Below are 264,785 nucleotides of genomic sequence, written 5' to 3' on the forward strand. Positions count from 1 at the left end.
AAGTGCTTAGAAACATCCTAATGATAACACATTTGCAAGACCTGAATGCATGAGGCGGTTTGTGCGAACGGCTGACGCAGGAGTGGATGGGGGACACACAAAATTCGATATAGCATAGTAAAAGTGACTGAAAGAGAGGTAACAGCACACATTTTGAAAAATCCTCCAAAAAAATACAGGATACCAATACTGAATTGGTTGTAATAAACTGTACAAGTGTGAAGCTCGTTTGGAAAACCACTTGAGGTGAATTGGTATACAGACGAGACACAGTGGGACATGTGGGCGGCTTACAGGTGGCAGGATGTCCACTGTAAGCATCGTTCAGCATCATGAGCTCTGTGAGAACAGGCAGATTGGATTTTTAAAAGCTCATGTTTCGAGTGCATAATGAAAAAGTGTGAATGATCATAATCCAAAACTCAGGGTGGCTCATTAGATGCTGGGATCTGCTCCTAGTGACTTCAGGCAGCCCTTCCTGTCTGATCCTGAAGTTACATCCTTATTGCGTCTCCCACACACCACTGATGATGGTCGGGTGAACTGGGATTCCTCACTTGGTTCAGAGCAAACTCGCTTCTTAAATGACAGTAATTACAAGAACATTCTATCAGGAACAGCACGCTTGAGGCAAAAACGGCAATTTGAGCAGGATTGTAATCGCCAAAACTCCCATCAGGGGCTGAAAACACAATGTTTGTGTTTGAAACCCAGATTATTACCCGCATTACCATCCTCATCATCTCCCATAAGTCTTCATGTGCCCAGACACGCCAGCCCAGGATGGCCCTGTCCAATCCTGAATGAGGCTGATTACAGCCCTGGATCCCTCCCAAAAGACCCATTATATCCCAACATACACGACCCTGTGTAAGACATTCCTGCAATTACTGCACCTCCACCAAATCTATCGGTTTTTTTTTTTCATATGTACCCATTGAAGGATAGTTTGATACACCCGTGTCCACTGTTGTCTGTGGGCTTGAAGTCCACTGTCATCTTTTTTCTTGTGTGTTGTATATATATTTATATCTTTATACAAAGTATAAAACAGACCCATGGACGCCATGACTGTGTATTGGTTCTGAAACTTCCTTTGCTCTGGCAAATGGTGTCACATGTTCAGTTTCTAAGGGGCCTTTGGGGTGGCAGACCCTTGTGTCCCTCCGGCGACAGGAGGGCGTTATGTCATTATGTCATTTGGTGGGGTGCCTCTAACATCTCCATGAGGAAGGTATCGATGGGCGTGTCCCCTATGAGCTTGAAGAAGAACAGATGCTCCAAACACTTCAGTCCAATGGAACGCAGGGCAGGGAGCCGCAGCAACAGCTTAGCAAACCTGCACATAAAAACACACATAATCAAGCGCGGAAAAAACCCCAAAACAAGACGGATGTACAATTAAACTGATAGCTCTTTTATCTGTACTTGATACGACTCTGACAACCTGACAACCTTTGAAGTCAGAAAAGACCTGAGAAGTATGAAGCTTTTCTTCAAAAAATATATTTTTGATCATATCTCAATACATATCATCCAGGTCCTGCAGGTAAGTGGTTCTTGTACCTTCCAGGTTGTTCAGGGTACTTTTGTTTGCAGTAGGCTTCCAGAGAGGCATAGACCTTCTCTCTCAGCGCCTCCACCTCACCTGGGTTTGACAGGCCTTTGGAGTCTGAAATAGAAGATGCATAACAAAGTTAAGTTTTGGAGTAGGAACTGTACTATTGTGCTCCAGCACATCCTCCCAGAAGAACAATGCAGCCGCTAAAACACCACTAATGGAACAACCAATATCTTCAAAATACAGAATTGGTCTAAAAAAAAAAAAAAAAAAAAAAAAGTTTCTTGATTCTCAATCTGGTGCTCTGGAAGAGGCGGTTGGGAGCCACTAATTCCACAACTCTTTTTTCCCCCTCTATATAAAGTGAGGGGAACTTCCACATTAATGAATGGGAGACACTTTCGTGCTAGTTATAAGGGGGGGGGGTTTGATTTATCTTACAATGTTTCAAAGAAGGGGGGTATATGTTTACTCTGGGGTACAAAGTCCAGTGTTAAGGAAATCAAGAGAGACTGACAGGAAATTATTGGATATGGGATCAGGAAAATATCGCAGGCAATTTGATTTATCTTACAATGTTGTTTTCAAAGAAACACATTTAGAAACACATTTTTGACTGGTGGCATCACATATAGAGTAGTACCTGGATTGAAGAGGACAATGGCTCGAAGGCACCCTAGCTCTGTTTTATCCATCTGCATGTCTCTCATCTTTGACACCAACTCCGTCAGCACCCTGAATATAGGAGAAAACGCACATAAAAGACTGAAAACAGGTCAAATAATGCCAAGTATGAACCTGTTACAATTAGAGTTTCAGGACATCATGATCAGTATATGAGAACATGGGGTCCTTTTTCTCCCCCTAAATGAGAATGCATCATAAAACGAGATACTCTGTCAACTCTGTAAGTTCTATAAGGTCTAAAAAAAATGTTAAACCCAGAAAATTTCTTAAAAACAATTTAATATATGTCAATGTAAAAACCTTGATGGTGTTCATGTTTAAATAAAAGCAAAATAAAAAAGGCTACACTGCTTAAAAATGCCCCAATAGATTTTTATAAATGAAGGACACTGCAACACGTTCAGCTATCGGGAAATGAGACACGTGTGGGAAGATATTACTACGTTACTGCTTTGACGGGCAGTGACTGTCAATTACCAATACTGCCTCAATAAAATGTCTAGATTAGCATCACTTCCTCTGATCCAGAGGGTGACGTCTCCTCTGACAGTCTTGGCCTTTGTGTGACCGGGTGATGGCACACACTGGTGTGAGGCATCCTCGTTCCCACTCTTAACACACTCTAATTGAATTAGCCTCCTGGAACAATAAGTGGAGGGGTGGGGAACTTCAGCCCAGTGTTTAAGTCGACCATCCACTTCATTTGTTCCATGGCTGTCACTTGCAGGAGACCTGATAAAGAAACATTATCAGGGCTGCGCATCTTAATGCGAGGGGCATTAACACAGAGATCCACTCTTCCAGAGGAGTCGGGTGTATTCTAATCGTTAAAGCAGCCTCTGGGCGCTGAGAGCGGAGTCTTGAACCACGGCACTGAAGAGCTAACAGAGTCAGGTGACACGGCTGCAGGGGATGTTAATGTCCAATTACTGTTAATACAGCTTTTTTTGTTACAGTCATGACTTTCTTAAATCAACATTTCTGTCTTGTTTTTCAGTAAAAATATCCTCCAAAATAAAGTGTGTATAAGTTTTCAGTGAATACGTTGTGCATAACATAAATGATAGAAAAATACTCTAACAAATGGATTTAACTTTTACTAAATAGAATTTAGAAATTTAGAATAGAATTATTAAAAAAAAAACAATTGCACAAAATATAAACTTGCTAACTTATACACTAATACAGGGTTTATACAGAGATTCTTTAATTGAATTTACTACCTTTTTACTACCTATTTTACTACCATCAAAATATTTTTACTACCAGCACGGCTTCAAACTTCAACTGTAGCAGTGTAAAGTGTTAACTAAAGTGACAAGTAAAGACATGAAATATCTTTCCAAAATGAATTAATAACATATTTTATCACAATTTAATGAGGTAATTATAACTTAATTTCAACACTGGGAGGGAGAGAGATAGAGAACCAGGTGTATGTGAGTGTGCAGGTGTGTTAGGGCAAGTGAGTGAGCTACATTAAAGTAAGAGGGAACTCTACCATAGGACTGGGATTAATCAAGATGTCACAACAGGCCTTGGTCCATAGGTTTTACTCAATATGTCAAAGAGTAACAATTACATAAAAATTAGAAGACAGACTGGACCTTTAGAATGAACAGCTACACAATGTGTAATAATAAAGTGCAATTTTACACTATAATAACAGTATTTCATTAACAAACAAATAACTTCAACACTGGACACAAGCACTGTCCAACACAGAGAGAGAAAAAGAGAGATCGAGAGAGAGCATAAACAATTAATTGAATTAACAACAAACATAAAAGTTGCTAAGGCAGGATCACAAGTGCCTCAGCTGTGCGGCCTTTTCTTCGATCAATTTTTCCACTTGGAGAAGTTCTGCTTTTTTGTCCTTGTGCCTTCTTCGAAGAGAGTTGGATTTTGTGATGAGCTCAGCCATCTTTGTTCCTGCCTTTCCCTCAGCCATCTCTGCACACTTGTCGGCTTCATTCTCAAGTGAATGGCACACACTACCGAGTACCTGCCGCTGGTTCCGGAGGTCCTCCAGCTCTTTCTCTGCTGCTTTCCTCTTCAGCTCTTGTGTGGCACTCTCCTTTTTTTCCGCTCACTATCAAGGTACAGCCTGTATTGTGACCTTGCTGAAGCAGCAGATGCCAAGAGCTCCTTGGTCAGAGGAACTTTCAGAACGCCACCACAGACAAAAATTGAAAACAAAAAAGTAAGAAAGGTACTTTCTGCACCGAGTGCTGATGCAACATCCTCCCATGCTTTTTCCCTCGCCTGCAAGTCTTTATATAGTAAATTATGAGGATCATAAATAACTGTATGCTTCTCAACCTCCACGATTAGACGAGTGTCGTCCATGATTGTCTTCTTTGCATTAGCACTAGTACCGTCATCATGATGTCAACATGACACCTGTTCTTACGGCAACTTACTATATAGTTATAACACATATAGGCTAATATAATTAATACAATTAACCAGTGACTTAAGCTGAAATAACAGTATAAATTATTTAAACTAATTTTAGTGATTAGAGCAAAAACTTTATTTTATTTAGTTTTTTGTAATATATAGTATTTTTTTTTTTTTACTGAAGTTTATACTCTATTTACAACATAGTAGATGTCATTAATTTACATTCTGGGGAAAAATTTAACTTTTTCGTGTGTATTTTGTCCATAATCAATGCTTTGTCACTTTAATTGAGCGTAAGCAGCACAGCAAAAATAGACTCGGCGCCGAAACGATCGCTGCACTGCCGCTCCTGCTCTGCTCCTGCTACGCGCTGCCGCGCCGCCCCTGCGTGCTGTGTGAACGCTCTCATCCGTTAACATGGGCGCCGGAAAAAATACGCGCTGCTTACGCTTGCAGTGTGAAACCGGCGTCAGGTACCAGCTTGAACCGCTCTAGGCGCGCGGCGCCCAACGTACACGTCGCATGAAATTTACTACCTCGTCAGATGACGCTTACTACTTTTTACTGGCCTTAATTTGGCATAATTTAATTTACTACCTTTTACAACCCCGCGGCAACCCTGTAATAGGGATGCTGAACAATGCATTTCACTGTCAACAAGTGGTGCTGCTGCTGAGTTGGTGTAAATTTCACAACTAAACTTTGTACTCTATAAACACTACGGCCCTCTTCAAACCTTATTTAGGTTGAGATTTCGACAAAAAAAGATAGCTGGTAGCTTTATTGCACAGCATTGTTCACGTTTTTGTGGGCACAGATACAGAGCAAAGCCCTTCGTGACACGTGGTGTATGTAGCCCTCCATATTTTTTGATTTCATCTTAAATGACACACAAATGGATTTCCTTTAACATTTTCTGTCTGAGCACTCAACCATTTCTGCATGACCTCTGTTGCCAGCGTGGCTGCATATTTAATAAATATCGATGTAAATCGATAGAAAGCTTGCTCCTCCCTGCTCTTCTGTCTCAGAGTTCCACTGGCAGAAATGTCAAGGTTCCTCTTCTGCCCTTGTCATGAAAATTTTCTAGTGTGATCATCTCTTTGTCTCATCATGTCCGAATACGCTCCATATAGCCAAAGCCTCATATATTACCAAAAAAAAAAAATTCCTTCAATATGGTTTATACAGTTTTAAATAAAATATAAAAATATACATACATAAAATAGTGTATACTATTTTATAAACATTAAAAAAATATATATTTTTAAATTATTCTTAACCCTTTTTTTCAAAACTTTCAGTGGACCAATATTATAAGTATCATTCTAACCTGTCAAATATGGCTCCTACTCCGGCGCTGTGGGCGCTGTTCCGGTGCACGTGTAATCCTGTGGCCAACAGTATCCCATCTTTCACTGCTATTGAACGGTGCGAAAATGACGCAATGAGGAGCTCATTCCATCCTGAGAGAGACAGACGAAATCATGATAAAACATTCCACACTGTAAGAGGGAATTAAGCAAGCATCTGAGTGACGGGGCTCCTTTAACTAGTCTGCCTAGCAACTACCCCACTCCCCTCATTTCCCCAGAGTTGAGCTTGGGAAAAGCTGAGATGCTTTCATCTGTGAGACAGCAGAACTAAAGGGGTTATTTATAGAAAACCTGAGAACTCAGAGAGAGAACGAGAGAAGACCCTCTCAACATGCTCTTCAGCATGTTCTGGGAAGATAAGCATGACTCGCTAATACAATGGGCCATAAAGGATATTATAAGCCAAGCAGTTTTTTTGTAGAATGGTGGTCTACAGAGCATCTATTTGTCTTATTCATACTTTGTCAACTTCTTAGAAACTCACTCATAAATCTGATGCTGTACAAACAAACTGTTGCGACAGAACAACTGACTTCCCACACATCAATGCTGTCCTGTAACTCAATGAGGACACCTGCCCCTGTTAGTTACCACTATATTAGCCAGGGAGACTTCATTTCCCCCTTTTTAATATTTTACATTCATTTTTATATAAAAGCACTTTTCTTTTCCTTGTCGCGTTTCCAAACTTTTAAAAAAAATCATATTAACTTCCAACCCAGACAGCATTTTCTGGTATCAAAGGTATATTTAGTGCCTAGAGTCTGGCTTTACGATACAATAAAACAGTATTGACAAACAAACAGAACTTTCCTTGCAAAAATCATTTTGGATAAGTTGTTCAAAATTAAGACAAACAATTTTTTTGACTTTCTAACGGTCAAATATTTAAATAAAATAAAATGAAAAAGTTCTGAAAAAAATATATTTACAAAAATTACATTTGCATCACATGCCTCTTTATATTATGTGTGTATCTAATACAATAAAGCAATGATATTATCAAGAAATTTAAGCATTTTTGATAACAGACACATTTTGAACCCAGCATGTCATCTATGTAGGCAGAACACTAGAATGCTGTCTAAAAAGGCAGTTCATACGGTTTGAAACAGCCATATAAACAGCAAACAGTTAAAAAAGTGAATAAATAAATAGACAGACAGATAAAAGCCCTGATTCAGGGAGGTTTTAGCAATGTCAGGCATTTTTAGACTTTCTAGTTCACTTTTGAAACCTAACATGTTATCTAAGCAAGCAGAATGCTACAATGCAGTCTAGACAGGTTTTAAAACATAGCCGTACAGGCAGCTTAACTTCAACACACTTCTAGTTAAATGTTTGACTTTATAATGAACTCATCCTGTTTCTGTCTTTTAAGTGTGCATTTGTACTCTTAAACTCACCTGCTCGTAGAAGGATGACCTGGTCGTCCAGCGGGAGCTCGGAAAAATGCGGGATCCTCTTGGCCCATTCCACTAGAGTGAATAGCTGCTTGTCTGCGGCCTGACAGATGTTTGTGACTGGATCATTGGGCTGGTGGAAGAAACAAGAACACAGGTATCATACCCCGATCTGTCCAAACAAATTCAATGCAAATGCTTCAAGTTACATAAGTTTGATTTCACACACTGTCTTGTTTTGAAATATGTTAAAACACAAGTAAACACTGTTGACAAGGGGCGCTATAGCTATCATTAGCATAATTTGTTGTCGTCTTCAGTTAATTTTCTCTTTCAGGTCAACTACTTTCACAGTGAAGCAAAGTTAGTTAGTTACTCAAACTGTTGACATGTTTATAGCTAGCTATCTAAATAAACCCGTCCGTTTAATGGCACAAACATTTGAGGCTGACTATTACTGAAGATTGCTACCGCTCTCCTCGGCCCCACACATGAGAACTAATCCTCTCAGAGCAGAAGTGAACAGGAAGGCAAAACAAACAGTGATTTTGCCCCGGCCTGCACAGGAAATACCTGCCGAGAGCTGGTGCTAAAAAATGACTCCCTTTCTAAGCGGGCCTTTCCTGCAGGAAGCTCCCTGGAACTATATTCACTTTGACATATTTCATTCGTAAATGTTTGCTCATTCCCAAACATTTACGGAATGCTACTAAACATTTAAAGGACCCAGAGAAGGACATGCAATTAACTATCAAACAATGTGTGTGGTAAAATTCTTGCATTGTTCTTGAAAATGCCTTTGTGGGGGATGTCACATGAGGGAGTTTGCATACGGCAAGTTGCCTTTAATGCTTCCTGCAGATTTGAGTCTATTAGCACGTCTCGATGCGGAACGCTCTGGCTCCATCAAAGGGAGAGGACAAATGAGAGATATGAAAAATGGCCTAGATGATTCTAGCTTCACGTTGCGTGAAGTCAAGGGAGGGATAGATATGCTGCTTTGTTTTATAAGATGACAGTGTGAGTCAATGGAGTGCGGGAGAGAGCGAACGTGCGCAGGAGCGAGGAAAGCAGCAGGAGAGGGGTTTCTGAAAGGACGAGAACAAACAGACGTTGAGTGCTGTTTTTCAACTCGTGTCAAAAGGGAAGGCGTTAGAAAACATAAACAGGACATTGCAGTGGGCAAAAGGACAAATAGTTTAAAAAAAAAACAAACAAAGGGGGATAAAAATTATATTCATATTTATCAAAATTATTAGTGGGAGGGAGTGTGCATTCCTGGAAAATCCTGACCTCACTTTTGGCAGCCTGCTAGATTCACTCGGGTGCAGCGCAGGAAGTTTATTAATAGGTTCGACACAGTGACACCACAATTATGAGTCAAGAGCTTCTGAAAGGGTCAATATATCAGCCGCTGTCACTGAAACAGCCTCATCTAACAGTTTAAAAAAAATAAAAATAAAATAAACCGTTCAAAAAAGACACATGCATAGGGATAGATACAAATTTGTCCCTTTAAAGGGGTCATCGGATGCCTATTTTCCACAAGTTGATATGATTCTTTGGGGTCTTAATGAAAAGTCTATAACATACTTTGGTTAAAATTTCTCAATGGTAGTGTAAAACAACAACCTTTTTACCTTGCCAAAATCAGCTCTGTTTTCAGCAACCCGTTTTAGTGAATGTTCCTTTAAATGCTAATGAGCGCTGCTTCAATAAAACCCGTCCTTTACACGCCTCTCTGGAACAAAATCACAAAACCCCATTATTTCACCTACAAAGAGATGTTATCAGAAAACTAATAAAAAATAAGTTACTGGAAATAGCACGATCACAAAACGAACATGATAAGCACCGACGAGGCACGATCAAGTCCCGGAAGTGACAGTGGAGCACGGCCGCTTTTAGCTCGACAGTGGAAACGCAGCTACTGTTTACTTTAGCCGCGGTACTTGCTTACTAGCACATTATTGGGAAAGGCGATTTGCAAAGATTCATAAAAGAACCTTATACTCCTTCTGTAGGTGAGGCTGGATCACGAATAATTCGCATGAACAGACGCATTTAGGCAGATCAGGTGGCGCATTCCCTTCAAAAACAAAGGTAATCCACTGAGTCTTCAGCAGCTCAGATGTTGGGAGTAAATGATGACTGCTATGTTCATTATTACATTCAACATCAGAACACCTCAATTAGGAGCCACTCTCATCTACTCCTGCTCCGGCATCGAAATAATGGCGGACTGATGACAGATCACTCAGGGTGGGTCTAAGGTAAAACTCTAGTGTCAATCAACAATCATGGGAGGGGCCTGGGTCTGTGTGAGATACAATTTTGGAATAAAATAAATAAAATGAAATAAACTAACCTTGGACAGCAAATACAAAAATGCCTTTAGAAATGTGAATAATTTCTGAGAAAAGCTCTAAAATCATTAGATTTGCAGATGCCTCTTTTCATACTGTGTATGTGATGCAGTGTCATTCAAACATAAAGTTTAACTTAAATGTCTGAATACTTGGTGAGACCACTTTGCGACCATTATTAGAGGCAAGAAACATCTTCACAGTTGTACTTTGGGAAATGACTGACGACAGATAAACAGTGGGCTCCCAGGAGAATCCTGTGAAAGTGTTGAATGTTTCCCCTCTACAGTATTTAAGCGGCTGTTTAAAACTCACACTGACAACAGAAGCAGATCAAAGGCAGAAGTTGGAGATGGGAAACTGTTAGCCAGACGCAAAGCCATCTCTCAGAAGCAGCTTATGAATATTTCTGTGGCTGATCAGGGACATACAGACGATCCTCCTCGGTGCAACAGTTTCTGCCATGTTCTTTAACAAATACATAAACAAACAGATTATTAATTCACAAAGCAACAATATAAAGGAAAGCGAAGTGGTGGAGAGACTCTGATGCTCCTCAAAAGAATACAACTCCCAGAGTTCTCGTTAAACACGGTAATACTCATGAATGATGAATAGCTATCTTGGCTCGGTTTACACTGACCTCGTTTCTTCTACAAAACAACCAAAAATGACCCAAAAATTGAGGCCGCTAAATACCTGACTTGATTAAAAAACAAAAAGATCCACAAATCGAAATATAGCACAATAAACAAATTTAAACAGTTCTATAATTGAAGTCGTTAACAGGGGTCCGCCTATTATTGTTTGATCTTTAACAAATTTTTGTAAAAAAAAAAAAAAAAAAAAAAATTAGTTACAAAAATACAATATTAAATTAACTAAAGCTCAGCTAAATGTTTTATAAATGTACAAACACATAAATAGATCAATAATGATTATTTTAATGGATTTTTATGCTTTATTAATATGTAAATTAGGGTTATACAACCATCCTATCTATAGCCAAAGTTGAAGACCCTTGATCTAGATTAAAACGTATCCAAGTAGCAGAAAATAAGTGGTTGATAGAGGAGGTAAAAACTACCATGAATGATTTCTTTAGTGTGAATACAGCCAGCCATATGATTTGCTTGTGAGATTCGGCAGAGCGGGGCGAATGCTAGCCCCGGGGCACGAGTGATGACGACTTTTTCAGATTCGAGGAGACGCTTTGATAACATTCTCTTCATGACCATCACAAAACAACGGCTGTTTTTGTTCCCGCTGAATGGAAAGCATTCGGCCTGCATTATTCACGGCAGATCCTGGTCCCGGGTTCTTGCAGAAACGCCACGCTTGCATATCGTACTATTAAATTTTTATCACTTGAGGAGGAGAGATGAGAGACGTTTAAATTTTTCATTGTCTGCTTAATCTATATTATTGTTGCGTGACAACAGAGAGGGAAAAAGCAGTCTGGATTTACAGCTGCGCTGTCTGCAAGCTCATGTGACATATCCCTGTTGCAGAAACACTTCCTGTGTCTCAGAGGTATTGAATCAGTAAAACAAACACAAAACAGAGTTTCCAAGTACCTAAATGGCCACAATGGGTGGGTTTACATGTACAACAAAACTCTATTAGAAGTTTCAAAAATGCACGAAAAAAAGGCTAGAAATGTGAAATTCTTAGGAAATGATACTGGTTATTGGGCAATATTTCAGTTTTTATTTTTATTTATTAATATTAATAAATATTAAAGATTTATTATAAATATCAAATTAAATAAATATTTAATTTTATTTTATTCATAGTTTTTTTTAAAGCATTAAAGCATTGTTGTCAGGTTATTAAGCAGAATCTGTGCATGTAAACACTCAATATTATGTAAACTAAATGTGAAAATGGAAAAAATGAAGCAAAAAAGAGATGAAAAATGAGCAAACAGGACCATATTCTCCTCCTTTAAAGGCGGCCCTTCCCTGCCTAACTGGAGGCATGTTACTAACGCCTGTTTAACTCTTGTTCTAGGTCACCATGAGATAAACACACTTCATTCAGCTTGGCCAAACCCCAACCATTAAGCAGCAGTGGAGGCCCTTTCATGAGTTGCACTCCCGGGCCAAGGTCCTCTGATTAATTAGTACACGGGGCAGTGGCTTCCAAAAGAGCACAGACAGAAGGGGAGCTCCAGGGACAGCGGGAGGGAGCCGGGTGAGCGGGGGAGACGATACCTCTGACTGCCGGCCAAGAAAGCGCTACAGAGGGAACACATTCCAGTAAAGTGTCTCCCTGCTGTCCAACTCTAGACTGCATCATTATTTTCTTTAATATCCTGTATTAAACCATCATCTACAGCCAGCAGAATGAGTTAGACTGTAATGTTTAAACTATGAAAATAACTGTCAGTGCACAAGCTGGGAATTTTGGCATGTTTAAGACACATCACTGACTTTGCCTGGGAGCTATAGCGAATGACACTAATTTCACTTAATGTGGTGATATTCATGACATCTATTGACTGTAACATGAAAATAATTATTTGTTTATCAGTATCGGACACATTTTTTAAATACAAGTTGTGTTTAAGACACAACGTCACCATTTCTGCCTGGGAGCTACAGTGAAGGTTAAAACCAATGATACGTAAAGTGATATTTATGATATCTTTTGACAGGTTCAAATGTGTGCATTTTAAATTCAACAAGGAGGAAGTAGATTGGCTTAATCTAGTTCCTCCTTGTTGAATTTAAAATGCACAAATTTGTTGAATTTAAAATAATAATGGGGCAAACAATTCACCCCAGGGTTAAAATAAAATAAAAGTCAAATAAAAAGAAATAAAATAAATATTAATTTTAAAGTAAATTTAAAAGAGTTCATAACCGAAGCAAAATAACGAAAACAGAAAACTAAATAAAACGGAAATTAACTAAACTATTTCATATATAAAACATAAAAAATTCAACATTTTTGTATGTGAGCACCTGATATGAAGTAAGATGTCACGCAAGGTTATAGCTTAATAAATATATAACATTACACTGCCGTGCAAATGCAAAAGACCGTAACTTCGATTTTGGTCGAAAATTAGTTATTGATATTTTTGGGACATTCAAGACATCCTTTATCATGTGCATAAGTATCTTGAGTCAATTTTGCTGTTTTTCCAAGAAAATAATGGGTGGTCTCAACCGTAACTTCAAAAACCCCCAGAGAAACCAAGACAGAAGACCGTATAACATCAGTAACTGCTCTTTCACTTTGTTTGGAACGCTCAAATTGAGTTACGGCGTTCTGCCTTTGTTTAACTGCGCTTCAAAATGAAGTTACGGTTACGGCTTGGAGTTATACGGTGTTCAGACTTTTTTATTTTTTTACTGTATGCTGCATTTAAATTACGGTGTAGACAAATGAATTAGATAGATCACGATCTACCAAACAGCTCCAAATAACAAAGCACTGTAAAGACTAGATACCTTGGCAGCAATATGTAATCGTGAATATTTTGAATTTTTTTTTTCCTTTTTATAATGCAAATTATTCACCAGGCTATCACTTCTAGTTGGACGTGTGTGGACTCGAATACCACATGTAGCATGATCAATTATAAAATCAGTAGCCTACTAACATTTCGTAATTAAATCCATATCCTACCTTTTATTGTAACCCGATAAAATCAATCCATGGAGATAAACGTTGTCGTCGATGTTTAATCCACAAGAATTTTGAGCATTATTCCTGCTTTCTGGTGTTTACATCAATCCACAATTCATTCTTTTAGGTTAGGCTATTTCATCCAAGTCAATATAAAAGCAATTATGTTATGTCTAGCATTCTTTTACATTACTGAGCATAGCAAATAAATTGGTTGCAAAACGGTTACGTTTTACTTTTATTCTGCTTGTTAGTCAAAAAAAACAAAAAACAAAACACCTTAATACAGTCACATTACTTTATGCAATAGCCAATATGAGATAGCCCATGATCAGTAGATTTTATACAGGTGTTACTGTAACGATTTTGTAAATGGCAATCAGCAACCAAATATTGATAATGTGGAAGTTACTGCCTTTTGCCTTGGTGTGACTTCTCACTTTTTGCAGACAATGCAAAGGAAGAGTACAGTAACTTCAAAATAGGGGTAAAAATCTAGTTTGAGCTCACAATTTTTTAATGTAGATAATTTTCATTACTAAAACATCTAATTGCCAAATTTCCAATGTCCTACCTATAATTAATTCGGCTGGACAAATAAAAAAAATTTAAAGGCATTTTTCTCCGTTTCACACTCTAGCGAGTTAAGGTCTTTTGCCTTTGTAGGGCAGTATATATATATATATATATATATATATATATATATATATATATATATATATATATATATATATATATATATATATATATATATATATATATATTCTGTTAAACATCATAACTAGCTAAGCTGAACATAATAATGAACAATATAAATAATAACGCAAAACAATAATAACCTTGGTTTGCCCCTACTCTCACAAAAAACAAGCCCCCTACTGGAGATACAGAGAGACAAACCCAACCAAGACAGCGAATCAATGACTGAGTGCTTTCTAATGTAAAGCCTGGCAGTTTCTCCCTCAAGACAAGCCTTATGTTCTCCCTCGACTCGCTACCTTTCCCCAAATGTCGGTCCTCTGTTCCCACACATCTTCATCTTCCCGAAATAACCCCCATTTACTCACATAACAGCTTCCAGAACATTTTCGCTTCGGTACAGAGCAGTCCCAAAAGACGTGCTCAACCGCCCAAACTCTCTCTTTCTCTCCTTCTCTATCCTCCTCCTGTTCTACCACTCTTCCTGTACGAGAAAACTCTCCTCAGAGGCTGACGGCAGGCTGAAAGCTCCCAGGGACTGTCAGAGTATTTCATTATTCAAACAATGCAGGAAAGTGGAGCCAATGATCACTTTAGTGGTGCTGATTTGTCATGGTGACTAGACGAGGGAGGGAGACTTCACAGCGCACAGGTAAATTCAACAACTTTATATCGCTCTGCTTCTCTCAGGGAATAACCAATCAAAACTCCATTAAAACAGATTAAGAATTTGGATGCGTAGCCTAGTGGTTAACATACGTGCTCTGACACACTGAGCCTTAAAGTTGGAATCATAGCCTAGCGGTTAGCACACATTTCAACAGTTTGTGCTGCATAAAGTTTGAATGATAAACAAACACACATGCACCAACATACTGAGCCGTAAGAAGGTGTACTCAGTGATAGGCCTGTCACAACATCAGATTTTCACTACACATTATTGTGGTCAAAAGAATTATTAACAACAACACATTATTTTCCAGCGCAGAATGAGAAAGTGTGAGACTTCTGATTCATTAGTCACTATAGATAAATAACTAGAAGAATAACTGTGCAGTAAACTGCGCTACACCATAGTGCTTACATTTATGGTAATACAAAATATGATAAGAAATACCATTTTGCAGTATCAAGCAGCTTAAAAAAAATCAGTCAAATTCATCTTTCTGAATCTCAAAATATGAGTGTAGGGAGAAGTAGTTATTAATCATAACTCCACAAAAGTGTACAAAAAAAGAACATACTGATTATCAGGTACTTCCTGCAGGCTGGGGCGTCTAATATATAACCTTTTTATTGGAATAGATAAAAACTCCCAAGTGGTGAGCTAAGTTTATTCGAGTTGTGGGTGGAGCATCTTACTCTTGTCTGTCATCCCTCTGACATATGACGGAAATAGCCAAACAGTTAGCTTTGTCCCAATTCAAAGGTTGTTGCTGACAAGTAATGTTTGTCCTAAAAATGTTTGTCCTGTTAAAATTACATTTAACAGTCTGAAAAGTTCTCCTTGGTCTATTTTTGTGCATAATAAAATTACAAACTATCTATACAATCAACATTTAAACCACTTTAAAGTTTTTTGTTTTTTTTGTAACAATAGATATTTGAAGTTGAAAACCAATACTTCCATTTAAAAGTGTTACAGCATTCTCGCTCTCGCTCTCAAAAAAAGACCCTATAGTTACTGGCATGCTAAGAATCTTGGGATAGGTATAAGGATCCATCTACAGTATCCTTCATGGCCTGGGAAATGAAGGACACATTTCAAGGCTGCATTTGAAGGAGCCTTGGAACTTGGACAGCCTTTGTCATGCTGCTATGATGCATTCAGTCTTCAAATGCAGCCTTTGAATTGGGACACAGGCACGGTCTTCAAAACTGCAGAAAATGCTAATTCAATTCCACTCTATCCAATCCTTTCCAGACCTAACTATACCTTGCAATATAGTGGCCAGTGAGGGAATATGAGAATTCATCAGTCTTAATAGAAGTCAAACAGAAACAAAGCTAATAAGCAAAATGCCTTGCTCTGCAATTCAAAAGGGGGCCGACAGATAAAGAACAGCCTCAGAACAAAGAGAATAAGCAGAACTGATAGATGAATGAGTCGTTTTCAAACAATGCAATAATCTGAGAAAACAGAGTCTTTCCCGGGAGACGTGTACTATGACATCACGTACGTCCAAACACGGCCATCAACAAGCTAAATCACTTACATTACACCAAAACAAGTAGAGACAGAGAAGTGCCGCCGAGCAGGGCATCACAACATATGGCTGAAGACATCTTCGCTCTGGGGATTCTTAAATGTCCTAAATTGTTTTTGTAACTCGGCCCACACTAAATCTGACCCAGCAGATTTACATAGAACTGCAGCAGTTTTATGTATCCCTCAGTTCTTGATTGTTTGATTATTAAATGTTTTGTTACTCTTTATTGACAGAACAAAAGAGAAAAGACAACTATTTGGGGACAGAGTTTCTTGCATGAGCACCACGAGGCAACCACTACTTCAAACCTCCAACACAAAGGGTCTGTTTAAGTATACAGGGGGGTTTTGGCTTGTGCAGTAAACTTGAGGTTTTCCAGGCTTTTCAGAGCACAAAGAGGAAGCGATGTCACTTACTGAATTCGAGGGCATTGGTACATTGGTTTCAATGTAAGTCTCCGTCTTGGGCTCCACAGCAAGCTCCGCCTCCAGGATCTTCTCCACAGGCATGTCTTCGTTCGCACTGCTGGTCGACTCCACCTCATTCTCGTTGCGTTCCTTGGCTCGCTGGCGCTCCTCCTGGACGGCTGTATGTAATAATACTAGTCACGGTCACTACAGTTGGTCAATCAAAAAGTCAACACATAAACACTGATATAAAGCTGATGCCAACAAATGAAACACTCATTGACCCCCCAAAGTACTGGACTCTCAAATATGATTATCCTCTTGCAAATATAATTTATTTTCAAGTATAAAAATCTATTTATAACTACATGAGAGAATGCAGGACATTATGGAAAAATAATCAATTGGCTTATATATTATTACTTCACTGAAGTATTGTATTAATAATATTATCGGGACAATACTGACTTGTATTAAAGGGACAGTTCACCCAAAAATGAAAATTGTTTCATTAATTACTCACCCCCGTGTCGTTCCAAACCTGTAAGACCTTCATTCATCTTCGGAACACAAATTAAGATATTTCTGATGCATTCGAGAGCTCTCTGACCCTCCCATAGACAGCAAGGATCCTTACACAATCAAGGCTCAGAAACGTAATCAATAAAATAAACCATGTGACATCAGTGGTTCAATCGTAATTTTACGAAGCTATGAGAATACTTTTTGTGTGCAAAGAAAACAAAAATAATGACTTAATGCAAAAATTAATCTCCTCTGCATCACCCTAGAGCACCAATTTGGAGAGCATCACATCTGTAAACAATGTATGCTGTTCTGTGTCAGCAGCACCATACGCAGATACACTGTTTATGTTGTTTATGCTTTGATTTGAATGTAAACAACGTATCTGCATACATATGTTGTTTACATATGTGAAACTCTCCAAAATGGCACTACAGGGTGAAACGGAGGAGATGAGAACTGTTGAATAATGTCATTTTTTTTGTCTTCTTTGTGCACAAAACGTACTCGTAGCTTCGGAAAATTACGACTGAACCACTGATGTCACATTGATTATTTTAATGATTTCCTTGATACGTTTCAGAGCCTTGATCGTGTATGGATCCTTGATGTTTATGGGAAGGACAGAGAGCTCTCGGAATGCATAAAAAATACCTTCATTTGTGTTCTGAAGATGAATGAAGGTCTTACAGGTTTGGAACGACATGAGGGTAAGTAATTAATGACAGAATTTTCATTTTTGGCCACCAATTACTGCTAATGATTTTATTTACAACTTGGGTGCAAGACAGAATGAGATGTTTTGTAACATGTTTCGTGTCTCTGTGGCTTCCTCCAACAGGCTTTAACAGATCGGACATTTGATCAGCTCAGAGAAACAGGAAGTGGTTAGTGTTGAACAGTCACTCAGTCTGACTGTGGCCAGAGCTGTATTAACCACAATCCAAGCCCCTGTGGTTAGAGTGCGTATGTGCTGAGCACAGTTCATCCAAAAGACTCCAAACCCAGTCCCTATTCACAGCACATTCAAACACACAAACACTAAACCTTCTCTTTTCCCTAACCCTTCAACTATTTTCCTCAACCGCGAATCACAGAGGCATCGCGGTGGTGGAGGGGTTCCGAAACAGGGGGGATTCTGCTTTACGGAAAGTGCTGTCTGGAGGTCAGCCCAAGGGTAAAATACTTCTCCAGGAGTCAGAGAGAGGTGAGAGGGGCTGAAATCACGTTAGCTTTATTTCCCCTGGAGAGAAGGAGAGCATAAATTCATTTAATCCTGTTTTTCTGCAGATTCGCTCAGCTCTTTTTGGGAAGAGCGTGGCCCAGCTCTCCTGTGCCTCGGGGTACAGCGCAAGCACATGGGATACAGAAACAGGCGAACGCAAGCAAATGATCATATCCTTGAAAGAAGTCGCGATGATATAAATAAGGGAGACGAAAGGTTGCTCTAAGGTCATAGACAGTGGGTGTGAGAGTGAGACGTCATGTATGGATGATCGCAGTGCTCTCTCTTCGTCTACAGGGAAAGGATTTACTCTCGCACATAAAACAAGAGCAAGAGATCTGGGAAAGTGACTGGATGTTGGCTCCACAATCTATAGCCATAATAAATAAATTTATGAGGCCACACTTGTCTGACTGCTTGCAACGACACTGACCTGTCGTTGCAAGCTTAGTGTTGTTTTAAACCTTGTCTAAATGTTTAAGCTTGGGGACGTATCATGAATGAACTGTATTATATAGGAAAAGAATGTGTATGTACATATACATATACAGGTCCTTTTAAAAAAATTAGCATATTGTGATAAAGTTCATTATTTTCTGTAATGTACTGATAAACATTAGACTTTCATATATTTTAGATTCATTACAACACAACTGAAGTAGTTCAAGCCTTTTATTGTTTTAATATTGATGATTTTGGCATACAGCTCATGAAAACCCAAAATTCCTATCTCAAAAAATTAGCATATTTCATCCGACCAATAAAAGAATGGCCATTATGTTCATTTATGCACTCAATACTTGGTCGGGAATCCTTTTGCAGAAATGACTGCTTCAATGCGGCGTGGCATGGAGGCAATCAGCCTGTGGCACCGCTGAGGTGTTATGGAGGCCCAGGATGCTTCGATAGCGGCCTTAAGCTCATCCAGAGCGTTGGGTCTTGCGTCTCTCAACTTTCTCTTCACAATATCCCACAGATTCTCTATGGGGTTCAGGTCAGGAGAGTTGGCAGGCCAATTGAGCACAGTAATACCATGGTCAGTAAACCATTTACCAGTGGTTTTGGCACTGTGAGCAGGTGCCAGGTCGTGCTGAAAAATGAAATCTTCATCTCCATAAAGCTTTTCAGCAGATGGAAGCATGAAGTGCTCCAAAATCTCCTGATAGCTAGCTGCATTGACCCTGCCCTTGATAAAACACAGTGGACCAACACCAGCATCACTGACTGTGGGTACTTGACACTGGACTTCAGGCATTTTGGCATTTCCCTCTCCCCAGTCTTCCTCCAGACTCTGGCACCTTGATTTCCGAATGACATGCAAAATTTGCTTTCATCCGAAAAAAGTACTTTGGACCACTGAGCAACAGTCCAGTGCTGCTTCTCTGTAGCCCAGGTCAGGCGCTTCTGCCGCTGTTTCTGGTTCAAAAGTGGCTTGACCTGGGGAATGCGGCACCTGTAGCCCATTTCCTGCACACGCCTGTACACGGTGGCTCTGGGTGTTTCTACTCCAGACTCAGTCCACTGTTTCCGCAGGTCCCCCAAGGTCTGGAATCGGTCCTTCGCCACAATCGATTTCCGAATGACATGCAAAATTTGCTTTCATCCGAAAAAAGTACTTTGGACCACTGAGCAACAGTCCAGTGCTGCTTCTCTGTAGCCCAGGTCAGGCGCTTCTGCCGCTGTTTCTGGTTCAAAAGTGGCTTGACCTGGGGAATGCGGCACCTGTAGCCCATTTCCTGCACACGCCTGTACACGGTGGCTCTGGATGTTTCTACTCCAGACTCAGTCCACTGCTTCCGCAGGTCCCCCAAGGTCTGGAATCGGTCCTTCGCCACAATCTTCCTCAGGGTCCGGTCACCTCTTCTCATTGTGCTGCGTTTTCTGCCACACTTTTTCCTTTCCTTCCTTCCTTGATACAGCACTCTGGGAACAGCCTATTCGTTCAGAAATTTATTTCTGTGTCTTACCCTCTTGCTTGAGGGTGTCAATGATGGCCTTCTGGACAGCAGTCAGGTCGGCAGTCTTACCCATGATTGCGGTTTTGAGTAATGAACCAGGCTGGGAGTTTTTAAAAGCCTCAGGAATCTTTTGCAGGTGTTTAGAGTTAATTAGTTGATTCAGATGATTAGGTTAATAGCTCGTTTAGAGAACCTTTTCATGATATGCTAATTTTTTGAGATAGGAATTTTGGGTTTTCATGAGCTGTATGCCAAAATCATCAATATTAAAACAATAAAAGGCTTGAACTACTTCAGTTGTGTTGTAATGAATCTAAAATATATGAAAGTCTAATGTTTATCAGTACATTACAGAAAATAATGAACTTTATCACAATATGCTAATTTTTTGAAAAGGACCTGTATATGTGTATATATGTATATGTGTAAAGAAAACACATAAATACACATAAATATATAAATATATAAATATATAAATATATATATATATATATATATATATATATATATATATATATATATATATATATATATATATATATATATATATATATATATGAAAACGGATGGAAAATAAATTAAAGCTATAAACAGACAGAGAGACAATTTGAAACATTCTTATAATTATTATTATGTATATAATTATTGTACTTAATTGTACATTTTTTTGCCCTTGTCATTTATGGCATATCTGGGAACAACTAATTATTAGATCATTTTTTATTAAACAAATACTAAAATAATAGTTATTAGTCGATGTTTATATTTGTCTGAATGTGGAATTGTACATAGCAGAGGGTTTAGTGTTTTAGAGACACTACGCTAAGAACCCCCCCACCCCCAAAAGCACACATTAGCAACAATAATGCTACAAAAGGAGTTCCTTTGGTTCAATCTTAAAAACAGAAAACAAGTCTCTGCATACAAAATGATTCTAAAAACAACACTGAAAAATTCTGATATCTCATAAATCCAAAATTATTCTCTCTGACTGAGGGGCAAAATATAGTCTCTCAGATCAATATTCCACCAGCTGTGTGCTAAAATCTTTTATTAGCATGCTTAAGCACTTTCACGTCTCCTTTTCTTGGGGACAAGTGTGCAAAAAGTGCTAATGCCCAATTTTCTTCAGTGTGACAACCCACCCCTCACCTCTTCCTCTCTTTCATCTCTCTCTGGTGATGATTTGGGGAAAAATATGGTCTTCTATATTTAGCATCAAAAAGTCTATCTGAGGAAAAAAACACCACCTTGCATCAATGAGCCATTTCCTGTTTTCTCTTAGTAGCTTGCGAGTACATTACCTGGAATCTTGGGTACAGTCGTTACTCATCATGTGCAGAATAAACTCTTTGACCATTGTCTCACCGTGAGCTGATCTTCAGACTGAACGTCTAGCGAGCGCTAATTATGCGCTGACCTGCACTCTGACTATTTAATGGCTGATAGAAGTAATATGAATGTTTCTTCTAGAGTCACACAGAGATGAGATTGTGTCTAATAGCAAGTACAAAAAACATCTCGCCTCACGATGGAAAGCTCAGGTCAGTCAGTGCAAAGAACGATGGACTCCTTCAACCAAGTCCTTAAGTACTTCGGCTAACACAAATGGATGCTAAAGGGGTGTTTACATACATGCATTGGAAGTCATTTATTTTAATGAGAGCTGGTGGAGTGAACAGTGCTATAAAATTTCAGAGGGAAAAAGCTAAATCTTTTATCCTCAACTTCATGTGCTGTACCTTCTCTCTTCATGCCCATGGCCAAACACTTCTGATAGCGGCAGTACTGGCAGCGGTTGCGCTGGCGTTTGTCGATAATACAGTCCTTGCTGTCTCGACAAGTGTAGGTCAGGTCCTTACGCACAGTCCTCTTGAAGAAACCCTTGCACCCCTCGCAGCTGTACACACCGTAGTGTTTGCCTGTTGATAAAAAAAATTCAAACATAGAAGCCTAAGGAGTAATGTTCAGGTCTACAATGGAAATAATTCATGGATCAGGGATTGTGGGATTTGAACCTACAACCTTTCAGCTGAAGTGCATTAAAATACCGTCTTCTATCCTATCTTAATATTCCAAGACAACTATAAGTATCTTTAGTGTAAACAGTGTAAAAACGGTCTCTGTGCTGCTTTTAAAATAATGCATTATTTCCCTGCTGAAATAAAATCTTTAAACCGGCCTAAGCTGGTCTTAGCTAATTTCCCAGTTTGATTGAGCTCGTTTAGCTAGTCAACCAGTTAAAAAGTTCCCAAAATCCCTCTACCACCACCTAAAAGAGGATCTTAACAGAAAACCATCTTCCAAACTGTTTTTAAGCTCTTATTTCCATCCCAACCAACCCTGCATTGCAACATTAGAACAACAGTTTGCCTTTGGGGCTGGATTCTTTGTTTGCACGTATACACTAGCCTAAGCGGGACTTAGCTGGTTTAAGATGGTTTCCCGGCCTCATTTAGCTTGTTTAGCTGACCAACCAGTTGAAAAGTGCCCAAAACCCTTCTAAAACAACCCAAAAGATGACCTTGACCAGGCTAAAAGATCATCTAAGACCAGAAAACCAGCATAGACTGGTATTTAAGCTGCTTTTCCATTCCAGCCAGCCCTTCACATCAACACTGGCCTAACAGTGTCCGTTGGACCTGAAATGTGTTTGCACGTATAAACCAGCCTAAGCTGGTCTTAGCCAGTTTAAGCTGGTCTCCCAGCCTGATTAGGCTTGTTTATCTGGGTGATCATCTTGATTAGGCTAGAAGACAGTCCAAGACCAGAAACCCAGCTTAAACTGTTTTTTTAAGCAGTTTTTTCCCCACCCCAACCAGCCTTGAGCAATAAATAGTTGCAAAATGTTGTACGTTTGGGGCTGGACTACTGGTTTACATGTCTAGTGTTTTGGTACCTGAGGAGCGGTCGCCGCAGATGGCACAGATGTGTTTGGTAAGGGAAAGGGGGGTGCCCGAGGGCTGGGCTGGCACCTTCATCACACCGTTGATGCCCAGCGGCGGCTTGATATCTTCTGAGCTGCTGACAGAGTTCATGGGCGAATTCAGCTGCAAAACATAAGCAAACAAACAACACATAATTTAGACACGTCAACATGTCAGCTCTAAGGACCTGGGTGAAAGAAAGCCTGAGTTCCAGAAGGCCCTGACTTTTCTGTCAATTTCTTCAGTACGGGGCCGGCGTTGAGATTTCAGATTGATTTTGTGCCGCAAGACCGAGGTTTCTCTCATCTGATTACGCTCTCTATCCTACTTCCTCTGAATGTAAGTACAAGAAATGGATGCTGAGTGTGTCCCTAGCCTCAATTTTTCATATCCAGCACCAGCAGTGCACATGTTCTTTGATAGAATGGCGGCAATAAAATATTTAGTGGGACAGTGGAATAAAGACGTGGTTCTGTTTCTCTCTCTCTTTCTCTCCAAGCTAAAATGTGTCTGGCTGCCCTAGTCCAGACAATCTTTCGCTCTCACATGTGTATTTTGAATGAGAAGCACATCAAAAGTTAAACGTCTGTGGAAATGACAGCTAAAAAAAAAATCTAAATTCATCACAAATGTTTATTAATCAATGTGAGCCAATGTTTCTGCACATTTTATGCAGTTTGTGCATCTACCATTCAAAGGTGATGCAACAATTTTGCAAGAAGCAATCATAATAACAGGCACATTCTGTTAATTTCACTCAACACGTGTTCATATTCAATTACACACTTTAATTTTATCAGCGACACAAGGGTTTTGAGTTAATGAAAGTTGCCAAAGTGTAGACACTGTGCCTAAGGGTCCAACAGGGTCTTCTTAATAAAAAACCTGACATCTTGCTTTTAGGGAGTGAAAAAGTCAGTAAAAAGTATTGTGATAAGAAGCATGGTCACTCTGCATTGGTAACAGTGATGTTTGCATGCATTTGACATTTCTTATTTTTTATTTATATTATAGTAGATGTTTTTCCAACAGGTTTGTTGGAAGGCTCTTAAAAGCGTGACAGAGGCTTGGTAAAGGCCTTGGGACTGTTCGCGTTCTTGGCCACGAGACAGAAACACTCATGTGAGAACCTCCGAAGTATTGTTCTCATGCTTTAGCCAGAACACAGTTAGTAGTCAAACTAGAGAGTGGCCTGATAAAGACCCCATTTAGACCAAAAGGAGCATCGTCACTTCCCACTTCACACCACGGCTATGTGTTGACGTGAGCGCAAGAGACATGCAGACTTGCTAGACTACAGTGGAGTGCCATGTAGCCAGAGGACACTGGACACAGGCAGATCACTGTAGCCCCACCACAATGTACAAAATGTATTGTGTTTAAGAGCATTCTGGAATGGAAATTACATTAAATAGCATGGAACACTCCTTTGTTTTGCTAAAGCTAATTTCTCAGCTAGCATTTTGCATAACTTAAATACACACAATTAAAACTTTTCCACAATTATTTTATACAAATGACAACACAAAATACTGTCCAAATGATATTTACCTTGATTTTTTTTTTCAATCACATGAAGTTTCAGATTTAATCTTAAGCTTTCTCCTAGGTAAAAGTATGATAATCTTTACAGTAAGCTTTATTCATTTTATTAGTTTAATTGTAAAGTTCTAATTTAGTTTATTACTGCCCAACTGAGAGGTAGTCATAGTTTGCTTAAAAAAAAAAAAAATCTATTTTTTTACACACAAAAAATACAGAAATACACTGACCAAACTTATAAATGCAACACTTTTGTTTTTGCCCCCATTTTTCATGGGCTGAACTCAAAGGTCTAAGACTTTTTCTATGTACACAAAAGGCCCATTTCGCTCAAATATTGTTCACAAATCTGTCTAAATCTGTGTTAGTGAGCACTACTTTGCCGAGATAATCCATCCACCCCACAGGTGTGGCATATCAAGATGCTGATTAGACAGCATGATTATTGCACAGGTGTAGGGCTGTCGCGATTCGTCGATTTTAGTCGACTAGTCGATTTTTAAAAATCGACATTTTGCTCGCGTCGACTAACCGGCAAAATAACGGAAGTGGCGCATTTCACGGACGAAAATCCATAAAACACATTATTAGACTATTTTTCCAAGGCTGCATGATATATTAAACACATTTAAAACTCATAATTAAGCAGAATTGTGAATTCACAAACGCTATGATTTAATTAAATAATTATGCATTATTATATTACAGTTCTAACATAGTATATGCCCTTTAATTATTTACATGCGTGTATGTTAAGTACGTGCGTCTCACAGCGGCTCCGTTCACAGTAGTTCCACAGAAACTTATTTACATGTGAACTCATCTCTGCATGTTGTTGTGAGTTTGGGTTTATTATATAACGTTCATCTGGGAACGCAACGCAACATTCGCCATTTCATCAGATTTGTGAGGTAAATTATTTATAAATCTACACAAACACAGGAGAATACATAGCGGTTCCAAAATAAAAGCTCAGACCCTCACTCCGAGTTACACGTTTTGATGTCCACATATTCATTTAATTACAGTGGCTATAGCATTTCTGTCCTAAAGAAATGGCCAAACATTAAAGATTAAGTGCACATTTGAATTAAATAGTGCTTGGTCAATATTAAACAAGGATTAGATCGCGCAGTAATGTGTAAAAATAATCATCAGGCCGTCGGTGCCCCCTGCAGACCTTTGTTGTTATGTATAATGTACATTAGCTCTATTGTTTTTAATACATTTATGTATTTTAACAGTTTTGTTCAATAAAGCCATATGATTTTTTGCTTTTGATACTTTATTTGAACTAATTATTATTGCATCATTGCTATTATATATGTATTTTAAGTCATTTTAAAAGCTATTGTTCACTTACATCTATGTTTATTACCACAAAATGATTTATTATAATTATAGGGCCCTATGAAATCAGTTTTATTTTCAAATTCAGTTTTTTCCATTTACATTTTTCTATACTTTGTTTTAATGGTTAGATAAAATTTTATTAATCAAAAAGCCTGAGTTTTGAAAGCCTGAGTTGAAATTGAGTTTTACAGTTTTATCCGAAAACCAGTCAGTATCTGGTGTGACCGCCATTTGCCTCACGCAGTGCAACACATCTCCTTCGCATAGAGTTGATCAGGTTGATTGTGGCCTGTGGAATGTTGGTCCACTCCTCTTCAGTGGCTGTGTGAAGTTGCTGGATATTGATAGTTTTCAGTCACGTGACCGGCTCGAAGACTTGGAGGGCAAAACATCCATAGAACTGCTGCACAAGCGTGTCAATTTTTCATCTGTTTCCCAGCCGCAAATATTTAGATCACCTCTCAAAAGAATAAAACATTATTTCTGAACAAAATGCAAGTTTTGGCCATTTGCCATTCATATTAAGCACCCGCGGCAATATTTCAATCATAAACAGTGCGACAAAATGTTGTAAAAACACTTAAAGTGCCTTAATATATTTAAAACAGTAATATTAAAAGATCAAATTCAGTAATCACCACATTAATGATGCATAGTTTACACAGGCAAGCAGATGAGGCTGGGAACATGAACGCAGTCCGCTTAACAGTTCAGTGTTTTCCTTCTAATGGTTTTCTATGGGAAGCCATTTAATGTGAAACTTTGCACATTGCGTTTATATTCTGGCTTCATCCTCTTGCCTGTACAAAATATACATCATCAATAAGGTGTCCACTGAATCTCGCCTTTTAATATCTGAGTTTTACTACATTATTACTTCATGCAATCAGCGTAAAAACAGCTGGTGGTCAGTAGAGCAGAGCTTCGTTTTGCCCGCCAGGTGGGCGTTCCTATAAGGGTGTGACGTCATGTGAAAACTATCAATTGGCAGGAACTGGAACACGCTGTCATATACGCCGATCCAGAGCATCCCAAACATGCTCAATGGGTGACACGTCCGGTGAGTATGTTGGCCATGCAAGAATTGGGATGTTTTCAGCTTCGAGGAATTGTGTACAGATCCTTGCAACATGGGGCCGTGCATTATCATGCTGCAACATGAGGTGATGGTCGTGGATGAATGGCATAACAATGGGCCTCAGAATCTCGTCACGGTATCTCTGTGCATTCAAAATGCCATCAATAATATGGCCAAGCAAGCAAGGGGTGGTGATGGCGCAGTGGATATGAGCTTCCCTGAGACGGTGAAGATGCTGGATGTGGAGGTCCTGGTCTGGTTCTGCAGTTGTGAGGCCGGTTGGATGTACTGGCAAATTCTCTGAAACGCCTTTGGAGACGGCTTATGGTAGAGAAATGTTTTTTTTTTTTTTTTTTTTTTGACAAGGCGCATGTCATTACACTCATTACCAAAACATGCCCTGAATTCAGAGACTGAATGCTGAAACAAACAGATCAACTGCTCGGAAATGACAATCTAAACAAACAAAATCACTCACAGCTTATGAATCTGTGTCAAGAACATGATTAACACTTTTGAAAACTGCTCCTCTTTCATTCAGTATGATGATTAATTCCATCCGTCAAAAAACTAACAAGCAAAACGCTGCGGACAAAAGCCCCAGCACTTCGACTCTGCTTGACTTATGATGTCAGAAATGGTCATTGTCCTTGAAAAACGCTGAAGGCAGTCAAGGCTGCAGGGGCCGTAACAGTGCGGCCCATTCTGATGGAGAGAGAGGTGTTAATGATGAGTGAGCAAAGAGAAAGGATGGGCGGCAGTAAATTACACATACCATACTTTATTCTGAGGCTGTCAGTTTACGAGAAATAAAATGCCTTTTGTTATGAATTTCTGCCTGCGTGTCTCCGATGAGAACCTTAAACATGCTCATGTTACGCACACACAAATACTCATGGGGAGAATTCACTAAGAATGAATTGAGCCCGTTGATAGAGCCATTTATTTGCACACGCTGTCTGCATTAAGAGCCCAATTCACTAAAGGAATTATGCAAATCAAGTAACGGTGCAAATGTGGCGGCAAAATGTCTGCAAAACTAAATCTGCATGGCATGATTCTTTTCATTTATTTTTTGGTTTAGGTTGTGAAATAAGCAGCAGACTATTGCAATCTAGTGTAATTTACTTGGATTATACAGTATCACTTTATCTTTCAAGAACAAATAACACAAATGTCTCTTAAAATTATCTAAATGATAAAACATAACATTAAATAATCCAATAAAACAGAAAAATTAAAAATAGAGCGTGTCATTAGCTACGTCAAAGTCATGGGTTCGATTCTCAGGGTGTGCATGAACTGATAAAATGCACACCCTGAATGCAATGCTAGTCGCTTTATATAAAAGTGTATGCCAAATGCATAAATGTTAATGGGAGTGTATAAATATAGTGTAGCATTTAGAGTTTTGCATAGAAACCAAGAACGTGTGCGAGAAGTGCTGAATATAATGACCATGACAATGAACTGCAGGCTGTCAGTTAGATGCAGGTTTAAGTTGAAATACTGCATGCAAAAGTGGTGCAACTGTATGAATTCATCTGTCATTTTTCTCACACTCGACTCATGCACACATATGCACACGTTGTGTTAGATCACATGCAAAAGCAGTTGTTAAAATAAGCACGTCTCTTCACTTCATACCGTTGTTTGTCTATTTTGCTGGACCTCTGTAGCTTGTCTCTATGAGATGCAGAGCTGCACTGTCAGAGGACTCTATCAGAGTATGGCTATTTTCAACATGAAACTCAATCTGCCCAAACTCCCTCTCAATGCTGTATTTGTGTGTGTGTGTTACAGAAGAATTAAAGGGTCTCAGTTCTGTGACTGTAAATAGAATAATCCTCTCTCCCATACATGATCACACACTCTTCTTTGAGGGATAGGGTGTCAGACAAGTGCCCTGAGTAAGAACAGTATGATCAGCCAGCCGTGCTGTGACACTTAACCTGTACAGAGAGGAGGGGGCATCCCAAAAGTTAAGAGACAACATGCACAAAGACACACACACACACGACTTTACCCCAACCAACAAAGATTGTTCTACAGGCCTGCTTTAGAATTGGAAGTTGAGTTTAATTTAATATTTAAAAAGACAGTTCAAAAATGAGAACTATGTAATTATTTACTCTCATGTCATTCCAAACCTGTTGTTTTAACCTAGGGGACATGTTCAGATGACTTCTATTCTATATTATAAATCTTAGAAGTCCAAATCACTTATAATCGCCTTCTCTAATTTGCTGTTAACCAAAGTTAAGTTGAAGTAAATAAATAAAAAACAGATCATTTGGGAAAAATTAAGTGAAAAAAGGAATAAAATAATTCTGATTTGTGAACTGAATCAAACGGTTCTTATAAAACTATTAACCACTGTAAATGGATCAATAAGTCAGTAAGTTCAACTAAATTGACAAACAAACAAATAAAACAAACCTAAATTAATAAATTGGGGAAAATATTAATTAAATGACAAGAAAGAAAAAAAAAATACAATAAAAATAAAATAAATTAAGAAAAAATTGAATAAGTCTGATTTAAGAATTAGATCAAATAGTTCTAAAAAAAAGCTATTAACCACTGTGAATCGAGTCAGTAAGTTTAACTAAATAATAATAATAATAATAATAATAAATTAATAATAAGTTGGTAAAAAAAATAAAAATTATAGAATACAATACAAATAAAATGTAATGGAATGAGTCTGATTTTTGAATTGCACAAATTTAAATTTTTCATCAATAAACTAAGAACGTCGTATAGGTTTGGAGTAGTGCTGTCAAACAATTAATCACGATTAATTGCATCCAAAATAAAAGTTTTTCTTGCATAATGTGTGTGTTCTGTGTATATTTATTATGTATATATAAATACACACACACACAGTATGAAAATATTTACATGTACTTAGATGTCTATATTTATATTCATATAATTTATATTATAAAATATATTTAATATAAAAATAAAAATTTTCTGAAATACTATATATACATACATGTGTGTGTATTTATACAGTATGCACATAATAAATATACACAGTACACATACATACATTATGTAAACATATTTTATTTTGGATGTGATTAATCGTTTGACAGCACTAGTTTGGAGTAACAAGCATTCGTAAATATTTCTTCCAGAGAATTTTAAGTGAACTATGCTTTTAACTTCTCACAGGTTTGTCAAAGTTAAGTTTATTTTATCATATGTGCCAAAGCTGCTGAGCAGAAGAGAGAGAGACAAATTGTCAGCACCTCTAGATCTGTATATCTGTGGAGAAACACATGACCGGGTCAGAGAGTGTTGACTCAGGAGAAAGAACAGTAGCCTTGACCTTCAAAACTCACTAACAAAGGGAAGTCGTAGCAGATCTAAGCGTCAGATACGCTATAGATGTTGACACTTGAATGAATGAATGAATGATGCATTTATATAGCGCTTTGTGTATTGCTGTACACCCTCGCTCACCACACACCAGCTACAGGTGGAGAAGAGAGAGAGAGTCATAGAGCCAATCAAGTGGATGGGGATTATTAGGAGGCCATGATAGACAAGGGCCAGTAGAGGGAATTCGGCCAGGACACCGGGGTTACACCCCTACTCTTTACGAGAAGTGCCATGGGATTTTTAATGACTACAGAGAGTCAGGACCTCGGTTTAACGTCTCATCCGAAAGACGACACTTGGTTGTCAAGCAGAAGCTAGAGACAGAAAGGAGCTGTGCTGTCATGGATTTTGTCTCTATTTTAACAGTCAAGTAATCTGTCACTCACAATGAAGCTCAGGTGCGTTCATGCAGGATGTTCTTACATTTAAGTAACAAAATGGAATGCAGGTATTTAAAGTGTATAAGTGTTTTTAGCTTGACACTGCATTTCAAAAACACAACACTTACTGTGCAATACAGCCAGCTGCATCAAAACAATGAAAACCAGTCAAAAACATCTGCCTAGTGCATTTTTATGAAGAAAAACAGCACAAAAGTTCGCAAGAATGACATGTGAATGTCTTTTATTTTTCATACATTTCCATTCAACAATGTTATAATCTAGCATGGTTTAGTAGAATGTTTTGTCCATTTCTTTCTTCGTAGAAAGCTCAAGTTTCGGACACCAAGTTTAGTCTGCAACTTTAGACTTGGTTCAAACCTCTCTTCACATCAATATGCTTTTGTTTCAAGATTCAGACTTGAACAGTTCTTAAGGAGTCATATATCCTCCCACGAACGGATACATTTTATGTGATGCGAAACAATTAAATAAAGGTTTTCAATACAAATTAGCACAAGTTAAGCTGCAATACCAAACAGGACCACAGGGAGACGCCAAAGACCACTAAATCGCCTGCCTTTAATATACGGATCCATTCAGAATAGTTAAATCTGACCACCGCATAATCAGCTTTCATTATAAAACACTCTTGCTTTTAAGCCAAATACACGCTGAAAAGAATAATTTTACTGACATCTGGTCGTAAGTCACTATCCTCTCCGTAATCGCTGATGAAATCGGCCGGGTTTTCTCTGCATTAGCGCTGTTTTGAGCTTACTGTTTGAATTAGTTCACTGGATCCTTGGACTTTCCGGTTTAAAATGATGTGATTGCAAAAGCCTGCTTCTTTTCATGTTAAGATATGATTTTCGTTATAAAGTACTGATTCAAATTAGTAATCGATAATTAATTATTATTCTACTACTACGCGCACCTCCCCTGACATGCTCTCGCGCACCACACCATGAAGTAGACCAACTCAACATGTGTTCATTCACGTGATTGGTCGAGATGAGAGGTGATCCTGCCTGGGTAGTGTGACTTACAGTTTCTATATAATTTCTAATCATATATGGGATTATATAGCCTAATCACCCAGACCCTGATGATTTTACTCTGAGTACCGGCAACATGTCAGGAGTGCTGGTACGCACAAAAAAGTGCAGGTACTCTAAAGGCTAAAATATAGAAGTGCCAGGACTGCATCTGCACTGCTCCTACTAAATTTATTCATTCTTGCATGCAAAAAGACCTGTATGGTGACTATGGGGTCATGTAATTTATTTAATTTTTTTGCAATTTACTAGGTTTATCATTTGTCTTTTTTTTCCTCGATAAAATTGATAATAGTCTTTTACCTGACTGTTGACATCGACATCGCGATACTTACAAGACATCATCGATATACGATAATATCGTCATATCGTCCAGCCCTAGATCTGGCAAGGCAAAGTCAATGCACATCACACAAAAAGAATAAGAGCATAAATCTGGAACCTTAGAGGAGCTTAGCTGATCTTACCAACTGAAAAACAGACTTCCCTCCAAAGGACACTTCAAAGGGTAAACCAAATCCTGCAGCAGCAACCTTTAACACATGCTCACCTCTCAAAACCAGAAAGCATCTTCACACTGAGGCAAACCGAGGTGCATTCGAGTGGAGTGAACTTCAAATGAAAGTAATATTGTACATCTGATTAACTGTGTTAAGTATATTTGCCTTGTATGTATAAATCAAGGTTTCAAAGCTATACAAAGCAGTGACTATACCACAGTAAAATGGAGTAAAAGTAATAATAAGCATAAAATTAAGCATAACAAACAAATCACTATACTTGACGCATACAGTGGTGGCCAAAATTATTAGAACACTAGTATTTTCACCAGCTAAAAAATGGTTTTAAGTCAGTTATTTCTATATTTTGCTGCAGTGTGTGAGTAGGGAATATCAGTTTATATTTCCAAACATTCATTTTGCCATTAATTGTGATAGTCCAGTGAGATTTTTGTTTGCGCACGGAGTATACAACTTGTGGCCATTAAAGCAGCATGGCTGTCATTAATATAAACATATGTAATATGAATAATTGTGATACATTTTTTTTTTTTTTTGTTCAAGTCACAAAATTTAAGCATCAATTTAATTATTCCTCATAGTAATCTGATTTCCTTTAGGATTTTTAAAACTTTCACTTATAATAATAATAATAATAATAATAATAAGCTCATATTTTAAATATTCTCTTTTTGGGGGAAGCAAGCAAACAAACAAACAAACAAGCACAAAAATTAAACCAAACCAAACCACAAAAACAAAACAGAAAACGAATCAACCAAATCAATTATGTATGTTTATCCGTCTCTTAGATGTTTAATGATGCCTGTTTTAAGCTGATTTCACAAATGACACATTCGGCTACGTCATCCTGTCGTCACAACAAACTCCAACTCCAATCCACGCTTGACTGGGATGTGTACATCAGCACATGGAAAAGCTCTGCTAACGGCGACCTCATCCTTATCTCTAAGCACTGCAGGGCACCGGGCCGATCCCCTCTGCCTGATAACCCACTCAACATCTGACCTCCGATCTTTCACACCCATTACTCACTCTGAGTGTGACCTCACAGACGCTGCTGTCAGTAGCAGTGTGGGAGACACATTTGGAGCCGTCCCTGTGGATACAGCTGTCAGCGGCAGTAAGTTAGCCCTGTTTTGTATCAGCCTTAAAGGCGAGTGTCGGTGTCATTTGGGTTCTTGCAGTGAAACGCTTCTCGACAGGGTGTTCAACTCTCAAACATACATTATTTAGGCAGATCTTAAGGCGGTTTTGGAAACCTGACAGCCATTAGAGCCGTATCAAAGCAAACACTACAGAAATGATTGATGCAAAAAAAAGCAAAGCCCATTTTCTCAATTAACCCCTTACAGGCTGTGAGTCAGAAGCACCAGACTGTCCTTGCAAAGTTGGAATTGCCCCACTTTATAGAAACAGCCTTTGTGCAAGCCAGCATTGTAGGCTACTCTTCCAGGTTAAGGAAATAGTCCTCTGTAAAATGTGCAGCACACACTCTAATATTTGGGTTGAACTGTTCTGGAACAGTGTTGTAAATACAACTTAACCACTGATTTCTAGTTGTGTCCTCTTTTGGAAAGCCAGACAAAGTACTTTCGCTTTCACAACGAAACACAGCGTCTCCAGGACATGGCACCAGCGGCAGCCACAATACTACAGCGAGAATAAAAATCACTGCCTCTTTCTGTGCGTATACATTTGGGCGGTGTTTTGCAAATCTTCCCACACCGTGACGTAGGGACTTTAGTCTTTGCAACTTTAGGGATCTTATCTTTGTACGAACAACTTGTAACACTCCAAAGACAAAGGAAAACTTGAAATCGCATCATATGACCCCTTTAAAAAAAAAATCCCAAACATTTTTAATACAAGTAAATATATATCACATATATCATACATAATTAATATACATTATATTATATTTTATTGAAAATGCATTAAATACAGAATATTATTGAAATACTGTTGTTTTGCATTGCAGATAAATACAAACAAAAAAATATATTCTGTGAGTTAATAAACCGTTTCCAATTGTTTGTGAGATGATTATCAAATTGTAGGTTTACTATTATTAATCCAAAAATAAGTGAAAGTTATATTATATTTCTTCTTACCCCTATGCATTAATCCCATTCAGCCAGGTTGTGATGCCTTTGCTGACAGCTAAGTGTTTTATGTTCACACAGGCAGACATGCATCTACACACATGAACACTCCAGAAACCTTTCCATATGTATGGAAAAAACTGAGTTCAGAGTTTGTTCCTTCCTGTCAAAGCCAAGCAAGCTGCATCATCCTCTCCAAGGTCAAATGTAAATGATCTCCACAGCAATCGAGACAACACTAGTGGCCAACCACTATCCTGCAGCCTCATGCAACTCCAGCACCGGGTTAAGTCAGAGAAAGAGAGACAGATCTGATATCCACCGTTCTGTTCTGTCTGGCTCCTACTGTGCATGATATCTGTGCTTTGGTAGACTGTTCAGGACCAAGACAGATTATAAACGTAGAGCCGTTTCCTCTGAAGAAATGTTGTATGGTGGAATAATTGCCTAGAGCTTAAACAGCTGTCAGCATCCAGAGCTAATCTCTGAGTATGGATAATCATCACTGGAGCACAGTGTTTGCAACAATTGCCATGTGCCTGCATTGTTAAACCCATAACGAAACATGGAGATTTGTAAATGCTGATTATTAAAAAATAAGTGAATACTCTGACACTTTAAACAGAGGTTAATAAAATTAAATAAAAAAATAGAGAAAATGCATTCAAAATAATCTAAAGTTTCAGTCTGGACCTTGGGATAAGTGCAAGTGCAAAACACAAGCACTCGGAGCAAACAAAACGCAAAGCAAAGAAGCTGTCCTTAAGCTCACCAGATAATGCCTCCACTAATTTCAAGGTTTTACTTGAGAAATAAACCATGAAAGCTGAAAAATATCATCAGCTTTGTGTTCGAGGGCAAATGTGTACAAGTATCAAGGTTGCAAGGAAGCAATTAACAGGCAAAATCTGCAGCTTCTACCGCATGGACTCTGCACATCGTCTGAGGGCACAGATAGAGCTACTGTAGAAAGAGAGAAGAGAGTTTTTTTGGTGAAGTAAAAGTAAATGTGCATTGTCTCTCTCTCTCTCAACACTCAGCAAACAATTCTTTTGTGCACAACATCAAAATCCCCTTTTCTGCCTCTTTAGAAAATCCCCTGCAAGCTGAGCCCCTTTGAGAAGATTTGAAACAACTGTTATTAAAAGTGCTCTCTCCTCCAATCACACACTCTCAGTGTGTTTTACCCTTAAGAACAGTTCGCTTGTGCTTTTCTCAATAGAAGTCTAAAGGTTAGAAAGGACGAGTCACTGTGCACCCAAGTCTGGGTTTAAGTTTCAAAGGAGCTCTGTCTTTTTTAGTGAGCATACACTTTGGCGCACAAAGCCTATTAACGACAGTTACCAAGATAAGAGTTTCTTTTTCTAATGTGATGTTTGTGCTTCATCTTTCATAAATATATCAGTTTGAACCTAAACTTTGCTTGGACTTTCTTTAATAGGGGCTAATTGTTTTAGAGACTGAGCTGTACTGTAAACGCACTTCAGTGCCAAACCAACCATTTGGTCAGACCAGAGTCGGCATGAAGCACAATGCTTAATACGCTGTCTGTTGGAATGGAAGTCCCACATTCAGTTAAAAAAAGTCCATGTTTGTTTACTAATTTAAAACATAAATAAATTAAATATAATAATAAAATAAAACAAGAGATCAGATAAAAAAAAATAAATAAAAAAAAAAAACTTACAAACTAACAAAAAATAACAACAAAAGAGATCAGAAAATCACAGAGACCATATTTATAAAATAAAATAAAACAAAACAAAACAAAACATGGTAATGTCTAGAGATCAGAATTGAAAAAAACCCCCCGCAAAATCAAACAAATCAAAAGCAAAATTAACATACTGGTAGTATGTATGTTTAAAATGTCAGAGACCTTACTCTCTTCGCAAATAAAATTAAATGAAATAAAATAAAATAAAGGCATAGGTAATAGGTAAGACTATCATAGAGACTTGACTCTTTTGAAAAAATATATAAAAATAAAATAATACTTAAGACAAGATAGTAGTAATATCTAGAGAAGAGAATATCAGAGACTCTTGACTTTGGCTTAAAACATGCTAGCAACCAATTAGACCACCTACAACCACAAAATTCTAATGCTAATGCATCCGAGCATCAAAGCAGTGATTTTTGGCTTAGACTTCCACACTGGCACTGAAAGAGTTAACAGACAAAGTCTGAAAGTGAATAAAGCTGAAACTTGAAACGTGATCAGTCGCTTTTATATTTTTGTTCTCTCTTTACTCTCTTCCCACAAACCTTAGGATCACATCTGAATGCGAAATAACAAAAGAGACATATTTTCCTCAGAGGCCCTGTGAAAGCATCTCAGTCAAGGCCAGAGTTTGTATTCAACCCCCCCCCCCCCCCATATGGTCTCAAAGTTAACTATTGGCTGCATATGTAATGTAGCAAATTCACATCATCACACCTTAAAGGAATATTCCAGTTTAAATAATAGTTAAGCTATACTTATCAGACTAATACTTCATTAGAAATGTTGTGAAAAATTATATAAACCAAATAATGTAAACAAAAAGATTTTAAAAAAAGTGTAGGTGCACCATTCTCAATACACCTTTTTTACTCACTGCAGTCCAAACTGTACAATAAACCGGTAGATGTCTGTCCACGGGGTCATAGGGTCACGACCTCCGGCATAGATTGACGGGTGACACCACAGGGGTCATGGGATCAAGTACTTGCTGCTATTTAATGGATCACAGGACGATCACAGGATGACAGCTCTTCCTTACTAGACGATCCACATACTTGCATCCAGGACCACAACGGCTGCATGCCCAAACCAAAAATATGTGCACCTAACACAGAATGGAACTGCAGGAGCCTTAAAAAGGGATAGTTCACCCAAAAATGAAAATTCTGTCATTAATTACTTACCCTCATGTTGTTCCAAAACCATAAGACCTTTGTTCATCTTCAGAGCACAAATTAAAGGGGTCATATGATGCGATTTCAAGTTTTCCTTTCTCTTTGGAGTGTTACAAGTTGTTCGTACAAAGATAAGATCCCTAAAGTTGCAAAGACTAAAGTCTCAAACCCAAAGAGATATTCTTTATAAAAGTTAAGACTCGTCCACGCCCCCCTGAAACGGCTCATTCAAACATGCCCCCACATGTCTACGTCACTGTGTAGGAAGATCTATATAACACCTCCCAAATGTATATGCAAAGAAAGAGGCAGTGATTTTTATTCTCGCTGTAGTATTGTTGCTGCCGCCGGTGCCATGTCCTGGAGACGCTGTGTTTCGTTGTGAAAGTGAAAGTACTTTGTTTGGGCTTCCAAAAGAGAACGCAACTAGAAATCAGTAGTTAAGTTGTATTTACAACACTGTTCCAGAACGGTTCAAACCAAATATTAGAGTGTGTGCAGCGCATTTTAAGAAGAACTATATCCTGAACCTGGGAGAGTAGCCTACAATGCCAGTGGTACACAAAGGCTGTTTCTATAAAGTGGGGCAATTCTAACTTTGCAAGGACAGTCTGGCGCTTCTGACTCACAGCCTGTAACATTACATTTTCACTGACTGATTGAAAATATGTCTTATTAAATCATATGTATAAATATACATACAAAAATATTGCCCACTTAAAGTAGCTTACTGTAGTTATCGCATGTTATTATCGTAGTATAGCTAACTACTTTTCCAAAAGTATAATCTGACTATACTTTTAATTCTTAGTAAAATAATAGTAGATTAAAGTTTGAAAGTCGTTTCCTCAACATGGATATTGACTTTCCAGTAAAAACTTCCAGTACAGTACAGACTGAACCAATAGAAGCTTGGATTGAGAGCTAGCAAATGTTCGGGGATTCTTCTGTGCAGACAGAGTGGTGTGTCTGCTGTGACTGTCACTGGAAGTGTAAACTGAACCACGTTCTATCTAATGTGTGCCAGCTGCTGGGAGACGGCAGAGTCTGTGCTGTGCCAAGGCTGGTGGGATTGAGGTCTACAGGCGGCTGACAGCATTTGTGATTGTGTGTGCAAGACTGAGTCACTGCAGCTATCGCTGTGGGTCGTCTCTGTCAAATCCAACTGCCCCAAGTGTGGCCAATCCGAACATTTCAAAAGAAAAGAGAGATATCCAAGAAAGCCACAATCCAACTCAAACAAATGTGCACTGTAAATGTGTTCCAGCTGAATGCTGTTTTAGAGAGGTGCATACTGTTATGATGTAAATCTGTACAAAGACTAAACACAGACACGCTAAACCAGACAAAACAAAAACCTATTGTTTTACACTCAGTAGGTGCCATGACACTGTCAGTACAACACTTGAAATCTGAGACAAAACCCTGAGGTGCTGGCATATTACAAAATATATATGTATAAATAAAGATAAATAAGATTAGAGAGAGCATTTAAGCATTTATATGCCACAGGAAAGAAAGTATAAGAATAATACAGTAATGGATAACTACAGAAATGAATATATAAAAGAGTGATTTAATATACAAATTAGGTGAATTAAACTTTCTTGCCCTTTGCTGCCAAACTTTAAGGACTCCGATGTAAAAATGACACTCAAAAAGTGCAAGTGGTTAAATTTGCTGGTGTTAAAACTGAAACGAACATTTAGGGAACAAAACGATGATTGATCTCGACTCTTGCCATGTGTATGTTGAATGTTGTGGAACAGCGTAGCGTGTTGCTTGGCGGTTGGTGCCAGTGGGGTGCCTGTTCCAGATCCTCAGAGGTTAAATACAGAGGGAACGAGTCGCAACCCCGTTCCACCCGGCTGGGCCTGAAAACAGCCAGTCAGCCGAGCGCTAAACATAAGTGACAAATGCCGTCTGACTCAAATCACCTTCCATCAGACCCCATGACCACCTCCCACCCAGAGAGAGAGAGAGATGAACACTGCTGTGTAAAGATGTAACTGGTTTCTATAGGCACCTCTCATTACTGTAAGTCAATGCAATAACCAAACCTGCACTCAAAATTTCAGCATTTGTACAGTACAGACAATTAAAGCTTCAGATACAGATGTGATTGATCATGAACGGCTCATTGAAAACTGTCTAAGATGGAAACTAATGTATTCAACCAATATATTAATTTGGTGTTTGGATTGCTGGCTAGACGCTGACAACTGTTGCTACCAAATAAAAACAAGTTTAACGACACAATGAAATCGTTTAACAATGTTTTCTGTCCTGTATTGATGGATTTTCTATTGAACTAAAACATTTTGGTGTGAAATATTTGGTATATATATAAAATATATATACCAAATATTTTCTTTTATCTATAACTATACTATAGTTCATTGTTAATTCATAATAGTTTAATTTTAATTTATATTTAACCCCACCCACCACACAAATACATAACATGTATTTAAGTAGAAATTAACTAACTAGATTAATGAATGCTGTAAATGTATCTTTCATTGCTATTTTAACCTTAACTTACCTCATTAGAGAATAGAACCTTTGAAGGATTTTTACAGTATTTTATAGAAATACACTATACTTCCAAGCTATCAAACATGGACTAAAAGGGTCTTTCAAGGGTCTTAAACTATAGTGTGTGATGTATGAACCTGATACATAGCTCAGAAAGTTTTTTTTTTTTTAGTTTGTATTCACTTCAAAATCCATTTCAACTTCCTAGAAATTAACAAAGCTATAATTTAAAATGAGTGAAAAGCCTGGCAAAAAACCTCAACACTCTACTTTTTCCGCCACATACACGTGAATTTAAAAACCATTTCACTTTTGTGGATCAGGCTTTCAAAGAAAACTAGGACACTGCCAGCTTTGATGTCTTAATTGTGAGCCTTTTTTAAATGACAAAGAGATGTGCAGGCCTATTTATGGAACAAAAGACAGATTGAGCAAGAGTACTGGAAAGAGAGCGAGCGAGACAGAATGGGTATTTATAAATACGTATGGTATATAAATAAATACGATTTGTAACAATGTTTAATTATGAAGCACAAATACGATTTCTGGGTGCGAGCGCTTCTTTAAATACAGCTCTAATTGAGGGTCTCAGAGTGTGGCCTTACCTGTGGGCTGATGCTGGGGCCGTAGCCCATCCCGGGTGACGCCATGGAATGTGGCCCCATGGGTGAGCTGATGACAGAGAAGGGAGAACCCAGGCCGTTCATGGGTGAGCTCAGAGTGCTGATGGGGGAGTGCAGAGACCCCGAGGGGCCTAATGAAGTCGGGCTCAGCAGTGACGGATGCATCCCCCGGTGGGACGTGGGTGAGCTAAGAGGAGAGGACATCACGTGTCCCGAGGAGTCTGTGGGAGGAAAGTGGAAGGAAGTGATTAGAACATTTACCAAAGCTTTAGTCTGCAGCTATTTGCTAAAAAAATGTCAGAGACGACACGCTTTCCTCTTTCCAAGTATTAAGACGTGAGACAGGCAGCTACAAGCCTATATGCCAGAGAGGCAGAGAGAGAGAAAAGGCCCTGTTGGGACCTTTTCACCCGCTTGCTGAACCTTATATTGCATGATTATTCTGAGAAGGTAACAAAAGACAGAGTCACATGGGTGCACTGAACTTCTTTATCATCTAGCGCAGAGGTCACCAATTAGCGGATTGTGAATCATTTACCATAAATGAATGTAATTAGAAGCATTTTTTCCTCCACATGGCAAAACTGAGCTTCTGAAGAGAGCATATCAGGCGGGTTTCAAGTAGAAGGTGATGCTATTTATTATCTAATGCATTTTCCTCAAAAAGAAAAAAAAAGAAAGCTTTTCCTTGCTACAGACTAGCTGTTTTTGGTTGCTCACTGACAGTTTGTAAAGCACTGAATTCACTGCAAAGCTGTTTTAGAGCAGTGTATAGAAGGGGAAAAAAAAAAAAACAAAAAAAAAAATTCACAGTTTAAAGTGGCTAAAAAAATAAATTCAAACACATTTTTACACATTTACACAATTTTTTTTTAGCAATTTTATACCATTTACACAATTTTTTAAATACTTTAAAAACAATATTTCACTAGTTTTCAGTTGCTCACACAGTTTGCAAAATACCATTATATTTATTACAAAGCTGATTTAAAGCCATCTATACTGTGAAATCACAGCAATTTTATACTTTATTTTTTACAATCTTACACAAATTGTTTTTATATTTGCCCATTTGTGGTTTGTAAAACATTATGGCTAATATTCCTTTTTTATATATGGCATTTTGGCTGCCATGTTACACTGATTTTTCCTGAAGCTCATATTAATCATTTAATTTTAGGGCTATACAAAATATGTTCAAAAACCTAGTGAGCTGCCTCTTCATATACTGCCTAAATAGACAACTACCTATTGTGTACCTATTGAACCTTGTAAGGCAGCATAATAACAATCATAGAAATCTATTAGTAACCAAATCGTAAGTAGCGAAATGGAGACTAACAGAAAACAAACAACAATAATTAAGCGTTAGTGTAGTTCTGGCACGTCACATGAGTCAAGCTTGCATCAGCTGATTCTCATGTGGGGAAGTCGTGGCCTAATGGTTAGAGAGTCGGACTCGTAATCCAAAGGTTGCGGGTTCGAGTCTATGGCCGGCAGGGATTGTAGGTGGGGGGAGTGAATGTCCAGCGCTCTCTCCACCCTCAATACCACGACTGAGGTGCCATTGAGCAAGGCACCGAACCCTCAACTGCTCCCAGGGCGCCGCAGCATAAATGGCTGCCGGGTGTGTGTTCACGGTGTTTGTGTGTTCACTGCTGTGTGTGTGTGCACGTTGGATGGGTTAAATGCAGAGCACGAATTCCGAGTATGGGTCACCATACTTGGCAGTATGTGACTTCACTTCACATCTACCTAGAGGAATATGACACCTATCACAGCATTCCTATATAACCTCTATTCAGTATTCAGCTTTTTCCGCTTGCTCAGGAGCAAATTACCCTGACCTGCTCCATCCCCAACTCCTCCTTTCGCACAGTCAGAACTTGGCTTTCTGTTATTCCTTGCTGTATGAGACTCCTTTATCTTGAATAATGTTACACTTAAATATCATTAAGTACATTAATGATATCTGCTTTGTTCTGTTCTGTTTGTCCTATAGGGGGTTATTATTTCTGCTCTCCCTGCTCATTCATAAACAGGCTGCATTGAATGGGCAGGGAGTTTTTGCACAGAACAGAACCATACCGCCAAACTAAACTTTATGCTAAGTATCTATCATTTTGACGACAGTGGTCCTGACAGAACTCTAATAATGCTAAAAAGGCCTATACACAAAGAAACTGCATTTTAATTAACTAGTGAATTAAAATTTTGGTGGGAGGAAAGTGGAAGGAAGTGAGCACAAAATCAATGCCTTAAAATAATACCTTCGTAGAAATTTCAAACATTTCTGGAACAGATTATTTTGGCACCTTTGATTGTTCAGAACATTGCTGGGAAGGAAATGCAGAGACTGGATTTCTAGGAAGTTTAACCAAACACACCTACTCTAGTACGTGTTTATGGGCTTTGGGAATGCTTCAGAAAACAGAGAGCGACAAAGATTGCGAGCGAGATACAAGGTCAAGGCCCTAAGGATGCCATCTGATTATTAGGCGCAGACTCATTTTCTGCTTCCCTTCTCGCCCCATTTTCCACTCCTCCGATCTCCTTGAACCTGTCTGTCATGCTGTCAGCGGTCATCAAGAGATGAGGGAGGTACATCTGTCAGTCTTGCCTGGGTGACAAGGCCATATTTCCTGTGCCCATGACTGCTAAATTTCCCTCTCTCTAACCTTGTCTTGTTCTTGGCTCACTTTCATTTAGCTCACACTTACTTTACACACCTCCTTTCTTCCTCCCCTTATCTCTCTCAGTCATTTCAAACCTGCAGGCTTCCATGAATCTTCTACATTTCATTACAGTAGATCTTGGATGGTTGAAGCAGTACCAAATATTTTTTTTAATTAAATTGCTTAATTAAAACTAAGCACAGAACAAAGAAACCCCAAAATGCATGCAAATGTTTCATGCGTTTCCTGACTTAATTCCGTTACGCAAGCGCCGAGACTCACAACAGGCTAGTTTCATAAGGCATGCACAAAATACGAATTAGGTATTACTCAATTAGGGTGACAGTTGAGAAAAACAGCATGTCCAGTCTGTGTTTTCCAGGAGCTCTCTGTCTCCACTTGCCTGATGTCCAGCTATAGACAGGCTTTAAAAGCTGCCAGGGCAGAGCATATCCGCAAACTCATAGATAATAACCAAAACAATCCAAGGTTTTTATTTAGCACATTGGCTAGATTAACAAATAAACAGACGCCACCCGATCTAAATATTCCCTCACAGTTTAATAATAATGACTTTATGAATTTCTTTACTGATAAAATAGATAACATCAGAAATACAATAACAAATGTATATTCTACTGCGTCTAGTATTTTAGCTTCCTTCATCGCACCCAAAGAAAAACTGCAGTGCTTTACAACTATAGGACAGGAAAAACTAAAACTTATCAGTGCATCTAAACCAACAACATGGTTATTAGATCCTGTACCCACTAAACTACTGAAAGAGTTGTTACCTGTAGCAGAAGAACTCATCGTTATCTTTAGGTCACGTCCCAAAACCATTCAAGCTGGCGGTTATTAAGCCTCTTAAGAAACCACAACTAGATTCTAATGAACTGGCAAATTACAGACCCATTTCAAATCTTCCGTTTATGTCTAAAATTTTAGAAAAAGTTTTGTCTGCTCAATTGTGTTCCTTGCAAAAAAATGATCTCTATGAAGAATTTCAGTCAGGTTTCAGGCCTCACCATAGTACAGATACTGCACTTGTTAAAATTGAATGAATGAATGAATGAATGAATGATGCATTTATATAGCGCTTTATTGTGTATTGCTGTACACCCAAAGCGCTTTACAATCATGTGGGGGGGGGTCTCTCCTCAACCACCACCAGTGTGCAGCATCCACTTGGAAAATTACAAATGACTTGCTTCTTGCTTCAGACCAAGGCTGCATCTCATTGCTAGTATTACTTGATCTTAGTGCTGCGTTCGACACTATAGACCATGACATACTCATAGATCGATTACAAAACTATACTGGTATTCAAGGGCAGGCTTTAAGATGGTTTAGATCCTGCCTGTCCGATCGCTACCACTTTGTTCATTTAAATGGGGATTCATCTCAATTATCACCAGTAAAGTATGGAGTACCACAAGGATCTGTCCTAGGTCCTCTGCTATTTTCAATATACATGTTGCCCCTTGGTAATATTATTAGAAAATACGGGATTAGTTATGCTGATGATACTCAACTATATATTTCAAGACCAGATGAAACTTCTAAACTGTCTAAGCTAATAGATTGTGTAAAAAATGTAAAGGATTGGATGACCAAACATTTCCTCCTATTAAATTCAGATAAAGACAGAGATATTACTTATTGGACCAAAAAAACAGTACACAAAATCTCTTGGATTACAATTTGCAACTAGACGGATGCACTGTCACGTCCTCTAAAGTAAAAAATCTGGGTGTTATATTAGACAGCAACTTGTCCTTTGAAAATCATATTTCCCATGTTACAAAAACAGCATTCTTCCATCTTAGAAACATTGCCAAGCTTCGAAACATGCTACCCGTTTCTGATGCAGAAAAGCTAGTTCATGCATTCATGACCTCTAGACTGGACTATTGTAATGTACTGCTAGGTGGTTGTCCTGAATCTTCAATAAACAAGCTACAGATAGTCCAAAATGCAGCGGCTAGAGTTCTTACCAGGTCAAGAAAATATGATAATATTACCCCAATTTTACAGTCTCTGCACTGGCTACCTATTAAGTTCCGTATCATTCACAAAATATTATTACTTGCCTATAAGGCCCTAAATGGTTTAGCTCCTGCGTACCTAACTTGTCTTCTACGACGCTACAATCCAACCTGCTCCCTTAGGTCACAAAACTCTGGACTTTTGGTAGTACCTAGGATGGCAAAGTCCACTAAAGGAGGTAGAGCTTTTTCACATTTGGCTCCCAAACTCTGGAATAGCCTTCCTGATAACGTTCGGTGTTCTGATACACTTTCTCTGTTTAAATCTAGATTAAAGACACATCTCTTTAGCCAAGCATTCACATAATGCATCTTATAATCTTGTACTGCAGTTATATCTGATCAAATGTACATTATTATTATTCTTTAGCTTGGGTTGAACAAATAATTTTTGCTTAGATGGAACAGCAGCTACGCTAATTATGTCTCTATTTGTTTCTCCGTTTCTGCCACGGGATTAACATCCCACGGTAACTAGGAATTACATAAACTTCCGTCTGGATCCAACCCTTAAATGATCTGAGATGACCGAACACATGAGAAAAGATGATGCCAACCCCTCAGAGGATGCCAAAGCTCAGACAACATACAGAATTACCAAATTTTGCCATAAATGAAATATATTAAAGTTCTGCAATATATAAATATATTGTGGAAACGTAATATCCCGTAGAGCTGCTTTGCAACGATTGTATCGTAAAAAGCGCTATACAAATAAACGTGAACTTGATGTCACTTCACAGTGTCTTGTGATGGATTCAAGGCCAAAAGGCACTCGAGAGGGCGGATGGAGTATATAAGAGAGAGAGCTTGTCAGAGGGCATGCTAGCGGCTGCCTGTCTGCCAGATCCGCCACGCCAAACACTTCCCCTACATCCTGGCCTCCTCCGGAGAACTTCCTGCAAACACCCCGAAATCAGCTGCAGCGAAGAGAGACGCTTCTGTCAGTGCATTCATATACACATTCACACCCGCTGATTGCCAAAAAAACTGTGATTAATTCCTTCTCTAATGTCACGGTGTCACATAAACAGGAAAACATGGTTTCCTGGCACATGGAAGTGTAACGTAATCATTATTCAGTCTAATGAGGGTTTTATCATGTGATAAGATCTCCCGAGATGGCGGTCCGTTTCAGAAACACTTTGATGCCAATCTGTCAGTGGACAGCTGCAACACACTGGGGACACAGCTGATCCAGGGTCAGTTCGGAAGTGTGATGCCATATTCTAACCAGGTGTGATGCATCAAACATCAAGCTGTTTTAAAAAAAATTGAAATGACCAAATTAAAAAATTTTTTTTTTAAAATTTTAAATATATTAAAAATGTTAATTTTAGAATATTTTGGATCAATGAAATTAAATTTCAATATTTTAAATAAATAAAAACAAACTAAAATCAATAAAGCATTATGTATGTGCGCCTATCCTATGTTTTATAATATACAGCATACTATTCATGTGTGTGTGAATATTATACAAATACTATGCTGCCAGTTGGTGTGTTCCTCACTGTGAAGGCTAGGATTGCCAGATCAGGATTACAGACGGATAAAAGGGGCTCTTATTTAATCAGCCCCAGAGAGGGGAACAGCTGGTGGAAAACAGGATAGAGAGAGAAAGAAAGAAAAAAAGGACAGAAAAAAAGAGAAGAAAAGACTTTCACGTTGTCGTTGCTGTGAGATTTGTTCCCTTCAAAAAGTTTAGTTCAAAAGAAGACTTGTTGATTTAGACTAGGGATGTGAAAACATCAGTCAGGTTTGCCTGAATGACTAGTTGACTAACTGGAAGCACTGTATTATTAGGCTGGTTTCAGGTTCGCCTGACTCAACTATATACGATTCTTTGACAAAGCTTATAAAAGACTTCAAAAACAGTAGTAGGCATGTTAATTAAAGCAAAAACAACACAAACTGAAAATAATGTAGCTAACAATGAGTGTCATGACTCATCCAAAATTTAAGCTTTCTGATTTCTAAACCTGTATCTACATTTCTGTATCCCATTACAGGAGACTATGTTATAAAATAGTACACAGATTTCTTTTTTTCCCCGTCTCTCGCACATCTTTTATTTTCCCATTGTCATTTTTTGTCTCAACCCGTTTGGTTTGGAAGAGAAACATGTTTTACAAGGAATCTGAGAAAGCGCCTGTAAAACCATCAGGGTGCCGTGCTACCTGAAGCTCACCGGATAAATATGCTAGCTAGATTAGATAAGAGCAGGAAAGACAGAAACACAGCCCTGGCAACGTCTAAAGAAGAGTGGCAGCCCTCCAAGCTTCACCCTATGCCAAAACACAGCTGTCATCTGCTGCTGATCACCTCAAAGGCATCTGACAGGTACAAGCCAACAAATAAATCAGCAGGAATCAGGATCATTATCTCAGTACATCAGCTCCAGGACATATTGAAGAAAGATGCCCTGCGTAACGCACAACAGGTTGTCCAGCCTTTTAGAGGAGGTTGGGAAGGTCAGACAAGGGTTTGTCATTTATTCACTTCCATTCAAACGCATAAAAAGGTGGGTATGCAAGCATATGCATCTTTTACTGCATATTAAGCTTGTTGAATATTCACACCACAATATTCAATATACCACCACAATATACCACCGCTTGTTAATATTCACACCACATTCTACAGAGGCACCATTGAGAGTGTGCTGACCAGCTGCATCACTGTCTGGTACGGGAACTGCAGTGCTGCTGCCCGCAAGACCCTCCAGCGGACAGTGAACACAGCTGCAAAGATCATCGGTGCCCCTCTCCCCTCCATCCTGGACATCTTCCTTACACGATGCTCCAGCAAAACCAACAGCATCGTGAAGGACTCCACCCATCCCTCCCACAGTCTCTTCCAGCTCCTATCATCAGGAAGACGGTACCGGAGCATCAGAGCCCGCTCCGCCAGACTGCTCAACAGCTTTTTCCCCCAGGCTGTGAGAGCCCTGAACTCAAACCACCCCGCCCCCCTCTGAAACCCCATGCAAACCCCTACCTCCTGAACATGGACCACCCCCACACCAAAGAAAAACTGTATGGAACTTAAAGTATTTTTTTATTTATTTTATTCTTATTTTTCTTTACACTATGGACACTCTCCTCTATGTGCACTATGGACACTTTACACTATGGACACTTACACTTTACACTATGTGCACTATGGACACTTACACACACTGCTGCGTGTGCACAATCTCACAAAAGACTCAGCAATATATGTATGTTTACATGCTCATGCACTACAAATCATCCTGCACTGTTCCCCAACCAGCTGCTGACTCAAATGTCTCTTTGCACATGTACAGTATTTGTGAAGCATTCGTATAGTTTGTATTTTTTATCTTCTATTTTTTAGTTTGTATAGGGTAATATTTATGTGAAGCATTCGTATAGTTGTATTTTTATCCTTTATTCTTTTAGTTTGTATAGGGTAAATACCTATATATAGTATACTTATAGTTAAATCTGTTAGTAGTGTATAGGTTTATAGTGTTTTTTTACTTCATTGTTGTATGACTGTATTTATGTAGCACCGTGGTCCTGCGAGACACGACATTTCGTTCCACTGTATGTCCCCACATGTAGAGGATCTAAATGTTACAGATTTACCTGGCTGAGAGTTCAAAAGGTAGGAAATTCATTTAGGTGGTTTTAAAAAAATTAAAAAAAAAAAAATAAAAAAAAAATAATAAATTAAAGGGGTCATCGGATGCTAAATTCACTTTACAAGTTGTTTGAACATAAATGTGTGTTGGAAGTGTGTGTACACATCCATCCTGTAATAAAAATCCACCCAGTGTTTTTTTTTTTTTTTTTAAATCCCTGTCTCAAATCAGGCTGTTCTGAGATTCCTGTCAGAATGACGTACAGGCCGCTCCCGCGATAGTTGATTGACACGGCCAGAGTGAAATGAGAGCTGTCTGCCATTGTGTCGACTCCGGTGCAGGGGAAGACAAGAATGTCTCCAATTAAGTGATTGAGGTGTTTTTGTTGTTGGATGTAATAATGAATATAGCAGTCATCATTTACTTCCGACATCTGAACCGCTGAAGACGTAGAGGATTAACGTTACTTTCATTTTGAAGTGAATGCGCCATTCCCCGAAATGCGCCTATGTTCACGCGAATCATTCGTGATCCAGCTTCATCTACACAAGGAGTATAAGGGTTTTTATGAATCTCTGCAAATCGTCTTTCCTAATTATGTGCTAGTTAGCCAGTTTCGCGGCTAAAGTTTAAAGTCTGTTCGTCACTTCACGGAAGAGAGGGGCAGGGTCAGCAGAGCTAATTAGCATTTAAAGCAACATGGTTTTTTAATTGAGCAACATTTTTTTTAATTGAGCCAAGTGGTCAATCTGTCATGTGTGCCGTTTAGATTCACTATTCACTATATCCACTATGTTATGTGAATTTATAGGTTTATAGGAATTTATTTGCCTATTTATGGACAAGTAAATGAAATGTGAATTCTTGAGACCTCACATTAAAAAACCCAATAATTAGCATCCTATAGATCAGTGGTTCTCAAAGTGTGGGGGCGCACGAGTATTGCAAGGGGGGTGCAGGCCATCACCAGAAAAAGAATAGAAATAAAACTGTTACAGCCAAAGGACGTAACTTAATGGGAGATGGATCGGTTTGGGAAGAGAAAAGCTATTGACAAAGTCGCACAGACACAGGCAGGTGCTGTTCATTCAAAAGATAAATGCAGAAAATATGACAGGACATACGCTTTCTTGTTCTCGGCTTCACTCACGGTGCGGCTCGCACCACAACAGCTCTTCCCTGGACGCGACAAAGCGACCGTTGCAAATCATCTTAACTTTGTGTCAGCACGTCATAAATAGAACAAGGCATCAGTTTAATGTCGGGGATTTGTCGTGTCGTGCCGTATCCAGTGTGTAGCCAGCATCACTTATTATAATGGGTTCTACTGTAAGTTATTTTGCCGATCGCGTCCGGTGTAGACATGGTGTTTAGATTTTTTTTATAGGTTTTAAGGGGGGAGCGACCAAAAAAGTCGGTGAACCACTGCTATAGCTCCATGGTGGCTATCTACACACCCTTTGATGGAAACAAAGGGACAGAGTAAAGGTGAAAGGAAAGAAAGCAATCCCCTGTTCTCGGTCACATGATACCCAAAGACCACACACAAACGCGCACACACAAACACACGCCTGCTCACTATCATGTTGGGCCTGCTGGTGTGATGACTGCATGACTAATGCTTGCACTTGAAAGGAGCTGAATGGGTGAGATTGGTTGGGAGAGCCTCACTTGTATTCTTCTGATCTCCGCTTCACAGGTTTGCTGTGACAGGCGCTTTAACCACAGTTTCATATTCATTCCACTTATTGCTCTGGGCTGGTTACATCACTGCAGAAGAACAAAGTGAGCATGCATTCCTGTAGCAAGATAAACGGAGTCCATAAATAACTGCCACGGCTAGCTGTAATTTGTCTGGAAAACATACGGGTGGGAAAAGACCCTTACAGGTGGATGCCTCAGGAGATAGACATGTAAAAATGTGTTTTGACGAAGAAAATAATATATTTTGAAAAACACTTCCATCTCGCTTTCATTAAATGGACAAAAAATAAAAATCTTCAAAATGTGGTCTTTTACATTCCACAGAAGAAAGTCAATCATGAGGGTGAGTAAATGATGACAATTTTCATTTTGGGGTGAACTATGGACAAAACAATCCTCTTCTTTCCTCACTGTCTGAATCCAACCGGTCCTGGCATGTCCTGTTGGTGCTAAAAGCTAGCAGGCATCTGCAACAGCAGCATCTGCATTATGAATGGAAAACAGGAGCAGAGCTGCACAGGGCTGAGAGTCTGCAACAGCGGTTCATCTCTATAATTCATCTTCTAACAGCAGAGAGGAGGATGGAGATCAGTCTGATCATTCTCCACAGGTGGCTATCAGCTAATAAAGGGGTCTAACACACAAAAAAAAGAGGTAAAAAACTATGTATTATTCTATGTAACTATGTATTATATGTACTAATGTTCGACTGAATATTTGACTCAAAAACAGCTACATGTAGAGCATTGGATTGGATTGAGAACGGGTTTTATGTTAATTAATTAAATTGATTATTTTTGATTTGAACATCTTAAAAACTCAATGTTCATTGGGATTCTCTAAAAAATTATTTGAGAAAACATCCTGGCCCTGTTCACATCAGAATGAATATATGGTGCAAGCATTTGGTGCAAAAAACACAATTTGAATTAATAACAATTTAGATTAGATTGGTGACACTCATGAGCAAACAATTTTTTTTAAGCGATAGTGAACTGAAGAGAGAGAACCCAAAACTTGTCTTTTGCACACTTGTTATTGTGTTGTTTGATAAACACTATAGCAAAAAAAAAAAAAAAAAGCTGATTGAAAGCATACTATTCGGCTTTTTGTGCTCCTACAAAAGGGTCAAAACTAGAAAAAAACAAGTAAAATCTACATCACCAATAAACTAGTCAACAAAGTTGTTGGTGAGCAGTAATCTTCATGATGTTCCAAATCTGTATGACTTTCTTTCTTCTGAGTAACACGAACGATGATATTTTGTACACCAATGGGGTCCAAACAACACTAGATCTCACTGACTTTCATTCTATGGATGGAAAAACAAATTTTATTTTTTAAATCATTCATGGGGCTCAAACCTCCAACTTTGCTCAATCCCCCCCCCCCCCCCCCCCAACGTTTTAATATCCACAAATTTATTATCTAAGCATAGGGTCCTTCAATCCTTGCCTGACGTTAAAACAATGCCCAATAGAATTTATAAACCCAACAGGCGCAGCCCTGATCCCGTCCTAGCTTTTCCATATAATACTTCAGGGAGCTCTCCGCAGCCAATCTCCAGCACTTTTCCAGGAAAATTACGGTCATTGCATGTCTCCCTTGACAACAACTACAAAAGGCACAAATAAGCCCCTCGCAAGACGTCCGCCGAATAGACACTTTCAACTAATGCACTGAAATATGTTGAAGTTTTAGTGCCTTTGAGAAAAGAAAAAAAAACTGAAGCGACACACAATCTATTATTCATAAAGATGTTTGGCACTGGCTGTCGTGCTTTTTTGAAGCCCACAGATTGTGGGCGCTCTGACGGCAGGATGAAACATATCATTTGCATCTCTCTGAAAATGCTAAGGTCTATTCGTATAGGTAAGAACGAGGGGGGGTGTAATACAGCAACTTCCTGAGGAACTTTCAAGCCGGTGCTTGAATTAATGCAGGGACTAAAAATAAGAACTGGCAACCGGAGAAAATGGAGATTCTATTCTGGATAGTTTGACTTTTGCTAGTGAAAAACAGCAGAGGAGTGATGAGCAAACAGCCGTCCTTGCCCCTGCCGCTGTGTGGAGAGATGGGACTCGCCGACTAACAAGCAACATACAATATTTACTGTATATCGCGCCTCTTTGACAGTCATCATTAGTGTTATTCTTATCATTACCGCTTAAACTGCAGCTGTTGTTTATTGTTGTGGATGCAAAATAGACCACATTTGGCATGTGGAAATTTTCAGTGTGTGAACATAAAGACACAAGGCCTGGCACGGGCATTAATCAGCCATTTTTTCTGTACATGTTTGTATAAACAGGTTAATCTGCTGCACGCTGTGTAAGCAATGGAAGTAAATAGAGCCGGCTGATGTGTTTACTCTGATTCTGGGAGTGCTGGCGGTCTGGATGCGGACCGCAGCCAAGAAGAACACAAAGCGACCCTGGTGAAGGAGACCCCTGTTCCTGCACGGGGGGGCCTGGGGCTCCTTCACACCCCACCCTGGAGATACGCTCACCTGTCAGCATACTGTGACGAAGGACAGTGTGAAGCCACCGCAAGACTGCCTCTACAAAAAGGCATGCTGGGTAGGACACGGTGGGGCAGTCGCTTTTAGACCTTTTAAACTTTTTCCACCCAGGAGGAGACGCTCTCAAACAGGACATCTAAAATGGGGCACAAAGTAATGATTCTGCAGGACATAATGAAAAGAATATTGTGTAGAGGGGGTGTTTTTCTTGGGTACAACTCTGGGTACATTTTTATACCTTGTTCCAGACATATATTTCATCTTTAAATCTTAAACTATAAAATTTCATCATAAAAATTATGCACATACATATATATACATACATATATATATATATATATATATATATATATATATATATATATATATATATATATATATATATATATACATATATACATATACACATATATATATATATATATATATATATATATATATACATATACACATATATATACATATATATATATATATATATATATATATATATATACACATACATACATATATATATATATATATATATATATATATATATATGCGCATGTATGTATATATACACACACATACATGCATACATACACACACAGTAAGTTACAGAGAGGTGATTACTAAAAGGTGTGACTCTTCACAGAGTGCTGTATCAAAGCATATTAAATGCAAAGTTGACTGGAAGGAAGAAATTGGATAGAAAAAGATGCACAAGCAACAGGGATGACCGCAAGCTTGAGAATACTGTCAAGCAAAGCTGATTCAAACACTTGGGAGAGCTTCACAAGGAGTGGACTGAAGCTGGAGTGAGTGCATCAAGAGTCACCAGCTCAGACATCTTCAGGAAAAGGGCTACCAAGCCACTTCGGAACCAGAGACAACGTCAGAAGCATCTTACCTGGGCTAAAGAGAAAAAGAACTGGACTGTTGCTCAGTGGTCCAAAGTCCTCTTTTCAGATGAAAGTACATTTTTCATTTAATTTGGAAATCAAGGCCCCAGAGTCTGGAGGAAGAGTGGAGAGGCACAGAATCCATGTTGCTTGAAGTCCAGTGTGAAGTTTCCACAGTCAGTGATGATTTGGGCTGCCATGTCATCTGCTGGTGTTGGTCCACTGTGTTTTCTGAAGTCCACAGTCAATGCAGCCATCTACCAGGAAATTTTAGAGCACTTCATGCCTTCTGCTGACAAGCTTTATGGAGATGCTGATTTCATTTTCCAGCAGGACTTGGCACATGCCCACACTGCCAAAAGGTACCAAAAGCTGGTTCAATGACCATGGTGTTACTGTGCTTGTAGGGATGTAACGGTATGAAAATTTCTTATCACAATTATAGTGACCAAAGTTATCACGGTTATCAGTATTATCACGGTATTGTTAAAATGTGCTGGAGATATTCAAAAAGTACCGACACATAAATCACTTCAAGTTTTATATTCAAAAATCAACAAACAACAAATAAAATGACTTTGTTTGCATAATCACTAAAACAACATGACCAATGATGTTCTGATTTTAAATGACAACTTGACTGAACACAGTTTAATAGCATGTTCAAATATCTAATGTAAATGTCTAAATAAAGCTTTGAAAAAGTTTCATAAAAATGTAAACCTCACAATTCAGCCTTTAAATAAAGAAAAGGATTATGTCAAAATGATAATTGATTAATAAAATGATTATATGTATTTTATCTGCTCCAAAAATAATTCTAGATAACTTATCTGAATTGTTTAAATGTGTAGAATCCACATAAGCTTGTTTTTCATCAACCGGTCAAAATTTACAGCAGGGCATGCAAATTCGGTTCGTTTTTGGTCAGACAGAAACTGCACACAGGCTGAATGTAAATATAAGTCTCTGTAAATCCACTCTCTGACAGCAGGTGACGCTTATGAAAAAACTGAATACAGCTGTTTCCAGTAACCTCCGTGAACAAAGCAGTATTGCGATTATGAACACTTCCTTTAGGCATTACATGGAGCGAAGATGAAAACAAAATGCCATCGAATCGTTTCTGAAGACAGTCAGATCCTTCAGAGGTACATTCATATACTTAACTCATTCATAAATTCATTTGTATAATTCCCTCAGCACTCTTTTAAAACCTCCCAGCTTTTCCGCCCTGTTTTCACTCAGAACGTAACTACTCTGCGCGCTGTGCGTACATGAGACTGTTAAACTTAAAACTGTGCTTTATGCTGGACAGTATTTATTTATCGAGAGTTGTTCAAATTGTGGTAATTGAATACGTTTTTAATGATAATTAAAATATGAAACTGTAATACAAACCGTGGGGAATTTTATCATGATTTATCGCCAAACCGGTAAACATTACATCCCTATGTGCTTGATTGGCCAGCAAACTCGCCTGACCTAAACCCCACAGAGAATCTATGGGGTTTTGTCAAGAGAAAGATGAGAGACACCAGACCCAACAATGCAGATGACCTGAAGGCCGCTATCAAAGCAACCTGGGCTTCCATTACACCTGAGCAGTGCCACAGGCTGATTGCCTCCATGCCACGCTGCATTGATGCAGGAATTCATGCAAAAGGAGGCCCAACCAAGTATTGAGTGCATAGAAATGAACATACTTTCAGAAGCCTGACATTTCTGTGTAAAATATCCTTTTTTTTATTGATCTTATGTAATATTCTAATTTTCTGAGACACTGAATTTTGGTCATTGATCATTATCTGTAAGCCATAATCATCAAAATTTCAAGAAAGAAAGGCTTTAAATATTTCACTCTGTGTGTAATGAACCTATATAATATATGGGTTTCACTTTCTGAAATGAGTGACAAAAAAAAATATTGACCTTTTTCATGATATTCAAATTTTTTGAGATGTACCTGTGTGTGTGTGTGTGTGTGTGTGTGTGTGTGTGTGTGTGTGTGTGTGTGTGTGTGTGTGTGTGTGTGTGTGTATGTATGTATGTATGTATGTATGTATGTATGTGTGTATATATATATATATATATAATACTTATAGTCTAATATAATAATATAATATAACTTTCTATACAAACACACACACATATACATATATACATACATACATTTTCTATATACACACACACACACACACACACACACACAGTGTTTCCCCTGCCATTATCTTAGGAGGGGGCCCGCACTCCCGCCCCCCTGGAAGGTCAAGTTCATTTTACTTCATTTTATTTTCTCTATAGCGCCAGATCACAACAGAAGTAATTTAAAGTTACCTTTCCAATAGAACAGGTCTATACCTTGTTCTTTTATTAAACAAACTAAATAGCCTTACTTATTTGCCTTATTTACACGACGGCATGTTATTTCTTTATTTCTATTTCAGTAGAATGTATGTAATAGCCTACTAAAATGATTAAAACCTTATTTGTAAGGAATAATCATAAAATATGTCTTCAGTGTTTTAATTGTAATTAAATCCCCTTTATTTTCCCCCAAAAAAGGATTTGTTTAACCAAAGCCATAAACCTAGGGGAAACACAGATATATATGTATTTCATTCTATTTCTTTTCTTGTAATATATATGCATATTTCTATAATTAAACTGTAATAAGCTATAATTTTGGCAAATTATGCAGATAAGTGTGAAATATTATTTTAAAAATATTTAAATGTGTGTTGAGGATATATAAATGAAATATAATGTGTAATAACTAATATATAATGCTAGATATAAAGACAGAGTCCGCCATTTTATTCCTTGTTAAAAAAATTACAGTTGCCATTTCCACAACAGAAATGATGTATTATTAGGCAATATATCACGGTATACCTTCTTAAAAAACAAACTAAAAAAAAAAAAATGGTAAAAAAATACTTTCCCTTTTACCGTCATATCTGTTGGACATTGCTATTGGATAAATTAAACAAGTGATAGTGTAAAAAGTGTGTTTTAAAAGTTTATTTTTCAAAAAAGTCAACAGAACTAAAAGTGTCCATAGTTGAAGAAACACCCACAGACAGAGAGCCTTTAAGTTTCGTCGTGAGCATCGTTACCGGACGAGATGCAAGTTGACAGCGGAACCGCAAGCATACTGGGACCCAAGAGCAGTTTAAACAGCGATTCCTCTGTTTCTACTCCAAATGATGAATTTGCCAGGGCCTCTAAATCAACAAACATTAAGACACACAAAACAACAGCACATAAAGTGAAAAGAAAAACAAAATAATGAATGTTGGATGAGTATTCACGGGAAATAATCCCTGGACTGCCCACAGAGGATATCGCGAGTGTGGTAAATTGCCACCCACGGTTTGATGGATCGAACGTCTTATTTTCACAGATCTGCTTCTAGAACTGTCATCATTAAGAGCTCAACTCGACTGTCAGGCTCTCGGTTTTTTTGTGGTGTACTGTACAAGCGAGAGATGTTTACCTAGAGGAGAGAAAGTGGAGGAGACACACTTGGCTGAGTATGAGGGCAGATAAGAGATATTACAGTTGCTATCGCTCCTCTTGCCCCGCTGCAAACATCACGCCGCTCTGATACGGCCTAATTGTTCTCTTTATCTCAGAGGTGATATGAGTCTCGCCCTGAGCCAACCCACACTCCAGAACATGCAACCCTGTGCGCACACACTTTGTCTAAACAACTAAACATGCCTCTTACGGCCTCGCCTTTATGAACACAAAGCTAACTCTCATAGAATGTTATTTTTACTTTTCACTAAAGCTGCTTTGATTTAATGGTCCACTGTGGAAGGAAGCCAACTGTGCAGTGGGGAGTTCAAACAAACTAAAAAAACATGAGAAACTTTGATGTAGCTCTGTCCCTGCATCCTTTAGAAGTAATCATTTTGGGAGGGTGGGGAATGAGACAATAATTAATTTGCAAAACAATGCATATACAATGTTTCAAAAAATGCACCTCAAGACACAGTGTAGCTCTGGGTGACTAGTTACAGTTTATGTTATTTTGATTTCACCTGACCACATCATAAAAACACATTTCTAATATGCTATCCATACAGCGTGATTTATATAGTCTGATTCACAAGCAAATGTCTCCGAGTTGGTTCTTCTAATGAATCATTCATTGCACTGTCTCTGTCAAATACAAAGATTTGGCTTTTTTATTGTTAACAAAGCATGATGAATGTTTTCCTTGGTTTGTTTTAGTACTTGCACACAAAAAAATTATAAAAATACTTTGCAACACACCTAAAAAAAATAATAATAATAATAACATAACACTTAAATTTAAAAAGGTCTACTATTTAATCGCAATATAACAAATATTAAAAACAAATAAATACATTTTAAAAAATTATAAAATGAAAAATAAAATTAAAAGGTCAATTATTTTATTAAATAAGGATAACTTATTTATTTTCCATATATTATATTCCATAAAAACATGATTATAGTAAAATGATGCATAAAAATACACTTTTTATTAATTACAGAATCCAGAAAAAATATTAAGCAGCACAACTGTTTTCAGCATAATAAAAAATGTTTATCGTTTTTGTGTTCTTCTATTTGTCAAAACAATAAAAAGTTATTGTACAAAAAAAACTCTTAAGCACCACATCAGCATAATGAAATGATTTGATGTGACACTGACGATTGGAGAAATTTTATAAATATTAAATATATTTAGAAATCAACTGTAATAATTTGTCATAATATTATTTTTTCCTGTGCTTTTTCTGTGCTTAAATCTCTGTTCCAAACTTTTGAATAGTAGCGCATATAAAAATGTATCAAATTTCTGCTCAACTAAAAAAAATACGTCAAATCACTAATCACTTATAATAGACCTTCTCAACAAGCTGTACGATTAGATTCCATCACTCATGTGTGTAACACATGCACGGGACAATTATACCAAAGTTTAATACTTAGCACTGGGGTTGCAAGCACCACTAATAACTGCATTCACACACACAGGACCTTGATCAAACTGTCTAAGACCTCCTCAGAAAAGCTCCATTCGTCCCCCAGAGATCTGCTTCCCTTTGTACCTTTGTGCCACAGCTATGACACATTTCAAGTCCTTGCATAATGCTGAAAGTAATCAGATGAGTTTAGCAGGAGGGTGCGGGCTTATTTAAGACCCAGCGAAGTGGTGCCGGTGGTGGCTGGCGCAGCAAGAGCGGAATCTTCTCAGGAGAGTGCTCTGACAGTCGAGGACATGATTAGAGCGGGAGCGGGACATGACAGGGAGGGTAATTACGTGCTGCCGCCCGTGGCATCCCTCCCCGGAGAGCCAGAGCGAGACTCCCATCACTCCTCAGAGGAGCTCTGCGATCCCTCTACTCTCTGACAGCAGCAGAAGCAAAATCTACACAAAACACTCATGTCACACAAAAAAAGACTGGCAGCCGGGGTCCCAGCGTGAGACGCTAACAAAAAGCATTCATTTGAAATCCACAAATGAATTAGCGATAATGCGCGAATGAGAACGGGTCCCGTGGCGCTGGCTTTAATGCTAACAGAATGGCCCGCTGAGGTAAAGGCAGGGTTTTATTAAAATGGAGGGCATTAGAGATCTGCGCTGCTTTGGCTTTGCTGGTCAGATCTGACTCCTCATCACCACAGACAAACAGGAAGTGTAGGTTTAACTCAGTTCTTCCACCTGCTCATGAGATTGCGTAAATTAAGGAAACTGAATCAAAGCAGGCGTGCGCTCGGACGATATTATCTGGCAAAACCACACACAGAGAGGAACTATACATATGATTACAAACTTCACACTTGGGGTTACACCGAAAAGTTAAGCAGTTTTCAGACTTTGATATCAAGGACAACCGAATACAATGATTAGCTTCCCCTTTCCTAATATATAAAGGCAGCTGTAAATTTAACGACTTATTTTTTACTTTGAGAAAATACTATCATGATATTATAAAGACAACATACTGTTTACTAAATTATATAAATTGCTTTACATTTTCATTATGTCCTAAAGTAAATTATTAAGAAGATACATATACGCATCTGGAAAATATTTACTTTGTATTCATGTCAGTGTTACTACTATACTATTATATTTTTACTAGATACTTAGTCTATTTTAATTTTAACATTTACATTTTTTTCATTAGTTCTCTCTCTCTCTCTCTATATATATATCTCTGATCTCTCTATATATAAATCTCTGATTTAGGTTTAGTTATTTTAGTCCTTCAATTTAAACTAAATGAAAATGAGAAATGTTAACTAGCTGAAACAAGTTAATTTTTGTATTTTTTTTTTTTTTTCAGGTAATGTTTTTTATTAAGTATATTTATTTAAAAAAAATATATCATTTAAATGTCAAACTTTTCAGACTGTAAAAACTTAATTCATTATATATTTTGTTAAATATTTTACACTGACATGTTAAACAAGTGTAAAATATTACAAATTACAAAAACTTAATGTAAAAAAGTAAAAAAGATCATCATTTACTGTGAAAGGTGCAACAAATAAATTAATGAATAATTTTAATAATAATAAAATTTGCAGATAAAATCTTATTTTGGTTTTTGTACATTGACAATATAAACGACAGTAAATACATTTTTAAACAAAATGATGCCTTTTATATATAAAAAAACAAAAAACACTTACTATTTACATTTTATACTTACCTTTATATGTTAGGAAGGGGGTCCGTCTAAAGGGATCATCACATTTGGGGGTCCTTGGTATTAACAAGTCTGAAAAGTTGAGTAAAAGTTGAGCAAAAATGAGTAATCGTGGATGCCCTACTTCATACACAACACCCATCATGCACTTCTCTGGTTTCTGTGAACATAATGAATGACATCAAATGTCTCCTAAAGTATGACATTACCATACTAAAGGTACAAGAACTCCATAACAACTAACTGAGATGGCCTGTGGCCAGGGCTGGGCGGCTTGGTTTTCCAGCGTTTCCTAAGCTGGGTGCAGTGGGTTGTCTTTATGAGGCTTGAGGGGAGTTTGGCGGTCTGGCGCTTGAATTTTACACATCCCAGAAGCCCTCGCTGCAACAACACCAGCTCTTTTCAGCGCACGTGTGGATACACAAGCTCGCGGCAATTAAAAAAAAAGGGAAACAAAACCAGACGACGGCGGAAGGAACAATAAAGCGTAATATGCAACTTACTGCTTCTTAAGTCTGGATTTGAGGGGGGTGTCGACCAATCAGATGGCTGTGATTCAATTTGACGGTTATTACATGAAGTGAGGCTGCTGAGCTGATGGCAGTACGCTGTGGAATTTGTCACTTCCTCCCTCTCTGTATGTGTGTGGACGGTTGTGGGCGAGCTGCTATTTCAAGATAGAAACCGTATTCACTTTCTGTTCTGCAGTGTATCGAGAGAACAGGTCTCGCTAATTCATGTAAATATTTCTGAGTGCCGCCACCACGGGAGTTACGTGCAAGAGTGTTACAGTTGGCACCGAGGCCCATTTCAGAGACATGAATGTGCAAGTAAAAACATTTGCAGTGGTTGTTTGTACGCATGTCCTTGACAAAGTCCCAAAGCAGACGTTTCTCTGTCCATCCACATATAAGGCTGCTTTGGGAAGATAATATCACGCTCTATATAAAAGTGCAATTTCTTTCTATCACACAGTATACACATGATTCTGTTTTGGTTTTCGCTTCGGAGAAACACAAAGGGATCAGTTCCCATTTCAGACGCAGTTTCTGGAAAGGCCGGAATTTATTGACCACATAAGCCTTTGAAATCTTTTTCTCTTTCCATTTTATGATTATTTTTTCTTTTGTCCTCTGTTCTGCTCGGGTCCCGTTAATGAAACCCAAATGGGGAGTGATTGGGTTTTGGCGAGCTGCTAAAAGAACTGTGGAGAACTGTGGAGGCTGCAGACTCCAATCGTCCACCACCTCCCCCGGAAAAGTTGAGAACAGTTGTGTGGACCCCTGGGGTAAGAGCAGGGAGGGTGGTCTGCTCTGAGAAACTATGCGTCTACGTGAGGCAGGAAGAGGCTTTGCAGGCCGAGGGGAATGCGTGTGCCACACCGGAGGAGCTGAGTGTGTGTGCGCGTGAGTGTGTTTGTGTGCGTATATGGAAGTGCGCTATATGTCTCATGGGGAAAGTGCGGTTGCGATCCTCTCCCACAATCCTCCCGTCTGCCTGCAACAAACAAACAACAACATGGAACCCAGCGGGCTGCACTTCCAAGACAAACGACCGACATTAGCGAGGAAAGTATGTTCTTTATGAATAATGAGATTCTCATCCAAAAACACATCTACTCCCAAACAAACAAACAAACAAACACGTACACATGCTGTACACCTCATAAAAAACTGATGAAATTTCAGCGATGTGTTGCTGATATCATTTCTTTCTTTGTCTTATTTTATACATATATTTCTTATATTTATTTTACACTATATTGCATATTTCTCTATAGCTCCAATTACACATATTTTGGGAATAACATTTGTAATTAAAAATATGGCTGCTATAATTTCTTATATATAGAAATACAGTTGTGTGTGTGTATATCCATCTAATTATATAATAAATAAAACATGATAAATAAAACTATAATAAATATAATTAAATACATTTATATAATTAAATAAATTTCTGATAATGGAATAAAAAAAAAACTAATAAATAAACAAATGACTGCTATAAATGGCAAATATACCAAAATATAGTGTTGTGTGTTATATATTTATGACCTAGTGACTAGCTTATTTCTTTTATTTCAGAAAAGGTTGTCGATAACCTCAAAACAGCTGATACATCACTACCATCAAGCATAAAAAATTTAGAAAAACATCCACTGTGGAAAAATGTTTCTAAAATTAACCGATCACAAAAATTAGCACCATCATTGCAATTTTTGTGAGTCCCTTTCTTCTCAAAATAAATGAGAAAAAAAAAAAAGCAGAAATCAGTGAGAGTTTTGACTTCGCTATCAGGGATTTGCTCACTGTCTCTCTCTAGTTCTCATCAGAGGGAGTCCCCTGGGGCCCGGGATAAACTGGGTTCAGAAACGGTCTTTTATTCCGAGTGATGTGAGGTGAATACTGACTCTGGTTCCTATGCGTTTTTAATTGTAAAACACTTCATGTCCAATTAGCTTTGTCTCTTGACACCCATCACAGCCGTGCCATGGACGCAAACAAACCGCTGTTATTGTAACTCCAGGCGGACTGCCCCGAAAAAGCACCACTTCAAACGATTCGCCTCTCTTATGGCTAATCAACCTCAGGGCGACTTTAAAGAGGGCTCTGTTGATTCAACCGGCCCTTCTGTAAAAAGTCGGAAAGGCCTTTGAGTGCATAGACTGAGAGCAATAAACGGCAGCTTTTGTCACACAGAGACGTATGAAACCAAATGCACTTTTGATCAAGTGGAGGCAGGAAAACGGATAGCCCGCCCGGTCCGCACCATGTCAAAAGAAGTGCATGTGCCTAAAATCTCAACCTGTCCAAGTGAATTACACTCGTCATCTGCCCGAGAGGGACGTCAGATGTCCTCTTTATTCCTAAAGGACAGGAGATACGAGAGACAAAGAGTCAGCTGCATATATAAGCACATTTTGGTTACTGTTGGCACGTTTGTTGGCCCACGGCAGGGCTAAAACAACTTTTTATTTCAACTAGAAGATTGTCACTTTTTCTCTCAGGCATACACTTTAAAACCAGCCGTCCTTCATTTTTATTTTATTTTTTTACACTGTAAATGCTTTTGAATTCCATGAGTCACATTTTCATTTCTCTCTACAGAACAATGACTTCTCAGTGTTATTGATGGCTGTTTTTCCAAACAGGAACATTAGCGTTTCATGATGTAATGTGGTGCTGTTCGCTTTTCTGAACCGTTTTTATGATTGAATTCATATTTCATGCTTCCTCAGGGCCCACCATGCCCAATTTATAACTGGCTAACTCATGTAAACCCTCAGTACGAGGTATTGTGATTGGCACCTGGGGAAATGCTTGAGCGGGCAGGTGTTTTTCATTGGCTTGCTGGAATATGCCCATAAATTCTGAGTCTTGATTGGCTACAGTTGGGCTGCGGGACGAGAGACGTTCATGCCAGGTATGGAGTGGCCTGAAAACACACACCTTCACAAATTCTCAGCATCGGACCACCTGAAACTTCTCAAACACCTCGACCTCAGCAAAACCGAGGGGCCGTCGAACGGCACTCGGCAAACATGGGCTTTGCTGACTTCGTTCCTCCCTTCTCCCTCCATTTTTTCTGGACAGAGGCCAAAAAACACAAAAAGAAGCTGAAAAGGACATTAAAGTGAAGCTTTCGCCTGGGTTTTTCCACAAGTTGTGAGAGCTTTTACTGCTCTGGCTTACAGTAAGAAGGCAGATTAAAAGAACGATTCCGACATATGACTCAGAAGAAAAGGATGAACTTCACATTACATGCCTTCTCTTGTAGCTGAAATGAGCGACTTGACATTGTAATATAGAAAATTACACGCTTCTGTGATGTGAAAGGCAGAACATCGACTCCCATATTCAAGAGCCAAAAATACCATTAAAAGAAAAGATAAATCTTTCATTTGAAGCACTCGCTTGGTTACAGATAAACACTTGACTAAAAACATATTTAAAAAATGCAAATTATTGTAATATAAATATAAAAGAGAGCATCCCTGTAGTCACTCATGACTATTTGTCCGAGTCAATAAATATCTTAAAAAAATTAAATAAATCTAAAATCAAATTTGACTTTTTTTTTTTTTTTTTAATGGCATGGTTTCTTCAGCTTGTATGATTTAATCCATGATATCTTTACAAATAAAATACATAATAAATAGTTATATTCATAAAAATGTATACACACATTTGTTTTTACCTTATATTACATTTAAAAACTCTTACTACTAAAACTTATAATTAATACTAATAACATTTTTAATATAACACACCTTAACCCAACCATCCAGGCCGCCTAGTATTAGCATCCACACACACACAATAAGATTATATATGATATATATAGCACACTATAAGATTACATAGCATAGCTGACCTGACGTGACTGTGTTGCCAGACTCAATCAACTCACCCCTCTTCCTCACACAAGGTTAATGAGGACAGCTACACTCCAACCGACACATCATGAACAAACTCTTATCGAAGCACAGAGAGCCCCTTCCGCCCCTACACAAACAGGCATGTATGCGCAGACATGTGTGTGTAAAAATCCCAGGCCTTGCAGACGCAGCTGAGGTTCTGGAGCCGAGGAGGACAGGTCTCACCCCGCGGTCACTCACCGCCTGTCCTGATAAGACACATTAGCTTCCAGCATATCCCTTCCCACCCACAGCGTCTGCATTAACATGCCAATTAGGCCAGCAAACATCATCATGCCTCTGGCAATGGCAATACCAAAAATACCATGTGCATGCACATGCAAAAACACAAACAAAACGCTAGAAAAGTTGCACAAGACAAAACCAATTTCATGCACACTATATATACAGTATATGCACCCTTATTATATATGTATGCTTATACAAGCACACTTCAGAGTTTAAATACTCAAATATATATGCAGAATAATAAATCTCTGACTTAGTCCAGAAACACTATGTCTGAATACAAAGTGTAAGAAATTTCTAAGATCATTATTATCTACTCTTCATTAATGGACGTATACATGTAAATGTAAAAATAAATAAATATATGTGTGTGTGTGTGTAGTATAACTGTTTTGAGTCTTCATTTGAATTCAAGTGCTACATAATTGATTTTAAGTACTTAAAATAAGATTATCAAAAAATGTTATGATTTTTTTATATATATTATTATATACACATAATATTTTAAATATATACATACATGCAACTCATATGCATACTAATGTGCACTGTTTAAATGCCTAATATTTTTTTACTTTTAACCCTCTGGAATAATACATGAAAATGCAAAAGGAAGGCAAACACCACAAACCGTCTCTATATACACACACAAAAGGTTACACTAAACTGTTTAGATTTCAAGCCAATCTGACTCTACAAAGCATCCAATGTAGAAGGGGGGCCACGGGTGAGTCAGTCAGTCCCAGGCTGAGCGCAGAGCACGGCGGGTGACACTGACTGATGGCTGGTTAGACGTTTGTGTGGGGCATGGAGAGTTTAATCACCCATAACCTCAATTACAGACATCCACTCAGACTCATAAAGCAGCAAAACAAGATCAGCTCCTGCTCCAAATTCCAGTAAAGGCTTGGCACAAAAAAAAAAAAAATGCTTACACACATACACAAACAGATGCAGGCCTTCATTGGGAGTGTTTAGTGACAACAACTCTCAGAATATCTCAGACCACACACGGTTCAAAAGCAAATGAATGTTAAAGATGACTAAATAACTACGATTTAGAAATGTAAAAAAACAACAATCAAACTATTTAGAAATAACCTGTAAGGAAACAAACTCAGGCACGCAATCATTCCTAACGATCACAAAAAGTTTGTGTGAGTACTGCAGTCTCACACACACCAGCTTAATGCAGGATTAAGCTTCAGCCTTTATCGCAGAGTTCCCACAATCCTCGGTAGACTATCGGAGTCTCCTCCCAAGCCCCCCTCACCTCTCTTCTACCTTCTTTTCCTGCTCTTTCCACTTTAGAAAGGAAAATGAGACAGCCAAGGCGTTAAGTTGAGAGACCCAGGTCATAGCTTTTCCAAACAGCGAGTAGTGTATGACATCACGCTGACAGAGGCTAACAGAGCGACTGAGGTTTAAGGGTTATGGCCCCTCAGCGACCCTCATCTGATGTCTCAGGGCTAAACGTTGAGTCACTCAGTCAGGCATGCAGCAGGAGACCTCCGTGTTGACGGGGCCAAGCAGTGAGACCTCAAAGTGGGAAATGTCATCATTAGCGACAAAGTAATTTCCCTGTGTATGCAGCTCCTGAAATAGGGTTAAATCTAGATTATATTAATGATACATACTATTAAAATATTTCAATTTATGAAGTAACAAAATATTATACACACACACACTTAGTCATTTAGCAGACGCTTTTATCCAAAGCGACTTACAAATGAGGATATTAGAAGCAATCAAAACCAACAAAAGAGCAACAACATGCAAGTGCTATTACAAGTCTTGGTTAGTCTAATGCAGTACACATAGAAAGTGTTTTTTTTTTAAAGAAAACGAGTAGATAGAATATAGAAAAAAGAAACCTAGTGTTTTACACTTACACACACACACACACACACACACGTATGTAACCTTGCCCAGGCCTTACAAGTAATGGGGAAGATATAAAAGAAGGCCAACAACCACAGTGTGTTTCCTTGCAACTACAACTAAATTTATTGTACATAAAAAGGTAATTATTAGTGGCAAAGAAACAGAAGGAACAAAATTAAAGGTTAAACCCACTACAGACCATAGGGTTCCACAATCATATAGAATGGCAATTCCTCTGTGAAAAAGAACATGCACTCAATCACAGCACAACACCAAATATCACAAAGTGTCAAAACCCAACACTCACTTAACTCAAACCACTACAAATTACTCCTCACATTAACGTAGTTAACCATGTATAAGAAAATGGGAACCCCAATGTTGTTTGTTGGTTTAAACAAAACAAATAAACAAAACAAAACATAAAAACACAATCTCACAAAAATTCAAGCTACTTCATCACAATGTAACATTAAAGTCATATCTTGAGACCCAATATAAAGCCACCAATATTTTCAATAAAAAAAAAATTCACGTATCATCTGTGTTACTGAATAACTCTACTCAATTCTCTGAGGCATCCATCAGTATATCTCCAGTAAGCACACTCCACAATTTACTTCCATACTGCTCACAAGGCAGCTAGTCGTTTCAGCTATATCACAGCCTTGAAACATGCCACACAGCTTCTCCTACTTAGCACATGGTACCACAAAGAGGAAGGCCACAAAGTTTGATTTCCTCTTTATTGTACCTAGTCTCATGGAGTTTGTAGTCCAACTCATTTGTAGTCCTTAACAAGCCTTATAGAGCCACTACCAATACTACCTCCACCCCATAACATACATGCATACATACAATTATAAATATGTATATATGTATGCATGCAATTATATATATAAAATATATATAATTTGTTACATTAGAATTAAAAAGCGATAGAAAATATAAATGTATATAAATAAATTACTAAATAGACACTGTAATAGACATTAATACATAAATTCATATATATTATATACTTTTTGGAAAATAAATAGTAGATTTATATAGTATTTGGTAAAATACATGTTTATTATGATATATTATATTTTTAGATTATTTTAATATCAGTTTTTATAAATATTACACACATAAATGAGTAAATAGACATTAATACATGAATGTATTATTTTATTATACATTTTGGATAATAATATATTAGATTCTTCTACACTTCAAAAGTTGAGAAAGTTAAGAAAACTAAAAAAAAAAAAATGTCCTGAAGCTGGTTGCCTTCAACTTTTAACTTTTACATTATATTTAACACAGGCGATTCCTTTTCTCAGTTTATTTAACGCAATTAACGCAGGGGTGGGGCCTAGGGTTGGCCACCCCACTCATAACTGCTGCTTCTGTCACGTTTTGTGACTGAAGCAGACAAGAAGTGCATTTATTCAGTCGCAGAACATCTTTACAAACACATCAAACCGGAGGCGTTTCAGACGCGCGATCTAGCTTCACTTCAGTGGCAGGCACGAGTCAAACAAGCACAGAAACTACTGTGCTCGTAGCGCGTGATCTTCGCACAAAGGCGCCAGTGTGCGCTGTAGCCTGTATCCTTTCATATAAAAGCGCGAAATAAACTACGTGCATGCAATGTCGTGGTCAGTTAAGTAATGAAGTTACCAAAAAGGCGATTAAAGCTGCATGTAATATATTTTATATGAGTCACATTTAAGAACATGTCTATGAAATGGTTTTCAAAACTGTCCTGGAGCAGCCCAGTGCTGTCTCACTCATATAAACACACCCAATTCAACTCGTCAGGTCATAAACAGACACTTTAAGAAAAGGTAAAAAGAGTTGAGTTGAGAAAATATGATGCATCTGCGTCCTGTTCAGCAGCGACAGCTCTTAAAGAAATAACAGCCAAAATAACCTAATAACCAGCTGCTGGGATGTCTATTAATCAAAGGACAAAGAAAAAAAAAAAAAAAAGGGGAAAAAATTACTTTTATAGCTTTAAGGATTCATTTAGAATTTAGTGTTTGATAACTTAAAATTCAATTTCTGTATATTTCTGCTGAAGGGCACAGGTAAATATGATATTTATTATAATGGGTTTATGTGAAGATTGTTTTAAGTTCACTTAAATTAGAAGTTATTTTTTAAAAGTCTAATAAATTTTAAAATTGATAGTTCTCAATTATACTGTAATGTTGAATGGCTATAGTCAATTGTTAAATATTGTGGGGGGGGGGGGGGGGGGGGGGTATAGAGAAATCAGTATTGGTATCAGAGATACTGGCCTTCAGTCATAAAAAAAAAAAGATGCCATTAAACAAATGCAAAAATATATATGTCGTTTGTACATTAACTTGAAGAGTGAATGTGAAATTATTGCAATATAAAAGTATATTTAAAAACTTTAATGTTAGGTGGGATTAATCGCGATTAATTTCAGAAAAATGTGCGATTATTAGTTAATTTTTTTAATCGATTGACAGCACTAATTATATTATACTATATTTTTGGATAATATATATTAGATTTTTCTAGTATTAGGCAGAAGACATGCATGTGCATTTAAAATATTTAGCCCTGGCACCCTGAATTCAATTGACAGCTCTGACAAACGAGCTCAAGTACATGTGAACAAATACACGGATATGTGCACTGACAGTGGAATCTTAAATCGGTAATGTGTCCTATTTAACTAGATGGATTACTTGTCTAAGTGAAAATAATTTGTTGATCCAGAGCGCTGTCATGGCGACTTGAGTCTCACAAATCATTTTTAATTGACAGTATTAAAAGCAGGTGAAGGGAAAAAGTGCCTCGCAGAACACAAAACAAACATCTCTCAGTGTTGCGAGGGAACTAAACCACCTGTCACTAAAAAAAGCCTTTAAAGAATGATCGAAAAACCTGCCTTTAAAGATGAAGCGTCATATTTTAATGCTAAAACACTTTCTCTCAGTTTAATATGCAGTGAAAACTGTACGCAAGCCATTCGTAGGCTGAAATATGAAGACCGTCAACTACAAGCAATCAGACAAACAATTTTCACTTAATGGACGATAAAACAATCTCATAGAATTACACTGAAAGAAGAATCAAAGTGATTTCTAAGGACCAGAATATAATAGATTTGGGCCAGTAACCAAACCACCTAGAAGTGTGCTTAAAACAATTTGGGACTCACAACTGCACCCTTTAAATAGAAACATATCAGCCAAGAGCAATGAAACGATGAAGGCTTGACAACAGAAGGAATCAGCCGGTGTTTGGCTGCTTGCTTGGAGACCGTGAGTTAGTGTCTCCTCTCCTGTGTGTTCAGCCAATCAACTGCACAATGAAGCAAAATAAATGGGAATTACCCACAAGGCAAAGGTTAATGTCTTTCGAACCGATCTGCACTCATTCAACAAAAGGAGGAGATCAAAAAGCCCGGAAGCATCTATATTGACTCAGTGGTCCAGAGCGACTCCGTGTCTGCGATGAAGTGCGTTATCTGAAGCTTGCGAAAGCCTCTGTTGCTGTATGCCTGAGATTGGAAATGTACGAAGGGATAGGCTTTAAACCACTTTTGCTTTTTCCGCCATCTCTCCCTTCAAGCAATGAGCTCAAGCAATGAGCAACGGCACCAACAATTGTGACATCTGTTCTGCAGAAAAGGCCCGACGGATTACATGTCAATTACAACAAAGAACCCAGAGTCCTGATAAATGACAGCCTGCAGAGCTCCTTTGTGGTACAGAAGAAAAGTGAACGTTTAATGGCTTGCTGTATTCACATGTATTTGTAGATGTGAAAATGGCTAAGAACGAATATTAGTTTGACTGTAAACAAGCCCAATGACTGAAGCGATTATCTGGGGAAATGAAAGAATTTTTATGCATTTGTTGGCAAAATACAGGTTTGTTCATGTTTGAAGCACGAGTGTGTATAAGTAGAGGACTAATTATCAGTGTTAATCTCATCAATAACATCACTGATGAAAATGTTTGTTTAAATTAAGGACAAAAACATTTAATTATCATCATGCCGCTTACATTATTGTTGAAAACATAAACAACCTTAGAGGATGAAAAGACATCACAAAGATGCATGTATTTTACTAAAATAACTATGAGATGTTTAAATTATTCACAGACAACACAATCTTATTATTCTCATTTTTGTTATTGATGACAAAATTAAAAAAAAAAAAACTTTGAAAAAGAAAAAGATGCATCACAAAGACAACTACACTTTACTTAAAATAAATGGTGTGTTTGTGTTTAGGACATATGATACACACCAACAATGTGTTTGTTTAAATTACAGGCAAAAACTAACCATCAAAATTATTTTTTTTAGCTATTTTTATTATTGTTAAAAAAAGAATCTCTGTAGAAGAAAATATGAATACATTTTTATTTCGAATAAACTATTTGAGGTCTGTTTGTTTTTGGGGAATATTAGTGTTTACACAAACACACAAAATTACAGATAAAAACTGTTATGTTTAAATTACTCACAAAAACACAATCCTTTCATCTCATTTCCATAATTGTTGATGAAATGAAAACCCTTTGAACATTTCTAAAAAAAGGACAGTCAAAACAACAGTAAAACAATTTTATGTAAAATATACTTCAAAAATATGATGAGAAAAAAAGAACTCTGCATGCTGCATTTTAAGAAATAAATCATATTCAAAAAATATAATAAAAGTATGTAGATTGTCTTGCTTAAGCTGAACACCAGTAAACAGAATCTCTTTGTGTGTTAATATTGCACATACTGTAATGAAGTTGTATATGCATGTGGGTGTGTTTTTAATCACATTTGTGTCTGCTTTAACTTCTCAGGCTCTTCCTTTCGTTCTTAGCACAAACAGGAAGTCTCTAGGCTCTCTTCCTGGATAGAAGTGCAGTGGGATATGCACACACACACACACTCATAGATGCAGGTTTTATGAGAACACTCGTTCATACACAGATCTTGACAGCAGTCTCGTTCCTTCAATCTTTAACACATGCACGCACACCCACACACTGCATATAAACTCTTGCTGAAAAGCCTTGTTAAGTTTAATAGAGAGACTGGATGTCCACAGCGAGAAAATGAAAAAAGACCACTGCGCTCAAAAAGGCAACAGAGCTAATGAAAACGTTCAGGTGTATTCCTGCACAGAGACAAAACACATGCTCAAAACTTCATTTTTACAAATACCGTTACACTTCTGTCTGAAGGAAGTTGTAAAGCACATTTGTGACCACTTTTAATTCTCTGCACATAAAACAGATTTCAGATTGCATTAAAATTTCAAATTGCAGCTGCCGTTGTGGTTGTTGTTTAACGAGATTTAATACAAAACAGAACACTGAGGAGAGAAGTGAAAAGTTCAAAATCCTCTTTTGCTCTGAGGTCTTTGTCACTATGTACTAAAACTGGCTATGTTCACATGCCAACTTTACCTAACACCCCTAAAACAGCACCTTTAGTCACCACCCTGCTAGAAAATCCAGTTTAACATGGTGGCTGGTTTCTAGCTAGTCCAAGCAGGACATTTGTTCTTTTACTCTAGTTATCAGATGGTCCAAGCTGGTCAACCATCATGTTGCAAAAACCAGCTTGCACTAGCTAATAACCATCTTAGACCAGCTTACACCACTAAATGACTATCTTGAACCAGATAAAAACCATTCTGAATCAATTAATGACCATCTTGAAACATCTTAAAAAAAACAGTCTGAACCAGCTAAAAAACCATTAGGACCAATCTAATATCAATCATCCAGCCACCACAGTCCAAAAACCAACTTTTGTGGTGCTGGTAGCTTGTTTGTTTCTAGTTTACAATTGTCTACCATCTTGCATCAACTAATGAACATCTTAAATCACAGACCAGATAATAACCAGCTTGAACCAGCCAATGACCAGTTTGAACCACCTAATAACCATCCTAGACCAGCTAATAACCATCCTGCTAGTTTAAAATGATCAACCATTTGGCACCAGCTAATGACTATCTTATAACAATCTCGAACCAGTTTATAGCCAGCTAGAATCCGCTAAGGATCAGCTAGAAACCAGCATAACTGTTCCAAAACACAGTCACCGGTTTATAATGGATGTTCCACCAGGACACAATTCTGTAACTGGGGAAAAAAAAAAAAAAAAAAAAAAAGTGTAATCTATACAAGCCATAATCTATGTAATTCCGTAATCTATAATTTACAAATTCAGTCAATTAAATCAGGAGACGACACGTTGTTTGCAACTCTGACTCACAATTAGCTGAAAGCATGTAATCTGGTTACTTGCGTGTTAGGTGATAAATCACAGATTACACTGGGTTTATTTCGCTCTGATGCACCACTTGCAGGTGACATTTTAAACAAGCTTTTAATTCAAGCTGAAAGACAAACAAGATCTGACTAGAAATGAGACAACATGAAAAAAGGTTTTTAATTTTAGAGTTGTAATCTTAATTTGAATCAGTGCAAAGAGGAACTAAGGAGGACTATGACAAATTACAAGCAGAAGAAAAAAAAAGGACACCGGCTGCATGTCCTCAATCACAGCAACCTTGAGGACGCCATCATTCTTTTGTGTATTCTGCCTCATTTTATCACCTGTTAAAGATAGAAAATTTTTCCACGTGACGTTTGAAAGCTGTCCGCCACAGATAAGCAACACTGACAGGAACGAAAGAGAAATTGACTCTCACAAACACAAAAAAAGTCCCATAACTCAGTTATTCCTCTCGGCATAAACACACCGAGAGTACTTGCAACCTGACAGACCTTCAACCACCGCAGATGGATGGGCAAAGCTGGCTCTGCTGCTGCTGGGCAAAGATTTACCTGTGATTGTGTAGAGCGTGAACCTAGTGTGCATTTTACGTTTTATAGCAGTTGATGACTAGCCAGGCGTCCAATCCAGATGTGAGCCTGTTATCGATCTGCTCTGAATTGGAAAGTGCTTAAAACTGGACGGTTGGCATCCCTTACCAGATCATATGAGCGCCAGGGTTTTGAATAATTGAGCTGCTAGTGAGCGAGAGTGTCGGGGGAATCAGTGCTATATAAAGCCAGCCGCATGGCTTTTTGCTATTGTGTAATCATGCTGATCTTCCACACACACACACACACACACACACACGTGTCCGCTGCATATCGCAATATAATAGGCCAGATGGCGAGAGACGTGTTAATAAACAGTGGTGTGCGCACATTAGCAGCTTGGGTTACAAACAGCTGCCTTATTTGCCATTTCTGATCGGGTATTATTGGAAGAGCAGGAGCTGTGTGAATGCTGATAATCTGTGTTGGCGAAGAGATTGACTACCCATGATGGGAGTGAGCCACACGGCTCCCTGTTGAGGCCACAATGGCCCAGAGGGCTGTACTGTAATCAGATGTGGGACGACGCTCCGTAAAAACTGCAGAAACATTGTCGGCACAGCTGGAGTAACAGTTGTCCACTCTCGGATGGAGATTAAAGACACAATCAAGGCTGAGTGTACACACAAATATACATGAAGGAGTGTAATCCAGAAAAGGGGAAAGCATTGCAGAGGTGTCTCTTTACACTAAACTCTGCTTTAAATCCTGATTGTTTCCTCTGCATTCGGACATCTTCGCTTGAAGAGCATTAGCAGATAGGAACGCTGTGTTCTGAGACGGTCAGGCAGCTTTCATAAGCATTAAAACAGCCCTCGCTACAGTCACGTACACATGGTTAACCCTTTCCTGGGATCGCCCTCTTCTCTTGAAGAATAGTAGGAGAACAAACGACGAGGAGTAAATGAGAGAAAGATGACTAGCTCAGCTGGACATGAAATGCGAACCATCCACCCAGACGAGACAATAGGAAAGCACCTTTCTTAGAATGAGTTATGCACAGCAGTTACCCACATTTCCTCCCTGTAGGCCATTAAAAAGAAGGAAAAGCCATTCTTCAAGAGTAAGCAGGATTTCAGTAGCCTAAACAGGTGCACCATGTTAAGAATCAGCATCCAGAAAGAGCGTCCTTTAAATATTTTTGGTGACTCTTTTCCTAAGATCAACAGGAAAAAAAACTATATAAATATTACATTGCTTTTCTTTTTTTCTTTTGACTTTAGGAAAAGTCACAATGCAAAAATATCTTAAAGGATTTAAAAACTAAAAATATTATTTATTTTAATTTGGAAGTGAATTTTGGCACTCAACACTTAACTAGAAACCTACCATAAACCATTTCTTTGTAATGAATCAGTTGAAATGTTCACAAAATTCGATTCACCCATTTTTCAGCCTATCAATGTAAATGAAAATCAATGTACATAAATTTTAGTATCATTTAAAATGTAAATGTGAATTATATTTAGGTTCCAAATGACTTTGTTGTTCCGAGCTTAATCATGACTTCAGCTATTTAGAAATGCAAGAAATTCTTGGAATTCTTTTGAAATAGTTCTGTGAAACTAACTGCTCAAAACGAAAACGATTCATCAGACTTCCCATCACTAACTTGCATCAGTTTTAAAGATGAAAGTGTGATTAATTCAAATTGAACTACATTTAATAAACCAGTCAACCACAACAATAGCATCAAAATGTGTAAAAGTCTAGAGTGCTTTCCCCCTTCCCCTCACAACAGCTGTAAAATGCTTCTGTCATTCCTGATGGCATCTCGTCTGATTTTTAGTTTCATATATTCGTTATTACATGGCCACATCAGTCAATTAGCTCAAAGTCACAGGCTATAATGGACTTGTGGACATGATGCCCCTGTGGCGTTTGTTTTGCTCGGTCACACATGCTCTGATCTCTCCCTCCCATACGCACAGCAGCCTCGACTAAACCGGGAGAGTGTGTGTGTGTGTGTGTGTGTGTGTGTGTGTGTGTGTATGCGTGTATGCGTGTATGTATGTATGTATGTATGTATGTATATATATATATGTGTTTGTGCGCGGTAAAAGGTCAACTTTCTGCAAGAATTCCTCCAGAACAGCCCCATTTGTAGCCAAATCCACAGAACGAATGGATGATGTGAAATAAAATCAGTACAATTTAACAACAAAAAAAAGAGAGTACATTTTCAAATCTCTAGGAAAAATCTATCAGTGCGGCCAAAAACTGAAAATCTTATTCATAAAGAAAATAGTCTTTTTTTTTTAAGTCACAGATGTGTGTCCTTGAACAGCAGCGCACCAAAACAAGACATTTCCATTAGCTGTAGAAGTACCAAACATTCACTTTCAACACCTTCATCCCATTCAGACTGTATCCCAGCATGCTTTGCTGCAAATTAGCACTCTCACATGGTCCTGCTGCTAATTGTACAGTATGACATTGTAAGGTCGCAATCTGTCTTTCAGTGACCTCTTGCCCGCTTTGACCTCAAAAGTTGGAGAGGATTGACCTTGCCCTTCAAGCGATCAGCTTCCATGCCATTCGGATCAAGCAATCTCTCCAGTTGCCTATGGTCCCCTCTGCCGTAGCACCGTGTATAATGCCAAGTGTGTCTAATCGTTTTAGCATCAAAATACCGACAGAACCCCATCCACGACCTCCCCTACGAGCCCCCCTGCCCTCTCAAGCTCTTAGCGGCCACCCTAAGGGAAATCGGCTTCCTTGTGCCCTTGTGGATGGAGCTAACTGACCATGCCCTTTCCAAAGGACACCTGAGCTTTCCGACAACTGCTAAGCCTACAGCACGGTCCAGTTAACAAACAGACGATCCGCAGACATATGGCGAAACCTGATACGTGCACTGTCGTAAGCAAAAGGATTTAGTTGTTTAAACGTGTTACTTTATATCGTTGAGATACTATAATATTTTTAACATTATTTTGAATGTTTTAAATTTTCCAGTAGTTTTAGTAATTGTGTTTGTCATTTATTAATGTATTTATTTTTTGTCAATGTCTATATAGTTTTTATTATAATTATTTCAGATTTAGTTTTAGTTATTTTAGTACATCAAGGTACACTAAATGTATGGGGAAAAGTAATTAAGAGTAACAATTTTTTTGATTTTAGTTTTAGTTCATATAATGAATTATCTTTAATTAAATTAAACATTTAAAAGTTTGGGGTCACTGCCTATTTATCAAAGAATCCATAAAAACTATATTTTTAATCTTCAAATTCAGACTCAAAATGTGCTTCTGGGTCACAATTACTCAAAATAATGACGTACATAATTTGCCCAAGCCAAAAATTTTTTGCATACGATTCCCAAAGGCCTTTGAATTCACCCAGATTAGCCTGTTCCTTTGGAATGGCCTCAATGAATATCTTACTGTTGTAAGACTCCAAATATGCAGCAATATCTCGTTGCGCAAGCTGAAAAAAAAAAAAAGGTTCTGACGCCGCAATATCAAATTTTCAATTGTTTTTATAAGTGTGATCCTAAAACAATGCTTGTTGCAAACAAATAATAAAATATTTTACTGCGGTTGGAAAGAGACCATGTAATCTTGCTCCATTTCCAGCGGTCAACTGCACTATAAACTAGTGTTGTCACGATACTGGAATTTCTAACTTCGATACGATACCTTGAAAAATATCGATACTCGATACCATTTTCGATACCACGGAGAAAAAAACTGCCACAATATTAAGGGGGTAATTTTTTTAATTTAAAGATAAATGTAACAAGTCGAGAACATGCGGTATATTTTACATGAACAAAAAATGGCTTGAGGTACTGCATTTGTTGATTTATTTATTAATCTTAATTAAATGTTAATTGAAACGTTTACTAATACATGTACTAATTAAAATCCAAAGTTCTATTTGTTGATATTCTCATTTGCTTCATAACCAAAATATTTCCAGACATAGGGCCCTATGAAATACGTTTTATTTTTCCCCAAATTATGTTTTATTTTTTTCTACATTCAATTCTTTCCATTTTAATTTTTCTGGATTCCGTTTTTTTCCGTTTGAATTTTTCTGGACTCTTTTTTTTTTTTTAATGGTCAAATTAAATGCTATTAATCTAAAAGCATGTCTAATTCATTAAAATCATGAAAATTATACAATTTAACATTTAATTTATTAAAAGTGTAACAAAAATGACACGTTTAGGGCCGTATGAAATGTATTATTTTTTTCTCACCTTATGTTTTATGGTTACCAAATTCTGTGTTTTAGCATGTCTATTATTTGAATGCATACAAACAATGTTTATTTATTCTTACAGTAGCCTTATGAAATGTGTTTTCCCCCTCAGAAATTCTGTGTTGTGTATTTAAATTTGACTGGATATCAGATGAAGGCATAAAACTATTTTAATTCATTTATATTTGAATTAATGAAAATTAAACATTTACATTTTTGTCAAATGAAGGGGATTTACTGTTAAAATTAAAATATTTTGTGATTATTTCTTTAAAAAAAATTAACAGTAGTAGTAAGTAGTAGTATTATGTACATTCTACTAAATAATAGTAATATAGTTAAACCAAACTTTTATTTTGACGGGTTGCCGTGAATACTTTTAAAGTTCTGTGTGTGTATGATATGACGCTAGTTTTACTCAAATTAAATGGTAAAATGCTGGTAAAGTGCCTTTCTGATCAGTTCTGGAGATATTGTTGATGTATTTATGTCCTCATTGAGACGGCAGACGCTGAAATCACCGCGAGCGCCACATTAGTAAACACAACCGCACGTGCAGCACATTCACACAGAGACGCGCAGAATAGCGGAGATCATAGATCCCTACAGATAGCGCTCCTGCTGTGTTCTTTAACAACCAGAGCAGTCATCTTTCTATTCACTTCACTTTTGCTATTTAACCAGAGCAAAGGAGACGAGTGCGGTCACGTGTGGTGCTTGTCCACGCGCCTTTGGAGAGAAGTGAAAGTGACAGCTCGGCTAGTATCGATACTTCGGGAAATTAATATTGGTACCGTTCAGATATTTCAGTATCGATATTTATCGAAATATCAATATTTTTGACAACACTACTATAAACACATCTTAACTTGGAGAGAGAGAGAGAGAAAGTCAATAAGGCTTGCAATAGTGTTTTTCAAGAACTTTTTCCTTTTGTTTTCATTTAACTCACTGAAGTTCAAATTCTGGAGTCTAGTTGTAAAACACAACAAAAGAGATGGAAGTTAGAAAAACTACCTTGAAATTTCTGTCGATTAAAAGGAGAGTTCACCCAAAAATTGTGTCAAATTACTCACGTCGTTCCAAACCCATAAGACCTTTGTTCATCTTCGGAACACAAATTAAGATATTTTTGATGAAATCCGAGAGCTTTCTGACCCTCCATAAACAGCAACGCAACTGACACGTTCAAGGCCCAGAAAGGTAGTAAGGACATTGTTAAAATAGTCCATTTGACATCAGTTGTTCTGTAATTTTATGAAGCTATACGAGAATACTTTGTGCGCAAAGAAAACAAAAATAACGACGTATTGAATGAAGTCGTTCTTTCTGTTTTCTTTGTCATTATTTTTGTTTTCTTTGCTGTTACTTTTGTTATTTTAAAAAATAATATTAATAAACAAACCATTTTACCTTCATCATCTGAACAGTTTCAGAGAGAAACAGGATATTCCTTGAAAAACAACATTGTAGTTTAGAACGAGGTTTGTCTATCAGACTGGCTTTTGAAGTTTTCTGTATTAAAGCTGGTTAAAAGAGAGGAATAAAATATTAAAAGAAAAACTAAAAGAAAAAATAAAATAGAATAGAATTTCAGAAACTTTCTTTGAAATGGCATGCCCCTTTTAATCTTTCACAATAAGAGCAGTAAAATGCATTTAAAAAAATAAGTCCAATAAGTAAGCAGGGTTAATTATGATTTCATGTTGACTTCAAAAGTGACCTCAAGCTGTGATCAGCATAAATTAACAGTTAATGACGAAACAGATTGAGAGAGCCAGGGAAATGCTGCACATCCCAGAGGGCAGTGAGATGCAGGGCGAAACACGGCGTTGCCACCCGCCCACCCACCCCCCTCGGTCAGCTGTGACAATGAGATAGGATTTCATTGTGATAGTGGCACAGAGAGATTAAGAGCTCAAAGATTTATCAAAAGCTTAGTCACTCTGATTTTTTTCCTGACCCAGACGCAATGAGCGGCTGCTGTCACACTGTGCCAATGTGAGCGCTATTTCCTCCATTTCTAACTCTTTCCCTTTTTTTGGTTTCTTTTGCTTCCTCCTTCAGTTTTGGCTCACGAAAACCTCTGTCACTCATGCTTTTGTTTCACACTATTCACACTCTTACTGTCTATCTGGCTCTGATCAGCACAAACGTCATCAAATGTCAGCTAGGCTCACCTTCAGATGATGATGGTGAATCAACTAGTTGATAATGCGCTCACACACCACAGATCCCTGTAGAAATCGAATTACCTAAATAAATGAGTTTTAAGGCAAGATTTAAAAATATTAAGAGATATTGCTTGCCTTATTTCAATAGGTTCAAATAGTCTAAGCTCTAAGCTTTTTAGGCCACGTTGTGTGTTGACCTGCAGTCATCGGAGGTAAAAGTGTGGTTGTGTGTTTGTATTGATGGTCTAAGCCAGTCTATAATAGTATTTGCTCTTCATTTAGCCACAGAAAATAAATAAATAAATAAATATATATATAAATAGAAAAAAAATTAAAAAGAGACATGCACCATGGTATCAAATCTTACACAAGGGGTCATCTATGACAATGCAGTACTAAAAATAAAGCATATGCTAAAATAAATAAATAGATTTAAATTAAAAGTAATATTAAATAATAAATTATATTTATTATAGAATATCTATCTATCTATCCATCTATCTATGGTAATAATAATGATGCTACTGTTAGATCAATGATTACTATAGTATTATTAATACTACTAATAAATTATTACACATCCAACGGCATATTATTAATAAACTACTACTACTACTACTACTAATAATAATAATAATAATAATAATAATAAATAAAGCAACAATAAAAATTCATTATCATCATAAAAAAAACAACCACAGAAATATTGCATGCATACACACATTATATATAGACATACACACACACACACACACACACACATAGGTCAAACTGAGCTCTACTGAATTAGAATTTTTCTATCCTAAACAACTAAAAATCTGTCTTAAATATTGAAGTGTGAAGTAGTGTTCTTCTCTCATCTAGAGATTATTTCCAGATACTTCATCACATCAATGATAACAGTTCCAGAAATGCATTTACATTGTCTTCTGACAGACACACTACACTCTATCTGTGCTAATAGATCACAGCGCCTGACGTCTCTCATCCAAAAAAGAATCTATTTAAAGCCGATATCACAGATGCATTCTCCATCATTTTCATTTCAAGAGGCATGGGCATTGTAACACTGGACATGAAAGCAAGCTGCTTTCAATTAGCTGGCAGATTAGCACAAAATATCCTTGACGGTGTCACGGGGAAAAATCCATCACAGCGAGCCGCACGACTCCCACTTTGCTTCCATTGTTTACACGGGACTGATGAGGGAATAAAGTACAACGTCTCTCCCAGATGAGATCACTCTGATCAAACTTTTTTTCACTTCTCATTACAGTCCCGATGTATGGAATTGTGCTCATTGGTGCGGATACCGAGGGTGGCTGGAGTTTTTAGGACCGTTGCCAGGTCTTTATCAAATAGCTGATGAAAATGAACTTCGAAATCCAATTAGCCCAAACCCTTTTGGCAGCCACGACCCAAATAATGACAGACTGCAGGCCCGCTGTGAGAATATAAACCAACATGAGTACACATGACAAAGACATGTAAAAAAATAGCCGCCAAATTGTTATTTCTCCACCGGGTTACCTTTGAAGCACAGTTTAAATAAATGAAACCATTAAAATAGCCAAGTAGTGATGAATTTGAGAGCGAATAAACGGCCCAACTCTATAATCAACAAGCTGGAGTTTCCAGGCCCCTCTGTGGTGGCCCCAGGCCAACAGGAAGTGGCGAGGACGTGCGTGGACGGCAACCAGAGCCAATTAAAAAACAGGGAGTGCTGAGCATGTTGTAGCTAACGAGCTCCTTTCCTTGAGCTCGCTCACCTTTTGACCCCACCGTGCCCCCTTCTCCTTCCCGTGCGACCACAAGGTCTACAAACACATGCTGTGGTTTCGGAAATCTTACCACATTCCCTTTTTGTCTCTCTGTAGGCCGATGGCGACGTTCCACTGAGCTAAAACACACCCACCACAAGTAAAATGAGTCCGTAATTTATGGGGTTAATTCTACCGCCACTTGCTGTAATGGGGCCGCAAAAGTTGTTTCCAAGAACTCGGGACAATAAATAGCCTCCAAATTAATTGGGTGAATTTATGAAGCCATGGGATGCACCGCGACCTAACCAATATAATTAAGTGTGGCCAGAAGTAATAAGGCTCTGCTTTAGGGCGTAATTGGAGCTTACGTTAAGTGATGTCAATGAAAAGTGAATAATTAAAGAAAAAAAAAAAAATACACACCTGAAATGAGCCTGACTAAACCCTCAACCCTAATGAAACAACAAAAGCCAGAGCCAGCGATCGTCTCCCTCTGCCCGCTACAGAAGTGGTCCTGTCATTGGGGCTCTCCAAACATGGACCATATGCGAGTTCAGTGCTGGCAATCAGACTCCATTATGAAGCAGGCGGCTGAGTTCATCAGGAAAAAATTAGCCCGCCACTCGGTCGAGCTCTCCCATTGGCCAGTCACGAGGAGCACTGCGTTTGAGGGCACCCCAGACATTCCTGTGGATAATCTTTTCCATTCCTCTGCTCGCTGCAGCAAGAAGAGCCCAGATCGCAGCACAAGGACGGCATTGTGAGGCTCCTCCGCAGCAGTTTTTTTAAGCGCTCCCTCTTGCGCACTTCATACGAGCGCTTTTCTTTAAAAAATAATATTAATAAAAAACTGAGCGCCTTTGAAACAAAGTTGGAACTGAAAGAAGACGCCGAGTTTCTCACAGTCCCTCTCCAGTAAGACTATGTTTTGTAAAAAAACACTAAAACAAATGTAAAACCACTGGAAGCTAAAGTGCTGCCACATCAGGGATTCAAATCTCCCTGGGTGACGTTCGTTCTCCTGCTTCGTTCGCCAACGAACCCATGTCATCCTCCTCGCTCTAATGTGTGATTTTGGTCACCACGGTACAAGCAACAAGCGAAGACTGTAACACATCCTCGCGCTCTGAAGAGATTTACGGAAACACGTTCCCTAATTAGCAACACGGCTATTACTACTTCTATAAACAAAGCGACTCCAGTTAGGCTAACCACCACACCAGACCGCAGGGTTTCCACAGTAACCACGAACAGACTGCTGAGCACCACGCAGGGCTAGACTAGTTCTCCGCAAGCTCTATTATGGGCTTTGGAAAAGACAATATGTAGACAGAAATCATTTTTATAGGCAAACCCATTTGTGTTGCCAAAGCTCTCTGGAGCGTCTTAAGACCACCACGCCAGCTTGCAGAAATATTTAACATTTTTTTACAAACAGAATGACTTCTGAGCGAATAGCTCCAAGTAAAGCAACTACGCCAAAGAATCCTCTCTGTATACGATCTATAAAAGTAGCTCTTTGTTGTGAGTGATGTGGGCGGACTGTCTATAGTAGCTTTTGAAAGATGCTTGCCATGCCTTTCAGGGTTGAGAGAGTATAAAACATGCATTCAATCACAAGGGTATGTGAGTGATAAAAGAGCCTTAAACTTGTGCTTCTGAGCAAACATTTAACCCTATGGGACTTTTGTAAAAATGGATTTAATAAAATACGCCAAGATGTGTCTGTCAAAACCAATCCTTCTTAAAAAACAAAATCAAAGAGATGAATCGAAATGGTATTTAATTTTATTGGCATATGGATGAGGTCTCACAATGCACTTCACACATTTGTGGGGCCACTTTTATAAACATACAGCAGTGGTTCTCATCTGGTGTTGGAAATAGGTTGCATATATGTTCTAATGGGGGAAAATGCTAAATGCAACTAATTAAATGCAAGCAGCCAGCCATATAATTGTGCATATGTAGAATAGCAAAGATGTGAAAAACAAATTGGCTTATCAAATTTTAAAAGTAAACATTTTACGTATTGATGATGTTAAAGGTCGCCTGTCCAATCAAACTAAAATATTTAGCTGCAAACTGATTTGTCAGTTAGCTGAACTCAGTTGCATCATGCACAGGTTGCTTGTCATGTCCTCATCCAAAACTGTAAAATTAATTTATTTCAGTGTTTTAATGGGAGGACATTTGCATTTGTACAATGAACAATTTTTGGTCATTACTTGATCAAATCTAGACAAGAACAAGATGAGAACCGCTGTCCTACATGATTCTGCACTGAATTGATTTATGAGCGTCTTGGATTGATTCTTTAAAAAAGTTCATAAGAATCATTTGATCACAAACTAAACATGCTGTGCTATGTTTGCAAAGACATGTAACAAAACATGTTTACACACAAGCCAACACTAGGCGCGTTTCCATTACCCTTCAAATTGCGCAAATTGAAATTGTGTATTGAAAATACGCCTAATGGAAACGCGTCAATTTCCGAAAATGCCCATATATCGCAAAAAAGTTTTTACGCTCGCATGAGGTGGTTTTTCAGGCAATGTGAAAAAGGAATAATTCGCAAAAGTGCAATGGAGACTTTTTTTTCGCATTTACAGGTCACATGGTGTATGTAAATTGTCATATGATCATTCATCAATGTACTATAACCTCCAAGAAACACTTAATACGTGGCTGCTCTCAAGCATAAGGGGCTTTGCCTGCCATTCATGCTTAGACAATTTACACTGCACACATCTGCGGCGCAGTGTGGCTCGGATACGGCCACCAGAGTTGATCTCAGCCACTCTAGTCTATGCTTGTGTTCATATGAGCCGCGCCACGCACGTTTCTGAAGCAGCTCTCCATGCTGCTTTTGTAAAGATACATGCACGCGCCTCCTTCGATTAAATGTAGCCAAAATCCCATCAAATTCCGTTGCCATGACTTATCGCAAGAGGAAAAAAAATTATGTTTGTGTCGCATAACATTTGTTAATGGAAACGCAGTCATTTCGCAATACTTTTTTATTGATATTTATAAAATATCGCCAAAGTTTTGTGCAAATCTGTTATGGAAACGCGCCTACTGATCCATTCCCCACATACCACAGGGTCACAGCTGGAATGTGCCGTAACGCTGCCCCATAAGGATCCCTCAAAGGAGGCCGGTTGCTAACATGTCCATCGGCCCTTTAAACTAGCATAACAAATTGTAAATCACATACTGTAAGTCCAAAACATATGAAGGGGACCAGACACTAATTAAGATTAGAGGGTGTGTTTATATGTGCACGCAAGATGTGTTTCTTGCAAAAGAAGACATATTACAAGACCAGACATATTTGGCATGAGTTATAGCCGAGCACAGTGGAAATCCATTTAGGGCTCTAAATATGACTTCAATGCATTGATTTATGCATGTATCTTTACCGTTCTTCAAAGTAAGGACCATGAGGTTTCATGGGAACAGATGACGCACACAAAAAGGCAGGATTATTTTATGGTGGAGACACACAGTTGCCAAAAGACAAGTTATTGCTGAAAGTTTATGCGCTGTGGAGAGCATAAACGATTGTGCAGTTTTCAATATGCATAGGTTACCTGTAGAAAACCTGCGTTGATGAAGAGCACACATTCCGCTGAAACACGTGCATGCTTCTGCTCGTCCTCTCTGAGGTGGCGGTGGTATCGAGCACTGGGGTTTCAGGAACCCTACGGGAAAAACACATGCAAATGAATTTTTACTACATGCATCATAATGATTCATAATGACAGTCAATTCATCAATATAATTGTAATGTAATTAATGTAATATTATTCATATATAACTTTAATCTGCACAAAACAAATGAAACATGAAATAACTACAGCGTAACGAATTCATTATATTATGTTAAAAAATTGTGTGTGTGTGTTTTTGTTTTTATATACCGATGTGGACTTAAACCTGAATACACATTAGAGGTGTGCGATATGACGATTTTTAATCGTGGATGATAAAAATGTCTCCTCGATCTGCTTTTGAAGAAATATCGTAGTATCGTGCTGCAGCACACATTCTGTCAGTTACAGTTCTGGCGCCTCCGTCTCTATATACTGTACAACACGACATACAGCAGTAGAGTTACTCTGACAGGACACTGCACTTATTCACAATCCCAAAAGTACTTTATTTGCACACAAGCCTTGCTGGTTAAATGTTTTAATTCGCATGCTGGTCTGACGTGCGCTTTTTCTGAGCGCATACACCTGAAGCACGCGCACTTATAAGCCTGTCTAACAGCGCCTGATTACTCAACTAAGTTATCTTTTGCGCTAATACGGTCAAAACACACAAGGTTTACATACAGACTCAGTTGGTTATGTCTAAAATGAAAGTAAATAGTTTAGAGAGAAACAGATGCCTTCTGTATATTAGATGCGTGCCGGTCTTAAAGGGACAGGACACTAAACATGCTGTCGACTGTCGTTAAAGGGATAGTTCACCCTAAAATGTCATTTCTGTCATTATTTACTCACTCACACGTTGTCCCAAACCACTATTAATTTCTTGTGCTGAACCCAAAATAAGATATTTTGAAGAATGAGGGTAACCAAACAGTTGCTGGTCCACATTGACTTTGATGGTAGGAAAGTCAAATCCTATGGAAGTCACTGAGGACCAGCAACTGTTTGGTTTTCCACCTTCTTCAAAATAGCATTTATGTTCAGCAGAAGAAAGAAACTCACTCAGGTTTAAAACAACTTTTGATTAAATGATGGTATAAAAACAAAACATTATGACATAATTGACAGACAGATGACAGAATATTTATTTTTGGGGGGAACTATTCCTTTAACATTAACAAAACAACAGAAACGCAAAGAGAAAAATCACTCACTATTCTTGACTGAAAACTTTAATACAGTTGCTTTAGGAATCAGTCTATGTAGTGTTTTATTTTTATATTTGTTCATTCAATTTCATTGAATGCTCTGCTAAATACACCTATTGTACCTGAAAATAAAGCACTGTTTGTTTTATTTGTATATTATGTGTATTTGTAATGTGTATCTTTGTTCTTATTTTTTAATAAGAAAGATAAAATGACAAAGATTTTTATCTTCACTCCACTTTGTCCTAAATATCTGCCATGTCTTTTTTTTTTTTTTTTTTTATCTTGAAAGGCTTTGTCTTTCTAGTTTGGCTGTAATGCTCAGACAACTTGTAAAACCAAAATGACAAAGAATCGTGATAAAATCGTGAAATTTCAAAAAAAAAAAAAACCGTGATATGACATTTTTTCCATATCGCCCACCCCTAACTCATGGGGACTTGTGTCACGGTGGGGACGTAAACTGAGTTCCCCACGGGTAAACAAGCTTATAAAATCACACAGAATCACACAAGTTTTTTGAAAATCTAAAAATGCAAAAAGTCTCCTGTGAGGGCTAAGTTTAGGTGTAGGGTTGGTGTAGGGCAATAGAATATACGGTCTGTACAGTAGAAAACCATTACGCCTATGGAAGTCCCCACAAGGATAGCGAAACGTGTGTGTGTGTGTGTATGTACGTACAGTGCCCCCCAAAAGTATTGGAACAGTAAAGTCAAAATTGCTCTGTTGGCTGTGGAGTCAAGACATTTACAAATATGATTAAAAGATGAATATGAGACAAAACTACAGAATGTCACATTTTATTATCGGGTGATTCAACACATAGATCTTTTACCAGCTAAGAAGTTCAGCACTTTAGAGTGTCATCCCTCTATCTGATGTGAGCATATATGCATATATGCATATATGCATATATATATATATATATATATATATATATATATATATATATACACACACACACACACACATATATACACATGTGTGATCACAAAAGGAAGTTATTACAAACACTCGATGGTGGTTTAAAGTGAGTTCTGAGTAAAAGTGTACTAATAATCTCATAAATTGTCTTATGTAGCATGATGCTAATGTTAGCTCTAATGCACCTGCAGAACAGGTCCAATTCTTCTTCATAATGCATTTTGTCATAATACTTCATGGAAGGTCGCAAGAAAATGTTTTGTTGTATTTATTTAGAAATACTTTTGATAATAGTTGGGTAAATGTGTACTGGGATTGAAGCGATGTGGCTTGGTAAACGTTTTATTGTCAGTTTAAAGGCTGATAATGGCTGAATTAGAACAAAAGAATAATAAGGATTATCTCTAATACCTGGGGAAGGTGTGAAAGGTTCTGTTTCCTTAAACTAGTTTGTCATGCATTCCTTTATTTCAACACATTTACAGGTAAATCCTAGTATTTTAAATTTGCGATTAATCGTGATTAATCACAGTCCAGGACTGTGATTAACACGATTAAATTTTTGAATCGATTGACAGCACTAACATACATACATAGACAGACAGACATATACATACATAACACACATACATATACAAACGTACACGTAAATATTTCTTAAATAAATATATATATATATATATATATATATATATATATATATATATATATATATATATATATATATATATATATATATATATATATATATACACACACACACACACACACACACACACACACACACACACACACACACACACACATACATACATACATATATATATATATATATATATATATACACACACACAAATATACACAGTACATAGACATTACATAAACTTTTACTTTGGATGTGATTAATCGTGATTAATCAATTTGACAGCACTAAAAATTATTATTTATATAATTTATACATTATAAATTACATTTTAGATATAATTATTTAAAATAAATCAAATCAATATTTAAATTTTTTGCAAATAAAGAATTGACATTTTAGGGTAAAACTCTGGTCGTGCTGTGCCTCTTTAATGTAAAAGATGCACTTCTGATTGCCCACTTCAATACCAGACTGGCAGACCTGTCAGAGCAGATGCTTATTTGCCCTTTATATTTGAAATGGATCTTTTAAAGAAGCAACATCTTTTGACTCGTCCTGCCTCGCGTATTGCCCCTTTATCTGCCACAGCTAGCCCTGGCAGACCCCTCACATTTTGCCCTATTCTCTGACCCACAACCCCAGTGGCTGGCGGACATGCGAGCCGGGGCTACAAAAAAGGCTGGGGGGAGTTAAGAAAGGAGCAGGGGTGAGATCAGAGGCGGATGACTCAGTATGGACAAAAGGCCAGATGATACAGGCAATGCCTGCAGGGTTCGGGGTAAGAAGCCATGCTGTGCATCCCAGGAGTTTTAGGCCATTCCTCACACTAGGACCTTTTCTCTGGTACAATGGGTTAACTGATATCATCACCCATGTGGCGAGAGATCACAGCATGGTCCCCGCAAGGGCTTTGCTGTCAATCAATATTGAAGACAATTGTAAAGGGACAGGTTCACCCAAAACTAAACGGTACTCTCTTTCATTTTGTTTAAAATCTTTATATGACTTTCTTTGTTCTGTGGAACACAAAAGTTACATTTGAGAAATATCCTATATTTATATCTATAATTTATTTACTAGACTGATCTGGTTCTCGAGTCAACTCACTGACTCAATTGTCCAGTTTCAGAAATGGTTTGGAGATATAAAAAAAGAAGAAGCAGCGAACAAACCATAAAAATGTCAAAATAATATTTGAAATAATGTTTAAACCAATCATAAAACCGGGAGAGCAAAATAAAACCACTCTATGCTAGCAGATAGACTGACATTTGAAGATCTAACTTTTGCCATAGTCTACTTTCACAAGTCAGCTGAGGATGCGTGATGACTCACAGAGCCAATGAGAAACAGGATGAGCGAGCTTGCGCTGAATGTACACCGAATGATCTTAAAAAGCTTGTAGACCTTTCGGATCGGAGCGAACGTGAAGAGCGAAGGGCAGCCGCATCGCCCCACTCTGGTCCCTGCTCAATAAAGTGCCTTTACTTCCACCATGAAAAACATGTCATTCCAGATGAGCTCAGCCAATGACATTTAAAACAGGCACAGGGATATTGAATTAGTTCCCCATGATAAGCTGGCTGGGATGCTGATGCTCTGGTTAAAGAGGGGGGGATGGGACAGGAAACGGACGGACTGACTGCCTGTTAGGCGCCTGCTGCAGCTGTTTGATTAAAACGACAAAAACATGGAAATGTCAGAGAGAGACGAGGAACCTTAAAAATGATACCAAGGCAAGGTATTACAGACAATATGAGAGAAAAGAATTGTGAAAACAGCTGGAGAAAGTCATGAGCAGCAACAAGCAAACTTGTGTTTGGAAGGATTACTTTGCCCAAAAAACCCCAAAGAACTACAATTCACAATTAAATAAATAGTAGACTTGTGTTCCATATTCCTAAGTCTTCTGAAGTCATATGACAGATAACTTGCCCCTTCAGTGAGCTGTTAACCTAAGAGTCGTTGCAACCGGTTCATCGAGTCAGTGAGCTGAACTTGACATTTGAACAGATTCAGATCTCATGAATGGATTATTATATTAAGATAGTTATTTTCACTGAACAGATTGATCTGATTCACAATCAGAACTAAAACAGGTTGTTCATGAATAAGACTAATCTGGTTGTATGGAATAAATCACAAGAACACCATACTGTAAGGGACTTAATACCATAGAACTGTTCTTTCTTAGTGAACTCTCTCTTTAAGAAGGTGCTGAATATTAGTGCTCTTCATGGTATAGCATGCATCAATGATCAAAACCACAAGAGATTATAGGAAACTGTTAAACGTATGAGCATAAGTCTGATTATAAATCAGGTGATTAGTCATTGCTTATTGGGGAATTTGCACAGATTAAAGTGCAAGCCTATTTGTAAATGCAGCAGGAGTCTGGTAGATGCAGTAAAAAGAACAGCACATAAAAGAAATTAAGTTTTCACACTTCTATTTTCTAGGACTCACTTCAACTATCGTGTAAAATCCAGCAAGCGTAAACCAAATTAAGCATGTAATACAAGGCTTGAACATGGCTGAAATAAATAGGCTGTAATCAGCGATGGTCATCAAAATGAATTTAGGCCATTGGGGACACGTTTCCCTGTGGCGTATCCCTCGTTCCCTGGCTCGACTGGTCAGCGGGGCCCATTAGCTCTTGCCTAAAACCCAGACGGAGTGAATCACCTTCATTTCAGCACAACAGATTCCGTATTGTGTAACCAGTGAAGGGCGGACAATGACACATCCCCGCTTGCTCCGAGCGATGTCACTGAAAATTACCGCTTTAACACATGAGCTAAGGCTCCCAGTCAACCTCGGCTTTTCCAAAAACACGGGTAATGCGGAAGGACAGGAAACGCCACAAAAAAGGAAAAGAAGAGGGGGGAAAAGGAAGCTATCAATCCCAATCCCAAAGAAAAAGGATATAATGAAAACAAATGCTTTTTGAAATGCTCCAAATATGCTCGACCATTTATAGCTTCATAATGGATTCAATTAAAATCATATTTCCCATAATATTACAGCACTCACAGTTTCATTTCTGAATTAGAAGCCACCGACAGACAAGCTATTCTACCTTTTATTTATGGGTTTTAATCAGAGATGTGTGTAAACAACCCACTGAGTGAACGTGTGATGGGATCTTAAACAGTCTTGATGAATATTAAGATCAAGTAATCTGTCTTTTAACAGCTCCTCTGGACTCAAGCTTTATGTCTTGGTGCAAAAAAACCCGGATTAGTCAAGTTTAATGTCTCTCTCTTGATTCAGCATCATGAATCAGTAGCACTGAGTAAATATACTGGCTCATTAAGACAATGCCCCCATGAATATTGTGCTTATAAAGATAGACCCTATAATTTTTTCACATTATGAAATATAATCCTGGAGACACGCTGTTATTTAAGTACATAATGATGTACATTCAGGCTGAACATTATCACAAAATAAATGCCGGCATGCGATACGGACTCCAGCACAAAGAGGAGGAGCTGAAGTTGTTTTATTGTGTGAGAAGAAAGAGAGAGGAGTGATACAAGAGTCTAGCACAGCTATCAGCAGCCTGGGATGGATACAAATACATCTGGTCGATTAAAATCAAGTATTGACAAATGTAAAAGACATAAAAGTCATCTAAACCAGGGCCTAATGGTGAATGCACATACTCCCAGGTGTTGAGCCACGGTGCTCATGAAGGACACACAAGTTTGAATCTCCCTTCTCGACTGTCTAAAAAAAGCACTGCTTATGAAAATTTAGATTTTGTTAGACCACAGGGACACAAAGGTCACAAGGCCACAGTGTGGGATGGGAACTGCTTGAATTCTAGTTGTAGTTTCAAAAGTTATTATATATTGTAGAAATGGCTCTGCCTGCAATCGCTCCAATCTTGTTACTGTGGAAACACTTTTCAATGTCAAAGTATAATACAGATTCAAAACTGAAGTTTGACATTTAAAAAAAATAAAAATAATATATATATATATATATATATATATATATATATATATATATATATATATATATATATATATATATATATATATATATATATATATATATATATATATATATATATATATATGTGTGTGTGAAAAAGTGTTGGCCCCCTCCCTGATTATTTTTTATTTTTTTTGCATGTTTGTCACACTTTAATGTTTCAGATCAAACAAATTTAAATAGTAATCAAAGATAACACAAGTAAAAACAACATGCAGTTTTTAAATGTAGTTTTTTATTATGAAGGGAGAACAAAATCCAAACCCACATGGCCCTGTGTGAAAAAGTGCTTGCCCCCTAAACCTAATAACTGGTTGGGCCACCCTTAGCAGCAACAACTGCAATGAAGCGTTTGCGATAACTTGCAATGAGTCTGTTGCAGCGCTGTGGATGAGTTTTGGCCTACTTATCTTGGCAGAATTGTTGTAATTCAGCCACATTGGAGGGTTTTTGAAAATGAACCGCCTTTTTAAGGTCATGCCACAGCATCTCAATAGGATTCAGGTCAGGACTTTGACTAGGCCACTCCAAAGTCTTCATTTTGTTTTTCTTCAGCCATTCAGATGTGGATTTGCTGGTGTGTTTTGGATCATTGTCCTGCTGCAGAACCCAAGTTTGCTTCAGCTTGAGGTCACGAACAGATGGCCGGACATTGTCCTTCAGGATTTTTTTGGTAGACAGCTGAATTCATGGTTCCATTTATCACAGCAAGTCTTCCAGGTCCTGAAGCAGCAAAACAGCCCCAGACCATCACACTACCACCACCATATTTTACTGTTGGTATGACGTTCTTTTTCTGAAATGCTGTGTTATTTTACGCCAGATGTAATGGGACACACACCTTCCAAAAAGTTCAACTTTTGTCTCGTCAGTCCACAGAGTATATTCCCAAGTCTTGGGGAATCATCAAGATGTTTTCTGGCAAAACTGAGACAAGCCTTTATGTTCTTTTTGCTCAGCAGCAGTTTTCGTCTTGGAACTCTGCCATGCAGGCCATTTTTGCCCAGTCTCTTTCTTATGGTGGAGTCATGAACACTGACCTTAACTAAGGCAAGTGAGGCTTGCAGTTCTTTAGTTGTTGTTGTGGGGTCTTTTGTGACCTCTTGGATGAGTTGTGTTTACTCGTGTTATCTTTGATTAATATTGAAATTTGTTTGATGATCTGAAACATTAAAAGTGTGACAAACATGCAATAAAAAAAAAATATTATATATGTGTGTGTGTATATATAATATATATATATATATATACACACAACTTCTGTATACTTATCTAAACGGTTTCTATTTATAACCATATTATTATAAACCACCACTTAAGAATTTTTCATTTATATTTTAAAATGTATTTTATATTTAGAAAACTTTTTTTTAATATATCAAATAAATAACAGTGCTAAAAGAAAACATTCCACATTCCAAAAATAATGACAGTATTAAACAAATTTGCATGTGTCATGGCACTGGGTAACTTTATTTTAAGGTGTCCTCGTTATATGCGTTACATGTACTTACTATTATAATAACAATAAATTATGCCTAATTACATGCAAGTAACCCTAAACCAAACCCTAATCCTTACCATATAGTAAGGACATGTCGTTCATTTATATTACTCAGTATTTGAATGTATAATTACACTGTAACAAGTACACCTTAAAATAAAGTGTAACTTGGTAATGTCATTATTTTAGTTTTCTTGTGTTCTCGTAGCTTCACTGATATCACATGGACTATTTTAATGATTTACCTTTCTGGGCCGTGAACGTATCAGTTGCATTGCTGTCTATGCAGGGTCAGAAAGCTCTCGGATTTCATCAACAATGTCTTAATTTGTGTTCCGAAGATGAATAAAGGTCTTACAGGTTTGGAACAACATGAGGAGAGTAATTTATGACAGAATTTTCCTTTTTGGGTGAACTACCCCTTTAATATTATTCAAGGCAGCACTATATTTTTCCTCAACCAATGGCAGATGTGTTTGAAAACAGTCATTATTTCAGCTAATGCAAAAATGACATGCTTCACCTTTTATTTCAGTGGTTCAGGGCTTCTTTGTTCAGAGGATTGAGTCGGAAAAAAGGTTTAGATCATGCCGATTCATTTAGATTCATTATCTGCAATACTACATCTGTGCCCATCTGATTACTGACTCAATTTTGTAAACGCACTTTGCAGGGTCCTTTTTCCTGGGCCCAATAAACAGCCTTGAGAGCTCAGAGAAGTATGGGCGTAGAGCATTCCTCATGTCATTGAAAAGCCTATGGTGTCGTCTTCTCTGTATTAGCGGCTAGTGACGTTAAGCAGATTGCCTCATCCTTGAATGTGGAAACATTTAGAGGAGCACATTTTCAATCTAATGCGAAGGACGGGGAGAATTTTTAAACAACTCTTAAACTGATGAACTAACAACCCTTTTAAAACACTCTCGCTGTGGACATACGTGCCAAATGCGGTTGTTTTAACCATGTTTCCTTGTTCTCTCATGGCCTATGAGTCTATTCCACTGTGGTGTCCAAAAATGAACTTCAGATGTTTGCTTTCCACTTACAGAAATAATCAGGCAGAGAAGCCTCTTATTAGATTCAATTACTGCACTGACAGTTACGCTACATCTGACGGACGCAACCTCCACGGCGCTTTAATCAAAGCTCATGAAGGATGACAGCCTGACTTTGTTGGGTCTCCCGGTTAAACCCCAAAAGCTACTAACTCTGATGTATCTGGGAATCAATGACCCATGGACATATTCACTCTTTCATTGGAGAACGCACGCCTTGGAAGCTGATCAGCATGAAGGAAATGTCAAATCTTTGCTCAGCAAACTGTCCGTTTCGACTGGAAACCTTCTCCTTACACCTTTCCGCCAAGCTTTTGTTCTCTCCTCGGAAATAACCCATGTAACGCATTTTGACTTCACGTTTATTCAGCGAAACCAGGTTTCCAAGGGGATTGAAAAGGAGGACAGTGTCCAGAGGTCAAGATAAAAGTGAAAGGCATAAAACACAAGGTGGACTTGAAAAGCTTTACATTTTACATGAAGTTTTAACACATTCAGCCTTTTTCTCACAGTGAAGGTCCTCACAGGGGGCGCAACCCTACCTCGCTCTGAAATTCCAGCCTTAACAAGGTCACTGCTGAGACCACAGGTGTTCCGGCTTGAACAATCAAAGAATAAAAAAAATAATAATAATAAAAAAAAAAAAGACGGTACAGGTCATACGGCCTGACACCAGGGTCTGCCTGCAGGCCACACACTGAGCGCAGCGGTTTTAGGTGTCAAGTCAAAGGCCATTCTCAGACCCCACTAAGCTGATATCATCAGGTGCTTGCTGTTTTAAACTAAATACCACATTCACCCCCTGCCACACTAACTGCCTATGAACCCATAGCCACCGACCTTCCTGTGCCAGTCTTTTTTAGACTGCTTACTAAGTCACATCCCTCTACAGAGTTATCACAATAAAATATATTGAGCAGAAAAGACATTTGACACAGGACTGAGTAAACTAGCTATTAGAATTAGTCTAATTAATCAAAACGCATTTCATATTATGGCCAACAGCTCATAAATGGCTAATATTAAAATGCTATAACATTGTCTACACAAGTTATATAAGGTTTATATTATATACAATATAATAATAATAAATAATAATTATTATTATTTTGTATATAATAATGATTGTTATTATTATGATATTGTAAATAAGAATTATTATTATTATTTAACAATACAAGTAAATGGCACTGGTAATCAAAAATCGATCACAATGTCCAATATATACAAGAAAAAAAAAACTTAATAAAAAATAAAATGATAAAACATTCAGATAAACAATATTGTACTGCTGTATTCTTTAACTCTTTAAAGTATTACCACTACAGCGATACACAATACAGAAATTATTGACCACCGAGTCACATCCTGCACATGAAATAATGGAGGCATGTGATAAAAAAATTAAAAAAAGGTGTTAAGTTGAAAACGGTCTAACTTTTAGTAAACATGTACTTTGATCTGTGCCATTCTGTATTCGAAGACATCTCTCACCTAAACACTCAACACCTGCCTAATTATTCAGTCCTTCCTTAACATTTCCTTACACAACTAGTTATTCAGGAAACCCACCAGCTAGGTGATTTTAAAAATTCCTAGTTTTGCATCTCTATTTTAACCCTCTCCAGCTTTGTGTCCACAACCTATCAACACAGGTCTTCAAAAAAAAAGAAAAGGGCTTAACACTAGTGGAAGTCATCTGTTGGCTGAAATTATGTATTTTCTCTAGATGACAAAGTGTGTGTTTGAGTGTGGTTCTGTGTAGGTGTGAAAGGGTTGCGCCACTAACAGTTTTGACCACAGACATTACTTTCTGTCTCACATTGAATGTTCATTCTGAACATGGCATGGACTCAGCAGACACCTCAAGACCACAGTCACACATGCTGCGTCTGACTGCCGTTTGTGTCATGGTGTGGTCTCGCTGTATATTTAGTTTTTGCATTGTTATACATTTTGCAGTGATACGTTAATTAGCGAGATGATCAATGTATTATTAAAGTGATCATGATATGGCTAATAATAATAATAATAATATTTTAAATATAAGCCGAATTATGTCATTATAGTGGGGTGGAGGGACAGCATTTGAGAAAAAGAAAAAAAAAAAGAGAGACCGAAAGAGAGAGGAGGGGCCAGGAAGGAAGGAGGCGGCAGTGGTAACGAGGTTAAGGGGGAGATGTTAAAGATGTCTTCTGTACGTCAGGGCCAAGCCTGCTGCGGGGCACATGCTGGAAACAAGGGCTTTACTTTCTGCCCAATGTTTCGAAAAGTTCCTTGGGCAAACAGCATAATCAAATTTGTGTGATTGGACTCAGTGAAGAGAGAGCTTTCTTTGATGAGAGCTGAGACAAGGAAGCGTTTAAAATCCTGCCGCATGCCTCACATCTGTACCGTTACTGAACACATGACAGGAGTCTGATTTGGAGAAAAGAGAGACATGCTCATAAACACAATTTATTTTGATATTGACCAAGTCGAAAGTGACCCTAATTTGATTCCAAATGAACGACGATGAAAAACAGCTAGTATTTAGAGGAGTGGGCTGAGGTTACAGAAGATGACCTGTGCTCCAAAAGTACATCCTGTTATACGTCTAAATGGGCTAAGCTTTGCTGCAAGTTGCATAATAAGACATTAACCCCATCACTATCCATCCGGTATTTTGCATGGTTAAACAAATAACCTAGAAAATATATACTTTGACTGGAAACATGCAACTTATAAAACTACTGTTCAAAAGTTTGGGGTCAGTAAGATTTTTTAATTTTTAATTGAGCAAGGAAGCATTAAATTGATCCACAATGACCGTAAAGACATTTATATTGTTACAAAAGATTGCGGTTTTGAATAAATGCTGTTTTTTTGTATCTCCGTTTTCACAAAAAAGTCTGTTAATTGTTTTCAAAATTGATGAGAAGAAATGATTTCTGAAGGATCATGTGACACTGAGTAATGGACGCTGAAAATTCAGCTTTTTGCCAACAGAGAAATAAATAGCATTTTCCTATTTGAAATTATTAAACAATTATTTTAAACTGTAATAATATTTCACTATTGTTGTTTTACTTTTGATCAAATAAATGCAGCCTTGGTGAGCATAAGAGACCTATCAAAAACATTAAAATTGACCAACCCAAACTTTTGAAGAGTAGTGTGCTAGTCAAAATTGAGTGATACTCTGCTGTTATTACAATGAGTCTTTAAATATCTCTCAAACTGTGTGTGCTATCAAACAGGAAATGTCAGTAGGTTCTCTACAGGGTCATCCAAAAACACTAAACTTGGGCTTGTTAGCTTAAGTCTGCAACATTTAAATCTAACAACAAATCGTTCTGATTTCCTACTAAGAACATAGCATATAATTAACACTTAGCTAGCTGTGAGGGGTTGTCGGTTTATTTCTAACTCACAATCAAAGTTTCACCATAAAGTTGCATACTGAAAAAAACAACAAAAAAACATCTGAATTCATAATCAGTAGAGGGCTGCATGCATAAACAGAGTGCCACCAGTGTAGTCTGACTCACAAACAAATGACTCTTAAGAGTGGGTTCTTTTAATGAATTAAAGTTACAAACTTAAATTATCAGTACTTTTGCATGCCTTTATGCACTTTTTAGAACTTCAACATTTTGGTGCCTGTTCCCTTGCTTTATATGGACTGATAGAGGTGTGGTATTTTTTCAAAAAAATTTAAAGTCTGATAAGTGGGCCTATACTTTGGTGCACCAACTAATCTCAAAAACATCTCAGTATATCAACAGGGCACCTGTGTCCACATCTCTCATATGACGGCAAACACACAACTATGCAAAGATAAAGAAATCTGAGCGTTTGCACTGCATGTGTGTTGAATGCATTGAGTCGCTGCGCTCACAATGACAGCAAAACTAACCAGACAGGTCAAGTGGGACGGCACGAGGCAAGATTACAATCCAGACGAGGATTGCAAACAGTTTGTTGAGCAAACACTCCAGCCTACAAGCATGTGCTTTGAAATGACAGATGACGAGAGGACCTCATGTGGATCTCATAAGTGATGATATTCATGTGAATCACTTCCTGCAGTGGCTAATCAGAGAGTGGACTTGAATGTGTATATTTCATACCATCTTAACTGTAAAATGGAATAAAATGTGCTTTGGAATCAATGAGGGCTTTCAAGGACTATTAGCGTTTTGTTAAAATAGTATGTTTTTTAGTTTAGAGACCAACCAGATGTGCAAGTCTGTGTGAAAAAGCTGACACAAGTCTGCAGTCTTCATTGGTTTTTCTCCATCTGCATCTGAAAACAGGAACATTAGCTGGCAATGACAATAGAGTTGTGATTGCAAAACCACGCAGGTTGCCACCACTATAGCGGCTGCCTGTTATTGAATTGAATGCATATTGATGATAAATGAAGCGCATGCTATTTTAATGTATGTGGTAATGACAGCAAATCCATTTTCTTGTAAAATAAAGTGATTATAGCTCCTTGTAACCTGAAGCACAACAAAACAATGACTCAATGGACACACAGTAAAAACTGGAGACAAAAAACATGCAGATGCTATGGCTGGGTCAAGATGTAAATAAAGGGGTTTTCAAAAATTAGAATTATCAGAATTTCGTTCTGTTCGTTCTGTTCTGTTCAGAATTATCCACATTTTCACAGATTCTGCAAGGGGTTCCCAAACTTTCGCATGCCACTGTAACTTAACACCTAAAAGGGAATCTCCTTTTTTTTTTTTTTATAATAATAATAATAATAATAATAATAATAGTTTTCCATTCATTTCTTTACACCAAAGCTTAATCCACAATGAAAACAACAGGTGATGTATATTTGGAAAAGTTTAAAGCAGAATTGTGCTGTTCATTTTTGACAGCATCTTCCTGTCCACTCAGACAATGATCTCTCCCTTCTGTCTGAGAGAATGCTACCATTTCTGGCCCGGTTTGTTTAACTCACAGTACACCCAGCACACACGTCTCTTGCACCTTGCTGATCTGGAGCCACCCCCTTCCCCTCTTTACCGGGCTCAGCTCTTCACAAAACGCAGATAAAGCTGCAGTCAACATTTGTTTTGTAAATGGGCACATGCTGTAGAAATGTAATCCTGCCTACAGTTGATCGCTCAGTCATGTGACTTGACCTAGTTTTCCTTCTGTCCCTCTCTCAGAATTCCATCCTCCTTCAATTCCCCCTTCACTCCGGTCCTTCCTTTGCTTTTCATTCAGCCTCCATGAAAAGGAAAAAAAAAATTATATTCTATGTATGTGCTAGGGAAGTGCAAAATTACATAATAATTTGGTGGTCTGAACGACTAGCTTGTCTGTGACCAGTACTGTATAATTAGACTGGCTCAGGGTCATGTCCACCCACACTGATCAGGAGGGCTTTTATGGTTCATTCAGTGTTTTAAATCAATGCATTTACAGGAACAATTTGTTTTAGAGAGTTTACTGTGATGACAGTGTAACGGCTAAATTATCTATTGGAAGTTGTATTTGAATCCCCTCAATTTATTGCATATATAAAATATATTAGGGGTGGGAATCGCAGGGTAGCTCAAGATACGATATGATCACGATACATGGCTCTCGATAACGATAATATCATGATACTGCGGTTCTGCAATCAATATATTTCTAGAAAATCCTATAATGATACATCACGATAGCTCTAAACAAAATGCCTGTGAAAAGGTTAAGTGCAAGTTTTCTCTCTTTATTCAAGTCCAAACTGTTAGAAAACAGCAAAAAAAAAAAAGTTCTGTGAATCAATTTTAACATACTAAGCTAAATTAATTATTTTATTCTTGGACTTATTAAAAGCGTACACTTTTCTTTTTCTCTGTGTGTAAACAAACACATTTAACTGCTTATCAAACAGAAGAAAATTTTTTTTATATAAACCTGGTACATTTCAAAATTTACCTGGAGTGCTTTCTCAACCTTTCTACTCCTCTCATCATAAAAACGGAGCCCCACAGGAAGAAATAGCCGTTCACATCGCGTCTTTTGTGGCTCAGGTTTGTCATTTCAAATGTAGACACACGGTAAGCATACACACTGCACACTTCTATGCCGCATTACGTCTCTGACAAGGTTTTGTTTCGTCCTCCATGTCATAGGTGCAGATTTATGTTTCTGCCAGCCGGTGCCCAATGTTCACACTGCATAAAGCGCACTTGTAATATCTGAGCGAGAGGGAGAGCATCCAGTGTTGTTCACATAAAACTGGACGCACCGGCGGCGCTCTCTCTCACACCTGCGATGCGAGCGGAGAGGCTGCTCACGGACTGAATATGCACTCTGCAGTAATAACGTGATCGGTGCCTATGGTCCACCCTGATAGGTGTTCTGGGGCAGTTTTCATCTCCGTATATATATATATATATATATATATCTCAGTAAAGCTAATACAGTGGCTGGAAATCAGTTTATCCTTCGGTTCCTCATGCTTCCCCATCTTCATAGAGAACGCGGATCATGGTTGCTCAGAGCGTGCTTAGAAGCTGGAAATGGCACGGCCGTGATTTCCACGCATTTTTAGATGCTGTGAACAGGGCAATCTATTTAGAGCACCATATTATATTAATTAAAATATCGATATTTGGCGCCAGATATCGATTGTCGTATCGCACTGAGGAGAATCGCGATATATCGCCATATCGATTTATTGCCCCACCCCTAATATATATATATATATATATATATATATATATATATATATATATATATATATATATATATATATATATATATATAAAAATTAATATAAAGATATAATAATATTTTTTTTTTAATAATTGTAATATTTTGTTTTAGTTTTATAGTGTATACTGTAGTTATTCGATAGGAAAAAAATATGAACTTGTGAATTTTTTTTTTTTTTTTACATTTTGATGGTAATTAAATTATAAACAACCTGTTGTTTTCAGAGTTATGTAATTGACTTTTATCTTTATTTTTATTTATTTAGTTTTTACGCAGTTTCTCTATGAAAATTACCACTGCTTCCCAGACTCAACAATTAAAAAAGGTTCAAACATTCACTGAAGTTCCTGAAGGAGAAACAATGCATTAAGAGCCGGGGGGTGAAAACTTTTGAACAGGATGATGTCCAAATTTTTCTTATTTTGTTGAAATATCATATTTTTCCATTTAGTACTGCCCTTCTGACGCGACATAAGATACTTGCATGTTTCCTGGAAGACAAATGAAGTACAATTTACCTTGATCTTCAAATTCAAAAAGTTTTCACCCCCGGCTCTTAATGCATCGTGTTTCCTTCTGGAGCATCAGTGAATGTTTGAACCTTTTTTAATTGTTGTGTTTGAGTCCCTCAATCATCCGCAGCGTGAAAAGGTGGATCTCAAAATCATACAGTCACTGCTGGAAAGGGTTAAAATATGCAAAAGATGCTGGAAAACTGAAGATTCTGCAGGACCTGGAGGATTTTTCTGAAGAACAGTGCTCAGTTTAACTGTTCAGAACAAACAAGGGACTCATGAACAACCATCACAAAACAAAAAAACAGTCGTAGGTCATCCAGGTAACCACACATAGTATTAAGAACCAAGGGTTCCAAAACTTTTGAATGTGGTTATTTTAATAATTTCAGCTATTTTTTTTGTCTTGTGGACTATATGTAAACATCTTTTATGGAAAATATCTTACTCAGGACAGTACTAAATAAAAAATAACATGCATTTTGTATGATCTCTCTTATTTTGGTAAAATTATCCACATTTTCACAGATTCTGCAAGGGGTTCCCAAACTTTCGATCCCCACTGTAGGTAGATATGTCTGCGTGCAAGGATTGAATTGTGGTTGCTGCTGTAACAATATAATTTCCTGTGAAGGATTAATAAAGTATCTAATAATAATAATAATAATAAAAAAAAAAGATAATCTAAAAAATGAACATATTCAGACACTACATTAACGAAGTAGTTTAAAAACACTTTTAAATGCATACTAATTTTTTACAAATTAATAGAAAATTTATAGAATTTCTGACCTAAGATAATCCACAAAATAAATGTTTATTACATGTTGAACATGCTTTAGTCATAAATCGAGACGAGGTGACAGAATGTGTTGCAAAAAACCTGAAAAAACTGTAGCTGTGTCTAGGGAAGTGTAGTTAATGCAGGGTGACATCTTACGAGAAGCAAATGTCATGGGTCTAAGCTGACAACACGCAGAAAAAAATGTGCGAGACTGTCAATCAAACACACATTGCAGATTCATCCAATCATACGTTTGGTTACACCCTAGAAACTCCGCCTACAGGGCACCAATCACCCAATCAGAGTCACAAATGTGACTGGTGATTTCTACTAAAACCTCAATGTACTTAAATTCCAATGTAAGAACGAAGTTAAACAAAGTCAGGGTCAGTGTTCACTGTCAGACGTGTCCACCACGTGATAAGCTCTTAAATATTGGTCTTCAGTGTTTTTTTGTTTGTTTTGTTTATTTCAAGATTGGTAAAGCCAAGTCAGGATTCAAGCATTAATGAAGAGCCCAAATAAACATATACACATAGCCTTGAAGACCACAAAAACAAGAGACCCCAAAATCAGATACTAAACAAGAGTGACAATGTCATTTAGGTTTAGGAACGAAAGGGTGTCCTAAAATCTGAATGAATGTAGCAGAAGCGATTGGTGTAACTGAAAAACCTGCTTCAAAGAAACCTACAAGAACACAAATGTGAATAAAACACATTTGGCCCCTTCTTTATCCATTGATAATGTATGAAAACACAGTTTGAGAACAATCCACATCACCCAGAAGCGTTCCGGTGGCGGGTGGGGAAGCGTGTGTTTGGTTCAGTTCAGGGAAGCGATTGTTGATACACACCGTGCCCATCGTGTTCTAGGAACGCTGATAGAAAAATCCTGATTTGTGCTGCGTTGGAGGACGTGGTGGGGTGTGTGCAGCAAGGACTGGGAATTAAATAATGTAGCGAGGCAACACACACACACATTTGTGCACACTCGATGATGATGTGCATCAGCCTCTCCCTGCTGTTCCCGATGCAGTCAGGCAGAAAGATCTAGGCCATCTGCACAGCAACACACAGAAAATAGCTCTGCACGCAGACAGAGGGGGACACGATTAACCAACTGGCTGCATTTTTCCTATCTCTGAGTGAGAGACAGACAGAGAGCGCTAAAATTGAAATGGGCTTTTAGAAATAAAAACACACCTCTTAAGACTTCCGTCATAAGGAGGTACTGGAGAGAGTGACAGTGCAAGAAATCGGAATGGCAGAGAAAACGTTTCCACCTAATGAGGTATGACAGTCCCGAGTCGGAAAGGTAAAGGAAAATATCTCACTTATGAAAGCCCCTTATGTGCGATAGTATTCATAACTAGACCTGCAGAACTGGTTCTCAACCTTTTGACCACTATAATTCATTTTGATTATTTTTGTCCCCTATCAATATGTGAAGGCCCCACAAGTTCTTTCTAATTTATCGAATAAGGATTTAAAAATATATATTTTTACTCACAATTTCCCTGATAAAATAAAATCACAAAATATATATTTTTTTAATAATCATTAAAATAGGACTTTATTCATTTAATTACTTTTCTAAGTCTAGATATCAAATTAGCCGTTGACGTATATCCAGATATTCATTGCAATGGGAATCTTGGTTCTTCAAATTAAAAAAAAAAAAAAAAAAAAAGTAAATAAAAAACATTTGCGGAGGGGCAAATTAAAGAACTATTATGGTATTAAATAAAATAAATAAATAAATAATAATAATAATAATAAATGACTGCAATGTTTACAAATTTAAAAAAAAAATATCATTAATAATGCTAAAAAAAAAAAAACATTTGCGAAGGTTTATAATGTTTAACATCAGCGCAGAAATTAAAAAGGAACATCAACAGCACTATAATCAATTTAATAAACCTTATTTATTTACCAGCAGCGTTTACCAGGCTATCTGGAATACTTTATTCTGAATGTTGTGATTTACTATTCATAATAATGACCTATAATCTGGCCGATCATTGTCCCAGGACACTGGTTTACTTCATGCCGTAGTTATGCTTGTCTATCAATTCACTCTGCTGCATTTCTTCCCCTCATTTAATAAAATAACTTGCCTCAAATCAATAATTGATGTTTGTTCATTATAAAAAGTTGTTTACCAGGCAGAATAATCTCAAAATAAACCTTGATCACCTTATGTTGATCTATTTATGTTGTAATAAAGACCATCTGACTGTGTTAATCCCTTTATTACCCATTCAAGACGGTGATCAAATACAGCAATTCATAATACTCTTTCTTAAAGACTCTTATAAATCCTCAGCGATAACGTACAATACAAGGGACTATAATACCACGCACTGTCGTTCTACGTCTAGAAAGATGAAGTAATCTGATGTCTGTCAGTCTGGGATGGAAGTCTCTGACGAGATGTCAATACTAAAGTGAAACCCGCTGCCTCGTGTGGATCTGAGCGCATACTCAATCCACTGAAGTCTTTTAAAACAGAATTTTAATTCCCTGACCCAAGAGAGGTTCAGCTCAGGCAAGGTTACCATCACACATCAAAGCTGCTTTCAACATAAAAAGCTGACAATTAAGGCTTGGGTTTATGTTCGGGATTTGATTTACACTCAGGTTTACATTCATCTTTCAAAAGAAACCCTGCTAATTGTGGGAGTTAAACGCAATACCACATGGTTCTGCGAGACAGAGATTATGTCATGTCGCAAAGTACCTCATGTAGGACAGACTTCTATTGTTCCAAGAAGTTTAAGACAAATTTTACATCTTGCAACACAGGGGGAAAACAGTGTTATTTTATAGAATCATGGCCTTGTGGTTTGTGCATATGCTCTGCACATTGAGTTATGGTGCTCATGTGTTTGAATCCAACCTGCAGGATTTCCCAATAGTGCTTTTTGTTTTACATTTCTCTTGCTACTGCTTTTAATTTTGGTGATATTTTGTGATGTATACATGTATAGATAGATGGATAACATGAAGTGCATTGTGCATTAAATATTATGTCAAGGTTTCCCAAACTGTGATCATTAAAAAAAATACAAATTATGGTGTTCATCAGAAGTTGATGCAATGTTGAAACACTCCTTAAACCTGAATTTGGCAAATCCAGTGGTCAAATGCTGTGTAGCCATCTGACTAATGAGTGATCTCTGTGTGAATGTCTACAAAACTGAAGACATTGAGTGTGTATATAAGCGATAGGCTATTTTAGGAAGGAAAATGTAATGTATTCCATAAAAAAGTAACTGTAGGCAAGCATCTTAAAATGTAATTTAATCTAATTACAAGTACGTAATTTTTGGAATCTGATAACATAATCCAGATATTATCCAGTTATATTTATATTTTTATATTAATTAATTAAAAAAATTTTTTTTTGAAAAGTGAATACGTTCTAGACAGTTTTGTGAGATTCACCCCAAAACATTAAAAAGCCCAACGAGGTTTTGCTTGATACTGTTACGGATGGCCGTCTCGCTGGAGGTTTATGTGGAGTTGAGTTTCACTGGTGCTCCCTCTCCGTCTCTCACCTCAGTGTCACTTAATTAGCCCGCCTGCACAAAGGGAAACCAGGCACAGGAGCCCAATTTAGACCACAATAAAGTCTGGAATGACTCGACCCGCACTGTAATAGAAGTCCTACCCCCCTTCATTTACGTGCCAGAGATGTTTCTAGGACTTTGAAGATTCTGAAAACTGAGCAAAGGAGGGGGAAAAGCTAAAATCAAAGGAGGGACCCTTAAATTCCATGAGATTCCTCCAGATGTTTCGAAAAATATTTGCTGAAACATTCCAGATGTGCCACCTATCACTTCCCCTTAGCTAACCACTTTTTTTGCTTTCTTTCATTCTTTCAAGTTTTGGCTTATTAAAACTGCATAAAAAAGCTCACAGCAAGCTCTCAACAACACCACTGCATAATAGATGAGAAAAAAGGACTAGAACCAAAAAATATGTGGTGTTGTTTTGAGTCTCAAAACTGTCTGAGGTGAATTTTTCTGATACTGTAATGTTCGATACTGCTGCAGTTCCCTGACATGCTCCTGTGTGCCAGCGCTCCGTACTTCCCACAGGAAGGACCTGGCCGTGACCCATGACCCTGTGTCTTTGACTCACATAAATGCTCTGTGCTTAGTTGTTCTGCTTTAATCGCAGCTTTTAAAATTAGCCACGTCACACGCTCACACACCTGCGTAAAACTAACCAACCCTCCAGCGGGTGCTCAGGCTCTGATCTGGTTTTTTTTAATGTGAAGCGGTCTCATGTTACTTGTTCTAGTCTGAAACAGAAGAAACCATCCTAAATTTGACACTTGAACTTGCCGGATGCTGTTTCTGCAGGCGCTGGAATGTAAGCCTTCTGGTATGCAACAATTTGCAGTGAAAGAAACTGCCAGCGCCTGCCCGTCTGTCCGGTTGTCTTCCTGTCTGTATTGCCTAACTCCTCGCAGAAGATTTTGCCACAGGCGTTCTCAAACTCCACCGTAAACACGTTTCTCAGCCTAGACCGCTGCCTTACAAACGCTGAGTGGAAGTTGAACTTGCATTTCCAATGCAAACAACTAAACAGGGATGACTGCCAAACCGCAATTACCTCCCACAATGCAGCGAGCGCTAAAATACTCCAGTATTAAACCGAACGTCACACACACTGAAGATTTTTGAGAGGATTCTTTTGAATTCTATCTGCCATCGGTTTCAAAAATAGCAACAATTTCACTTTGATAGTAATTATGGAGGATCGCTTAACACAATCGCACCATTTAATTTGATTTTCACCTTGAAAAAAAATGGTGTAGAAGTAATTTTCACTCAGAATTTGCCAGTAAAAAACAAGTACAAACAAACGTACCAAGTAACCCACTGAATTAAACATGAAAATTTGAAGAAAAACAGAAGTAATTTTTTCTTGTAGACATACTCCGATAATCTTTGTTTTTTGTTTTTTTTGCAGTGAATTTTCACTATATTTGTCTAAGATCATAACTCAATACTTCATGTTAACATTTTGTAAATGTTTTTTTACTACATTACAAAATGAAAATACATTACAAAACAAAATAACAACATAAACCTTTTGTAATATTTATAATAATAAAATAATATAATTTTTATTTATATATATATATATATATATATATATATATATATATATATAAAAAAATATTTTACATTAATTTTAAAATACTAGACTAAATATACATAAAAAATAATAATGTTGTCAGAACACAATATTTTTAAAATAAAATATTCATAATAAAACTTAAACGCCAAAATATGCATATATACACATACTGTGTATGTATACTGTACATATATATATATATATATATATATATATATATATATATATATGGAAGGAAGAGGTTAATTAAGTTCACCTCTTTTTAACAAGCTGTCACAGCAGTGACGCAGTCAGATATTCTCATATAACATCAGGAAAAATCAAAGTCATTCTTCATCCTGAAAAGGAGTTCAACAAGTCCACACAATTGCCAAAAATAGATGAAACCTTCTAACCATGTTGAACAGAACGAACCAAAATAATTCCTCAGTTTTATAGCTCAGCTTGCCCCAGTACTAGAATCACTTACACACACTCCCTGAAGTGATAGGAAGTAACTGGCTCACACACCTCCAAGATTAAAAGGCCTCTCAGCTGGAGTGAGCAGCAGCTCAACAGCCACTTGACAAATAGCAGTGGCGCTTGCAGCAAATGGGTAATAAGAGGCACGCTCCTCCGCCCTTCGAGCGAGAGGAAGGCAGCGAGGTCAGAAGGCACCAGAACACCTTTCTTACAGAAACAGACGGATCTGTAAAAGAGATAACATCTCAGACACGTCCCATGACTTATGTAAACAGTTAGAAATGCACCCACACTCTCCGCCATCATCTTATACCTCATGGAGACGTACTCAGCCATAACAGGGAGGGAAGCGAGATCTCTGACGTGCCTCCAAATATATTTGAAGCCCAGGTGAGAGTCTGAAGTTGACGTGAATGAACTGTAAATCACTCTGCAGACCCGCCGGTAAAAAAACAAAACAGAGGCCTCGTTTGGGCAAAACGTGGATTGTGAGGGTAAAAGCACACCTGGCTTAACCAACAACAAAAAAAACTGATGTGAAAAAAAAAAAAAAAAAAAAAGTGTTCATGGTACAACAGAGTTGCCATTTACTTGCAAACAAACTTCATCTTATCGTTGTTATCATATTTTGGTTGGTGTAACAGATATGGATTATCATAATTGCAATCGGTTCTTAATCTGCTGGGTTGATTTAAGATCTCCAGTGTATGCTGAGGCATTAGTGGACAGAGCCCCTCACACACGCAGTCCAGAACACAAAAGCCCAGTGATTTTTTTTGCCTGTTACGATTGATACTTGTCACAAAGCATATGAACCCAGGAATCTCGAGTAAGCTAAAGCAGACTGTATGATATTCAACTTAGGACTTTGGAAACAATTTACTGCATTTAACTGGGCGATCACTCACGCTCATTAACATGCATCAAACTCATCTAAGCAATCCAATGGGATAATTTTGACAATGTTTTTCATGGAAAATTAAAGAAAAAGAGTATTATTATTATTAGTATATTATTATTATTATTATTATTATTATTATGTATGATAATGGCAAAACTGAGGTTATTCAATTGTGAAAGAAATAAACAAAAAACTATCAACATTTATTAGCCATCACAACTGTAGGACCAACCACCCTATTTTTAGACACTGTGGTTACATCCAAAAACTGAAAAATGCTGCCTTTGGAGAATGCATTTCAAGGTAGGAAGAAATCGCGGTCCGAATCCAATGTTAGCTTCACCTTCTCTCTCATGAGATGCCTTCATCTGAACGATTTTTGAAGGTAGCATAGATGTAACCTTCGCTACCCTTGATATGCCACAAATCTGTGCGTTCAATTTCATGAAGTTAAAAAATAAAAATGGTGTCTTAAATTTGCAGTTGGTGGTCAATTTGTGTATGCAATGTAGGTTTCAGACCAGCTTTGTCCATATTTGATGTAATATCTAGTGAAAAATCTGTATTGTAGTAATCAAATATTCACTTAGTTATCACCAAAGCTCTCTTTGTTTGGCTGAAGAGCATAAATCCATTATGCTGCCTCAGAAGTCTGTCCAAAATCAGTTTTGTGAGGTGCCCTCATGCACAAATGCTGTCTGCAAAGTCACTGCCTGATAAGACAACAAGCCTGAAGTCAGCTGTCTAAGTTTTCAGACGCAGCCTGTCAGAAAGTAAAATCTGCTGCAAAGAAATAATCTGCTGTCTGCAAGCATATCACATTAAAGTCACAATGAAAAGTAGCAGCAGATCTTTTCTTCATATTGTGTTGAAAATCGAAGTGTAACAAATAATTGAAAAAGAAAAAAAAGTTTTTTTTTAACACTTGCACACTGTAGGCCTATATATTATAATCACTTAATAATAACAACTGGACATACATATATATATATATATATATATATCCCACTGCTACTATTTTGATTAAAAATTACAAGGTCAGAAAAAATGCATGGAAAATCATTAACAATAACATGCATTTAGAAAAGAGAGAGGGTGAATTTGGATTTTAAACAATGAAAAACTGATCATTCTTCCCTTATGATAAAAACAAAACTATATAGTGCTCAGAATGCTTCATGCCACATCCCGAGAACAGTCACAGACGCCTCAGTTCACACAAGGAAACCTATAAAGTCATTACTGTGATTTAAAGCGATTTAAACCATGTGTCGCTCCGCCTTCAGAAAGAGATAGAAGACTACTTCACATTTCTATCAGTGCGTTTTAATTAACGCCTGTATGATAAAGGCTAATGTTACTGTGCTGGAATATGAATTCTACACTGTAGAGTTCGTCACATAGCATTTACACTTTCAGTGTGCACAGAGATTTACTTGTCGCTTGAAACTTATAAAGTTGGGTCTGTTTTGGATTAAAAAGCATCTGGTAAATAGCAAGAAACTGAATAAGGGAACAGAGGGGTGCCAGATGCAAAATTGATTCATTCGCTGAAACCTTGCCTAAAGTGTGTGCATGGAAAACCTCACACAAATTTGCAGTGAATAACTATATAAAAAAAGACTCCCTGTGTACCCCCAGCACGTATTTGGCACTGCCCGTTAATGGCTAGCACCTAGTATCTACCTTAAGGCTGATGCCTGATAGCATCTATCATACCGCACATCAAAAAGCACTGGATTTGACTCTATGCAAACATTTGCATGCTAATTTTCAGGTATTTGACAGGTAAATGCTGATTTTTTTTCCGAAATATCAGCAAGCCTGTTTTTCTGTTACATGCACTACTGTTCAAATCATGAGTCTAGAAGATTTTTTGCTCATTTATTTGATTAAATACAGTAAAATGTTATTACAATTTAAAATAACTAGATTTTAATTTTAACATGCAATTTATTCCTGTGATGGAAATTTTCAGCGGCAATTACTCCAGTCTTTAGTCACATGATTCTTCAGAAATTATTGAGCATATTATTCTTCTTTTATTGAGGATTCTTGCACAATAAAAGAAGGATGCAAGTTTGAATCTGGCTCACAACACTTCTCCATCAGATTTCTCTCTCATTACACATATTAGTAAGCAGCAAAAGTAACATTTAAAAAGCTTTAAAAAATAAGCTTCAGTCAAATGGAGCTTCTTAGAGAAATCTGAATGAACTTCCCTTACCCAGAGCTGATTAGCCAAAACTAAAAAACACTTATCTCTCTCATCAGTTACTTTTATATAATCACTGAAGCGCACAATATCAGTTCTATCAGACCGTGATAAACATAAGCAAGGTTCACATTATAATGCCTGTTGTAGTTTATCATCTGTCGTAATGTGAAAACTCAATTCTAGAAGTCCAAAGCAAATCCTCCAGCTGATAAAACATATGGGGAGCGAAGGTCAAGGTTTGAGGTTCATAGTCCACCGCTCCCCTTAAAGATAAAGCACTCGCCACTGTCGGGGACTGAAAACTCACAAATTATTAACAAGGGTTTGACACATGGCTATCATAAACAACCATTTTAAAGCTCCATTTCTGCACACAGCAGTAACCCGATTGTGAAACTCTGTATTATGGTTGAATTAAATCTCATCCCTGGACTGATCGGCGTGATATAGAGCTGTAACATTACCCAAGCGCTCCAACGGCTCATTGACATGTGTTTCTGAATCATGTACTTCTAGGATAATAATTAGAAATGACTGTGGATTTCCACTTCTCTGTGAAGTTGGTGGACATCAACAAAAGATCTGCTGGTAAATGGCCTTGGGAGAGCACTATCCCTTTAAGCCATTAACATTCTCTATAAACTTCTCTAGTAAAAATGACAGCTGCGGCCCGCTCACAAAAGGGGGCAAAAAGCATCCGGTGAGAAACCTAAAACTGCCCTGCAATAAAAAAAAAAAAACTTGTATGGGTTTAAGAGGTAAACAGCCCACCCAGCCCCCCAATCAAAGCTCTCTAAACGTCCCAGAACCACCTTTGTTCTTGAATTACGGCTGACAGAGGAATGCACCCCCCTCAACTATGAATGTCACATTCTCATCAAGACCATGAACTTCACTGAAATGGGTGGAGAAAAAAAAACACACCCCCTGTCACTCAAAAGCACCTCCTCCTGACCCTTATAAAAAAAAAAATAAAAAAAAAAGACATTTAGGCCAAACTAAATGTGGTTTACTTTTATAGAACAAACAGTCCTTAAAAACCAAGGACAAAGCCATCTACACCCCGTGGATCCGCTCACTTGATCTACAGATAAACAGAGAGTGGTTTCAGAATACTTCCATAACTTATGTTTTTATGATACACAAGCTTTTAGTCCCAAGTATGTTCTTCTATGATTTCCATAAAAGGATTCATTAAATCTTTGTGGGCAAAAACAGACAAATATGAGGTATTTAGCACCTGTGCCTAGGGCTGGAAAAAAGTTAAAAAACCCAACCTGTTCTGCATGCTGCGCAAAGAACAAAAACATCACGAGTGTATCTAGCGCTGTAATTTGAAACTCTGCTCAATTACCTCCACAAAAGCCTTTGTAAATGTAAGTAATCATTCATGTTTGATTATCTGTCTGAATTTAGCAGGCCAGAGCGGTGCGTCTGCTCCATGACACAACACAAAGCAGACAGCAGGAAATAGCACTCCGCTTGCAAGCAGATTTTTTTTTAACGTCTTCTATGATACACTTTGGCTAAGTATAGAATATAAATTATATACAAAATAAATACATTTAAAAAAAATATTTATACATTTTTATAATTATTCAGGGTTAAATGTTATTTTAAAAATGTTTCATTAATCATTTTAAATATTTTTAAATATGATTTAAAACACGTGATTTAAAAAAAAAATACTCCGGTTTAAATGCTATTTAAAAAATTATTAAAAATGGCTAAATGCTTGTTTTAGTAGTTATATAAAAATATATATATTTAAAAAACATTTAAATGTTTTTATTATTTTAATAATTATTCAGGGTTTAACTGTCTTTATTATTAAAAAGGTTCATACATTTTATTATTTTATGAGTTTTATTATGGTTAATAAAATTGAAATATTTTCTTTTTAAAGTCAAGTACTTACAGCAATAACCAAATTATCCTAAAATGCAGATTATATTAAGGATAAAGCACACAGCGCCAATAAGAACTATATACTCTCAAATCTTCGTCTGTTACTAAATACATGCCTATAAAAAATATAATAATTACAAATCCACATATTAATTCTGCCTTGGATTTCCCAGCATAAAAAGCCACATGCAAAGCCCAAACACACCTTCATAAATAGTCTATTATGTTGCTTAGCTCTGTGGATTTTCTAGTACTGTTCTGGGAATATTGGGGGGTTTCGGGAAACCCGGCATTCCTGCTGTCTCTCATCTCAGTGAACCGGTGGGGTGATGATTCATGTCAAGGTGTAACACGACTCCCGCATGAAAGAGCTACAGACACAATAACAGTCCTGCCTATATTCCTGAGTGAAAGCGCAGAGCATGCTGGTTATTCTTACAGTATGCAGTATGTGTGTTTACTAAATCATGTGTGACTGCTCAACTTATCTCCATGCATGGCAAGTAAGCTCATATGCATAAGAGAATAATGTGCATCATTTATTGAAGAACATGTTCATTTACCAAACCACATTCTTGCATGAGTAATAGCCATGTTTGAGATGTAGAAGACAAATTTATAAAGTTTTTACAAGTTATATATCACGTTATCTAAAACTCCTGTCTGTTAGTCTAGTTTTGGCATCGCTCAGATATCACATTATCTCTACAGCCACAAATTGCACAATGATTTCATAATCACACACTGACCGCTGGAATTTAAATGGCTCTAATCTTTTCCAAAAATCATTAAAATCACATAAATACTGCCTTAAATATGTTTTACCACCATAATAAAAGTACATTATAATTTATTCATCTTCATGTGATTCTAAACAAGTGTGTGACTTTATTTCTTCCATAAAACACAAATTATTTTTGGTACAATAACCGGACACTTGTTTCAATAAAGTGAATGATGAAGACTGTGGCTATCAAGCCCAAAAGTGATAAAAAAAAAAAACCCACCACAAAGTATCATAAAAGTGGACACTGTTTTGGGTTTTCTCCGCTTCTATTCAGACCGTATTTATATTGTTACTGAATGAAAAGTTTGACATCTGTCCCAGATCTCTTTGCAGTTTTCATGAGAGTTTGTGAGAAAAGCAGCAATGTCTGATTAATGAATGAATTGTTGTTTTGAGTTTGGTCTTTTCAATGAATCAGCTGCTCTAAGGTTAGTTCACAAAACCAATGATTCAATGACCATCTTGATAAACGGAAAGATTATCAGTGATCAATAACAACTAATCATTTTGGTATGCTCAGCTAAGTTTAGAAGACTTGGAAAACAGCATATGATTCATTTAAATTTAGTTTTTTTTTTCCCTTAATTAATCCTGTCATTCTCAGATGCTATTCACGAAAAGAACAGAATATTCTTCACAATTGTAGCTTTCGTGTTACACAGACAGAAAGTCACAGGTTTGAACAGGATGAATAAATTAAAACTAGTTTAATTTTTGTTGAACTATTCCTTTAATATGATGGAAACACACCTACATTTCGCCTCGGCCGTCGATTAAAAAAGGACATTTTTGAAACACCCGCAACGTTTGTTCCTCGGATACAGTCACTTTATTATTAAATCTAGTCACTAGGTATAAATAGATTTCAAATTGAATCTTATTGCAAAGGTTTGTCACTTTCCTCAGTGAACTCGCCTAAGTTACTCCACTCAAAGTTTGACCAAGTTCACTTATCATCTCAAACACAAACGGTGCTCGCGGCATTATTTGAGACCAAAGTGCAAAGAAAATTAATAAAATTTGTAATTTTTGCATGTAAAGATTCAATTACAGATGAGAAACAAAAATATTCGCTGTAGTTAATAACGTTTTTTTTTCTTTTCTTACAATGACACGATTAAGCGGTTTACGATTTTATGAAGTCTTACATACATCCGACGCATTTCATTTTTCGCTCAATTTTAGGCTGTTTGGAGATGTTGCGTTTACAAACACGAAAAGTCTGCATTTCTCTGTATTCCAGCCAGGAAAGTGAAAGAAATGATGCGCCTGGCTCCATTACCTGCACGAGCTTCAACTCTGCAACACAGCAGTCAAAGCGCTATCAATATGTCAAATAATCCCGCATATCAAGAATAAAACATTTTATTAGTAAGCGTGGCACTGAATGAGGTGTCACTATCACAGCGCGTGCCGCCGCTTTTGCACGCCCAACTTTTGTGTTTACCTTTAGTTTGATTTTATAACAAATGTCCAAATCCACACCGTGCTGTACATTATTGATTATGACTGCATTAGTTTCCATTCGCCACGAACGAGATCCTCCAATACAGCCAGAGTATCTAAAGCAGTTTTCTTTTTTAGCGTTCATGTTGTTTTTTCCCCTCATGCTGGACTAAAAAGTGAATCATAAAACTCTCGCTTGGGTACCAAAGAAGCTCGAGTGGAAAAATAAACATATTTCAGTAGTCTGAGGGCAAACTTACCCAATGACAAGAAAGGTTTGGTTTCCATGTCTGGTGGGTTAGCTCATGCCAGCTGACGCTCGCGCGATGTAAGCTGTCGGCGTCCCTCTCTGATGACAGTGCAAGACGGATCCACGCGGTAAAAGTAAAAAGCTTAGTGATAGTGTCAAATGTTCACTTTATGGCACTACTTCTGTTTGTTCGCGCTTCTGCTCGGCTCTGTCTACAACTCTCCGGTCCACACTACTGCAAAGGGACCCAGTGAAGGGGACTCCCACTGACGCTCACGCGGGCACATTTAGCAGCGACGCGTGAGGGGAACGTTAACCCCTCCTGCGCTGCTCTGCCCTGCCCACGGACATAGAGAGAGAGCTCGGAAGAAAAAGAAAGCGTTTCCTTGAATAAAGACCATTGCCTGCACATGTGGTAAAACAAAGAGCTTCTAAAGTGAGCACGTTACCATTAATTAATTACCAACCTGTCATTAAAAGTGACTAACACTAAGAAATTAAAGAAATAAGAATAGATAGATAGATATTTTTAGGTGATTTTATTTCACATTTATGACTTAATGTAGGCTATGTTGATAATTTATGACAATAAATGTTTTCTACCAGTGATAATCCTTCAGCTGCATTATTTACATTTATCCCATGGCTATTTTGTCCTAGTCTTTGTCCACACTAGGGAGATATATTAGAAGCTCTTTGATAATATCTAAATAGGTTATGGATATCATACAATTTTTTTATTTTTTTTACCTGATCAAAGCATGTTGCGCTGCCCTTGTTTTCTTGAGGATGAAGGAATTGATAAAACAATGCTGTACAAATACTGTTCTGTTTGCATGCATTTCAGGTACACTTTGTGCACAACCTCGCCATGCCGTTCAAATCCATGCAATATCTAATACCAGTAACTAAAAAACCAAATCAATGTGTCTGTTCCAGACTAATCAGACTTTGCTGCTGGGGAACAGGCCTTGCAGCCAGTTTTCTACAACAGCATGCGGCACAACAGGATCCATATTAGCCCAGAGAGAACTAGGTCAATTGGATACCATCGCGCAGGTTTATCGTTACTTCACACGGCTATCTTAGCTTGCCAGGGATGTGTCCACCGAGTTGTGAATAGCGCGTACATGGAAGAGGCTTTTGGTGATGTACATGAGAATTTCTAGCAGTGCGAGTAACCGTGGGCCAAGAAGAGATGTTTGAGGCCGTCCAGAAGCAGAATACTTCGGAGGCACGGCAGAAGTTTTTTTGCAAAGCTCTCTTATTTTGTTCATGCAGATAAATGTATATATACATGCAGTCCCGGAGCCATCCTGGGGGCCTACGAAAACACTGCATCGTTCACTGAGCGTTTGAAGGTGTTCGCCGCAGTTCAGCTGGGGGAATGATTCATAATTAATGTAGCACACTGCGCATTAGAGATCAAAGCCGTTTGTCTATGCTGTGCAATAAACCTAAAGCAGCCATGACTGGGCTCAGATCAGTGTGCGTGGATGTGAGGGACACTGGTGTGTGTTTTTTCCCTTCACACCTTCCGGGTGTCACACAGACTAACAGTCTCACCACTGGGTAGTCGATCAGTAATGGCAAGATTAGTCATTTTTGTTTAGAGCAGACTTTCTCATTCACCATGGACTTCAAGATGAAACAATCGAGATTCTCAGATTGTGACAAGTGTTTACGATCTGCACAGCATGGGAAGATCTATAATAGGAAAGCGCAATGTGGTTGTAGTTATGGCCACTCTGTGTACTGTATAAATGAGACATGTTAGTGTCTATGTTGATGTATGTTATGGCATGAGGGCCATGGACGCTTCTGGACACCAGCTGAACCAATAAATCAATGACGGTGGTGATGACACACGCCACGAGCTGTGGCACACACATATACAGATGCGTATGTGAATTCATATGTGGTCTACATGCAATTGTTTAAATTAATCTGAAGCAGAACAACAGCATAAATTATGTTATCTGAAGCACAGCTCACTTTTAACATTTCCTATATGGAGGCACAGCAGGAGGATGATCTTTGCGTAATACCACTTCAGAAACAGCACAAGGAATCTCAAGCTTGACCAGTGAAAGTAATTATTATTTCACTCTTATTTTATATAGATGTAAGAATGATAATAAACAATGCCCTGGAAATATCAGCAAGAACATAGTAAGTGAATGTGAAATTGGCCCATTGTGTGTGCAGTCATGTCTCTGAACAAGACCAAATTGAAAGCACCTCCTGTGCATCACAGAGCTCTGGTGAGGACACACACTAACAAATAACCAACCTGTCATTAAAAGTGAGTAAGACTGTAATTCCACATTTCTGAATACATATTAAATAAAGAGAAAAATTTGTGTTTGTGTGTATGTATATATGTACATACATGTATATACAGTATATATGCATGTATATACATATACAGACCAGATAAGAAAAGGTCCTTTGTCTGCAGATGCCACTTTCAAACATTTTAAAGTATGGATTAATTGTCCAAAAATGTTTTGTTAGGCCGCTGTAGTTTAATATAGCCAAGTACAGTAAGAGGATTTTGTTAAAGTACCAAAATGCACAAAAATAATAATAATAATCCAGTATTAAAGAGATTTCCTAAACTGCAGTACCACCGACTTTCCCTGTGCGCTCCATGAGGGCTTTTGTGATGTATGACTGACCATTGTAGAGGTCCTCTGGCCTGCTGATTATAGAGTTTAAGCACTCTGCCGTGGTTCAGATGGATGTTTAGCCTACGGCTCGCACTCTGTAATCTAAGACAGACACAACACACTCTTTTAAACGCCTCAATCAGCCGCTCTCTCATATGCACGCGAGACCTGGCTATTTAATCCTTTTCTTTGGCCTTGATTAATGGCTGCTTGACCCCTGACCTTCCCGCATATAAATCTCCGAAGGGTGTTTTGGGTCTCTCAGGGTTTCTCACTTCAAGACTGATTCTCTCTCACCATCTTCACGTGCAAGTGTTTATAGTGGGGAATCTCTATTGGATTCTTCATGTTTGAATAATGCGTCCAGGCCTTGGGGGCACATCGGCGTGACGACCTCCGCCGAGGTAACAGTGACAGTTTCTCTTTCAGGTCTCAAACGTGGTGATAAATGGAACACGGTCCTTTCGGTCGCCATTGTGCTCCAGCGTTTACAACACGCTCATCCATAATGGCTGTTTGCACTGATGCCATTCTGCCGTTACTATGGGGACCTGGTTCTTCACAGCAGGAGATTCATAAGGAAATATAAATCTTTTTCCAACCTACGTAAAAGGGACGAGATGAAGCCTGGAGATGTTGGATTATAACTGTGAATCTTTTTTCTATCTGGAACAAAACTGATTTGCACGGATTCCAGATATCGAGAAATTCAATCCAAGGTTGATCACACACACATACCAGCGAGGCTAACTGATGTGAGCAGACATACACAAAACCTCAGAAAAGAATGGGTCGAGGAAGAGCCTAGAGGCCTTTATAAGAAAAGAAGGGTGAAAAACTGGACTTCTCCCCTTTTTCAGCCCAAGGGATGCTCTGTGGTCAGCAGCGAAGCAGAATGGGTCAAATTCCTCACATACAGGGGTCAGAGTGCTTTCTGAAGACACTGCAAATGCAAGAAGCTGACTTCCCCTTCACATTGGCTTATGCCAAGGAACAGGGAACTAGACATGTACATCTGAAACAAGCATCTGGACAATAAAAAAAAAATCATGTATGAATGCTATTGCATTAGAAATCATATATATACAGTATGTTCAAAGCTTTGGGGTCAATAAGAATTTTTTTATATTTTTGAAAGATATATGCTCAGCTAGGTTCCATTGATTTGATCAATAAAACAGTTAAAACAGTAATATTGTGAAATGTTACTGCAATTTAAAGTAACTGGATTCTAATGTAATACATTTTAAAATATAATTTATTTCTGTGATGGCAAAGCTGAATTTTCAGCATCATTACACCAGTCTTCAGTGTCACATAATTTCTCAGAAATCATTCTAATATGCTGATTTGCTGCTAGAAAGGTGATGCATTTAGCATTTTTAGATTCTTTGGTGAATAGAAAGCGCAAAAGATATATTTTTTTGTAACATTATAAGCATCTTTATTGTCACTTTTTTTTTATTAAAAGTATAAAATATAAAAAAGTGGGATTTATTCTTAAGATATATATTTTTCAAGTTTTAAATTCTAAAATATACTGTTTAATATTTAGCCCTAGCATGATCATATATATGTATGTATGTATGTATGTATATATATATACAATTAGCCCTAGCATGATTTGTTTGCAGATGGCAAATTTTTGATCTGATACAATGAAATTCATACATTAAGTATGAAATATATAAATCTTGTTGTGGCCAGTGTACACATGTACAGCGCATAGATTTATTTCTATACAGAGTTACTGATAAAGTAAACAAAAATGCGCAACAGAAGTCTGACATAAACTGATTTAAAACTGGAGCGTAATCTAACATTTCAAATGCAGAGGCTTTTCATATTAAATCACACAGTAAAGTGCATCAGAATGACTGACAGCCACATGCAGCTTCCAATGTGTGGTCAGAGAATCAATAAGCAGATGAGAAGATTTGCATTGCGGAAAAATACCCAGATTGCTCTAATACCACTGAATGTGAAGAGACCGTTTAGACTGCTTCACCATGATGGGGGCTTTCATTCAAACTGGAATCCGTTTGAAACGGTGGATTTATCTCGTGATCGTGCAGCGGAGATGACAAGACGATGGAGAGCAGCTGAATTGAGAGGAGAAGAGATGAAATGACGGCCCTACAGCTCAATATTTTCATAGGCAATTAGAGTCCACTGCTCTGAGGGCAGTTATCAATATTGAGGCATTACATCACAATCACTCTGCTGGAGCAAGTGAGGACTCCACTGCAGGGATCCACCACAATGCTGGCATACATCAAGCTTTAAATCCCATTACACAGATATTGGCTACATTCAAATTGGCAACGTGATAAATATCTGACATCTCGGTTTATTGCCAAGGCAAAGAAATGGGAATCATTTTCTCCTCAGAATCTGATACTCTCCAACCTGAATAGATGCTGTTTTCACCCAGAAAGAAGGAAACTCTCACTGGAAGGCAAGAAACGAGAATAGGCGCCTGAAATGTATGCCATGATAAAGAACAAATAATAAAATTAATCCACTGCATTTTGTGTATCATAGAACTGTGCATAAATATACTTTGGGGCTCTATAAGAACCTTTAGAGGGGATGCAGCCAGCACACACGTTTTCCCTGAATGATTTATTTTCATCTCTGCTGGGGGAGAGCTGAGCTCTGCTGGACTTCAGCTGGAAAAACACAAACCACAGAGAGAGGCGCTCTTGAGTACACAACGGTCACATCATTGAATCACTATGGGGCTCGCTGCTAATGGGCTTCCCTGGGCGACAGATCCGGAGAGTGATGATGTAATTAAAGGATTCTGAACAAACCCTCTGAATTCTCAAGAAGTGCTTCATTACAAATAATCTTGGCCCTTGATTTGTTTACCCCAGATGCTTATTTGACTGACCGAACGTTAATAAAAAATTGTCATTGTCATTACAATGCTAAAAAGTCCAAGTTTGAGATACTTTGCACTCTAAAAGCTATTTAAAAAAATAACCATTTGATGTACATAAAAATACACTCATGCAGAGTTAAGCAGACATAATTATTCTCTTGTGTAAGACTATCACAGTCCACTTGCGGTATTAAGCAACTCTTGCCAAAGGACTTATTATTACCTCATAATAATTAAAACAAATCTGTTCATCTAAGCACACGCCAATGCCCAATTCCAGATTAATACTAACATCATGAACTAATAGTGGGCATATGTCTACTTCAACCAGTCTGTGTTCTAAAACATTTGTCATTTGTGTGTGTATATGTCTGTACGTCTCAAGCCACTTTCCTATTGTGATTTATAACTCTTTGCAGTCTGAGTCTCTCGCTCTCTTTATCTACTTCTGGTCAACCGCCACGGTGAAAGCAGCTGCCATGGCCAAATCTTACAACCATAAATCTGGACACTTCCTTCCACTGTCTCCCACTTCAAGGGGAAGCCTGAACTGTTGCAAACATCATTAACCCTTTTCCTCTCCATACGCAAGCCAATGCCCTATCCGCCACTTGAAAAACACCCTGCAGAAGAACTCAAATGAAGGGGAGGGCTGGAAAGACAGTACAAGAGTGAGGAAAAGAGAACAGAAGTTTTCTCGAACCCCTCCCATCAGTTCTTTCCATAGCAAAACACCAGATCCAAGAGCAGCAGGCCTCCTGATAATTTCCCATATTCTGTTTCCTAAATACCACAAATGACATAATTCTTTAAGAATGTGAACTTACACACCCCTTCATCACCTACATGGACACGAAAAGAATTCATTTCAAAATCTGTTTATTTTCTAAAAAACCTGTGAATGTTATTCTTTAAAGCCAATTGCTTTTGTAACATTTTATCTATAATATGACATATTGCTAGTGAAAAAAGATCATTTGTAGGGTGAACCTTGATTAAAGAGCAAAGAGTAGCTATTCATAGTTTGATTTTCCTATAAAGTGTAACGACTGTGGTGTTTCATTCACGAATGAACGAATCAGTTTTGGAATAAAATAGTTGAATAAATTATTCATTCAATGACCAAAATGACACTCACGGTTGCCACCAACTGGTGTAATGATGTAGGGAAAGAGAAAAAGAATGAAAAAAAAATCAAAACAAATCTTTTTCATGAACAGAATCAAAAGAGTCATTGGAATGAATCAATAAGTGTTGTAAGTTTTGGGTGGAACTACCTGTTTGTTCAACTAATGGTAGATGGAGGTGTTCACGATACCTTTTTGGAAAATGATATATTGATTTATATTTATACTATGATTACACAAAATTTCAAAACAAATGTAAGTAGTGACTGAATCATAATTTCAGTTAACAATGCCACAAAACCTCCTTTGCAATATTATCAAAAGAACATCTCTAAAGACTTCTGTTGGCCATATCAAAATGGGTGACATTACACAGCAACTCCATAAGGCATTGGCCCGAAAGCATGCGTTTCTTCTGAAACGAACGTGTCTTTCTTTACAATGAGGGAAAACTTTTCAAAGTCTTTCCATGCACAGACGACTCCTGGCTGAGTGAAATAACTGTCCCAGAATGCCAATTTGCAGCTTGAGGAGCATATTTAGATGGGGAGGCGGTGGGTGCCTGAGAGGCTCGGAATAAAGATGTGTTGTCATTGAAACGCCCAAATGCATCTGTGAAATCTGAGATGAAAGAAAAGAGGGGCTGTCAATCACTCCCCAGTCCTGCCATGAACTTGAGCACAGCTCCTCAGAAAACCCAGCGTTCAACCTCTTGGTTTAAGAGCATATGCGTTTTTTTTCCCAGATATTCTTGATCTCATTTGGGCCATTTAAGAATTCATGCAGCCGGAAAGGGTTTTCTGAGGTAATTTTAACATCTCGGTGGAGAATAAAGCCAAGGGATAGCAAATAGTAAATCGCCAAAAGGAATAAATAGTTATTGCATAAATCTGTGATGCTTTATGATACTGAAATGATGATAGAAGCTGAATATAATGAGAGAAGCATATCACCTAAAATATGCCCATCTGAGCTCATATACTATGCCATACTATGGCATATCATATGCCAGTTTAAACATATGATAAATTGTACTACATAAATATTCTCCCTCAAGACATGCTCTGACAGATGCTTCTTAGCTTCTACTCAGTGGTTTTGGATCCTGAAGCAAATAAAGCCAACCAAATAGCTGAAAATCAGCAGTTTCACTGTCATCCCGTCTGAGAATTCAATCAGGTGACATTCAGCATTGCCTGTGAAGTTGTCTCTGTCACCTTGCATTTGCTCAAACTAAAACAGTGATGTCATGTTTTTCCCACTGTTTGGGATAAACTCGCCTGACTTCATCCTTTCCCTCTCGGCACCCAGCGTTTCTCTCACCTAAAACTGCGTTCGGAGGTGCCTGCGGTCATTACGTCACACTAACAGACTTTAAATCAAAACATAACTGGTGGTGGAACCTGAAAATAGGGTTTCAAAGCGCAGCCCGTGCCCGATGGGACCACGACCCAGAAAAAGAGTAAAATAAACAAGCCCACAGAAAAATAAATGACAAGCAGGGAAAAAAGACAAAATAAAGCTCCTCATTCAAATCATATTTAACATGGATCTTATGTCTCGACACGCTTGCTTAGCAGAGAGGAGCTTCTAACGCAAGTGACAGCGAGATGGCTTAATATGACTGATTCCCTCTGTTGTGTTAATGTGATTCGGCTCTGGCTTGCCAGCAAACACAAAAGGAAGAGTGAAAACTCTAAGGCAATGTAGAGTTCCCCTCGCGCCGATCACAAGCCAGTTTCGCTGTTCATCGAGCTGCCAAAAAGACAACCACAGTTGAGCAATGAGAAGCCGTGGCAAAGAATAGTTTTTTTGTAAAACGTTTTTTTTGTCTACACAATGAAAGTCAATGGGGTCCAAACAAAACAATAGCAAAAAAAAAACAATGAGACATTCTTCAAAATATCTTCTTGTATGGTGTTCCACAGAAGGAAAAGTCATACGGGTTTTGGATGAGCTATCCCTTTAACATTGTGTGTTTACTTGACTTCCCATGTGTGTGTAATTTGTTTGCCGACAGGGGTATTGTCTAAATGAGCAGTGCCAATCTGTGGACCCCATGTCAACAGATGCCGCTGACTGTGTGCATTTTAAAGCAGGTGTATTACGAGAGTGTATCTCAATAAGAGTGATGAGTGGGATGGATAAGAGTGACACAGCAACTCCACCTGCCACTGCTCAACATTAGCATCTCCCTGAGCTCCAACCACCTTCACAAGATTTGAGGATGCTGAAATGCATGAATAAAAATACAAACACATTCCACCAGGAAATCTACTCTATATTGCTACCTTCTTTGGATTAGAACAAAAAACAATGTTAAATGAAATGTTTAATACATGGCAAAACAAAATGCTAAGAAAAAAAGCAAAACATAAGAAAAAAACTTGCAGAAACACAAACCTGCCAGGAAAAACAAAACGTTATCAAACTAGATGCAAAACATGAAATGTTTTACAAATGGCAAACATAAAATGTGCCAACACAAAATGTTTAACAGATGGTGAAATGAAAATCGCTGACCTAAACACTAAATATTTAACAAACAGAAAACTGCAAAAACATAAATATATTTTAAAAATAGAAAAACACAAACTGCCTGCAAAAAAGAAAAAGATTTTAGATCAGAAGATGACAAAAACAACAGTTTGGTAGATGCATAATAAAATGAAAACCGCTGCTAAAACCACAAAATATTTAACAGACAGCAGATGTCTAAATCACAAAATGTTTTAAAAACTGCAAAAAGAAACCCCCTGCAAAAACACTAATTGTTTTGAAAACATTAAAACACAAACTGCTTACAAAAACGTTACATTTTTGAAAGATAAGAAAACAAATTGCAGACAAAACAAACAGCCAGCAAAAACACAAACCGTTTAGTAGTTGAATTTTTTTTTTATGGCATCATGAAAACTGATGCCAAAAAGAAATTGTTTTAAAACACAAAATGTCTTCGAAATGGCAAAACACAAACCACCTGCAAAAACATGAAATGTTTTACAGACTGCAAACAACAATATGCACCAAAAAACAAAAAGGCAAAGCTTGACTGACCCGAAAAAACAAATACCAGACAAAACACAAATCGCAAGCAAAAACAACCCGCTTGGTAGACATAAAACACAAAATGTTTGAAAAATGGCAAAACACAAACTGCCTGCAAAAACATTAAATGTTTGACAGACAGGAAAATGTGAATCGTCATCAAAAACATAAACCATTTGGTAGATGGCAAAACAAATCATTAAAAACACAAAATGTATAGACTACAAAATAAAAAAGATAGCAAAAATGTTTAACAGACCTCAAAACACTAATAGCGATCAAATTAAGTGCAGCCAATCTCATGTGATGAGTTAACATTGTCTTTGCACTCATAACACATAAGATTTATTATTATTTATTTATCATTTTTAAAAGAAGCCTGGTATAGTATGACTCTCTTTAAGAGAGGAAGAGCCACGACTTCAAAGAGAGCTCATCCGTCAGCCTTCCTGGTGTCGACACATACCTGCACTTATGGACAGTGGATGTCTTTTACATAACAGCACACAGCTGAAACTGCCAATGATTCTTTTCATCCTTGTCTGTCTCTCTGTCCCCTCAAACCCCTGCCTACTTAACAGATTTTGAATTGATGGTATCGTTGGCTATCTGATTTTCCTTTGGAGGGGCCCCTGTGCTTTTTTCCTCTCTCGCTCACTCTCTCCTTCTCTTTTTCTGGGATCCTGCCATTTTGTCAGCCTTGTAGAGGGAGTCATTGGCGGGCTTACTTCTTAACGCAGCGGGTCAGGGGCAGGTCAGCCTGTAGAAACCCCCACGATGATCTTCTAGGGGCAGGAGAACCCCTTCAGTCCACCCCCTACACCCAAAGCCACTTCTGCGCTGCCATCCCTCCACAAAACGCTGGCCTTTCTGCCCTCTTGGTGCTGGGGGTCATGCCTCGATTGGGGGAGGCACTTGGCCCACTGCAGGGGGTCAGCTATCCTTTACAAGGAGTCTTGTCATGGGCCTGGTGACTAATAGGCCAACCTTACTGACAAGAACTGATGGGCGCCCCTGAGGCTGGACTCCACAGCCGATCTAATAAGACCTCTGACTCGCTCTCCGGCTCTGTAATGTCATTTCAGGAGAGCGGGCTGCCTCCATCGAGGCCTCAGGTGAAACAATTCTGACTCAAGATGTAAGAAAAATCACTAGGGCATTAGCATAAACACTCGCTGATAAAAATGGGCAGGTCGTTTTAGTGAAGCGCTCGCTCGTCTTTTGAAAAACCACCATGCCCAGCGCAGATTCCCATTACTCACCATGGCTGGATGTATGAACAAAAAGACACATGGTGAATGGACAAAACTACCCCTGATAAAACATTAACAAGACTAACGGTCCTGCTGAGGGGGAATTTTGTTCTCTCAAAGACACAGTGATCAGGATTGATCCAGCCATCAATTAATCTTTAAGACAAGCCTACAGGGATTTCAATAACTACTGAGCTCTGACACCAAAGACATTCCCACACTACGCGACTAAAAGAGGCAGCAGGGCCACTCGCTGTTCATACAATGAATCTGTATATAGTAAGCAGGCAACAGATGACCTGCGGATGTAGGCATCTATTTACAGGAAAAGTCAGGGGCGAAATAAGGGGAAAAATGTTACATGTCTAACTGAAGAAGAAATGTAAAAAGGCTGAAATATATGGAATTGAGAATCAAATACACTGAAACTCATTAAAAGGAAGCTAAGCTTCCATCTAAACTTGTTAAAACTTGTGCACAGAGACCTAAATTTAAGATATTACAGGTGAGAAATGGGTATAATTTATCCTGAATAACTATGTTCTACCACTCATGAGAAAAAATTGGACCCCAGTCATCAAACAAATAGGATTTACCCTGCAGCAATGGAAATCAAAGCAGCAGAACCAGGCTAATAGATACATAATGATCAAACGCAGAAAGTAGGAGTATTATTTTCAGGAACAATTTAGGTGAACACTGAAGGTGTTTTGAAACCAGTGGAGTTTACGATTAATGTTCAAATTGGCCAGTATACCAGTCTAAGGGGCTTCAAAATATAATCTTTTATACCATTTTTTACAGACACAAACATTTACTTGTTCTATTGTTTTGTATAAAGCTAAGTATAATTATTAAAATTACAGACTAATAACTCAAATCATAAAACTCTCTGAAATAATACTACTAATAATAATAGGTAGATAATAGTCATCCGGACTGTTTTTTATACAATAAGTAATGCACAGCAATAATGCAAAATAGAAGTTTTGGTATTTCACAATTTCTCCATTTTTATGGGTTGAAATGCTGATTAGGCTCCAAAAGTATTGAGAAACCATAAATACACAAATCTGTGCATTCCCCTCAGACTTTAGTTTAAAAAATACACAAAATTCCACTTTATGTAAAAATGATTTTCCTCTCGGTTTCTCTTGATCATTAACACAGTTTCAAACTATGGCCTTCTTAACTGTTGTCATTCCGAGAACAAAGAATGCAGCTCTACCACTTCTTTGTTTAATATATAATATTGTAAAGAATCTTTGTAACATGATTCTTTGTTCATTCGCCCTCAAAGCAAATAAATAAATAGGACAAAATGGAAACGTGATACATGCAGATGCTTAGCCATTATACAAACGGACGATAATGTATGCTGTGGGATTTCAAGACAAAAGTAATCACATTTACCACAGTTGGGCAGAACAGCAGACCAGAGGAATTTCTATCCAGTGTCCCTCTCGCTTTGTTCAGGACTCAATTGAATGTGGGGCTGTTTGAAGGGCAAACCATATAGAGCCGGTCCATTTACATTCACTCTCACTGTCACTTGGGTTTTTTGTTTTCAATCGGTCAATTGTTTCTGGCCGAGTTGCGCGCAGCACAAATTATCAAGCATGGAGGATAAATAATTCCATGTGATTTTTGGAGTAGAGGAGATGTTTTTTTCTGTTTAAGTTATACGGTATATCCTCAGGGATCAGTTGCCACAGTGCAAAATCACACGCACACACAGAATATTCCATCCTGGTGTTACAAAGTCCACAAAAATTCTGGATCATATGAATGAGTTCTGCATGTACAGTGGGTTCATCACAGTGGGAGAAACAGATCAGCCAGACCCACATCACTTAAGTGTGAGAACATTTACACAAAAAAAACAAGACACACATAGGTGTGGCAAAGCAAATCTAAGACATACTACTGGGCATTCACACTGGCATATGAGTAATTTATGAAACACATATTTTAAAATCAGTTAAAGGCATAGCCAAAACTGAAAAATCTGTCACCACTTACTCAATATTTCAGTTATTACAACCACTATATGTATGGGTTTAAGGGGTGGGATTATTCCATGGGGGACTTTTTTGGCTGTTGAGCTCCTAAACTGACAATAATAATCAACAAAAAAGTACCATGAATGAAGTCTATACAACTCATATGCTCTATGCAAAGTCTTCTGAAGCAGAAAAGGGTGAAATTTTAATAGTTACTTGCTGAATCGTCCCATACTGTCACTCTCAAATCTGTCAATGGCATCAAAACTTGTGTAACATATTAAAACACCATATTATAATATATAAATAAATAAATTCTGTTCTTTTGAACTTTCCATTTATCAAAGAATCCTGAAAAAAGAAGAACAACTGTTTTCAACATTTCTCAGAAAATTAGAATGATTTCTGAAGGTTCATGTGACACTGAAGACTGGAGACCTCAACGTTTTGAATGCTATTGTAATAATTGTATTATTTTTGGTATAGAAGGTGTAGAATGTCCTATTTCTGTCTATTTCTGAATACATAAAACTCACCCAACAGCCACTGACAGGAAAATGCTGGGAAAAACATTTTGTGGAGCTATAACCGGTTAAGTGCTGCTCGGTTGATTTTCTAAGTCTGCATTTACTGAATTACATCACATCAGTTGGTTTTCAGACCTGGTAATATCAGAAGCAATAGATCATTCATAGTTTCCTTCCATCCATGTCGCAGCCTGAAAAAGAGTCAATGTCGTCAGTTTTAGTACTGCAGAGTGTTCCTTAATGACCATGTCCATTTACCATCCTCCACTGTGAATTACACAAGCACAACTTGTTGTGGAAGATGAGGTGTTGGGCGGCCATAATTCACCAGACTCTGGCCCCTCCAACCTTGCTCAGCAGGAAGAATGACAGCAACTTGGTTTGTCAGTGGTTCTGTGCATAATTACCGCCAAGATTAATGGTTTACTCACGTCTACGCCGTAATGCCCAGATCAATTTTTCTCGGTGATGAACGACGGTTGCGATGGCACCCTGTCATCACCAGTATGCCTAGAGGACAGGGGCTGTAAATCTCTCGCTCAAAGTCACCCTCCGATTTCACAAAGCGTGAGACCGATGCTAGATACAGGCTAGTCCTGGCACTCCCAGAAAGCCCCAGGGCACGTCTACCGGTCCTGCAATTAGGTAGAACCTATTTCCTTTATCACTAAGGGATTAGAGACATCTGCAAATTGCAGAGCTTGTCAAATACTATTAAAAGCACAACACAAGAGACAGCTGTCCGAATGGCTCTCCTCTTCCTTTAATGTTTTCACTTTTCAGTAGAAACTGAGTTAAGAGCTTCACACTAACTATTCCCAATGCTCCTTTCCTATTACTGTGTTAGTTTTTTTTTTTTTAAATATCATTCCTAACCACTAAGCTCTGCCTCAACTGTGTCATTCCAAACCCATATGATTTTCATCTTCTGTGGAACACAAAAGGAAAAGTTTTGAATAATGTACTGGTCACTATTTTCGATGTAATTACATTGGATGAAATGCCTTCAAACTTCAAAAAAGAACACAAAAGCGTGGTCTATACAACTTGAACTATATACCAAGTTATTTGAAGTCATAAAATAGATTTGTTTGACTAAAACACCACAATTTATGGTCATCAATTGTTAACCATATAGCGACCCGATCACTGAGAAAGAACCAAAAACTGTAAATACCGAGATGGTTCACTTGTATTATTATGAATGGGAGAAACCGCACTGCACAATATGACGGAATATGCCCTGCCTTCTAAATATCGCCAATTTGCAAAGTCATCACAAATAGAGGGTTTGCTAAAACACTTAAAGTACTTGGGAGTGCACATGCACATTGGCTGCACCAACTTGAAATACATGCTTTTCTAAAGCTATTTAAGCATAAGAAACCACATTCGGTAAGTTTGGCCTCTTTGTCGCCATCTCTGTTTGAAACCTGCAATTGCATTTATTTGCTGAATTTACACGGGTTGTATACAATGTGCATGTTGAGTGTTATTAGTCACATCCGGGACTTTTGCTCGTGTGCACGCCTGACCCATCTGGAAAATTTTTCACAGACGCCATTTTCTCAGACTCGCGATGTGGAGCATATGAGGACGGAAAAACAGTGAAATTAAGTGTTTAATCTTACTCACAATGTGTGTTTTGTAATGTCATATAATTTTATAGCGATATAGCCAACGTTTTTTAAAGACATTTCTTCCACTCGCGAGGCGGACCAGACGAAGACGTTTCTTTTTAAAAGGGAAACGCTGAAAGTTAAGTGTTTTATCTCTTTTATCATATGTATTTCACAACATCATATTGATTTAAAGCGATATTTGTGTGATGTGCACTCCTAAACTTTTTCTCAGATCGATATTTTCCTTCACTCATGATATGGAGAAGACGGGGAAATTGGTTTTATCAAGGAAAACACCAAAAGTAAGTGTTTAACCTCATTTACATTTTGTATTTTATAAAATAATATTACTTTTTGATGATATTTATATGCTGTGCGTGCCCAAAAGAGCCTAAACGTTTCTCACAGATGCATTTGAATGGCTATGCATTGACGCGGAAGTCACTTTTAACAGGGGAAACATAAGAAGTAAGTGTTTTATCTCATTTAAAATGAGTATTTTATAACATCACATATTGATTAATAGCGTTTATGTGTTGTGTACTTTCTCAGAGAGACATTTTCTTTCACTCGCGATGCGGAGCAGACGGGGAAGTTGGTCTTCTCAAGGAAAACACTGAGTGAGTTAAATTGTTCGTCATTCAAAGTGATTTTGTGCCCTCACAAGTCTTGGAATATGGCACATGAGTTGCATAAACTACTTTAGACATTTTATTATCTTTTTTTAAAGCATGAACATGTGTTTTGTGTTCAGCAAATGTGAATTCTATGGGTTTGGAATTACAATTTTAAGTTAACTGTTCCTTTAAAATTGTTACAGATGGTTCATGCTGGCTTGACAGAAAAATCAAAAGGAGATGATGTGCTTGAAGAGTATGAAGCCACCAATACATTAAGTGGGATGAGAAGAGCTTTGTTAGGACACATACCAGAGACATGGGTAAGCCACAATTGCATATTTTAAGATTATTGATTGTCATGCTTAATTTTTTTGATGATTAAACAATAATAATAAAGAGTCTGATCTCCTTCTAAAAATGTTTCTTAAAAAAAAAATGCATCAAATGTAAGTTTTTGGTATGCTTGCATTGTCATTTATTTTATGTGCTGTCCCATTTATGTGCATTCATTTTGATAGGAGGAGGCCAACCATAAGTGAACAGTAAATGTTTACTTATACTCATGCCTTTCCACCGATGCCATGTATGTCAGTTTCTTCTGTAGATTATTCAAAATATATATGTTTTGTGTTCCTAAGAAGACAGAAGGTCCTACAGGTGTGGAACCACATGAGTATAAATAAATGATGACAATTTTCAGTTTTGGGTTAACTATTGTTATATTGTAATTGATACTTGTCCCTGACATTTCACCTGATAAATGGATGTGAAATAATCCTTTTTGTTTTATTTTTCTCCTATTTTACAGGAGCACTTTTGTGATGCTGCAAGTGGGAGTTGGGTATTTAGCTTGGCTGAAAACTGCAGAGAAACACATCTCATCTTGCTGAAAACTACTCTTTACAAGGAGGTCCAAACACCATTAGTAGAGACTTTGTTCAGTGAGCATTAACATGCATTCTGCCTGGATGATAATTAATGGGATGCTGTTGTTTAAGATGATAAATGTAAGCATTGTAAACTTTATGACATTAAGTGTACATATGGACTAAATAAGAATATGTATTTTGTGCCATTGCACTGATTTGCTTTGACATTATGATGTTTTAATTGTTGTAAGATACAATGAAATGACTTTACATACAATGAAAACACTGAATGTGAAAACATTTCCGTGCAGGGAAAATGATTTACAATGTTTCAATTAAAAATGAAGAATTGTAAACGTGTATTGTTTTGTGGGTTTATTTTTTTATATTTTTACCTGAATATTGGTGCAGTGTTCACCAGTTGAGGGAGTTAAATTCACTCTTTGAAAGTGTAGGTTTATGTTTTAATCTGCATTACAATTTTGAAATAAGTATTTACAACATTTACATTAAATAAATACACTGGGTGTGTAGGATTAATCACCATAAAGTGTTAAATGTGTATACTTGCGAGTAATAATTTCTTAACACCCTGAGTGATTAAACACTAACACAGTGTTTGTATAATAAACACTTTCATCAGTGTTGTTTTAACACTAGCAAAGATGGACCTGTATGTTCACCAGGAAAGTGATCATTTTAACACCCATGGTGACAAATCTCCCAACATACTTTTTCTGTGTAAATTCCCACTACTCCTCAGTGTGGATGAGTCTAATGTTTTGAGGAGTACGTGTGAGCTGTCAGTCAATGCACCAGTGTGGATATTCACTGTACAGTGTAAATACAGACACTACGTATTGCAATTGTGTCCAAAATAAGAAGTTTCACTGTAACATGCCTGCCAGTTTTGTTCTGACCAACTAAAAAAAAAGTTTCACTATAAATTGCGCTATTAATGGTAATTAAATCTAACGATCGTTAGTTCAAATCACGTCAAACTGTGCAAATTATAATTGTTATACTTTTTCAAATTGTTCGTTAATAACATCAACATGTATAAAAATTTAAATTTCCTTGAAAGAGACTTTGCCTGAACTCAAGTACCAAATCAGCTTTATTCATGAAAGAATCATTCAGGGCTGTATTTTCCAAAGAATGCATGCCAGACCAGTTTTATGAACCTGATCAAATGATTCTTAGAAAATAACAATTCCTTCATGAATCAGTCAATCTACTTTTTCTATGAAAAACCTGCCTCTTATTTTTATTTTGCTAGTGTCCTGAGATGATGACTGGAGATCACGTTTGGAGGGCGTAGACATGGGAAGGGGATGTGCTGTTGTTATTATGTTGTCGGTACAATGCTCTTTCCTGTGGATGTTCTGTAGATCCAAAGGTACAGAAAACCAGACTCCCTTCCCTAATGCCCTATTCCTTCTTCCCTCCCATCTCATCTCCTCCAATCTCACTCCGCTTCACTTCTTAAGAAATCACCCTTGCGCAGTCCCACAGGACTGAGATAAAACCCTCGCTGGGCCCACGGCAATGAAAGCAAGCGTAACGCTTCTCTTTTTCTCAGCTTCAGGCTCCGGGAGGAAACCTCGCTCGCCCACCACCCCCCAATTCCTGCCTGACAAGAGATACACAACGTGTGAAGAGCTGGCAACCGCATTTGTGTGTGTGCTTCTATACATTACCGCTCATGGCCTTTAAATTCTCTGAAATGGAGGGAAAAAAAGCTGTGCTGGCATATTGGAATGGGGTTGGGCTATTAACTGCATGCCAGATCACTATTTGTTTATTCACACGTATGCAAATGTTTGAAAAATGCTGTAAAAATGATTAAATGAGGGGCTGGGTTGGGTTACCCAGAGAGGTAGGCATGGCAGCACATGTCTGGATGAAAACCGTAGCCGGGTCGATCCGCGGCCCTGCGGCTGCTGCAGGGCGGATGGGAGCTGTTTGTTTAACCTTATCTGTGGTTGTAATTTTAGCCGTCTGCTGTAAGGATTTCCAGGCGGAAACCACTTTTATTGGCTTCTTGTGGGGAGCTACCTTAATAAAATAACATCTAATTATATCTACCAGAGCTGATCCCCAAACATGAAACACAAAGCGGCCATTGTTCAAGGGTTCGAGCCAAGACGGAGACCCTGAAACAGTAGCTTATGGTGTCGAAGTTTTTGTTTTGGATTAAACATTATATCTGCTTTGAAGAGCAGGAGATCCTGAAGTCATTATCCAGGCTGATCTACAGGCCTACACACAGAAATGAATGTAGACACATTACATAAAAATCACTTCCAAGATGATAAAGAGGATTTTTTCAAAATCACCTTTTCTATGCATTTTTTATTAATTAATGAGACATAATGATTCGTATACAGAGCTAGTAATTGATTACATGTAATCTGGATTATGTAATAAGATTCCGAAAATTAAGTACTTGTATTATTATTATATTAAATTACATTTCAAAATACACATAATCAGACTACAGTTACTTTTTTGATGATTACATGACTACATATTGTGACATGATTACAGATTTTGTCTTTCAAACACATTAAAATGCACAAATTCACATTATTTCTCATTTACATGTAATTACTGGCATTTCCAAACTTTTTTTGTTACCTGAACATATTTCACCTTATATATTTCCTTGAAGTACCCCTGATATTTTAATAATTAAATATCACATTTGCATGTTCCCAGTTCTCTGATGTTGGTTAATGGTCACATGCAGTTAGACATAAAATATTTCATATTTTTAGTAAGTGTTGATGTTATTTTAAAATGACTTATTTTCATTTCACTTTTTTATTATTAAATTAATTATTAGCTTTTCATTAAGCTCACAAACCCCCTGCAACAAATTAGGTCAAAAGTAATCTAAAAGTAATCAAAAATATTCTGATTATATTACCTAAAATGTGTAATATAATGGATTACGTTACTAGCTACTATTATTTTAATGTAATTTGGAATCAGTAACGGACCACAATTTAAGTAATCTACCCAGCTCTGTACATATAAGATGATTATATTAACAGTAACATATTGAAAAAATATTATAAATTTGATGCCTGAACACAATTTACATAACACTGGCAATCTATAATGTTTAAAAAAGCATAGCACATATGGTATGCATATGAAATCCATTAATGCCTGAAGATATGCATGTTAAATCTATTGAACATGGACATACAATCAATAAACAAATAAAAATCAAACTAGTGAGATAACATACAGTACAACTCCATGTACACTGGTTATCTGTTGTCCAACCCAAATGTGATATATAATTATATATTTTTTATATAATATAAATTATTAATATTATTAACTTCAATTCATAGTAGCCAAAAAAGCATTAACTTCAATTCATAGTAGCCAAAAAAGTTTCTTATGATAGATGTAATATGATAGATGTGTGTGAGTAATCATTTCTTATTTAATTTTTTTTTTTTGTTAATTAACTGTTAACCTGGATCACTGTCTGGATTACTGAATCAGTGCGATTTGTGAACCAGAACTGGTTAGTTTGACAAAGTCTGGTTCTGTTCACACTATAAACATTAATAAATACTCAGTTGCCACTACCTGAATTTTCCAGGAGCATTGTCACTCCTTTACATAACTGAATTCTGTGGGAACAGGATTAAGCACTCAGAGGAGAAGCGACAACTGTATTTAGCAGCCGAGTGCATGGGAACGTGTCTAGTCTGTCATGATCTGCACTAAGAGCCCCTTGTCTCTGAGCATTACTGTGCTCATATGATCATTCGCTTGCTCATGGTGCCGTGCCAGTTTTGAACAGCCTGAGAGATCAAGCTGACAAACAGAGAGAGCGACGTGAGAAGCTTTGTGTAGTTTTTTCTCCACCTCTGACTCCTCCAGGCTGATCATATCAAGAGTGAAGACCTCCCTCTGATCACATCTGACAATCACTGGACAGCGGCCAGAGCTGCACTGGAACTGCTCTCCATTATAACCTCTTCAACAACACAACAGTGTTGGGATTGTATTTTCATTGTTTTGATTCCAACACAAGCCCTCAAGGGAAGTATTCAAAAGTGCTGTTTTTTTGCAAGCACTGTTTATGAAATATAAATTACGCATATTTTTTTTTACCTCCCCAAAAGCCAAAGCAGAAGAAAAAAAGAGTAGCGGTTCAAGAGAACGAACAATATTTATTGAAAAATAGAATTTTCCTTTTTTCTTCTGACACACAGGGAGAGAAAATGAGGGGTTTAGAAATGCTGCTGGGTTAGAGGAGACGGAAAAACCGCATGGTGACAATTCACTTATTTTGTACAGAGACCTTCCAGCCGGTCTATATTTAGCTCTTAAGCACTCTATAATCACTAAGGAGGTTTTCAACCACATAAAGGAGGATAAGTTCCTGAAAGAATGTCTTCCTGCCTCACTTCTGTTTAACCTTTAACCCCTGCACTCACCTCATTCTCTTACGCATCTACCACGTACAATAACAACAGCATACAGCCTTTTACAGCAAGGATAAGTAGCTTTTCACTGCCTCATTCATAAAAGCAGGAGCCTTTCCACCGGATATTCCTGCAGTTCAGAAAATACACAACCACACCTTATGAAAAAGCCCTGAATGGGGTCAACGGTGGACTACGCCACATGAAGCACTGCAAAAACATTCATGCAAAATGACAGACGTGCCTGACCATGACTACATATTCCACATTAAAGTCCCTTGTCTCACCAAGGACATCATAACCATGACTCCTGCAAGTGTTTGGATTGACTAAAAGTAGTGTGACAGTAGCTTAGCTATTTTAAAATAGTGTAGCTTTTCCAGTCAATAGAACAATATTAATATATATGCAAAAAAAAAAGTGTGTGTGTGTGTGTGTATATATATATATATATATATATATATATATATATATATATATATATATATATATTCATTTACATTTAGTCATTTAGCAGATGCTTTTATCCAAAGCCACTTACAAATGAGGACAATGGAAGCAACCAAAATCAACAAAAGAGCAATGATATGCAAGTGCTATAAGTCTCAGTTAGCTTAACGCATTATACGTAGCAAGGTTTTTTTTAAATTATATAATAAATAAATAAAAAACAGACAGAATAGAAAAAGAATAGAGCAAGCTAGTGTTAGAGGCCTTTTTTTTTTTGCTGTTGTTAATTGTATAATAAATAAAAAGAAAATAAGTAGAATACAAAAAGATTAGAAAAGCTAGTGTTTTTTTAAGAATAGAATTAGAATAGAGAGTGTTAGAGGTACAGGGTCAAATAAAGATGGAAGAGATGTGTTTTTAGACGATTCTTGAATATGGCTAAGGACTCAGCTGCTCGGATTGAGTTGGGCAGGTCATTCCACCAGGAGGGAACATTTCATTTAAAAGTCCGTGAAAGTGATTTTGTGCCTCTTTGGGTCTTCAGAACGCAAGTTTTTAGAGGGCACATAAGTCTGAAGTAATGAATTTGGGTAAAGGGGTGCAGAGCCAGTGGTGCTTTTGTAGGCAAACATTAATGCTTTGAATTTTATGCGAGCAGCTATTGGTAGCCAGTGCAAACTGATAAACAGAGGTGTGACGTGCATTATTTTTGCCTTGTTAAAAATGTATCTTGCTGCCGCGTTCTGGATTAATTGTAAAGGTTTGATAGAACTGGCTGGAAGACCTGCCAAGAGAGCATTGCAATAGTCCAGCCTGGACAGAACAAGAGCTTGAACAAGGAGTTGTGAAGCATGCTCCGAAAGAAAGGGCCTGATCTTCTTGATGTTGAATAAAGCAAATCTGCAGGACCAGGCAGTTTTAGCAATGTGGTCTGAGAAAGTCAGCTGATCATCAATCATAACTCCAAGGTTTCTGGCTGTTTTTGAAGGAGTTATGGTTGATGTGCCTGGATGGTGAAATTGTGTGAAATTGATGGAACCACAAGCAGTTCTGTCTTGGCAAGGTTGAGTTGAAGGTGATGTGGTTCGTCCAGCAAGAAATGTCTGTTAGACAAGCTGAGATGCGATCAGCTATCACATGTATATAATACATACATACACACACACACACACACACACACACACACACACACACACACACACACACACACATATATATATATAAAGTGCAATATATAAACAAATGATATATAACAATAACAACATATTAATAGGTATTATAGAGACTACATAAATATATACGAGTGACTTAGCATAAAACAACAAGATGGCAAAATAAATATCACAGCAAGGCCGATGTTTTAACTTGGCATATTGTCTTTTGCTATGTAAAGCAACAGTATACCCAAAGGAGCTTCAAACAAACGCTGACACTCTATATTGTTCGGTCACAGCGTGATGTAAATCACGGGGGGGAATATTCCCTATTGTGCTGGGATATGGTCCAGAAACAACCAGGCTACAATGAAGAGGGCTCCACTAATCAAAAGTGCAAGAAAATAAACAGCCGTCTATGAAACAAACACTGGATCGGGAATGATCCCCTGATAAAATCTCAGGGTCGTGTATTTCCAGAGGAAGCGCAACTGAGAAATGTTGATCTTGCAGCTTGACGGTTTCATCAGCGACTGTTGTCTTAGGCCAGCGTCCCATTTTATTTATTTTCTTATTGTTTGGAATCCAAACTTTACGGCTGCTCTAGTTTCATTGTCCTCAGCGATTTTTATACAAGCATTCAATGTCACCGAATTGGCCCGGCCCGAGACGAGTGGGTCTCAAGAGTGTTTAGTGTTAAATGGGAGTTTGTTGACTAATGCCTTTTATCTTTTCCTTTCTTGGAAGTACAGATGACATGCCCTCAGCAGAACCACGGCCCCAAATGTTCCTCTCCATCTTACAAAATCAGCCCTTTTTCTCGCATAAGTTCATGACAACCGTATCAACGATCTCAGCAGATAAAATCTCGCTTGAAGCAGCAATATTTATTTTTCTTTTCCTCGAGAGTCGCTAACTTCTTCTTCCTGTCTTCATTATGCTTTACTCTTCCAAAACCATATGCGCTTTCAACAGGTGTGGAGTCAGCTAGGTGGCCTGGATGTGCCGAGTTTTTATAGGTCAGCAGTGAAATGAGTGAGGAGAAAATGAACGGTATTATTGCAAAAGAGTGGTCAAACCGCTGATGGTGGTGGTTTCACTTCAACCCTACAGTGAGAAGAAACAGAGACAGGCTGACTCATACTACTGCTAATTCAAAGATTTACATGGTGATGATTCTCAAAAACTTACTCAAATTATCTGTAATCTGCATTATCATCACTTTACATGGGGTTTCTCACATGACTGCAATATGAGTAGCAGAAAAAAAGATATCAGATCCACTTTTGCTTACTCTAAGCTCAATGTAAGTTCTTTTTGTTTCAAAACACTGGATTCAAGACTAAGTTAAGAAAAATACATCAATATGTTAATGTAACCAATCCGACAAAAGATGTTCATCTATCCATCTATCTATCTATCTATCTATCTATCTATCTATCTATCTATCTATCTATCTATCTATCTATCTATCTATCTATCTATCTATCTATCTATCTATCCATCCATCTATCTATCCTAAGATTTGAGGTCAGTAATATTTTATATTTTGGAATCAGTGTAATATGATCCTTCAGAAATCATTTTAATATGCTGTAGTAGTGCTTAAGAAACATTCCTTATTATTTTCACAGTTGAAAATAGTTGTACCGCTTAAAACATATTTATTTTAAAAACAGAATTTATTTCAAATTAATATTACAGTTTTTCTCGATTGGTTTGGCTCATTTCTTGAAACCGAGATGACATTCTCAAAACCATAAGGTCATTTGGCCAAACAGTCTTACAGTTCTGCTCAACATTATAGCTCACTAGCAAAATCAAATATCTTTCCCCAAACTCTTCTTCCATGCTTCAAAAGCAGATTCCTTTCCCATATAAAAGGTCAGTACAGTCAAAATAGCACAGATCCTTCTCAATTGCCTTGGCACATGTGCATTCATTTAGTGCTTTTGTCAAAATAACCTGGATGGTTTAGCACAACACCATGGATCCCCTGCAAAAGCTCATCTCTCTCCCAAAACAGTTTATCCATGTGTCAAAACTAAATATCATTCTCATATAAATAGTCAATGCCCCCAAAATGCATTATACCTTTGGCATTGTTTAAGCACTGCAAGTCAAAATGCTTAGACGGTTTGTCACTGAGGCACAGGTCTAGCAACAGAATACCACTATGAATAAAACTAAAAGATTTTACAGTAAAATCAGCCTCCAATAAACCACTCATACTCAAGGAAACTGTAAACATTTTTATTCGTACAAAGAAATGTTAACATTAGAGAACATACTGTGAAAAGAAAACATATACAGGATTCTGTAAATGTGAACAGTTATAAACACAAACAAAAAACAAAAAAAACACAAAAAAACTCTAGCCTTCCATACTGTAAATAAAGTTTCAGAACTATAGTACAGTAATATTTTCAGTGGTCGCCATTGTCACCCTCTCTTTCCTGGCCACCATCCTCATCCTCCTGGCCATCGACGCGCTGCTCTCTGTTAGGCCATAAATTCTCATCCACATCGCAACGGATATTTTCTCTTGCGATGCAGCGAGGGAAGAAACGGCGTGAATGTCTCAACCATCCCCTACATTGATCCCCTGTGATGTCCTCACATGCAGCATCCATTGCATGCAGCAGGGCCCTCTGGTCTTGAGCCTGATGCTCATACACCCTCCACCTCCAAGCTGAAAAAAACTCCTCAATTGGATTTAGGAAAGGAGAGTAAGGTGGAAGAAACTCCATTAGCATCCGGGGATGGGTGGTGAACCAGGTTCTGATGCGTGGGCCACGGTGGAAGTTCACATTATCCCACACAATGACATAATGTGGTAGCTGAGGTCCTTCTTCACCTCTCTCATTTTCCGGGATCAGATCAGTATAAAGGTGGTCCAAAAAATTTAGGAGCTTTTGTGTATTGTAGGGCCCTAAACTGGGAATGTGTGTGGCCACACCTCTTTCTGATATAGCGGCACACATTGTTATATTTGCTCCTCGCTGGCCTGGGACATCCACAGTGGCTCGGTGGCCAATGATGTTACGGCCACGCCTTCGACCTTTGGCCAGGTTGAAGCCAGCTTCATCAACGAACACTAGGATGTGAGGGGTTTCGTTGCCTTCTAATGCCATTATTCTCTACAATAGAATAAAAATAAATCTAATCAGTCAAGTAGAGACAGATACTGCAGGGAGGATCTAAAGTACTGTAAAAAGAGGGAGTGAAAAACTGAAGACAATTTCTAGGCAAAATGCTCTAGTCACACAAAGCTGGATTCTGAAGGTAAAAAGGATAAAGCAAAACAAAAAAAAGTGGTAACCATGTCTTACTGTAATAGTGTTACAATGATAGACAACCAGTAGTTGACTTACATGCACATACTGGTACCGCAGCTCTTTCACTCTGTCAGAGTTTCTCTCAAATGGTACCCTGTAAATCTGTTTCATGGTCATCTGATGTTTCTTCAATACCCGGTCTATTGTGGAGATGCTGATAGAGTTTATATTTTGGAACATTACATTGTCTAGAAGGATTGCATTACGAATCTGTCTCAGTGTGATGGCATTATTTGCAATGACCATGTTGCATATTTCTCGTTCTTGTTGTTCATTTAGAAGTTTTCTTCTGCCACCCACTTGAGGCTGTCGTCCAATCCTAGACATACAAGTCAAAGGTCAACACTGTAAATTTGTTACAAAATGAGTTACCAATGTAATTGTACTGCTGTTTTATGGTACTAAAAGTGTGATGCACTGCACAGTGACTGGAATACTATTCACAGTATTTTCTCCATTTTTTTTTCTTTGTCATTTTTATAGTATCATATAACATCACATGAAGATATTACAGTACTCTAGGCCTACACACACACCAACACTGAATAGTTCAATAGAATAGTTCTGTACCTGTTTTCCCTGCGAAAGGTTTGGATGATGGAGGAGACTGTAGACCGAGGCACATTAGGCTGCACTCGGCGACCTGCCTCTGCCATTGTGAGGCGATGGTTTATAACGTGGTCAATAAGGGTGGCCCGGATTTCATCTGGGACATCATGGTGCCTCCGTGCTCCTCGGCCTCTTCCCCCTATTCCTCCACGCATTCTCACTCCTCCTCTTCCTCTTCTTCTTCCTCCTCTTCCTCGAGCAGGAAGTTGCTGTTGTACTTGGCGAGGTGCTTCCATGTTCACACTGCAAATGAAACTGGCCCCGGGCCAAGCTCTGTCTATATACTTTTGGCAGCAGTCATAATCATAGACAACACCTGTCAGGTAACTAAACAAACTGTTTGATTAGTCATCTGAGATGTGGGAAACTGCTCCTTCGTTAGTTCTAATTTGACCTGATTGATTGTCAAGTACTGTCATAAATTTATCAAATGTTCCAAGAAATTCTTTCATGGTATTATATCTTTGACTAATTTTGACAGTTGAACAGACAATTGTGCATATGATGACTTACACAATGAAACCATGCTGATATGTTTTGGAGAGAGTAACCATTTCACTGAAAAATCAACTAATCAGTTTAGATCAGCAAGATCTATTTATTTGGAAAATGTGCTAAATGTGGGCTCATTGTGCTAACTGTAGCTACTTGTACATAATCATTTGAAAAAAAGCACAGAGTCACTTGAGACATGTACTAAAGCATTTGCAATTTGATAAAACCAATGAAAAATGACATTCTGTTGTGAACAATTGCAAGGTGGTTTGGAGATTTGTCCATGTTATTTTGAGAATGTCATCTCGGTTTCAAGAAATGAGCCAAACCAATCGAGAAAAACTGTAATATATATAGGGCTGTCAAATCGATTAATCATGATTAATTGCAACCAAAATAAAAGTTTATGTTTACATAATATTTGTGTGTATATATACTGTAGATATGCATATATGTATGTATATATAAATACAAACACATACATGTATTTATTTAAGAAATATATGTAATATGTGACCCTGGACCACAAAACCAGTCTTCAGTGTAAATTGTTTTGAAATTGAGATTTATACATAATTGGAAAGCTGAAGAAATAAGCTTTCCATTGATGTATGGTTTGTTAGGACAATATTTGTTAGAGATACAACTATTTGAAATACACACACACACACACACACACACACACACGTGTGTATTTATATGTAAGTATAAATATATGCAGTACACACACATATATTATAACAAACCAACAAACTTTTAATTAATCGATTTGACAGTCCTAATATATATATATTGATGTCAATTTTGTCAAAATGTAAAAAGTGAGATAAAAATATTGCCTTTACCCATTCATAATCTGTATGTATTGGCTCTTTTTCCATGCCCTTATTTTTGCATGAAGTAGACAGTAACAGAAACAACAGCCTACCTAGTTGGCTGGCCAACTTCCTGTGCTCTGCGGTGAAGCACTTCAAGGGCTGGGTATCACAGGCAGGTAGGTGATTTTTTTTTTTTTACAACTTACTTGAAAGCTTAGCAGAGGCAAAGGTGAATAGAAGGGGCTTTGGCACACGCACAAAAATGCAACAAGCAACATCAAGAAAGTTTAAAAGCAAGCAGGTGGTTTGCACAAACTAGGGGCAACCTGTGGTAAAACTACTCTTTTTTCCTCTCATACACCGTCTATTCACACTCTCTCCTTAATCAATACACTCTGCTTTTTTATTTACCACCCTCTGAGCCAGACACAAGATTCGGTTGGACTGAGACAGTGAGAGTCTGAGCCTGCTGTCTCCTCCTCTGTATGTGAATCAAAGAGGCAGAAACATGAAAAATTCTCCTTTCTATGCACAGTCACATTCGGTTGTGCCAGTGACAATTCTCTGCAGCCTCGCTCGCTTTCTATCTGATGCATTTCCTTGTCTACCCACCCTTCTGCCTGCCACAGAACCTACGGCTGTATCTACATCTAGTTTTCTTGAACCTTCTACCTCTATACATCTATGCAACATGCTGGAATATTTATGATAATGAATGATGTGCTATCAAACATTTCCTGACCATGTCCAAGATACGTAAATAATTTACCAGTATACTGTGTAAACCTGAAAAAAGCACGATTTATGCTCAAAACCTACACAAGGAGGAAAATTTGCTTCAGTTTTTCTAAATTCATAGATATGTGTTAGCATTTCCTTTTCATATTATCCATACAAATACCTAAAGCACAGTGGCCCCAAAAATGGTAAGAACAGTTCACTCAAAAATGAAAACACTGAAAATGTACTATCCAAAAATGAGTTTGTTTTTTCATCAGAACATATTTGGAGAAATTTAGCATTACATCACTTGCTCACAAATTGATCTTCTGCAGTGAATGGGTGCCATCAGAATGAGAATCCAAACAGCTGATAAAAAGACAACAAGTAATCCGCATGACTCCAGTCAATAATTTAACTTCTGGTGAAACAAAAAGCTGTTTGTTTGTAATAAACAAATCATTATGACATTTTAAACTGCTGTTTTGGCTAAAAATAGAATACAAACTTTAATAAAGTGTGGTTACATGCCACTGTAAATCCAAACTAAACAGTCTTTTATACTATTTTGCTAATGTTTAAAATACCACAGAATAAGTTCAGACCTCTCACTGTGGTTGTCAGCTCTGTTGTGGTACAGTATACGAATGTCGGTTTTTCCATTGAACTTTACGAGAAATTGTGCCACTTCCTGATAAGTAGTAATTATAGCAACAGATATAGATGGCAAGCGCAAACATCTACAGCAATAATAGATGTTCTTTTGTTCGCTTTTGTCTTAACAGGGTTCGCTATGAGTGGTTTCGCAACCACACTCCTGCTACCAATGTGTTACAACCGTATCTTTATAAAATATAAAGTCATCTAAACTCCCCCCATATGCCTCCGAACACTCCGATCTAGGAGACCAAGAGAGAAAATAAATTAGAGCAACTGCCTTTGGGACACAAAAAGGAGTGAATTTATCACAGGAGATGTGATGGAGTGCATGGAAAGTGACAGGTGCTAAAGAGAATGAACTAGAAGCAGAGCTCAGCGCTATCACAGTCAATACAGATGTTAAAGCCTGGTGACAACATGACAGCCTGATTATTGTAGAAAGTCGGTCCCCATTCAGTTCCCAGACACAAACTCGATGCATTCATGACTAAGGATCTTTTCTGTAACTGAATAACTGCTCCCTGCTGTTCAATACAGTGTAGATTTACAAAGCATATAAAGCAGAAATGCCACAGAAGCCTACAGAAATATGGGTATCTTCATATATATATATATATATATATCCATAGTGGAGAACAAAAGTCTGAAAAAGCACTGAAAATTCAGGAATTTTGTCCCATTGAAACCCGGAGATAAAATAAAGTTTTAAGATTTTAAACAAAAAGTTGTGGCAAAAAATTAATAAGAAAACTACCCTAGCCATCATCTGACACTCAAGTGAAGACAACAATTTAATAATACTGTTAAAAACACTGTAAAATCTCAAAATGATTATAATTCTTTCATAATGTACACTATAATGATGTAAAGCATAAATAGACTTTTAAAATGATTAATTTTAGGTTTAAGTGATTAATTATATTGGTGTCATGCTTAAGTTTTAGTGATTAATTATGGTTTATAATTGATGCTTAAATCCACTTGTAGCGTTTTAGTTTCTAGTGATTTGTTTTTAACTGTTTACGACTTTCAAAGAAAGACTGTATAGTGCTTATTTTTAATAAGTATTGGCTTAAAAAAAAAAAAACTCACTCGCAAGAAAGGCCTACAATGGAAAATCAGCATTTAGTAAATTGGTCTTTAGGTTTGTGTATTCAATAAGAAACAGGAACAGTCGCTCTTATCTGCCTCAGATCACATGCAGAAGCACAAGCTGGGCAGATGGGGCTTGGAACTCATTTCAATATTCGATTTGGTCCGTCTAACAGATTCAAAACAAGTTACAACGGGGAAAACAGGGAGCTGTAACAAAAATAGATGTGCATCAGTGTTGCACAAAGAAAACATGTTGCGTTGCAAACTCTTTCCACACTCCGTTTGTCCCCTGATTCCAGAAGCATTGAAAAGTCCTGCAATAATACAATGTTACTTAATCTGACTGCTTCTAAGGGTTTTGCTTGTACCTGTTACTGGTGTGAAATGACTGTGTGTCTGTGTGAGTCATACCTGGTTCACCCAGATATAATCCTCAGACTGGCCCCTAAACATCTGCCACCCACATGTCTAGTCCACCTACAGACTCCTCCACATGGCCTTATGCTTTTTGACTCACTGTTATGAATTTAAAGTCAACACAAAACAGAATTTAAAACAGACTTTACTTTCATGATGTGATGTATTTCAGACAAATATAACTAAATATTCTGGACAAAAAATATACATATTTTTTTAATATCTATCTATCTGTCCGTCTGTCTATCTGTCTGTCTGTCTATCTATCTGATAGATAGCATAACATTTTTAGATACCATAACATTTTCTGTCATTTTTTTTGTTTATTGAAATATTTGTTAAAAATCTGAAATAAAAATATTTTATAAATTATAATATAGCTACATCATTTTTGCCATATGGGCTGGTGGTTATTACATTTTGATAAAACATGGCACAAAAATAACTATGATAAAACAAAACAAAAAATGCATTTATATAAACATTCACCAATTAGTCATGTGCAATACAAAAACTATCTATCTAGATAAATAACTTAGATAGACAACTAAAACTGCATTTCAAAATATATATTTGAAGCATATTTTCTGTTTATTTAAATATTTTTAAAAATATTTTATAAATTATGGTATAGCTACTACATTTTTTTAGATAAAACATAGCAAAAAAATTTGGCAACCTGGCAAAATGTATTAATTTGTTTGCAATAACAAGCACCAATTAATCATGTGCAATACAAAACTAAAACTAATTTGGTTAAATTTTGATGTCACACAGACGAAAGTGTAAAAAAAAAACCCATCAATCTGACATCAACCTCAAGCACAGTGTCTTTAATCATTTATTTCTGTAGTCTCTTCCTGTCATCATAAGGCATTACAATGACTGGATCTAAATCTATCCCCTTCACAAAAGCATGAGATCCAGAGTGTCTGATAAATTTAGAATTTGATTTAAGGTCCTTGAGATATTCGTCAGGCCTGTGCCTCGCTGACTTTGGTCACTGATTTCCTATGACGGTCCTCTCGGTACATGTGGATCTGGGACTAAGCGTCAGATGGGTGAAGAGAAAATATGCACTTACATATATATCCAATATTCATGCCCTGAGTGGCGAGGCTGCTCGCAGTCATTAGTGCACTTACACTCTCTCTGACAGGCCTGTCTCAGACTCATCAGACAGGCCTTCTGAAGTCATGTTCCTCTGCAAAAATCATGAGCCTGTCACCAGCCGCCTGCCTCCCACGCATAGAAATGTCTCCATTTCTTCTCCATTTTTTCTCTTTCTCTCTCTTTTGGTTATGACTGTAAACATATTCGAAATATGAAAGTCTACCAAGGTAAACATGATGTTAACAGACAGATGATATTATTCTATCAAGAATAAATAAATGATTGAATAAAATGTTAGGGTTGGTCTCTAAGCTAAGTAAGTGTTTTTACTTTATACAGATATAATACTGGAGTCTAAACTGGGTTTCATTATATAGATATCATTTATTTAAATTATTATGTTTTTATCTATATAGTGTTTAAAGTGCATACATCACACTCAAGAATGTAGACGCAGTTATGTACTTAAAAAAAAATTCTTAATATACTTTTTTTTTGCCTTGTTTTACGATTTGTTCACTGGGAATCAAGTAAAACAGCTTAAGATATTAAGGCGAAGTAAAACAAAATAAAAAATTGTCATCATTTTCACAACAGAACTTTAGAAAATTCACAAGATCAATATTCAATTAACTCGCAACAATCGACAAGGCCAGCTTTACCTTACAGAAGTCTCAATCAATTAAGAATCACTGAATAAACTAGAGAAAAAAAATCAAATGTCTTATTGTGATAGCTTTTTATGTTCTGAACAGCCAAACCACTTCTTTTCAGAAGTGCAATTTCTTATTTAATGTCGTAAACAGCACAGAATACAAAAAAGGACAATACTATTCAAAGACGAAAAGAACAAGATCACAAATTGAACTAGAAATGTAGAATTAAGGTGAAGCATCTAATCTGTACATCACTAGCTTCACCAAATTAATAACTGTTTTCAAACACGTTTCCCAAACATTCTTCCTGTCTGTCATTGGTCAGCCAAGCAGACAGCCCGCCCCAAACTCATGCCATTGGTTGAGCCAGTGTTGCTCTGCTCCTCAGGATTCTCAAATAAACACAGCAATTTTTCAAACAACACAACTCAATCAACCCAAATCAAGTTTTCTCTGCATATTCTTCTGGAACGGGAGAACATTTTCATATCACAATAAATTACAACACATAAATAACACACATCACCTTTAAAAAGTGTATTTCATGAATCAAATTCAGTTTTCAAAAAAAGTAAGGTTTTTCCAGACTTGATAGATGATTTGTAATAACCTTGAAAGGCAGGCAGGTTGGGACACTCACTTTCTTTCTCGTTCTCTCTCTACCCTGAAATTTTCCCTGCCTGAAGCATTTTTTTCTGATCATTTTGTGGCTCCACCTTCTGTGGTCATCACAGAAAACTGAAGTGAAAAACTTTTTTGGGCCTTTTCATGCCAGTAACCAAATGAGTTACGAAGTGCATCGCTCAAAACGAAAAAGTCTGTAACAAAAGTCCAAAAAAAGAAGCACTGGTACATGTATTCCTCAACCAGACAGTGCTCACCACTGTCTTTTGATCGCTGTGAATCAGACAGATAATGACATCTTGCTCACATTAAACTCAATTATATTCCTCAGCTTGGGAGCCATGATGTGGCTCCTGCCTCTCAAAAATGAACGCGAAGGCCAAGTTGAGGTGCAACAGCTTGGTTTATGACCCAAGAGGGGAAGTTTCCCTCTGATATGCGTGTGTCCTCCAGGCCAAAAGGAGTCCGGGGGCACCATTTGTCTCCATAACCAATAGACGTAAACAATACGTTGGTCCACCTGCTCCAGCCATTAACAGGCCCAAAGAGGGCTGACGATATCGTCGGCCTTAACAGGACTACCCACTGGGGAGGAGGCAATTAGGGCCTGGGGGAGACCAATAAATCTCCATAAACATCACCCAGATGCTCTGCCTCAGTACTGAGTTAATGCACAACAGCTTCCCTGCTCTGCTCTCTAGGGAACATGCGGCACTACAAGGAAAATTTGCCTTTTATCACAAATCCCGCTAGAAAGAGTCGGATTGGAGTTAAAACGCCTGGAGAGAACAAACGAGAAAACTTCAAAGAGAGGAGAAACTTCCCCACGGTTTACAAAAAGAGTTTCTGTGCCTGAAGAACCAAAGTTGATCTCTATAGTGTGTTAGCACTGACATGGAATAGGATTAGTCCTTGACCAAACAGCGATTGTGGCAGCGGACTCTCCGTTCAAACAGGTTTCTTCAGTCTGACCGCATTGGATCCAGCAGCAAGCGTGCATCGCATGTGGCCACATCTTTCGTTATGACCATCACTTCCATGAATGAATCTCACGACCTCATTAGCTAAACTGCTACCGGCGTCTTTTGGCTGTGGGCCTGGTTCCCCTTTCTCACACATCACAGGGGACGTTCACCAGGCACATCCTTCCTGTTGAGGAAACGCCTGTTTCCTTTTTTATCAGATGTTAAATAACACAAATGCCTCCGTCAGCTTGACGAGAACTAAAAGAACATTTCTGGACAAACAACTTGTTTGCGGGTGCCTTCAAGTGATTACCAAGTTCCAGATGCATCTGAAATGCAAATCACAATGACAAATACAGGTTAAAGGTCATTTATAGTCATTAAACAGTACGCCATGCTCAACCTGTCACAAATTCCAGACATATGACATATGAGATTTTAGTTTTGTCTAGCTTGAGGGTTGCCTCACATATGCACACCTCCTACTCACATGTGCAAACACTGGAAAGGAAGTTCCCCGTTCTTCACTGCAATGCTGACACACACCTTCCCATCTTTTACCAGTTTAGCCACATAAAGAGGTGGTGAACGCCTTCCCCTACTTCTGTGACGTTATATCACTTTACAGGGTCACCAGATTTCTCAGTGTCATTGTGGGGACACATTGCTCACCTCTTGACTTCTTTACCTCTTGAACCAGCAGACATTTTCCCTTGATACAAGTCGTGACTGCCAGCTGTCATTTTCTCCTTCTTAATAGTAAAGAGAGATATAGTGAGCCGCAGGAAGGGCCGGTGTCAGTGAAAGAGAGAGTTGAAAAGCGATAAGCATCTCGGCTTATTTGAGTCCCTCATCAAAGTTGAATGACTGAGTAATTGGTTTGTAACAGTAACACTTACTTGGCCATCAATAATGGCCATGCAAAGCTTGGGTAGAATTACTTTGCAGGGGGGAATCGTTGTCGGGTTTCAGCTCTATTATGATCTGAAGGGACACGGTTATGTTGGACAAATATTTATGCAGTGTCGGGTTACTTGGAACATCCTAACGAGAGAACACAAGAATAGGCAGGGTGATTGAGAAGTCAAATACACATGTCCAACATTATTATCTAATCTAAAGATCTCAAAGCAAAACAGTAATGATAAGATTGTAAGAATCAGCTTGAAGATTAGGGATGAGAATCGTTAATGGTTCTGATTCCGAATCTACTTTTTTAACGATTCTCATTATTTAGAAGTTCCATTAATTAGAAGAAATGTTTGGAAAAAAGAAACACAATTGCATAGCCTAATGATGAGATTTTAATGAATACATTTTAAAGGGGTCATCGGATGCTGATATGATTGTTTAGGGTCTTAATGAAAAGTCTGTAACATACTTTGGTTAAAATTTCTCAATGGTAGTGTAAAAAACACCTTTTTTACCATGTCAAAATCAGCTCTGTTTTTAGCAAGCCATTCTAGTCCATGTTGTTTTAAATGCTAATGAGCTCTGCTGACCCCGCCCCTCACTTCCATGGGGTGACTAGCAGTACTAGTCCTTCAAAAACGAGAATAACGTTAATCCTCTGCGTCTTCAGCGGCTCAGATGTCGGGAGTAACTGAAGACTGCTATATTAATTATTACATCCAACAATAAAACACCTCAATCGCTTAATTGGAGACATCTTGTCTTCCCCTGCACCAGAGTTGGCACAATGGCAGACTAATGACAGCTCACTCAGGGCGGGTCTAAGGTAAGAAGGCCTTGTCGATCAACTATCTGGGAGCGGCCTGTACAGTACTACATCATTCTGACAGGAACCTCAGAACAGCCTGATTTGAGAAAGGGGATTTTAAAATAGGGATTAAAAAAAAAAACACTGGGTGGATTTTTATCATTATAGGATGGATGTGTACACACACTTCCAGCACACATTTATGTTCAAACAACTTGTAAAGTGAATTTTGCATCCGATGACCCCTTTAATAAAACTATAAATTTGGTGGCATAAATATGACCCAATAATTGGCCTTAACTTGTATTAAATATCCCATAACAATGTAAAGTATAAGCTGTATGTTTTTGATTCACTAAAAAGAACAGAATCAAACCACACTGAATATGCTGTATATTCTTGATTCATTAAAAGAACCGGCTCAAAAGAATAATTCGCTCAGGAATCACACACCCATCAATGATGTTTGTCTTTGATTCATTCAAAATAAATCACTCAAAAGAGTCATTCATTTGGGAATCGGATAGCACAAGCTTGAGGATGAACATGAAGATGATGAATGCACTGCACGTTCAAAACTTGAGCAATATATTGCATGCATAATCTAGGGAGACCTTTTCAAACACTCAGCAGTCAGAAAGAGACTACATAGTGCAAAACAAAAGGTCACCCACAACTTTCATAGCCTTAATCACACTTTTTGAGAAAAAGTCTAAACCCTTTTGCTACTCAAAACCACCTTGAGATTATGATCCCAGACTGTGCTTGTTTTCTGTGTAATTTGGTTCCCTCCTCTCTGCTCATGTTCCCTCCTTTTACTCTTTCCTCAGTGCAACAGAACACTAGAGATGATGTTATGATGTCATCTCGTATGTTAATTTCACACAGTATCACATCAAAACATCAGAAAAAACATCTGCAGATCTCTGGGGTCATACACACGAGCTCGGAATTAAGATATGATCTGACATTTGCAACTGGAAAAAGTTGTTGCGGCACAAAAAAAACAAGGTGGCGAGAAAACTGAGCTTGTTGAATTGCTTAGACTTAGAACGCTGGTGTGGCCATATGTCCGCATCCTCTCTGGTTTCCCATAAGCCCCTCCTTACCTCCCCAGAGATGCACAGCTGTGGGACCTCTGTTTGAACCCCCAGCTGGGGGTTGAACAATGCTTCCCTCCAAAACATACACACTCAAACACACACACATACACACTTTTTTGTGTAATGATAGCCTCATACGGGGCCAAACTTTAAAGCTGGGGATCACTTCTCTGTGGTCGCTGCCCAGGCAGTAAACAGATCCAATAGGCAGCTCACCTGAGAGAGCTAATGCGGAACCCTATCAGGCCTTCTCGGATGTCCGGCCCTTTCCACTGCCACTCGGGCAAGGCTATGAGGGCAGAGACAGAGGCCTGCAGAGAGGGATCATGGTGATACCCAATCAAACGTGGTAAATCTTCTCAACATATATTAATTGCACGAAACTAACTCGCATCCTCTTCACATATGAAGTAGGTGACAAATATAAGTCCAATGATTCACAAAAACCAATAACATATGCCTCGCATAGGGAGGAGATCACACTACTTCTTGAAGCATAATATCAAAACAAACAATGAGAGGTTGGGATCTGCCTGGGCCCAGACACAAGGGAGTCTTGGGATTAATTACCAAGTGGTGACTAATCATTCCTGTTTAGCTTTGAGTGGGAAACTTCATTTGGAAGCACAAAGTCTCTCCACTCAATAAATCCAAACTAGCACAATCTTTTCTCTTTGAAATGTTTCTTGTTTGATATATTTTAGGATGATAGTAAAGCTGCAAGGCAGAAATCTAGAAAAAAATAAAATTTTGCATGCATGACTAAAGTAGTCATAAATAGACATATACAGTATAAATAGACACAAGTACTGTATATGTGTATATAAATCACTACGAAACAATTTTATTCAATATTAACCCATTTTACTTCCACATTCTGTTGTAGTTCTGATAAAAATATGGCAGGATTTGATTTTATTCATCAGGAATTGAATGATGTCAAAGGGAGGGGTTGTAAAAAAGAAGAATTTGTAACATCTACTGAAAATGTTAGTAGCTGTAGAGGAACAGCAAGTTATTGCATTTAATAAAAATGAAGACAAAGTATTGTTTTTATATTGGAACAACAAGCATTGCACAATAAGAAAGCAAAAGAAAAGTGTTAATGCTGATTTCATGTCACATGTAAACCTAAAGTGAACTTAAACTTCACTTTGGTTAAAAGTGCTTGTTTTAGTGAAAGCTGATGGTGAAATGGTGAGTAGACAGCTCATAAAATGCACATTTTCTCTCATACTTATACATTCATGCACACAGTGCCCTTAATACAGATCAATCCCTCTGTGAATAAGTCCTAGTGGTCAAAGCTCACCTCCAGTGGAGAAAAAAAGCATTACACTGCTTATTATCTCAGCAGGCAATAGCCTTTAAAAATCCTAAAAAAAAAACGTTTGTTTGTTTTTTAAAGAAAATATACAAGTCACTTGAAGTTGACTTTTTTATTTATTTGGCTTATATACACTTTCTGTTTCCATTCCTTGTCTTTGCTCATTTGTCTCTGTTAGGTCAGGGCCAGACAACTGCATCACCATTATTAATATTGATCAGAGGTAATTACGATTGATTTTCTCTCACCCGTCATCCTCAAGTCATTTTTGTTGGTCAAGGGGCCTGGGGATTTTCCTATATATATTATTTATACAGAAATGAAATAATCTCTCAATATATTCTTTATTTATATATTATTTAAACAAACAAATAAATATGTACAGTATACATGCTTCTCTGGAAGTCTATAAGGAGTCGCTTTCAGATAATGCATTTTTTTTATCTTGTATCTTTATATGATTGAGCATGCACGCTTATAAATGGCTTTGCCACAAACAGCCAGTAACAAACTGACTGACAGTGTTTAGCATTTAGTTTGACATTCATAATCTTGAATTCGTTTCTTAATACATTGTCATCGATGACTGACATCTGTCCACACTTGAAAGGCAGTAGCTGCCACTGATCTTATCAAGGCAAGGCAAGTTTATTTATATAGCACATTTCATACACAGTGGTAATTCAAAGTGCTTTACATAAAAGAAAGTGAAATAGACATTAAAAATCAATAAAAACATGGAAATAAAAATAATAAAAACAAGGAATTTTAAAACGATATAGAAATTGATTTAAAATAAATTTAAAGAAAATTATTATACTTAAAATTCATTGCAGTCAGTTCGGACATATAGCACAGTGCTCATTCAACAAATGCACAGTTAAACAGATGAGTTTTGAGTCTGGATTTAAATGTGGCTAATGTTTTAGCACATCTGATCTCTTCTGGAAGCTGGTTCCAACTGCGGGCCGCATAATAGCTAAAAGCAGACTCCCCTTGTTTTGTGTGAACCCTTGGTATTTCTAACTGACTCGATCCTAATGATCTGAGTGGTCTGTTTGGTTTATATTCAGTGAGCATATCAGCAATATATTTAGGTCCTAGGCCATTGAGTGACTTATAAACGAGTAAAAGTACTTTAAAATCAATCCTAAATGTAACTGGAAGCCAGTGTAAGGACCTGAGGACTGGTGTGATATGCTCAGATTTTCTGGTTCTAGTCAGAATCCTGGCAGCAGCGTTCTGGATGAGCTGCAGTTGTCTAATGGTCTTCTTGGGAAGGCCGGCGAGGAGACCATTACAGTAATCCACCCTGCTGGTGATAAAGGAATGAACAAGTTTCTCCAAGTCTTGATTGGAAACAAAACATCTAATTCTTGCAATATTTTTGAGATGATAGTATGCTGATTTAGTTATTGCTTTGACATGACTACTGAAACTAAGGTCTGTCTCCAGAATCACCCCAAGATTTCTGACTTGATTTTTAGTTGTTTGACCCCTAGAGTCAAGGTATGCATTCACCTTGAGAACTTCATCTTTGTTTCCAAATGCAATGATTTCAGTTTTCTCCTTGTTTAACTGAAGAAAGTTCTGGCACATCCAACTGTTAATTTCATCAATGCATTGGCAGAGGGAGTCAATGGGGCTGTAGTCATTTGGAGATAAGGCTAGGTAAATCTGGGTATCATCAGCATAGCTGTGATAGGCAATTTGGTTCTTCCTCATTATCTGACTTAGTGGGAGCATATACAGGTTAAACAAGAGCGGTGCAAGAATTGAGCCTTGTGGGACTCCACATGTCATGGCCGTCCACTTAGACTTATGCTCTCCTATACTCACATAATAACCTCTCCCTTCTAAGTATGACCTGAACCATTTGAGTGCCATCCCAGAAAGCCCAACCCAGTTTTCCAGTCTCTCTAGAAGTATGTTATGATCGACAGTGTCAAACGCAGCACTAAGATCTAGTAGTACCAGCACTGATATTTTGCCAGAATCAGAATTGACGCGAATATCATTTATTATCTTAACGAGTGCTGTCTCTGTGCTGTGATGTGCTCGGAAACCAGATTGAAAATTGTCCAGGTATCCATTTGACTTTAAGTAGTTGTTCAGCTGATTAGAAACTACCTTTTCAATTATCTTACCTATGAAAGGAAGATTTGATATGGGTCTATAGTTGCTCAACATGGTGTTATCAAGATTGCGCTTTTTCAGAAGGGGCTTAACAACTGCCGTTTTAAGGGAGTTTGGAAAAGTCCCAGAAAGAAGTGAGGCGTTCACCACTTCTAAGAGATCAGCTTCTAAACAGTTAAGCACATTTTTGAAAAAGGATGTGGGAAGTGTGTCAAGATAGCAGGTTGAAGATTTAAGGTGCTGTACTATTTCTTCCAAAATTTTGTTATCAATTTCTTTAAAAACACACATAGTCACTTCTTTTTGAAATTGCGGTCGAATCTGTGTGACCTCTGCATAACTTGAGGATGTGCCAATCTCCTTTCTGATATTATTGATCTTCTCAGAAAAGAAGGAAGCAAACTCATTGCATTTGCTGTCGGAGAGCATTTCACTGGGAATCTGACTTGGGGGGTTTGTCAGTCTCTCAACAGTCGCAAAAAGAGTGCGAGTGTTGTTTAAGTTACTGTTTATAAGGTTAGAAAAGAAAGTCTGTCTAGCTGTGGCTAGTTCCACATTGAAAGCATGAAGGCTGTCTTTATAGATGCTATAGTGAATTTCGAGTTTCGTCTTCCGCCACATCCGCTCAGCTTTTCTGCATTGAGCACATGAGCCCTGTTAGGCAATATCTCTCTATGTGCTTATTCAAGTTCTTGAAGAATCACTCTGTGGTCTTCACTGGGTGCCTGCAGGCCTAACAGACACTGGTTTTCACATTAATGAGGTTTACTAGCTCGTTTTAACTACACACAAGACCGCATTTCTTCACAGTAGATAAAATCTTCCAACAACTTTAAGCAAAATACAAATAAGAGGTCACAAAGCAGACATGCACGGCATTATTAATTTCAAAACCATCAGACCAAATGGCTACTGAAACGGTGTAAGATTTGGCTGTCAAGACCTTTGCTGAGAAAGAAATGTAAAGACTGGAAATAAATACCCCTAAATGTAAATAAAGATAGACATCAGCATAACCTAAAATACTCCATTTTCCACTGTGCTTTAAGTAAAGTCAACAAAAAGTCCAAACGTAATCTAAGCCCCTTTTGGGCTTGTAGTGCATTATGGGAGGGGAGAATCGACACACATTCAGACATTTACAAAGGAACATTACAGATCAATACTGTATATCAACAAATGTCAAAGAATTATACTTGTGGACAAACAAGCAGCTGAAAAATACTAGAGGCACTGAATACTATAAAGAACAACAAGATGGCTAAAATGGTTAGCTAGTTTTAACTAGTAAACTAGCTTCCAGCTAGTCCAGTATCTCTAATTAGATTAGATTAGATTAGATTAGATTCAACTTTATTGTCACTGTGCAGAGTACAAGTACAGAGCCAATGAAATGCAGTTAGCATCTAACCAGAAGTGCAAATAACAAGGTTTATAAATAGATATAAAAATGTGTATATACATTGTTTTATGACATATAGTGCAAGCTATGAGGTAGATGGGGAGAGACTAGCTCAGTGCAAATGACTGTACATACGATTTAGGTTGCAAGGAAATATAAACAGAAGGTGCATTAATAAACAGAAGGTGCATTATAAAGAGAGGTATGTAAGTAGCATATGTATGGCCAATGACCTTCACGGCATCCGGAGGTAGAAATGTGCAAGGGAATGTGCAAATATCAGAAATGTGCAAAATAGCAGGAAATAAAAGAACATTGTGGGTGAGGAGTGCAGACAGGTTGTTGAACAGTGCAGTTTTTTTTTTATTAGATTATAATATAATATTAGATTCAACTTTATTGTCACTGTGCAGAGTACAAGTACAGAGCCAATGAAATGCAGTTAGCATCTAACCAGAAGTGCAAATAACAAGGTTTATAAATAGATATAAAAATGTGTATATACTAGTATTATACTAGCCTCTAGTATTATAATTAAAGACCAGCTTGGCCAGTTTGAGAGATCATAACTAATCAATCATAATCAGACTAGCAAACCATCTTAGATTGGTTAAGATTTTTTTTTTAAACCAGCTAAGATTAATAAACCACCTTAATACATCTGCTTTTTCAGCTAAGTTTCATATACATACTGTAAAATTAGTATGTGTAATAGTATGCTATTTTGATGACAGCCACTGTGTCCCCTGGACAGGACGAGCCAATGGAGAGTGTCTGAAATGCCCTTCTCTGACTGTTTAACACAATGTACTGTTACGTTCTTCCCTCACAGTGGTTTCCCTCCCTACCATATCCATTTTCAGCAATACTGAGCCAGCTAACCTTCCCAGAGACCAGCTGTCCTTGCTGTCATGGCACTTGGCAAGAGCTGAGTGTGAATCAGACATGACAGGGTCACTGCCGCCCAGAGTCTTAACCCTCAAGAGAGAAGAACCAGACTACAGAATACAATTGGATACAAACATAAACACAAATATCAATTTGTCCATGAATGAGTTGTCGCTTCCTGTTGTTTCTATATATTCATAATGTTTTGATGCAGAAAACCAGCCACAATAGTTTAAACAAAAGCCATCTGTTGTGTCTTTAAGATGAGGCTTTGTATGTGCCAACACAAATCTGTTAACATAAAGTCAATATTCACAGGAAATAAGTTGATGATGACTATACAGACAACTTTACAGCACACACACACATTCGGTATATATACAGTGCCCTCCATAAGTATCGGAACAGTAAAGTCAAAATTGCTCTGTTGGCTGTGGAGTCAAGACATTTACAAATATGATTAAAAGATGAATATGAGACAAAACTACAGAATGTCACATTTTATTATTGGGTGATTCAACACATACATGTTTTACCAGCTAAGAAGTTCAGCACTTTTAGAGTTTCATCCCTCTATCTGATGTGAGCATAAGTATTGGAACAGTTGCCTCAAAGGTCTTTCTAAGTGATCAGCTGTGTTCTGTTGCATTAATTCTTCAGATATTAAAAGCAGGGAATGTGTCGTATCAGTTATGTCCATTACTTCTGCATTCTGAATAGTGCATTCGATGATGACACACACAAACCAGGATGAAGATGAGGGAGCTGACTCTGAGAGAAAAGCAAGCAATTTGGATGCTAAAAGAAAAGAGGAAGTCAATTAGAGCTATAGCAAAAACAAACGGCATGGAGAAATCAAGAGTTTGGAAACTCTTGGAACCAACAACGACCTGATCGGCTGAGAAAACAACAGTAGTTGATGACAGACAAATCATAAATGCTGTGAAAATGAATTCTAAAAGACGTGTCTGTAAAATCACCAACAACTTCCAGAAAGCTGGGGTGATGCTCTGACAATTTACTGTCCTGATGAGACATCGATGAACCTTTATCTAAGTGATGGGAAAGCAAAAATGTGGCAAAAAAAGGGAACTGCAATGATCCCAAGCATACAGCCTCATCTGTAAAGCATAGTGGAGGTGTTGTCATGGCATGGGTATGCATGGCTGTCTCTGGAACAGGCCCTCTCAACTTTACTGATGACTTAATGTATGATGACAGTAGCAGAATGAATCTGGAAGGGTACAAAACCATCTTGCCTACCAATATTCAAGAAAATGCCACCAGATTCATTGGGAAGTGCTTCATATTGCATCAGGACAATGACCCAAAACACCCTGCCAATGTAACGGTTGGTCTCCCCTGGGAATACAGGAACTGGGAATTCAACGAAAGAGATTTTAATGATGAAGAGCAATGAGAGAGAACGTTTCCAAACAAAGGTTACAATTACTTAATGTTACTTTCAAGACAGGACAAAGACTACAACGAAACTGAATGCTTATAAAGAACAGGAAACAAAGGAGTAAACGAGATGATTAATAAACACAGGTGAACTAAATTATGATTATACAAATTAAGTAATGAGAACCGGAACAAAACCAAATAAGGGCAAACAGGAAATTAGAAGGGCAAAAATGTAACAGATAGTTCAGTCAAGGAATTTATAAGGGCAAAGAAATGGAAAGTCTTAGATTGCCCAAGTCAATCTCTAGATTTAAATCCGATTGAACATGAATTTCACCATCCGAAGAGGAGAGTAAAGGCAGAAACAATTGGAATTGGCTGCATTAAAGGCTGGGAAAAGTATTTCAAAGGATGAGTTTGGTGATGTCTATGGGTCACAGACTCACTGCTGTGATTGTTTGCAAGGGATCTGCAACTAAATAATAGCTTTTAATCTTTTATATCTGCCTTATGTTCAACTGTCCCAATACTTATGCTCACATTAATGAATGGGATGAACTCTAAAAGTGCTGTTCTTTTTATTTGGTAAAACATGTATGTGTTGAAACAGCTAATAATAAAATGTGACATTGTTTAGTTTTGTCTCATATTCATCTTTTAATCATATTTGCAAATGTCTTGACTCCACAGCCAACAGAGCAATTTTGTCTTCACTGTTCCAATAATTATGGAGGGCACTGTATATATATATATATATATATATATATACACACACATATATACATATATATATATATAGTGGGGAAAAAATTATTTGATCCCCTGCTACTTTTGTACGTTTGCCCACCGACAAAGAAATGATCAGCCTATAATTTTAATAATAGGTTTATTTGAACAGTAAGAGACAGAATAGCCAGAAAAAAATCCAGAAAAATGCATTTCAAAAAAGTTATAAATTGATTTGCATTTGTCAAATAAGTTTTGAGCCCTTCGCAAAACATGACTTAGTACTTGGTGGCAAATACAAAATACAAATCAATTTATAACTTTTTTGAAATGCATTTTTCTGGATTCTTTTGTTGTTATTTTGTCTCTCACTATTCAAATAAACATACCATTAAAATTATAGACTGATTCTTTGTCAGTGGGCAAACGTACAAAATCAGCAGGGGATCAAATATTTTTTTCCCCCCACTGTATATATCTATATATATATATATATATCTATATATATATATATATATATATATATATATATATATATATATACACACACAATATTTACATAATAAACAATTTAGCTAATCTAGCAAACTGACATTCGGTCTGGTCCCGTCCTGGCATGTAACAACCGATTTCATAATCCATTCCTTTAAAATTTGCTATCATTGAATATTCACTCTGAAATGAATCTCATTACAGAAGTAAAATGCGTCAAACGCATCAATTCAATTCATGTTGACAAAAATATGATCTATGGCCTTCAAACTCTTTGTACAATGGCACTGTACAAAACACATAGAACTGTAACTGGGATGAGGCATATCGTCCGTGGTCATTAACATGCAATAAAGGTTGTCAATTGAGTTTAAGTTGTGTTGAATACAAAACATTTCTTTAATGTTTGTATTTAAAGTAATTTGGATAAAAAAAACAAATAATTCACCAAATAACTATGAAGGAGATGTTCATAAATATATTACTAAATTCAAATGTAATGGCCTCTTTTTTAGTCTGCATGTATTTCAAACCAGACTACATAATATATTTGGCATTAAGCACTGACCTCTAATTTAATTTCCCCTCAAATTTGGCAGCATTAGTTCACTGTGATCAATACAAAGATGTCTGCACTACCAAAAAAAAGAAAAAATTCATTTTACTGTCTTCATTTCAAATGACATCATGCAGGAACATTAAAGTAAATTGTAGATAGATCCTGTTTCATTATTTATTGTTTCATAGACAGTAATTACAGTCAGATGACTTGATGTGGTGAAAGCACTGCTCCTTCCCTTCCTGTTTCCCTTCCCTGCTAGCTGCCCATTCTATAATTATTCAAAGAATAACTGTGATTCATTTGATTAAACAGCGTACGCTATGAATTAAATACAGAAAAATATACATTTTCAGTCAATTGGTTTGGTCTCACTGTAGTTCATTTTCGACCACTGTGGTTAAAAGCCAGTCTTCACTTCTCCTTAAATAATATTATGTCTTGGAAATTTTATTTGCGGTATACCACAGTACCTATTCAACTCTGGTAGACCCTGTGAGTGCATTCAAACAAAGCACATTTGGAAATCATTATGATTTAGCTGCTGAATGGAGCTAATGGATGGGAAACAGGGTTTAGGGGGTTTATAGGGAGGCTGATGAACATATTCAGAGAAGTCAGTTCATTAGTCTTGACTGAAAGCAGCAAGCACACTCGTACAATCGTGGTTCACTCTAGGCGCACCTCCTAAGCGCTCACTGAGTGTGATGTACCATGCCAAACCAGAGAGTTTACACAACCTTAAAAGAGCAATCTACAGAGTGCTAAACACCACCTCTCTGAATTTAAAGTATGTTCTGATGATAGTAAAGACAACCGCAGTGTACACACACAGGGAGCTTGAGGGGGGACAAAAGCCACATCTGAAGTGGGAATATAGCCTGTACCACAAAAAGGTGTATTTAAACTAAGGGATCAACGTTTGGCTGGTTAGTACAGGTGCTGGAAGTTGTTAGGGTTGTGCATGATGAAAGAACAGCACTTTTCTTGCTACTCAAAACAGCAGTTAGCTCAGTGCTAAGCAACCAGCCTAAGCATTAAGCTAACCGAAGGCTAAATGAAAACAAAGAAAGGGAAATGTCTGCCTTGACCATTTTTATATTTGCTAATATAATGAGAAATGTAATAAAAAAAAACTCTTAATTGTTGGCACCGATAGCCTGGTGGGCAGAGTGCCAACATATAGCGCCGCTGCGCTTCAGCCGTCCTGAGTTTGAGTCCTGGCTCGTGAACCGTGATAGTGAACTATCCTGCCCCCCTTCACTTCCTGTCAACTAAATGTCCTATCAAAATAAAGACAAAAATGCCCCCCAAAAATAAATTACATCAATTTAAATACTCTACTGTTTAAAAGTTTGGGGTCAGCAAGATATTTTAATGCTTTTTAAAAAAGTCTCTTATGCTCACCAAAACTGCATTTTTTTGAAAATAGTAAAAACAGTAATATTGTAAAATATCACAGTGTGGCTGTTTTATATTGTTTTTTAAATGTATTTAGTAGTAGCATACGTTTTAAAATGTAATTTATTCCCGTGATGACAAAACTGTTAAATAGAAGGTTCATAAGAACAGCATTTATTAGAAATGGAAATCTTTGGAAACATTACAAATCTTTTACAGTCACTTATAATGAATACGTCCTTGCTAAATAAAATTAATAATTACTTAAAACACTTTCTTTCCCAAATTATTAAACAATAGTGTAAGTTGAGGAATTGCAAAATTGTAATGTACAGTATGAAGAACATAATTATTTTCGAGATATGCACACATAAACGTTATATTTAAAGGAATAGTTCACCCAAAAATTAATATGTTGTCATCATTTACTCACCCTCATGCCATTCCAAACATGTATTAAGTTTTTTCATTATTATGCACAAAAGAAGATTTTGAAGAACCAAACAGTTGTTGGTCCCCAATGACTTCCATAGTAAAGAAAGAAATACTATGGAAGTCAATGGGGACCATCAACTGTTTGATTACCAGCATTCTTCAAAATATATTTGTTTATGTTCAACATAAGAAAGAAACCTATACAGATTCGTAACAACATGAGGGTGAGTAAATGATGACAAAATTTTAATTTTTGGGCGAACTATCCCTTTAACAGTGTCAAATTATTCATGTATTCATGTTGTTAACAATCAATTCTAAGTGTTTTAGATGTTAGATGACACCAGTAATCTAAATTGTACACATAACTATCTAATTTCAACCGATACAATACATTTAAAATATCTCTAAAAACATCAGTATACACATTTCATATAGAAGTACTTGTTAATGCAGCTTTGTAGATCATATTCTAAAGCTTCTATCTTTGAGTATCCGACAAATCAAAGTAATATATATCAGAGACATTAAATGGATGACTTGTTATATCTGTACTAAGTAATAGTCACCTACTCATAGCCCAAGTTTGGGTGATATCAGAGTATGCATTCTGCAGTATATTTAGACTGCGTGGAGGTTGGGCACCCATGCATGAAGGATGGTTTGGACTTTGCTGGCGTGATCTTCTGCCCCATGGATTGGCCGCATGACTCTCTCCTCCCAGCTTAGTGCAAGCCTGCATGGTGAGCTGTCAAAGTTTATTACAGTCACACACTTCCACGATCAATAGAGCCTCGTCCCGAGACATACAGGGAGAAGGAAGGATGGTGAGAGAGGAAGAGAAGTGCACAGAAAAAGGACACATGGGGCAGAGAGATCAAGGGTAGAGGATGTAGTGATAATTTATCAGTGCTTCTTTTGCAGCATGCATTACAAGACATGCAATCTCTGAGTGTATAGAAATGCACAGTCAGCCACACTGTCAGAATTTCATAGAGACATATTAATGAACCATTAAGAACATCGTTCTAATATGCTGCAGACAAATCAACCGGCTAATGCTGGATCTGGCAAGTGAGCCCCTAAACGACTCTTTTAAAGAACGGGCCTAGATTACACCTGACGGCATAAACATAAGGACAAAATCTGCTCTGCATTTACAACAAAATTGGTAAGCTTTTGAAGCTTTTCTTTTCTACAAGCTCTGGCAGAGAGACAACCTTTCTTGCTTTCTAAGCCATGAAAAGGTCCATGGGTGTGGCAAAGCTTCCACACGCCTTCATCTGGGGTTTTGTATAGCTGCCAATCTGATAGTGTTGGCAGACGACTGTGTCACTTATGAGACAGCAGGATTTGTGTGGCTATGAGGCAGATGGAGAGATTTAGAAAGCTGCTAAACAGGAAAATGAGCTGACAAAGCATGCTGAAGTCAAGCCCGGTCTAGACTGCAATCAACAAATCTTTGTGAAATTATAGCCTGCTAATTCTTTAGCACGTGACATGTGATAGACAATGAGGATGATGAAAAGAGCAGATAATTATATGAATGAATATATTTACAAACACTTTTACCCTGCAGTCTAAATGAGGGTAGGCCAGAGTTCTGTTTCTGTGAAGGAAAAACTTAAATTTCAGCAGCCATTACTTTGGTTTTCAGTATAAATATCTGTATTGTATTTATATTTATGTCAGAAGGACCTTGTCTCCAAAGTATAGATAAACAAACCCACACACACCCACATTACTCATCTGGGCTTTGGTATATACTGACATGTGTATCTATAGGCTACAAATAATTGTTTTTCTTATGGGATCACTGCACCCACAAAATGCATGTCTGGTAAATTATTCAGCTAAGGACTAGTCGTTGTTTTTTTGCACCTGAAATGTTGCAAGATGACCTAAATGACTTCAGTCCACATCTCATTATACAATTTAGTCCCTCCATGCTTAAAAACACTAAATGTAAAAAACAGTCTCTCAACTAAATGATTATTGATGATTGAATGTAATGATTAAAACTGAAAAAAAAGTGGTAGGTTAGGAAGCCTTCCTCTCTCAAAGGGTGCCTAGTTACACCGCTAATGGTGTAAGACGCATTTGGAGGGTGTGAATAGAACCAGCTGACTTTGAAATTAAGCAGGAATCCAGAATAGTCTCAAAGACATTCTTGCAATGCACTATCCCTATTAAAATCAATGGATTCATTCCATTCCCTCTAAAAGGTCCGAACGTTGTGTCCATCTGCCATACAGCAGCTCAGGGTGAAGCGTGAAGCTACTAACGCCTCACAGAAAACACTCTCTGGCTTTTGCAACAGAAGTGGCCTACATTCCAAAGCGCCGTGCCAGGCCTGTTGCAAAATCAATACTCAACAGCCTCTCTTAACAAACACTCTGGCTCTTCCCAGTAGTATGAGAGCCACAGCCTGCCAAACCTCTGTCAGACTCATATTTATGTGTTAAGACTGAATTCAGCATTTTCCTTGCTCTCTATTTTCTCTTTCTTTTTGTCCTAATGGATGAAATCTGTGGCCTTAGAGTGGTAGCAGAGCCAAACAGCCTGGCTTGCGGTCCAGCCATTACAAAAAAACAGCGAGGATCAGCCTGTCCACCCTTGAAATGTTAAACCTGTGGTTATTTAGGTGGCTACACACAAAACACGCTATATTAGGACAAACCAGGGCACATAAATGTATAAGAGTATATATTTATTGCTCAAAAGAGCAGCAGCGGTTCGCCAACTAATATTTCCTATTCAGCAGAGTCCAAGATATTGCATTCACGGTTCCTGCCGGGAGTGAAACCTGCACAGAAAGATTTAGTATGCCAGAAGAATGACCTTTATAAAGTCCAAGTAAGAACCAGCTCAGTCACCGTCCAGTGGCATAAACCAACTTTAAAATGCCAACAATCACTTGCTGGAAAATACATCATCGCCTTTATGCTTGAATGCTCGAGTATTGTAGAATTTATCAAATGGTTTAAAAGGTTTCCAAGAAGCACTTTAATCCAGCTGCAATTATCACAAACATCCACTCATTTAGAGCGCAACAAAGTACTTAATTAAATGCAGATGTTATGATTATAATGGATAAATATAAGTGTAGCATATAGCAGCAATGTAATACAATTTACTATTAGAGAAATAGAGTATGGGGTTTACATACACGTTAAGTTCAAACATTTGTGGCATAAAGTTGGTCATTTCAGCTACCTTATTTTCTTTATAAAAATGTTTTATTTAAAAAATAGATCAAATTAAAGTTTACAGCGAGACACATACAATGGAAGTGAATAGGACCAAATTTTGGATCAGAAATCTAAAGTTATACATTTTTAAAAAGCACTCTTTTTTGCAGGAATCCATTGTCATAGCAATATAGTTGTAAATTTAGATAATAACGGTTAGCAAGTGTTTTAAAAGTGAGTATTTTAATGTTTACGAATTGGGCCCGTTCACTTGCATTATAAGTGCCTCACTCTAACCCAAATTTTTGTGGTAACCAACATTACGCCACAAAATGCTGTCAAATGAGCTTAACTACCAAACCGAGAAAATTCCTTAAAGCCCTGAATGCTGTAGGCAGGATAATCAAGTGCAATAAAAAGCCCAATAAAAACACATCGCAGCCTTTCAGACTCACCCATGTGTATATCAAGGCAGAAGGGATCCATGAGGAACAGCTACAGCTGATAGATAGTTTGTCTGAATGATGACGGGATCTACGCCTGCTTGCAGTGATCTCTTTAGAGAGCTTCTCTCCTCCTGATATGTACCTAGGACAAAACAAAAGGTTTCTTTGAGGCTCCTCTCAGAAACACACATCCATGAAGTACCATTCTCCCCCCCTCCGAGCAGTCATTTAAAGAATAGACTGTCCCCTGCTGCCGATCAATCCGTTAAGAACTCTCCATTCTCTCTGAATTAGGAAATCCTGGCTTTCTTCCACTGGAAAGCTATCGAGAGTGAGCACTGCAGGATGGATTTCCAAAACAAGACTTTCTCATGCCAAGTGGCACCTCTGTGTACAATTGAATTCCAGTAAGGTTTGTTTCTCTGTTTGTTTTAGGTCCACGCAGTGGTGTTGCATGTCTGTGCCTTGCAACTTAAGATTTCAAGAGCAGGAAATATGATTAAATCAGACATTCTTGTGCCATTCAAGCTGCTTTTTTAATTACTAAGAAAAAACATATAATAAACTACAATGATGTGTATCTACAAAAATGTATATTTACCAAAACAGGCATCAAACAAGTATTATTATATAAATGTACATACAGGGTAAAGTTTATATATATTACTTATAATAATGAATTTTGGACATAAGACTTAGAATACGTATGAACCATATTTTAGACACCATTTAAAGGCTTTTTGTCATTTTGGACAAGAGACAACATAATTAATTTATTCTTTAACACAACAACAGGATATTAATACTCTGATATGAAGTACTCTTAATAAAAGAATGAAAAAAAACTAATATCTAAATACACACGTGCATCAAAAATCAAGCTGGCCCATGCAAAAGTTAGATGGAGAAGAAAATCAATTCTGCGCAAACCATGAATCCAGAAAAGCACTCAAAAATGGCCATAACAGAGTACATTTGCCGCATAATATTTCAACCTCTAAAATGAGGCAATTAACTAAATCGCCTTGTCTTGACAACGTAATAAGGCAAGTGGGAGGAATGGCACAGCAGAGATGCTCACGGCCAGCCTGACCCCGGTCCAGTCATCGCTCTGTTCATAAGAGCACTTCAGTCACCGGCCGTGTGACCACACTCACCAATGGAGAGGACAAATGGGCCACTTTAATAACCAGAAATTATTCAGGAAAAAGGCTTAACAGTTAGAGAGAAAAAAAAGACACATTCAACAATCCATCATCAGCCAGCAGAGGAAAATGGAGGAGGGAATTAGGTTTTGTGTTAGTTATCACATGACTCAGCATTCAGCACACTTCTGGTTTACAATTCAACAGTGACTTTGCAGCTTATCTTTAGGTCCAGACGGATTTTTGGAGCATTTTCTGCTCTGATTTTGAAAGAAAACCCGGCTTATTCATAATTCACTTCCTGTGTGTCCACTGACTGAAAAGTCCAGATTGGTTTTTCTTAGATGTCCATGAGCCGGGGGCGCAGAAGTGCTCGTTTGTCACCTGAAGGTTGCGTATGTACAGTATCCATCAGTGCCATCTTCTGTCTGCATAACATGACAAAAGAAAGAGGGTCAGTAAACAATCACAAATGACCATTCTGTTGCGTTATATACTGCATGATTTCAAACTTCTTTTACTTTGGCATTATTTCTTTGCTTGTCACATTCCGGTCTTTATTCAATCAGAGACGTCCATTAGAGATATTTCAGTATCTTAAGAGGTTTGTTGACATTGTTTGCTGTTTTGGTCTTTCATGAATGACCCACATCATTTATAGATTTAATTAAAGATTTAATGCTCCTGCATTTTTTGCACAGTATATACCCTAAAGTAAAGGGGAAAAAAACCCAAGTCGCATTGTTGAAATTACATTATTTTTCATCTTCTGAATTTTAAGAGGATTAAAAATGGACAAAATTACACAAGATTCTCTGAGTGCTGTTGCACAGAATGAAAATAATTATGTTTGAGCAGAACAAGCTAAAATAAGAGTCGTGTGCTAATGCAAAACCTACATTTTGTTGTTTTGGCCATTCTAGTTGACACGTATACATGCTAGTCAAGTTACAATCACATTATCTAGATCTGCAAGTCTGACTTCAAAAAAAAAAGAAAAATTTACAGACTTAGCCAGACTAAAACATGTACATGGCATTAAAAAGACAGCTTAATTTTGTTGTTGTTGTTGTTAAGTATACTGTACCAGTTTTTTTTTTAAATAAAACTTTTAATAATTTAATGATTATAAATTAATAAGAATGCATTAAATAAAGGTAACCGCAAAGACAAAAAAAAAAATCTTATTCTAAAAAGTACACTATTTAAAAAATATTAAGCAGCATAACTGTTTTAAACACTAATAATAAGAAGCGTTTTTTGAGCATGTGACATGGAAGACTGGAGTAACAGCTGCTGAAAATAAAGAGACATTAAAATATAAAACAGTAATTTAAAACTGTAATGATATTATCATAATAGTACTGTTTACTGTATTTTTGATCAAGTAATTGCAACTTTGCAGAGACATCTTTCAAAAACTGTAATAGACTACTATGACCACAAATCTTTGAACAATAATGTAAATAAAATAACATTTGACAGAAATAATAATAAAAAAAAAATCCAAAGTGATAACAAATACTTATTTTATAGTTCGACTGAAATCGAACTTGCATGTGTAGTGAACCACGGTCAAGATGGGAAGACTCCTTTCCATACAACGTGTGGAAAGTTATATTCTGATGTTATCAGGTTCCGTGCAAAACAAAGAATGCCTTTTGTTTTAAGGATAAAGGTCTTTCCACACTGAGCGCGATGCGAATAAGCGTGGCGAATCACCCGCGAATGTTGCTTTCACACCGAGCGCGAAACGAATGTTCGCCTTCTGCTAATTCACGCCTGCACGCTAGGGGGCGTCGACCAACAATGTTTTTTTCGTCAGATATGTATCCGCGTATATGGATTTAACATCTAAATTATGATAAACAAAGTTTGGTTCTACACCAGAAACACAAGCTATCTATAATGCTTACAAGAATAGGCTACATCCTAACATATAATTAGAAGTACAATTACCATCAAGCTACACTTGAAAATGTATTTAATTTATTAATGTATTTGCTTACCCACTTTAAACCATCACCGAGTGCTTGTAATGACTTCCGATTGTGATTTTTAGTTGATTTTGATTCTATAATAAGCAGACTCATGCACTCTTTGTATGTTTAATAACGCTACACTGCTAATATTAATCATAAACATCCTTTATTGCTATAAAAAATACCATGAGCTGCATTCAAAACACATACAGAAAATATATCGTCATAATCATGTCTATCTGCATTCATATTTCATGTGTAGAAAAATGTTTCACTCTTTTTTTAATACGGAAGAACTAGAGAGTGAACGCACTCTGTCTCATAACACTCGTGCACGTGGAAGAAAATGGACTATGCTCAACAGATCACATGATTCAGTGGAGAATTATTAGAAATGATATTCTGTATGAAAAACATGTGAGAATAAATCTGTTCTCAAATACCAATGATAACAAGAACTCAGCATCCACTCTCTTATCTGGGAGACTCTTCTTCTTTGTTTGTTTACACTAGTTTTTTTTTGGTGAGAATGCCACCATTCTCACCATTTCGTGCAACAGCAGCTGCTCCAGTCACGTGATCCTAGCTCAACTCTGATTGGACGGCCCGTGTTTTCGCTTTGCGAAACTGAAATAATTCGTCAGACTGGACGAAAATTTGCATTAGATTCTATATAACTGATGTCATTTAATAACAAATAATCCCTCGATTTATTTGTTGAACCTGGAATAAGTTGAACCAAGACTATCTTATTACTTCCAGGAAACTTCCTTTTATCTTTCCATAAGATAACGTCCATAGTGACATCCAACTCAGTCACTTCCATTTATCAATCTTTGCACTTTATCCATTCATTGTATCCATTTAGTAGTTGTTAGTTACCCTCGTTTATCCCTTTGTTAATAAAACCCCTTTTTATTACACTTGCGTGTTCATTGTCTTGATAATATAGTAAAAAGGCTCTAAAAGTTAACGATATCTTACAAATCCTTCAGATTGGTCAGACTACAACTTCCTACAATTTAATTGTAATTCTTATTTATTCAACAGTCTTCCAAGATTGTTCTTTATTGTCAAGGTGCAATTCCTTGGCTGGTACCCCGTAAAATAGTATGACCAAGACTTAATATTAATATTAATATTTAAGCCCAAAGCCATTACACTGGTGGTGCTAATTAAATCTAAAATCACTGAATTTAGTGGTGCCCCATGTTAGGCTAACATCTGAATTATCACTATACATGTAAACAAACTTACAGAGAAGGTTGAGGGATCAGGACGTCTCCTGTCTGTCACAGCAGAGGTGTGAAATGTGAAACAGAATGGTCCTACCTTGATTAAAGCTCTTGGTCCACAGGGGACTCTAGGCTTTGTTAGGGGCCCTATGCGAGACCCTCGGCACATGTGCACTGCCAGGAGATATATGAGCCTAAGTAAACAAATCACAGCAAAAATAAATAAATAAAATCACATCATAGCAGCCTCTACATGTAATGCTTTTGGGTTCTTCCCTGCTGTACAGGCATTTTTTTCCCATTAAGAGCCTTTGACTCTGCTAAGGGGAAATAAATGACCATTAAAGCATGTTTTTGAACAATGCTCTTGGATTTTTCATCCAACAAAACTGGAAAGTGTGACGGATTTCCAAAGCCTAAGCTGGTGCACGGTGGTCCAGCATTCAAAGTAAGGTTCTTTCATGTTTATGCTTCATATGTTTTCTACAACATAGAGCAGTGACAGAAGAGGAGGCTTGGTCAGATGTGGCCTCCTAGAGAGCCGGATGTTTGAGAAAGACAATATTGTGAGCCTTGTGATCGAAGCCTGCCTCATCAGAGAGAGAAAGAGCAAGAGAGAAATGAAGAAACCACATCTGTTTTCACTCAAAACAATCAGACTCAACACTGCAAACAGCTTTCTAAAGCCTGCCAAGGGATGGCTCAGACCAGCAAATTTAGACATTCTATGCTTGAGTTTCAACAGAGATTGGATGTAATGCATATGGACATGGAATCCCAATCAGTCAAGATGGCCAAACCGAAGGAGGCTGTTGAGTAGATCTCGCTGTGGGACACATTAATATGAATGGAGCCCAGCTTGATGGATGAGAAGATGAAGATTTAATTTTTCACTCTGGAACAGGAAAAACCTGGTGATGAAATGAAAAATCTTGTCCAAAGCTGATAAATCTGGAGAAATTAATGCAATAAATAAATAAATAAATAAAACTATAGGCCTATATAATGTGTGTGTGTGTGTATTTATATATATCAGAATCAGAATCAGAATGAGCTTTATTCACCAAGTATGTTTACACATACGAGGAATTTGTTGTAGAATGAGGTAGAAATACAGCATGACATGACATGAGGAAAGGGGGGAGAAAAAAAATAATTCACAGACTATGCTCCTTGGGGAGTACAGTGTGAGAACAGGAAAAACACCCCAGCAACAAAAAGCACATAGTCAATCAACAACATAGCCACACGACTGCAACAGGGGAGGTAATCCAGTTCCGACAAGCAGCCATCCGGTCCTGCAGCTATTCTCGGCGCCGGTCGGACCCGCTTGTCAGGCTTGCGGTACAAAGCCACGAAGGCGAGGGATTGGGGGTGGGGAGGTGAATGCATATCTGTATATATGTGCGTATGTGTGTGTGTATGTATGTATTTGTAGGCTTGGATAGCCGCCACGCTGGCATTCAAATCAAGTTGTCTCAGTCCGCAGAATGTAATAGCGACACAGCATGTTGCTATGGAGACAGCCTTGATCAGGACCCAGACAGAGTCAACAATCCACAGGTCACTGTGGAAGGGGGGAGGAATGCAAGAGCGTCTCACTGCAGTGCTTTTCCCGGGGTTGTTTTTCCAACAGCGACCTTGGCCAAGGCCAGTGCTGGTGTGAGAGAGCCGAAAGAAGATAAGATTGCGATTGTTTGGTCTTTGGGCGAGTAGCTGTATTCCAATTTTCACAGCTACTCTCTTTGTCCCTTCTGGTCTCCAAATCCATAAATTTTCCTTTGCAAAGCCGTAAGCTTCTCCGTGATGGTATCCATATTGCGGTTAATAGTCTCAGTCTCAGTGCTGACCACTCTGCCCACTGCTTCAATCATGACGGGCAGCCTTGTGAGGCTTTTGACAGCTGTACCCGTTTCCTGAATTTTTCGATAACCCAGGGTAAAGCCTAATCCAATCAGCAGAAGACCTGTTATCATGGTTCCGAATAGGTAGATGTCTTCAATGTCCTCCACGGAAAGAGCCTCCAGACACACGACCCGCCACCTTTCCCATGCGTCCATCGTGTAGCCAGCTGCGAACGTTCCGCCAGGGCAGTCAGGTTCCCCCGAACCTAAACTTCTCGTCGAGAAGATGGTGTCAATTGCGTTGAGAGACCAGTTGATCAAATCCATGATTTTTCAGTTTGGAGAGCAGTGCAGAGAGAGTCTCTCAAGAATTAGACAATAGACGAGACGAGAGAGCAAAGCAGGGAAGGGAAGGGAATGAAAGGGGAGGAGAGGGAGAGAAAAATGCGACCGCCGCTCGTTGTCACCCCCCCTCCGCCCTAAGCGTTGTCCTGGTCCTGTTGGTATTATGAGACAGTAGGGGAAAATTAGGGGGTGGGTGAGGAGTGACCCCCGACAGACCTGTGAAAGCTGCCCAAATCCGAGAGAGACCGTCAGCGTTGGCGTTCCTGGCTCCAGCCCAATGACACACAACGAAGTGGAAGTCCTGGACTACGAGGAACCATTGGGTCACCCTGGCATTGGTGTCCTTAGCGCGAGCCATCCATTGGAGGGGTGCGTGGTCGGTGACCAGGGTGAACTTCCGGCCAAGGAGGTAGTAGCGCAGCTCCAGGACTGCCCATTTGACGGCCAGAGCCTCCTTATCTACCGCAGCGTAGTTTCTCTCGGCCGGGGTCAGCTTCCTGCTGATATAAATGACAGGATGCTCCTCACCTTCCTGGATATGTGACAGGACGGCTCCCAGTCCTGTGTCGGAGGCATCCGTCTGCAGCAGGAAGGGGCAGCTAAAGTCCGGGGCTCAGAGGACTGACGCCGAGGTGAGGGCCCCTTTCACCCTCTGGAAGGCTTCTTCTGCTGCTGGTGTCCACTGTATCTTCTCCGGCAGCCCCTTCCTGGTTAGGTCTGTCATGGAGGCAGCTAAAGAGGAGAAATTAGGGATGAAGCAATGATAGTACCCCCGCCAACCCTAGAAAGGCTCGTACCTGGGTCTTGGTTTCCGCCTCCACCTTCTTCTCCTGTGGCCGAATGATACCCCGTCCAACTTGGAAGCCTAGGTACTTCGCCTCGGAGAGGGCAAGGTGGCATTTGCGAGTGTTGGCGGTGAGCCCAGCCCTCCGGAGCTCCGAGAGCACCCTCCGTAACTGGTCCAGGTGGTATTCCCACGCCTTGGAATGGATTACGACGTCGTCCAGATAAGCGGTGGCGTAGGACTGATGGGGCTGCAATAGGATGTCCATCATCCGCTGGAACGTGGCGGGTGCCCCGTGAAGGCCGAAGGGAAGGGTCCGGTACTGCAAGTGGCCACTAGAGGTGGAAAAAGCAGTCTTAGGTTTGGCATTCTCAGAGAGGGGTACCTGCCAGTAACCTTTGGTGAGGTCCAATGTTGAGATATACCAGGCCCTTCCCAGTCGGTCCAACAGCTCGTCCACCTGAGGCATGGGGTACCCGTCAAACTCTGAGACCTCGATGAGGCAACGGAAGTCATTGTGGAAACGGAGGATGCCGTCCGGTTTCGGGACCATCCCGATTGGGCTGGACCACGGGCTGCGTGATGGTTCTATCACCCCTAACTTCAGCATTTGTTGTACTTCCTCCTCAATAGCTTGCCGACGAGCCTCAGGGACGCGGTAGGGCCATTGTCTGACAACGACCCCTGGTGGCGTCCGGATGTCATGCTGCAGGATGCTGGTCTGCCCGGGGAGAGACGAGAACACATCAGAAAACTGACCGATCAGGTGCTGCAGCTCCCCCTTCTGGGTAGCCGAGAGATGGGGGTTGATGTCAACCACCACGGGATCAGAGGTGGCGAGGGCTGCGAGCTGGTCTCTAGTCCCAACCCACCTCTTCAGAAGGTTGATGTGGTAGAGCTGCTCGGCTTTTCTCCTTCCTGGCTGACGCACACGGTAAGTAACCGGCCCAAACAGTGGGGCTGATTGGTCACACGCTGCTGTCTGTGAGAGAAATGAGAGGGCGAGTTAATGCTTGGTCTCAGGGACTGGCTTGCGTGGCTTATGTAGCCGCTGCGTAATAAGCCGCAGCTGTGACCGATCAGCCTGTGATGAGGACGGGCAGGTGTTCCTCGCTTGTTTCCAGGGCGACGCTGATGAAGCTCCCGTTCCACCACATCCCAAAGATGCTCTATTGGGTTGAGATCTGGTGACTGTGGGGGCCATTTTACTACAGTGAACTCATTGTCATGTTCAAGAAACCAATTTGAAATGATTCGAGCTTTGTGACATGGTGCATTATCCTGCTGGAAGTAGCCATCAGAGGATGGGTACATGGTGGTCATAAAGGGATGGACATGGTCAGAAACAATGCTCAGGTAGGCCGTGGCATTTAAACAATGCCCAATTGGCACTAAGGGGCCTAAAGTGTGCCAAGAAAACATCCCCCACACCATTACACCACCACCACCAGCCTGCACAGTGGTAGCAAGGCATGATGGATCCATGTTCTCATTCTGTTTATGCCAAATTCTGACTCTACCATCTGAATGTCTCAACAGAAATCGAGACTCATCAGACCAGGCAACATTTTTCCAGTCTTCAACCGTCCAATTTTGGTGAGCTCGTGCAAATTGTAGCCTCTTTTTCCTATTTGTAGTGGAGATGAGTGGTACCCGGTGGGGTCTTCTGCTGTTGTAGCCCATCCGCCTCAAGCTTGTGCGTGTTGTGGCTTCACAAATGCTTTGCTGCATACCTCGGTTGTAACGAGTGGTTATTTCAGGCAAAGTTGCTCTTCTATCAGCTTGAATCAGTCGGCCCATTCTCCTCTGACCTCTAGCATCAACAAGGCATTTTCGCCCACAGGACTGCCGCATACTGGATGTTTTTCCCTTTTCACACCATTCTTTGTAAACCCTAGAAATGGTTGTGCGTGAAAATCCCAGTAACTGAGCAGATTGTGAAATACTCAGACTGGCCCGTCTGGCACCAACAACCATGCCACGCTCAAAATTGCTTAAATCACCTTTCTTTCCCATTCTGACATTCAGTTTGGAGTTCAGGAGATTGTCTTGACCAGGACCACTCCCCTAAATGCATTGAAGCAACTGCCATGTGATTGGTTGATTAGATAATTGCATTAATGAGAAATTGAACAGGTGTTCCTAATAATCCTTTAGGTGAGTGTATATATATATATATATATTAGTGCTGTCAAACGATTAATAACGATCACTCATCAATATCCAAAATAAACGTTTTAGTTTACATTATATATTTTTGCACTCAGATGCGCAGACACACACAACTGTCATCTCTCTCTCTCTCTATCTATATTCAATTCAAATAAATGCTATAATTCATTCAAATAAATGTGATCTTATATATATATATTCATATATAATTCCTTTATAATTATGAATATATATATATATATTCATATATAATTCCTTTATAACATTTGAATGTTGAATATATTATAACATGCCAATTTCTACTCTATTGCATTGTTCAGGTTGGAGGCTGACTTGTGTGTTGTGAATCATTTAGACCAAAAATTGTAGTCATAGAATAAGAAAAACTACTTTTATGCTGCTACTGTATAGACTACTGGAAGTCTGCTGAGCCACAGCCTTTTAAATTATTTGAGGAACACTCTCTCTTTAAAGCTGAATTATTTACCCCTATTTTATGAAGAATGTAGCCAGCTGGTCTTCCATTAGTCGGCTCATTCCACAGACCTTCATGAATCTGAGTATGTGTTGACTTCGGTCCTAGCACTGCCCACTTCAATTAAGTCAGCCCTGGGCTCGTGTTCCAAAAGGAATGAGGGCTGGCTGTCCTTATGCAGAGGTGGAACACTTGTCAGCCTTTGCACGTGTTTGTGCCCAGTGGTCTTCGTGGAGATGACAGGGATCCAGGACTGACCATGGATAACAGTCTGTTTCCTGAAAACAGCACCTGGTGGGTGAGGAATGAGATGGAATACTCAACTTCAATCAAAATGGATTTCTCTTGGACTGATTGTTAAAATAATTTATAGACTCTTACAAAATATATTTTAATATTACAAAATACTTTTAATATTACTTCAATATTATTGTAGAAATGTATTTACAATACAATCCTATTATTATTTTAAATATGCAAAGGATATCAAATAAAACTTATTTAAAAATTTATATCCATTTGGAGTACACAATATTAACAAAGAAACTAATAAATTTAGTGATGCCTATTTGCTTATTTCTGCAATAGTGATATTTCTGTACTAATAAACTGAATATTCTTAAATACAAAATAATTGTATTTCATCAATACATTTAATTGGTTTCAATTTCATACAGTAACTAATTGAATCTTGATTGTTCCTCCGCAATCAATATAAATTTTTTAATCTTATTAAATGTAATTGTTTTCACAATTAACAGTTACATTGATTCTTACAATAATTAAATTAATTCTGAAAATATGATTAAATAGAGACAAAACAATGCTGTGTGTGTGTGTGTGTATAAAACAATACTTAAAATTAAATATATATTTTAAATATTATCAAAATGAAATGCATTCATGCATGTGCTATTCAAAATATTAAAACAAATATCTAAAATAAAATGCTCCCAAACAGATACAGCATTTCGTTTTTGTGCAGGAACTGTTTAGAGGTGATCCAATTTATCTTGGATTGACTTTTTAATAAACTTCTACAATGTGTTATGGGATTATGCTCTCCATATAGGATACATAAGATGCTGCCTTTGAATTTGGCCAAAATGTGTTTTTTTTTTGGAGTTGCCTTAACCTGTTGCCTATAAAGGGATCTTGCTAGGTTTTGGAACAGAGCTAAGTAAACCACAGCCTTACCATGCGTCTTCAGCTCAGTTTGTGCCCACGAAGCCAAATGACAAATCGGTGTATGTTTTTCTCATTTACTGAGTATCTGGCATGTGAATGAAAGAACGTGTGTACAAGGAGCATGAGGACACTTTAGCCCCTGCTGAGAGCGTCCTGTCACTGTAGCATGGCTAGTTTAGCCCCTCTCAGCTCCGCCGGCAGAAAAGCCAATGAGACGAACGGACAGAACAGATCAAAGGCACCCTGGCTGTGGAACTGAAATCCACTTTACTGTAAGTCATCTCAGTAAAATAGGATTCATATTTTCCACAAGGTCCCGTTCCCTCGCTCTCCTCCCACATAAGAGAAAAGAGGTGAAGACCAAACGGAGGGAATGAGGTGGAAATTGAAAGTGGACGAGTGTCTGTGAGAGAAGACTGTGCAAACACATTCTTTCACACATCATTTCTTGTAATTGATTAGGAATTCGCTCATCTGTTCTGTTTTCAATTTCACAGCAAATCTATGAGACAGCTGAACCAGTCTGAGCCATTATCATTTTCATTTTTCACTTTAATCACACTAGCAACTGCAAACTCGGAGCGAAAACGTCCAGAGAAGAATTTCCATATTTACTGTCGCTCCCAATCGCAGGTGGAGATCATTTGTTACTAGTCATTGCCTTGTACAAATCACTTTTCACAATTGGTATGTCATATTTTTTGATTAGAAACATACACAGAGGGTGGGATTCACAGTGTGGGTCCAATGGGCCAAAATCAATGGCGGGTAAAAATGCACTGGCCATAAATATTTTGGTTTACACTTTATGATAAGGTCTCACTAGTTACATTAGTGAATGAATTAACTATTAACTAACACAATGAGCTATACATTTGTTACAATACTTACAGTATTAATCTATTAATAAATAAAACAACTATTCATTATTATTTCATGTTAGCTCAGGTCTATTAGATAATATTAGCATATACAATTTTTGATTTTAATAATGTATTAGCAAATGTTGAAATCTTAACATTAATAAATGCTTTAGAATTATTTTTAAAGTTTTACCATTATTTCTTATCTGCCATAAAAAATGCATTCTTTTTATTTAGAAAAATTCACGGATTTTTTTACATTTTAAAATAAAAAAAACTATTTTATTGCAAAACCGACCATTTTTATTCCCCTCACATGTGGTCCATGGTGACTTTTAAAGAGAAGAATTGTTGTTTTTGTTTTCTTTGCATACAAAAAGTATTCTCGTAGCGTCATAAAATTACGGTTGATCCATTGATGTCACATGGACTATTTTAACAATGTCCTTACAACTTAGGCCTTGAATGTGTCAGTTGCTGTCTATGCAGGGGCAGAGAGCTCTCGGATTTCATCAAAAATATTGTAATTTGTGTTCCAAATATGAACGAAGGTCTTACGGGTTCGGAACAACATGAGGATGAGTATTTATTAATGACAGAATTTCCATTTTTGGGTGAACTATCCATTTAATTTCGGCCCAAGGATGTATCAATACCCTCTATCCACCCTATGAAAATCATTTTGCTTGAGACTGATTGTGCTACCTTGCACTGCCATGACACCTCAAAACTGTCTTCCACTGGCTAAGCAACTCCTCTCAAAGTGACAGATGTCTCAGACCCAAGGACGGACTTCTAATGACAATGAAAACCCAACCACCCACCTCTTCTGTCCCACTCCAACACATCAAATTCACAATTTGAGTGATGTGGACAGCGGTGAGTTGAATTCACAAACTAGCACTTAAAGGCTGATGTGTGCAGTAACGCATCTTGAGTAGGCCATTCTTCATGCATGCTATTTGACAGCAAAGCCATATGTTTATCACTCATCTTCACACTGGCAGGTGCCCTCAAGTCCTTGATTACCTACAGCAAACAGAGAAGGTGCATTTATTCTTTTAAAGCCTTAAAGTGAGGCTCAGACAATATCTCAAGCACACTCTGAGCGTTATTTAAAATGCATTCAATAAGTATCAGTGCTAACATGAATTATGTACAAAATATTTGACTGCTAAGTAAGACGTATTTTCAATAAAGAGAGTTTAGTGTACTGCAGCTCTGTTTCAAAGACTTGAACTGCCTTGCTGTATAATGCCTACATAGACAGCTGCCTTCGATAGCATGCAATTCTGTTCTTTTGAACTTTCTATTCATCAAAGAATCATGAAAAGTACAATGTTTCTATAAGATATATTAAGCAGCATGACATTCACAATAAAAATAATTATTATTACATTGATAATAGGAAGAAATGTTTCTTAATCACCAAATTAGTATATTAGAATGAGTTCTGAAGGATCGTGTGACACTGAAGACTGGAGTAACATTGAAGTGACATTGAAGAATGACTGCTGAATTCTTCGCAATCCCAGGAATAAATTACAATTTAAAATAAATGAAAAAAAGAAAAGAGTTACAGGTATTTACTTTTACTGTACTTTTGATCAGGTAGCCTGCAACCTTGATGACCTTTCAGAAACATAACATTGTACTGACCCCAAATTTTGTATATTAGTCATTTTTCAGCTTTATTAACTTTTACAGTGTGACTCCTGAAAGAAAGAAAAAAGTAAGCAGGCAAGCAAGAAAGCAAAAAAGAAATGAAAGAATCAGAAGGTCTGTTTGGATGAGGGTGGTTTTATTAGGACGGTTTCTTAACGGTTCTACTCCTCAATAGCGTTCTCTTGCTTATCTTGCCATCTTGGATTGCCAAAAACTGGCATGTCTTTTCTCAACATCATGACTTTTATTAGAGTCATGGACTATTTGCTGCTTAGTCAGAGTTTATTAAATGCAAGAAATGAAAGTATTCTGCTAAGAAAAAGTAATGTCTGAATGGGAAATAACAAGGCTTATTGCATATCTTTAAATATTCATGACTTCTACTTTTCTAACTATTTCATTTTAGTTCAAGAAATGACATATTTAGCTTAAATATATCACATTTTTTATTTAATTCACTTCCTTTTTCTCTTTGAAAAAAGGGAGAAATTACTAAATGAAGATGTACATATTAAAAAAACAAGACAAAATATAATAGAACCAAGATGAATATATGTGAGACAAACAAATACTGCCTAAGTGCAATATTACTGTATACAGCGCAAAGAGCAAATTTTCTATCTGCTGCATATATTAATAAACACTTAGGGCTTTTGAGGCCATATAGTCCATTTGCTTGGGTCCTGATCTAACTTCAGTGCAGTAGCTGTAAAGCGAACTTTGCTCTCTCTCTCTCTCTCTGATGCCACGGGTAATGGATGTCTAGAGCCTCTTTTTTTTTGTAAAACTTTAACAGCTGACAAAGTGCAGTTAATCTTTCATTTCCCTTAGAGGAACATCACCAACAGCTCATTGGACGTCTGCTTTAGAAAAGATATAATGAGGTACAAATGGGTCTCTGGACACTCTCCTTCCTCACTCTGCAGGTGTCTGCACTTATTTGATGACCTAAGACTTAAGCATGGGTATAGACAAACAATATAAATTCAAAGGCAATACAAGATTGCATACTTTAAGAATGGATTGTTGTTTACAGATACAATACAGAAAATAGAAAACGGTCAAGATAGATAAACATAGTGTCTCTCTATCTAGATCTATCTATCTATATATTAGACAGACAAAGAAATAGATAGATAGACAAAGAAATAGATAGATAGATAGATAGATAGATAGATAGATAGATAGATAGATAGATAGATAGATAGATAGATAGATAGATAGATAGATAGATAGATAGATAGATTATTACAAAATTCTACATCAGTTCTCTTTTTTTAACACTGAAACACTTATCCATACGGTTTTAAATTTGCACAAGGTACTTATTTCTTTTATAAGAATTCCATCACAGTTTTATGAATTTAGAGATCTCCTAATGTAATATGACATAATTTTCTGCAATTTATTATGTGGTTGTATATCAACCGACTTACACAAAATGATGGAAAGCAAAATTCCCACATTTGCCCTGAATGATTGAGCCATTCTCCCTGATGGAAAATTGCAGAGTCTGGTCTCAATGGAAGGGAGTGGGGGTCTGAATTAAAAGGGTCTCCCTTAAGAACAGGTCTGAAGTTTTTCCTCATTTTGCTAATCTGTTTTTGAATTATAGTGATGAAAACACATCTATCACTGGGTATGTTTCCATTGTATTAAGTTATTGCCTTGAACTTTTTAATCCTTCAGAAGTGAGCAGAATGCACACTGAGCAAATTGAGCATGTCTCAGAGCGACCGGGTCCTCAGCGGCTCCCTGAGAGCAGGAATCTGAATCAATATGAAGATGAGGACAACAGCAGACTGAAAAACCTAACTATTTCTTCATATTATTTTGTGTGGAAAGGGAAAGGCTTTCACTGGTGAGAAAAGGGGAAATGAGAAAAGCGAACTTTAGAATAACGAGATGCTGAAATATGGGGAAAAAAATTGTGGGAGGAATTAAATATAAATTGCAAAAAGAGATGTTAAAATTAGAAAGTGTGAGTGGGTACACAAAAAGAATGAGAGAATGCTAAAAAAAAATTAAGAAGGGGAGAGAAATGGAGGGAGAGGGGCCCCAGACAGGCTGGAGCAGGCCAGCGCAGGAAAGGCTGTTTTTGTTGAAAGGGAGGAGAGAACTTGCCAAGAATAACCTTCTTTGCTGTCATGCAGCCATTCAAGAGAGGCACAGGGAGCGAGAGAGAGTAGAGAAAGAGTGAGAGAAACGCCTTAGGAGCTTAAAAAAAAAAATCACATGGGTGCCAGCGCTCTCTCTCTCTCTTTCTTATTTTCTACTCTATCCCCTATTGATTCACCCTCCCATTTCCATCTTTCCACACTCTGCTGTGTCATCAGACCAAAAAATGAAAAAAGGAGAGAGAATCTGTCTGTACAAGCACTAATAATTTCATATTGTCCTACTCGCATGTACAGAAAAAACATGCCAGGCGAGTTTTAAAAACATATGAGGTTTGTTAAAGTTAAGTTTAAAAGTGAAAGTCACTGACAGATATGACTTAAAAATACAACTCAGTCAAAAACTGACATTATGTCATCATTTACTCACCCTCATATCATTCCAAACTGTACTATTTTATTTCCTCAGTGGACACAAAAGATTAAATATTGATAGATGAAATGGCCATTTTTTTCTTTTTAACAAAAATGAAAAGGGTTGTCAGGTTTAAAGACTTTCTCCTGTAGCTCAAATAGTAGAGCATGGCGCTAGCAAACGCCAAGGTCATGGGTTCGTTTCCCAGGGAAAGCAAGAGCTGATAAAATGTAAAAACTGTAACTTGAATGCAATGTAAGTCGCTTTGGATAAAAGCGTCTCCTAAATGTGAATGTGAAATGTGAATGTGATTGAACTGTGGAATGAACAAACTTAAGCCAGGCTCACACTGTGCGATTTTTAATAGCCTTTTGCGATTGTTGCTTGTCACACTGTACGAACATGATCCCCATGTCAGACTGTAGGATCTCAGTTGTCTTAATGTCAGACTGTACGACAGTCAAGACGCGACAAAAGCGGACGCACTCAAGAAGACTTGTCTGGAGTTTTACGTCATCAATACCCGCGTTCTCTCGCTATAATGGTAGCTAGCAAACAACAGCAACGTGTAGCGTTAGTTTTATTAATTACATGCCTTGATGTTAAAAAAAAAAAACGAAAAAGACGACGTGTGTGGAGCAAGTCATGGCTGGGCAAAAGAGGACTTTATGGACTTCCAGTTCTACAGAGCAAACTTGAGGTAATTTTGTTATCGAGTTTAAACATCCTGCCCCTTAATAAATAAACTTTAACCCTTTAGGCGCCAGGGTTTTTTGGAAAAAATGCTGGATTTTGACATCAAGATTTCAAAAGCTTCTGGCTTGAAATGGCTTAAAGATAGAGATCTACTGTAAATTAGAAAAATGTTGGGCATGACCGAAAGTTTATGTGGGGTGTAAATATACTCATCTAATTTGCATATTATGACGTCATCAGGGGCGGCCCTCTTGAATTTCATAATATTTAGGAAATAGTAGATATTGAATTGATGTTTGTTTGTTTTTTGTCTTTTTCTCCTCATTCCAAAAGATCAGAAAAGAGGAAACCAACAATAAAACAGAATAAAGTACTAAATTATTACTATATAACTATACTATATAGTAGTAAAACGCATGTGAACAGTAACCTACTTTTTGATCAGTTCATCAGTAATATTCAGGAAATAATAGATATTGAATGGATGTTTGAACTTATTTGCATGTTGTTGTTGTTTTTTTGTCTTTTTATCCTCATTCCAAATGATCAGCAAAAAGAGGAAATCAACAGTAAAAGGCCACGACTTCGGGGAAGTCATGGCCTAATGGTTAGAGAGTCGGACTCGTAATCCAAAGGTTGTGGGTTTGAGTCTCGGGCCGGCAGGGATTGTAGGTGGGGGGAGTGAATGTCCAGCGCTCTCTCCACCCTCAATACCACGACTGAGGTGCCCTTGAGCAAGGCACCGAACCCCCAACTGCTCCCCGGGCGCCGCAGCATAAATGCCCACTGCTCCGGGTGTGTGTTCACGGTGTGTGTGTGTGTTCACTGCTGTGTGTGTGCACGTTGGATGGGTTAAATGCAGAGCACGAATTCCGAGTATGGGTCACCATACTTGGCTGAATGTCACTTCACTCACTCACTCACTCACTAAAACAGGAGAAAGTAGTAAATTATTACTATATTACTGTGCCATAGTAAAATACATGTGCCTATTTTTTGATCAGTTGACCAGCTATCTGTCCAGTCAGGTATCTATGTGACAGTTTATAGTTCTTGAGAGTATGATAACTCTCATTGTATGGCACAGCACACAGATCTACCCCACACTGACTGCACCTGTACTGTCTGCCGGCTGCCATTGGAGCGCGCGCGATCAGAACAAACGACGCAATCTGGCCGATTATCAGAGAGCAACAGCTCTCCTATGGACACTAAGACCACGTCCACCCCTGTCACCCCCATCCCCGTTGGGCAAAGTGTTGAAATGATCACTTGTTTGTGCTTTGTGAACGATCGCGCCTTGCGCAGCGGCACCATTGCACGGAAAAGATGTACCGGGAGAAGCGCGATCATTAGACGGCCGATCGTCATTTCCAAAAGGCAAATATTCCCCTTCAGAGTCAGAATCGGCGAATGACATTTGCAACACATCCTCACAGTACAACTTTTTATTAGCCGTTTGGCGATTTTCTCTCACAAATCTCACAATTTACTCAGACGCTATGAACTGAATTGCTTCCGCATCAATGACACGATAGCTCACTTACTCTGCTATTTCCTCGAACAATTTTGGTCTAGAATCGAAGTACTACATGTCTGCCATCTAGTGGAAGGGAATACAAATGAGCCATTACACCAGATTAGGAACTACAGCCCATTTCATGAATTATGACGTCTTGTCGCAATTTTGCGACTTTGGCGCTTAGAGGGTTAAGTAAACTTTACTTTGTACATATATTGTTTTTACAAATAACGAAGTTGAAGTTTGAAGTTGTCGCGCTAATTGCGTCATCAAGTTCAGTGCTTCTATTGGTTCTTGGTTTGACGGTCGTCGTAGGAGATGTCACACTGCAGGAAAGTGTCTGAAATCTTCTGACACTGCCAGAATTTAATCGGAGGAAAAAATTGATCGCAACGGCCATTAATCGGCTGTCGGTGAACATGTCAAACCAGCGATCTAGACAACCGATTTTAGCCTAGGATTATAGGAATCTTTTAGGATTTTCAAAATTTGTCTCAAACGACCAAATTGTGGCCAAAATCGCACAGTGTGAGCCGTGCTTTAGACAAATCATTTGCACTTTAGTACATTTAAAATTTCCATAGTGTGACATTTGCATTTCACCCCCTAGTGACAGATGCATGGAACATTCAAACTGGTTGTGAAGCTCTTGTTATCTTCTGCTTATTCACCAATAAATAATGTATCCACATAATAAAAATGAGCACCAATACATCTCAAAGAAAAAGATAGTAGGTTTTCTAGTGCTAATCATTGTAAATAATTATTATAAAATAATTATGTCAGACATGATTATTTATAATAGCCCATTTTACAGAAATAGTGTATAAAGATAAAAAATTTTTTTGATAATTCTCACGCTGTTCTTCACTAATCTCATAGATCTGATTAGAATACCTCACATCCAGTCTGGCAGTCACATACGGTCTAGACACAAAATATTTCATATCCAAAGCTGAAATTAGACATGAAGATGCCACATATACATATGGTCAGAACTTGGAAATGAATGACTTCCGTTCTGTTGTTTGTCTGTTCTGTTCTGCAATAGTGTCAAGGCAGCTTAAAACACCCCCGTTTAAGGGTATTTACTGTATAGTGGACACTTTGCATATTGATTCCTTACAATAACATGGTTTTGTTGTTATTGTAATGTTTTATTGCATGCATACATTTTCAATCTACAATGAGTTTCCACATCAAGGACTGTATATCTTTCTTCATGCTATGAGTCATGACTGCATACACATCCCTTGAGGAAAAGGAACTGCTCCCAGAATCCAGAAAGATCTTTGAAACAATGAAAGTATAATGTGTACTTAAGCAATAAACTATGATAAACTGCTATATTGTGAAAACATGTCATGACTAAAGGGCATTCAAAATAGCATTCGATAGTTTGGTGTCAGTAAGCGTTCTGATGTAAAATGTCCATCTCTCCTAGTTCATTGTCTGTATATCCTGGTTCAAATAAGAAAGGCTGGGCAAAAAAATACTTTTTTGTGTGCATTTTCCGCTGCTTGTACACAAAGCACAACACAGAGGAGAAGAAATTGTTGAATAAAGTTGTTATTTTTGTTTTCTTTGCGCATAAAAAGTATTCTCGTAGTCTACTAAAATTAAAGTTGAACCACTGATGTCGCATGGACTATTTTAACAATGTCCTTAATACCTTTCTGGGCCTTGAAAGCGTCAGTTGCGTTGCTGTGTCCAGCAATTTCATAAATATCTTAATTTGTGTTCCGAAGATGAGGGTGAATAATTAATGACAGAATTTTCATTCAGAATTTTGGGTGAACTATCCATTTAAGCAGCACAACTGTTTTAACTTTGATAATAAATATTTGATATGAAATATTTATTGAGTACCCAATTTCTGAAAGATCAGTTGACACTGAAGACTTGAGTAATGGTTGCTGAAATGACATTTTAAATTATATGGATTATATGCCATCAAATAAATACAGCCCTGGTGAGCGTTAGTGTATAATGTAAAATGTGGCTGATGACTTGTCAAAGGCAGCAGACTACTGCAATTCTACCTTTTTATCTTTAAAATATTTGCTCATTGATTAAAAAGCAGAACAAACACTAAACAACAGAATGAGAATTTTGCAAGGGTTATCTCTAGTCAGTCCTCATTTCATAATTTAGACAGCATGCTGTGAATTATTCTCAAAGGGAAGCAAACAGCTGGTGTGAAACATCCGCACAGAACAGAGCAGATCAAAAGAGCTGATAGTGAGAGAGAAAAAGAAAGAGAGATGTCAAGGAGACAGAGAGACTGAGCAAATCCCACAGGCCTTTAGCACAGCACGGTGTTGCACACAAACAACACGTCTGCCTTCTAAATCAGCACCTCTCACTCTCATTGCTCCATCCACCCAGCAGGCTTTGAAGAAGTTACTTTGTCATTCAGTTCTCCGACATCCAACAGCCTGCACCACAACAGCATGCTGCTTCACCATCCCCATCCCCATCCCCACCACTCTGTAAATGTTTGATTTTTATTCATTTAACTGCAGGAGTCACATTCACCTCAGACAGATTTAAAATGAAAAAGATTTAAAAATGCGCTTGGCTCGTGACTCCCTAATACAGGACAGACGGAGTAACCACAAATCTCCACAGAATATCACGTCTGTCCAATAGATCTCCATGCTGGAAGAGGTCAAATCTACTAGTGATGGGTCGTTCTTGAACGATTTGTTCATTTTGAACGAATCTTTAATGTGACTCGGGAAGAACGAGTCGTCTCGGGGAGTGATTCGTTCAGTCACACGTGCGCAACATCCTATAGGTTCTGCACTGAATTAGTTCACCTGTTTTGAGTCTTCGGGTTTTTTGAGTCGTTCGTTCATCACGTGACAGCCCCATACGCGTAACCTATGCAGTCTGAGCCGGAAAGAGAATTGATTAGTTCATCTCCCGAGTCTTCGGGTTTGAGTCGTTCGTTCATCACGTGACAGCCCCATAAGCTAAAACTATGCAGTCTGAAGGAAAAAGACTTAATAATAATAATAATAATAATAATAACCAACTCTTTAGTTTATTAGCTTTGTTACCACATTCAGTGTTGTGGAAAAGAACCATCATGACAGAAATTCACACATTTATAAACTGTAAGAAATAAAAAGCTACAATATGAGACCAGAAACATATCACGTAACTGTAAGAGTAAACAATAATAATAATAGTAATAACTATGCAGACATTTGTAAGGAAGGTTGTAAATGAACTAATTTCTCTAATGCTGTCACGAACCACTCGAAAGACTCGGAGATGAACTAATCAATTCTCTTTCCAGCTCAGACTGCATAGGTTACGCGTATGGGGCTGTCACGTGATGAACGAACGACTCAAAAAACCCGAAGACTCAAAACAGGTGAACTAATTCAGTGCAGAACCTATAGGATGTTGCGTGATGAAGGAACGACTCAAATCCGAAGACTTGTCAGATAAGAGGTGAGGTGAGCTAATCATAGACTAAAGACCCAGGTAAACAATGAATCATTTTTTTTTTCTATTTCTTATACCATTATAGTTTTGTATTGTTTGTAGTGTGATCAACGTTTGCATAAGTAGTAGATGTGTTAGGGAAGTAGCATGTAAGATTTTAATTATATTTTGCTAAAATGAATGAAATGAACGAAATGACTCCGAGTCAGTAAAATGATCCGAACTTCCCAACACTAAAATCTACACTGTGGTTGCCGGAATTCTACCGTAAAAAATATGGTAACAACATTTTAGGTTTTGCGGTTTTAACTTAAATTTACAGTTAAATACCGTAATTTCCTTAACTGATATAATGTTAATATACCAAGCTATTGATGTACTAAAATCTGTTTTTACTGTAGCATTTCACAGTCATTTTTATAGTGTACCCATTATGCTTTTTTTTTGTGGATAAAATGGATCATTTGGAATAAAATTTAAGTTCTAATAAAACATTTCCAGATATAAACATTGAAAAGGAGGATATTTTTAATAATTTTATTGTAAAATAATTAAATTCAAATTAAGCACTCAAATAATTTAAAATTATCAACTAAACATATTAATTACATTTAATTAATGTTACTAAAATATAAAAATAAATAATTAAATGATGTATTATTGTTAAATGCAACAGTAAAATTGCATTAAAAATGAATTGGCTAAAATATTCTCAAAAATATGCTTTTTAGATAAAATGCAATTTAAAATCATTATTAATGTATTTTTGTTATATTTATCATTTTAAACATTAAATGTTTTTAAAAATGTATTTTATTGATACACTTAACTAAAACAAAAGATTTATTGCTACACATAACTACAACAAAAGCTTTAGTGATTTATCTATTCACAAATTAATTGTTGAAAGTGATAATTGATTCCTTAATTTTTATGTTCAAGTGGCACTATTCGCCCACAGAAATGGTCCAAGAAGGGTTTGTAGAAAAAACTTCTCTGCCAGTTTCAAAGAGCTCCATAAGAGTAATTGGCTATTTTGAATGCATCTGCTTTTTCTCAACTGACAGTATAAATATATTGTGGCTTAAATACTATTTTAAAGCTATTTCAATCAGTCTATTCATTTTGTCCCATAATTACCAGTGCATTACCAACAGGATTTTATTACAGCTGATGTGTGTGTAAAGTAAAACATTTTTTTCTTACCCTAAATCAATGAGAAGAGTCATCGTATGTCAGCTATTCGTAGGCTGATTTCCCAGGGAAGTGTTAATACTGTGGCGTTCTCTAAGCCAATGTGACTGACATCTGTTTGTCCAAACAATGGAAGATGGGGGAATGTTGAGGAAACCTGCTTGAAAACAGTTGTTTTTACTCACAACACCACACAAGTATACATTACACATTCTTTAAAAATAAAGACCAATTTGTAGAGTGAAAACATAAAAAATGCTTTAAATATTTGAAATATTTGGTTGAAACTATATCCTTTCTGTCAATGAAATAAAATGACTTGTAATTAATCTCCATCTAAATGATTTCTGACCACTGTTTAAAAAGAAGAATTAAAATGTAATATGTCAAATTTGGTCAATTTGATCAAATACACATCCTTATTTTGGCTATCCCATTTGGTCCTGCTAATATCACAGAAAATACACACTTTACCTTTAAGTATTACTTACACTGAACTCTAAATGAAACAACCTACTGAGTTTATTCTCAGGAACTGAGGATGTCTCCTGGTTTGAAATATGAACTCGACAGACACCGTCACACACTTAATCTTTGTGCAGGAACATAGACTCCTTATGGTGCTGCCACCAACCTGCTGAGAGAGAAAGACATAAAGAGGGGAAGGAGAGAGAGACCTTGTTGACACAGAAAACACCATGCAATCGAAGCACATCAGCATCTATAATGTGATGCTACATATCCAGCAGAGCCCCTTGCGCTAATCATCCCCATCCTCATCTACTCAAACCTGCACCCAGATGACCCTCCATCTGCCCGCAGCGGATGTACAGACACTGCTCTACCGTGGAGGGGGCTGCTGGGACATGCCATTGTGTGGAGTCTGTATGCTGCCTTGACATTTTTCCAAGAACGCTTACTAATACTCGGTTAGAATTTTGTGGCTTGAATCCAGATCAGCTGTACTAAGATTCATAACTGGAGATTTGAGTTTATCACCCTCTGCCTTTCATCTTTACCAATCTGATTGGTTAATTAAAACAACAATAGAATTATTTCCCTTTTCATTGAATCATAATTGCCAGAACTCTCTAAACAGCTTAACTACATAACTATGACTAAATTTCTTATTGTTTTCCTGTTACCTTCATTTTGACTAAATATATGAGATGACAAATATATGTTAATAGTTGTGTTTAAATGTCATTAAGGAAACCAAACTATCTGAAAAGTGCTGAAATGTTTATTTACATAACAGAGCTTCCAATAATAATTATGCCATATTCTTAAGTATGGAAATCTAGATTGACCAACAAAGGTTCATTAACTTGAATTAGGCAGTAGAAATTTTGCTGTACAGAAGTTTGTGGTTCATAGTCATGTAGCTTATAATTGCAGAGCATGAAGCATGAAGGCTTGCCAGTATTAATAATTTTTGATCTAGCAGTCTGCTGTTACTTAAAGAGAATGAGAGAGATGGAAAGAGAGTATGAGAAAAAAGGCAAGTGAGGTTACACAGTACAAAGGCTCATTAAGAAAGTGTTCAGCCTCTGCCAATAGTGGTAAAGCTTTTAAGTGCCTCCAAAAGTTAAAAAGGTAATTGCTAAATTTATGCTGTTTAAACTTTAAAGTCTTTGCAGAAATGTTGCATGCACTATTTATGTTATTAGTGCAAGTAAAATCAGAATTGACAATGTAGCAGGATCTGCTCTCTTGCATGTACAGTACACACAGAAGCATGACGTCAGCTCTTTCTGATGTGCCTGACTGATAGATGGCTTGTGGTTCTTGCCAAGAGAACTTGCAGAACTGTAAATTACAGCTACAACTACAGAGTAAAACTCAAACATTTGGTCTCTCTCAGAAGCAGATCAGTGTTAGGCAGCACACATGTAGCACAAAAGGGGTACAAAAGTCTGAGACAACACTGAAAATCTGGGATTCAAAAACAAATTTAATTATGAAAATAAATTTTCTGATTTAAACTATGATTCAAACATTTGGGGTCAGTCAAATTTTGTTAATGTTTTTAAAGGCCCTGTTCACCGGGTTCTGCTTTCGAAAATACTGTAAAAATATTAGTACTGTGAAATATTCATTTTAAATAACTCTTTTCTACTTTAATATATTTTAAAATTTAATTTATTCATGTGATGGCAAAGCAGAATAAAAACTCATTTTAATATGCTGATTTGGTGTTCAAGATGTTCTTGGTGTTCTTAATATTTTTTCAGTATTCTTTGATGAATAGTTAAAAATAACAGATTTTTAAAAAAAAAACATTTTTGTTACATGGATGCTTTTACTGTCCCTTTTGATCAATTTAATGTGTGCTGGCTGAATATTAAGTAGTATTGATTAATTGTTGTAGTATTATTTTCCTTAAAAAAAAAATCTTACTGGCCCCAAATGTTTGAACACTAGTGTGTATAATAAATATTTAAAAAAAATACTGTGCATTAACAAAACTACAAAAACAAATTTAAACTAAGACATTCTGATATTTAATTTAAACTTAAAATTAAACTGTTCATTCAAATTTCTATGCCTGCAACATATTTTGTAAAGAAAAAATTGCAATAATTTTTCACTAGTGGAGCCCACTGTATCTGATTCTGCATTGGCCTCCCTGTGCAGCTACAGGGGAGCTTGTGCACTCATGGCCGGATCGAATAACCAAATAACAGGAATTTTTGAAAACAATGGCTTCCTGACTTCTCCCTGAACCCTCACCTTATCATTCTGGGGTCGCAAAGCCTAAACTTGACCCCCCCAAACATCACCTGGCATACAGCCACCTCTGTTTCACACTGAAGTTTGCCTCAGAGAGGGAGAAAAAGCTCTAAACCAAGTCCAGCTGTGGCAAGACTACGAGTTCTGCACCATTACCCCTCCTCAGACCAAACTTCAAGCACATATTAAAGTCGTGACGTATTGTCAAGTATGGTGACCCATACTCGAAATTGGTGCTCTGCGTTTAACCCATCCAAGTGCACACACACAGCAGTGAGTAGTGAACAAATCCACACACACACACACACACACCGTGAACACACACCCGGAGCAGTGGGCAGCCATGCTGCAGCGCCCGGGGAGCAATTGGGGGTTCGGTGCCTTGCTCAAGGGCACCTCAGTCGTGGTATTGAGGGTGGAGAGAGCGCTGGACATTCCCTCCCCCCACCTACAATTCCTGCCGGCCGGGGGCTCGAACTCGCAACCTTTCGATTACTAGTCCGACTCTCTAACCATTAGGCCACGACTTCCCCTACATATATATATATATTACTTAAAAAACATATTTTTACCACATTTGAGTGTGATATATATTTATGCTTATTGGAGTACTACGCTGTTATGCTAAAGTCAAACAGAGCAGCTCTATGTAGTGTGTTCCAAATCAGTAATTTATTAAGTTAAATTTCAGTTAGGATTCTGGCTTACAAGGCAGCTCACTAGGTTTTGAAACAGAGCCTCAGTGTACTCACAACCAACTTCCAAGTTCCATTTTAAGGAACTCTCTCTTGCATTCAAATTCTTCTGCTGGACTTCCATTACTCCATTTCTCAGAATGGTCGTCTTCATTGAATGTTGTACACTAGTGTTTACTGGAACCATTATGGCAAAAAATAACTACCGCCTGGACAATTAATATAAAAGAAATAGGTCTGAAGGCCCTGAGGGAACATGATGGGTTTTAAGCACTCATGTCCACGTAACATCTCTTGGCTAATTGATGTAGATCCATAAAATAAAAACGCTCATCCTGTGTCCTATTAGCCAAGTAGAAAAACACTAGAGCGGCCATCCACATGCTCTCAGTCTGGAAAGAACACAATGATTTATTATACTAAATGTTTTTGGATTGGGGCAATGTTTGTGTGTACTGACAGGAAACACAACATTTAGTGAGGGCTTTCAAAACAGCATTACCACAGAGCCCGGGCCAAGACAAAATGCCACCCACATTTAGAAGGTTGTTCTTGTACAGCTCTAACAACCATGGTAACAAAAAATCAGATAGCCTTATCTATTTAGTCAGCCACTGCTAAAATACAAGCATCAAGAAACCGTGATTCGTTTTCTTTTAAGGTCAGGTTGACAAACCCTGAACTCACACTCAAAAGCAGGAAAACGACTCAAGTAAAACCTTGCAGTTTGCAAGAAAAGGCTCATTTGTGTGTTAATTGAACTGATGTCAAATAAATGCCATCTCTGCCATTCACGTCTTCTAATTGAAGAAAATGTGTTTAAGATTTGCCCAAGCTTTTGAGTCCTCTCAAACAGAGTCAATAGTCCTCTCTCTGTTCACTTTCAGACATATGGAACTGTTCAGGAGAACAATAATCGCCTATTCTCAAAGCAACTCCATTTTTACATTGTTGAATAAACATCTACAGATAGACAGACTGCATTTCTAGTAATGAAATGAAAGACCATTAATCTCCTTTTATATGCATTACCTATATAAAATCTTCAAGAATCTACAATTGCGGGAATTTAGGATCAAACAACCCTCAACAACCCAACTTGTTTGCTGGTCTTAAAGCTGGCATGAAATGTAAATTCATCTTACTGTGAACAGATCATTCATACATATGATTAATTTAAAAAATAAAATCAAAAATGTCAACTTGATCTTTTGGTGAAACAAATTTTTTTTTTCGTTAATCCATTTTACTTGGATGTATATCACAATATTAAAAAAGATAACTTTTGCTACTTCCATTACATTGCAGCATTAAAGTGCCTCTATTATGCCATTTCGAATATTGCTTCATGCAGTGTTTAACATAGCTGTATGTGAATGCAAACAATCTGCAAATTTGTAAAGTTATTGTCTCCAGAAAGAAAGTACAGACTCCACACAGCATAAATGTAGTTATTTAAATCCCACTCCCGTGATACCTACATGGGGCAACACATTTGCATAATGCGCACCTATGTTCTACGTTGGCTGGCCGCGAACAACTTGACCCACCCTCACGCCATTTTACTGATGACTGCTTCTCTAATCTCGGGGAGTTCATTGTGGGATTCACAAAACACTTGGATCAGCTGTCTCCAATGAGTCTCAAACTGAAAGTACGATTAACAGTGGATGTCTATATTTTCTATTGAGCGTTCAAAATACAGAACTATGGCAATGGGCGTATCATTTACGACATGCATGGACGCAGTAGACCAATTAGAGTAGACTAGGCTCACAGAAAGGAGGGGTTTAGAGAAAATTAATCTTAGAACTGCTTTGAGCGATTCGTTTGAGAATCATTGGAAAATGAGGGTGAAATTAAATGCATATTATATGCAAACTGGCAGAGAGATAGGGAGCGGGATCGAGAAAGGTCCTTGAGTTGGGATTCAAACTCGGGATACCCGTAGCTCAACGGCACTTAATATAGGTGCACTGCCCACAAGGCTATCGGCATTGACTTAAACACATATTTTGAGAAAAGAAAAGCATTGTTTGACCTTGCATGCATGTAAACATATTGTAGGAGACTCCCAAAACACTAGTAGGAACCTTAAAAATGGCATAATAGGGGCACATTAACTGGTTTGTGCTAATCTCCCAGCCTGGCCAAGCTGGTCTCCTAGTCTGAGCAGTTGAAAAGAACCCAAAACCCTTCTATATCTAGCCACAGACCAGAGTGGGAAACAAACTGAGTCAGTTAACCAACTTAAACTGTTTTTTAGTAGGGAAAGACAAAACAAGACACTCTAGTGGACTAGTTTTGAGTTCTCAGAAGCAGTCGTGTATGTGCTGACTCACAGCAAACGCCTATAACAAGACCGCCTCGAATTCTCAATGAAGGCGCTGTGATGAAACAGAACAAGCTGTCATTCCACAGTGCTAAGTGCTGGGATTGTTTGACAGCGCTAAACTGAAACGCCATCCACAGGGCCTTTTCGTTATGCTGACGCCGATTATGACTGCGGAAAGAAGGAGGGAGGAAGGGATGAAGATATGGAAGGAAGGAAGGAGCAGGAAGAGGGGTATGAAGATCCTGCGAGAAGTGATTATTAATTAATTGTGAATAGTGATATATGTTTATGCTTCACATTTAGCTTGTGTTTAGACTCGTCCATTTTTTCATCAGGAATATACGGCACAGATCTTCTCTAAGCTGGTTGTATTGAATGTTAAGCTGTTGTTTATTTGATTGCGTCATCTCTGAATGTGTCAGTGGCTATCGTCAACCTCTATTAATCTTCCTTTCATCTCTTTGGCTTTGCAATGCTGAGACAGATTTTCACAAAGAAGGTTCTCTGCTTCCACAGAGGCTTTGATCTGATCCTCCCTACCTTCTCTGGTGGATAACAGAATCAGATGGATCTGAGTGGTAATAGGGCCAGAAAACCCAATGAAATTTGCTTTATAGTTGCGGCCCGTATGAGCAGATGGTCTTTTCCCATCAATGATCTGAACACTGAGACGCTAGATGTAGATTTCAGACTGATTTTATAATCCAACGTCGAATGGTGAGTGTCAGAAAAGGTTCTCCATTGTGCGGCCACTCTTGCCTATATTTAATGGATTGAATCTTTGCTCCTGAGAGTGGAACGAGACAGACAGGGAGAAAGAGTGAGAAACACCTTATTTGATGAAGTGGAGCAGGTCCCATTATTAGTGGCCGTCCTGTGTGCGAAGCTCCAGCGGGGATGTGATTAAATCAGACCCTGTAAGACAGATTTAAAGAGGCATGAACAAGCAGCGGTTTTCCAACATGGTAAACATTACTGAAAAAAAGAGTCCGTGTCGTGTTGTCTCACTCTGATTACCCCCTTCATTTATAGCCCAACTGAGCCACTCCACTTCATTATATTTTGTGGTTTGGAAATACATTCAACATGCATTTTTAATTTGTTTTAGCATTTGCCTAACATGCTTTGCCTTTTTCCCCGTTTTAGTGGGCAGCGGCAGACGTCTACATTTGTTTAAAAAGCCAACAAACAAACAGACTGAACATTTACTACATTATGGCCACAAAAAGACTATGATCAAGCTAAATCTTTGGCGGAAAAAGCCCACAGTGGTGTCCAGAAAAGGCACTGGCAACCAAAATTTGTATAAACAGGTTTGAATCTTGTGTACTGCTTGAGCATCCATTACAGAGAACAAATTAGCTGCATGAAAATTGCGCCGTCTGAATGCATCAATACAACCAGAGATGTGGGACACAAATAATATGTCTTACTGCACTTTGAGAGGGATGCAGTCTACCATAATCCCTTCTTTATGATGCCAAGTGAAGTAATGAGACCGGCCTACACAATGACTCCACACAACCCTGCACATTTATGAAACCATAAACTGAACATTCATAAAAGAAACATTGGGAAACTTCTGAGACTCTGAAGCAAGCGTGTCCCTCATCAAATGGAGCCGAGTTGAGAAACCAGTTGGGCAATTTTTTTTTGTTTACACATGTGAATGAACAAACCACTTTATGCTAACCTTATTTCTATTGATCACTTGATCCAGATTAGGAGAAGACTGTTGAATTACGATTTACTTTATGCTTCACTTCTGAGCCCATCCGGAAATGGCATTACGGCAAGAACATCATGAAACTCAAAGAACTTCAAACTCAACCACAAAACCACTTCTAAATGGGAGCCAAGTCTAGCAGCAAACCCTAGGGTTGGCATCAAGAACTGTTAGACAAAGAGAGATGGAGGGAGGACAAGCACATTTTAGGTAATCTCAAAAGGTCTTTGGAAGAATTGGCCACAATAGATGCATTATAAAGGAAATTTAGCTTCTTCTTTAAGTCTGTTTTCTGTTGGCAGTCATGGTGAACTCAGATTGCCCTGATGCTTGAAAAACTTGCACAGATGAATTGCTTAATCCTCTGTCTACCCCTTACATATGTTGTTAAATCATTGCGGACCAGTTTGTCAAGACAATGGAATGAAGAAAAACTCGAGAGCAAGCAATCAATAATTTTTATACATGTTCTCTGTACTATAGGGAGGCTTCCTTATTTATTGTGACATTGACCAAAATTCTTCACATAATAATAAAAAAAAAAAAAAAAAGTGTGTAAATCTAATGTCAAGCCACTCAGGAATAATGTATATGATTAGCATTCCTATCAGTGTAATAATTACATTTTAAATTATATAAAAATAAAGAACAGTTAGTTAAAATTGTAACAATATTTGGAAAATATTACTGTTTTTACTGTATTTTTGATCAAATAAATGCAGCCTAGCTTAGACTTCCTACAAAAAACATACAAAAATCTTAAAACCACAAAAGTCTGAACAGCAGTGTGTATATACTGTACTCTACACACAGAAGGCGCTGGGATAAGCTCCAGCATCCAAACGACCCTATAAGACTAGTGGTTTGGAGAATGGATGGATGGTTGTATATACATGTACTGTACAAACACATTTTCATAAATGTGCTTCATAAATGAAATGGACACAACTGCACATAATTTCCTTGTTGTTGCCTCATACAAATGTCCTTAACACACCACTTGCCAACCTTCACAATGCTCTCCATAACCTAAACATTTTAGCTTGCTGCTCAAAACTGATCCAGGGTCCTTTATCACCAGAAGCCAAATCACAAAGTACACATACACATTCATGTTCATTCAAACTAGAACTTCTAAACTGCTGAGTCTCTTTAGTTGCAAGAAAGTAAAAAAAGTGCCTGCACACTTCATCAACATACAGTATACTCCCACATACTCAGTTTCAGTCACGGCTATTTCTTTTCATTTATCAAAGATGTGAACAAGTTCTTATGCAGCTCTGCAACAGTTTGTGTTGGCATTGCTTCAGCACAGTTAACCTATTGAAAAACTGGAGAAGCGGCATTGCTTGAAAAAAGGCTGAGAGTTTTGCAGTTCACCAACTTTCTTCTTTGCCCTCCCTAAAAAGTCAAAGTCAAACCAGCTATTGAGAGATTTCTGACTGAAAGAAAAGGCTTTGAAGTGGAGTGAAAGCGTTTTCTTTTGATCTGTGTTGAAACGCTAAATACGTGTCAGTGTGGACATTTGTTCTAACACGCTGGAGATCCACACAGAGATGAGCTTGTTGAAAGAGAACTTAAAACACACACACACACACAATCCTTCCTGGAAAAACCAAGTTTTCTACACATCTCTCTGCATGCGCTGCCATAAGACCCCATACATCACTGACGTTTGTGATTACAGGGAAAAAACGATACATCAAGAATAAAGCTGGCTTTTGTTTTAAAGTATGTGTGACTTGAAGGAACTGTCTCAACAGTAATAATAAACAGAAACGTTTCAGTCATGGACCTACTTTCTCAACTGTAACAGAGACAGTGACCAAGTTCAAGACAAAGGGAGAGAGAGTTGGGCAAGGAATCAGAGGGATGGAAAGGATACTCTCTGTCCCACAGGACGGGAGATGAGTTCCTTTCTACGCGGTCAGTTTTCCTAATTTCATAAACATGTCTAATTGATTAAATGCTCCTGCGACATCCAGACAATATTTCATTATGGTCATGTGGACATGTGCTGTAAAGGTTAAAGTAGACTGTTCTGCCAATAACTGAACTGGCCAGCAGAGATAAGCCGCTGTTTTCCGACTCCACAATCGTCTGTCTTAATTTAGCCGGAAGATGTCTGAGAAAAGTTGGAAAATAAATTACCTCACATTTAGCAACTTTTTGCTTTGAATGCGTAGAACTTAGTAATTGAATACAAAACATGTTTGCTACTTGAAATAAAATAAACCAGGGCTCTAGACTCATTCTTCCCACTGGTCGTACTTTCTCAGTTGGTTGCACAAGCACATCATTTGGTCGCAATTTTTTTTTTTTGATTAATAAATGCATGCTGATGAACTTATCATAGTTTAGTTATCTGGTAACGCTTAGCAAAATGATGAATATTTATTTTCTGGTGTCACTCTTGTCCTGTCAATTGGGGAGAATGATCAAGTGATACGATCACGCTGATATAATACTAAATTCAGCATTTTAATAAATAGTGGTTTAATAAACAGCGTGCTACACGGGTGAAGACACACTCTGGACAGCGAGGACTCTTCTAGGAGTGACTCAGATGACCAACGTTTGCATTTTAAAGAGCCACTAATATAATTCCTGACTGTAGCCTTTTATTCTTAACTTCACGAGTTAAAATGTTGCTCGGCCATATATAAAAAGCTACATAATTTTTGTTGAATTTTTCCAAACAGGCTATTGTCAGACTAAAATCTGCTGGTATATTGGTTGAAATATGAAATATCTCCTTACAGGCCACTTTTAGTTTGAAATGTTGTACAAGGCATGTATATTACTATAGATAAACATAAATATGATAAACTATGATATCCCTTATGAAAATTAAAGTTGGTTTTACTATTGTAAAAGTGTGGTAACCATGTTTTTTTTTTGCAGGTTACCATTTCAATATAGGCAGCTTTACTACAAATACCATGGTATTTATTTAGTAAAACCATGGCTAATTTTCATAAGGGATATTAATGTTTAGATTATATTTTGGTACATTTACATAGCTGAATCACAATAAAGCTCACCTGAACTTAAACTAGTTTGATTATAGTAGCCTATTTGTATAATTAGTTTAGCCTACTCAGTAGGTTGTCTATGTGTAGTTTTATACTTGTTTAACCCTTTACTGCAGAGGTAGCCTACAGCATTTCTCTCCACTGTAGGCTATGTTTCAACATATATAGCAAAAAGACAATAAATCTTACTTGACCTAACGTAAAAAAATTCAAAATGCTTTCATTTTTGGTACACAATATTGTCGCTATCCACTATACATTTGCATTTTAGTATTACGATATATTGTGTCACGATATATTGTTATACCCCTGCATTGTTTTGAATGTTGAACAATTGTATCAATATATATGTATATTCTATATCCTGCGATCCAACAGAGGATAAGAGGTACGGAGAATGGATCAGTTTTTATAGGGAAAGACAGCCTAGTTAAATGTTTAGCCAGGTCACCTCTGATTTTTGAACAAATCAATCATGTTAACAACTTTACAGCACTTGTTGTGAATTTCACTGACAGTGTAGTAGGGTCGCTTTGTGAAAACATCTAAATGGTTAATTAAAGAGATAGTAAGACAGAAACTCACCTGTTCCCCACTCATATTGGTCTGAAAAGGTAAAGAGGTGTTTCAGGTCTCGGGAGACTAGCGTAAATTGACCAACAGCGCCATCTGCTGTTTTGGAAAAGAAAGTTGCTCAATTGCACATGTGAGAAAATCAGCCCGCACACGTGTGAGAAAATCTGCCCGCACTCGTGTGAGAAAATCAGCCTGTCGCATTTGTGAGAAAATCAAGCCAAGTTTCCTCATAAAAAGGCAAATGAGTCTCACAGTTGTAACACACAATACATATATTTGTCCATACCTCTGCATTTTCTCTCAAAGAGTTTTGTATTTGAAAATCACTTTGCGTTTGTTTGAAAGTCGAGTTTTTCTTTGCAAAGCAGATTGTGTTTATTTGCAAAACACCGGATTTGTTTGATAAATATTGGCACAAAAATCGCTCCATAGAGGAGCAGTTCAGTGATCCTGCGCACCCGGGCGCGCTGCACACGTGACCAGTAAATAAATGTATTCTTATTATTGTGTAAAATGTATTTAAATGTAGCTATTCTTATTATTCCAAGCATATTTTATAATATATAATCATATTTATTATTTACCACACGACCTTGGTGTTTGTCAAAAAACAGTAGGTAATTTGGCCGGGGATTTTTACAGGGGTGGTGAGAGAAAAACACAGACATCCTGGATTCGGACGGCAATTAAATCACCAACTACCCCCTGCATATGGTGAAAATCACTTACGTCCCCCTGAGAAACAATTACCGTCCGAATAGGGCTATAGACCATGCACTCGCACAAGTGCGACCATGTCAAATTTTTACTCGCACATTCTCAAAAAATCTAAAACTGAAATAAATATTTATAAAAAAAAAACAAAGTGCATTGCCTTTTTTAAACAAATAAGTAAAATAAACAAATAAATAAAAATGACTAAAAACTTTACCTAAAACTAAGATGAAAACAGAAAAATATCAAATTAAAACATTCAAAATATATATAAAAACTATAATAGTATTTCAATGAAAAAACACTAAAATAACACTGGAGTGAACAAATTGTGTTGGTTTGTAAGTACAAGTAAACAGAACTAACTGACTTCACAAAGCCCCACTGCAAAAACATTATTGACCAATCCTGCCATAAAACTTCTCCAATTTTCAATTTTTACAGACAGGTTTCTGCTGTTTTCCAATACAAACTCACAGAAAATCTATATATTTGGGTAGTTTAAAATGCATTTTATGAAAATGAATCATATCACTTTGTGAGTAATCAGAATATGTCTCTTCTATTGGCAATGATAAGCAAGTCTCAATTAGGATTTGCATAATTTAATTCCTTTAAAGGATAAATGTGATGCATTAATTCTTTCTAGCTCATGAATGAAATCCAATCAGTTTGATCACTTTATGAACATTTTATTAAAACTCATGCTGTTCACAAAGTAATTCATTGTTATAGGATGTTCAGTAAAGTTTGCCTGAGCAACAGAAAACAAGTGGGTACATACACCGTCCAGTCAGCATTAAGAATACTTTAAATGTGTAACTTAAACCTAATATATGATGTTCTTAAGCAAACCACATAAGGCTCCAAACACTCATAATTTCAGCTGACAGGCCACACTTGAAGCAATTGTTTATGAATAACACAAACCTGAAGTTATCCATTCCTCTATATAAACACAGCCTGCCTCTGTGAGGTATTTCTTGGAGTGCAACAAAGAGCTTTCTGTGTAACCTCAAGTGCCAAAAGCAATATTTTCATGTGGAAGCCATACCTGTCTTCTGATTTCCTGTCTTATGTAAGATATCCTTATACACAAGATAAGACTGGTTTGTGGGGTGTTGAAAAAGAGAGAGCATGATGATTTAAAGCAGTCTGAGCTAGCTGACTGACAAACTCCATTAAAAGTGTTGATAGTGAAAAAACACCATACTTATAATTTCACAAAGAGCCTCTTTCAGATCCCCTTCATTTTCCCGCGGTTTTCAACAGCAATTTTGACTTTGGCGCCACAGCCCGGTTACTGGAGCCAGAGCGCGAGGAAACGTCTAAATAATTATACCGTACTAAAGCACATAATGAATTTAGCAGGACTTAAAAGTTTACGATAATGTGCGTCTATAATCTTTTATAGTTACTTCCATAAATAGTTTACCCACATGTCCTTAGGTTTTACATTGCTAGCTCAAGTTGGGCTGGCCGCTGTCCATTATTGATGGAAACTCCGAGTCATTTCGTTCGAACTGTTCGGATCCATAACCGATTCAGTGATTCTTTACGTCTGTCTGTTATTACGTCGTCACGTGATCCCTGGCGTAACGTCACTAAAACGGTTAATTATTCTTTTTTCCGATTAGGTTTCATCAGTAAGATTTATTTTAATTGATTTATTGTATTTAATGGCATTGCTTATTTTTTGCGCACATGATCTTATAAAATTGAATTATTACAGCCTAAATATATTTAATTAATTAATTAATATTTAAATTAATAATACATGTATTAATAATACTAAATTAATTAATATTTTAATTAACATCTTTAGGCTGAAAGACTTGCATGTTTTAATAAAAAATGGCATTTGTTCAAATCAACGCTGTCTTGTAGCTTATATTAATGTCATTGAATAAATTCAAGGAATATGTAGGTTTCAATTTATTTGTTAACATTTCTGTTAGTTGGCTATTTTAATAACCACATCCTAGGTTCTCGTCAGATATGTCACTGCTCACTCATCGGTTCTCTTCATTATGAATCTGGCATTTTCAAAAGAGACAGTTCTCGGTTCAGTGAATCATTGCAGTATCTTACCAATATGATTCAATGTGGCTTGTAGTTTATAGTCAGTTCTGACAATCGACTTCTTCTGGGTTATAGAGACTAATAGAGACTGTTGTTGAGACAACTGGCTCATTTCGATGTAGCTGTGATGCCCCGTTCATCCTTAAACAGAAAGAGAGGCATCTATGCTAGTCGGGGTCATTGTCGAGGTTGTGGATCAAAAAAAGTTCAGACAAATTCATTTTTCACAGAAAAATCCGACATGTTGGCGAATGTCTCCATCTAGCGGCTAAAAACAAACAATCAATACTCTTAGATTAGAGTCTAGAACATTCTCACAATTAATTAAAAATGTGGTCTATAATATTGCAACCACAGCAGAAATATACTTGAATATTTGCTGAATTCACCCCCCCCCCCCCCCAACCACCACCAAAGGGAGACTATATTAATATTGTAAATGGCATTCATTCAAAATGTGACATTATAGTGCATTAAACTAGTTCCATCCTTGCATGCTCTTAAAAAGCAAAAAATAAAGTGGAAGTGAGCCTGGCATATTGCTATATTTACAGACTATTAAATATAAATATATAATCTATTAAATTATACATAATATATTAAGTATTAAATATTATTAAATATTTACAAATAAAAAAACTTTACATTATATTTAAACATTAATATATATATATATATATATATATATATATATACATTTCTTTCTCTGACGAAACTAAGTAATTACTGTATGCACTGAGCTTCTGTTCTATATTGTATTAATGTTGAATATTATTAATTAACTTATTTTGTAGTTTACAAAATTAAGACATTGTTTAGCATTTGCAGAGTTTAATAGTACCATGTTATTTAACCATTAGTCACTAAAGATGCTCAAAAACACTGACTGGAAAGTAACACACAGACAAGTGCGTAATAAGACATTAGTAACTGTGTTATTTTGGAGGTAACTAGGGTTGCAATGATAAAATGTAAGTGTAGGAAAACACTGAGAGTAGTATCCACGTGGCGCAGTAGGTGGCAGTGATTTGCCTTGTCCCGCAGTCAGAGGGGAGTGGTTTAAATGCCAGGATCACCCCCCTGCCCTGATGAAGATTATTTAAGCAGTCTGTCTGAATCAGAGGGGTGTTGCCCTGCCCAGACACAATATTCTGCAATAGCATTAACTGTGACTCCGCTATAGACAAATCCTGTCATTCAACTATAGGTAAGTCTTACATCTATTTTACCTTTAAACAACCTCCTCAGCCACAAAGTCTTGACGACGACGATTTAATTCACTGCAAACAACGCTGAACTGTTACTTTCCACAAAGGCGTCTCTGTGTGCGTAATGTTTCCACTGGAGTGACACTTTCTTACGGGACAGGCCAAGAACTCCAACACATCGCCGTTTAAATCGTCTCTGCATATGTAGGCCGTACACTACTGTATATCGCATTGCTTTACAAAGCCTCTGTTTTTGTATTGAACGCTGAAACTGCTCATCAAACAAAGCCATATAAGGAGAGATTCTGAATTCTGGGGTGCGCCTTTTTATTATGCAGTAAAATTGTGCGCAGTCTGCAGGACGGCTCTGACCTGCTGTCACGTGTGCATTTAGAAGAGTAGGTCCACTATATTGATATTTGGATCGATTTATCATTTGCTTCAACCTGAGCTGAGTGGAAGAAATGGTTGGTTTCAGCATTAAAGTGCTGAAGCCAACAATAACATGACTAAAGCAAACATATTGGACTAATTTGGTGTTATGCAAAAAGGGCTATGGCCATTAAAGGAACTTAAAGATTTGAGTTACATGTCATGTAATAGTTCCACTTTTGATTACTCATCATCAGACCCTTGTGTGCATTTATCATCTGTTACCACAGAAACACACCCAACTGAGACAAACATTAACTTTGTGGTAAAGATGCTGTGGCGAAAGAGGAAGTAGCTTCACATCACCTCAGGAAACACCTTCAGTGTTTGTCAAACACTGCTGCAAACTTCCAGCAGAAGTCATGTTTATGACAGTTATGAAGTTGTGTTTACTCTTATTACTTGGCTACCGATGGCACCAAACAAATCTGTAGAATACATACGCGCTTACAAAAAGGGATTTTTACAGCAATAGAAGAACCTTTGTGGTTGACCGTAGAACTTTTAAGTTTGCTCTTCTTAGCGTGAAGAACATTTGAAAGATCTAAAGAATATTTTGTGGAATCATGGATGTCAAATGTTCTTCATGGAACCATAGATTTACACACATTTGTTTCACTATAGTAGTGAAGATATCTCATAGACTTCCATTGTTTTTTCAGTACATCGGGTTAATGATATTTTCTATGGCATAATCCTACTTCCACCCCTAATTATAACAATCACAGAAACCTTTGCAAAACACTAGTTTGAAATAAAACATAAAATCAGTTTGTTTCATGCAGTCTGTAGCCAGGTATATAACTAACACCTACACACACACAGACCTAGTGATTAGAAGAGTAACAGAGGACTGTGAGAGTAGGTCATACTGTGCCTCCACTGAAAGGAGAGAGGAGTAGTCTTTTTGAGCTTATTGATGCCACAGATTTTATATACTGTACCTCAACCTCTCCTGCAAAAATGTCTTCAAGAATATACTTAAGAACAGTCACACATAATGGAATGTATCAGATGATATTTTATTATGTCATATAGCATTACAAAACCAACATTGTCATGTGATACTACCATCAGATTCATAACACATTCACAGAATTTCCTTTGTGCTGCATTGCGTATGTGTTTGCTTTCTTGAATTTCTCAAGAAAGGTGTTCTGTTAACTGTTCAACATTAAATCGGTGGAACTAGACAAGGAAGTATCAGCCACACCAATCTGATAGAAACAGTCTGACACCCTTTATAGCTCAGACTTTGAACGCTTGCATGTTCATCTGTATACAAACTTACAATTCTTGAGAGTCTTGTACTTTAATATGCCTGGCTATAAAACACAGTCAGTGCAGTCACTGGTTAGGCTGTTTTCTCTTTGGGTAAACACACGGTGCAGTCAGGAGCTTGAACAAGGCTTAGAATTAATGTTGACTCCATGCTAAAATGCTATCTAAGGAACTTTGGTACTTGTAAAAGATGTAGGAAGAAATATCTAGATGGAAAAACTGAGTCACCCCAGGAGTTCCTCTCATTTAGGCATTTCTCCAGGAAAAAGGAAGATGATTTAGTCAGTTCTTCCAGACTGAGGATTATGTCAAAATACTTGAATTATTTTATAATACACAGTAGTTAGGTTAAGATCAAGTTGGAAGAATATGCTGGTCGTTTAACGAATCTGTTAAACGACCAGCATATACTTTCAACTTGATCTTGCACACACTTGAACACACTGCATGTATTCATTTCCACTGCAGATTTATGACAAATTTTTCAGAGGGCCACAGTGTCCGAACTTGTTCAGATTGCATTCGGAATTTCCTAGAAATGTGAGGAAAAAATGGCTTGTCTAATTTACCACATTTCTGAATTCAGTGATAATCTTACTGCTTAACTATTGAAGTATGTACTTTAGGTATTCAGGTGTATAGTATAAATACATTCCCAGATATACTACATCCATGAATGAAACAAAGGCTCCACCAAACATTTTTGTTCTTTTTGATGACAAGAGATTCTGTCAGAAAGAAGAATTATGAGTGGGCTGGTACCAAAAAACTTGAAAAAGGTGTTTCTTGTGGATTCATTTTTATGTTTTTTGGTACCAGCCCACTCATAATTCTTCTTTCTGACAGAATCTCTTGTCATCAAAAAGAACAAAAATGTTTGGCGGGGACTTTATTTCATCCACACATTATTGATTAAATAGAGGCAGATCTGAAGTTCTGGAAGTTCGGATTGTGACATTTTGATTTAAAAAAAACCTAAATTATGAAGTCAAGACATGTTACATGCATGGATGAATCATTCATAATAAGATCAACAACATGCATTAAGAAAAAATACATAGGGTGAACTTTCATTTCATGGTATTCTTGATATTCGGACATCCTACTGCTTTTTTATTAAGGCCTATTCAGAGTGTATACAGGCACTTCCCAGAAACATCTCCCTCCCATTTTGACCCGTAAGCAAATGTCACATGACGTAGTCTATTTATAGTCTTCTGTGGGCTTGCGGACTAGCGGCATCCTCATCAGCTATTATCATACAATATGTGTTTAGTTCAGAATAGCCTGTCTTTGGTGTAAAGGCTGACACAACAACAGCTGAGATAGAGCAAATGGTGCTGAACAACAGCTGAGATAGAGCAAATGGTGCTGAACAACAGCTGAAATAGAGCAAATGGTGGTCTATTGATGTTCATTATAAAGCAGCTGTTTCGTAGCACGCCTATGTCTGGCTTAAAATAAATGCTTGATTGCGAATGTCCTGCCTGATTGCGGTTTGATCTAATACAGGAGGTGTGAGTGAATGCATGGTGACAACTGTATCTTATACAGTTCTACTGCAGTGCTTAATTGCTGGGCCTGGCACTTTGTCTAGTCTTTGATGAGTGTAGAGAAAAAAATAAGACCTTATCATCATGATATTAGAATATATGGTCGATTTCTTGTGTAATGTGCTTAGATGATGAGCGACAATGTGCTTAATGGCTGTGATTATTGCAAATATATCGGTACCATATTGGTTATCTCTAATTAGTTGATACTGGATATTTCTAATCAATATTATAGTTAATATTGCATATTTAGGCCTAATTGTGCAGATTCGATTGCCTATTTTTACATTAAGATTTCCTTTGCCACACTCAAAGTTGATCTTCAGTATACCCAATTTATAAACTGTATACATTGTATTGTTGAGATGATTGTTGAGAAATTCACTTAATTATTGTATAGCCATAAAATTGTCTATTGTAAATTACTTTTTTATATATATACCTTTAACACCTTAAAAGTGTTGCTGGAAAAATGCACCAAGGCTTCCTTTATTTGATCAAAATTGCAGTAAAAAGTTTGATGATGTAAATAATTATTACAATTGGAAATAACTGTTTTCTTTACTTTTTTTTATGTAATGGCAAATCTAAGGTTTCAGTAGCCATTACTTCATTAGTCTTCTGTGTCAAGTGATCCTTCAGAAATTATTCTAATATGCTGATTCTGTACACAATAAACATTTCTTATTATTTTCAGTGTTGAAAACAGTTGTGCTGCTTATTCTTAGGGATATTTACACCATGGACCATAATTTTTTTCAGCAAATTTTGGTGAATTAAAACTTTTGTAATACTTTTGTTATAAATGTCTTTACTGTCTTTTGATCAAACATATTAATTAAAAGTATGAATATTTTTCAAAAAGAAAAAAAGTAGTTTTTTTGTTTTTTTCTTTCATAAAGAAGCATTCACAGTTTTGTTAATGCATTATAAGGCAGATCATTAAAATAGACCAGGAACATGAAACACCATGTTTGGAATTACATGTCCTCCTCATGCATTCTTTTTTGTAGTCATTGGCTCCAATTCCAAACAGTGTTTGCCTTCCTGTGGTTTGGTGTTTAATAATGTTAAGAAATCCTAAACCACAACTTCTTAAATGTTAAATGTGATGGATGTTTGGTAAATATTGATCCTTGGTAAATACTGAACCCTTCTTGGATGGATACTTTTTTTCTCTCTGAGGAATGTCTTGTGGTCAGTAAAAAGAAAAGCTACCGTCTCATTTCTGAATGACTCATGTCTAAAACATCCCAAACTTCACCATATCCCCACCCCACAAGTGGGTGGTCACCTGGTCACCCTCTCAGAGGCCCTTGCCACATTAAGTGCTGGCGAGCAACTGTATGCGAGGACTAGTGTTTTGAATGATACGGTCAGGCTGAGTGTCCACCATTGGCACTGTCACTCCAACAGCATTAGTCACAGTGCTTCCTTTTTCCTGCATCCAGCCCAATTGTCCATCACCACAGAAGGAAACTCCCAGCCACTGGAATTTTTTATAGTCCAGTTCACTGGGTTTATTTTGCTGTGTGCCTGCAATCTGGATTTAAGATCTTTTGGAAATTCAGTAAACAATTTTATAAATCTCTCACAAATGTAAAATGCTTTTCACCATTTGCATCAGTTTGAAGAAACAATGTGTTTGTGTATTTTTTTTCTCTAGACAGCATGGTGTACCACGCTGAGTTTGAGCGAGCAGGCAAGGAACCTGGGCTCCAAGTGTGGAGAATTGAGAAGTTTGATTTGGTGGCAGTTCCTGAGAACCTCTATGGAGGGTTCTACACTGGTGATGCTTACATGGTCCTCAATACTATCAAGCAACGCTCTGGTAACCTACAGTATGACCTCCACTTCTGGCTAGGTAAGAGGACAATGCTGTGTTAAAGAGATTCTCACATTTATTTTAGTACTGAAGTAAATGTTTTGCCTAATTTTCAAGACCAGCTAGTTATGCATCAGCTACATTTCTTATAGATGCTTTTCCCTCAACTGACAGGTGACTACTGCACGCAAGATGAAAGTGGGGCAGCTGCCATTTTCACAGTGCAGATGGATGACTATTTGGGTGGAAAGCCCATCCAGTACCGTGAAGTTCAAGGCCATGAGTCCAAAGCATTTCTGGGATATTTTAAGAAAGGGCTGCAGTACATGGTGAGTGGTCCAATTGTCAACAGGACAAATAGAAAGTGACAAAAAAGTGACTAATCCAAATAAGGATGTCCAAAATGAAACAAATTTTTCATTGACTGCATGAATTACATTTAGAATGTTATATAAATGTCTTGATGTTTTTCCACTAAATGTTACTATTAAAAATGTTGGAATGGAATAGAAATATTGCCAGACATGAAAATTCAATGACCGTTGGTTTCTTTTGCTTTTATTGCTTTGTTTTGGTTATTTGTGCGTGTTTTGTTTCATTTCGATTTTGTTTTGATTCATCTTTTTGTTTGATTTTCTTTTGCTTTTATTGTTTTGTTTTGGGTTTATTTAGCTTTTATTGTTTTGTTGTTTTTTTCTGTTTGTGTGTGTGTGTTTCGTTTCATTTCCGTCTTGTTTTGCTTTCCAGAAAGGTGGAGTTGCATCTGGATTCAAGCATGTGGTCACCAATGAAGTTATAGTGCAACGTGTGCTACAGGTCAAAGGTCGGCGTGTTGTCAGAGCAACAGAAGTGCCAGTCAGTTGGGAGAGCTTTAACCAGGGAGACTGCTTCATCCTGGACTTGGGCAACGTGAGTATCATGTGAAGAGAGTGAGGGGTATTGATATTGTAAAAAACCTTAAAAATAACCCTGTTTGTCAGCACCAATAGCCTCATGGTTAATGCGCCGACATACAGCACAACTTCGCTCATGGTGACCCATGTTCGTTTCCCGTGTCAAGGTCCTTTGCCGATCCCGCCCCCCTCTCTCTCATCCCAATGCTTTCCTGTCAGCTCTCTACTGTCCTGTCCCAATAAAGGCAAAAAACGCCCATAAATATAACAAAAAAAAAAACCCTGTTTGCTCTGTGTATTTTTACAGGAGATCTACCAGTGGTGTGGCTCAAAGAGTAACCGCTTTGAAAAGCTAAAAGCTACTCAGCTTGCGAAGGGCATTCGTGACAATGAACGCAGTGGACGCGCTCGTGTGTATGTGTGTGATGAAGGGGTGGAACGCGAGAAGATGTTGGAGGTAAGAAAGACAGAAAGCTTCAACTTCAAAATTGACAAGAGATTCACTAAATGCATGATCCATATCTTCTGGCAGGTTCTTGGAGAAAAACCAGACCTGCCTGAAGGAGCGTCTGATGATGTCAAGGCTGATGCCTCCAACAGGAAGATGGCCAAACTCTATAAGGTAGCCCCTGGATTTAAACAATGTAAATATGTAAATAGCCCTTGTAGACCATAAGTACATTAAATTTCTTGACATTTTCCTGTACTTTAGGTGTCTGATACCAGTGGAGACATGACGATTGCTCTGGTGGCCGCTGAGAACCCTTTCTCCCAGAGTGCACTGGAATCAAGCGATTGTTTCATTTTGGATCACGGCTCAGATGGCAAAATCTTTGTTTGGAAAGGTAAACGGTATTGACCGACAAAACAAAAAGTGACTTTTTTTATTGTCAGAGTTCTTTTTTGACACACCAATGTTTGCTTTATAGGAAAAGATGCCAATGTGGAAGAGAGAAAGGCTGCCATGAAGGCAGCAGATGAATTCATTAAGAAAATGGGTTACCCAAAACACACACAGGTTCAGATTCTCCCGGAGCTGGGCGAGACGCCTCTATTCAAACAATTCTTCAAAAATTGGCGTGATGTGGACCAGACGGATGGTCTGGGTGTGGCTTACGTCTCAAACAGCATTGCTAAGATCGAGAAGGTGCCATTCGATGCTTCAACTCTGCATGATTCACCAGCCATGGCCGCCCAACATGGAATGATTGATGATGGCAACGGAGAGAAACAGGTCAGTGAGTGAATACACACTGCATGTAACCTGACCTGTGGTCAACATATGTTCCATATACAAATACAATAATTGGTACTGTAATTATATTTTTATTTATATGTCACCTAAAACTTTAGATCTGGCGTATTGAAGGATCAGACAAGGCTCCAGTTGATCCTTCTACTTATGGCCAGTTCTATGGAGGAGACAGTTACATTGTCCTGTACAATTACCGCCATGGAGGCAGACAGGGTCACATCATCTACATCTGGTATGACTTGATCTCACACAGTTGATCTAAAGCTTCATCTGACATAATCCCATAATGGAGGACATGCTATGTGATTTCTTGTAACAATTCAGTAAGCTGTCTTATGATGTCTGACTTGCTTATGATAGTCTCGCGTAGCCAGACCTTCAAACTGACGGCTGAAGGTCTGGAATCCATGGCAGCTTTCATTGGCCAAGGCCCACCCATGAGGCCGTTTGACCGACATGTCAAACAACCAGTCACAGTTCATTTCGTTCAGTTTATTCTATGCCGCGAACTTTAATATTTCACATACTTTTGAAAATCCAGCATTTAGTTGACCCTGATAAGTGCTCGTCGTCACAGTAGTAAACACAATGGCTTTCTTCTTTCGTGAGGGGGTTTGGCGTCACAGCATATTTGATGCCAGGAAGAACGTTAAAGAATGTGACATACACGTCTGCCGGAAATCCTGTATAATTCAACCAATCCGATGACGAGTTCAAAACTCCTGAAGTGTTTCCACTTTTGTGTGCTGTATGCATCAGACGTTCATCCAACGGTCCGTGGGCGTGACGTCTGAGGCTGAGACTATGCTTATGATGTCTGTTACAGGCAGGGTAAGGACTCCTCACAAGATGAGATTGGGGCATCTGCCATCTTGGCTGCCCAGCTGGACGATGAGCTTGGAGGTGGACCTGTGCAGGTAATGCCAATGAATAAATCTCAATGGATCACTTGTTCACAATCATATCCATATGTGTAATACTGAATTTATCATTAGGGGCTCCTCCATCAAAAGTGCAATTATGATTTTTATTTTTTTTGCTTTTTCCAAGTCAACATGGAACAGCATTCACAACCCATTTTACAACTGTGATGCTGCGGCATATTTATGATGAAATGGTATTCAGTGAAAAAAATGTAGGACAGGACTTCATTAGATAGCTTTGCTGTCACCTAATGCTCATTTAAATTTAATCTTTAAAAACACTAATAATTTAATAATGCTGTAAAATCTATTAATGCCTAAATTCACTTGTAATTTTCATAATTGCTGGTTATATATTTAATATAATTTATTTGATTTGATTTTATTTTTAATTTAGTTATTTTTAGTTTAATTTATTTAGATAAAATAGTATAGAATTTTTATATTGTCAATTTATTGGTTATTTGACGTAACATGAAACTTGTAATAAGTTTTCATGGCATCGGCCAGAACTGTAAAATTACCATGAAACCAAAATTGACAATTCGTCAATTTATTCATGCACAAAATTCATGTGCATTACAATTTTGATGAAAGATTACAAAAATAAACTTTCTTTGTTGTTGTTGATTCATGACTGCACCTAATTCATGTTAAATGAATTAGGGTTTATTACGATTTTGTGTTGACTAAGTTCAAGCTTCCTGGAGCTCCTGGCTCCTATTGTATTCTGTCATAGCTTAGCTACATTTTGTCATTTTGCTGGTTGCACTAGCCTTCCTGGATTTTTTTCTTTTCTTTTTTTTTCATCTGTTAACCAACTTCCACCTCTATGTCTTTGCTTCCTGTCCTTTATTCATATTCTACATCCTGCTGTAGATGGCTGGTGCTCCCCTCACCACTCAGGTATCCATTTCTCAGGATTGCATGTCCCTGTACAGAGCCTGAATGTTTCTCCACCACATTTATACAAATAAAAATGATCTTACATCACATTACATTAACAACAGATACACATCTGAAAGGAAATTCCTCTGCTTTTTGGAAATTCCTACTCATGTTCCCCTAATGCTTTTTCATTTTCCACAGTGTAGCAGCATAATGTCCATTATCTAACTGAATTTCTACAACTAAAAGAAACAAGGCTTCAGCAGAGGGTTTTTTAAATCATAACTTCATTGGTGTCCGCATAATCGGTATGCATGATCAATGTGTAAAAAGATTAGTATGCTTTTTGTAAGGCTCTGTACACTGACATGTATTATCGCTGTATACGCCTCCATTAGTGTACTTGTGTCCTTGTGTCTTCATTTTGTGCACAAATAACTAACTGTCTTCCACATTTACAGATTACTTTTGGGAATGAGCATGTTAACATTAACAGAAATGCTCCATCATGAATTTACAATTTTTTTAATTGATTCGTAGTGTGATTTTCCTGTCTGGTTTTATGCATGCTGCCATGCACATTAAACGGGTACACAAAAACACATTCAGCATGTTAAAGTAGATGATGTGTAAAATGCAGTAAGCAAAATCCCGAAGAATCACCTCTGTTTTGGTCAATTGTACACAATTGGTCAGAAGTTTGGGGTCAATTAAACAAATTTTTCATACTTTTATTCAGCAAGAATGCATTAAATTGATCAAAAATGACAGTAAAGACATTACTAATTATATTTTAAAATATATATAAAATAGTTGTTTTAAGTTTAAGTAATATTTTTCATAATATTTCTGTTTTTGCTGCATTTTTATTCCAATAATGCAGCCTTGGTGAGCATAAAAGACTTCTTTTACCCTAAACTTTTGCACAGTAGTGTATATCTTTACTAAAGCATTGTGTACTGTAGGGAAAATCAGAAGTTTAATGGAAGCATAAAAAACAAATATTAACCTTACAATAAATGTAATGTACAGTATAATTCAGCATAAAACAGCAGGGGAAGACCAAATGTAAGTTTTTGGGGCAAGAGGAAAAAATAACCACTTTAGCTGTGACCATTGATAAATCTCTGCTTCCTTCTGGAGCCCACTGGCATCATTCTGACCACAAAGGATGCTGGGAATGTTGGCTTTAGCTCTACATTCCAAACTGTGAGCTCCACACTGCCACCCTGTGGAATTAAATGCATCCTCAACCAAAGACTAATGAACAGTGTATTTTCTATTTTGTCTTTTATACTGTATATCAGAATTCCAGCATTTTAATATTTTTGCGAAAGCAGGACTTCCTGTCGTCTCTGTTTAATGCATACTTTGCTGTGTATTTTTCAGGTGCGGGTGGTTCAGGGTAAGGAACCTGCTCACCTCATGAGTCTTTTCGGAGGGCAGCCTATGGTGGTGCACAAGGGTGGCACCTCCAGGGAAGGCGGTCAGTCTGCGCCAGCCGAGATTCGGCTGTTCCAAGTGCGCTCAAACTCCACAGGGTGCACACGAGCGGTGGAGGTCAGCATCTAATATTTACTATTGATGTGAGCTTTTAAATATTTTCTCACAATAATTGCTGATCTTAACCGTTGATGTATCCAGGTTAAAACTGTGTCCTCCAATCTGAATTCCAACGATGCCTTCGTCCTGGTGACCCCAGCTGCGTCGTTCATATGGGTGGGACGAGGAGCCAGTGATACGGAGAAACGTGGGGCACAGCAGCTCTGTGATATCCTTGGAGTGTCTGCCTCCGAGCTGGGTGAAGGAGGAGAGGATGGTGAGAACTCATCTGAAATATTTCACCCAGAAATGAAAACCTGAGCTTTCAAAGTTTTAAAAATTCCGAACAGATCATAGAAGCATCATAATAGTGGTCCATATGGCTTATGTGACAGCATTTGAATTTTTGGGTGTACTACTTTTAAGATGCATTAATAAAACTAAAGAAAACTTTTTAAAATTTCACCATTTACATTTTTACAATTTATTCACATTTCATTCATATGTGACCATTTTTTATAACTATATATATTATAACCATTAATGATTTTGCGAGGAATGTTTTTATATAAAAAAAAAAAAACAATTCTCATAAATAAGCTCATATAAATGTACATGCATGCATCACAATGCAGGTAGTTTCTGGGAAGCTCTTGGAGGAAAGGCTGATTACCGCACGTCCTCCAGGCTAAAGAACAAGATGAATGCCCACCCGCCACGACTGTTCGCCTGCTCAAACAAAACTGGGCGCTTCATTGTGAGTAACACACCCAGGTTTTTATTTAATTTATTTTTTTTGCCTGCCCTGATTTAAGTACATTGTCAGTGAAGTATAACAAAAAGCCATTCATTATGGATGCATTGATATCCATGCAGATTGAAGAAGTTCCTGGAGAGATGACTCAAGAGGACCTGGCTACAGATGATGTCATGATCCTGGACACCTGGGATCAGGTAAACTGACTACTTTAAAAGGATTGTTCTACTTTACATACTAGTGTTGTAATCAAGGAGATCTCATATATAAAGGGAGTGCTACATATTCTCATTCATATCAATGGAAGCATGTGACCAGGAAACAGTTTTATATTGCTTGAAAATCTTGTTATTATATCAGTAATGCATAGTTTTAAATGGATGTGTATAGTTACGGCATCGAGCCTAACTGCAGAAGCTAATCGGCCAAACCTCTAAATTCAATATAATTTCCAAATAGATGGTTAATCATTAAATTTCTGGCAGTTCAGCTACATTTAGTATAATGCTTGTCTTTTATTAATTCAATGACAAGCAACTGACGTTTAATGAATTAATAACGCTTCACAGGGAAATGAAATGAATCTTGATGTGTTCTGCAGGTGTTTGTTTGGATTGGTAATGAAGCTCATGACGAGGAGAAGACTGAGGCGATGACTTCAGGTAAGACTCCTTGAAATGCTTTAAACTTAGTCATAATTTCACTACATAAAGTATAAAAAATAAATAGCATATAACCATACTACTTCTACTACACTAGTATGTATAGTGTGCTCAATATCCAAATATTTGCTCTTTGTGTAGAATACTGAAATGACATACTACATTCCTCATGTTACGTATACAACAGACAGTTACAGGGAATACTGTATCCCACAATGCAACTCTTCTTTATTCAAGTGATTTGAATATTGACAAAACTGACAATATTTATTTTGTATAAAACTGCAATATTTATAATGGATAAATTCATCCATAAAATTATTCTAATATTCTGTTTTGGTGCTCAATGAACTTTTAATATTATCAGCTGAAAACAGTTGAACTGTTTAATATTTTTGTGGTAAAAAATGCACTTCATAATTCTTTGTTGAATAGAAGAATAAAAAGAACAGCATTTATTTGAAATATAAATATTTCATAGATGTCTTTACTCTCTCTTGTATTCAGCAAAGACATATTAAATTTATCAAAATTATTTGTTTTATTGACTTTGATTACTATATTTTATGACAAATTTATTCAGTTAATATTGTCTGTGGTCGATGCTACAGTCCAGTAGGTGGCGATAATGTGTACAAGATAGAAAGTAAGATAGAAACATCATGAGCTTGAAATTCCAAAACACTTTATAATGCATCCTTTTATGAATCCCATATTAAACTTGTTCTTTTTCTCCAGCTGCCCGATACATTGAGACGGATCCAGCCAACCGTGACCCGCGCACACCCATGGTGAAGATCAAACAGGGCTTTGAGCCGCCCACTTTCACAGGCTGGTTCCTGGGCTGGGACCATGACTACTGGAGCACTGACCCCCTGGAGCGGGCCATGGCAGAGCTGGAGATCTGAACTTTGAGCTGTCACCCCTGACCTTTAAACCCCACTGCCTTACTGCAAGTTGATCAAAGTTGCCCTTAGATACATATAAGGTGCCAATTTGATGCTTATCAAAAAAAACAAAGCTGGTCCTGGGTCAGTATCAAAAGGCAATTTTTAAAAAGAGCACATTACTGCCCTGAGCTTCAGTCACCAAACATAAGGCTCCATTAATTCTTCACCTCGTTACTTCTGTATTGTGTTTTCTTCCTGTGCTCAACAGTGCTTTTAAAGCTTTTAGATTGTTGCGTTTGGACTGCACAGCTTATGATGCTGAAGTGCGTGAGCTTGTATAAGAAAATATACAGGGATATCATCGCCAAAATCTGTCAGACATCTTTTTGCCTTCCTTTTCTATAAACCTTTTTTATGTGACCAGTATAAAGAGTTTTACTAGCAATACTACTTGTGTTTTGAATTTATAGTTTTAAGATAAACAGTGTTTAGGAAGCCTAAACACTAAAGTACTGACTTAATGGTAGCCTAGATATGAGACGTTTCCACCTTATCGCTCTTCCATCTGACACTCAGGAGTTCATTGCTTGGCTGTGTTCAGAATAGCATACTAGCATACTACTCACACTATTCTGTAAGTGTATTATAGTGTGTGTACAGTATGCACATTTTGCTTGAATGCATGAAATACCCTTGTAACTTATTACATTTGCCAAAATGTGCAGTATACGACAAAGCATGCTGTTAAACATTGTATCCCACAATGCTCTACAATTGTTATTAATTAAAACTAAATTGCTGAAACAATTCAAAATAAAAAAAAATAAAAAATAATATTGGACGAAGAACTTGAACTAAATAAAAAAAAATAAGAAATGTTGCTTTGGCAACTAACTGAAAAAGTTACAAATTACTCGCTGGACATAACTAAAAATAAAATTGAAAAAAATAAAATAAAACTGACTATCAAAGAAAAATAATGACAAAATCACATATCAAAATTACTAAAATTAAACTAAAATAAAAACTGAAAATATAAAAGATAATTCAAGATATTAATTAAAAATTATAGTAGTGTATAAATAATACTACAACACACTTGAGCATTCTGGAGGTTAATATCAGTTATATTATTTTATTTTATTTTTTAAATGACTGATTGCTACATCAGACTGCCAAACGTTAACACAAAACTAGCTTATAAATGCAAAACATAATACATTTAAAATGTTTAATTTTTATTTACCATCATTTGTTGTTTAAATGTGTATTGTGACAACAATGTAACATACTATTGTTTCAAACGTTTACTTTGAAGTAATACCTTTTTCACTTGCTATTTTTAATTAGGCAGTATGCAGTACATACTGAGCAGTATTCAGTAAGTAGTAAGGTAGTATTCATTCCAAACACAGCCATGGTCTGTGTGAGCAATGACCCTCTACGGGCAGAGGGGCTGCAACCATTCACATGGCTTTATATTTTAGAGAAATAGCCATTTCTTGGAGTACTTTTTAATTTAAGATGGTTAAATCCGTAACCAGAATGCTAGCGTTTTAAAGGAGCATGTCTTGTTAGAGGCCTATAGAACCAACTTATTCCTACATAGGCGATCATGAGAATCAATGGTTAAAGGGCTGCTGTTCATTTCTACGGGGTGATTTAATTGTTAACATATGGGTCAGCTAACTGCCTGAAGATTAGATAAAATGGTATTCCTCATTGTGCAGTGATTGGCTGCCTTTGATATTTGCTAAAGACTCGTATAGCAACTTACTCCAAATACTCCTGCTTTCACAAATCCTTCTCTACCTGAAATAAAAACTGATGATTTCCCAGTTTTACTACTTATTCAATAAAGAACCACAACCCCAAAATGTTTCCAGAGTGTTCTTCAAAGACTGATTTATGCATCATATTAATAGCAGTCTTGGAAAATAACAAGGCAAAGAGTTTATATACTTGTAAGTCATGAGAAAGATTACACATTATCATTTACTGAAGGGAATAGGAAAATCACACAGAAATATGCAAACATTTATGCATTTAGCAGACGCTTTTATCCAAAGCGACTTACATTGCATTCAAGTTACAGTTTTTACCAGCTCTTGCTTTCCCTGGGAATTGAACCCATGACCTTGGCGTTGTTAGCGCCATGCTCTACTATTTGAGCTACAGGAAAGCAACAACATTCAATATTACAATATACATAAAAGTGAGTTGGACAAAACAACATATGTGATATTCAGCATACATCAGTTAAATGACAGCATAAACAATTACATGTAGAATTGTGATTGACCGATACATGATGAAAAAACAAATATTTCAAAATATTGAAACCTTAAACAGTCCTAAGCAGCACTGACACTAATTTCACATCTTTGACAAGTCTTCGTAATTCCATCCTCTAATATTTGAAGCAGCAAATACAGTCATTAAAAGCACAAACACTGACCTCTATAGGCTTAATTTGTTTCCAGCTGAAGTCTGATGTAAAAACATCATATTACATGTATGTAAATGTCTGGTAGATAAAACAGTAAGATAGAAGATTTCATAAACCAAGCGATAAAATATTAATGTGACAGGAAATGGATGTACAAATGCATTGTGGTTTTAAAAATCAACCAACATCATGTAAATCTGTACATATTAATTCAGTAATTGAAATGGATATGGCTTAAGGCTTTTATATAGTGATAATCAGCGTTAATAAAGGTTCGAGAAAGCGAGAAAAACTGGTAGGCACAATAAGCACTGCTGTCAGTTTTGACACCTGATACATCCACATATTCCTTTAGATGGTTTATTATCTGTTTGGCAATCAAGCAGGTAAGGTTACATATGCCTGAAACACACACATGGACTCATATGACTAGGAGATGTTCCATAACCTATCAACCAAAAAGCCAAACATCACATTGCAATATTCAGTACCTAAAAGATCAACCAGCAAAGCACTTTTTTTTTTTTGGCCTCTTTAGCAAATATTTTATGACTTTCATATTGTTTGGCTGTATTAGATTTCCTTCAGACAGAGTGATCATGTCTTTACTAGGAACATCTGCAGATCATACATCAGGCTGTGCTTATGTGGTGTATGTACAGTAGGGTCCAAATATGAGACCACTAGTGAAAATGTTTCTATTTTGCATTTTTCTAATATAGTACATGATCGGAATAACAATTTGAGTGGTTCAAATTTAAAAAATGTGCATGGGCTTCAGAATGCATATGTATTTCAACAACAGCAGCACTCAAGCTGCATGAACTCCACAAATTTGTTTAAAACTTGATGAACGTGTTCTCCAGAATTATTTGAGATGATCCCAAGAGCATTTTGAACATCTGACTATCTGTACAGAGTCACATGATTACCAATTTGATGAACAATTTGCAAATACAACCTCACATATTTCTTCTTCACTTCATATAATGATGTTTCTTAGTTTTAAGTTTTCAAAAATTGAATACCAGAATTCAGTGTGGTCTCAGACTTCTGGACCCGGCTGTACAGTATACTCACATGAGTGCATGTTATATAACATCAGTCTGTTCATTTCTGCATGGATGCATCTGTCTGTCTGTGTGTGTGTGTGTGTGTGTGTGTGTAGGTAGGTTTATGTGGCTCTCAGTTCAGTGCTTCATGAAGGACTGCATCATGTCAATAGGCAGAGGGAAAATGATGGTGGAGTTCTTCTCCGCTGCGATGGTGTTGAGGGTCTGGAGGTAGCGCAGCTGCAAAGCAGAGGGGGACTCTGCGATCACCAGAGATGCCTCCTTCAGTGCCCGTGATGCATTCATTTCCCCCTCAGCGGCTATCACCTACAAACAGCAGAGGGGCGGTGTGAAAAAAACCAAAAAACATACGTGTCTTGATTTATCAAACCTTTTACACCACACAAAACTTCCAACCCTTAACCCAGTTTCAATTTGACGCCCACTCTTTCCCCTACAGTCATACTTGAGTTATCTCATCATTCCTTTGAAGCAATAGTTCACCTAAATATGAACATTTTCTGAAAATGTACTCACCCTCAGGCCATCCAAGATGTAGATGAGTTTGTTTCTTCATTGGAACAGATTTGGAGAAATTGTACATTACATTACTTGCTCACCAATACATCCTCTGCACTGAATGGGTGCCGTCAAAATGAGAGTTTAAAGAGCTGATAAAAACATCACAATAATCCACACAACTCCAGTCCATAAATTAATTTCTTGTAAAGTGAAAAACAGTTTTTTTAAGAAACAAATCCACCATTAAAATTCCTTTCCTCTATCCATAAAAATGCTTTCTCCAGTGAAACAGTCATCTTGTCCGAATCAGGAGTGAAATATGTTAAAATACAAGCCAAAACGGTTAAAAACAGTTCTAAACAAATATGTTGGTGGATTTTGATGTTGGAGAAAAACAGGAAATGGACATTTCCTCTGGAGGAAGCATTATTATAGATTATGGACTGGTATTTTGGCTAGAAACGACACTCTAAAGTTCAAATGCCTTGATGGAATTGTTTCTTACAAACACGTACTTGAAGTCATGTGGATTGCTTATGGATTATTGTGATGTTTTTATCAGCCGTTTGGACTCTCATTCGGATGGCACCCATTCACTGCAAACAGTCAATTAGGGATATAATGTTACACTTCTCCTAATCTGTCCCGATGAAGAAACAAACTCATCTACATCTTGGATGGCCTGAGGATGAGTACATTATCAGCAAAATGTCATTTTTGGGTGAACTATTCCTTTAAGCAACTCGTCTAGTTTTGCTTTATGACCAAGGGTATACATTGAAGAATCAAAAAAGTCAAACAGGCGTGCACATCCCAACCACCCAGATCGGACTCAAGTGCAGGACAACTGAGGAACTTGAACAAAGAAAAAGGAGCGAAGTCCGCACACTGAAAATAGCTGCTCCAAGTGAATTTAATAACAGCAACGTTTCGACCCTCAGGTCTTCATGAAGACCTGAGGGTCGAAATGCTGCTGTTATTAAATTCATTTGGAGCAGCTATTTTCAAGGGTATACATTCCCAGGAGTCGGAACAAACTATATTTAAACCACAGGTTTACTGCAGGTGAACTTGTATTTTAAGAAATAGTTCACACAAAAATGAAAATTCTGCCATCATTTTCTCACCCTCAAGTTGTTCCGATTATTTTTCCATTCTATGGAAGTCAATGGCTACCGTCAACTGTTTGGTTACCTAAATTCTTCTTTTGTGCTCAACAGAAGAAACAAACTCATACAGGTTTGGAATAACTCGAGGTGAGTTTGGGTCAGGATTCTTTTTGTCTTGTATAGTTTTGTTAATGGTTTTTTTGGATCAAGTCTTGCCACACAGCCTGTCTATACTGGCATCTGTCTAATATTGCCATCTGAATATTTGTACCAAGTGCCAGATGAATTTATGCCAAAACACCACAGGGTTTGACTTAACCTCACAGACTTTGACGTCAGCTGAGAACCAATGCTGTACATTACTTCTTTTTAAAAGTTTCTGCTAAACACCCACTTATATAATTGATGCAGAGAGATACCGCTTACTCTTTTACTAACCAGGACAATGGCTTCCCACGTCTTGCTGTGTGGCTGATGTAGGCTGGGGCATTGATTTGAAGAAAACATACTTGTTGTATCTGAGCTAAGCATGCAAGAATAATTGTGCACCAAAAATAAACTCATTAAACTTCCTTTTCCATGTTCTTCTGAGAGCATGTGCTCTCATGAACATTTTTAAGCAGGGCAAATCAACTGTACACGGAAGAGGTTAACCAGGCATACAACTGGAAATGTCAAAATACAGGCTCTCACATAAATCAATCGACAAATTAGTGGGAAATACACCAAGAAAAAGGAAAGGAGTTGTCATTTCCGTCTTCCTATGAGAGTATTGCGGTGGTCTTGCCTCAGAGCAATGAACGTTTCTATTCAGCTCCCACACACTGCAATAATTTGGTCTACAATATACGTATACATGCATGTACATGAGAGGATGATTAATATGTGTTTGCCAGCAAAATCTTGTTATATCCTTCCACATAATGAATATTAGCCCATAGTATCCTGTGTGTAACAAAAATAAATAGTACACCAGAATTTTAGTGTTGTGCACTATATATAAGCCTTTAATGCTCACCAAGGCTGCATCTATTTGATGAAAAATATACAAAAAAATATATGAAATATGTTTCCATGTGAAATGAGTAACAGCAGCCCTTATTAAATATCAAAAGCATGTTACCTTAGCTCTGGCCTCTCTGGTTGCTTCAGCCTCTGCCGCCATGGCCCTCTGGAGCTGAAGGGGCAGTTTGACGTCCTTGATCTCCACACGTTCTACTTTAATACCCCAGTCATCTGTGGCATCATCTAGTGTGGACTAAAGAAAAAACAAAGGGTCAAGTCTAAACACTTCTTCTCAGAGATTCCTCATGGCTCATGCTCCTCGTGTTTGAAGTGCTGTGCCAAGTGTGCCTGCCATGAAGAATGTTCCCCAGCTTTTTAAAGGATGTCAGATGGAATGAGTGAATGGAGGGCCGAATGCGAACTGAGGAAGGCACTAGCAATGCAGTTGAGCTGGATAAGTCAGCGCCTTGGCTGAGCTACAGTGAATGCACTGCCTGAAGATATACATTGTCTGCTAGAATCAGGTCTAGCCCAAACCAATTCAGTGAGGGAACAAGCTCTATTTTTTTATTTTTGGGTGATCTATTCCTTTAAAAAGTATAACTCTTGTTTTGTATGTGTAGTTTCAGGTGTTACCTGCATACTGTGGGCGATTTCCTCCCGGTCAGACAGGATCTCTGCCAGGTTCTTTGTACCCAGCACGTTCCTCAGGGTGGTCTGTGCCAACAGACGAGTGGCTGCATCAGCATTGGTGATGTTGGCTACTGCCAGCGTTGCATTTTGAACACGGTAGTAGACTACACCATCTACACTCACTGTCACAGAGTCCTTTGTCAGCACCTATCAGGATGAATGCATAAAGACTATTTAATCAAAAACATCATCTGGGTGATAAAAAAAAAAAAAACCATACACTACCGGTAAAAAGTTTAACTACCTACCGGTTACATTTTTTTATGATTTTTACATGTTTTATTTTTTTTCATTTTCACTGTAATATTGTGAAATCTTATTACAATTTATTATTACATTACAATGTGATGAGTTTTCAGCAGCCATTACTAGTGTCACAAGATCCTTCAGAAATCATTCTAATATGCTGATTTGCGGCTAAAGATACATTTCTTATCATTATCAATGTTGAAAACAGATGTGCTGCTTAAAACCATGATACATTACCATTTAAAAGTTTGGGCTCAGAAAGAATGCATGAAATTGATCAAAAGTGACATTAAAGTCATTTATAATGTTACAAATGATGTCTATTACCAATAAATGCTGTTCTTTTGAACTGTCTATTCATCACAGAATCCTGATATATCATGGTTTTCAGTGTTTATAATAAAATGAACCCTTGAGCAAGAATAATATATATATATATATATATATATATATAAATAATATAATAAAAAAAATCATCAAAGGGTTTACTTATAGTCCCTGTACATTAAACTGTGTGGCAAATGTATTAACATTGTAGAGATGGCATGCTTCACCTTTATATTGATGCTGTTCATGTGTTAAAACAGAGGCTGAAGTTGAGGATTAGATATTGTGTGTGATCTCACCTCCTGAGGGGGGATATCAAAGGTGATGGTGCGCATATCCACATTGATAAAGCTGTCCGTGCACGGCAAGATGAAGAAAAGACCTGTGTGAGACAACACACATATACAATAAAATATTTAACAGCAGCAGACACTCAGAGCATCATAATCAGTAACTCTAAGAAACAGGGCTGATCGTCAATGAGCGCTCAACTGGCAATCTACCAAATTCCATTCTCACCGCCAACTGGACTCAGCTGACTGCAGTCACGAGTATAATAAATGATCACACCGACATCTGCTTTAATGCTTCACAGTACAGCAGTTACATCAGTTTATAGGATTAGTTTTTTGGTGAATGATTTTCAAATGTAATCTATTAACAGTAATTTACAGATGGCAAAGCTGAATTTTCAGCAGCCATTACTGCAGTCTTCAGAGTCGCATGATCCTTCAGAAACCATTCTTATATGCTGATTTGGTGCTCAAGAAACATTTCTTATTGTTTGTGTTGCTTAATATTTTGTGGAAACCATTTTATAAAGTTCAAAAGATCTGAATATATTTGAAATAAATTTTTGTATCAATGAAAAAACTTCAAGAATGCATTCTTGCTTAATAACAGTGCTAATTTCTTTTTTAAAAACTCTCTCTATAAATGTATATTATAGTTAATAAACAAATATTTAATATAATAAATCTTTTAAATAAAAAAAATGTTTCTAAATATTAAAAGCAGGCCTGGGCAAAAGAAAATGGTGAGTATAGACTCAAAAGGCTGCAAAAACTAACAAACAAACAAAAAACAGGACAATGAGAACGGTTTGGCAACATGCAACATGGAAAAGTAGGTCTGTGTGTGTGTGTGTGTGTGTGTGTGTATGTGTGCTTGAGCTTTAGTAGTGGTTAATGCGTTTCATTTGTCATCCCTGCCGTTTCTAAACAAAACTGGGAGGTTTTCTAGAGAGTCATCAGGATTTGTTAGTCTGTTCAGAGGTTTGTATATACAGGTGCTGGTCATAAAATTAGAATATCATGAAGTTGATTTATTTCAGTAATACCATTCAAAAAGTGAAACTTGTATATTAGATTCATTCATTACACACAGACAAAAATTTACTTCCTTTAATTTTGATGATTATAACTGACAACTAATGAAAGTCCCAAATTCAGCATCTCAGAAAATTAGAATATTGTGAAAATGTTCAATATCGAAGACCCCTGGTGCCACACTCTAATCAGCTAATTAACTCAAAACACCTGCAAAAGCCTTTAAATGGTCTCTCAGTCTAGTTCTGTAGGCTACACAATCATGGGGAAGAGTGCTGACTTGACAGTTGTCCAAAAGACGACCATTGACACCTTGCACAAGGAGGGCAAGACACAAAAGGTCATTGCTAAAGAGGCTGGCTGTTCACAGAGCTCTGTGTCCAAGCATATTAACAGATGGGCAAAGGGAAGGACAAGATGTGGTAGAAAAAAAGTGTACAAGCAATAGGAAAAACCGGACCCTGGAGAGGATCGTGAAACAAAACCCATTCAAAAATGTGGGGGAGATTCACAAAGAGTGGACTGCAGCTGGAGTCAGTGCTTCAAGAACCACCACGCACAGACGTATGCAAGAAATGGGTTTCAGCTGTCGCATTCCTTGTGTCAAGCCATTCTTGAACAAGAGACAGCGTCAGAAGCGTCTTGACTAGACTGCTGCTGAGTGGTCCAAAGTTATGTTCTCTGATGAAAGTAAATTTTGCATTTTCTTTGGAAATCAAGGCCCCAGAGTCTGGAGGAAGAGAGGAGAGGCACATAATCCACGTTGCTTGAGGTCCAGTGTAAAGTTTCCACAGTCATTGATGGTTTGGGGTGCCATGTCATCTGCTGGTGTTGGTCCATTGTGTTTTCTGAGGTCCAAGGTCAACGCAGCCGTCTACCAGGACGTTTTAGAGCACTCCATGCTTCCTGCTGCTGACCAACTTTATGGAGATGCAGATTTCATTTTCCAACAGGACTTGGCACCTGCACACACTGCCAAAGCTACCAGTACCTGGTTTAAGGACCATGGTATCCCTGTTCTTGATTGGCCAGCAAACTCGCCTGACCTTAACCCCATAGAAAACCTATGGGGTATTGTGAAGAGGAAGATGCAATACGCCAGACCCAACAATTCAGAAGAGCTGAAGCCCACTATCAGAGCAACATGGGCTCTCATAACACCTGAGCAGTGCCACAGACTGATCGACTCCATGCCACGCCGCATTGCTGCAGTAATCCAGGCCAAAGGAGCCCCAACTAAATACTGAGTGCTGTACATGCTCTTACTTTTCAGTTGGCCAACATTTCTAAAAATAATTTTTTTTGCATTGGTCTTAATTGATATTCAAATTTTCTGAGATACTGAATTTGGGACTTTCATTAGTTGTCAGTTATAATCGTAAAAATGAAAGGAAATAAACATTTGAAATATATCAGTCTGTGTGTAATGAATGAATCTAATATACAAGTTTCACTTTTTGAATGGTATTACTGAAATAAATAAACTGTTTCATGATATTCTAATTTTATGACCAGCACCTGTAGTCTACTGTGGAAAATTCCACTCACATTCCACCCTTAAATAAACCTGTGGAGGAGGAGCCTACTGCAGATTGTTTGCAGACCCCTGTGGGCTCAAAGAGGACCAAGAAATCAAGCTTGCTCTCTTTTCAGACCTATAGTATAAATGGCATCTAGGCAAATTTATTGCCTCAAAACATACTACTGAAAAGATTTTCATTAAAAAAAACTCACAGTGAAAAGCCTCTGTTGACTTTCATTGCGCATGAGGGATTAAGTCGGTGGACTAATACTAATAATAGACACTACCCTCATAAATTCATTCCTGGAGGGAACTGCCTTGCGGATTCATATTCCCAAACACAGCATAGAGCAATACACACCAGAGACACTAACACAAGCACATCAACTGCACAGAGTCATTAACTCGAACTTAGCAATAACTTCAGCTATATAGATTTGAATTTTCTAAAGAAAATGTCAGTATTCACTAAAGCAGCAAAATAATTGTTTTGTTTCAGGTAAGCTTAGGTTCTGAATGATTCATGCACTTTGTCAGAGTTTTTCTGTTACACAGGATTCAACATTGTGCCACCTTTTCATTTAAAGGGTTACTCCACCCCAAAATGAAAATTTGTCATTAATCACTTACCCCATGTCGACTGCCAAACAATTAACACTGTCAAGGCCCAGAAAAGTATGAAAGCCATCGTCAAAATAGTCCATCTGCCATCAGTGGTTCAACCGTAATTTTACGAAGCTATACGAGAGTACTTTTTGTACGCAAAGAAAACAAAAATAACAACAATTCAACAATTCGTCTCCTGAGTCAGTGTAGCGTGATTTTGGAGAGTATCCGCTGGACGCAAACTGCATTTGTTTACGCTTTGATTTGAACGAAAACAGCGTATCTGTGTGGCTGCGGCTGACACAGAACAGCACATGCAGTTTGCGTCCAGCGGATACTCTCCAATTGTTGAATTGTTGAATAAAGTCGTTACTTTAGTTTTCTTTGCGTACAAAAATTATTCTCGTAGCTTCATAACATTACGGATAAACCACTGATGGCAGATGGACTATTTTGATGGTGTCTTTCATATTTTTCTGGTTCTTGACAGTGTTTGGCAGTAAATGGGACAGTCTCAAGCCTCCCGGTTTTCATCCAAAATATCTTAAATTGTGTTCTGAAGACGAACAAAGGTTTTACAGGTTTGGAACGACATGACAAAATTTTCATTTTGCAGTGGAGTAACCCTTTAAGAACCGTCACAATTCAGTAAGCAAAAAAAAAAAAAAAAAAAAAAAAAAAAAAGCATGAAAAACAACTGCAACCACAGTGTGCAAATATTTCTGTCAAACATTGCTGGTTACTCACTGAATGCAAAACGTTTTAACAATGCAAGCTGATAGGACATTTTCAAACTTTGATATTAAATCTCTTCAAAAGTAGCACATCTTTTAAAAAAAAGATCCACTGTCCAGTGTAGCAATGTATGAAAGACAGCTCACACTGAAGGCACTTCCAAACTAAGCAGCTTGTTTGCAAACGTGGCAACTTAAACTTGCGGCAACTTGAACATGAGCGAAATCTGTGTGGGGAATTTTTTCACCCTCAGATGAAACTCGCGATCACACAGATTCCTACTCAAATTTCGCAGAGCAACAGTAAATGTGATCTCACTCTGAGGCTGAAATTAAGTCCAAAATAAAAACAAGTTGGAAGAAACCCATCTGTTAAGTGGTCTGAACTTAATTAATTTGCTGAAATCTAAGAAGAAGATAAGAATAGAAAGAGAAGGAGGAGAAGACAAAGAAATGCAAAAGAAGAAGAAGAAGAAGAATTTGAGGAATTGAGGAATATCATTATATGTAGTGCTGACTTGCAATTACTTTAGATTAAGTTACCAAACACTGAAATATAACCAGTCACTAAGATCAACCTCCAGGAAAATCGCATTATCACTATAACAACCATAGCATTACTTGAAACCTCAATGAAATACGTGACAATGGCAACAGAGCCACAAACAAAATGGATGGTAATTAGACATCTGGTCAAATGACTTTTATGGCTTAGAAGGCTAGAGTACAGAGCACGTTATGACGTTATAACCTGACATTACAAGCTCAGACGTTAATACCTTTTTATATAGCTATTACTATCTAACTGTAAAGACTATGAAGTTATGAAGTTAAGAACATTATGTGCCCTTGAAATAAACAACTGAAATAAAACGTGATGCTTTGCAGGTAATATGATCTTTTACAGACGCCTCAAGAAAGCACGTGCTTACTGGGAAATACTTCCAGAATATAATCAATTTCTCCATTACATTTGCATATGATTGAGTAAGGTGTGCCTTTTTGTGCCTTTATATCATACTCAAATGATTGCTAGTGTGATACTGAAAAAAATGTGGTTTATTCATGTCAGTGGAAATGCAAAACAGATCCCTTCTGTTTCTCTACAACATAAGTGGTTTTATTTTTTAGCCTTGTGACAAGCCATCATTGTGGTGGACAGCCACAGCACAAATGCAAACAAGCAGACACCAAGTGTCACATTTAACCACACACACAACAAAAACAACACGAGTGTGATCACTGATTACAGATTACAGATAGGAGCAGGATCATCATCACATGAGATGCCTAAACTACTAGCACTGATTAAATCAGAATGATCAAATCATATTGATTTGTTTTCTTTTACCTGGCCCTTTGGCTCCTCCTCGTAAAATACGTCCCAGACGAAAGATAATTGCCCTTTCGTATTCCTTCACTATCTGTAAGAACAAGAAGTATTAACTTTCATAAAAAGGGCTAAATTACAGCAGTTTAAAACAGCAGAAGGTAAAGCCCTAATTATGTCATTTAGATGTTGCATGGCAACCTTTATCATGCATTCATCATCTTTCTTAATAAAGATAAAGATGATAAAGATAAAAATTACAGAACTTCTCAATTCCTATGAAAAAAAAACTATCTGGTGTGAAAAATGTGGCACAAATTTAAGATATGGGATAAGGGAATGATCAACACAACTTAAATATACCAATGAATGTTTCCAATTGTTTATGATTTCCAACAAGGATTGTAAAATCACTTTATAGAGTTTACCCTCATGAAATGCCATTTCTAGCTAATGAATAATTTTAGAGCTGAACATAACTAGACTATCTGTAGGGATGCACAATTTATAGGTGTCATATTGGTTGAATTTATTTATTTTCTTTAATTTATCAGTATCAGCTGATAACAGATCTATCAGTCAGTACTGGAAATTACATGCGTAACTATTTTTACATTTAGATTACCTTTGCTGTCATCAAACTCTCCCTTAAAATAATCTTTAATAATGCTAAATTAATAGCAATACAATCATAAAAAAATAATATGTAATCTTTTGCAAATCTTAAAATGAATACACAGTATATTATAAATGCTGTGATACCTAAATTAACTTGTTGCATTTAAAATGTCTTCAGTATTATGTTTCAATTATATTATATTATATTATAGTATAGTCTATTATATTATATTTAATGTTTTGATAATTATTTTTATTTTTTTGAGCACTGAATGACCTATAATATAATATTTAATGTTTTGTTAATTTTTTATTTTTTTTTGGGGGGCACTGAATGGCCTATAATATAATATTATATTATATTATAGGCCAAAACATAATAATAAATAGGCCAAAGTGCCAAAACATTCAAATAATTATCAGCTTAACAATTTTTTTTAAGGTGCACCCCCCACCCCATTTTTTTTCTATGTATGGAATTCACAATTTTAAAAGAAAATGTTCAGTGTTTTCCAAGACCATGGGAACCCTGATATACAAAGACTTAAAGGAAAACTTGTGGGCCATGATGGGCCATGCTGTATGGAAGGGATAGGCGACTTCGGTCCTGGAGGGCCGGTGTCCTGCAGAGTTTAGCTCCAACCCTAATCAAACACACCGAAAGAAGCAAATCAATGTCTTCAAGATCACTAGAACGTTTGATTAGGGTTGGAGCTAAACTCTGCAGGATACCGTTGCCTATTCCTGCTGTATGGCATCAAACTAATGAAAGGACCACAATAAAGTACCTTAATGCACATCCATATGGAGAGAGGCAGGGTCAGCAATGTGAGCAGGATGGAGAAAAGCACCAGGATCCAACCACACAAGCCAATGTCACTGTCTGTATTCTCCAATGCTGTAAGGCAAAGCAAATATGCATATGCATAAACCTCTACTACACGATAAAAAAGATAAAAAGACACACACAAATGCACATTAACCTACTGTAACACAGCTCATAAAAATGATGGGTTGAATGAGTTCAAAGATGCAAAAACTAAATCTTTTAGCTTCACGCTGAACTGCATGCATTATAGCACTAGTTTGCTTATGAACCAAGGAACTTCATCAGCACATTAACAACATTTCATAGCTATTCAACCACATCAATAAGCCACACATAGCAAATCAAATCAAATGAACGCTTCCCTACAGTTAAAAAAAAAGAAATTAACAAACAAAACTGCCATTGCTTTACTTTCAAACCTTACCTACCTTGAGTATCATCAATTGTGTGACACCACCGATCTATAGAGAAATGTAACTGTAAGAGTCTACTATGGCCTAAAACCATTAGTCTACTAACCCATCAGACCTAATAAGAGATAAGGTATTTCCTTGAGCAGATCCATCCAGAGCAAATTCCATTAACTGCTGTGACAGTCAGAGCAAAGTAAGATTGAATACTGGATATGATTATTGAGCAGGCCAATCATCACAGTAATTGTAGAATAATTAAATCATCCCTGCCTGGTACTGACCTCGCAACCTTTACATTACAGCCGAGATCTTTGACCACCAGCCACATGATAATAAAACTCCATGTTTTTACACAGGATTTAATGTAGATCTATTTAAAAATTATGTTTGTGTTTAATACACTATAAATCAAGGCACATTTTGGTTTTTCTAAAATAAAGTTCTTGTGCTTCCCAACACTATTTTTTAGTTTTGCATAAAGATGACATAAAGTAACTCCAAAAAGTTGTTCAGCACAAATAATCTGAATAATTCTAGACATGTATATGCAATTTTTTACTACTTTTACTAAACCACACCATACTATAGGCTACTATGATACACTATACCATTCAGTACTAGACTATACTGCACCACACTATACTATATCACACCATACTATACTACATCATATTTTTTCATTATTATACCTTTATTATTTTGCACATCAATTCAGAGCCTAAACAAACAACAAATATAACAAATTAAATAAACAACAAAACAGGTTATTGTTCTGATGAAAACACAAGTGCTTGGATTGTATAGTACTACAGGACTCGGTTTAATATTGTTGGGGTATGGGCACCTGTTGTTGCCTCGTTTGGCACAGAGGGCATAAAGACACACCCATGCTGCACTCTCAACAATAATAACAGACCCTGAAGAAAAAAAGTGGAGCATGGACGTGCTTCCAATGCTTATATATTTTCTAATGTATTTTTAATCTTATTAAAGACAATATGCAGAGACATTTAGTATGGCTTATTCGTATTATCAGCGTTTATCCAACGCACACAACGGTGCAAACACGTGATGTTAAATAATAATAATAATAATTCAGTAGTAGCCAACCTATTTGTCGATCCTTCCGTTTTTGCTCTCTCATCGAAGCTGTTTCCCTCCCATCTTCCATTGTAGGCGATATCTTTGAATTATTCAGGGCTGATATGGAGCAGATCTTTTAATAAGCACTTCCAGCAGCAGATCGCTTCTCTGTAGTGTTTTTCTGCACGGGACAGATCGGATTCTGCGTGAGGTTCATCCCCCTCTCGCTGAAAGGGGTTGGGCTTGGAGTGTTGGTGGGCGGGGTTTACTCTTGTCTGTGACCATACAACGGAAGTGGGTAGGAAAGCGGAAGCGATTTGGTCGATAGGTTATATAGACACTTTTAAATGAACGTTTATAATCCGTGCATCAGTTAACACTGGAGGAACTGAATGTAATATAACAGCTAAAGCGGTGGATTTGATATGGTGTGGAGATTTGAATGCACATAATTAACTTTGGGGAAGTTTATGCCTATTAATGGAGGGGTGGTTGAAGAGTTTATGGAGGAAAAAGGCTTAGTATGTTTAAATGATGTAAAGGAACTAGTCAATATAAGAGATTTATCAACTTCTTGTTTAGATCTGACAATAGTTCCTGGAGCTAAATGGGAATTTTTAGATTACTCAATATTAGGGAGTGATTCTTTTCCAATAAGAATGGAAAATGTATTAAGAAAATAAGATGGAGGTTTGATTAAGCTAACTGGGATGAATTTAAATCATGATATAGATTTGTGATAGATTCAATTCAATTATTATAGCAGCTGAGGAATCTACCTAAATCAGAAGGAAAAAGTAGGATGAAGATTGTCCCTTGGTGGAATTAAGATTGCATCAAGCAGTTAAGGAAAGAAATAAGGCATTCATAAAACATTAATACCAACAACTTTATTAAAGGCGCTGGGAGACTAAACTGGGCATGAACAGGTTTTGCATGGAAAGCAAGTGAATGGGCTACAGAAATGTCACTAACATAACATTTTCATTAACAGTCACAATTTCTCCAAAACCTCCATGGTTATTCAGTCAACCTGAAGTTGATTTACAAATTCATGATAGTATTCAAAAAGAACAGAATGGGATTAATACCAAATAATATATCAGAACAATTTATTATGCATTTCTTCCAGTATATACTGACGGATCACAAAACCCAGTGATAGTCATACAGAAGCAGTATTTTATATTCCAGAATTTAAATTATGGAAGAATGAAAGTTTAACAGATGGGACTTCAATACACTGCAGAATTAGTGGCAATTAAAAAAAAACGCTGTCTATGTATGCATGGTTAGCGGATATGGCTGCCACGTTTACTTTAAGAGTGGCTGGCGTTACTCCCTCTGAAAAACGGCTTTGAAGAAACTCCAGTACTGAAGCGATGGGGCAGTAAGCTGGATCCATATCACGACGTCTACACCAGGTAGTAAACAGTTTCCATTTGAAGGCATATAAACGTCTCATAGAGACCACTCTAGAATTAATTATACTCTCGGTAGCCTCCACTGAAAGACCGGGACATATTAATTCACTCTGCTCAGAGGCCACACCCACAGTTTCCATAAATGGCCGTGCTTGCGACAGCATGTCCTGTCTAAGGGGAATCTCCCACGGAGAGCCCACTAACAGACTGATCAGTTCCACAAACCACGGCTGAGTGGGCCACCACAGAGCTACCAGCAGCAGTCGCTCCACTCTGTCCGACTGTATTTTGGATAGCACCGCTGGAATTAGCTGGATTGGAGGAAAGACATACAAACTGGTTCTGGGCCATTCGTGGGCTAGAGCGTCCAGTCCCAGACGTGATGTGGGGGATAGGGAGAACCATAGCGGGCAATGCGTAGTCGTGGTCGACACAAATAAGTCCACTTCCGCTTCTCCAAACACTCGCCATATGCAGCTCACCATTTGAGGGTGCAGCCTCCATTCCCCTTCCTCCATGCTCTGTCTCGAGAGCATGTCCGCTCCGAAGTTCAGGTGCCAACCACTCAGATTGACAGAAACCTGTTCTGAGTCCATAGAAGGACATTCCTCACCAGCTTGCATAGGGGGCGAGAGCGTAATCCTCCTTGGTGATTCAAATATGACACAACTGTAGTGTTGTCCGTCCTTACTAACACATGACGGCCATTCAGCAGTCTTGAAAAATGTTGGAGAGCTAGAAAGACCGCTAGCAGCTCCAATTTGCTTATCCGCTGGCACTGGTGAGCCGGTGGATAAGCCCTAGAACCCCAATCCTTACGAGGGGGTGCCATAGGGGATGGCTCTGTGTGAGGATGGCGGTGTGAGGATGACAAGCACGAGCGTACCGCCAGCGTCTGGCATTGCGCTATTTCCCTGGGCCTACGTGGAATCAGCTGGCGGAAAGCGGATGATTGCTACTTCGCTGCCCTGAATTTCTCCACCACCGCGGTGACTGAATCTCCAAACAGTCCATCCTTGGAGATCGGGGCATCCATGAGAAAAGATTTGTCCTTTTCTTTTATGTCGGCATCCCGGTCATCGATCGGCCGACTGCTTGGGCGGTGTGCTTGGTGGCACGTAGCGCCAAGTCCGTAGCCTGCCGCAGTTTCTTCACAGCCTCCGTTGTGATGCCTTCTCCCTTGTCGAGCTCCTTCAATAGCTCCTCCTGGTAGACCTGAAGCACCATCGAGTAGAGCGTGGCCGCCACCTGACCTGCAGCCGAGTATGATTTCCTGACGAGACTCGACGTGACTCGAAATCCACAGCTACGGCTTTTGTGATACGCGCTGAAAACGGCTGCTTCCAGGACCTCGAAACCTCCGGGAAGAAGGGGAGCGGTTTACGGGGCTGAGCAGGTGCACGACTAGTTAGGAAACGGTCGTCCAGCTTAGATTGGGACTGGGCCGCGTCCGCCTCCCAATCCAGCCCCAGCTTATCCGCCGCACGAGTGACCACGTCCAACAGCTCTCTGTAAGACGGGGAACTGCGTCTCTCCTGTCTGCAAGTCCTCCGACTCTGAGGCCGCGGTGGACAAAACATCACCATCCTACAGCCCGCAGCCGAAGGAGATTGCATCGTAGGCCTCTGGGGCAAGCTGTAGATCCTCGTCGGCGAAAAAAATGGGCTCCACAAAGTTTTCACTGACCTCTTGCACTCGATTGGGGGAGAGCGAGCGAAATAGAGAAAAATCCAGCGCATCACTGTCCTCACGGTCTAGGTCGCTATCGCCTCGTGAGGCGCCTCGGCAACCGCAGAAGTGACACGGCGGGGGTTGGACGTGGGGGCGACCTTGGAGAAAACTTCTACCCTCGAGCGCAGGCCGTCACAGTGGGGACATGTCGACAGGCCGCTAAGCGCCGCCTGCGAGTGATGCAGGCCCAGGCACACAACGCACCTATCATGAGTGTCCCCCGCCGTGATAAACCTGCTACAAGGCTCCTTACAACTCCGATGACTCATTGCGTCCGCGAATAGGAGTTAAACACTGCTCAAGAAAAATATAGCTGAGAACATGGTATGCTTTCTAGGGCACAGAAAAATGTGCTTTCCTGAAGGAATGAAATCTGAGTGAAATAGAGTATGGCATGCGGGTATACTATGCTTACGCATGTGTAAGGCGGTGCCAAGCACTATTTGGCCAGTAGGATTAGCGAGATGGTACAGGGCTTCAGACATTCGTCACACCAAAGGGTGTTCCCATACGGTGACGTCACCGCAGCATTGAAATGACCTATGAAGTGGAACGTATCTCAAACCCCGTTGCACACCGTTTCCAGGAAAAATGACGTTCAACCCGGAAACCGTAGCAAAACGTTGGGCACCGATGTGAGCCTGAACGTGCCCCAGGAAACTGATAAAATCGCTAAAGAAGCACTTATATTGAACAGTCCTTCTATTACAGCTTTATTAAGCAGAATGAAAGGGAAAATTATAAAGAAGCTTGCAAATGGAAATGGCAACAAAAGTGGAATAAAACCCACCAGTAATCCACAGAAGAAGAAGACCTTTAAATCCTTTAAAGGTTGTTAATCGATGGCACATGCTTTTGTTGAAGCCATCAGTTCGCATTATTTCAATTTAAATAACAGTGTTAGTAGGTTTCTGGTGGACCTACTTGACTCTGCAAAGAAATTTCCACCAGTCCACCAGTCAAAAAGCCACTAGGCGGTCACGCGTAGATATCTTCAAAACAGCGGTTCGTAGAACAATACTATTAGATCTGTTTTCAGTGACAATATCCAAGTGCAAATTATTGTCAAAGTTGCTGCTAAAACACAACAAAGGCAGCTTTTGTTATTGCATATCTTTTACTTTTCTCAGCTCTCATCAGGATGGACCAGTTGTGATTTAAGGGCATATTAAAAATCATTTTATAAAAACTAAAAGAATACCGTGGTAACGCTGGAAATGATTTGCTATCCTCAGTATATCGATTCCATGTACAAATGTTTTCAATAACACACAAAAAAATCTTATGAGATGTATGTGGATTAGTCAGAGCTCAAAGAAGCGGTTGATTTTCTGAGCCAGCTTGCGCCCCCTGCTGGAAGGTACTTTGTGTGTCTTGTTGAAATTTTCCAGTGGGAAACAAATACTGAGAAAATATAATTGTCGACCTCTAGTGCGATTGAGTGGTATTGAACATTGTCTTTATTATCGTTTCAATCCCATTTATTCATTCGTTAAGCAGACGCTTTTATTCGAACTTTAATATAGGAACAGAGCAATAAAATTACAGAGCGAAAATTATTTTATAAGTATATAAAGAATTTGAAGTGTGTTAAAGAAATAGTTCACTGGAAAATTAAAATACTGTCATTATTTACTCTTTAAGTTGGCTTTTCTTGTGGGTGATATTTAGTAAAACCATATATAATATCTGCTAATGTCTAATGCTTAAAAGTAGATGATCAAGAAAATAAATTTTAAGGGGGTTACTGATTATGACTTATTTTGTCCATTTTTTTCAGCACACCACAACAAGACCTGTAGAGGAAAACCCATCCTTTATTGCTTTATTGCAATAAAGGATGTGTTTTTAAATTAATTGTTACAAAAAATCATTAAATCAACTGCAAAATGTATATATATTAATTAAACAATAATAGATTCAATTACTCAAAAAAAAAAAAATTCACAATAAAAAATTATTTAATAAAAACATTTTATTTATTCTCTGTGGGAAATGTATATTAGTGCGATTGATGGCTACTGTGGATTATTATTACAATTTAAAATAACTGTTTTCTATTTTAATATATTTAAAAATGTAATTTATTCCTCTGATGGCAAAGCTTTATTTGAGGCAGCCATTACTCCAGTATTTAGTGTCACATGATCCTTCAGAAATCAGTGTTTTTTCTGCTCAAGAACATTTCTTATGATCAATGTTGCCTAATATTTTTTGTGGGGCACTCCATTGTCAGGGCAAAATTTTATATGTACAGTGAAAAAATCACCAAAGCATAAATATTTAAGCCACGAGTACACATGGCACCATATGAGATGTAATCTCAATTGTACAGGCAAATCCTTTATTTTTATTAAAAATCTTTCATTTGATTCTGTTTTAAATAGTGAATCACTGTCCCTTTGCCTTTTTCTAGATGAGCATTCTGCATGTTGCTTCTGTTCTGTTAGAAAAACACGTCTATAAAACAAACGGGTGTTCATTTGTTCTCAAGTACATGGTATTTCCCCTTTTAAACTATGCATGCGGGCCTTTGAGGAGACGGAGCAGTGTGTGGATGAACGGTTATGCTCCTGTTCTCATGTTAAAGTGACCGAAGCTTACAGTCATTCCTCTCACGCCCTTCATTTTCTGGGCGTCAATCCAGACAGCCCCTCTCACCATTCCTGTCGTTCCTAGAGGTGCGATTATCCTGAGAAAGTAAGGGGAACGGATGCACTGCTCGCTGGAGTGGTCTGGGACTCCATGGCGGCTAATCCTCTTTTAATTAGGCTAAGGAGAGAGGATATGGGACCCCCCTGGCTTAGTCACAGTACATTGACAAAGCACCAAGCTGGGAGAAGTGCACATCACTGACTGCTAGCAGCCTGTTAGGGCCTTACGCTGCCTTCTCATGTGTGAAAAAAATACTCCTCCCTCACCAGCGGCTACCTTCGGATTTGACCTTTTCCTTCAGAGCTAAAGATTTTTCTTGAGCTGCAGAGGATAAGTTACAAAACACGCCTGATGCATTACTGCTCTCAGTTTCTCACTTGAGCTCTCTCTCTCTTTCTTCTTCAGTAAATCACACATTCTCTCATGTGATCTTCTCTGTTTTTGTCTTGTACCACCTTAATGATTGCTGACAGAATCCCTCCAAGGTTCTGAGGTCTATAAAAGTGTTGAATCAATTCTGGTGCATAGAAAATCATGTGCTGTTCACAGGCTTCTGAACACGGTTCGCTGGAGACAACAGAAGCATCATGACGAATCACGCTTTGTATAGATGTACTACACAATTCACATTGTTCCTATGTAGTACAAAATGCTATGTTGTTTCTTAAGTACTTTTTTCATGTTTTTTTCAGGAAGCAGGAAAATTATTCAGGGCCATGATGTTGATGTAACCAAAGCCTGGTTGCATCATCACTCTTCGTGGGTTCTGCAACACAGAATATTCACAAATGGATGGACAGGTAAACTAACATGAATGAGCAAGCATCACAAATGCACCATTTCAACTGCAATAGCACTGTTAACACACAAGAGGGAGGTATTACTCAAACAAATGAGACTTGTTTGATCTTTTGGTCATTTGTGACTTACATTGAAGGTACTGGATAGGAAAAGGTGCAAAAAGGTGATCAGCAGTTATTGTGGTTTCATAATTAATCAAATATGCAGCTTTTAGTACAGTTAGTAAAAAGAAACTGTCCTAAAAGAATGTACACTTAGCCTTAGATAATATTGTGTGTGTGTGTGTGTGTGTGTGTGTGTATGTATATATATATTAAAATTATTTCAAGTTACAATTATTTAAGGTTATTTATTTTGTGTTTAAAAATAGGAAAAACAGGGCATTTATAGCATTTATCATTGCAGTTTAAACAATTAAGAATTCTTTTTTTATTATTATTTGCTCACTGTTCTTTCTCCATGCCTTATAGGTACTTACTTTAGATAGATGCATTTTTCTAGATATCTTTTAAATTGCCTTGCTCAAAATGTGTGCTGTCTGAATCTGGGCCCAACACATTGTAAAATATTGCACAAATCCATAGTCTCTGTTGACACAGATCAGCTTTTCTGTTTATTATTCCAGTTATCTGGCTGTGTGCATGGTGCTGGTTAAGGTTTTTCGAAGGTAGAGAGATCCGATTGTATCAGATCCCGCAGGTAGCACGGTAAAAAAAAAAACACTCTACATCCTGACCCGTCTCTTCCAGTGAAATGAGTTCTCTGTCAGTTGCAGAAGATCTAGGGCCCACACAGCTGTTCTCCCTTGAGCTGGCGTAGATGAAACATAAAAGCAAAGCCTATATGAAAAATGCACAGAGCTGTAAAAGACAATACGCTCATCAGGCTCAATACCATGCTGCTGGTGAAAGAGAGAGAGAGAAAGAAAGGGAAAAAGGGTAGAGAAAGAGAGAGAGGGACCTGGCTGCCCCGGATAGATCCTCTTTTCAGTGGAATGGGTTTGACGCCAGGTCTGGACGAATGCCTGTGCAAACATTTACACACGGTGCACCATCCACCGATTGCATTACAAAGATTGATAGTTCAGTCGCTTTCTTACCGACTGCTGTTTCATTGGCCTGTGTGAAATCAAACGCAGCCTTGATACAGGAGAATCAGTGGAGAGGAGGAATTGTGCACTGGGGACAGCTGAACTTGCAATAAAGCAATAAAGGATGGGTTTTCCTCTACAGGTCTTTGTTGTGGTGTGCTGAAAAAAATGGACAAAATAAGTCATAATCAGTAACCTATGAGAGGACAGAAAATAACTGACAGCCTCCCTTTTTCATTCAATTTTGGTCTTAAATGAAATCAAAAAATTAAATCAAAGCAGAAGAAAATAGATATTTTTATGCTTTTATGTCTCTATGCGACGAGCTTAGTAAAGGGGCTTTATAAATAAAACAAGTTTAATGTTTGTAAAAATAATAATTCATTCATTCACCCAATGGACACTTAACCATCCCACGAGGCTATGAGGGAGGAGTCGTCATTTTCAGTGGGTTTTAGATGCATTTATTGCCCTCAGGCTTGAAAAAATTACATTTTAAGGATCAGATAGAGGTTTTGATTTTTTTTCAGTTTTAAGTATACAAGTAACATTGAATGCTGTTCGTGTACTTTTTATTCTGTGATATACAGTTCTCATGTCATCTACTCACTTGTAATCCTTCAAAGTGTATGATTCAATAAAAAGTTGAGTCAAGAACTGTTTTTAAAAACCTTAATAACGCCATATGTATGCTGTTTCCCAACACAATGGCTCCTGACTGAAAAAAAACAAACAGCTTTGGTTGCAAGGTGACCCAGAGCTTTTACCCCAAGCTTTCCAATCCACTACACCAGCCACAGCCAATCAGTTCAGCCTGTCTAAGTCCATGCAGAAATGACGAGAGGCATAAAAGACACTCATGATTTTTCCATCAATATCTAAGCAGTGGATATTAAAAGAGAGCTGAATATGAGAGGGTGAGAACTAGTTTAAAAATGAAGCCGTTCGATTCGGCCGTCGCAGAAGGGCCGGAGTATCTCGAGTGGAAACAAGCGTGTTGATGAGGGCCAGTGACCCCCAAGAGGAAGTGTCAGAAAACACGCCGCCTTCCCTCCGTCCCTGCAAATAATTTGCTAAAACGCAACGGAAGAACGCTCAAGTCATCATCAGATTAGCCTCCGTTCTTCCGAATGCATTTCTCTCCCTCTGTAAGGTGCTTGCGTCGTTAGCATTTAGATAGACGAGAGCAGTAAGGCCTGCATAATAGGCTTCTCCCATCCCTCCTGCTCAAATCAGTTGAAGAGAGGAGGATTAAATGAAAAGAATAACAGTGATGATAGCAAGGGTGGGGGAATCAGAGAGACGAGGGAGGGCGGCACGACGCTCGAGCAGCCGTGAGCTCATTAACCGAGGCCTTGACAGAATTGATGTTAGAGGTGATTGGAGATTATCACATTTAGAGAATGCTTCATCCTTCCATCACCCTCGCTCTCCCTCCGTTGCCATCTTTCCCCGCTCTTTCTCTCCATTTCATCCAAGTCAGCTGGCCTGCGCTCAATTCCTGGCTCCGTGGAATCCTGTGGGAGAGGGCTTATGGATAGTATCAGCACATGCCTGCCCGCTTGATCTCCTAATTCTGCTTCATTTAAACTTCATCAACTTTTCCACTGGACCGGAAGACGAGAAGAATAGAAACAGCTTGCGTCTAGGTTTTTTTTTCACCTCCACTATCCTTTTGTTGTCAGATCTGATATTACACCTTCACACCCCAGCGCCACTCGCTCACACACACACACACACACACACACACACACACACATTGAAACACCCCTTAACAGTATCACAAGATGGAAATGTCTACAGAATGGTTCAAGAGTACTAATCCCACATAACCCTCAACCCCAAACCTCCACCCTCCCTTCCCAACACCGTTACCACTTCATCTGCCACCGCACACATTCACGTCAGTGAATTTGATCGCTCCCTCTAGCTGATGCAGAAAATTAGATTACTTTATTTAAATGACTATGATAATAGTGTTGTGTGCCTTTGGCCCCCTGTAAGACGGGGATTTCTGCTCCACTCATTGTTAGCAATTTAGCTGAGCCTGCCTCATCTGCACATACTAACAATGGCCATGTCATATGTACAGATCTTTTTTTATCCCGTCCCTGTGAGACACAGATGTGGGGTCCCCTCTTTATTCTCGATTTACAGTCCATACGCAAGGTGGACGATTTGCTCACCAGGCCATACGGTGATGGGATACGCAAATTGCATTTTAAATAACCTAATCCCATCTGTAATCAGAGTTTTACGGCATGTCAAAAGTCTGAAGACTGTTCCGTCTCAGTGTAAGAGAACAGGTGTCCACTGAGAGCACCATTGAGGTTTCTGTCTACCAGCAGCTATACAGGTTTATCTTTTCTTCAATATGTTTTTTTTACAAACTGATTTTGTATTTAAATGGGATATTGTTCTTGACCAAAAATTTTTTAACTGGATGTCCTACAGCATTGAAACACTTGGAACAGACCTTCATCAAACTTTACCTTATTCTAACAAATCTAAACCAGTTATTGTTCTTAGAAGTACCTATAATGCTTTTAAACTTCCAAGCTTTTAATGTTTGTTTTGTTGAACTTTCCTTCCTTAATTACAACTATATTTTAGAAACATTCAGCTTTTGTCTTGAACTTTACAGTTTTTTATTATATTGGTGTTTTTGCAAGTGCTTACAAGAAAGTGCACTTACTGGAGAAGTAGTAAGTACCAAATAAAAATGTTTTGTTCGGATGCCAGACTTTTTTCAGAAAGTAAGAATCAGCTTTGTATGGAAGCTCATTTCTGTCTCAAGAGTGTGAGTTTTGAAATATATTGTATTCTCGACTTTATTTCCCATAGTTGTGACTATTTCTTAGAATTGGAATTTTATCGGACTTTATATCTCACAATGTGACCTTTTTTTTATTTGGTGTGAATTTAGTGAAATTTTGCAAGCAAAAAAGGTCCATTGTCTGTTGTCAATAGTATACTGAAGTATATGAAGCACAGCTCACACAGGAGACAATGATTTTCTGCAGAAAACCTGCAGAACATGAATGCACCGACAGAAACAAGCTTCCGTAGCCTTGTACCCTGTGTGACTACTTTTGTGCAAAAAAATGTTAGCACATACTTTTATGTAGTTTAATTGCATCATGCTTCATGTAAACTGGCCATTAGATGTCAAAGGCCAAAGAGATCATCAAAACAATGGCACAAGAATCCCACATAGTTTCCATGTCTGAGTCACTGAACGCAAGTCAAGTCAATGAATGCAACACAAAAACTCTAAATGGACAACAGTAGTTTTCCCATAGTCTATTAACACAATATTGTGCACTAAAAAGAAACAATGTATTCTGAATAAACAGGGAAAAAATGGACTAGAGACCATCGGAAACAAACATCATCTTGCAATACTTTATTTTGTATGCATATTAAAATTTTACAGTGTGCGAGAAACCACGGGTCAACAAAACATAGTGGCATACAAAACCGAGGCTTGCGTAATGAAGCTGCATTAAGGGTGTGTGGAATAGCTGCTCTGATAGAGTGACTACCGGGTGCTGCTGTTTGTTACAGAGCACTTCATCATAGGTGGGTTTTTCTGCAGGCCCCTGCATCCCATGTTCCTGCTCTACCTCCCCAGGCCCCCCGCCGCTTGCGTGATCTATTGCCGTTCCGCAGCATGGGAAGCGATAAATCACCGTAATGCAGACCGCTGATGATCAGGGCTGGGTGCGAGGAGATGAGATGAATTTACACGAGCGGGGTGGGGCGGGCATACAGTAGAGTTTTCTGGTTACTGATGGGGGTTGTTGTTTCACAGTGTGGCACCTTTGCAGGGGTGGAGGCCCCTGGGTATTAAGTACAGCAACAAGACGCTCACAGTTTGTGTGTGTAGTTGGGGGACGTGGATTGGGAGAGGGTGCGTGGGAACACGTAGCTGGACAAGTTGAGGAATGTGACTTTGCTAGGTCGGAATTAGCCTAACACTGATTAAGACACAATACTGCATGTTCTGGTCCGGGCAAAGCAGGGGACGAGAGAAAGATAAACTGCTCTACTGGAGTACAGAAAAAAAGGGGGTGGAGGAAAGAAAAACTGCAAATATATCCAGTGGGAATAACTAATGCAGCATGCATGTAACATTCTGCAAGTACAAACAATTAAAAACACATTTATATCAATAACAGGATTTTAGCCTCATTTTAGCCTGAGCAGAAGCTTCGGTTCAGATAACAGGGCTCCAGACTGTGAATAAATGGTCTCAAATACAAATGTGACAAAAAATAAACATTTGCGACGATCATTTAAATCTAGTCATTAAAGAGTCATTTGTTCTTAAAACGGGCATTGCGCTGTATTCATTGTTCACAGAAACATTGGCATGTTCTCTAAAGATGTAATTAGTCTGCAAAACCTTATGTGTTTAAATATGCATTTTCATCAAATATCTTGGTGGACTATTATTTAATTAATTACCTAATTATTTGCATCTTTAAAGTTCATGCCAGCGTTCCCTCTTATGCAATAATGAACAAGCAACGTTGTCTGATTCATGAACAAATTATTCTTATAAACCGGTTATTTTTAAATTAAAAGATACATTAAACTGCCTCAAACTTGCTTGTGAAGTGTGAAAAAGCTGTTACTAATCTGTGATTTGTTTAAACGGGTAGGTAATGTCTGATTTGAAATGAACCAGGAACTGGTTCACAAGTATTTTTAGTAGAATTAAATCAGTTAAATCCAAAGTTCTATCATGAAACTCTAGATTGCGCAGTCCGATAGGTCAAACTCAATCTGACATAATAGCATCATCACATGGCGGAGTTGATTGGATCTTTGTGTATCAGCATCCAATTAGCTTGCTGCTCAACATTCAGATATATGGCTAGTGCTTACTGTAGCAGTTGCAGCTCACTTCAGAAACCCTCCACCTCCCCCAGCTCCACCTGTATAGATCTGCTATGGGGTGATTCATGTATGCTATATATGGGGGTTATTTCATAAATGTTATATGACCAGCAGCAGTATTTCTTACATGCTCACAGCAGCATGTTGTGGATGTATTGGCAGTAGCAAGTCTCAGTACTTGCTCTGCCGCAGCAGCAGCAGTAGTATAGCAGATCTATTCCGCCAAGACCAAACACATTAACATCGTCATGTACATTACTATGCCAATCCCTCCAAGAGTTGTCATGATAGAAATCTGTTTATTGACTGTTCATGACAACAGGTAAAAAACAGTACATATTCATACATTTAGTTTGAATAAATTTCATAAATGTTATTAAAAACAAATATTTAAATAAGATGAAAGGTAATTGGTTGAAGTTATTGGTTATCATAATGAGGTCTAATTGTAAGGTTGAATGATTATAAGGGAAACGTATTATCGACAGTCCACTTTTTTTCAAGCAGGCAAAAAATATTCTAACAAAATAGAGTGACAAATATGGTCCAAATATGATCAGGATCAAAAGAGTACAGTATTAAATTATTCTAAATGCATTTAGAAAAATAGTGACTGTTGTCTTAAATAGAAAACTTTGCAGTCAATGAACTAAAGCACTTCTGAACCACCATCTTTATAGAAGCGATTCTGTAATGTAAAGTCATTTGGCTCCTAAAATTTTCATTTTCATTCCTAGTCACTTTCTTGTAGTCTGGTGCTCTGAATGAGCAAGCGAAAATATAGCACACTGAGCTGACTCTTGAGTGGGTTTCTTTGACACAACAAAGACCTTTGTGATGTGTCACTACACACAACAAATAAAAAACTCAAGTCAGACACTTCAAATGCAATAATGTCTCAATATAACTCCTCTTTAGTCCTGAAAACACCACCAAAACCATGACCGTAACCTCACGAAGAAGAAGACGAACCGCAAAACATAGCAGAGCTTGTCTGTTTAGTCTAGATGCAGTTTCAGCGCATTTCATCAGTGTGAAGGTGAGGAGTGGCGGCGAGGGCTTCTGTTGACATTAGTTTACACGCTGTTTGCTGCTTGTTGCACATCTTGCGCCGGATGCCTCAAAGCTCACTTCATCAAATCAGACAGAGGCGCCACGTTGAGTTACAAAAAGAAGGGAAAATAAAGAGGGATAGGTGTGTGGGGAGAGAAATCGAAGGTTTTGTTGGTGATGTAACACCTCAGGTCGAATTGAGATGCCTGAGGCGGATCTCAGGAGCAGCTTTAAACTTCTGGTTTTCGATTCCCACTCCCGTTACACTGAAGGGTTTAACTCTCTCAGCACTTAAAGACAAAACTTTATTTGTGAGAGAAATTAAGCCCTGAAATTAGGCTCCTGCTGCCAAAGGGATCGCTTAGCTTGACAACTTCATACATTTTAGACATTGTCGCTGATGTCAAGTCAAATTGATGAGTGACGATTATGAAAAAGATTTTTTTATGATGCTGTAGTACTTTTCATTCTGTTTTAAAGTGAAATATTATTTCACTGGTGTAAACATGCCTAAAAGTTAGATTACATCATGGAATGTGATGTAACTTAGTGGAAAAAATACTTTTTTTTTTTTTCAAACAATCATTTGCTTGACTAAACTAAAGCAAAGAAAAAAACTGCATCCTAACGTCTTTCACAATTTCAGTGGAAATTTTGCATGAAGTTCTAAGATACACATTTTTTTTCTTTTTTGTTTGCTTGTTGTAGTAGTTTAATGACCCATACGTCAAATATTCCTCCCATTGAGTCACCCAGATGAAAATATGAGGTACAAAATCATAACAGGTCTTCATGTTATCTGTGTGACATGCGGTTTTACAGTGAGACTGACTGATTTCTGCTGTGACGATCTGAGCTGACTGTCACAAATATTAGGAAAAAACAAGCAAATAATTAATTGTCATTCGTACAAAATATTTTACTTAAAATATTCCAAATTAAAGGTTTAATGGCTAGAATGATATATTTATGCCAAATAAATTCTCTCAATTTAGCCGCCATTAGCTAGTGCGGCAAAAAGTCAATTTATAGCCCTGCCTTTGCCAGTTTAAAAAGATTTAGCCCATACTCTAATCTAATCTAGCCAAAACTGTGCAAAGTTTACTGAAAGTTTACTACATCGTCAGAGGTGTTCAGGCTCAGTGTTTTCAATCTTTAAGCTGGCCTAATCTTGAGAGGTGGAACACCAGCTCATCCTGCTGTTTCCCCCCTTTATCCCTTCATTGTGTCGCCTTCTCCTGCCACCCCTCCTGTAGCATGCTAATTCCCTTTTGATGAGGCGTGCTAAAGAAATCCTTTTTCCATGCTTTTAATTCCCCTCTGACTCTCTAAGCAGCAATCGGGGTAACAGATTTCAGGCCCTCTGCCGTTCTCCTCGTACTATAATAGAAGCCATTTCATTAGGACACTTGGTTTCACCTATACTGTCCACAGGACAGGTCAAAACACAGAGAAGGACTTTCTGTTTAATACATACATCACCAATAACCACCTTCCTTTCTTTTTGTGTTATGGACTATCCGCTCCGTTGTGCTTACAGTGTCTGAGTGTTTTATTGGGATGGTAAGTAGCTCGTCCATTTCTCACTCCGTGTCTGCAGCAGGCCAGGTTATTAATGAGCAGCAGCTGGGACCAGTGCAGGTACAGGCACAGCCAGACAAAGCCCAATATATAACCGTGAAGCTATAAAAAACGAGCTGATGTAAATGAGGAAGGAGGTTGGGCCGTTCTCAGAGCAGAGCAGGACGCTGTTGAGACTGAGGAGGAGAGTCACAGGTCAGGTGAAATCGCCGGCACATAAAGGGCCACTTAGCCGGCGGAGGGCGACCCGGACACTTCCCCTGTCGGCCACAAAGGTCAGGGGTCAACCCTTGAAAGGTGTAGCGGCGCATCTCTCAGACGGACTTTTCCAGCCTCGCGTGTGGCACTTAGCCAAAGGTGACAGCTGCGTGAGGAGCGAGGACGTGTTCAATCAAATGGGAGGGGGCTTCCGAGCCTCGCACTGTTCGGTTAAAGTGGCCGTATATCACGGCTAATCATGACTTCGGCTGCTACCTGAAGATTATTCAATCCTGAACTCAGCGTTCGCCCCCCTATTCTTCTTTTGTCCGGCGGTGAATCATTTCCGACCACCTTTTGGGGTCAGAGAGAGAAAATAAACACGGCGGCATAAACAAACGCACACCTCGCAACTAGGTCAGCTGGCAACCTGTCCGCTAGGACCAAACTACCGACTCCAGGAGATACACTTGGGTTTCAACGTCGCGATGGCATGGAAAGCGCTAACAATGCAGTTTATAGAGGCAGGTGAAATATATGATAGCACGGAGGGAAGTTTAAGAAGGTAAATGATATTAAGATGCAGAGAGATGATGTCAGAGCAGGCAGAAGCTCATTTGTAGTGCAGGGGCGTCGTACAGGCTTACTCAGACACATGCTCCCAATTAGCTGGCCTTCCTCATGTAAATGCCCTATAAATTATCCCCCGTGCTACAGGATTAGGTGCTCATAAAGGGAGTTAGCATCTCAATAAAGAGACAGGTTTGCTGCAAGAGCAAATTAGTGGAACGGAGAGACAGAGGGTGGGAGGGAGATGCGGCGGGAAACAGTGCAAGTTTGTGTTGATTTGTGGTGTTTATGTTTATATTTGCATATCATCTGTTTTATTATAGATCAGTAACGGGAGGGGTCACCGTGAAGTTGAAGTTTAGTCTGCCTGTGGTATTTCATTCATGCGCGTGAGATATAAACAAATGAACAATGTCATTAGCCCTGTAATACCTAGAAAGCACTGAAAGACCAAACATGATAAATGAATAAACATGTCTAGGAAGGAACGGCTAAAGGATAAGGATCCGTGTATCCGGTTTTAAAAGCGCTGCCAGTTTTCGTGTAAGCATAGACACGCGTGTTGGCATTCAGCAGCTCTGGGTGCAGAAACGGACACCTGACCTGGCAGTAAGGGGAGAGGGGTGCCTCAGGTGTGGGCTAAACATCAATGCCCAGAACAGCCACTGGAGAACCACACGCCGATATATTTATCTCAGAGTAGACTCGGATATACAATCCCAAATGCTGGGTCATTCTACTAAACGGGTGCTATTTGTGTCCGTTGTACACATGTGTAAAAATTACTTTAGAAATAAATTGGTGATGCCAACTTTTAGTATATCATATAGACTTTTGAACACATCTAGCAGCATAATTTGTTTGTTGTTGTTTTTTCTCTTTTGACATGAAGCCTTTTTGAACTGTCCTCAACCATGATTCCAAGGTGTCCTTTCTGTATTTATATATGCTGTACTTTAAGTATTTGTATATAATATATTTGATAAAAACAAAATATTGAAATTCAAGTTAGAATTTTATCTTTTCTTTTATAGTTTAGTTGAAGCTGTTTCCCAAAATGTGCATCATTATAGTTTTCCCCTTTTAAAATAAGTAACTATCCATATTTAATAATAATAATAATAAAAACCTGGCATCATCAAAAACTGAACTCTTCAGGGAAAAATAGCCTAAGGATTATGTTTAAAAAAAAAAAATCTGTCAGTAGGGGATGATATTAAAATATCAACCCTGTTATAATTTTGTATAATCATGTCAAATTAAACTATATCTGTGTTAACCCTGTTACTGTTAACCTTTACTTTTCTGAAAGCATAACCACATTCAGTTAATTATCACTTAAAAACATTTATTTTCTTTATAGGTTGTTTAATCTTTCGAAAATTACAAGCACCAATTTCATAGATGGACACCAATTTAACCTGCATTATTTTTGTGTGTACATTAAAATATATGTTTGTACAGTGTTGAAGTGAATGTTTATATTTTGTATAAATGATAAAAGGAGGATAGTTATTCATTAGGTTATTAGTAAATCTTTAAGAGATTTCTTTGTTGGTTTAAACATGGAATGGATGTTTTGGGTGTTTCCAAAACAAAGACAGTCTGATATTAATTGACATTAAATTCAGGGAATTATTAAGCTTGGCACTGGCCAGACTGTTAATCGGGACATGGGATACATTATTGTCACTTATATACTGCCAACTATTTTAAAACAATCAAAAGAAACCTAAATCTTGCTTGGCTCCCTTTAGTCAATAAATTAAATGATGCAAAACATACTTAATTGCACACGCACATAAAATGCATCTAAAAGGTTTATCCTTTAATTATTGTTCTCTGGTAAACACACAAATTTGAAGCCAGCAAGACCATCTTCTTTAATTATGTTTTGTCTACTCATGCACACACAGACCTCAAAGGGTTTATGAATAAACGAAAGGTGTGGTTGGATTAAGTTAATGCCAGGCTCTATTTTCAAGATCTGCTGTGTCCAGATCAGGCACCAGATGGCGCTGTGCTGGCAGTGCCAGGAGATAATGGGGACAGATCGGGCCGCATTACTGCCCATTATCTTCTAATTACTTGTGCGAGGAGCGCTGATCCTGGCGTTTGTGTAAGGAGAAGGCAGAGCCCGGATTACTCGCACTCTCTCCTCGGGGACTGCAGAGATTCAGCCAGGCTGGTGGGCTACAATGAGATCTAAAAGAGAACAATCCCTCTCGCTTCCTCCCTCCTTCCTTTCTTTCTCTCTCTGTAGAACAACAGATCTCTCCATTCAGATGTCTTCGTGACAAGCAGAGTCTTCAGTGAGTGACTGACTTGCTTTCTGTTTCACTGTCAATCGTGTACTGTACATTATAAAGCAGTGGTTCTCAACTGGTGGGTTGTGACCCAAAAATGTGTCACAGGTCTGATTCTGGCAGGGCTTAGCTAGACAGTACGGATGACTCGGTGACCCGGAACCAGTCTGAGAGACTTTTGGGCCAGTTTGTGGATCTTGATCAGTTGGGTCAGTTGATCCTATACATGTGCTTTTATGCCTTGATTTGCCTTTTTTTTTTAAATTTTTTCCAATTGCCATGGTTTGTTTTGTTATCATCAGTTAGAATGCATTGGAAATTGCTAAATGGCTAATTAATGTTCTGCATCATATGGCATATTTTTTTTTTTTTTTTTTGCAAAAGTCTGAACTTAGCTGTCCTAGAAAAACATTTACATTGTATAATTATAAGCTTTTATTACAATTTTTAAATTAAGATTATGTAACATTACATTTCATTTGAATAAGCTATTACATTTAAATTCACACAAATGGTGCACACACACACACACACACACACACACACACACACATATATATATATATATATATATATATATGTGTGTGTGTGTGTTTGTGTTGTGGCTGAGCAGGACAGATGGTGTAAGCTGCTCACCATTACCAAAATGAAAGCTAAGAGAAAATATATTTATTTTGTACATTAATAATGTGATATTGTGTTGGGTCTCTACATGATGCCAAATGTAAAACCTGTGTCCCGACACAAAACCAGTGCTGCAGACCACACAGAGTGCTACAGAGCACCTGCTGTAGGCAGGACAAAAAAACATCTCCTGATCATGACCTCTTGCTCCCTTACATCCCACATCTAGTCTAGAAAGCTGCTAACAGAGCTGCTAACCCCTCACTATTGGAGGCTACTTTAACCACTCATAGACCCGCTTTCCAGCACTCACTAATCAGACCCAAACCATCGTGCAAAATCAGGTTGAAGGGGAGCTCATACATTTAAAGGGACTGAATCAGAGCAAAAGCGTGACTCTAAAAATATAAGAGAAAAGGAAAGCAAGCAAGCGCTCCCCAAGGCCTCCCAGAGGAGGCTGCTAACTGCTCAGAGGCATATGGCTAACCATGTGCTGGCTCCCCCACGCCTGCTCTTAAGCTCCACAAGAGCCCAAAGCTCTTCACTTCATTACCAGCGTTTTGTACTGCATCCACCATTTGCGCATATTAATATCTATCAGGCATGCAAGTCGAGCTTTGGCTCTGCCAAAGTCTTAAAAAACTGTTTCTTCAGGAAAAGAAACTCGATAAGAATCTCAGGGCACCATTTGTGGGTTTATTCAATGGTTTATCCAGGCAAATTGCAAATTATTGAGTCAGCTACACTGAATTGGATGTGGATCCTTAGAGTGCATGTGGAATGATGCGTACGTTCACATCCAGACAATGCAAACGTAAAAGACAGCTGTTTGTGACCTTGACTGCATTTTTGATAGAAATATTCAGTGTGTAGATGGCCAAAATAAACAAAAGGCCGAAAATTGAATAATTTTCAAGTGATCGTTCACTCAAAAATTCTGTTTTTGTCTGTTCAATGAAAGTCAGTGGGGTCCAAAACATCATTGTGAGGTTTTTTGGTGTTCCACAGAAGAAAAAAAAATTCCTACAGTTTTGGAACAGCATGAGGGTGAGTAAATGATTACAGAATTACATTTTTTCAGCAATATCCCTTCAAACGAATGCACACATCAAATGTACATGTCTGCTTGTGTCTGTGCTTGTACGTGTTCATGAAGATGGACTGTTTACATTGCACGTGTACCTAGTTATGCACATGTGTGTGCGTCTATGTGCCCATTGCGTCTGGTTCCTGCCTCCGACTGACATGTAATAAAACAAGCCGCTGTGTTGTTGATCAATCTCAGCGGCTCGCCGGCCGCACAGCAAGGGCATGTACATGCAAATGAGAATAGCTAAATACCACTGAGGGGGTGGGAGAGAGAAGCAATCACTTCATCTGACAAACCACGGGGAAAGGAGGGGGGGTGGGGGATATATAGAGAGAGGTATATGCAAAGTTGAGGGAATATAGAGAAGGACGGGTTGCTAACGAGCATATGCACTTAATTACACAGGGCCTTATGGGGACTGTGGATGTGCATAAGGGCCTTTCTTGAGCCGCCGGGGGGAGTGGCAGCATGTTTCGAAGGACACTGAGGCCTTTGTGAGTTTATTGAGAGAGTCCAGTATGAACTCTGCCACACAGGGGCAGCAGAAAGCCCTGAAGCGAAAACCATCAGGGTCACGTCACTGTTTGCTTGGGAGCATGCAAAAGGAGAGAGAGAGTGGAAGAAAAAGTGTACGCTTTTGTTTGCCAGTGTGTACGCGTCTGAAACCACCCTAGTGACCATAAGGTCAGCTAATCTCAAACGCCCGAACAATCCCAAATGTACACAAGCGGAAGAAAGGGAAGGTGGCGGCGAGAAGATTGAGTGATTGGTTAAGAGAGAAGGGAGATGAGCGGTCGACATGATAATGGCGTGAGAATTAATTAACGCTTTCTTTTACAACTCTGGGAACTAAAGGGAACTTTGCCCCCTGGCTTTCATTCTCCAAACATTGATTCCTTATGAGGAGTCAATCCTGGTGACGCTCTCTCTCTTTGCATGTCTAAGTGAGTCCATAGACACATTATTAAAATACAATAGGATCAGTCTATGGGCTTTTGGCCCAAATAATCTCTTTTTTAAAGCCTGCAGCCTTTCTGCCCTTATCTCTTTTCTTCTTTTGCAGAATCTGTTTAACTTTGGGATGGAACACGCATTGGGCCGGTTTGCGAGTAAATCTGGAGTTTGAGAGCAGGTGAACTGAGGAGGAATGCAATTCTGTCTAAGCATTTTGTGAGTGATTGGATGATGGTGTGCCGGTATCCTGACCAAGGTTTTTATCTAATTAAATCAACAAAACTCCATTGCTGTTCAAAAGTCTGGGGTTGGTAAAATTTTGTAATGTATTTTTCAAAGAAATCTCTTATTCTCACCAAGACGGCATTTATTTGATCAAAAATACAGTAAAACTGTAATATTGTAAATATTATTACAATTCAAAATATTTTAGTATGCTGCTGAATTATAGCAGCTATTACTCTAGCCTTCAGTGTCACAAGGTTCTTCAGAAATCATTCTAATATGCTGATTTAGTGCTCAAGAAACATTGCTTGTTATCAGTGTTGAAACAGTTGTGCTCTTTAATATTTTATATGTAATGTGATAAATAGAAAGGTCAAAAGAACAGCATTTTTCAGAAGTTTTTTGTAAATTATAACTGTCTTTCTTGTTACTTTTGGTCAATTTAATACATCCTTGCTGATTAAAAGAAAAAAATCGTACTGACCCCAGACATATGCAGTGTGCATGCTGGTCAATCCGTTAGACCAGTATAAACCTGCTTGGAAATTCAAGGTGGTAAGCTGGTCTTTTTAGCAATGCAGGTAGAATCCTGAAATACGCAAAATGCTTTACTCCAATCTAAATCCAGCTTTGTGCTGTAGAATAGATGTATCAAATGAATTGCCACAGGAACTAGGCTAGCAGCATATTAAAGGGATAGTCAGACAAAAATGTAAATTCTGTCTGTTCCAAACTGACAGAGAGCACAAAACATGAGTTTGTGAAGAACATACTGGCTACTTATTTCAATATTATGAAAGTGAATAAAACTGAAGCTGTCAAGCTCCAAAATGATGCAAAAGCACTGTAAAAGTATTATGATAGTGGTCCATATGTTCAAGAAAAGCAACAATGCATCATTCATAAGCAAATTGTTTTAATGAGCCGGTTAACCATTCTGAATGACAGTTTTCATTTCGTGGTAAACTGGATACATTTTGTTTTTGTTTTTTTGACCTTGTTTATGAAGAACACCATGTATAATCAATTCTTGCAGTGTTTTGACATACACAATGTTGACCACAAAAACTTGACGCTTTATTGAATTTTGGACGGATGAAAGTGAGACTGTGAGGGATAGACAATTGCATGTACTGTGTATGTACTCTTCTAGATCACATGCCATTTTTTATAAAACTCAAGTTTCAAAATTATTTCATGGCGGTTTTGTCTACTGAAAGTTTTTGGAAAGATGTTTATCAGCTGAACTGTTGGCATGTTGTTAAACAACAGTACAATCTATTGAATGCACTGTACTTCTATCCCTCACAGCCTCGTTTTCATTCCTTTCAAAAATTAAATATGGCTCTAGCCTGACTAGGGTCTATACACATCAATACTGCAATCAGAAATCTCTTCACCTTGATAAGTGTTTTTGTGACTGGTACACTAGTGCCTAACTTGTTTCTATTGATCTATGGGTTATGTGTAATTTCACTTCTCAAGTCAATTCATCTCTGCTTTTTGCCTCTGACTAAATGCAGCCACACTGAAGGAAACCATACAGTTTCGTAGCAGCCTGCAGGAATTCTGCCATTGTGATTCACAATGCTTTTTTTTAAAACAAGCATTTTTGCATCGGTGCCACCTCTCCTCCAATTAAACAAAGAGATGGGTAATTGGCAAATGTCCTTCAGGCTAAATTCCCTCCTCGTAACTTACCGCAGCCCACTGGTGGCTTGGCTCTGGAAAGGGGCTATACTTTCACGTCCGCCGACAACTTATCAGTTCCGCTGAACGCTGACACTTTGACGTCCTTGACAGTGCATTATTACTTTTTCATGACGCAACCAGATGCAATTACAGCAACATTCTTGCTGTGTATCCATCCCCAACTGTCAGAAATGAGCCCAGAGTGGAGAAATATCAGAGATAAGACATCAAGCCCACCCAGTTGTTAAGAAGCAGACAGGAGAAGACTGAGAGACAGCGACTTAGGACAGGGGGGTGGATTCATCTTTCCTCTGGGAAGCCAATTTTGTCCTTTTCACACCATGTGTCAAACGAGCGTGAAAATATTTGTGAATTTTTGTTCATTTGCTTGACTTAAAAAGGCGTTTAAGACTAAACGGTGATATAGCCCATGTGTAAAATGGTCAGTGCCACATAAACAAAGAAAATACATTTTTCAATGACATTCACACAGGTCTCAGAGGAGTCACTGACCTCAGGCCAGCAGCTGGCTCACTCCATCAGTGTGATAACCTGGGCTTGGCATCTGTGTCTCTCTCCGTCTGCTCAGAGAACTGCTTTAATGGTCCAGCTCACCCATCCGACCTGCCCTGAACTAAAAAGCATTCAGTATGTTAGATAAATAACTCTAAAATAATAACCTCAGACATGTATTCATAATAAACATCTGTCAAGAGATAAAAAATGTACTGCAACGTATCGATTTAGAGCATCACTTACAGAATTTATAATTATTTAAAAAAGTAAATCCATCAAATCAGATCCCTGATCTATGTTCAGTGCATATATGCTCAGCAGCTGATCATGATGTAAAATTGTGTAAATTGTCACTCCAGCTACACACAGCAATAAATCATATACTTATTCAGTATTTTATTAGTTATGCTACATGATTAATAATACATAAATGTATGATTTTTTTATTTCATTTTAAGCATAAATATGAGGTTTATGCCTAAATTTTTTTTTTTCCAAGATAAATTCCCTAAAAATATATTCTTTCAAGCAGTTTTGCTCCTCAGTCAAATTTGTTTTGATGATTATTAGATATTTTACAGGAAAATAATAGATTAAAATAAGTACTGCATAATAAAACATACCAAATTTAATGTAATTATAGTGCGCTGTGGCAAAATATTTCATGATCTGATAAAGTATCAAAAATGGATTGAATCATCTTCAAAGCAATTGCTTTGTTTTTAATGTTTGAATGTGCACAATCGTTGAAAAGTTTGGGGATTGCATTTATTTTATTAAAATATAGTAAAAACTGAGATATTGTGAAATATTATTACAAATTAAAATAACTGTTTTCTATTTTGATATATTTTAAAATGTAATTTATTTCTGTGATGGACAAGAGGAGTTTTCAGCATCATTACTCTGGTCTTCGGTGTCCTTCAGAAATCATTCTAATTTTCTGATTTATTGCTCAAGAAAGATTTATTATAATCAGTCGTGACGGTTGATCGTGATACTTTTTCATGATTTGTTGATCAATAAATAATAAAAAAATAAATAAAGCATGTATTTGAAATATTTTTTTTGTACTGTCTACTATCACTTTTGATCAATTTAAAATTTTCAATACCTTTTGGTGAATAAAAAGTATTCTTTTTTTTTTTCCAAAAACTTTTTCACAGTGATCATCACAGTGCTTGTTGAAGATAATAGTATCAAACTTTGTTTTCCAGGAGAATCCACTTTCATCAAAGAAGCACTGAAAGTATCACGTTATGAATGCTTATAGCCATCATAAACCTCCTCTTCCATTCTGGTTTCAGCAGTCCACAACGGACCATTACTCTTTTTTTTTTTTAAGCTCACACTCTCAGGTTGTGGATCATCTGAGATGAAATGCTTAAAAGAGTCGTTTTCCTCTCTTGTTCCATCAGAAACCCATAGGAGATCCATTTCTTTCAGGTACAGTAAAAAGGAATAAAAGATTTCTGTGAGGGGCTGTGGGAGAAGCCCATGTGAATAGTGCTTGCTAGATTTTTCCTTCCTGCAGGTATTGATTGCCTCATGCCTGTTCCCTGCCTACAAGTTACAGGGGAAGATTTTGAGCACTGTGACAGGAGAGGAAGAACAGAGGGATGGCTGAAGCTCTGGGAACAAACTCCCCTTCATGTCCCACAGGACTAAAGACTCATCAGCTCTTTCTCCATATTTTGCTCTGTTCATCAATTCTCCTCCACCCTCTTCCCAATCCCCGTCTTGCGGCTTACCATCTCCTCGGCTCTGGTAAGCGATGTCTTGACTGAAGAAGTACAGCTGACTTGTGTGGTTAATGACACCTCAGCGAGCTATTGGTTTTTCAGGGCCTCTGTGTGTTTTTCTCACTGTCTCGCCTCCATCTTCTTTTCCCCTCCATGCCTTGACACTGTTTCTCTCTCTTTCTCTGTCTCTGTCAAGCACAGATTTATTCTGATTGTGATGCGTGGAGAGGAGAGCAGTGTGACTGCTCAGGGATAGGGTCAGTAGGAGGGAGGTGTGTGTACAATAAGAGATAAGATCATGGCTCCCCGGGGGCTTGTTTGGCCCTGTACCCGATCCATCAAACGCATGCTCCTGGTACCAAGGTCAACTCTAATGAGCATTTGCTGGGGTCTTATTCTCGGCACCCCACACCCCTCTACCTCTGTCTTGTGCTGTTTCTTTCACATGTATGCACACACACGTATAGAGTGTGTGAAAATCTACAAATACCTGTACAGTTCAGAAAAGCAGTCAAATTTCACCCCATCGATGGTCTGTTACTTTAAGTTGTTGTATAAACAAGTACAAATATGAATAGTTGCTACTCATATACTACTGATCTAAATCATTTTTGCAAGTATATACTGATCTAAATCCTTTTTTTTTTGGATATGAGTTTCCATAGGGCAGACTCCGTTATGGTGTAAATTAGAAATATTTTGAGCAGCTATAATTATGTATGCATTCTTTTTTAAATATTGTTCAAATAAATAAAGGTGTATTTTTAAGTAAAATTATTAATTAAATTATCATTTAAGTTAATATAGTCTAATTTAAATATATTTATTAAAATTTTAATAAAAACATAAATAATAAAAATAAAATGCTGGTATTCTGTAATAACCAGGAAAAAGATGGAAGTCCTTAAATATCATCCACATTAAGCTGATCTTTAACACTGTCTTGTTTTTTATATGTTAATCAGCAATGTAATTTTAACGAAGTGCTTTTGTTTATTTCGAGGTAAAGAAGTGGTTCTTGGATGCTGCTGAGGAGAGACAAGGGATGCTTCTTTATAGTCTCTGTTCCCACCCTCTCGATCACAGTGATCATCTCTGCTTGGTGAGTGAAAGGCGAGTGTGCTCTAAAACATGTGGCGTGCACTAATGAAGCAATAAAAGCCACGGCTGGGGGTGGGTGTACTGGTGAGGGGGGTTCTGGGAACCAGTCCTAACAATGACAGGTGTGATAATTATGATGTTCTGACCTCACATATTACCTGCGCATCAAATAAGATATAAACCGGATTAAATTTGAGGACTTTGGCATGTGGATGATGCACTGTGCATTAGTACCGAAATACATCATTATGATAACAAGACAGGCCATTCGTACAACAGTCATGTCATCGTCATGAACGTGTCATGTTCAATGACTGAGAGATTGTCAAAGTCACAATTACACGCGAACCCAATGCTGACTGGAAATGAGCTCCATATAAATGTTAAATAGGTCTGCACTAACTCCGACCACTTCCCTGTGTCTTTGGCAGGCTGACCAGACCACCTTCATGAACGCCTACATTCCCTATGTCACTCCTCCCCAACGGCTTCATGATAACATTTAACAATGATTTATCGGCTTGTGAAAACCCTCCCAAATGCCCTGACAGAGGGGATAAGGATGAGGGGCAGTGCACTCTGACACCCCCTGGAGGCCAGGGTATATGGGGCATCTTTACCTCTGTCCAACAGCTTGTGTGTGTCTCCCAGTGGCAGCTGGATGGGACCACCAGCCACAGCAATGCCCACCCACCCCATTATTCTGTAATGGCTGTGCAATGGGCTAACATTGAACTCTGAACCCTTAATGAAAAACCACCTTGGCTCTGTCCCTACTCTACATTTACTTGGCCTTAAAAAAAAGAAGAACTGGCCATAATGGCAAATAGGCATAGAAAATTGATCAAATGTAGCAGTAACAACTTTGACTTTAATACCAAAGAATTCTGTTTCAAATAAATGATGCAAAAATTCTAGAAAAAGCATATTTGTTTCCACAAACGAGCACAACTCGTTCCAACATTGATAATAATAAGAAATCTTTCTCGTGCACCAAATCAGCATATTAGAATAATTTCTGAAGCATCATGTGAACCTGAAGACTAGAGTAATGGCTGCTGAAAATTCAGCTTTGGAATAGAAAATAGACGTTTCAAATTGTAATAATAGTATTCAGTATCGCTGTTTTTACTGTATTTTTGATCAAATAAATGCAGTCTTGGTGAGCATAAGAGGCATCTTTCGAAAACATAAAAAAATCTTACTGACCCTAAATTTGAGTCGTAACATTGTTTGTTTTATTCTGATCCATTTATAATGTTTATGCTTATGCATTTTTTGAAAGATTTTCCTAAAAAAAATAGTTTTGTGGTTCTTTTTTTCACCCAAAAATCCCAAATATTCTCTCATTAATTACTCACCCTCATCTTCGGAAAAACAAATTAAGATATTTTTGATGAAATCCGAGAACTTTCTGATCCTGCATAGACAGCAATGCAATTGACACTGATCAAGTCCCAAAAAGGTAGTTAGGACATCATTAAAATAGTCCATGTGACATTAGTGGTTCAACCGTAATTTTATGAAGCTACAAGAATACGTTTTGTTCACAAAGATAACAAAAATAATGAACTATCCCTTTAAAGAACCACAAAACTCTCAAAATATTTTTTTCAGGAATTTAAAAAAAAAAATTCCATAAGCATAAACATTTGTGAAAAAGGAGATTTTGAATATATGTGGCTCTTTGTTTGCTCCTCACCACAGATGTCTTCCATGAACTCTGTCTAGAGTCATAAGTCGCTGGGCTGCAGATGAACTTGAACATGGAGGGAGGATAGTGAGTGGGGGGAGTCAGAGGTCAGGGGTCAATTTGTAAGTAGTTCTTCCTTTGGTCTTTACTAATAGAGTTTTTAGATATTGTACATTTTAATGTGATGTTTTAAAGTTTAATCGCCAACAAAGCTTAGATTTTTCCATATTCTCTCTGTTTCAATGTGGATTAAATAGCTACAAAATATCCACTCCATTAAAAGAAAACAGCACTCAGAATATCCAATTGTTTGTTTACACGCTGTATAGCAAACAAATACAACATTTTCACATTAAAAATCTATCAGATTGCTGAATACGATGATTTCAGGTCGGTGGTGTAGAATGTGATTCCACCTGCAGAGATGAGAGGCAGAAGGTTTTTTTTTTTGTACTCTGTGAGGTGGTTGTAGCAGAAGTCAGGTAGGGTCAGCTCTTCTTCTGCTTGGTTCTCTGAGGAATCACCATATCAATATCTCTCTGAGCGTGCATTTTTGAGAAGAAACACTCGAAGTGATGAGTGCTGAACAGCCTGTAGGCCTCCAGAGACCAAATCAAACTCTGTGTTTCCTGTAACCTCAGCACCATGGGAAGTGACCACCCGTGCTCCCGCACACACACAGAATAACGACGACCTGCTCTCCTCTGTCCGACGATGTGAGCCACTGCTCCAGATGGTTTTACACAAAGTGATTATTTCTTTGTCAAACATCCCTTCGATACTCACACACACACACACCGTTTTTTCCCTGAAGCAGTCCGCGACCCCCAACCCGTTCAGTCCTAGCCCACTACGGCTAGGCCTCCAATTAAATCAAAAGTGGTTTGTTTTTATTGGTATTTTGCGCTGACAAGTGGGCTATCATCCTGACGACTCTACCTGTCAGTGAGCAACTAAAAATCCTCAGTTGACAATGCCCAATGCTTCCAATTAGGAGAGAATCAGACTCCTGGCGTGCTAGCGATCTTTCCACCCTCCCCCAAGGCCCTTCCTTAAACCCCCACCCTCTGGCACCCCCATCTTTCGGCACTCGCCCCACCGGTTTCTGCCATTTCGCTCTCTCATTCTTGCTTCCTTCATAATTTTCCCCTTCGCTTTTTTCAAGGTAGGTATATCTCCTCGGCAAATTACTGACACAAAACGGGGTGGCGCACTGGCGGTCCCGAGCCTGAGTGCTGGCGGTCCCGAGCCCCCTGTCAGCTTTAATGAGCCAATAAAGGTATATTTCTCCAGCATGAATGCGCTAAAGTCTTTCTTGTGTGACAGCTGACTGGGAAATGTGAGTGTTAACCTTATAAAAGATTCAGCGGGTCTCATTATTTTCTGTCAAATCTCGCACCTGATGGCTTTAAGGTGCATTATTTGCATCGCTGACTGGTCCAGGGTGTGCCCGTTTTTTTCCCAACAATGTTTGTTTGTTGACTTAAGTCAACATTTCTTTCCTTCTACATGTCTCTTTTTTATCGCAAGGCATGTTTTACTCAATGTTTCGAAATGACAGCGATGCCAAAGTTTATCCAGGAACGTCGTACCACTTTCCTGAACATATCCAAATATATATTTAACAAACATGGAACAGAATAAATAAATGAAGTTCAAAACATTGTTTTCACCCGAGGTGAGG

At 37.9% G+C, this 264,785-nt stretch overlaps 4 protein-coding genes and 1 long non-coding RNA gene across 10 annotated transcripts; 1 reads left to right on the forward strand and 4 right to left on the reverse strand.

Moving 5' to 3' along the window:
* Positions 1-925: 925 nt before the first annotated feature.
* Positions 926-117,002, reverse strand: LOC306862058 (retinoic acid receptor RXR-alpha-A). Of its 4 annotated transcripts, none has more exons than XM_079404655.1 (12): positions 116,754-117,002; positions 86,201-86,311; positions 61,025-61,093; positions 40,864-41,102; positions 23,362-23,512; positions 22,205-22,384; positions 16,764-16,948; positions 7,437-7,566; positions 5,988-6,120; positions 2,205-2,296; positions 1,567-1,672; positions 926-1,339 (listed from the first exon to the last, which is right to left on the reverse strand). In XM_079404655.1, exons 1-12 carry the CDS (start codon positions 116,779-116,781, stop codon positions 1,192-1,194), a joined length of 1,572 nt encoding a protein of 523 aa, XP_079260781.1. In that variant the 5' UTR covers positions 116,782-117,002; the 3' UTR covers positions 926-1,191. The 4 variants fall into 4 exon arrangements, with proteins under 4 accessions (XP_079260781.1, XP_079260782.1, XP_079260784.1 ...); XM_079404656.1 differs by having other exon boundaries at positions 16,764-16,933; positions 116,754-116,982; XM_079404658.1 differs by lacking the exon at positions 61,025-61,093 and having other exon boundaries at positions 16,764-16,933; positions 116,754-117,000.
* A 24,668-nt stretch (positions 117,003-141,670) lies between these two features.
* Positions 141,671-144,226, reverse strand: LOC306862206 (uncharacterized protein). The gene is made up of 3 exons (XM_079404939.1): positions 143,341-144,226; positions 142,807-143,089; positions 141,671-142,572 (listed from the first exon to the last, which is right to left on the reverse strand). The coding sequence occupies exons 1-3, from the start codon at positions 143,613-143,615 to the stop codon at positions 141,859-141,861; spliced, it is 1,272 nt and encodes a 423-aa protein (XP_079261065.1). The 5' UTR covers positions 143,616-144,226; the 3' UTR covers positions 141,671-141,858.
* Positions 144,227-179,278: 35,052 nt separating this feature from the next.
* LOC306862365 lies at positions 179,279-204,617 on the reverse strand. 2 transcript variants are annotated; one of them, XR_013783557.1, is made up of 5 exons: positions 204,530-204,617; positions 197,871-197,954; positions 191,794-191,913; positions 191,289-191,433; positions 179,279-181,237 (listed from the first exon to the last, which is right to left on the reverse strand). It is a non-coding gene; the product is annotated as an uncharacterized lncRNA (long non-coding RNA). The 2 variants fall into 2 exon arrangements; XR_013783558.1 differs by having other exon boundaries at positions 204,304-204,617.
* Positions 204,618-206,218: 1,601 nt separating this feature from the next.
* On the forward strand, positions 206,219-221,155 carry LOC306862867 (gelsolin-like). 2 transcript variants are annotated; one of them, XM_079405914.1, is made up of 17 exons: positions 206,289-206,379; positions 211,313-211,510; positions 211,646-211,800; positions 212,219-212,380; positions 212,672-212,821; positions 212,897-212,986; positions 213,077-213,209; positions 213,294-213,598; positions 213,718-213,851; positions 214,446-214,536; positions 215,422-215,448; positions 216,820-216,990; positions 217,075-217,249; positions 217,608-217,729; positions 217,849-217,926; positions 218,331-218,391; positions 219,130-221,155. In XM_079405914.1, exons 2-17 carry the CDS (start codon positions 211,318-211,320, stop codon positions 219,297-219,299), a joined length of 2,217 nt encoding a protein of 738 aa, XP_079262040.1. In that variant the 5' UTR covers positions 206,289-206,379; positions 211,313-211,317; the 3' UTR covers positions 219,300-221,155. The 2 variants fall into 2 exon arrangements, with proteins under 2 accessions (XP_079262041.1, XP_079262040.1); XM_079405915.1 differs by lacking the exon at positions 215,422-215,448 and having other exon boundaries at positions 206,219-206,379.
* An 8-nt stretch (positions 221,156-221,163) lies between these two features.
* Positions 221,164-235,348, reverse strand: LOC306862868 (stomatin-like). The gene is made up of 7 exons (XM_079405916.1): positions 235,178-235,348; positions 233,614-233,723; positions 232,229-232,301; positions 226,987-227,069; positions 226,055-226,258; positions 225,537-225,671; positions 221,164-223,109 (listed from the first exon to the last, which is right to left on the reverse strand). Exons 1-7 carry the CDS (start codon positions 235,236-235,238, stop codon positions 222,921-222,923), a joined length of 855 nt encoding a protein of 284 aa, XP_079262042.1. The 5' UTR covers positions 235,239-235,348; the 3' UTR covers positions 221,164-222,920.
* Positions 235,349-264,785: the final 29,437 nt, after the last annotated feature.

The sequence above is a fragment of the Barbus barbus genome, assembly GCF_936440315.1.
Source record: "Barbus barbus genome assembly, chromosome: 43".
In the NCBI taxonomy this organism is placed as follows: Eukaryota; Metazoa; Chordata; class Actinopteri; order Cypriniformes; family Cyprinidae; genus Barbus; species Barbus barbus.

Coding starts and splice junctions, on each gene's coding strand:
- LOC306862867 (XM_079405914.1), top strand. CDS start 211,318: ATGGTGTACCACGCTGAGTTTGAGCGAGCAGGCAAGGAACCTGGGCTC. Junction 213,852..214,445: donor GGTCACATCATCTACATCTG/GTATGACTTGAT, acceptor TGTCTGTTACAG/GCAGGGTAAGGACTCCTCAC. Junction 216,991..217,074: donor GGTGCACACGAGCGGTGGAG/GTCAGCATCTAA, acceptor TGATGTATCCAG/GTTAAAACTGTGTCCTCCAA.
- LOC306862206 (XM_079404939.1), bottom strand. CDS start 143,615: ATGGAAGCACCTCGCCAAGTACAACAGCAACTTCCTGCTCGAGGAAGA. Junction 143,090..143,340: donor ACCTTTCGCAGGGAAAACAG/GTACAGAACTAT, acceptor TTGTATGTCTAG/GATTGGACGACAGCCTCAAG. Junction 142,573..142,806: donor TGCGGTACCAGTATGTGCAT/GTAAGTCAACTA, acceptor ATTCTATTGTAG/AGAATAATGGCATTAGAAGG.
- LOC306862868 (XM_079405916.1), bottom strand. CDS start 235,238: ATGGAAGATGGGAGGGAAACAGCTTCGATGAGAGAGCAAAAACGGAAG. Junction 232,302..233,613: donor CCATATGGATGTGCATTAAG/GTACTTTATTGT, acceptor TTGTTCTTACAG/ATAGTGAAGGAATACGAAAG. Junction 223,110..225,536: donor CCAGAGAGGCCAGAGCTAAG/GTAACATGCTTT, acceptor TGCTGTTTGTAG/GTGATAGCCGCTGAGGGGGA.
- LOC306862058 (XM_079404655.1), bottom strand. CDS start 116,781: ATGGAAACCAAACCTTTCTTGTCATTGG. Junction 86,312..116,753: donor CAAACCTTTCTTGTCATTGG/GTAAGTTTGCCC, acceptor TTTTTCCCGTAG/GGTTCCTGAAACCCCAGTGC. Junction 23,513..40,863: donor GCCCCAGCATCAGCCCACAG/GTAAGGCCACAC, acceptor TATGTTTTGCAG/CTGAATTCGCCCATGAACTC.